At 42.6% G+C, this 235,202-nt stretch overlaps 3 protein-coding genes and 2 pseudogenes across 12 annotated transcripts; 2 read left to right on the top strand and 3 right to left on the bottom strand.

Moving 5' to 3' along the window:
• Positions 1-12,704: 12,704 nt before the first annotated feature.
• PDLIM4 (PDZ and LIM domain 4) lies at positions 12,705-28,742 on the bottom strand. Of its 2 annotated transcripts, XM_068535842.1 has the most exons (7): positions 28,572-28,742; positions 23,940-24,091; positions 20,081-20,162; positions 15,491-15,672; positions 15,111-15,274; positions 14,669-14,786; positions 12,705-14,537 (listed from the first exon to the last, which is right to left on the bottom strand). In XM_068535842.1, the coding sequence occupies exons 1-7, from the start codon at positions 28,662-28,664 to the stop codon at positions 14,333-14,335; spliced, it is 996 nt and encodes a 331-aa protein (XP_068391943.1). In that variant the 5' UTR covers positions 28,665-28,742; the 3' UTR covers positions 12,705-14,332. The 2 variants fall into 2 exon arrangements, with proteins under 2 accessions (XP_068391943.1, XP_068391944.1); XM_068535843.1 differs by lacking the exon at positions 14,669-14,786 and having other exon boundaries at positions 14,380-14,537.
• Positions 28,743-50,416: 21,674 nt separating this feature from the next.
• On the top strand, positions 50,417-88,639 carry P4HA2 (prolyl 4-hydroxylase subunit alpha 2). 9 transcript variants are annotated; one of them, XM_068535837.1, is made up of 17 exons: positions 50,417-50,504; positions 51,012-51,178; positions 58,107-58,190; positions 59,360-59,459; positions 60,070-60,166; positions 60,454-60,605; positions 63,372-63,509; positions 66,992-67,231; positions 68,519-68,712; positions 69,494-69,670; positions 73,488-73,558; positions 73,795-73,894; positions 78,107-78,160; positions 78,709-78,774; positions 80,544-80,612; positions 81,005-81,101; positions 88,173-88,639. In XM_068535837.1, the coding sequence occupies exons 4-17, from the start codon at positions 59,378-59,380 to the stop codon at positions 88,241-88,243; spliced, it is 1,608 nt and encodes a 535-aa protein (XP_068391938.1). In that variant the 5' UTR covers positions 50,417-50,504; positions 51,012-51,178; positions 58,107-58,190; positions 59,360-59,377; the 3' UTR covers positions 88,244-88,639. The 9 variants fall into 9 exon arrangements, with proteins under 9 accessions (XP_068391938.1, XP_068391937.1, XP_068391934.1 ...); XM_068535836.1 differs by having other exon boundaries at positions 58,107-58,195; XM_068535833.1 differs by lacking the exon at positions 58,107-58,190.
• Positions 74,140-75,015, bottom strand: LOC137755261 (CLIP-associating protein 2-like; annotated as a pseudogene).
• On the bottom strand, positions 75,963-77,891 carry LOC137755254 (CLIP-associating protein 2-like; annotated as a pseudogene).
• A 21,023-nt stretch (positions 88,640-109,662) lies between the features above and the next one.
• Positions 109,663-212,253, top strand: LOC137758917 (prolyl 4-hydroxylase subunit alpha-2-like). Its single transcript, XM_068534870.1, is given in 7 exon segments — positions 109,663-109,879; positions 152,771-152,911; positions 153,608-153,853; positions 158,792-158,921; positions 158,923-158,989; positions 160,227-160,403; positions 211,957-212,253. Coding segments are annotated over 7 exon segments (1,275 nt in total).
• Positions 212,254-235,202: the final 22,949 nt, after the last annotated feature.

Genomic DNA, 235,202 nt, shown 5'->3' with positions numbered 1-235,202 from the left:
TGTTTCCCTTTCCTTTCGAAAGAATCCTTCTTTGAACAATATTTCCTGTGGTCATTGTCTTACTTAGATTTCAGCCTCCCCTGTCCCCCAATAAAAAATCAAAGCCCGAGATAAGAATATATGTGGAGATCATTTATTTATAGTAGTGATCCCAAGGAAAGAAGTGAAGGACTGGGGAGAGTGAACAGGGAAGGAGGTAAGGCCGACACAAGACTGTGTAATTGAGCTGGTCATTGGTACTGACCAGGATCAGTGACAGTGATGTGCTGTGACATTAGAGCTTGAGACCAAAGGAAAAAATTAGTAATAACTGATTGTATCTTAAAATTTTGATGTTTTGTTCATCATGGATTTTTATATTGGTTTTGATTTTTAAAAATACTATGTTAAAATATTATTTATCTTGATTATTGAATTTCTTGGCACCCCCTTAAATTTTGCACCTGAAGCAAGTGCCTCACTCTTCACTTGCCTTAGCTTTTTCCCAACCCTAATTGCTGTGGGTAATTGGGATTTGATCCAGCTGGGACCTTCTAAAGAGCCTTAGAGAATGAAGAGGCATTTGTTTACTAGTTCTGGCTCCACTGGTCAACTCCCCTGCACTTTCAGGGTGTACATGTGTGAGAGCCAGCAGGTACCACTTCACAAAACTGTTTGCCATAGCCCATGAGTACATGTAAGTCCATACCTTGAACCACTTCGCCTGCCATACAAAATGAATGCCCAAGTACACTGCTTATAGCTGGACCATTGGGAGGATTTCCCTTCACCATTGTCCTTTAGGGCCACTCCTAAGTGGGGCTATGTTGCGGTAAACAATCCATTTTTTGGCTGATAGCACCTGTGAGACAGGGCTGAGTATTTTTTTCCCTCTATCCGTTGATTATAGAGAAACACCCCTGTAAGACCATAGGTTTGAGTTGAGGGAGAAGTGTTGGTATAGCTGAGGTGTAGGTGTCATGGAGTCTGAGCCTTCTGTTCATTAACTTACCTGAACTGTATGGACCTGCTCAATCCTGATCCTGACTCTACCATTTCTCTTATATGATGGATTGCTTATGTGCTTGCTTAATCTTATGACGTGATAGAATTTGACAATACCTAGCTCTTACTGGATATTTCTAGTTGCATAGACCCTTGATGTCCCATTGTCAGGTATAGCCAAATAGCTGCTTTTCAAAAGGCAAATAGCTCCCTGCTACAGAAGGCATGACCTTGCTCTGGCACCCTAGAGATCTTACTTAAACTCTTTTATTATGGCTTATCAGAGACTCTACCCAGCATCCTTATCACCATGAACATCTCTAGCAGCATTGATTCTGCTGGGTCATGTGGACCTAATGGCAGGGAACCTTGTACTATTGTTAGACACATTGTAGAGCTCTCTCTTGCTCTGGGCTTCACTCAAAGGTGGGAGCCTTCCAAGGCACCCATTAAATGGGTTAGAGTAGTATTCTCACCAAGCACTATGTCTTTTTATTAGTGGTAGAGGGTACAGGGTACAACAACTTGCCTTTACCTTACAGAGGATGGCCTGGCATGCTTCAGACTACTGGATCCCTAATAACTTCACCAATTGGCTTCAAAATAATATGGAATGAAAGAAGTGGGGTGAGGATATAGATGAAATAAGATTAACCATAATATTGGTCCTAGGGGTTCATTTTACTACTTTGTCAAATTTTATATACATTTAACTCACTCTGGAACAAAAAGGTAAAAAAACCTTCACCAGCATGGAAGGCCCTCAATCATACTTTTTATCTCCCATCTTCTGGTATGAATGTGTCTTACTAGGACATCTGCTCACTAGGTTATGATATATTAGCATTATGTCATCAGTACAGTGGACCATCATGATGTTCTATGGAATATCAAGACAAAGTCACTAAATACTATATTGTGACAGAGAGCCGGAGAATTAACATAACCTAAGGACAAGACAGTGATATGTACTGCTATTCATCCCACATAAAAACAAACAGCTTTTGATCCTCCATACTGAAGGATATAAAGAAGAAAACCTTTGATGTTGGTGCTAATCTCTGTAATTCCTCCAAGGAGGTGGTTTTACTTCTGATATAATAAATTGGTCAAAAATGTGGGTGTGTTAGAGGCTTCTGTTTGGTCCTTCCTACCATAATTGCTCTTATTTAATAGGACAGGGAGTAAATGTTAGAGTCTTGCCAGCTGCTAAGTGTATCTCTCCTAGTTATGCACTTAGGGACCAGGGAACTACTAAAGATCCAGTGTGGATCTTTAAATCCGTTAGACTTGCTTGCAGGAGAACTCCATTTACCACCTGGCTTTCATGAGCCCCCAGTATAACTGGGGGACCTTAATGGTGCTTCCTGTCCGTTGGTATCAGGGCCAGCTTGTACTCTGTATCCAACAGCTCTTGACAGCTCTGGGTCTTTCCCTTTCCTCAGGCCAGAGTTACTTGGGTTAAAGGCCACTGCTATGGACTGAATTGCGGCCTCCCCCCCCAAATTCATATGTTAAAGCCCTAACCTCCAGTGTGGAAGTATGGTTGGAGATGGGGCCTTTGGGAAATAATTAGGTTTAGATAAGATCATGAGGGTGGGGTTTTCATGATGGGATAGTGCCCTTATGGGAAGGGACACCAGAGAGATATCTACAAGCCAGGAAAAAGACTCTCACCAGGAACTGAATTGGCCAGCACTTGATCTTGGACTTTCCAGCCTACAGAATTGTGAGAAATAAATTTCTATTGTTTAAGCCACCCAGTCTGTGGTATTTTGTTATAGCAGCCTGAGTAGTCTGAGATAGCCACATATCCCTTACAGGGAAAGATTGGGGAAGTAATTATCATAAATACTTTTAGCAGTATAGGAGGGTTCTTCCTTAAAGAGACTTGGCCTCCTTTTCAATTAATAGGCTCTGAGCTTGTGAACTGGCCTGAATCTGGGAAATTTATGAGGAAATACTATTTTCCATTGTAGCAGTTGTCATCAGCCTTCTGATCACTAGCTCTTACTTTTGGGGGTGAGGTTGTTATACAAGTCAAGTAATAGTCATCTGCCCATTTATTTAACTCCTAGGAAAAGCATGGTGTATTAGCCATCACCACAGATCCCATGGGTTGAAGCCCTCTGGTTGCCCTTTGGTCTGTAATTACATCCACCCTGCCTCTGTTGTTTAAGTGTCACCATCCAGCCTCTGCTATTCTAGAATCCTACCATCCCCACTAACGCTAGAGATCCGCACCTGTGCATTTTGTATTGCCTTAGTGAAGAGAGTGTCTGATGAACTTGGCTTGGGAATATAATCTGGTGATAGGTTCTCTGGTCTTGCGTGTTAAAAACAATGTAACATTCTCACTCCCCTGGGCCTTCTGACTCCTTTGATACTGTCAAGAAAGTTCTGGCATTTCCACCTCATTTCCATAGGCCATAATTGTATCCAAGTACTGAAGAGCCATCTCAGAAGCATATGAAGATGGTTTTATGTATCCTTGCTTGGATGTTAAACCCAGTGTAATGAGAGAATGCTTCCAGGTTAATAAATTCCCACATGTTACCCCTGTTCCTACCAGAACATAGGTCCTGTCATTTTTTCAATATATATGCTATTTCCTTGTGGATCAGGGACTGTATTTCCCCGCTTAGGCTATGCTGAAACCTAACTCTAGTATAGAGACCATGAGGGGAGGTAAGGAGGATCCAGAGGAGGGTAGGTGTCACCTCTGGAGCCGCTTGCCTTAGGAGGAGTCTTGGCAGGGATTCCAGGCAAGGAGAGGCTACTCTCCTGTAGTATGGGGAAGAGAGCTGCTGCCGCTGGCCTTGAAGGTTTAGGGGAATCCAGGAATTAAAAATTCTCAATTAGCTGACCCAAATGTCCCTGTTCCATGTTCCAGGGTTCTGTGTAGTTTGTATCAGGGCCGTGACTTTGTCATAGACCTAACAAAGCTATGCATGCAGCCTTTTGTTGTGGCTCTCCTACCCTTATAGTTAAATCAATTAAATAAGCCCTGGGTTTGATTTCCAACACAGTCTGTCCTGTGGCTGCAGGAGATAAAGGTCTCTTTAAAAGCTTCTATGGAGGCCTCCTGGCTTTCACAGTGTACCTTGAGTTTAGAGTTGGCTGACCTGGGACTATCATTTTCTTTTTTCAAGGCTTCTAAAGCACTTAGCAAAAGCCAGTCAAGGCCATCATCCTTATAATCACCATTGTCCTCATGTGTTCTATGTGCCATAACCAGGGTTTCTCAATCTTGGCAGTATTGAAATTCTGAGCTAGATTATTCTTTCTTGTGAGGGGCTGTCCTGTGTATTTTAGGATGTTTAGCAGCATCTCTGGCCTCTACCTATTAGATGCCATAGTACACTCTCCTAGTGGTACCAGACATTTAGCAGTGTCTCCAGACATTGCTAAATGTCCCCTGGGAGATAAAATAGCCCCTGATTAAAAAGCACTGACACAAGCCAATGCTTCACTTTCCCCTTGCGTCTCTTTCTAATCTCTAATCATAGGAGTTCTGGTAAATGATGCTACTGCATGTTGCTATTATTACCATCCTACTTACTAACAGTAATGGGGTCCTTATCTCTGTTTGAAAGGGGACTGTTCCAGTTCTAGAATCCCTTCCTTGCAAGTCTGCCTTCTAGACTGCCTTCTATTTGGGAATGACTCTAAGGGAACAGGACTAAGGGATGATGGAGAGTAAAACAGAGAAGAAGAAAAGCAAGTACAAAGGTACAGCGTAGGGTTGTTTACAGCTGTGGGGACCTGGGGGAATGTGTCTCAGAAATGTCTAAGATTCAGAAGTAGGCAACATTTATCCATAGGTTCCCGCCCTTCTTTGGTTCAGGTGTGGGTGTTAACCCCCCAGTACTTCCAGATTGCATACCCATGCATGTTGAGCAGGTTTCTATATGTGTTCCATGCCTCAGCTTCCGAGGAGTCCAGGAGAGAAAGTGAGAAGTAAGCAGCACAGCTGAGATTGGGATACCCCAGAGAAGCTGGTTGCTATATCAGTGGCTGGTTGCTATAAACAGTGTGCCTGGAATATCTGAAGTTGTGAGCTTGAGGTGTCCTATGTGGTCATCCTACTTATATATGACTACGGAGGATGCAGCCTGTGCTGCCCTTCACTGGGTGCTGCCTAGGAACATGAGGAAGGCTAGACCCTGGCAGCCTCATTTATAGGTTCAAACCCTGCCTCTGCTCCTTCTGACCAAAAGGGCCTGGAGTCAACTATGTGGGGCGGGTGGATCCATGGGCCACCCCCTGGCACCCAGGCAATCTGCTCCAACCCAGACACCTGCCATGTGAACACTAAACCAGTGGTTGGGAAAGGCAGATGGATGAGATTGGAAAGGTTGGCAGAGGATAGACCATACTTGACCTAAAAAATTCTTAATTAAAAAAATTTAATTAATTTTTATTGAAGTGTAGTTGATTTACAATATTGTGTTAGTTTCAGGTGTACAGCACGGTGATCCAGATATATATATATCTATATCTCCATATATATATATATATATACTATATATTTTTAGATTTATATTTTAAAATATATATGTATTTCAGTTATATATATATATATATTTTCAGATTCTTTTCCCTTGTAGGTTATTACAAAATATTGAGTATAGTTCCATGTGCTGTACAAACCTAAGTGGAGTCACAGTAGGACAGTCAGTTTAAGATTGAGCCTGTAGGGGAAGAACCATCCCTTGGCTGGGCCTCTGAGCTCTATCCTCCCAGACCAATTCCAGTGGGACTGGGTGAGACTACAAAAAGAGGGCGGGGGCAGTTTGGAAGGGATCTACTATTAGGTATTGCAAACAACCCAAGGCACTCTTGAGAATGAGCATTTGGAGAAGAAAGGAGAAGCTGGGCCAGAAGCTTGAGGAGGCTGGTGCCTCAGGGATAGGCAGGGGAGTGGACAGGAACACAGACTGAGAAGGCACTGCATGAAGTAGGAGGGGGAGGTGGTGAGGAGTCAGAACAGCCCATTTAGCTCAGGGATCCGAACCTGACCCAGGCCCAAGTCAGGCAGGTGTGGGGGTGGGTTCGTGCAAGCCAGAGTTTATGAACAGGTGCTGTGGGCACCAGCCTTGTCTACACCCAGACCCAAAGCTTCAGGGGTCACCTGGACTCAGCTCATCTTCCACCGTTCCATGCTCCATGGAGGAGCCTGGCCCTGTGTGAAGAGCTGGTGCATCTGAGCTGCACTCTGGGCTGTCTAGGGACCTTGACAAGCAGAGATAGGTCAGCACCCTTCAGAAGTGCCCTGGCAAGAGTCACCGGGCCATTGGTAGGACAGGCAATGTTCTCCAGGGAAGATGCATACTTGCGATTGCCCTGGGTGTTCTTGCCATGGAGATAGCTGACCAGCGTGTGACCTGGGCAAGTTTCTCAACCTTTCTAAGCTCATCCATGAAGTGAGGATAATAACTGTACTTCCTTTCAGGTTTATGTGAAGATGAAGGAAGAGTAATATCAGTTCACTAAGGACTTGAAGATGAAGACCTGGGACATATTAGCTCCTATGATATTTCTTACCCAATTTGCATCCTCTGAGACTTCCTCTGAGTCTGTAACTGTGCTCTGGCTTCCCATGAAATGTGCCTTTAGGCCAAGAATACCCTGGAGAGAAGCCGAGTGTCCTTCCACTGCTGCCTATATTGGTAAAGGAGCTGGTGTGTGGTGTGGTGCTTCAGCCTCTGAGCTTCGCTAACCCAGTCAGACTGGGGAGACAGACCTGCTCACAGGGCTGGTCAGTCAGGTCTCTGAGCCCACATGGCTGAGGCCAACCCCAGACCCTGTAGGAACAGGTAAGGCCTCTGGCAGCCTTTCCTGGGATTTCTAGCCTCTGCCTTCAGCCACAGATGGTCCACATCAGACAGGAGCAAAGATAAAATTTGGTTTCCAAGTACAGTTTCCTACTTGTGGTAGAGGGGGCACAGAAGGACAGTCCTTGCTTATTAGAGACCCCTTTACTACCCTCATTTCTTTTTAGACTTCCACCTCTTTTCAGAGGTGCTAAGGACTATTTTGTGGGAAAATTTTGAACGTTATGTGAGAAAATGATAAACCAGGAAATTACCCAGAGTTGTAGGAAGCAAATCAGGGGTTAGCGTGGGGACTAAAGTCAAGAAGCTGTTACCCTGGGTAAGAATGAGCCCCAGGATGGAGCTGCAGTGCAGATAAGCTGGGCAGGGAGACCCACAGGTGGAGGAGGAGGCAGGGAACTCCCTGAGTGGTCAGCGGGACTCTCTGGGCCCATAGCCCAGGCTTCTGGGCCTCACAGTGCAGGTCACAACACCCCTAACTCAGCTGTTCATGGGCTGTTACCCCAGGACCAGGCTGCTGTGCCACCAAGAGGGGCTGAGTCCTTGGCCGGGAAGGGAGGGCTGGCTTGAAGCAGCATCTGGGTTTCTCCTGCCCTCACCCCTTTCCTTGGTTCTCAAGGTGGAAGGTGGGAGAATAAAGCTTATCACACAGAGAACCAGAAAGAAGGACTCAGTTTTCATTTCTAGCTCCTTGGAGGGTCAAGGAAACCTGTAAGAGTCTGAAAAAAGATCTTGAGGAAGCTGAATTTACAGATCAGCACAACTGCAATTATGGGGGCCTGAGGCAGGGCTGTCAGCAAATTTCAGCAGGGACTACACCTCATGGGGCCTTGTGGGCTGGGTTCAGGAGTTTAGACTTTGTCCTAAGAGCAATGGGGAGCCATGGAAGCTTTAATAGACAAGAGTGGCATAGTCAGATTTGCATTTTAAAAATCTTTCTTTGCCGTTGGGTGGAGAAAGGATTGAGGGGCCAGATGGGAGACAGGAAGGCCAGTCAGGAGGCTGTTACAGGGGCCAGGCAGGAGAATGTAGGGGCCTGAACTGGGGCTGGAGCTATGGAGGCAGAGGGAAGTGGGCTAGTTAGGGATTAGTCAGGGATAAATGCAGTCATGCCTACGAACTGGTCTCCTTGCTTCCACCTTTGCCCCTTACAGTCTATTCTCCATACAGCAGACACAGTCATCCTGGTTAAAACATAAAAGCCCAGGTCATGCCACTCCTCTGGCTTCTCCTCTCCGAGTAAAAGCCAAAGTCCTTCCTGAGGGTTACAAGGTCAACGTGGCCAGTCTTCCCACCCCCACGTCTCTCTGAGCTCATATACTTCTACTGGCACTTCACTTACACCACTCCAGACATTTCTTCACTGCTCTTAGAACAGGCAAGCACATGTCTCCTCCTCCCTGCCCCGTCCAGGGCCTCTATGTTCCCTGCTCCCTTGGCCTGAAATGCAGTTTGCCCAGATATCCACACAGATGCTCCCTCACTCCTTATTTTCTACTGTAGTATCCTATTTATTTCCATTAGGCACTGCTTATCATCTGTGCTTTTTAAATATGTTTGTTCAAAATGTCTCCTAGTATGTAGCACAATGCCTGGAACAAAGTAGATTCTTAGTAAATAATTAGTTGAATGAATGAGTTGAGGTTGAGTTTGAGGATGCAGGAGTGAGGCAGTTGCCCTCTAGGCCTTACCTCCTCTTGAGGGTTTAGGCAGTATGCCAGCAGAAACTAGGAGAGCAAGGTGAGGAGGAAAGTGGTAAGAGGCAGGGACGCCCAAGGTATGTGTGTGTGTGAGAGAGGGTAGGTGCTGGCCCCAGGGCCCCTGCACCTCTCTGTGCCTGACCTGAGATCTGGGCAGGATGGTGGTAGGTCTGGGCCAGGCTCTGACCAAGGAGATAACAGGCTGTGTCAGAAGCACCAGGAAGGAATGGAAGGGGTAGGATGGAGGGCATGTGGATGGGAACTACTACTGATTTTGCCTGGGGATGGGCCGGCCAAGGCTTTGCTCTAGAGGAGGGGACAGTGGAGCTGGGCCTTAAAAAGTGAGTAGGAGTTTGCTGAATGAAGAAGAAAGAATAAAGGCATTTCGAGCTTGAGAAAAGGTCTGAGGGTATGAAAAGCCAGGATTGCTCAAAGAATGGTGAACAGTCTTGTGTAGCAGAGGAAGTAAGAACGCACAGTTGGTCAGCAACCCGCAGTCCAAGAGGTCTTAAATGGTAGGCCTACAATTGATCGGTCAGGGGCTCTATCCTGAGGGCCTTGGGGCCATGTTGGCCAGGGGAGGGGGTCCATGAAGCAAGGGAATAAGAGAATTCTCCAGCTGTCCTGAAATGGACCCCAGAAATGCTTAGGAGGCAGAACCCCAGACACAGTGATGGGTAGGATGGGATGGCTGGGGAGAAGGTGTAGAGGATGATGTCCAAGTCTCTGGTTTGAAGGCCCCTGAGGTGAAGACGTGAGAGAGGGGCAGGTTTCGGGACAATAACGAGGGGTCGGTCTGGGGCAGGTGGGCTGGGATCTCTGAATTAGGGACCCTAGATCTGTGTCTCCTCCTGGAGATTCGGCTGCCCCGTCTCAGGACTGGGACCCTGGGTCACAAAGACCTTGTTCCACAGCTTGTCCCAAGCTTTTCATGGTCCAGCACATTTGGGGTCAGTCAGGGCCCCTGGGCAAAGAAGGTAGTTGGGGGACTGGGCAGAGCCTGGGCCTTGAAGCAGGGAAGACTGGCAGCTCTGGCGCCACTCCTCTTGGCTACTGCCCACCCCCGGCCCTCCCCGCAGGATGCCTACCTTGGCAAGTGTTGATCTGGTTGTGAAACCGTGTACAAGCCCCTGTGTCCTTGTCTTTTGAAGTAAAAGGCTGACTCAAGAGTTAGTGATTGGGAAATGTGAAGATGTAGAAACAAAGAATAGCTGTTGGGCTGGGGAAATGGTAAAAATTAGACTATAAATCTGTCACATGGCAGAATCACCGAACTCCCAGTTCCCTGAAAGATATAAAGGCCTGACACACATTACTAAGCTGTTTTTATAGGAAGCAGCCCCCCTCCCACCAGATGAAAACTGCTGACCCCAAGAACATAGACCCTAGACTGGTTAAAGCCAGAAGGTTGATGATGCTTGAAACTTCACCTTATGCCAACCAGTCTGAGAACTGTCCACAAGCTGATAATGCCCTGCTCCTTGAACACTATAAAACTCCTCACTACCCCCTCCAAGGTGGGTCACACAGTCTCGAGGGCATTAGCTCACTGTGGCCCCCTTTGCCTGGCAAGGCAATAAAAGCTATTCTTCTCTACTTCACCCCAAAACTCTGTTTCCGAGTTTCTATTCAGCACTGGTGAACAGAGGCTGAGTCTCCGCAACAGTTGCTGCAGGTTTGCTTGATCTTGATCTTGATGGTACCTAGGTAACTGGAGGAACCCTCAATTGGGGTGGGTAGGCCCTGTGTGGGGAGGTGGTGACTGTGGGATTAAGGCGAGTAAGGGCGCCTGCTGGGAGTGGGGAGCCAGGTTTCGGCAGGTTTGAGTCTGGGAGAGGAGTGGGGGCCTGCGCCTGAGGCTACAGGATTTTTTCACTGGAGATCCTGAGCCTAATAGCTTCCCCCACTGCGGGCCAGTCCTCTGCTCACCGTATGAGCGGGTGGTGCCTGACCTTGTCTGCAGACTGCATAGGCCTGTAGGACCAGGGCGCAAGACTCCAGCCACTCACTTCTCAGAGGACACTTGCACACTGCCCTGTGCTCCTTGAGGGAGGGGAGGGGTGGGGTCCGTGGGAGGAGACTTGGAAGAAATTCCTAGGAACAAATTAAAGCAGGAACACAAGATCTATAAGAAGAAAATGGAAATAAAAATATACCAGAGTACTACACTCTGTCAATGAAAAAAGTTAATCAATAGTCAACCTAAGAGAGAAATGAAATATTTTATTTGAGCCAAACTGAGGATTATAGCCCAGGAGACAGTCTGAGAGCACTCTGAGAACTGTTCGTAGAGGTAGGTGGGGAGGTCAGTATATATGTGATTTTGGTTAAGTGGATACTAGCAATCCAGCTCACATCTCAGTAGAAGGTTGCTGCTAGCCATGAGCAACAGACATCTTAGTTAATGGTTTATAGTGCTTTTCTCAGTATGGGAAGATGCAAGAATCAAGATTCTTAAAAATTTCTCCTGAAAATATCTAACTCTCTGAAGGCCTGTTCTGCCACTTTTCCCAGAACACAGAGTGCCTCATCCTGATCTTTGCCTTGAATTCTTTTCAGGGTCTACTGTAGGTCAGTGACTGCAGTGGCTAATGACTTGATTCTTGTAGAACTGGATGGTGGGCAACATTCTTTATTTTACAATCCCTTCCCTTTCGGTCTTAATTTCAACCAAGGTTTGAGGGCCATTTCATGACCAATTTGTCCCATGGCACTAGGAATGTTCATTCCCAGGTCAGTCAAGGATTTCATTGATAGGCCACTCAATGTGCTATTACTGGACTAGGCCCTGTTAACAGTAACCAAAGGCCTCTGGACTGCCTATCTCACTAGTCTGTTATGGTCCAGGAAATGGTTCTCTCTTGTTGCTTCTTCACATATCTAGAGTTACACTATCACACTCATTGATCTTATAGAACTATATATTTGGTCAGTCATTTCAAGTTGCCTAATCATCATTAATTTTATCTGAGGCTCAGTCACACATTTGGTAATGCAAGAAACAATAATCTGGCAAAATAGGCAGAATATAAGAAATATATCGAGTAACATTAATAAGGTCATAAGTAAGTATTTAAGCTAAGAACTTCCACTAGGTGGGGCCCAGTATTTACCCAGGTCATCTGACCAGTCTATTCTGCACCAATCGCTATCTTTAAGGAAAATTATACACTGGCATTGTACATAAAGTTCACCAAAGATGTAGGCACATACAAGGCAAGTGGTGGTGTGTCATCATGACCCCTTACAGGATTGAGAAAGGAATGTTACCTTCTAAGAGTTACATGGCTGGCACCAGGAGAAAAATTGATGTTTATGGTTGAGGAGGTATTTCTGCCATTGGGGAGGTCTAGTTAACGCACATGGCAGCTGCGCAGTGCACACTAAGGGGAGGGAGGAGGCTAAAGGGCAGAGAAAAAGTTTTATGTTTAAATTTTTTTCGGTCTTGCCTTAAAATCTGAATTTTTATTTCATCAACATGAATAAATGCAGAATAAGCACAGATCACAGTATTCTCTGGGAGGAAAGGACTCTAGCCAGTTCTCCCCAAGTGAGTCTCTAGAATCAGGGCAACCCCAGTCATGGTTCAAAGGGGTTTGTTGTCTGTTTTTCCAGAGCCTGATACTGAGTCTAAATCTCTGGACAATTGGAAATGTATGAGAATAACCTTGGCAAGTTTGTAAATGAAGAACAAGGAGGAGAGATTAGCACGTTAAACTCTTTAAGAGGTAATAAGTAAATCAATATGATAGTTTCAATAATAAAATATTTCAGTGGAATAGGGTCCAGTAACAAAGATTCTTGCAAAAATATGAAAAGTTCCTATCTATCATTGAGAAGTTAATCCTCAGAAAAATGAGTGAAGGGTTTAGAGGAATTCTTGGAGGGAGAAGACCATTTTGTTCCATGTTCATTCAGCACCCACCTGCAAACACAACAAATGTTTGTTGAATGAATGCTCATCCCTGGTAATCAGAGAAATGCAAATTAAAGTAACTACATATCGCATTTTACTTATCAGATTGGCAAAAATGAAAAATAAAAACCTGGTAATACCCTGTGTTGCAAGAGCGTGAGGAAATGAGCACTGTCATGTGCTGATGGTGAGAGTGTGAATTGGTAATGTTGCCGAAATGTCGGCTTCCCTGTGCACCAATGCCGAACAGAAATACAGAGACAGAGATTTTGGAGGAAGAGAGAGATGGCTTTATTTTTCTTCCATGCAGAAGGGAAGACAGAGCTGGCAGTGCCTCAAGAACTGTGCCCCTCTGTCCTAGGGAATTACAGGGGGTCTTATAGGTGGAACCCGCAGTCCAGGGTAAGTGAAAAGGATCAAAGTGGTGAATTTCTTGCATTCTTCTTCTTGCAATATTTTAAAACAGTTACTGCTGGCGTCAGGCAGCCTGGTAATTGGGTCTGTTCATCTCTGGGTTATCGGCCTGCGACCTTCTTTCTGAAATGTAAACAGCTAAGAGGGGTGATTTGCTACAAGAGAATGCAGCAAGAGTAAGTGCCAGGTGCAGGGTACAATTCATATGGAATCAGAGAGTAATTAGTTTTGCTTAGCTTTGTGAAGGACAAGTCTAGCTACAAGTGTTTGTTAGTAGTAACAGCTAAAGTATAACCAAGATTGATTAATTCTTTCAGGCCTGTTTATGCTGTTTCCCCAGCCTGCTCATTGTTTCTTATTTTCCTTGTTTATCAGAAGAGTCTCATTTCTATTTTTGCTGCAACAGTAACAGTCTTTTGTGGTTTGTGATAGTACAAAACTGAATATAGCACAACCGTCCATTACTCGGGGCTCACTAAATAAACGAGGCTGCTTCCTCTTCCAAGCAACCTAAGGAGAGGGTAGATCCACGTGACCCGGAGTCCAGGATGCGTCATCGAGTGCGAACAGCCACAATTCACCAACTCTGCTACCACTTATATTTTTTAAAAGTGCGAGTCTCTACAGGAGTGTGCAACCGAGCTGTGAAAGGCCAGGCTTCCGAGAAGGAGTGGCGTGTACTCTAGAGGCGAGTGTTCTTTCTACTAAAATCTTACACACACACACGCGCGCGCGCACACACACACACACACACATGCCCTGCGCGCTCCCTGGTGGGGAGAGTGGGAAAGGAGAAAGAAGGAAAGAATACATTGCGGGGGGGGGGGGGGGGTGAGGGCGGGGGGATCGGAGAGGACGGGAAGAAACCCGGAAGAAAGAAATGCTGAGATTGCCGGGAGGCAGATACCGCCCCCAGCCAAACCGGTGATCTCCCCAGTCCTATCCCCCGCGGGGCAGTCCCTCCTGCGGCTGCTAGGGGCCGCCCGCGCTCGTGCTGGTGCCCACTCGGGGCCTTTGCTGCCTATGCTCGCCTTTGACATATCTTTGCACACAGTTCCTCACCCTGTAGAGCTCTTCCCTCCCTCATCCCTTAGTTCTCAGCTGACACCTTCCCTGACTCCATCCAGCTCAAACCCTTTGGCATGACATCCCCTTCTAGCACCTCAGACCTCGCTTCCCTATTAACAGGACTGCCCTTGTGATTCATGTCTGCCATCCACCCAGGCTGTGGCTTCCTTGAGGGCAGCACAGTACCTGTCTTGCTCCCCCTTGCACCCAGTGCCTAAGAAAATGCTTGGCACCTGAACAGGTGTAGCACTCGAGAGCCATGGCCTGTGCTGGAGGGAGGCAGGCCAGGGCACCGACACGGTTGAGGCCAAGCAGAGGGAGTTTATTAGAGAGGCAGGGCGCAAACATATTTACACGGGTGCGCGGGGACGTTAAAAAAAGCAGAGTCGGGGACGAGAGGTTCCGGGAGCGGCTCAGACGAGTTCCACCTTGGCATTGGGGTACACCGCCACCACGTCGTAGCCCTCAGGCGGCTTGACGCGCGCCTTGGCGTGGCTTTCGCAGTAGAGCCGGTCGTCCAGAAAGAAGTAACCGCGCTGCTTGAGGTTCAGGCCGCAGTCGCTGCACATGAAGCACTCGGGGTGGTAGAGCTTGTCCCGCGCCTTGACGATGGTACCCCTGATGGGTGATCGGAGAGGACAGCGTCAGGGGCTAACCGATCCGAGAGCACGCCCCCACTAAGGGCTTCGGGCGGGGTCAGGGGACCACGGGGTTGGGGGGCGGGTGGGGAAGACAGGGGAGGTACTCACACGATGCCGTGGCCGCAGCGCGTGCACTCCGGCAGCCCCTGCAAGCCGCTCAGCGGAGCGCCTAGCTTGCCCGCCGTGGGCTTGAGGTTCCGGGGGCCGCCAGGCCCGGGCCGTTCCCCTGAAAGCCAGAGCACGATTGGCAAGAGCCCGGTGCGGAGGTCAGAAAAGGGAAAAACTTCATTTCTGCGGAGTGTGGGGCTGGGCCCTGCTTCCGTAGCCATCGGCACAGAGACTGGGACGGGGGTTGGAAGGGCGACAGGGGTTGGGCGCGAATGAGAAAGCCCGGGCGCAGCGAGGTGTGTGGGAGCGCGCTGAGGACACGGGGGAGGGGCTAATGGCCGGGAGGCCGGACGTGGGGTCGCAAAGGCGTGGCTTGGGCTGGTTGGGGGCGCGAAGTTCGGTACCTCAGGGAGCGGGGAAGGCGGGTGAGGTAAAATCTTACCGCCCTCGCCGGCCTCTAGCATGCCCTGCAAGTAGCGGAAGGAGCCTGACTGCTTGGGCTCCGCAGCCGTGGGCTCGGCCGACTCCCGAAGCATCCTGTACACCTCTGAGCCCAGGTCTACTCCGCAGTCGCGGCTCCGCGAAAGGCCTCTGGCCAGGTCAGTGCTGGGCGAAAGAAGATGCACTAAGGGACAGGGTTGCAGTACCAGCCTTCACTCTGCCAGCTCAAGGGTCTGGTGAGGTTTCATGAGTCAGAAGGCAATCAGCTGAGACCCAAGGATCAAGTGTTAAGGGTCAGGATGGGACCTGGTGTGAGATTTAAGGCATCGGGGATTAGGATGGGATCTGGGTATGGCATCAAAGATTATGCCTCTGTACTACCTGTGGGGTGGAGACACGTGCAGGGTGCCCATCTGGGCCAGTAAAGTAGCCTCACTGCTGCTGCCATTGTGAGGGACTGGGAGGCGAGGTGACTGCCCGTAAGGAGATCCCAGGCCTGGCCTGCCATCTTCTGGCCCAAGCCCCATGGCTGAGGGCCACCTGCTTGTCGCTGGACTGCCATCCTAGGAGAGAGAGGAGCCTGAGGCACTGGGAGACCCTCTGGGGTAGGACCTCTGGCCATTCCTTGTACACCCACCCCTGCCCTGCTATGACAAGCCTTCTTGGGTGTTGGCTGGCTACTCTTGCTCGGGCATCTCTTGGCTATGGTGCCCGGTCAGGGAAGGGGTTTGTGGGGAAAGGCTGAGCCTTGGGCCTGGTTCAATCCCTGCAGAAATGAGAAATGCTCATGGAAAGTCAGACACAAAAACCTGAGTCCCTGAGACTCAACGTTGGCTCATGAGCCCTGTGGTGGTTCTGACTACCAGTGCCCATGGGGGACAGTGTTGGGGCAGGACCATCCCAAGAAGCTTTTTAAGGCCAGCATGTCTGGTTCTGAGTGTGTGGCTTCCTTGCAGAGGTGGTCCTGATAACAAAGTCTTCTTCCCTGTCAGAACTGTGCTGGGTACTGGATGGGCCCATGGCTAGGAATGCAAAAAAGGAATTCCTGTTCTGCAGCCAGGAAGGGTCATCAATCATTGTGTCCCAAGACCCTTTAGTGGGAGCAGGCTGAGGTTTAAAGGTACCATTGTGAGGTCAGCCCCCTCCAGGCCTGTATTTTTCCCCCCATTTCCTGCTTCCCAGGCCAAAATAGGTGGCCTTCTGTAGACATAGCAGATAGGGGCAAAGGCTTGGCCAGGGCTCAAAGCTCCCCACACCACCACCCCACAGCCAGCCTGATGCCCACGGCTGAAACATTTGAGGAGGAATGCCCTGAAAATGCCTCCTCAGTCCATGAGAAGAGGTCAGTCTCTCTGCAGGCGTGGTTTCTGAATGGGGACTTCAGATCTTTGTCCCTGCAGAGTCCAGGGCCATGTTGCCCCTCGCTTGCAGGCACACAAGCCTGCCCTCAGCAGTGTGATAACAGGCATGCACACTCTCACAAATACATTTACAGACATACCCATGCATGAAGGCAACACATAGGCACCAGCCAGTCCTCCACCTACATACACCTAATCACACAGACACAGTTACATATACTCGGAGCCAGTGCTGGTCATGCTGGGGATGACCATGGTGACCTCCATGACACAGTTGGTGGCCAGAGCAGCCTGACTTTAGGGTGGGCCCCAAGGCTGAAGGTGTTCTCAGCCTCAGTCTGGGAGGTGACATGTAAATTGTTCCTCCCCTCTACAGTGTGAACAGGGATGCTAGGTGGGGAGGAAAGGACGCCTACCCTAGAGGGAAAGAGCAAGCCTTGGACTCGGTCAGCCTCCAGCTGCGGCACAGTTGAGCCTGCAGGTCTTTGCCCAAGCTGCTGCTTTCTACAGGCTCTGAGCTGGGCAGGGGCGTGAGGAATGGGCAGACTAGCAGCTGAGTGACTGAATGGGGGTGGTGTCCCAACTTCTCCCAACCCAACAGACAAAGGAGAGGGGGTCTCTCACTGCCCAGGTGGGCCCCCATCAACGAGGCAACAGCAGCAGAAAAACCCTTAGCCTTAGCCTCTGAGAAACCTGAGCACTCTCACACATGTCTGCAGGGCAGGCAGGCCGGGGCTGGCCTGGCCTCTAATGGGGACCAGATGGGCCATGGGCCGTGGGGGCAGGGCTGGGCCCCGTACAGAAGAGGCTTCAACAGGAAGGGGGGGCTGGAGGGACCTGGAGGGAGGAAGCCCTCACTGACCCCCACCCAGCAGGGTGTGGGAGTTTATTGCAGGGTCATCAGAGCCACTGCCCCTCCCACGGCCACCCATGCAGCAGCCTCTCTAGGTCTGAACTCAGTGGTTAGGACACACGTGGTGACCTCAGTGTTGGTTTGAGTCTCAGCTCTATCACTCGTTCACTGAGCAAGTTACGTCACCTCTCTGAACCTCAGTTTCTTCATCTGTGAAATGGGGATGATGGTTTCTATATCATAAGTTCCTCGTGGAGATAAAATGAGTCAGTTGCATACAAAGCACTTAGCATAGTGCCTGGCACACATCCATTGTTGGATGAATGGCTGTCATGGGCATTCCTGAGCCCCCATTCCTGGATTTCCCTTCTCCATGGTGTGCCTGGTACCATGTGTTCCCCATGTCTGAGTACCCGCCAGCTGCCGACTTGGTTGTTGAAGCCTCAGTGGGCTAGTCAGCAGCATGGGGGTAACTGCTAGCTTGCTCATCAGCTCCAGCATGACTGTGGTCAGAATCTGGGACACTCAACTTAGACGGAGGTGGGCACTAAATCCAGGTGAGCAGGTGGCACCTCCCAGAGGCCAAGCTCCAGCTCCCTGCTGGTCTGGAGAGGACAGGCTGAGTCCTGCACTGCCTGCTGCACCTGGCTTGCCTTAACCCATCACCTGGTTCTCAGTTCAAATGTCACCCTCTCCGGGAAACCTTTCCTGATCACCATCCTTCCTCCACTCTGGGCTGTGTTTCCACGTGAGGCCTGAGAGAAGGAGTCTCCAGTGACCCTACATGGAAGGTGGGCCTGAAGCCCCAGTTGGTGAGAGCCAGGGTACCTTGTGCTGGTCTTAGGGCCAGCTGTGGTCTTCCCCTCCTGTGATGGCTCCAGCTGGGCCCACTGCCCTCCCCCCTGCAGGTAGAGGGTGGGAGCAGTATGGAGACAATGGGCCCTGTATCTGTGTTCCTGAGGACACGGCCCTACAGGGGCTGGGTGGGGGTGTTTCTGTCCCCCCCCATGGAGCTCATGACCTTTTAAGTACAAAAGGGGGGCAGCACCTGAGGGGCTGCCCTGTTGCTTGTGGAAAATCCCCCTGCTTCCAGCCTGAGCCCCCAGCAGCCTGGCCCTTGAGGAGGTCAGTGAGGGAAAGTGTGGGACAGAGGGAGCTGTTCTCCAGCCCCCAGCCCCACTGGCCCAGAGCCTCTCCTGGAGGACTCAACAGAACTGAGCTTCATATTCCAAAGCTCAGGCCCCCTTGTCCTATCCATCTTGGCGCTTACACACGAGAGCTGGGCTCACACATGAGCTGGGGGCCTGTACTACGCTATTCCCGTTTTGCCCATGTCATGTCTGGGTGATTTGTCTATGCCCCCCAGCCCCTGTCCCCATGGGTCCATGGCACTACCAGAGCAAGCTTCTGAGACCCAGGTGTGGCCACAAATCTCTTGAAGAACAGCTGAGGTCCTGGGTAGAAGAAACCGAGAGCCTCTCTGTGCCCTCAGCCCTCACCTCTGCCCCCTGCCACCCCTGGGACTTTTTTCTCTGAACCTACAGTGCACAATCTCACCTCTGGGCCTTTGTATGTGCTTCACTTTGTATGTGGCACACTTCTCTCCATGCCCCTTTGCCTCCCTTATTCTTCCAGACCCTCAGGTCTTGGCTTGGATACCCCCTCTTCCAGGGAGCCCTCTCTGACCCCTTGAGTCATATACCTACTCTGGACTCCTTTGACCCCTGGATTCTGCCATCCCAGAACTGCTAGGTGCCTCTCCCCTTCCAGAATGGGCATATGGTAAGCACCTGGCCTCAGGGATGCCAGCAAAAGCAAGGTAGGGAACAAATGTCAGAGAAAGATGGGGACTGGGATAGGGGGTGAAGGAGAGGCCATGGCAAATCATTCCCTCTGGTACAGCAAATCCTCCGTGGAGAGAAAGAGGATATGAGCAGGCCCAGGGGGCCATGGTCCCACATGCTGGGTCCCAAGTTCTGGCTCCATCATAGACCAGTCGAGTCTCCGCCTTGCCCAAACTCAGTGGCCCAGAAATAACGAGTTCACTCTGGATACCTCAGCTTTGCCCACTTGGCCACCCCTCAAGCCCATGGCAAAATGAGGCCCTAAAGCAGCCTGGCTCCACCTCACTCTCCTTGAGGACAGCACCATAGCTGTGACTCTTGTCATACACAGAAAGGTGACTGAGCAGACAGGCCTGCAGCCTGAGGTCTGCTAGCTGCAATCACAGAATGGCCAGGAGAAAACTTCAGTCTTGGATAGGGCAAGGCAGTGCCTTATATTCTAAGGTTGGCTCTGGCCAGGTAGGTGCCCAAGTCTGGGATGAGACAGAAGAGTGCCCCATAGCCTGAGGTCACTCCACAGCCTATGGCTGTCCCCCACCCCTCCCCCAAGCCTGGCAACTTCCTCCTGATCTGGCAACACTGGGCGACGGAGTGAAACCCAGCTGGGTAGGTGGTAGCCCTGAGCCAAGGCCTGGCCCAGTCCCTGCCCACCACAGGCACTATTGTCCCAGAATCCAGGACTGCTTAGAGTACTGGCAGAGCCCACAGCAGGTACCCGTCACCTTGGGAGCACCTGATGGGGCATGGACAGAGCCCAGAGAAGTCTTCTGCTTCAGTCTCTGACCTGGGCATCTGAGAACCACAGTGAGGACATCCAATGCAGTTAAACCCGTGGACAAGGCCTGGCCTCTCTGCCCTGGGCTTGCTCTGAGCTAGGCCAGGCCAGGCCAGGCCAGGTGGTATACGTACATACCTGGGCCTCGGGATCGATGTGGATCCTGTGTGCCTGAGCCTTGCTGTCCTCTGGGGTATTGGGCCAGCTCCTGCCTTCAGGCCTGTGGCAGGAATTAGGATGGTCAGAAATCTCTGCTTACTAGCCCACCATGCCTGGGAACTAGGACCAAGAAGCGCTGGGGTCTGGGCCCAGGGCCACCCAGGACCAGGCTTGGTACCCTGCATGGATAAGGATACTACCCCAACTCTTTCCCCTGCACCAGAATGCTGGCCTTCGTGGCAAGGAGACACAACTCTAGATCTGCCACTCACCTGGGGTAGGCTGTGTGCCCCTTCTCCACCAGCTGCTCCTTCCCCCTCTGGTCTGGTTCCTAGAAAGGAAGCCCTGCAGCTTCCCCACCTTTCCACCCTCTCTGTGGCCTACGGAAGCTCAGCATAAAGAGGGCCAAGCTCGTGGCGGAGCAAGCCAGGCCTTACACGTTGATCAGCTAGGAGCCCATCCACTCATCCCGCTTCCATTCACAGCCTCTGACAGGGCCTAGGAGTCAGGCATCCGTGGGCCTAGGAAAAGTGGAATGGAGGCTCTGAGGGGTGCACCTCCCCTCCTGCTGCCGCTGGCAGAGTCATCACCAATGTCTGCCCAGCCCAGATGGGAAACAGGCCATTAGGAAATTCCTGCTTCGCCATAGAAACCAAAAGCCAAACACCACTCAGGAGGGAGAAAAACATCATAAACCTGCCATAAGCGGGGGCAGGCGGGGCCGAGAGGCTACAGGCCTGGGGCCCAGTCCTGCCACTGAGTAGTCCTGTGAGAAGGTAGGCCAGGAGGGTGTGTGGACCCCGGATTGGCAGGTGGGTGTGAGTGAGGCTGGTTACACCGAAGGGGAATAATGTCCCCACTCTGCCCCACAGGGCTTCCTGGGTCTTCTCAGGGGTCTTACCACTGGGCTAGCAGCTCAACCCTGCCCCTCTCCCCCGACTCAGCAGAGGATTTTAACAATCTGATTACACGTGTAGTCCACACTCACTCTGCTCTTCCTCACATTGCCCATTCCTTGGTCCCCTGCAGGCTACCTCTCTTCTCCACAGCCTTTCACAGGCCTGTGGCACCAAGGCTCTGCTGTTCCACCCCCCACTGGCATCTGGCTCCAGCCCCCTCAGCCAGGCTCCCAACTGACTGCCCTAACTCACAGCTCTAACTATGCACTCTCTATGCACTCAGAACTCTGCTGAAATAAACCTAGGACAGCTTGTGTGGCTATTTGGCCTTACACTTCCTTGAAGTCCGGCCCAGAAGAGAAGTACAAGCCTGAGGTCTGAAGATCAGAGGGTACAAAGTACCCAGAGCCATCAGAGTGGCCCAAAGGCATAAGATTGGAATGAGAGGCTTATTCATGTGTCACCCTCCACCCACAGGTCTCCACACTTAAGGCTGAGCAGGTAGCTCCATCTGCCATCTTTAAGCTCACCAAAGGGTGGGCTGTACAAATCCATCTTGTATCCCATGTAATAGGCGACAGGGACCTCACCAGAGGCCCCAGGGTTGCAGCTGATGCCAGGAAGGTCCTGGACCTACAGAACATGCCCAGAAATTGTGGGTTAGCTTGGATTGCTGGATACCTGGCTCTGAGTTCCGGACAGAGTAAGCATAGCGGGGAAGCTGGGCCTTTACTTCACTTTTGATCCTGTGGAGAAGTCTGTGGAGGATTACAGCCCTCTGTACGCAAAAGGGCAGGTAGGGAAGCTGGCCTAGGTAGAGCTCTGGGAGTGCTGGCACAGAGTAGCTCCCTCCAAGCAGCTCACCAGGCCAATCTTCCACAGACCCCTTGTTGGGGGTGGTCTTTGGGGGCTCAGGCATAAGTCCTGGCACAACAGGCAGGATAGAGAGCAGGATCAGAGGCCTTGCAGGTGAGAAAGCACCCAGGAGAAGAGATGCTGGCCCAGAAGATCAAGGTGGCCCCTGTGTCTTGATCCCCCAGAATCTGCATGTGTGAGAATTAGGGATAGGGGGCTGGGGGACAGGACACCAGGTTTTCACCCTGACTGAGCAGACCCTGTATGTCATCCTCACTCAATCCCAGATCCCCCATTTTGAAGTTGAGGAAGCTAAGGGCTCTGATATTAAATCACTAGGACAACACAGTTCTCCAGTGCAGAGCTGGGACTGGAACCCAGATCTGTGATAGGAGAGAGTGTGCTCTCACCTGCTCCATGGCCAGGCAGCATCTGGGGGCTAAAACACCCAGCGTGGAACAGGTCAGTGGACCCCTGGCTCCATCCATGCCTGGCTTGGAACAAATGGCCAGGGAAGGAAGGAAGGAAGGAAGGGGGACCTCCACCCTGCCCCCACCCTGCTACCCTTCCCTGACATCATTCCCTCTGTGGACCTCCTGAATCAGGCCCCCTGTGAGCCTTCCCTGCCCCTTGTCCCACTACTACCAGGGCTTCCCTTATTCAGCCATGCAGAGTCAAGGCCAGAGGTGAATCAGGGCCCAGGAACCCAGCCAAGTTGGGTGGCATCAGAGGCCTCTCGTGGGCAGAGCAGTGCTGATGCTTCCCCCAGCCAGCCTGTACCTCGGTCTCAGAGAGGGTGATGAATGTGATCCTGCTTTATGGAGAAGGAAACCCAGGCTCACAGAGGTCATCTGGTGAGCCTAAGAGCCCAAAGAGTCTGGAAGAGGGCCAGCTCTGCTGAACTCCCAGGACAGGGCATCCTCACTGCGGGCCAGGTGGAGTGTACAAGGCCCTGGACTTGCAGCTGGACCCACTCAGCGCTGAGAGCAGAGTCAGGGGTCCTGACTTCAACACGGACCCGGGCCAGACATAAATGGGGCTACTTCAGAAGGCTTCCCACCACGTTTAATGGCTCTGAGCCGATGGATTACCCCATGCCCTGCTGGCTCTAAGGCCTGGTTAGCCGTGTTGTGGTTTGGGGAGGATTCGCCTACACACATCCACATGGGGTCGTGGAAAGTCGCTGTTAGCAGTAAACGTGGCAGAGCTGAGCAGTTATGTCTGACTTCCCTGGATCTAGGCAAGACATGGGGAGGGAGATCCCGCCCAGCCCGGACCCAGCTGACTGCCATCAGCCTGAGCAAGGCTGGAGACGCCCCAGGTAGACCTTCCATCCTGGAGCACGTCCAGGGCACAGATGGGGCTTGGTGACCCCCCCAATCCTCCCCTTCCTGATGGGCAGTATAGCACTACACAGTCCACGGCATCCAGATTTAAGCAGGGCAGAGGTTTGGGCCATAGTGGGGACAGCTGAGGCGGGGCAGCTGTGGGGCTGGCAGAAGTGGTCAGCAGTCAAGCAGAAGGAATGGAGTCTTTGGGAGTGAGAGAGACCTGAGGTCAAATCTTGCTTCCCCATTGCTCTGCTGTGTGACTTGAAGCACCCTCCAAACTTTCTGAGTCTCAGCTGTCTCACGTGTAAAGTGGAGACTATATTAGGTTTTACCTTATCGAGTTGGTTTGACAGTTAAACAAGGTGTTGAACGATAAAATTCTTTGAACTGGTCATCAAGCTGGTCACTCATGGGTGGGAAAAGGACTGAAATCACACACACCTCACCCCCGGTTTGAGGCTACTCAAGGTCTTAGTTCAGTCCTGATTTTGGGCTGCCTACCCCCTGCCATAAGTCCCCCAACATAGTTCCAGCCATAGGTTAAATGGGGGCTTCTTCCTCTTTTAAGCCACCTGCATCTCCAAACAGTGCCTGTCAAACCCCTGTGAAAGTGCTGCTCCATAAGGATGGGGTGCCAGGGAGCTGAAGCAGAGAGGCTGTGCGAGGCCCAGCTCACCCAGGATGCTGGCCACCCAGAACTGGGCCTCCCCTGACTCACCCGCATCATCCTGGCCCAGCCTGCCCTGTGCGTACCTGCTCACGGAGAGTGTGAGGTGGTCATGGCAGCCCTTGATGCGGTTCTGCGCCTCCAGGTGTGTCATGAGCTCTGTGCTCTCACCATTGATGGCCTGGATCAGGTCTCCAGGACACAGGGCAGCCAGGGCAGCCTTGCTGCCAGCATGGACCTGTGGATGGACAAGCCAGATGGCTGGACACTGGTCATTATGTGGCCTTGCTGCAGGCTCTGTTCTAGACCCCTTCCAACCTCAGAACCGGGCCAGCGTAGCCCTGCTACCAATGTGACCTGTGGGTGGGCAAGTTGAGTTCCCACATGGCTTTGCTGGAGCCTCTGCTCTAAACAAGCCCAACTCTAGCACCTGGAGGTCTGGCGAGGTATGAGGGCACATGAGAGGGGCTTCCTCTGGGCTGGGACAAATGGGATGTCACTCTTGCAGCCTGCATACATGCAAGGGACACAGAAGGATATGTGTTCTCCAGAAGATACAAAGCATGGACATGTCACATGTACCCTGTATTGCCCAACCCAGACAGACCACATAGTAGCCCCTTGACCTGACGTTCAAACCCTTAGTGACCTTTTTTCCTCTCATTCCACCCCTCCGCATTTACCTCCACACACCCACACTCTATCCAGACCATCTGAACGTCAAGGGGGTACTCACGGGTGCCAGATAGCTCTCACCTCCGCACTTCTACAGATGCTGTTCTCTCTACCTGGAACACACTTTCCTTTGACCCCAAACCCTAATTACCAGCTAACGCCTCCTCATCCTTCAGGTCTCAGGCTCTCAGCAGAGGCCATTTCTCCTGGAAGCCTCTCCTCTGGGGTCCCACAGTACCCTGTGGACCCCCTTTACCACTCTGCTCCCCTAACATTGTTAGTGCCTCATTCTGTGCTGTCACCTACCCAGGCAAGTCGAGGGCCATCTACTTTTAGCTGCCAGCCTGCACTCCCGGGTCACAATTTCACCTCCCCTTCCTCTGGAGGACAGGCACTCAGGCCACCCCAGTGCCACTGTTGACCCCAGAGGGTCAAGCAGTGTCCACATCTGGAGCCTCCTATAATGCTGGTCCCTTGACATGTGCCACATGAGGTTGGGAATAGGCTCACAGGAGGCCTAAGTAAGCAGCCTTGGGGGGGAATTCAGGCAAAAGGACATCCTTTACCCTGTCCCTGGTCCCAGCACAGCCTTTGGAAAGAGACTTTAGGGACCCTCATTCCTCCCAGCCTCTCAAGCTGTGGCTCAAGAGCTGTCAGTGGCACTGTCCCTGTTGGGGTGGGAGCTCCTGGAGGCCTGGCCAGGCTCAGCTTAGCCAGTTCTCTGTAGTGAGTGGACAAAGCTGAGGTGCCGGCAGCTCCTTGGCTGGAGTCCTGGTGTGGGTACTGCCAAGCAACCTGCCCTGAAATAGGCTGCCCCAAGGAATGTTCTTCTGGAGCAGGCTACCCTCAGCCAACCAGCCCACCATTAATGTTCCCTTGTAGGGCATGGGCACCTACACAGGCCTGTCTTCCCAGGGAAGGCACCCACTTGGCACCATCCCACCCTCCCCCCAAGGCCCTGCTCTAGGCCCCCTCTCCTACACGATACCTGCTCTGTGACATGGCCTGGGCTCAGTGCTTTAGCCATAACTAGCTCATGGCAACCTCTCAACCACCTGATGAGACAGAGGCTGTTCTCATCCCTATTTTCAGATGAAGAAAGAGAGGTTTTGGGGATGGGGCGCTTTGCCCCAGTCCCCATGCTGGAGAGGAGTCTTCTTCCTCAGGGGGGTGGCTAGCTGCAGGATGACTCAGCCAGCACAAGGGGTGCATTCAGGCCCCTGTGGGTGGAGGAAGTTCTCGAAAGCAGGGGTGGCTGGGACTCTGCCAGCTCCGCTAGCTTGGGAGTTCTGGTCAGAGAGGGCGTGAGGCCAGGAAACCGTGACTCTTCCAACTGCCTTTACATGCATTGTTTCATTAGTCCTCAAGGCAAGCCTATTTCCTAGATGAGGAAACCAAGGTCCAGAGAAGTACAGGACACTCAACTGATAAATGGCAGAGTTAGGATTTCAGTCCAGACCAACCGATTCCAAATCCTATGCTCTTAACCAGTGTGCTTTTCTGCAAAAGGGAGTGAGGGGAGAGAGAGTGTCCCAAGTAGAAGGATCAGCATGTGTAATGGCTCATCTGGGAGTGAAAGTAAAAGCAGGTTCCTGTGGCAACAATATCACCAAAATATCAGTGAGGAGAGAGTGGAAGAGATGAAATCAGAGGAAAAAGCAGGGACCAGACCTACAGGCCTTGTAGGCCCAGGCGAGAAAATTCTAAACAGGGAAATCGCAGGACAGAGTTGAATTCAGGCTGATCCTTCTGGCTGCTGAGTGCGGGATAAACAGACAGAAGGAAGAGAGAGGGGAGTGGTGAAGTCAGCTGGGAGGCTGGGGCGTGAACCAGCCCCTTCACCTATAGCAGCTACATTTAAAGCCCCTGTGTCACTCCACCTGGCCTAGATGCAAAAAGCCCCTACAGGGAGCTGGGCATACAGTTGGTGGTGTTCATTCCAGGCACTAGTTTCTAGGGACCTGGTAGCAACAACCCATTAGGATTACAAGGCCAGCGGTCACTATAGTTTGTGAGGAAGGAGCCCTGGGCAATGTTTGGGGGGGCTCCCAGAAGCTTTGTGGGCTGAGGTTGCATAGTCCCAGCTCTGCCAGGCAGCCAGCCTCCTCTCTGTGTGAGTGTGGCTGTCTCCACTGGGTGGGGGAAGTCCCGTAAGCATGGGAGGGGTCGGGTCTTGAACCCCCTCGGTGAGGACACTCCCACATATCATCAGTGTCTGTAGACCTGCCCTTGAGGTACCTGCTGGGCAAGCTGTGGCCTGTGCCTCCTCAGCCCCGTAAATCTCCCCAGATCCCACCCAAACCCAGGCTCAGCCATCCTGGCTCCTCAGGCCTTAGCTGCTGCTCTGTGACTTTGGGGGGACAAGGCAGGGGTGTTCTTCCTGGTAAACCCTTTCCAGCCTGTCTGCCTGCCAGCGGCCTGCATCCCGATTAGCTCCAAACAAGGCCGCCGCTGTTGCTGCCGCTGTGACGTGTGGAGGCCTTTCCTCGGCGGGCAGGCAGCCGCGTGGGCAACAGATGTCTCTGCTCCCTGCTGCCTGCGGCCGTCAGCCGCTGCCACTGAGCCTGTCAGCGGCCTCACGCCCAGGGTGCCTGGCCCGCCGGCTGGCCTAGCACCCCCAACAGCCTGCCTTGGTGGACACACAGCATGACACTCACTGGCAGACACAGATGTGCGCGCTCTCTCTCTCTCTCTCTCTCTCTCTCACACACACACACACACAGGCCCCCAGCAGGGCTCTCTCAGGGAAGTGGGAGATAAAAGGCTCCCGGATGTGTTGAAGGCCCACCTCACTCAGCCCCAGGGACCTGGTGGCCATGGGGTGAGGGCAGATGTGGGAATCCTCCCAGGACAGCTGGGCCTGCCTGTCACCCTGGCCCCCAGAAATGGGATTCCATGATTCCATGCTCCACCAGGTGCCCACCCCTTCCCCTAAACTGGAAAGAAGACTCTGAAAGCCCAGCCAGCTTGGTCCAGCCCCCATGGCGAGAGGTGGCCGAAGGGTGGGGGGAAGGTGCTCTCAGTTCCCCCGATACAGGGCCTCGAAGACCAGAGCAGCCTGTATGGGGTCAAGGGATGGCCCCAGGTCCCCTTCTCTCTTCCCTTCAGACTGGGAGCCCCCAAGGGCAGGACCTGGGTTCTCGCCTCTTCTGTCCCCTAGGCTGGGACCCCCAGGGGCAGCGTCTGAGTCCCCTCTTCTGGCCCTTCAAATATGGGACCCCAAGGCTGGGCCAGGATCCTGTCTTTCCCAGTTTGGGCACCCCCTCTGACAGGGCCCGAGTCATGTCCTCTGTTCCTCTGTCCTCCACAAATTAGCCACCACCCGGGGCAGTGCCCCCTTCTCCTCCTCCTCTGCCTAAACCTGGGGCAGTGCATGGCCATAGAAACTTGAGGAACTGGGCGGAGGTTATCCTGGCCCCTGGCCTTGTGTGTCTTGTGGCGAGGGGGTCTCCCAACTGCATAGTCAAGTCTCCCTTTCCCCTGGAAGCCAAAAATTCCTCCTGGTCACTTCCCCTTAGGACAAGTGAGGTCATGGATGAGAGACTGACCAAAACCAGAGTGGGGAACTGGATGGATCTTTCTTTCTTCAGTTTCAGAGAGGACCCCAGACCTCCTTGGGATCACCCAGCTCTACTGGCAGGGACCCTTGATAAGCGAAGGAGTCTCTCAAGTCATTTCGCTCGAAATTTTCAGGCGGGGTTCAGTCGAAGCAGCATCTCTGGGCCTCTGGAGATCAGTCCAGATCTCTGGCCCATGACTTTGGCCTGCAGTGAGTCCCCCAAAATGAGGCCAGCAGGGAGGCTGGTTTGTGAACTCTTGGGGGGAATCCTTCAAGGGATAAGGGCAGGTAGGCCCAGCGGGAGGGGGAGGAGGCTGTGGCGACGCTGCCCAGCCTGGAAGCCTCCTCTACAGCCTGTGGGTCACCGAGGCCAACCCTTGGCCTTCGAGCCTCCAGGACGTCGGGGATCCGGGTCCCGGGTGGACTGTAAGGACCGGGTCTCAGATTCAGGACCTCCCCGCCGCCCTGTGGCCGCTGGACTCACCCGCGAGATGGTGAGGGGTACGCTGAAGTCCCGGCCGCCCACCAGGCGGAAGCCCCAGGGCGAAGGGCCGCGCAGGGTCACCGAGTGGGGCATTGCGAGCCAGAGCTGCAGCCGGAGCTTGAGCCGGACACTGAGGAGCCGCCGCCGTCGCCGCCGCCGCCGCCTGGACGCCGCGCCCCGCCCCTGGCCCGCCCGCCCCCGTACCCCCCTTCGCCCGGCCCCCGCCCCTGCTCCCCGCGCGCCGGGATTGGCCCCGCGGCCGACCCGACCCTCCCACTTCGGGGGGCTCAGAGGACCCGCCCCTCAGCCCCGGCCGCCTGCAGCCCGGCACCCCCGCCAGGTTCTCAGAGACCCGGGACTGGAACGGCCCCGATGTCCGAGATCCTGCCCGGGCCTCCGCTCTGCGGGCCGCGGACCGGAGCCCGGCTGTGGAAGCTCAAGCCTGGCCCTTTGAAGTCGCTTCTGCGGGGCGGCGCCCCAGCCCGGGGAAGGATGGGGGGCAGGGGCAGCCCAGATGGGGGATGGGGCCGTTCCTTGCTCCGAAACCTCCTCAAGGTCCTGGCAGGCAAACTGCGATCCCACCCCTCAGTGCGAGGAGTCCTCTGAACAGCGAGCGAGCACTGATGGGGAGCCCTGGGCCTGAGCAGGCCTGGGCCAGTGTCACAGACCCAGGATGATAGCGGGCAGTGCCGAGTATGGGAGCAGGAACAAAAAAGTACCCAGCCTCATTCGGAGAGGTCAGGAAGGCTCTCTGAAAGAGGTGACCGCTGACTTGAGTTTAGAAGCAAGGTGCCCTGTCTTGTCCTTCCAGGTGTCATTGCTTCCCCAGGACACTCAGGCCTTCTCCAGCTGCCCTGTCCTTCCAGGCCTTATTCCTGCGTGCATGACCCCCTTCCCTCCTCCCTTGCAAGGAGCTTTGTTTCCCCAGGCTACCTAGAAAAGGAGCAGCTAGGGTAGCTGGGGTCTTGGCTGTGCCACGTTGGAGGGGTGTGAAGTACTGAGGGGAGTGGAATTTGGGGCAGCCCTTCTCTTGGGACCCTCCCTAGTCTTCTCTCCACTCTCAACCATTGTCCTCCAGGGACAGCCTTTGCAGGTGCCATGGCCTAGCCGGGGCCCCACTTACCACTCTCAGACCCTCCTGGACACTTTGGTCTGGCTACATCAGGGCGGCACTATCCGTCGTTACAGACCCTGAGGGGCCCCTAATTTAGCCATTCTTGATAACCCTGTGTGCCCTCTTGTCCAAGTTCTGTTAAGGATGCTGCCCTTGGGATGCTAACAGGTTATGGGGTAAGGTGTCTGTGGGATCTGTAACACCTCAAGAAGGAGGACACTTGAGAGGCACAAACTTAGGGTAGTCCAAGGAAGTGCGGGTGCCCTTCAGGGTGGAATATGGATGCCTCTCTGGGAGACGGGGTGCTGCTGTCTGTTCAGCTGGCAGAGAAACATGAGTGGTGTGTGTGGCAGTGGTGTGTGTGTGGGAGGATGTATATGAGGGTGTGTGTGTGTGTATGTATACATATCCAGGGAGTGCCAGCCATTGGGCTCTCAGTACTGTGAGGGAGAAGGTTTCTGCTCAGCTCTGTACAGACTTAGGCTCAACAGGGACCGAGTGGAAGGGCCAGTAAGAGAGTTGGCTGCTGGATGGTCTCTTGGGGACCCTTAGGCCAGAGGCGCCCCAGGACTTGGACCCCACTGAATGATGTGAAGATTGGGGGCAACTACCACTATCACTGACTGTCCGAGGATTAAGTGCACAGCATGGCTGGGTGGTCAGAAACCTCATCGGGACTCCAAGGACCATGGTGAATGAAAATGGTGCAGAGCTTTGCTGTGGGGAGGGGGACCTCAGGAGTCTGTGGAAGTTCCTGCCCAAGGCATCCCATAGTGGATTCCTGAAACTCTTCCTTAGACGTTGCTTCCTTTTCCCAACTTACACACCCCCAGACACTGCCAACCCCGCCACCCACCATCATGAAATCCCTTCATTATCTTCCTGTTTACTTCCATTTGGGAGGGAGCGTATCACGCCCTTGCAGAAGTGGTCCTCCCGAGTATGACTTTCCTAGCCCTTCAGCACCTGGGCTGCATAATCCATCTCTGAAGGCTTCTCGCACAGGGTTGAAGACAGGGGTGTGGTGGGGAGTGGCTCTTCTAGAATCAGGTGTATAAACTTTCCCCATTTCATTGAGCAGTTTCTGGAGTAGTTCCAGGGTCCATGCCAGTCATCCCCCACAGTGGGTCCTTGATGGCATCCCTGTCTTGAGAGGACATCAGAGGCCCACTTCTGACAGCACCCTCCCACAGGACACAGGCCTGGACAAGGCTGTGCTCCTGGAGACTGGAAGCAGCCCTTCTTAGGGGCCACACTGTAGGCTCACTCCTGAGATACCCTGCATCCTGGACAGCAGGTTAGACAAGCTGCTACCAATGCATCCCCAATACTCCCTCCAGGAAACTCTCAGAATTTCCTTTTCACGCTTAATGTCCTTGTTCCTGGGGGACTGCTGTATTGCTGAATCTCTATCATGCTGGAGCACCAGGTCATGGGACAATTTACAGGGTCTGGGAGCCTTCTCCAAGGTGGGGATGGTGGTGGCTGAGTCATGCCTCACCTCTGCCCTAGTGGCCTTCACTTGTTCACTGCACACCCCACCAGGCATCTGTGCTGCTGAGTATAACCAGACTGCTCATTTCATGCATTCTTTATTCATTCAACAAAAACGTATTGAGTGCTTTCCATATGCCATGGCCTATGCCGGCTCAGGGCTGTGGTAGAGGCATCCATGGGGACAAGGACTGTGTCTATCTTATTTATTTATGTTTCCCCAGCACCCACAGAGAGGTGGCACACAGAGGGTGTTCAAAAACATTTGTTAGTAACAATATTATTACCGTTATGGAAATTATTATCACAGCTCATCCCCCAGCCACAGCCCAGAGAGAAGCAGGGAGGGCATGAGGGGGCCCAGGAGGAGGAAGACTTCTGCTCTTGCTGCCTTGGAGGCACACTTAGTGGCCCTGTCGTTCAAGGGAGCCCCAAGTAGCTCAGGGCACTATGCCGAGGTCTGCTGTGTGTGGCCAGGTCTGTCCGAGGTCAGGAGAAACTACAATGCTTTTTCCCCAATGGACTGGCAGGCTCCAGCAGGAACAGATGCCCTTGGGACTGAGCCCAGGGTGAGCGGGAGGGAAGGGCCAGAACAAGAACAACCTCAGGCTGAGGTTGAGGCCAACCCAGGGGAATATCCAGAGTTGGAAGCAGCCCTGGGTGGAGTGTGTAGTGAAGCTGACGGAGCAGCCCTTTATACCTTCCTGTGAGGTGCCAGGGGCTGGCCAGAGAGCTCAGACCCTAACCTGCCCTGTCCTGGCCCCATGGCCACAGGTCTCTGGGTAGAATCTGCTCCATTCAGGCCAATACATCCTTCCTTCAAGGCCGAGTTCTCTCCCTTCCGTCAATAGCCTGGATTCCAAGGGATCTGAATCTTGATGGGGCATTTCCTCTTCATGGGATGCCCACTCCTCAGTACTGGCCACTCCAGGGCCCAATGAGTAGCCAAAGAAGAACCTGAGAAGCCCCCATTTCAGTGTGGTCTAATGTGGCCTAATGTGGCCCGACACCAGGTCCCATGGCCTCTGGCCTCCTTGGGGTCTGCTCTCCAAGAGGCCTGCTGGTCAAGGCTAGGAACCTGTGAGTCTGTAGGGTGGAGAGGACAGCAGTCTGTGGCAGGGCTGGATGGGGAGGGGCTATGTGGGCCTTCTGCAGGGCCAGGGCTTGGCGCCACAGTGGTAGGGAGCAAGGCAGGCCTAGGCAAGGTTTGAGGGGCTCTGAAAGGGGTGAAGGCAGCCAGGGGCATGGGCACCAGGCGACATCCAAAAGGAAGGTCTGGAGTGGTGTAGCTTTTGGGCCGGCTGAGGATCTGATGCCCGACATATCCTGGGATGACAAGGCTAGTCAAGGAGGCAATAAAGCTGGCCTTTGAGCTGTGTTTGGTGCAGCAGAACACAGGGGAGGGCATGCCTGTGACAAAGGGAGTTTCCCAGCTCTAGTTTTGTGCCATTCGATCCCTCAACAAACTCTTATTGAGTGCCTGCTGTGTGTCTAGCCTAGACCTGATTCGCTAGACTTGGAGGTGTGGTGGGGACTCCCCACTCTGCCACACCTCCTCTGGGGGCTGAGAGGCTAGAGGCTCTAGAGAGAACCAGTCTCTGAAGGTCCAAACAGGGACAAAGCCAATTCTGACAATTGGAGCCTAGTTACTGGCCCAGAGCCAGATTCCAGGGCGGACACGAAAGCAGAACCAATTCTCATCAGGAAACCGAGCCTTGGAAAGGGTGAGTGTCCAACCCAAGCTCACATAGCTTCTAAGCAGTTGATCAGGGGTTTAGACCCTGCATTGGTGACATTGCCATGCCCCTTGCACCAGGGACTAGACGTGTCTCAGTCATACCTGCAATCCCCAATAGCACCCCTGTCAGACCTGCTTTGTCTCTGTTTTTACAGAGAAAACCCATCTGCTCTGGGACCCAACAAAGGGACTGTCACGCAGCAGGGCGGGGCAGGTTTACCCAGCTGGGCCCAGGGAGGCCCTGGCCCTGAGGCCTGGGAGTGGAGGGTGTTGGGAAGAGTAGAGGGAAGCAACAGACAGGTGGGAGAGCCAGGGGCAGCTCAGCCCAGCCCAGGCAGGGAAGTGACAGAACAGGCTGTTGGAGGTGGCGGTGAGGCCCATGTAATTGAGGGCTGTGCTACTGGGGCCTCAGGAAAGCAGCTTACAAAGCCACCATGGTCTCAGCCCCTGCCTCAAGGACACCCCCATCTTACCCTCCCTCCTACTTCTCATTCAGGCCAGAGGGTGCAGGCAGCCTGCCCTAGATCACCCAGCCTCTCCTAGCACCAAATGCTTCAGTTCTACCTGTAGCCCCAAAATAGAAGTCCAATGCAGGGGTTCTCAAGTTTCCAGCTTCCCCTGAGAGTTGAAGGCTTCTATCAGCCAGCCACACTTGTCCCTGTGCAGAGAAAATACCTCCTTTTACAAATCAGCTTCTCCAGGCGGAACAGCAGAGGGATCAGGGAGCCACTGGACTGTTCATTTTGTTCCCTGGATGCTCTTGGCCCTGGCCCGATCATCACCATGCTCTAGCATAAGCAGGACTATTCCCTCTGCAGCTCAGGGGGAGAGACATGGCTGTCAGGTGCAGGTAAGGCTCTACCAAAGGTGCAGGCATGACAGAGAGGAAACAAGCATGGGAAGCAGCCCAGGAATCTAATCACTGGGGCTCCTGAGACACACACCTCTACTCGTCTGTCAACTTGGGACTTGCTCCCTGGGCCTGGACTCCTGGCACGGCTCAGCTCTACCCCAATCCACACATCCACAGACACTCACATTTGGCAGTGATCTGGCCAGGATACTCTGTTCTCCTGGCTGAGGACCTTCCTCCTCTTCCTGACCGTTAGAGCTGACACCCAGGCCACTCAGGGAGGACAGGAGAGGTCCTGGCCACTTCCATATTTCTAAGCTCTCAGTGAAATAAAAATGGAAAAAATGTGAAAATAGCGTTTTAAGAATCATGGCATATGTTATTTATGCTTTGGTCATTTATTCAACAAATATTTTTGAGAGCCTCCTATAGGTCAGGCATTGTTTTAAGCCTGAGTATCAAACAGTTGAATGTCTGTAACACACATAAAAATGTATAGCCTCATTTGGAGATAACTTCAAAGATTTAAATTCCAGTCTTCCTAGTCCTTCTCCTCGAGATGAACCTTAACAGCCCCTACCCCTCGTAATTTTCTTACCAGTATAGATTTGGCCTCTGTCCCCGTCTACCCAAGAGTCTTGGGGACCACAGTGAGATTGGTGGAGGCCGCGAAGCCTTCCTCAGGAGTCCAGCAAGCATGGCCCTGCTTCCAGCCTGTCTTCCCAGCTGCATCCTTTCTATGTCTAAGGGCCACCCACCTCACTACAGCAACAGCAACTTTAGGCACTGGCTGGTCTTGGTGAAATGCCCTGCCCCGTGGAGCGCAGCACTGCCAAGTCGTGCCTGTGGTGCCTCTAGTGGCTGAGTCACAGGCTGGCAGGGACTGTTCAGGCTGACTTCACCTCCGGGCCTGGCTATGGGACACCCCAGCTGTGGCCACCTGGTGTGAGCCTGACCGCCCCGGTTGCTGGGAGAGTGGGGCAGAGCTGTGCCCGCAGAGTGCAGCAGTCACCAGCTGGCCCCAGGGTGTGGGAAACCAGGTGCAGGGGGCCACGGGGATTAGAGCAGAAAGAGCCAGATACAGGCCTGGAAGGGTGAAGCTGGGTTGAGGCTTCTCCAGGTCCATGGGGTGAATGGACTGGAGCAGGACCCATGAGTGAGCCTCAGGTCCTGGGTGGCTATATTTTGGCTCCCAAGAATCTTCAAATAAATCCTTTCCCACTTACTTTCCCTCCCCAGGCTAGGTCCATAGCTGTGCAGACCCAGGCTCAGCAGTGGGAAGTGGGCAGAGCCCTCAGTGTTGGGGGCTGAGCTCCTCACACCCCACATCTCTTATACCCGCCCACAGTGGAAAGAGTGTATATGTGATGTGAACCCCCGCTGAGAGGACACAGGATCAGATTGTTTGCTGCCTGTGAGATCATTGTATTTCCAGGAAGGTAGGCTTGCCAAAGAACGGGGGAGGTGGGGCTGGGGGGTGTAGAGGGCTGCCTCTCCCACACAAGAAGCCAGGATTGCTCACAGAGAATGTATAATGAGCATTCTGTGTGCTGAGAGTTAAGCAAGAACCGCCTCATCTCAGGGAAGACGAAGGGAAAATGGCAGGTCCGGACTAGACATGCACTGAGTGTTGGAATGGGCCCTGCCCAGAACTCTGGAACCAGCAGGCCCTGAGAGGTAGCTGTGTCTAGCATTAAAACAAGTGACCACAAAGAGCTGTGACGTTGGGCATTCAAGCATGAAGCATTGTTGGCCCAGATAAGGAACACAAACATTCTCCCTCTGAGAACGGTGGTGCTCCAGGGCCAGCGCAAGATGGAGAGCTTCCACAATTATTGTTAAGCTCTATTATCCTAACACCAAGGCAGCCCCCTGCAGAGAAAATGACAGATCCATCTAATTTGTGAATATAACAAAGTGGCTTCCGTAGTATGATAAAATAGTTATCAACTTGGGGATTTTTTTCTAGGATTGCAAGCTTGATTTAACATTATAAAATCCACTGATTAATAGATTAAAGAGAGAAAAAGGAACACTGTGATCAACTCAAAAGGCATTTGATAAAATTCACCAGCCATTCACAGTAAACAGTTAGAAAATCATGAAGAGAAGGAAACGTTAACACTTTAAATAACATACACTAGAAACCAAAAGACAATATTGGACCTAAGACTCTAAAATTCCCATTAATGTCAGGATCCAAACAATGTCCCTTTTGCTACTACTGTGCAGTGTTGTTTTGGAGGTCCTTACTAGGACGATAAGGTGGAAAAAAAGAAATAATGGATAAGTAAAAAAAATAAGTAATGGAAAAAGTCAAAAGGGTCATTATTGGCAGATGTTATTGTGGTTGTGTCTTCATAAAATCCAGGAGAATCAATTGAAAAACTACTATGACTAGTAGAGGGATCTAGTCAGAGCGAGCAGAATAAGGTATATTCGTGTACGTATACAGGTTTTAATAGCTTTTAAAAGTATTAAGTCACAACTAATTTAAAAATATGATGTAAACAATTCACCATTCACAATAACAGTGACACATGAGAAATACCTAGAAACTGACTTAGGACACATGGAAGGCATATAAGTTTTGCTCTAGGATAAATAGAAAAGAAGACAAAATAGAGGCATATGTCATGTTCCTGGAAGACTCAATATTTTATATTTAGTTAATTGATAAATTCGAAGTAATTCTAATCAAGATTTATTTGGATGGGGGGAATTGGCAAGATGATTCTAAGATCAACTGGAAGGGTAAATATGGACAAAAACCAGAGATTTGCCCTATAGGCATTAAAATATGCGATAAAGCTGAAGTAATTGAGTATGGTGCAGCATAGGAAAAGACAAATATATCAATGGAACAAGACAGCTCATAGCATGTGGTAAAGCATACATATTAATTCAGAGTATAAATAGTAGTTTATTCAGTAAATCATGTTGGAGTCATTTATTATCTATACAAAAAAGTATGGTTATAATCCTATATACTATATACTTCTCCATACTATAAAATGACTTCCAAACTGATTCACAAATTATGTTTCAGTTTTTCTGATCTGAGTGTTCTTATAAACTATTCATATACTTAAACACAAAAAAGGGCTGGTAGAAATTATAGATAAATATTTTATAATATCTTTTTCATCAAGATAAATACTTTAAACCAGGTTATGTATTTCTACAGTGTTTTAATTTTATCTAAATAAATTTGTATTGTATTTATAACTAGAAAGATGAAGATAATGAAAAATAAAGAAGAAAAGGATAAATTTTGCTTCTTAGACAATGTAAAAACCTTACAATAATATACTCCCATTTACCCCTCCCTTCCTTTTTACTGTGTTGTTGTACATTTACTTCTACAAATGTCATAAACTCCATAATGAAGAGTTGTTATTTTTGCTTTAAACAGTCAGTTGTCTCTTAAATAATTTAAGAAACAAGAAAACGTATTTTATATTTACTTATTACAAGTGTGTTCCCTTGTTTAGAGCCAAATTTCCATCAGGTATCATTTCCCTTCAGCCTTAAGAACTTCCTTTAACATTTCTTTTTTTAAAAAAAAATATTTATTCATTTATTTGGTTGTGCCGGGTCTTAGTTGTGGCAGGTGGGCTCCTTAGTTGTGGCATGCATGTGGTCTCTAGTTCCCTGACCAGGGATCGAACCCGGGCCCCCTACATTGGGAGCGTGGAGCCTTATCCACTGCACCACCAGGGAAGTCCCCTCCTTTAACATTTCTGATAGTGCAGGTCCACTGGTGATGAATTCTCTCAGCTTTTTTTTTTTAATCTGAAAATATTTTTATTTCTCATTTCTTTTTTAAAGATAATTTCTCTGGACATAGAATTCTAGGTTGCTTTTAATAGCATATTTAATATGCAATATATCGTCTTATGTTTCCATGTTTTCTGGCTTACATTACTTCTGATGACTCGTAAATGTTCATTCTTATCATTGCTCCTCTTAATGTAACGTGTTTGTGCTCTTTCACTGTTTTTAAGATGTTCTCTTTGGTTTTAAGATATTTGATTATGATGTACCTGGATGTGGTTTCTTTTGTGTTTATCCCGCCTGGGGTTTTATTATCCTAAGCTTTGGGGGATGATGTGTTAATAATTTTAAAAATCAAATTTAGAATTTCAGTTACTATTCTTTTGAAGTTTTGCTGCAATCTCTTTCTCTCCTTTCCTTCTGGGGCTTCAGTTCTATGTATACTAGTCTGCTTGATATTGTTTCCAGGTCACTTCACCGAGGCTCTATTCACATTTTTTCAGTCCTTTTTCTTTCTATGTTTCCATTTAGATGGTTTCTATTGACTTAACTTCAGGTTTGCTGAACTTTTCTTCTGCAGTGTCCAGTCTGCTCTTAAGACCACCTGGTAAATTTTTCATTTTATATATTATATTTTTCAGTTCTAGAATTTCCGTTTAGTTCTTTTTTACAGTTTCCATTTCTCTGCTGAGATGGCTCATCTGTTCATTTATTATATCCCTCTTACTACTCAAAAAAAATTTTTTTAACATCTTTATTGGAGTATAATTGCTTTACAATGGTGTGTTAGTTTCTGCTTTATAACAAAGTGAATCAGTTATACATATACATATGTTCCCATATCTCTTCCCTCTTGCATCTCCCTCCCGCCCAACCTCCCTATCCCACCCCTCTAGGTGGTCACAAAGCACCGAGCTGATCTCCCCGTGCTATGCGGTTGCTTCCCACTAGCTATCTATTTTACGTTTGGTAGTGTATATATGTCCATGCCACTCTCTCACTTTGTCATAGCTTACCCTTCCCCCTCCCCCAAAATTCTTGAACATATTTATAACAGGTGTTTTAGAGTCGTTATCTGCTAATTGCAATATCTGTGTTATCTCTGAATCTGTTTCTATTCATTATTGTTTCTCTTGGTTATAGATCATATTTTCCTGCTTCTTCATATGTCTGGTATGGTAATATTTGATTGTATGTTGGGAATTGTGGACAATACATTGTTGAGAGTCTGGATTTTGCTCTTCTTTTTAGAGTGTTGAGTTTGTTCCATTAGGCAGTAAATCTACTAGAGGCTTAATGTGATCCTGTTGAGGCTTTGTTAGAACAGGTGTAAAACTAACGCATTTTGTATGGCTAGAGTAGCCCTATTCCTAAGGTATGGACTTTCTAAGATTTTAATTAAATGCTCAGGGTGTTCAGCAAGGTCTTTCCACTCTGGCCAGAACAGGTCAGCACTGTGTTAACTCTGGAATCCCCATTTAGTTCACAGACTCAGAGTTTTTATCCATCAGGCCTCAAAGATTCTTTCCTTGCACATGTACAACTTAGACAAAGCCTCAAGAGTGCATCTATGCAGATTTCTAGAGCTCCTTCTCCGTGCAGCTCCCTCCTCTTTAATACCCTGCCCCAGAAGTTCAGCCACCTCAGTATCCTCTGTCTCTCATCTCTGTTTCCTTTACTCAGGGAGACCATTGCTCTGTTTGGGCTCCACTTCCCTCTGCCATAGTTTGGAAAATGCCCTAGGCAAAGAATTTTAGTGAATGTGGAATTCACTTCATGTGTTTCCTTTCTCTCAAGGATGAAGTCTATTTGATGTCCAGTGCCTGTAATCAGTTGCTATAAATGTTTTATCTAGCTTTATAGTTGTTTAGGTAGAGAAGTAAGTCTATTACCAATTACTCACCCATGGTTGGAATCCAATACAATTTTAAAAGAAGAAAGGAAGAGAAAGGAAAACAGGGAGCCGTAATTCAGAATGTGGATCTGATATCACAGGTGTCTAAGAATATAAGCTGGAGCTGAAAGCAGCTGGGCCAGTGGGGCCTATCCCTTTCCAGTATTTTCTAATCTGGCACCAAAATTGGACTAAATAAAACTTCCAGTTCTGGCCATGGTGGTAGGTTGTATCAGACTAATACTCTTGCCAAAAACATTTATGAAAATTGGACAAAACATAAAGAACAACTATTTGAGGGCATTGGAGAACAACCAATACAGGTTAAGAATTGAAGGATTATGATCCTTGAGAAAGGGAATAATGTGTAGTGAGTTCCACACTTACCCTGGCTTTTTCTGGGGGCATGTCCCACATTGTTGCATGGAACAACGGGAACTCTCATACATTGCTGCTGGGAGAGTAATTTTGTGCAACCATCTAGAAAAATGGTTGGAAGTAACTACTATAGCTAAATATATGCATATCCTATGACCTAGTAATTCCACTCCTGGGTTTATATTCTACATAAATGAATGTTTATTTCCACTAAGAATTAACAATGTATGCTAAGAATATACATGTGCAAACATATACAAAGCAGCTTTATTTAAAATAAGTAAAAACTGGAAACAATCCAAATGTTCACCTACAATAGAATGTATAAATTGTGATATATTCAAACTCTGGAATACCACACAGCAATGAAATAGAATGATGTACTACCAAAAACAGCAAGGTGGATTGCTATCACAACCATAATGTTGAGTTTAAGAAGCAGACATAAAAGTATATAGTGTATATGTTCACTTTTATAAAATTCAAAATCTGTCCAAAATAATCAAAGGAGAAAGAAGAAAGAATAGTAGTCAACTTTGGGAGATTTTATTGACTATCACGGAGTACAAGGGAACCTTTTGATATTGCAGAAATAGTCTATATCTTGATCTAGGTGATGCTTATATGAATTTATATATATTCAAAACACATTGAGCTATATATTAAGATATGTATAGTTTTCTGTATGTTAATTATATCTTAATAAGAAGTTTTTAAACAAAAGTTTAAAATGGCACTGGCTGCCCATGCCATCCCACCCCTGCTAGTAGGGGTCTGTGAAGTTCAAGCAGGAGATACTAGCTTTCCAGTGGGTGGAATGAGGCTCTGCCTGGCCACCACAGGCTTCCATGTGAATTAGTCATCCTCCGCCCCAGCCTTTTAATTTTTTTATTTTTGGCCACACCACGTGGCTTGTGGGATCTTAGTTCCCTGACCAGGGATTGAACCGGGCCTTCGGCAGTGAGAGTACAGAGTCCTAACCACTGGACCGCCAGGGAATTCCCCCACCCCCCCACCCCAGCCTTTGTTCCTTCTGTCTCCCAGACCTCCAATACTCCCCCTGGCTGACTACTCAGGGAGACCCAAACCCCACTCCCTTACCTGACCACTCAGCAGGTGAGATGCCCCTTCTGCAGGTTCCCTCAACCCCTAGGATTCATTGTCAGTTTCCTGTCTGTGTCCTTGGCCCCCCTCAAAAAAAAAAAAAAAAAAACGCTTTAGCTCTGTCAGACGCCTTTGTCAGACTCATCTCTGTATCTATGTCCCTGGGCACCTAGGCCTGGGCACAGAGAAGGTGTCAGCAAATATTTATTGACATGGGTAAGTGAGGGTGTAGAAGGCTTCTGAGTCCTCCGGCTGAGTGATCCAGTGTGAATGCCCTTCTAGAGCAGATGGGCCTGGCTGCCCTTCAGTATAGCCAGGGCAGCTCAAAGACAGTCCTGAGGCTAAGTAGGTCACTGAGCCAGGCCCTCAAGTGTAGGCTGCAGGCAACTTCCCCAAAGTCCATTTCCTCCCTCTGGCTGACCATTTCTTGGTACTCCCCATTGGTTGAATCCAATCAAAAGTCAAACGGCAGGAGCACCTGTTGATGTCATCCATATAGGTAGGCAGCCAGGAGCACAGAGCAAGGGAAGGGAGAGAGACAGGGATCTGAAGGAGCAAGCAGAAGCCATCCAACACAGATGATGTCTGCGAAGTGTTAGGTTACACCTGGTACAGGGAAAACGCTCCCTCCATTAGCTGCCCTATTACAGAAGCACTTGGAGCATCAGGGGAACCCAGATGAGGACTGCCCATTCCTTCTCCTCTGGCCCCTCTCTTTAAAGGAATTATCTCAACACGAGCCATGATATTCTAGGTACGTTCAGAGTCCTGTCAGTGGCCTCCCCCATCTCCTTACCTAACTTCACTGCACTACTGCACCTTGGTTTTTCTTTAGGCCTATTGGCTCCTATGGCCTGAGTCTCCCCCAAGGCTGCAAGTCAACTTAACTGGCTGTGAAGGGCCTTGTTCACCCATGGCTGAATAAGGGGTTTGGGACCCTCCCAACATCCTCCCTGCCTTTCTCACCGTTGGAGGTCCCAGCATTGGAGGCATTCCTTATGGCCTGGTAAACGTCTCTATCTGCCCCAGTTGCTCATGATTATTCAGTTCTAGGCAAGGGTCCCAGTTAAACCTTGGCAGCTTGGAGGGGTAGAGCATGGGATCAAGAACTGAGGAACTTTTTGAGCAAGGTTGGGACTGCTCCTTTAACTGGGTGGCCCATGGCGGGCTCCATGCACCCTCTGCTGGCCATCCTCATTTTTGCAGATGCAGCTCTCTGGGCAGGACCAGAGCAGCAGAATTCTCCCAAAGGGTTTTGAGGCCCCATGCGTCTTAGCCCAGGGACACAGATAACTGCTATTGTCCTAGGATGGAGTAAAGATAAAATCCCAGGTTTTGATGAAGGCAAGGGGTCAGCCTGGCCTAGAGATGTTGGGTGACTGTTGGGATGAGAGAGTAACGCTTGCTTCCAAGACTGTTGATGCATGATAGTGTCTGATGGCTAGACACTGTGGAAAAGCCATGTCTCCACCTTCACCACCTGGATCATTCACTCTTCAGCCAGGGAGATACCCTGTCCAAGTCATCCCTGATCCCCTTGGGTGTGTGATTCCTGCAGATGATGGAAGTGGACATCTTTCTGTTTCCAAGCCTCAGCTGAGTGGTTCAAGGTCAGGGATAAGGTCAGATTCTGTTTCAAAGTTAATATTAAGTTGTGAGACAGAGTCAAGGTTAAGGGCAGAGCCAGAGCACAGATCACAGAACCTCCTCCTCATGTGAGAGGCCAAGTTCCACAGGCTTGTGCATGCCTGCACATCCCTGTGTGCATGTGTGCATGTGTGTGTGCACCTGCGTGTCCAGTGGGTAAAGATTCTCCTACCAAAGGCTGTGGCCAAGTCATTCTGTCTTTCAGCACTAGAGGCACAGGGATCATCAAGCTTCTCACAGGTTCATGCAAATGATGGAGAGAGGAAAAAATGTAGAAAACTACAAAAAAGAAAATGTAAATACTAAGTGCCAGCAAATATAACATTATGTCATGGAAACTAGTTAATTGTGACTCAGCCATGTTCTTACTGGGGAAGTATAAAATGTACTTATATGAGATGTGGGTGTACTGGAGTGTGTTTGATGTGGTGTGGGGTAGTCAAGGCCTCCAGAGGAATGAGTGCCTTGGCCTCCCTGTGGTGGGTCAGAGTCCTGGGCAGTGTCCCTCGGGCAGAGGACAGGGCCCACCAGTAAGTTCAGATGACTGTGTCTACTCAAGGGGCTTGGGGAGAGTCAGAGCCACAACCAGAGCTGATACAGGCAGGACAGTTGAGGACAGGAGAGAGCCTACGGGAGTTGAGGTCCTTAAGGCCTTATCCAAAAGGGTGACTCAGGATCCTACGATTATGTGGTGGTAGATGTACCAAATCATATGGCGATTTTTTTACAAATCAGCAAATAATACCCCATTTGCAATTCACTTTATTTCCATCTACTGGTAAGTTGTAATGAATAATCAAATCTACAATGTGTGTGATGTGAATGGAGCCCCAGGCTTGTGCAGCACAGAATCTGCACAACTTGACTAGGCTAGGGTCACTCATGGATGGATATCCATCTCATTCCAGAAAGGATATAAGGCGCCTTAGAAACATGCAGCACTAGAGCAGAAGTACATTCATTTAAAAATAAGAGCGGGGGGACTTCCTTGGGGGCGCAGTGGTTGGGAATCCACCTGCCAATGCAGGGGACACGGGTTCGAACCCTGGTCCGGGAAGATCCCACATGCCATGGAGCAACTAAGCCTGTGCACCACAACTACTGAGCCTGCACTCTAGAGCCCGCAAGCCACAACTACGGAGCCTGTGTGCCACAACTACTGAAGCCGGCACGCCTAGAGCCTGTGCTCCACAACAAGAGAAGCCACTGCAATGAGAAGCCCACTCACTGCAGCGAAGAGTGGCCCCTGCTCGCTGCAACTAGAGAAAGCCTGTGCGCAGCAACGAAGACCCAATGCAGCCAAAAATAAATAAATAAATTTATTTTAAAAAAATAATTAATTAATTAATTAAAAATAGGAGGGGGAAATGAAGCACAGGGAGAGGAAGGGTGACGTTAATAAGTTAGTGCCAAGACCATCATTAACTGGGTGGTTACCTTGTTGTAGAAGGAGCCTCACGACTGAGGAAACCAGATGCCTGATTAGGATTCCATGTCAGTCTAAAACTCCAAAGGGTGCTGGTGTGTTCTCTGGGGGTAACCAACTTGCTCCCCATTCTTGTGTTTTCTGAGGGCTGCCACTGATTTCCTTTAGCAGGGCCTGCTTTGCAACGGCAGGGCTGAGGGAGCCAAGGGTGAAAAGATCTCATTCTGGATGTGAAGTAGGGCCTCATCCCGAAGAGGGAGCGCAGAATGGGGAGTAGAGCATTCAGTAAATATTTGTTGAATAAATGAATGAACATAGCCTTCCTGTTTTACCTCCTTATGAATTCTTAAATCTTCCCCCTTCTTTCTCTATGCATTGCCATTCCCTACTTCAGATCACCACCAGCTGTCATGTAGACTTTGCACCAGCCCCGTCCCCAGTCGCTTCCAGGCTCTGCTCCTCCTTCTCCCCCTTCCCCGTCAGCAGGCAGACAGAGTGCTCTTCCTAGATTCCAAATGGGATCCTGCTCCTCCCTAGCTTTCACTCGGGGGTGGCTGCTCCCTGCCTTCAGCAACACATCCAAATCCATTTTTTGGGGCCCACGAAGGGTGATCTGCCCCAGGACCTCTGCAGCCTCACCTCTCGTTTCTCCTCTACCCTCTGCTATACTGGCTTCCTGACATTTTGACAAGGCCTGAAAAAAATAGTAAAACCACTGAACTTTCGGCCTTTTAAACAGTAGCTAAGTCAGATGTCCAATAACTATCCCCACTCTCACCTCATCCTCACCCATCCCTAATCCTTACCCAGCCCAAGGCTGGGGGAGGAGGGACGGGGATGGGAGTGGGGGTGGGATGAGTTTCTGTGTTGTAATAATAATAATTTTAAAAAACATATTTACACTGTATGCATTAAAATATCAAGATTTGTAAGCACCATACCTAGCTAACTCCTGGCCCTCTGGGTATTTGCACCAGCCCAGAAGCTCCTTGCTCAAGATGGAAGTGGGGAGAGTGTGGTGAGGAGGGAAGCGGAAGTCTAAGCCCACTGGCTCAACCCTGAGGGCCTGTCCTGGACCTGCTGCATAATTATGGCTCCCAGATGCCCTGGATGCCTCTCTCCACCCTGTAATGACAGCCCAGCTTGTGCTGGCTCTGCTTGGGCTGCAGGGGTCCGTGGGGGAGGCAGCTAGGAGGGGACTTGTTGGCATTCTATCAGGCCTGCCTCATCTTTTGCATGCACCAGGTGGGCACTCTGTGGGGACCCACTTGGCCCTGTCCAGGGCTGGCATTGTAGGCTCTTGGGGTTTCTGCCAGATTCTTTGTCTCTACCCTAGGGTCCTACACCAGGCTGTAAGACCAGACTACCTGGCAAGGCCCTATTTCTGAACCAGTGAGGCCACCACTAGGTGGCCCCACTCAAGCTGCACCCTCTCTCACTGGCCTTGAGTCAAAAGTGCTGGTCAATTGGGACACATCCAGTCTTTCCTTGGTCCCTAAAGGAGGAACCTGGAGGGGAGGGTTGGTCCCAAAGTCCAGTGGACAGCTCTATGCTGACGGCGCTGAAAGGTACAGATGTGTATGTATAATACCCTCTGCGGCCTTCGTTAATCCCGGGAGCCCTGCTCTGGGGAATCCCATGGAGGGACCAGGTGCTCATAAACCCTGACCAGGCTTCCAGCTACTGTGGTAGTTGCCAGGCCCTGAAAGTGCCATCAGCAGTCAGAGAGGACTCAGTGTCAGGCAGTGGAAGTTGTCCCTTCCCCTTCTCCAGGGCAGGGATCACAGGTGAGTGGGGGAAGGCAGGAGCAGGGCAAGCTGAGGATGCCTCTGTTTAGAGGGAAAGCCTGCACCACACCTGCCTTCCCATTCATCCAGTTACCTGTCCATCCAGCACAGATATTTTTGCCATCCTTTTCTGGAGAGATACCAGGTTCTTCTCCTGGGATGAGGGTGGTGGGCAGACAAGTCTAGCCTGCTTTGAGGAGCCATTGGCCAGGGCTGTCACTTAGGGACAGCGTGGGGCTAGGGCTTCATTTGGCAATGCCCCTGGCCAGGCTGGGGTCAATGGTGGCAGTGCATACCTGATCTTGAGCCTGAGAAGGGTCTCTAAGACTGGGACTAGGCAGGTAGCACCTTCTGTCACCAGTTGGAAATGGCTGGGTGTTTCCCTCCCAGGGTAAGTTTGCTTTGTGGGCCTCTGTTCACCTGCCAGTTTTCCCCACTAGACAGAGCCCCTTTGGTCTTCATGGTCCCTGAATCCCCAGCCAGGGCCTCAACTGGTGCCCAGCAAATGTTTGTGGAATGAATGCATGAACGAATAGGATAGAGCCATTACCAGAAGGGAGGTGTGACTTTATTTACACAGTAGATGTGGGGGAAAGGAGTGTGACATGGCTGCTCAAGATGGCTGTTGATTTATTAAGTCACCCAAAATGGGTGTGCTTAGTGAGGCCTGCTGGAGGCCACATTAGTGGGGGATGTTCATTCATTCATTCATTCATTCATTTATTCATGTATTTTTCTTCCCCACTCCCTCTCTAGGTCCTGGCTTCCAGGCCCTATGCTAGAGCTGGAGACATAGTGGTAAACAGGACAGAAGCAGCCCCCATTCCTAGGAAGGCAAAGTGGTGAAGGAAGTAGAAATGAGAGTCAGATAGCTTGCATGAAATTCATCCACGAAGAGTTATGGGGTCTATGCAGGGACCTGGCTCAGGCTTGGTCCAAAGGGAAAACCTTTTGGAGTGTTCCAGACAGGAAGAATGACACAGTCAAAGGTCAGGGAACTGAAAAATGCCTCAGGTGCTGGAGCATCAAGTTTGAGGCTACACATGATAAGAGAGGCCATCAGGGCTGTATAAAGGGGATTGGCAGCCTTGGTGAGATCTGTGTCTATCCTTGTGGCAGGGACACCTTTGAGAGGTTCTATGTATGGAAATGACATGATCAGAATCACACTGTTAAAATATCACTCTGCCTGTGGCATGGAATAAGGATGGAAGGAGCTGAGTGGAAGCTGTGGGCCAGGATGGACCATCCAGGTAAGAGATGGTGGTATCCTGAATTTGAGCTGTGGCTACGGGAATGGAGAGCAGTAAATGGATTGAGTGATCTACCAGGTAAGATCTACAGTGGGGGAATGTGGTGGGGAAGAAAATGGAAATGACCAGGAGATGTTGATTCTGCTTCCTGAGATATGGGAAATGCTGGGGTGGAAGGAAGTGTGGGCAGTGTGAGGTAGAGTGTGGGGAGATAATGAGTTCACCTAACAAGTGGCCTCAAAGAAAAGGCTATGTGGGTCTGGAGTGGGCCTGGGCTGGAGATTCAGAACTAAGAGCCAAGGATTTATAAGGGGTCCAGGAGCCCCTGGAGGGCATGAGGGAATGTCAAGTGTAGTAGGTTGAATTGTGGCCCTGAAAAGATATGTCCATGACCTAATACCTGGACACTGTGGATATGACCTTATTTAGAAAGAGGAATTTTGCAGATGTAATTTAAGTTAAGGATCATGAGGTGAGATCGTCCTGATTACCCAGGTGAGTCTTAAGTCCAATAAGTATCCTTATAAGAGACAGAAGAGGAATAGAAGCAGACACTGAGGAATGAGTGGGGTCCAGGACTCTGAGGCCCTGTGGAGGCTTTAGTCGGAACTTTGGCTATGGTTATGTGGGGCAAGGCATTAAGGAGACACCCATCCCTTCATATAATCATGAAATATTTATTGAGCTCAGTTCTGTGGTAGTTGCTGAGGATGTCATGATGGACAAAACACACATTGTTTACATACTCCCAGGCCAGTGGTGTGTGTGTGGGGGGGAGGGGGGGCAGACATGAATCAAACAATCATTCAACTGTATCAACTGTAGCAAGTGTTAGGAAGCATGTAGGACATGAGAGGCTGTGATAGGAGATTTTGACCTGGCCAGGGAAGCGAGGAAATTCCCTCTGGGAGGATCTGAAGGATTTAATTGGGGAGGAGGGACATTTTCCTAGACAGAAAGAACAGCATGTGAAAAGGCCTGGGAGTGGAATGGGGAGGGAGAATGGCCAGTTAGAGGGACTGGAGGGGAAGGTCAGTGTGGCTAGAGGAGTGAGCAGGCACCAAACCATGCCGGGCCTTATAGGCCACTTTCAGGATTTTTCCTAAGAACAATGCAATTTACTAAGCTGAGAGTGATGGGTTCAGATCTGCATTCTGAGGAGGTCACTGTGGTTGCCGTGTGGAAGAGAGATGGGAGGAAGTAAGAATGGAGGGGGACAGCCAGCCGGGAAACTGTTGCAATCATTCAAGTGAAAGAGGATGGAGAGAAATGAATGAATTAGAGAGGGATTTAGGTGGTAGAATTGAATGGACGTGGGATATGGAAGGACAGGGTTTGGGGGCGGGGCAGAGGGAAGTGCTGAGGGTGATTCCCAGGCTTCTGGTTAGGTAACTGGTGGTGGTGCAGGGGGCCGGGTGGCTCCCTCAGTGAAGCAGGGAATATGAGAGGTATGGGGGTGGGGGAAGGGGAGAGAGCATGAACTCAGTGTTGGGCACGTTGTGATTGAGGTGCCTGTGGACACTCAGCGGAGATGTAGACTCAGCAGCCAGTCATATGCGTCTGGAGCTCAGGAGTCAGGGCAAGCGTAGAGAGAGAAATTTGTGTCATCTGTGTATAGGAAGAAATTATAGAAAGAGGAGAGGAAAGTAGAGCGCCTAGGCCTGAACTCTGAGGAACCACCAACCTTTACCGACTAATGGGCAGAGAGGGAAAGGAGGGTGAGCTGGGGGCGAAGATGCCTGGGCAGAGGTGGCGAGAGAGGACAGTGGCAACAGAGGGAAATGAGTGTTCAAGGGAGACAGTGGCCAAACACTGCTGGGTGTGAGGTGCTGCTGGGGGCTTTGGCAGATGAGGACTGAAGAGTGGCTGTTGAATTTAGACTTGGAGGTTATAGAGAGTTTGTTGAGATCTGGTTTGGTCTTGTCGGGGGGCCAGAAGGCCCACTGCAGGGTTCTGAGGGGTGGGAGCAAAGTGAGGACAGACTGCTCTTTCGGGGAATTTTGCTGTGGTTGGAAGGAGAGAGACACTGCAATAGTTGGTGGGGTCTAATGAGGGTTTTGTTTCCATACTAGAGACCTGAAAATATTTACAGGTCAAGGGATGGATCCATTTGGGGAGAGGTTTAACATTCAAGTGAGAGAAGGGGTGATCCACAGGGCAAGCTCCTGAGAAGGGGGAGAGGATGGGAGGACCTGGGCAGACAGAGGGAGACTCCTGCGGCACAACAGGATGTAGCAGAGGCAGGAAGATTTCTGTTTGGTTTTAGTTGAGCTCTGGGGAGGTCAGTTGGTGGCTGAGGAAGGGCGGAACAGTGGCTCATTCCGTGTTTTATGTGTCTTGTGTGTATTTTTCTGTGTGTCCATGCCTTCCCCAGGTCTGGGCTGCCAGCCTGGATGGTGTGCCATAGGGAATATCCCCACACTGGACTGGGCGGAGGCTGAGCACCTCCCACTCTGGCCTAGCTCTCTGATGAGATTCTCAGACACTGTTTCCCCTCATTCATGACCAGGAAGGTTCACAGAACAGGCGTGGGAACCTGCTTGGCGGCCAGGGCCTCCTCTAGCCCAGACTGAGATTTGCAGCATCCCTGCCTTCACTCCCTCCCAGCCTGGATTGGCTGAAGGAAGTGCCCACTGTTTTTGGCCCATGTTGTATGTAAGGGCTTGGGGAAAACGAAGGTTGGCTCCAGCGTGCCCCCCTTCCCCCCGTCTTTGATACGCTCCCTTCTCATCAACCCTTTCACCCACACATACATCCCCAGGAGGAGTGTCGGATCCAGGAGCTGGGGACAGTCTGCATCCCTTTGGGAGCTTGGCCCTGGGGGTGGATGCCAGGTCTCCAGTCTTCTTCAGGTCCTTCTCCACTGTCCCCATCCCTGATAATCCAGCTCCTGGGCCGGGTGACCCCACCCCCTGTAACCTGATGGTGGTGATGATGGGGAGGCAGCAGTAGGAGCCGTGTATACAGCAGGACCACCGAGGAAATGGGCATGAGCTGGGGCCAGGGTAGCTGGCCAGCATCCAGGGATGCTCCCCCCGACAGCACCGGCTTCAGGATAGGATCGTGGGCCCCTCTCCAGCCGCCCAGGGGCCGGGGAGGAGGGCGGGCCGAGTCCCACAGGTGCGGGCGCCAAGGAGACACCGCGTACGTGCGGAGAGCGGCGGGCGGCATGAAGGGCGCCGGCGGCCGGCCCCAGGCCCGCTCCCGGCTCCCGCGCGGCCGGGCGGCCTCGGCCTTCCCGGGGGTCACTGGCTGTGGTAGTGACCCCTGGCCGACGCTGTCTGGGCGCGGAGCCAGGGGCCGCGGGCGGGGGAGCGGGGGGCGGGGCGGGAGGTGGGGACGTGGCTGCAGCTCAAGCGGGCGGAGCCCGGCGACGGCGGGAGGTGGAGCCCCCGAGGGAGGAGGGGCCGAGCGGGTTGGGTGTCGCCGCGGGAGGTTCTGGAAACGCCGGGAGCGGCGCGTGTCCGGGTGAGCGTCCTGCGCGCCCGGCCCCCGGGTCCGCCGCGGGGCTCGGGCGCGGGCCGGGGTCGCCGGTTCGAGCCTTCTGCCTGCGCGGGTCTGGGAGCTGCGGAGCGGGGGTCGCGCCGTGCGGGCCGCAGCCCCGCGCCCTCTGCTCTGTTTCTACACCCTTGTGGGTTCCTGTCCCGCCGCCGCGTCCCCTCCCCGAGCTCAGGGTGGTGAGGTCAGCCGCGCCCTTTCTGCCGGTCCCCTCGGGGCGGCCGGGCCTGGCGGTCAGCGTGGCCGCCCCGCCTGTCAGGCTCCCGGGAAGGGGCGGCCTGGCCCGAGGGCTGCCAGAGGTTGGAGGCGGTGGCAGGGGCGGCGGGCAGGCCCTGAGGGGCCGCTTAGTGTTAGGGAGGTCCACCATCCTGCCTCCAAAGGGCTGGGAGTCTGCGGCCTTGGCCCCGCTTGCTGCGCATTAAGACAGGCTGTTGGATGAGAAAGTTTTGTTTTTCTTTTTCTTTTTTCCCCCTCCAGACATCCTTTTCGAACCCATGGTTTTGCCTCAGCAGGCGCGGAGACTTGTAACTAGTTAATTAATTCAACAAACGGACCCTTCTGCGTATCAGAAACCGCAAGGAGTTGCTAGCCCAGTGGGGCAGGCGGACTGGAAGACCAGGAAAGGCCAGGCCCCGGGCAGTGTGGTGAGTGCTGTGCTGGGAGGGAGCACCGGACTGTGGGTACTTGGTAGAGGACAGGATGCTTCAAGCCAGAGGGCTTCCTGGAGGAGGTGACCCATGAGCTGGAGTGGTCAGATGAAGGCAGTAGAAAGGGTAAGCCGGACAGAGGAACAGCGTGTGTGAGGGGAAGCAGACCTGGGCACTCTAGTGGAAGCAAGGTGATGGGGGAAGGGACACTTTAGGGAATAGCTGCCCATGGACCCTGTCCAAAGAGCTTCAAGTGAGAGGACAGTGCCTGGTATTGTGCCCTGTATGTGGAGGATGCTCAGTGAACCCTTGCAGCATAAACATGGATCAGCATAAACCCTCCTTCTTCAGGGCAGAGGCCCCTGGCCTCTGTTTTCTAATCTGACACCTTTAAGGTGGTGTAGAAGAACATCAGAGTCCCTCCCAAGGCTGAGACTGGTGTATTCTGCTGTAGAGTGACACCTAAGGCTTGTGCTGCTTGATGTAATCCATCTGAAGCTCAGCAACCTCAGTGCTTTTGCAAGAGATCCTGGCCCTGAGAGCAGGAGTTGGGGAACATTGCTTTGTAGCTTAGGGCATTCTCAAATGTCCCTGATTTTGCAGAGATCCACTGTCCACCTAAGAATTTATAGAATGGTTTTGCAAGCTGCTGCCCGTATCACATCTGGGATAGCAGGTTCCATGATTTAGTTCTCTGTTAAATGAACCATGGTTTCCTTTGGCTTGTGCTTAAACGGCCCCTGAAGCTTCCAGGGTGCAGTCTCTCATTTTATTCTGGGCCTCAAGGGCCAGCCTGTCTGTTTAGTTCTCCCTACTCATAAGATGTTTGGGCTTTGAATCCTTTTATCCTTGGGTCTCATTTGTAGACGGCCAAGCCCACGCGCTGTGTGACCCAGCCAAGGAAGCCACGTAGCAGAGTTGGAGTGTGTTGGCTGGGGGCCTCATCCCAGAGATGCTGTCATACTGGGCCACCCTAGTTCTCTGAGAGGTCAGCAGGCAGACATGGTGGCGACTGAGCATTGTCTGTGGCTTGTGATAGGCCCTTCTACCCTGTCCAATGCTCTGAAATGGGTGTGCCCAGGAGAGTGCCTGCTTTGTCACTGGTTTAGCCTGGCCACAGCCAATCTCTGTTCATTCCTGGAGTACCTCCTGTGTGCTGGGCTTCTGCTTAAAGTGTACCTGGGGCTGGAATGAGGGAGGAGGGAAAGGAGGCAGTGGCGGTGGCACTGTCCTTGCCCATGGGTGGCTCACAGTCTCTCTGAGATTGCTGCTTCACTCTGGCAGGTGGTCATGTGCCAGGGAGGAGCTCAGAGTGTCAGTGCTCATGAGAAGGAGAGACCGCATGGGTGCAGCCCTGAGGAATGAGTGGGGTGAGCGAATCTGGGGTCTGCTCATTTCCTGAGAGAACCTCCCCTTTTGACTCTGCCCTCCCACATCCTTGGGAGGGTCTGAGACTGGATGTAAGACCTTGGCCAGTGTGTGGCCACGCTGGCTGTAGTGTGCATTGGTCTGGCCGGTGTGTCCCTGGCTCCTGGGATCTCTCAAGAGTTTAATTCTATGCAGATGGAAGTTGGCAGGAGATGCTGTGATGCAGGCACGTGCAAGCCCAGACAGGGTGCTGGAGTGAGGGTTAAGCTTTGAAAACATTGCTCGAGTCTAGCAATTTGAACTTTTGAAGTGCACCAGGATGGGACATCAGTCTGTTCTTGAGCAGAGAGGGCTGGTGGCTCCTGTGGTCTCTGGGGTTTGAGCTGGAGATGTGGAATGAGGGATATAGTTTTTATTCTCAGAAGGAGAAGAGGAGCATGAAAAGTCTGGATTAGAGACCGAGGAGACCTAGGTCTAGGAGACCTCGGAGAGAGTGTTTGTTCAAGTGGTGTCATTGCAGGGCAGAGGATTAAATGTTTGGGTAATGAGTTGCCCAGCTCTAATAGGATCACAGACCAGCATCTGCTCTAGACCTGATCACAGACCACCATCTGCTCTAGACCTTTCACGAAGTGCTTGCTGAAACATAGCCTGCTCTGTACCCGGCACTCCTGAGGGCCCAGGGTGTGGCCGCGATCCTGAGGCCTGGTACTTGTAGGAACTCAGAGTGAGCAGGTCAGAGACATAGAAATACGTGAGATTCTAGAGTATTGGTCCAGTCACCTGTTTTTGCCAGAGAACTTTCCTTCCTTGGTGAGAGTTAGAGCCAGTGATTGACCAGTTTCCAGAGTTATTCCCTGATGGTCAGTATGTTGCATTACGCCTGACTCCACCCTCTGCTGAATCTCTTAACACTCCTGGGACATGGAGTGTTAAGAGATTCAATTTCTGTCTTGTTTTCATCTTCACTGTCCCCTAGACTGGACCGTCTTTCTCTCCAGGGATCAGCTGGGAAGCTGGCTGCTTCAGGTCTGTTGCCGTTCCTCTAGTACCCTTGGTGCTCATGACTGGTATAAGTTGTGCCTGGTGCTAGGCTGCCCACTGACATCTGTCATCTTATTCAGTCTTCAAAACAGCCCTATGATATGCAGATTCTAATATTTTCACTGTTAAATATATGGGAAAACTGAGGCTCAAAGAGACCCTGTAACTTGTCTAAGGTCCCAAAGCCTGGAAGTGATTGTGGAGCTAAGCTTTAATTCTGGGGCTCTCTGACCCCAGGGTGGGTGTGCCTGCCTACTAGACTGTACTGTCTTGCCCTGAGCTGGGCCATTTGGTCATTTGTGAGTGCTGTGATGTCTGGGCAGGAGTGACTGCTCACTTGAACTTGAGGCACCATGTTTTTGTCTTCTGGGTCCATGTTGTTGTCTGCCTTCTGGTGGGATCCAGCCACGGACGTCATGAGGCTGCTTTGTGAACCACAATAAAGTCCTTGACCTGGGCAGGCCTGTTCTGCTAGGCCAAAGTGTGGCTCCTCCTTCTGGGAAGTCCTTGTGCTATAAGACAACAGATGTTACTGAGTAGGATTGAAGGCAGCAATATATAGTAGAAAGTATGTTTTGGATTTGAGTCTGGGCTCTGCCAATAATTTCCTGTAGCATGTGAGGTGCGCAGGAAACTCTCAGCCTCAGTTATGTATCTTATATATCTATATCTCAAATGGAGATGGTTATCTAGTTTACAAGGTGTTGGTGAGGATTAGATGGTAGAAATGAAAGATTTTTGGAAAAATGAATAGTGGTTATCTTAGCCTAGAAAACAGACCCCAAAGCAGAGCTTAAGTACTTAACGCTTTGTTAGAAGGTAAGTTGCAGAGTAGCAAGGGTAAGGGAAAATAAAAGTGAGGTCGAGAAGGAGGCGAAGCAAATACAAGGTGGTGCTTTAGCAAGCTGACCAGTCTGCACAGAGATACACTAGTTGCTCAGCCATGCAGGACATCTCTGGGTGAGCTCTACAGAAGCTCCGTGCTGCAGAACAGTTTCTCAGTGAAGGCCTGGAGAGGGAATTTATCTGCTGACGTCCTCTTGTTTCTGTCCTTCATTGGTCACAGTTGCCCTAGGAGGAGTTAATTCCCCCATGCTCACTCCTCAGTTGCACTCCCAGGGCCCTCCAGCAGCCCCTGGGGAGGTCAGCGTGGCGCTTCGCTGGAGTCTGGAAGTAGCAGGAGGAGTCAGAGATTTGGGGCCTGCACAGTCTCCTTCACTGGGTCTGAGGCAGAGCAAGTGGCCCACGGCCCAGGAGGCAGGTGAGACCAAGAGAGTACAAGGTGGTATGTCAGATTCATCCAGTATAGTGGTGTGTGGATTTTATTCTTTCCGGTAGTTCCTTATAAGGTAGTCTTACCTGGACTGCCAAGTCTTTGCCAAGACTGATTGAAAACCCAACTGGCTTTTGAATGTTGATTTGTACAGCCTTTTCTGCTACTTAATTGTCTAGTTACTGAAGCAGGAGACTTTGTGGTTTTGATGGTACCCACGGGGGAAGTACAAGTCAACATGTCCAGGTACTGGATAGAGAAACTACAGTCAGCCCTCCATATCTGCAGATGTAAAACCTGTGGATACGGAAGGCTGACTGTACTACACCTATTATATAAGGGACTTGAGCATCTGTGGATGTTGGTATCTGTGGGGCCTCCTGGAACCAATCCCTTGTGGATACTGAGGGACAACTGGATAAGGATAGGTATGCATGAACATCTAGGCTTTGTTAGGTTCTCAGTGAAGGAGAATGTTTTTCATGTGATGTGGTAGTTAAAGGTATGAAACCTGGAGTCATGAGATGGGGCTGGAGAGGGCAGTAGGGCCAGGTCACACAGAGTCAAAAAGGCCCTTAGGACTAAGTAATTTGGACTTTGTCCTGAGAGTAGTGGAGAGCCTTCGGAGGGTTCTTAGGGAGAAAGAGACCAAACGAGGGGCTGTAGTAAGCTGTGATGGCTATTTTGTAGAGCAGAGGTGGGAGGGAGGCCACGTAAGATGAGAGACCAATGCAGGTAGGGGCCAGTATAGCTGCAAGAGGGACTTAGGGGTGGCTCAGATCAGGGTGATGATTGAGGCATGACATCAGGTAGGGAGAGTAGAGTGCCTCCCATCCTTCCCTGGGGTGCCAGTGAGAGCAGCTTATGGGCCCAAATGGACATCCATGTACATAGGTGGTAGGGCCTCCTGGAGCCTCTGTTGAACTCTTCCTGGGTTGAGCACGCAGGTCCTCTTGGCTCTGCCATTTCAGAGTTGGCCACGCTACTGGGAGGCAAGGCCGCTGCGGGGAGCCCTGTTCAGGCTCATTTTGCCCCTTCACAGAAGGCAGGCAGCCTCTTGTTCAGAGCTAAGCCAGACAAATACATTGTTAAAACTCAAGCTGTTGCATTTGGGTTGCAGCTGGGAGCTTGGCAGAGGTTCCTGCCTGATGAGGTAAGGGGAGAAGCTAAGGACGCTGCTGGTTTGCAGTTGGAAACATCTTTTCATGGTCATTTGGCCAGGTTGTAAACGTCCTTTCCAAAGAGCGGGCTTGCTAAGGCATGTGATTGTATGTCTTGGAATTGTCCTGTGCTTAGAAATAGTGCCGGTCGCCTGGTGGGTGATTTATTGTCACTGGGGTGTTGGCAGGCTTTGGAGGACCTCCCCGTGGGGGTCCAAACTCAGGCTGCTGGGCCACTTTAGAGTCCATTTGAGAGGGCCTGCTTTGTTTTCTTTTCATTTTAAATATGAAATATATTTTAAATTTCTCATAGAACTCCTTGTAGAAAGATTAGGAAATACAAGTAAACATAAAGAGAAAAATAAAATTATTTCACCAAGATACAACTAGATTTATGACTCTCCGCTTGCATATATATGCAGGTATGTAAATTTCCATATATAAAAATTTTTCCTTATAAAAATGAAATCATAGAGTATATATTGTTTGGGAGCTTTTCTCACTTAACAGGATGCTTTGATCTTCTCTCAATGTTAATGTGCACACAGTGTCCATTCTTACACAATCCATAACAATCCACTGTTTGGAAGAAATGTAACATCTTCTGTTGTTACAGTTTCCTGGAATGAACAAGTCTGCGGTGAGGGTTTTTTTTTTTGCTGTTTTTGTTGGGCCAGACTTTGCTCTAAACTTGGGATGCAGCTCAGATAAAACTCAGTATTGGTTTTCTGTTCAGACTTGGTGATACTTTATTTTCATAAAAGGGGCCTCAATGTTGCCCATTTCTAGGCCTATTCAGCATGGATTTCTGAGGCTTCCTGGAGGGCTTTTGACAGCACTGGACACTGGTGGGGGCACTGGGCAGGCATACATGCTCCCACTTATTCTGTCATAAGCAAACTCTGGGTATAGGTATGAGATGGGATGGGGGGCATGTAGGTGGTTGGCTTTTCCCATACTGTGGCACACAGTCTTTCTTGGAGACTGCCTCCTCCCAGCCTGACCCTGATTAGATGGCCTTTTGTACACCTAATACAAATTAGTGTTCGGGGGCTCAGGATCAGGGGAAATGGGCTGGGACTCTAGTGTACCTTTGCCTGGGGTGGCAGTGTTGATTGTGGCGGTCTGGGGGCTGCGTGGGAGCGCCTAGCTCTCTGGACCAGCAGGGTTGTCATCCCCCTCCTCCATCAGAGCAGGACTTCGTAGGCTCTTGGTCAGCCCAGAATCGCATCTGTGATTCTTTGGGCTCTGCCTCCAGGCTGGGATTCGTCGATAGGCTCAGTCTAAGCCAGATAGCACATTCCAGAGAAATGACAGCTGGTATTCATGTAATGAAGGAACTTGGCTGCTTTTTCCTGAGTGCTGTAAGGCATGAACCATGGGCAGTATCACCAGGGTGACTTGAAAGGAACAGAGAGGCTTCTCCCTCCCTTAAATTTGTTACCTAATCTCTGAATGGGCATGCCACTGCAACTGCTGATGGAACAGGGGACAAACGCTGGTGCCCCCCAACTTCCAACTGTGTTTGGTCTGGTCTCCTGCCTGGGCACTGCTCTCCCATCACCCCAGCCTGATGGGTAGTTGGCTGATTCATTGTCCACAGATACAGCCTCCTGGCTCTGGGTTTTTACTGTTCCCTCCCTACACACATACAGAAGGTGTTCTCCTGAGCGGATGAAGCCTCTTGAAGTACAAGGAGCAGACCCTAACCCTGTGAATGGGTCTTACGTAAGCAAGAATAGAGGCCTTCTGGAATCCCGGGGTGGAGATATGGTATGCTGAGGCCTGGGAGCAGATTTGTGGCTGGCAAAAAGGGGATCTGGGCTTTACCTTGGGGCTAGGCTGGGCCGTCTCACCTCTTCTCGGTGACTTGCTTTCATCTGCTGCCCTAACTTTATAATGGATCCCTTAGCCCATACTCCCTACCCTGCAGTAGGTTGTGGGCTGAAGGATCTTGTTCTGTGTATCTCTGGGCCCCTGACACCTAGGGTATTGATGGGCATGATGTCAGCTCTGCAGACATTTGGCAGGGGATGAACAAATGGGGACACTCACTTATTCTCTCCTCTTCCTCATATAGGAACCCGTTTGAGGGTGGGGGTCGTGGTTGGGCTTCTCTGAGCCTAATCTGGAACCACAGTGGATTGGAATTTCTTCTGAAAGGGTGAGGTGAGGAATGGTGGGTGTGACTGTGCATCTAATCATCGCAGGCAAAAAACTGCTGATCTGGCGTTAGTCAGCTCAGACTTAGAATTCTGTCAGATAAGGCTTACATTTTGGAGAGAAAGCATTTGTATTTCCTTTATATTCCTTGTTTTCGCTCAGTAAATTTCCAGTGGGGCTTGGCTGAAGTAGAGCAGGAAGAGGAGGGACTGACAGAACTGGGGCTTACGTGGGTGCTGTTCCTTCAGCGTGCTCCAGGCTGCATGGCTGAGCTGGGAGATGATGTCCAAAGCTTCCATTATGTACTTGGGTCCACTGCCAGTGGGGCTTGCCCCATGGTGTGCCTGCTGCCTTCAGAGCTGGGTCTGGCTATTTCTAGGCTGATGAGAAGACAGCAGCTGGCCTCTTACTCATGTCAGCAACCCAGCCTGGCCTAAGGTTTTGCCCCTGTGTGGCTGATTCATTTTTGTATCCCGAGTGCCTAGGTCAGTGCCTGGCATATGTGGGTCTTTAGTAAATATTTGAGAATGGTGATTCTCCATGAGGACAGTGTCTTCCACGGAGCTCACTACAGGAAGAGCAGCGTCTGCCCAGTCTGCTCTAACTGTGGCCAGGTGCAGACCAGCAGGGAGCAGTTTGATTTCTCTTCTGGCTCACCATCTGCTGTACACCTTATTTTGGGTGTGGGTCCCCTGGGGCATATTGAGTCAAGTTCTCTTTCTGTCATTGTCTCTCCTATACTTTCAATTTTCTTGTGGGCAGGGACTGTGTGTTACATCTGGGTCCTCAGCACCTGGCACTGTCCTCGCACCTGTGTTGGAAGGAAAGACAGAAACAGAGAAGAGGTCTGGGCCAGAATCTTGAACTGACAGACTATTAGACCCAGAGGTGACTGTTGTCCACGGCCCCTGCCTCCATTCAGCCTTCCCGTGTTGTCAGTGGTTACCAGAAGTCGAGAGGCAGAGTCTCTCCCAAGGGCACTTGGCCTCCCGGAGCAGGGGACAGAATTAAGCATACATCTCTGGTTCTATACCCTGGCATCTTTCCACTGGTGGTCCTGAATATCTTCCCTGGCTTCTGTGTGTTAGGTCAGGATTTTGGCATGTTTGAATGTGTGTATATATGTTACCATTGTTGATCTAATGACTACTATCACTGAATGCCTTGCAGACACTGCCCTCTGTGACCATGAAACTCTGGGTATCCATGTTGCTGGTGGCCTGGTTTGGTGTCCTGGGCTGTGTGCAGGCTGAATTCTTTACTTCTATTGGTATGTGCCAACAGGACTATTGTCTACCTGAGCAATCCTTGACTCATGTGCCAGGGGATGTCACTGCCTGAGGCCTGTTCTCATTCAGGGTGGGATGGCCTCATCCACTGGTTTTGACCAGATCTGGGGAGAGCTGCTGTTTCCCCCTCTGAGCCCTGATGACCTGGATGTCCTTCCTGGGAGCCAGCTGTCTCAGCTGAGCCTCCACCCTGGGTAGTGGAGGCTGCTCCTGGGCTGCCTGGCATTTCTGACCAACTTTCTCCTGGACTAGAGAGTAGTTCTGAGCAGAGAAGCCCCCAGGATGTCTATGTCCCAGTAACATGACCCAACTGGGTGGCAGTGGGAGAATGAGATTTGGGGTTTCTTCCTTAAGGTGTCCTCAGTGCACTTAACATTCCGTTGGACCCTCTGCCTCTCTCTTCCTGAAGCTAGGGGCCAGGACCATACGAATGTCTAGGTCTCGTTTAACTCTAGGGCCCCATGATCCCAAGAGAGTTGATATGCCCTTAGCCCAGGGGGCTTGCCTCTGAGCTGATGTTTTGTGCCCCAAGTTCGGGAGCTGGATGTCCCTCATCCATTTCTTACTGGCCCTTTTTTCTCTCCCTTGCAGGGCATATGACAGACCTGATTTATGCAGAGAAGGACCTAGTGCTGTCCCTGAAGGAGTACATCTTGGTGGAGGAAGCCAAGCTCTCCAAGATTAAGAGGTGTCTAATGTCCTAAATCCCTACACCCACCCTGAGCCAGCCCTCCTCCCCCACCCCACCCCCCCACACCGGAACCCATCCTGGGTGCCCATAAGAGGAAGCTCGTGAGGGGGCAATGTGGGGCTGGCCTGGAGGTTTCTTCATGCCAGTCCCCCAGAGTAGCTAAGTATGTGGGCTAAGGACTCACTGCTTTTTCCTTTTTAAATAGAGACCCCCTGAATCTCACCAGGAAAATTACCGTAGGTCAAGATCCGTGTGTTAACCTTCCTTTTTCTCTGGTTCCGCAGCTGGGCCAACAAAATGGAAGCCCTGACCAGCAAGTCAGCTGCTGACCCTGAAGGCTACCTGTCCCACCCTGTGAATGCCTATAAACTGGTGAAGCGGCTAAACACAGACTGGCCTGCGCTGGAGGACCTTGTCTTGCAGAACTCAGCTGCAGGTGAGGGACAGTGAGCAGGTGGTTGGGTGAGCCAGTATGTCTGTGTGCTGGCACCTGGGGAGTGTGGGTCTGAGCCTGTCCTGGATCGGGGTGTTGGTGTGCACGTGCAGTGTGTGAACATGCAGCCTGCCAGTCCGGTGGCTCTCATCTCTGTGGGGACCTGGCAGTTGTCTGTCCTTGCTTTTAATATGTTATAATAATCAGTTCTTGGGGATTCCCTAGTGGTCCAGTGGTTAGGACTGCGAGCTTCCACTGCAGGGGGCACGGGTTTGATCCCTGGTTGGGAACTAAGATCCTGCATGCTGTGCTACGTGGTCAAAAAAAAAAAAAAAAAAAAAATCAGTTCTTGCCTTTTCCTAGTGTTCTTGGGTCCCTTTTTTTTTTCGGTAGTGACTTTTTTCTAATTACGCTTTAGTAATACATATTTATAGAAACATTGGAAAACACAAAAACAATCATATAAGAAAATTACAGTTCTTAATCCAATTGCCTAGTGATAATCACTGTTAAAATTCTAGTCTTTTTACACATGTATATACATTTTAAAAAATGGAATCATACGTATATATCGTGGAATGCAAACTTATTTGCTTTGAGGGACCAAATGAATTAACAAAAGTAAGATAAGTGGGCTAAGTGGTGGGACCAGTGCAAGCTGGGGAGCACAGGCCTCATCTAAATTTATTCCCATTCATATCTTTTAGAAAGAAAACATTATCTGTTGGCAGATTTGTGACATAAGCATATACTGTTTTCCTGAATTTTTCAGCTTCTCTATATGTCCTTTAAATGTTCTTCTGCAACATGGTTTTAATGGCTGGACAGTAATATGTCATACTGGTGTAGTGTAAAACTGGTCAAGTCAGTGGATGTGGAATTGTTTCCAGATTATCAGCAATCTTACACATATCTTTATGCCCATCTCTGATTATTTTCTTATGATAAATTCCTATAAGTGGGATTTGCAGGTTAGAGTATGAACTTATTTAAAGCTTTAACTGTGCTTAGTCTTTTACTATGGTAGTACTTTCTATGCTCCAATATTTTCCTCTTAGCAGGAGATGGTGGGGCAGGCCTGGAGGTGGGCCCTTCTGATTCCAGCCTTGAGCCCAGCCCCGCTGGACTCACTGTCTCTTCTCCCTGAGTTGGAAGTGCTGATTAACTTCAGACCGGTTGTCGTCTCTCGGGCTGAGGCATTTTAGCCCTTAATGGCCAGACTGGGCTGGGCTTGGCTGGGGGCAGGGTGGCCTCTGGGCAGGGATTGGTGAGCTCAGCTGGGCGGAGCTGTGCCCAGTGAGCTCACTGCCTCCAGAAGCCACGGCTGCCTTTCCCAGACCCTGCCTCCCAGCCTGAGCCTGTAGCTCAGAACTGGCTGTCCTGCCTGCAGTGCGGGAGAATAAGCCTGCCCATATGATCTTCTGTTCTCAAGTCTTGTTCTTCATACCATCCCCCACCGTCAACATCTGGTTCCTCTGGAAAACCTTATAATTACCTGGAGGGAGACAGGACAGCCCCAGTCAGCAATACGTTGTTTTCACCTCTTTCTTTCAGAGTTCTTTCCCCTGAAATGGGGAGAGGGGGAGGCAGGGAGACATGCTAACAATGTGTTTTTTTCTGGAAGCATTTTTTCCCCCTGGATTGTAAACTCATAGAGTCCCTGACCATGCAGCCGTGAGGAAGACAGGGTTGCAGCATCTTGGTCCCTGGGTCCCCAGGCGGGGCTAGAAGTGGGTGTTTGAGCCTGAGGTCGTGAGAGTAGGTGGCTATGGGTCCTGCTGCTCTGGGGAAGAGGCCAGAGAAGAAATGGCCTTGGACTTCCCCTTCTAATTCTCAGCTTATGAGCACAACTGAAGCCCCTGAATCAGCATGGGAGGGCCTGGCCTCCACCTGGAGTCCTGAGATTGCAAGAGGTGTATATCTTGCTTTACAACTAGGGCTTGGAGTCCCCAAACAGCTTCCTTGGGTGCTTCTGTGCTCAGCGGCTCTCCCAGGCTCCAGGCTGTGGTCTTGAGCACCACAATTGGGGAACTCATGCCCTGAGCTCATTGTGGGTCTGAGTGGTAGGAGTGCCCTAGTAAGCAGAGCAAGGCCCAGTGTGGTCTCTCAGGGGAACCATGCCGGGCTTGTGCAGCCCCACCTCAATACTGGCCTTGGTCAGATGATTCTCCAGTCCCTAATCTTGGCGTGGGGACAGCACCAAACACCTCCAGGACTGTCATCATCACCTTTCTGGATGATAAGGGCCAGTGGTCAGTAATGAGTGGCGAGCTGGGCTCTCTGAGTTGACCACTTCTGTCCCTTGGGCTCTTCAACCTGAGATGTAGGCTAGGAGTCTGTGATTACCTGGCCAGGCTAATAATCCTAGATCAAGGTTTTCCATGTGATTTGTTTTTCACTGAGTGGTCAGCACGTCCTCCCTGAGTCCTTTCCTGTGTCCCTGTCAGTTACCCTCGCTGTCCTCTTTTCCTTCTATCTCCACGCCAAGACTCTCAGATTCCCACGTGTTAATTAGTGTGAGGGGGCCTTTCTCTTCATTTCCAAATGAGCAGCACAGGCAGTTGGTACAGTGAGGAGTAAGAAAGGGGAGGTCTCCCTGGACTGGAACCATCAAGGAGGGCTTCCTGGAGGAAGGGGAAACAGCCTTTGAGGGAAGGGGCAGGGAGATTGCACTAGCCAGAGACCCTCTGGTGGGTGCCTGTCTGGTTCCAGGTGAAATTCTGTCCCTGGATCAGGGTAACCTTTTGTTCTCACTCTCTCCTTTGGAAGGCTTTATTGCCAACCTATCAGTGCAGCGACAGTTCTTTCCCACTGATGAAGATGAAACGGGAGCCGCCAAGGCCTTGATGAGACTTCAGGACACATACAAACTGGACCCAGACACAATTTCCAAAGGGGAGCTTCCAGGTAACTCACCACTCCAGACAAAGCCTGTCCAGCATGTGTGTCTGCTGTGGTGTATGGACAAGGATGGAGCCACTGCTGACTCATGGTCTCTATGCTCAGGCTCACCACGACCTCTGGCTGTAGTTCTTTCTGGGGTTTCCAGTTGGTGTCAGTCCTCTATTCCCATGACAGCTGTCTCCCCTCAGCCCCTGCCCCACCACCTCCCTCCAGTATTAGCCCAGGCCTGTCCTCTCTCAGCTCAGAGAATGCCGAGGTTGCTGCTCAGGACCTCCTTGGTCTCTGTCCCCAGGGCACCACTCAGGTCTGCATCCACACCCACTTCTATTCCCCACCCTCCGATTTCTTCTTGCCTAAGACTGATCTCTGGACTCATTGCCCCATGTCCTGTGTGCCCTCAGTTACAGTCTCTGTCCCTGTCCATTCTGTGTCCACCTCTCTGGACTCTTCCCCCTGAGCTCACACACATGCTCTGTTCTTGCTCATCTTACAAACCCCTCCCTCAGGATCCAAGGCCCTTTTGAGTCTCTGCTGCTGACTGATCTCTTCTCCCTCCTGGCTAGGCAGCTGGAGAGTCATCCACACTCTTTCTCTACTTCCTTGGTTCCTGTGTCCTCCTGAACACACAAAGTCTGGCGTCTTTCCCCCCCATTGGCCAATCCTGCCCCTGCAAGGTCACCAGTGGCCACTTGGCTGGTAAAGCCAGTAGACAGGTTTCAGGCAGAATGTTCTTTAGCTTTTCAGCAGCATTTGGCACATTGATTGCCCCATTCTTCCTGATAGTCTCCCCTCCTTTGAATTCTGGGACACTGGTCTTGGCTGTTTCTCTTTTGGCTCCTCTCTCTCTCTCATTTTTTTATAGGCCCCTTTTCAATTCAGCTGTCTGCCTCAGTATGTTTATAAGAAGACGTGTTGGGGTTTGGTGGCTATTAAAAGGCCAATAAACCCAGGGATTCAGTTAGACTCCATTAGAACTTGGATGCCACCTCACCCGTGGGGACCCTGTAGGAGGCACAGCAGAGGGAATCACAGTGAGGGGGAGGGATGCACTGTGTTGTTGGCTGGTCAGGGCCTGGAGCCTTGGTACTGAAGAGTCCAGTGAGCCAACAGGAAGGAGTGTAGACTTCTCCTTAATCCTCACTCAGTCAGGTTTTGGACCAAGCCAGGCCTTGAGGCCAGAGAGAGAAGGTGGCTTGGGGCACCTGCAGGATCTCTTCACCCTGTAGCTGTGAGAATGGTTGGTGGGAGGAGAGAGCCAGGCATTGACCTTTTACATTCAGTTAACAGACCCATGCATATCCTGGAGGGGAAATGAGGGGTGGACGGGAGTTGTTCCCCCAGGATGCCATCCCTACCTGGTGTCTCCCTAAGCACCTTCTCCAAGTGAGCCCAGCCATTTCCGTCACTTGAGGTATCACCTGTACATGGATGACATCCAGATCTGTGTTCCCTGTCAAGGCTCGTCTCCTGAGCTTTCAACCAGTGCAGGCAAATGGCTGTGGGACATCTCTACTTGGATGTTCCATGGGCTCCTTAAAATTCACATGTCCCAAACTGAAATCCTCATCCCTTTTTGAACCGTCTACTGTCCTTCCTCCTTACGTCAGCAAAAAGCTCTCCATCCACTGGCTGCTCTGGATTCTATCTCCCTACAATGTCTTTTGTACTTGGAGGCCCTGACTCCAGCCTCATGGTCACTTCTTTCTCAACTGGATTATTGAAATATTATTCTAACTTATTGTATACCTCCAGCTCACTCCTTAAAATCACCTTCCACGTGGTCTTAAGCACATATCTTTTTACATGAGTTCCTGATCACAATGTTTAACTTTTAGGGCTAAACCAAATTACTCTTAATGTGTGGTCTTTGTGGTCCTGTGTGGCACCATCTCCTTGGCTTCCTTGTCTGTTGTACTAAGCTTTGCCACTGCTCAGCTTCTTTGTTCATCCCACAACCGCTGCAGGAATACCTTTACCCCCTTCAGCTGGGTTTCATCACGTGTGATTGCCCTTCAGCCCTCAGCTCTGCTGGCATTCTCCAGGGAGCACTCTCTAGGGAGCAGACTTTCAAGTTGGCTTCTGGGAAGGATGCTGAGTGTCTGGGAGCCATTCTTGACCTTCTTGGTATCTGTGAGACATGTTGATAATAGCTACTGATTATTACCACTCTGGGGAATTATAGGAGACATTTTCATATGTCGTCTTGTTGAATTCTTGGCGCAAGTCCTCTAAAACTGATGGTATTATCTCTATTTAGAGATAAGGGACTAAGAATCAGAGAGGCTACGTAACTTGTCCATAGTCACACAGTTGTGGGGTGCCATAGTTAGGCCCACACAGACCCTGTTTTGTCCAGCTCACTCAGCTGTGTTATACTGCCTCCATCAGTGTTCAGTTTCTCGGCCTACAGAGCCAGAGATCCGTGGAGGTACGTGGAGAGTGAACAGGGACTCAAGGACCTCCCCACCCCAATCCGTGGTCTGCCTACTAACTCTGTCTTGTGTTTACTCTCCCCATTTTCCTTTCCCACATTGTCTGTTCCTGAGCCATCATGGTGAGCAACCCTTGGTCTCTGAAGCAGCCAACACACTGCAGCAGGGGTTTCATCCTGGACACCTTGGACATCAGGCAGCAAGAGCCTGCTCTGAGGCAACTCTTCCATGTCAGCCATGCCTAGGCTGCTCTTAACGGGGTTGTAGGGAAACTCCCTTGCTTTCCAGGGAGGGTCACAGCCTAAACCCTGCATCTCCCCATAGCTTACACACCACATCTCCTTTTTGACTTGAAACTCTCTTCATGGTCACTTTCCAGCGCCTAGCCAACAGCAGATGACCTGTGGTCACAGGACCTGCTGAATTGATCTTCATCAAGGGCCCCACCACCTAGTGGTCAAAGCTGGCACTGCAGTCTTATCTCTTGGTCTCCCTTGGCATCTGGCACATCACTCCTGCTCCTTCTGTTTCTTTCTCAGTGTTATTCACTCTGTCCTTTCTGTATAGGTGGTCTCTGGGGCCCTGGCCTCAGCCACCTTCTCTACTCTTTCCTGACACTATTTCTGGAAACGATTATCTTCATCCATGGCTTTACCTGCCACCTAAGTTCTGTTTTTTTATATTTAACTTATTTTTCTGACTTTCAGTCTCAAATGGCCAGCTGCCTCATAGACATCTGCCGTGTGGCTCACAGGACCTTTATACTCTCCTGAACACTATTTCTTGGGCTTCCTCGGCTCTTCCATAACAAAGGACCCTTTGCACTTGGGGAGTCTGAGGTTAGGAGATAGGCTGTGCACCCCAGCCCGAGGCAGGGCCAGCCTGGCTGTGCTTTCCGTACTAATGTCCCTTGGAGGTGTGTGGTCTGAAATCCTGGTGGGGCTCTGCTGGGATGATGCCCCCCACCCAGGGACCCAGGCTCCCTCAATGGGGGAATCTTTCTCCCTAACCCAGAGGCTGTTTGAACCCGACTATTTGCCTCTCCTGCTGCAGGAACCAAGTACCAAGCAGTGCTGAGTGTGGACGACTGCTTTGGGATGGGCCGCTCGGCCTACAATGAAGCAGACTATTACCACACAGTGCTGTGGATGGAACAGGTGCTGAAGCAGCTCGATGCAGGGGAGGAGGCCACCACATCCAAGGCCCAGGTGCTGGACTATCTGAGCTATGCCGTCTTCCAGTTGGGTGACCTGCACCGTGCCCTGGAGCTCACCCGCCGACTGCTCTCCCTTGGTAAGGAGGTTCTAGGGGAAGGTCAGATGCAGAGGGGGAGGTAGCAGGGGAACTGGTCACCCTGCTGGCCACTACCTGGCTGCTCTCCAGGGACTGAGCCAGTCTGACCTGCCGCCTAGCCACTGACTAATGCTTTGCTGCTTTCAGGCCCAGTCCAGCTGCCAGCTAGCTCTTTACCCACTGAAGTTCTGGCCTTAGCCCTTGCCCAATCACTGATGGATACACTCAGGCCTATGGCACCCGTGGCCCTACACATGGATTCCTATTCCATTTCCAAATAGGAATCCAGTGCTGCAGTGCATCTGCTGCTATGTAGGGTGGAGCCTATACTGCGTCAGGAGTAGCTCGAGAGGCAAGCTGTATTTCAGGATTGCTGCAGTGACAGTGACCTGACCTGTTAGAGGCCTGAGGTCTAACTGGTGGACTTGCCATGGCTTTGGCGATTTCAGTTGTCCTGTGGTGTTAGACTGAAGGGGATCAAAAGCACTGTGTCTTAAGAACCCATTTGTTCCACCTGTTACTAATATATGGGATATCATAGTCTGAGATTTCACAGACCAGCAAAGACTTCCTTTTGCTGCTCCTTTTCATGGGCCTTGGGTCTGAGGCCAGCTAGTGTGAATGTCTGTAAGACGGATGTGGGAAGAGAGCTTTTTGGACTCTGTTGTGTTAGTAAGAGCCTTGTACAGGGAGTCAGGACACCTGGATTCCTCTTCTGAATAACCTAACCTTAATCTCTAACATCTTTGGGCCACAGTTTCCTCATCTGAGGGGTAGCACAGTAATCCTGCCAAGCTTGCTCCTTCTTGTTGTGAGGCCCACAGGACAAAGCTGTGGGAGTGTCATGTGGCCCTTCTTGCCACCGGTGTTTCAGCCTGCCTTCTAGCTGTGGCCAGCAAGTGGTGTGGTCACCAGTAGTGGATGTACTCCAGGGGACGGCTGTCACTAGCACACAGCCACGTGGGGAGGAGGAGGCAGAACTCTGGCCTGCTTCTCTGGACCTGTGTCCTTGGGACTTCCAGGGAGTTCCGGAGGAGAGCCGCATCGGTGGCTAAGCGTTCCCCGCGCCCCGCTCTTGTTGCTCCTTGCTCATCTCTGACCAGAGTAGGGAGAACCTCTGTTGGCCTTTCCTCTACGACCAGCGAACCCTGCTTAGGTGCTGTGGAAGGCAGAATGCTGCGTGCGAGTGAGCTGCTGGGAGAGAAAACCACTTACAGAATAATTTCTCTAAATGACCTAACAGATGTTTGTGGTTTCCTTTTCCTTCTTGTTCTTTGCTTTTTCTAGACCCGAGCCATGAACGAGCTGGAGGGAATCTGCGCTACTTTGAACGGTTGTTGGAGGAAGAAAGAGAAAAGATGTTATTGAATCACACAGAAGCTGAGCTAGCACCCCAGGAAGGCATATATGAGAGGCCTGTGGACTACCTGCCCGAGAGGGACATCTACGAGAGCCTCTGTCGTGGGGAGGGTGTCAAACTGGTGAGATATGTGGATGGGTCAGGGCCCAGGCTGTGGACCTAGACTTTGGCTCTGGACAGGCAGATCTGAGGAAGATGTTCCTCTGTCTGTAGGTCGTTTTCTCAATTCTTGGTAGCATCTGCTGAGGCTGACGTGGGTGTGCTCTGAGGTATAGGACAGGAGACTTGTCTTCCCTGAGGTCCCAGGCAGAGTTTCAATCCTCTAAGTTATTACTGAGCTCCCCTCCCCACCCCAACAGGCCAACTTCTACTTGACTCACTATTCTGAAGAAAGCCATGAGTGTGGATGTGCCTTGGGCCCCCACGGTAGTCATGATCTCTAGCAAAGACAAGGCAGTTGCTAGAGCTTGGTATGGGGTATCACTGGCCTTTGAGAGCCCTGGGACCCCAGTGCTTCCTCAAGGAGGCTCAGGTGTGAGACAGTCTCTCGGTCTTCTCCATGCCCATGTCTGCTTGGCTCCCACTGGCTCCTCTGTCTAGAAAGACTTCTTCCCAGCCCTAGCCCTCCTGACCTACTCACATCTCTGTGAGAGGGGCCAGGGATTACACCCTGCCACAGGACTTGTCAACATGAGGTATTCTTGGGAGAGAAGAAACATTGCATGATTTGTGGGGTATCGTTTCATGCCAGTCAAACTGAGGGGCTTTTGTTTTCTTCTCTGGTGAGGCGGGAGGGAGCGGCTGCTGGACATGGGGTGTGAGGCCAGTGTCTGCAGCCAGCTAGCCTGGGGCTGAGGGTTAGGACTCACTCAGTTCAGGGCTTGTTGCTCTGTGCTCCCCAGACACCCCGAAGGCAGAAGAGGCTTTTCTGTAGGTACCACCATGGCAACGGGACACCACAGCTGCTCATCGCCCCTTTCAAAGAGGAGGATGAGTGGGACAGTCCACACATCGTCAGGTACTACGATGTCATGTCTGACGAGGAAATCGAGAGGATCAAGGAAATTGCAAAACCCAAAGTAGGTGACTCTGCAGTTCCTTCTTGGGCCACTCACTCCTGGTACCATGGGGCAGTTTAGTTGCTTACCCGGCTGGCCTTTGCTTATGTCTTGCATGAGTCCACTGTCGGGTACTAAGGTACTACAGACTCAATTTGACCTTGAGGGTTCATAGTCCAGTGGGGGAAGAAAATTGAGGGAACCAATGTGGACAGACAAGGGCTGTGATAGAAGGGCACACTGGAAGCAGGGCAAGCCCACAGTGAGAAGTGTCACCTCACCGTTTTGGGGGCTGGTCTTTGGGCTAGTTTTTAGGAAGTTATGCCTTGGGGCGCTGCCAAGCTGGGTCCTGTGGGTTTCCTGATTAGGATTGCAAAGAAGTGATTGACTTGGAGGAGCACGAACATCTCTACAGTATTGAGTCTTCTCATCTAAGAGCACTCTGGGTCTCTCTATTTATTCATATCTTTAAAATTTTTCTTCACCTAAGCCCTGCACTTTTCTTGTTAAATTTATTCCTAGGCAGTGTTTTTTTTTTTTGTTATTGTAACTTCACAAAAAACTGTTTCTTTCATCATTATGTTTTTACTGGTTACATTATTAAATTAGTTTACTATTATGTACTAAACTATTGATTGTAAAAATATATTTCATAGTAGTAGCTAATGTTTACTGAGTTGTGAAGTGTGGCAGGCCCTGGTTTTGTTTTTTTGATGAATTTATTTATTTTATTTTATTTTTGGCTGCATTGGGTCTTCGTTGCTGTGTGCGGGCTTTCTCTAGTTGTGGTGAGCGGGGGCTACTCTGTTGCGGTGCACGGTCTTCTCATTGCGGTGGCTTCTCTTGCTGCGGAGCATGGGCTCTAGGCGTGTGGGCTTCAGTAGTTGTGGCATGTGGTCTCAGTATTTATGTCTCACGGGCTCTAGAGCGCAGGCTCAGTAGTTGTGGCATACGGGCTTAGTTGCTCTGCAGCATGTGGGATCTTCCCGGACCAGGGCTCAAACCCGTGTCCCCTGCATTGGCAGGTGGATTCTTAACCACTGTACCACCAGGGAAGTCCTGGAAGGCCCTGTTCTAAGTCCTTAACATATGTTAACTGCTGTGTCTATTTAGCAGGCTCTGTCATCATCTTCATTTTACCTGCAAGGAAACAGTTGTGGTGCAGATCACAGCTACTTGTTGAACTCACTTATTCTTCATTTGGTTTTTAGCTAATTATCTTGGGTTGTCCAGATAGTATTAGCATCTGCAAATAAGAAAAATTTTGTTTTCTCCATCCTAATAGTTATAGTTCTTTTGTTTTTGGTGTCTTGTTGAACTGCCCAGAGCTTCTAGAGCATTTTTACAATAGGAATCTTTGTCTTGTTCCTGAATTTCATGGAAATTCTTTTGGTATTTCATTGCTAAGTATGCAGTTGGTTGTTGGTTTTGTATATATTCATCATGTTATAAAATTATTCTTCTATTTCTAGTTCATAAAAGATTTTCTCCTTTTTGACATCTTTCAAAGGGAACTACTTTCTGCCATATCCCCATCCTTCTCCTATCACTGGTGATTAGAAGGGAGGATTTAGCTGGAGATCCTCTATTGCTCTGCTCCTAATAGAATTTTAGAGGCCAGGAGGCCCAGCACTCCTGGAGAGATCTAAAATAGGTTCCTATCCTAGGCCCTGGACTGTATCTTGGAACAACCTTGGCTTGAGATACTAGGACATCTATGGCTCAGAGTCAGTTCTTAGTGTCATTGATGTCGCTGAGGGAGGGTCTAGCCAGTGTGTGTGGAGAATGGGGACCAGAGACCCCCCCTGCCCCCCCGCTTCCATTCCCTGGACCAGCTCCAGATTCCTCCAGGAAAGAAAACTGCTTTCTTGGCTGTCAGGTGAGAGAGGCACTGTTGTGCCATAACCTCCTGAGAGAGTTCTCCCTTGTCTCTCCGACCAAAGCACTAAAACATCTCTGTGTGTGTGTGTGTTCATGTTGGGTGCATGTGTGCACATGGGTGTGGCTGGGCAGTGTGGGCAGGGAGGAGCATGTTGGGAAAATTCGTCTTTGAACAGAAGCCGTGTGAAGAGCCAGACATGTTGGCTATTACAAGCTGACCTCTCCTTTCCGGAGCCTGTGAGGGACAGATGCTATGCTGGCTTTGAAGTAGGGCGCATGAGCTTAACGTGGCCTGTGGGGAACGCCTGGCAGCTGCCTGTGGGTCTCTGGTCTGCTTTCAAAATAGCCCTGTCTATCCCTGGGAGCAGAGCCCCAGCTGCCCAGAGCCTCCCTGTGGGTGTCAGGCCAGTGCTGCGGCTCACATGTTTGGATGGGGTCTAGCTGCAGCTGCAGTTGTCATCAGGAAAGGACCGTAGATATGATCTCAGGGAAGCTCTCTGCTCTGGGTGCAGTGCCATCTTACCAGAATGTGCTGCAGCAGCTCGTGTCCAGGTTGGTTGATCTCACCTCCTGGCCAGTGTTCTAGTCCATCCACCCCCTCCATCCCTTCTGCCCCCTCTTGCCCTGACCTCTCCCTTACATCCTCACTGGCCTCCTTCTTCCTGCTTTGACGCCTCCTTAGCCAACCCTCCATGATGTCTCCACAGTGATCCTTCTTACATTCAGATTGTGGTGTCACTCCCCTGCATAAAGCCTTCCCTGCTTCTCAGTGGTCATAGGTTGCATCCAGCCCAACCCCCACTTAGCTCCTCAGCCTATTCTCATCTCTTTGCTCTCAGTTCTAACCCCCAGTCATAGTGCCACATCCATTTTCACCTCTGGGCCTCTGCATCACTGTTCTTTCCCTGTTCCTGTAATGTTCTCCCACCTGGCTAACTCCTACTTACCCTTCAAACCTCAGCTAGGTGGTCCCCCCTGTAGGAAACCATTCTTGACCCTGTAGACTGAGCTCCCACAGACATTGCGCTTCCCCTCTCCCAGCACCTACCATGTTGTGCTGTGATTACCCAGCTAGTTTTCTGCCTCCCCCACTTGACTGAGTTGTATGAGGGCAGGGGCCATGTCTTGGTCACCTAGCAGTGCCAGGCACATAGTAAGCACTCATTAGGACAGTCCACAGCTGAAGCACTGGGGGCTGGCTCCAGGCAGCAGGTCCTTCCTGGGAGTACCACTGCACCAGTCTGTGGAGACTGGGGGGATACGAGGTAGGTGAGGTGGTGTGTGTGTGTGTATGTGTGTATGAGCGAGTATGTGGAGGTGGCTTCCAGGCAGCAGTTTACTTATTGCACCTTGTAGATTCCTTTCCTATTCTATCATCTGACCTTGCAGGCCTCCCAAGGGAGTGAAAACTGTGCCTTCTCTTTTTGTTCCTTGCAGCAGTGGGCGGCCAGCGTGGGCTGGTGCAGTAGGACAGTGTTTGGGTAGGTTTCTGGGCAGAGAAGGCTGCTGAGGTTCAGAAGGACAGTGTAGTTGACCACGTTGAGAGGCACATGCAAGATTGAGGCTCAGGGATGGCAGCACAGTCTGAATGTGGTAGGAGCAGCCAAGTGCAGGAAGGTGTGGTGGGTGGGCCTGGTGAGAAAGGGGCTGTCCAGGCAGATGGGCAGATGGACAAAGCAGACTCCATAGGCATAATTCTGCAGACAGCATGGACCTGGGAGGGAGCAGGGGCAGGCAGCAGCCAAGCAGGGTAGTGGCCAGGGTCTGATAGAGCAGGAATTTGGAGGCCCCAGACCACTGCCCTGGCCTGGCTTGCAGGATCATGGGGCCTTGTCTAGAGCCACTGACTGCAGAGCTCCTTCCCGCACTGGCCTGATTGGCAGATCAGGTCCCAGTCTCTTCAAGAAAATACTCAAGGCAAAGAATGATAAGTCTGCCCTTTCTTCCTGCCTTCCAGCTTGCACGAGCCACTGTTCGTGATCCCAAGACAGGTGTTCTCACTGTTGCCAGCTACAGAGTTTCCAAAAGGTTAGCAAAGGTGATGGTGGTGGCGGGGTGGCTGCTCACGCCCCAACTCCTGGGCCTCCCAGTTCCTATTGAAGGGAGGGTGGCTTGGCTTGTCCTCCCTGCTGGCACCTCCCCTACATGGAGCACTCACCCTGTGCTGCCTGTTAGTGCTGGCCCTGATGCTGGGGAGAGAGTGCAGAACCTCATCTAAACCTGCCTTCCCCACCTTCCTTTCTCTCCCTCTTGTTTTGGCTTAGCTCCTGGCTGGAGGAGGATGACGACCCTGTTGTGGCTCGGGTGAATCTTCGGATGCAGCACATCACAGGCCTAACAGTAAAGACTGCAGAATTGTTGCAGGTATGGCTTGTTCCTGGGACCCTGGAGTTGGGAAGGGAGTATTTCTAGCTAGATGGTCTTCCAGGGTGCTCAGGGCCAGGCATAGGGAGGCTTGCCCAATAAAGTGTAGGACCGCAGGATGCTGTGAGTATGGAGTGACCTCGTGTTGGGAAGCCAGAATTAAGTATGCCCACTGACATTCAACAATTAGCATTCAACAAATGTCAACTGAACATCTTCTGGGTGCCCAGGTATCATACTAGGAGCTAGGGATCATTGGTGGGCATGGCAGGCCCATTTATGTCTTCTTTACTACAGAAGCTGAAATCCTGAGTTGTTTCAGGGACACCTCTAAGAGCTATAAATATCTTCATAGGTCATGGTTCTGAGTCATAGTCAAATGCACTTGGAGGTAAAGTGTTCTGTAATACATTGGTAGCATTGAGAGGCCTGGACTGGCTGGCCGGTGAAGGTGGAATGCTCCTTTCTAAGTACCCACGTGGGACCCTGGCTTCCTGCTTTTGATTTCAGAGGTGATTGTGAAGAAACATGGTAGCACCATGCTGAAAATTTTGGGTAAAGCTCCTACTAATGTGTTGTCTGTTCTGTTGAGTTCAAATCAGTACTGACCACGCTCCCTTCTGAACATCCCAACTTCTGGGTTCTGCTGTAAAATGACGACCTGAGACACTGCCAGAGAAGTTTCACTGGCATTTTTCTTGAGTCCCCTGGATCTGTCTGTTTGGCCAGAGTTTCCGTGTATTTAAGGATATCACACTTTACCTGATCAACCATGGCTCTTCAGTAGAATATTGAACTGAGATCACTTGGAAAAGATCCTCTGAACTTTTGCCTGGACACATCCAAGCAAATCAGCACTCATTTTTCCCCCCTTAGCTGTGTCAGCAATCAAAACCAATATTGAAGGTCATCCTTATGAATTTATGTGAAGTCCACCAGAGTTTTTAAAAACCTGCTGATTATCTTACAGTCCTGTGAAATTTTAATATAATTTTTTCATTTCAACTCAATTTAGTGTTGAGTTTGTAAGCCTAATTTTTAGGTAAGTTCTGCAGACAAGCACATCAAGAGAGGACTTCTGCCACATCTCCCACTTTCCTCTTATGTGTGAGAACACCACCATTTCAAGAGCGATAGGGGCTCTCCATGCCCTGGGTGCATCCCTGTTGGCTTAGTTGTGATTCATATCTTCCTGGAGCAGCTTTGTTGTTGTTGTTAAGACATCTACCACTGCATATCAGAGCCAGTGTTAGGACTGTTGTGGCCCTTACTGAGGATGATGTTCTTCTTGGTTGCTGATTCCGTACCCTGGACCTAGAGGCTGAAAAGAGTATACAGGACCTGTGCCCCTGTTGCTCTCCTGGCTGGCTTCCTGACTGCACCCTCTGAACCCTATCTCACATGCAACCCCAGAAGACAGCAGCTTCGTGCTTGGACTGGCTTCCCTGCCACAACCCTGGCTTCATCTTAACTGACATCTTGTCATGTTGTAACTCAATTGATGAATGGGATCTGAATGCCGCAACTCCAGTGGAGGGGCTTTTATGGTCAGGGCTCTTCTGGAAGACCTGGACCACAGCTGCCAGGAGGTTGAGACACCGTTTTTGTTTGCTTTCATTCTCTAGGAACTGTCTTGGCATTTTCTTTGCCAGCCAGCATTGTTGAAAGCTTTGATCCTACCTGGTCTGAGGATAGGAACCTGGGTTTCAGTACCTGTCTCTCTGTGCTCATTCCACATTCCACGCAGTGTGATACATGCCTAGGCACCAGCAACAGCTTTCTCACCAGAGTCCCTACAGGCTTCTGGAAAGGAACTGGTTTTTATGCTATCTGTTGACACTCTTTCATCTGTAGTTGATGTGTTTGCTATAGAATATTTGGAAGAAAGGGCAAAAGAGGCTTTCTTTTGAATTGGATGAGGGCCTAAGAGTGGAAGAGATGCTACATTGCCAGAATTCTTGAAGATTGAAGACACTTCTGACTAGATGTCTCAGCCTCACCAAATAAGTGATTTCTAATCATTTTTTCCCCTTCATTCTGACCGCAGTATCATAAATACCCACATTTTTCAAAGGACTGATTCTTCTACTTTTGTAACAAATGAATACCTCCTCCCAGGAATCAGTTTTGATGTACAGTTGCTTGTTATTAAAGGTATGGGTCTGTGGCCTGGAGTTTTCCCAGATGGTGATTCTGAAGGCTGCACATCCGGAAGTTCCCGTGACACTTGTACTATTTGGGGACAGTATTAAAATAGTATAGGTACAATAGCTTTAGCACCATGATCAAATGTGATTCCCAAAACTGTTAAAAGATGAGCCAGCTGTTGACAATACAGCTTCTTTCATTATCCCCAGGTAGTGAAAGTTTAAGCACTCCATCCAACAAGTGGGAGTGTTGGAAAATGCAGTCATACCCTGCTGCTCCAGCAACAAGCAGCAACTGAATTTTCCTGAGTGCACTGGCAAATTGATCACAGTCATGTTTAAAATTTTCTTCAAGTTCTCGACTATAGTGGATCCAAAGAAAAAGCATTTGTAATGTCACTTCATCAACTGCTCTAGAACTTCCCTCCTTAGATGAACCTCCAGGCTTAGGGTCACCTGCTGACCTCCTTGCACTAGACCTCCTTGCACTGTTGATAGGATTTCTAGCTATTTTTGGTGTGGGAATTTTTTTTTTTTTTTAATTTTTAAAAAAATAAATTTATTTATTTATTTTTGGCATCATTGGGTCTTCGTTGCTGGGCACGGGCTTTTTCTCTAGTTGCTGCGAGCAGGGGCTACTCTTCGTTGCGGTGCGCGGGCTTCTCATTGCGGTGGCTTCCCTTGTTGTGGAGCACGGGCTCTAGGCGCGCGGGCTCAGTAGTTGAGGCGCACGGCCTTAGTTGCTCTGCGGCATGTGGGATCTTCCCTGACCAGGGCTCAAACCCGTGGCCCCTGCATCGGCAGGCGGATTCTTAACCACTGCACCACCAGGGAAGCCCCTGGTGTGGGAATCTTGAAGGCTAAAGCAGTATATGACAGCATATTTTCTCACTTGATTCTGATTCTTCATATCAACATTTTTATTTTTTTGGACACCGAAAAATTATGCTGCCGAAAATCCACATTTCATCACATTCGATAAATACTGTTTTCTACTCCAAGAGGAGGATTTTCTCTCTTGTAAAGCTCATGCTTCCTCTCTCTCCCTCATGCCCATGGGTCGCCATTATTGCCAGTTTTGCAGCATCTTTCACCTGTTAGAATCGCCAAAACGGATATACAAAATCAATTTTCTGAGGACTAATAGTTGAACTCCAAAGGTGTTTATGGTTTCATTAAGACACAGTAGCCAAGTGTTCCCAGATGGACATTGGTGGTACCATTTGGTACATCAGCTTTCATGTCAGATTCTGTATTTTGTCTTGAACTTCATCTCTCATCTAGCTACTGAAGCTAAAATAACCATTGTGATTTAGGACTTATATTGTGCTGATAAATTGTTCATAAAGGCATTTATGATTTCTAATCTAATTAGTGACACCTGAGGTGTCTCAGGCCCTATTCCAGGTCCAGGCTCCCACTGGGGGCACTGAGGTAGAGCAGCAGTTTTGGTCCCCCTGCAGCCAGCCGCCCATTCCCTGCTGCTTCACTTGGATGCAGAATTACTCTGTGCAGTGTACCACTGTGAGATGGAGTGGGATTTGTTTGTCCTATTCAGCCTGACCAAGAAGAGCTTCTGGGGCATGGTGACAGAGGTGGCAGGAGCACTGCCAGGCACTGAGTAGCTTCCAAACTAGCATTAAAAAAAACCCCACCTAAAAAAAAAACAAAAAAAAAAAAACCCCAATCCTGAGTTTGTTGTTGGCATTCTTCTGGATTACCATCTCATTATCTTCCAAATAATCAGGGCCCAGGCCGGGGCCTGCCTCAAGGAGGCCTCGCTCTGCTGCTGTCCAAGTGTCCCTGAAGGGCTGGAGCTCCTCCACAGTGGCCATCTGCAGCTTGCCCATCTTTTCCTTTTTGGGAAACCACATTTGTGCTGCACCCTTCCTCTTGGACACAGCTGTAGACCTGTTTGCAGCATTTGTTCTGCCCATACTGGGAGGGGATAGTTACCCTCCTTAGAGAGGCTGCTCTTGGGGGTTCTGGTTGTTACCTAGGGAAATGGGCTGCTTCAGGGTGGTTCATGCTGCTAACAAAGTCCAATGCTGTTATTTCCCACCAGGTTGCTAATTATGGAATGGGAGGACAGTATGAGCCACACTTTGACTTCTCTAGGGTAAGGCCCAAATCACAGGTGCTTTCAAGGGCTCTGCTGTAGCTGGTTTGAGAAGGCTGGAGCTTTCAGGAGCACTGTGGCCTTCACATCAGGCCCCCCTGCCTCACCAGGGCCCCCTCTTTGTTGCTGGAGAAGCCCAAGTCCAGAGCCAAGTGCAGCCCGACTGTTTCCCCTGTGAGGTCAGGAGTGGTCCCCCTGGCCCAAGCCTGCCGTTCTTTGCCCTGACTCTAAAGCAGAGGACCTCACTAGGTTTCTGTGAAAGCTGTTCCTACCCCCCTCCCCCATGCCTGGCCAGGGTTTCCTTTGCAGCCTTGGCTCCTGGTCCAGGCCAATATATGGAATACACACTTAGTACCTTCCCTTGACCTTTTTGGCCCCAGTCCTGTGGGTGGCGGGTGAAGTCAGTTGCAAACTCGGGTGAAAGTTGTTGTCTATTGCAGCGACCTTTTGACAGCGGCCTCAAAACGGAGGGAAATAGGTTAGCGACGTTTCTTAACTATGTAAGTATTGGGTACAGGCCCACTGTTTACTCTCACTTAATTTTATAGAAGGATGAGCAAGATGCTTTCAAGCGTTTAGGGACGGGGAATCGTGTGGCCACGTTCTTAAACTACGTGAGTATGACGCGTGCAGCGTATGGGCCTTAAGGGGAGCCTGGGTCCAGAGTGCTCTCTTATATTCACTCCTGTCAGAGCTGATAACACCAGCTGTTGCTTGATGGCGGGGCCCTTCTGGCCCTCAGCGCCCTTCTTGGCTGGAATAGAGAGTTGCCCTTTGTTCCCATTTGTGTGCTTCCCCCAACCCCTGTGACTTTTATATCCCTGGCTCCTATTTGATGGCCCAGAGCTAGTCTGGACTTTTGGGATGGGTGTCCTGGAGGGTTCCCTGCTTGGCAGCAGAGTGAGGAGGTAGCCTGGAAGTGCTCTTAGATGAAGCTGCCTTCGTTTCCCCAGAGCTCAGTGGCCTGCCTGCCTGCCTGCCACCTGCTGCCTGTACTCCAGCCACAGGCTCTTGGGTTTACCTCTCATACAAGGAAGAGTTTCCTCTCCCCTCTGCTGAGAGAGCCAGGTCTAGAGAGGCATAGAAGCTGTCAAGTAACTTAGAGACAGAAGCCTGTGTGCACTTTTCCCTTTGGTGTCTCATTTAAGTTTTTATCGTGTGGTTCTTATGTGCTGGGGACTGCCGTGAACATGCTGGTGAGCAGGACAGCATGTGTGGTCTCTCTTGGGCTTATGGTCCTAATATGAAAGACTTACTTTTAAACATAGGAGAGGTAATTGTTTAGTTACCATAGTGATAAGTGCTTTGAAGAAGTAGTGCAGCGTTGGGGTTCAGAGAAGGCCTACCTTGGGAAGTAACATGTCCGCTAAGACTTGAAGATTGAGTGGAAATTAGTTGGTGGAACATGATTTCTGGTAGAGAAGAGAATGTGTGGAGACCTGGAAGAGGGAAGGAGATTGGGGTGTTGGAAAAAGAGAAAAAGGGTTGTGTGTCTCAGAGATAGTGCATTAATCTGGGGTGGCTAGAGGGAGAGGCTGGTGAGACTGCCAGGACCTTCAGGTTCTAGAAAAGGGCCTGGATTTGATCCCCACTCTGGTGGGAAGCGATCAGGGGTTTTCATCTTATTCATTTACCATACGTCTGTTGGGTGCCTTTCAGTCTGTCTGGTATGTGTCCTGTGGAAATATTTTAGCTCCACGTTTGATTACATTACAGGCAAAAAACTTGAAGTAAGAGACAGACGAGAAAGTAGTGGTGCTTTGGGCATGAGCTGAGGCACGCTCTGTGGGCATGAGTGCAGCCTTGCTACTGTGGATATTGTGTTCCATTTAGTTTGAGGTTTTACTGTGGGAGAAAGCAGGCCCTCTGGAGACACAGTGCCCTAGCTGGCCCTGGGGAAGGTAGCTGTTCTGGGAAGGTGAGGGTCTGACTAGAGCTGCACGTTACTCAAGCCAGAGAAACAGAATCCATAGTTGGGACCATAGATGGTGTTAGAAGCTGCAGGGAGCTCCTGGTCAGGGCAGCTCACAGGGCACAGTGGCTTAGGCAACGGCCAGCCTGGATGAGGATAAAGGGGGTGGGGGTCAGTCAGGCATTTTCCCAGTACAGACTCAGATTTTTCCCACTTGAGGGCAGCCAGGATATGGGTATCCTGCAGGCCTACATCCCTCCATGGCATGGAGACTGTCCTGATGAACCACACAGATTAAGCAGGGTTTAGGGAGGGGCATGGTGTGGGAAGAGCCTTTCTTGGCCAAAAGGCTGGTGGTGGAGTTGCTCATGCTTAGAGGAGGGCGATCTGCATACTTTGTTATGTCCTTGGTGGCTCAGTTGCTCTGAGAGCATTGAGTAGAAGGGCCAAGCTCTATCCTTGTATTCCCAGATGAGTGATGTGGAAGCTGGTGGTGCCACTGTCTTTCCTGATCTGGGGGCTGCACTTTGGCCTAAGAAGGTAAGTTCTGGTTCTTGTGGGTCAAAAGTTGAAGTGCAGGACTCAGACCTCATCCATGTCTCCTAGTCCCATTCTGTGGCCTGCTTGACTATCACTTTGAGGGGCCTTAGCCCCTTCCTGCCTGAACCCTGACCTGTGGTCTCAGCTTCCATCTGGGGAGATGGGATGGAGAGGGAAGTCCCTTCAGGGCCAGGTGGGATTCCAAACATCCACGCTACCGTGAAGGGTAGATGCTTTTTGGGGAGCTTCTCTACACTGGAGTCCCAAAGCCCTGTGCCCCTGGACATGGGAAGGTGAGGGTGTTTCTGCTTAGGGAGGGCTCTTTGGTACTCGGGGTCAGATCCTTGAGCCCAGTATCTAAGGGTGTTGTATGACAGGCCTTCTCTTTCCAGGGCACGGCTGTATTCTGGTACAACCTCCTGCGGAGTGGGGAAGGTGACTACCGAACGAGACATGCTGCCTGCCCCGTGCTTGTGGGCTGCAAGTGGGGTGAGTGGCTTAAGGTGTGGTGTTGGCCTCTGGGCTCTAGTGGTCAGCCTGAGACTCTGAGCTGGGAGACAATTGCTGCTAGATTTTCACAAAGCCAAGACTGTCTCCCTTTTTGAGATTTTGTTTTTCGTTTTAGTTTCTTCTTGCTAACTGGTAGTCCCACCCAGCCATGTTAACCACTGTCCACTCAGCTGGTTATGTGCCAAGACAGCTGGTTGGGAACACTCTCAGAGATGCCTAGAGAGCTAAGGAAGCCCCAAGGAAGAATAGCTACATAAGCATTGTAGGTCCAGGATGGCTCCCCAGAAAAGTGGACTCTGGCAAGGGTTCTGAGGTTGCAGTGGGGGAGAACTGGAAACAGAGAGGAGAGGGTGTCCCAGGCAAGCAAAACCCACGTGGAACAAGGCACAGGCTAAAACCAGCATCATAGGTGTGGGGGCTGCCTGCCTTTGTCTTCTGCACAAGGGGAGGCCTGTGGCACAGGGGCCAAGAGATGAGACTCAAGGCTGGGACCAAACTGTGGAGGCTAAAAGTTGAGCTTTGTTCTGGAAGCAGCTGTGGTGAGTCATGGAGAGGCTTGAAGCAGGATGTGACAGGAAATGATCACAAAGAGATGATTTTATAGCCCTCTTGGAGAGTTATGGGGATAGAGAGTGATAGGTTCAGAGAAAATTAAGCAAATGAAAAAGTAAATGAGAAAAGAAAAAAGTTGTACAAGAAAGCAAATATAAGTACAGTTGACCCTTGAACAAAGCAGAGGAGGAACTTCAAGATGGTGGAAGAGTAAGATGTGGAGATTACCTTCCTCCCCACAAATACATCAGAAATACATCTACATGTGGAACAACCCCTACAGAACACCTACTGAACGCTGGCAGAAGAACTCAGACTTCCCAAAACGCAAGAAACTCCCCACGTACCTGGGTAGGGCAAAAGAAAAAAGAAAAAACAGAGACAAAAGAAGAGGGACGGGACCTGCACCAGTGGGAGGGAGCTGGGAAGGAGGAAAGGTTTCCACACAGTAGGAAGGCCCTTCGTGGGTGGTGGAGGGGGGAAGCTTCGGAGCCATGGAGGAGAGCGCAGCAACAGGGGTGCGGAGGGCAAAGCAGAGAGATTCCCGCACAGAGGATCGATGCCGGCCAGCACTCACCAGCCCAAGAGACATGTCTGCTTACCTGCCGGGGGGTGGGGGTTGGGAGCTGAGGCTCGGGCTTCGGGGGTCAGACCCCAGGGAGAGGACTGGGGTTGGCTGCGTGAACACAGCCTGAAGGGGGTTAGTGCGCCACAGCTAGCCGGGAGGGAATCCGGGAAAAGGTCTGGAGCTGCCAAAGAGGCAAGAGACTTTTTCTTGCCTCTTTCTTTAGCGGTGGGCGAGGAGAGGGGATTAAGAGCGCTGCTTAAAGGAGCTCCAGAGATGGGCACGAGCTGTGGCTATCAGTGTGGACCCCAGAGACGGGCATGGGACGCTAAGGCTGCTACTGCAGCCACCAAGAAGCCTGTGTGCAAGCACAGGTCACTATCCACACTCCCCTCCCGGGAGCCTGTGCAGCCCGCCACTGCCTGGGTCCCGTGCTCCAGGGACATCTTCCCCGGGAGAACACACAGCATGCCTCATGCTTGTGCAACGTCATGCTGGCTTCTGCCGCCACAGGCTCGCCCTGCATTCCATACCCTTCCCTCCCCCTGGCCTGGGTGAGCCAGAGCCCCCTAATCAGCTGCTATGTTAACCCCATCCTGTCTGAATGGGGAACAGATGCCCTCAGGCGACCTACACGCAAAGGCAGCGCCCAATCCAAAGCTGAACCCCAGGAGCTGTGCGAACAATGAAGAGAAAGGGAAATCTCTCCCAGCAGCCTCAGGAGCAGTGGATTAAATCTGCACAATCAACTTGATGTACCCTGCATCTGTGGAATACCTGAATAGACAATGAATCATCCCAAATTGAGGCAGTGGACTTTGGGAGCAACGATATATATATATTTTTCCTTTTTCTCTTTTTGTGAGTGTGTATGTGTATGCTTCTGTGTGTGATTTTGTCTGTATAGCTTTGCTTTTACCGTTTGTCCTAGGATTCTGTCTGTTGGTTTTTGTTTTTTTTTTTAGTATAGTTTTTAGTGCTTGTTATCATTGGTGGATTTGTTTTTTGGTTTGGTTGCTCTCTTCTTTCTTTCTTTTTTATTACTTTTTAAATTTTTAAAAAATTTTAATAATTTTTTATTTTAATAACTTTATTCTGTTTTATTATTATTATTATTTTCTTTCTTTCTTTTTTTTTCCCCTTTATTCTGAGCCGTGTGGATGACAGTGTCTTCGTGCTCTGGCCGGGCATCAGGCCTGTGCCTCTGAGGTGGGAGAACTGAGTTCAGGACATTGGTCCACCAGTGACCTCCCAGCTCCACGTAATATCAAACGGTGAAAATCTCCCAGAAATCTCCATCTCAACACCAAGACCCAGCTCCACTAAACGACCAGCAGGCTCCAGTGCTGGACACCCTATGCCAAACAACCAGCAAGACAGGAACACAACCCCACCCATTAGCAGAGATGCTGCCTAAAATCATAATAAAGTCACAGACACCGCAAAACACACCACCAGATGCGGACCTGCCCACCAGAAAGACAAGATCCAGCCTCATCCACCAGAACATAGGCACTAGTCCTGTCCACCAGGAAGCCTACACAACCCACTGAACCAACCTTACCCACTGGGGGCAGACACCAAAAACAACAGGAACTACGAACCTGCAGCCTGCGAAAAGGAGACCCCAAACACAGTAAGTTAAGCAAAATGAGAAGACAGAGAAACACACAGCAGATGAAGGAGCAAGGTAAAAACCCACCAGACCAAACAAATGAAGAGGAAATAGGCAGTCTACCTGAAAAAGAATTCAGACTAATGATAGTAAAGATGACCCAAAATCTTGGAAATAGAATGTAGAAAGTACAAGAAACGTTTAACAAGGACCTAGAAGAACTAAAGAGCAAACAAACGATGAACAACACAAGAAATGAAATTAAAAACTCTCTAGGACGAATCAATAGTAGAATAACTGAGGCAGAAGAACGGATAAGTGACCTGGAAGATAAAATAGGGGAAATAACTACTGCAGAGCAGAATAAAAAATAAGAATGAAAAGAATTGAGGACAGTCTCAGAAACCTCTGAGACCTCTGAGACAACATTAAATGCACCGACATTTGAATTATAGGGGTCCCAGAAGAAGAAGAGAAAAAGAAAGGGACTGAGAAAATATTTGAAGAGATTATAGTTGAAAACTTCCCTAATATGGGAAAGGAAATAGTTAATCAAGTCCAGGAAGCACAGAGAGTCCCATATAGGATAAATCCAAGAAGAAACACGCCAAGACACATATTAATCAAACTATCAAAAATTAAATACAAAGAAAAAATATTAAAAGCAGCAAGGGAGAAACAACAAATAACATACAAGGGAATCCCCATAAGGTTAACAGCTGATATTTCAGCAGAAACTCTGAAGGCCAGAAGGGAGTGGCAGGACATATTTAAAGTGATGAAAGGGAAAAACCTACGACCAAGATTACCCAGCAAAGATCTCATCAGATTTGACAGAGAAATTAAAACCTTTACAGACAAGAAAAGCTAAGAGAATTCAGCACCACCAAACCAGCTTTACAACAAATGCTAAAGGAACTTCTCTAGGTGGGAAACACAAGAGAAGGAAAAGACCTACAATAACAAACCCAAAACAATTAAGAAAATAGTAATAGGAACATACATATCGATAATGACCTTAAATGTAAATGGATTAAATGCCCCAACCAAAAGACATAGACTGGCTGAATGGATACAAAAACAAGACCCATATATATGCTGTCTACAGGAGACCCACTTCAGACCTAGGGACACATACAGACTGTATGCACAAAACTGTAAGACACTGATGAAAGAATTAAAGGTGATACAAATAGATGGAGATATATACCATGTGCTTGGAATGGAAGAATCAACATTGTGAAAATGACTATACTACCAAAAGCAATCTAAGTATTCAATGCAATCCCTATCAAACTACCACTGGCATTTTTCACAGAACTAGAACAAAAAATTTCACAACTTGTATGGAAACACAAAAGACCCCGAATAGCCAAAGCAATCTTGAGAAAGAAAAACGGAGCTGGAGGAATCAGGCTCCCTGACTTCAGACTATACTACAAAGCTACAGTAATCAAGACAGTATGGTACTGGCACAAAAACAGAAATATAGATCAATGGAGCAGGATAGAAAGCCCAGAAATAAACCTACGCACATATGGTCACCTTATTTTTGATAAAGGAGGCAAGAATATACAACGGAGAAAAGACAGCCTCTTCAATAAGTGGTGCTGGGAAAACTGGACAGCTACATGTAAAAGAATGAAATTAGAACACTTCCTAACACCATACACAAAAATAAACTCAAAATGGATTAAAGACCTAAATGTAAGGCCAGATACCATCAAACCCTTAGAGGAAAACATAGGAAGAACACTCCTTTACATAAATCACAGCAAGATCCTTTTCGACCCAGCTCCTAGAGAAATGGAAATAAAAACAAAAATAAATGAGACCTAGTGAAACTTAAAAGCTTTTGCACAGCAAAGGAAACCATAAACAAGATGAAAACACAACCCTCAGCATGGGAGAAAATATTTGCAAATGAAGCAACTGACAAAGGATTAATCTCCAAAATTTACAAGCAGCTCAATATCAAAAAAAACGAACAACCCAATCCATAAATGGGCAGAAGACCTAAATAGACATTTCTCCAAAGAAGATATACAGATTGCCAACAAACACATGAAAGAATGCTCAACATCATTAATCATTAGAGAAATGGAAATCAAAACTACAATGAGATATCATGTCATACCAGTCAGAATGGCCATCATCAAAAAATCTACAAACAATAAATGCTGGAGAGGGTGTGGAGAAAAGGGAACCCTCTTGCACTGTTGGTGGGAATGTAAATTGATACAGCCACTATGGAGAACAGTGTGGAGGTTCCTTAAAAAAGTAAAAATAGAACTACCATACGACCCAGCAATCCCACTACTGGGCATATACCCTGAGAAAACCATAATTCAAAAAGAGTCATGTATCACAATGTTCATTGCAGCTCTACTTACAATAGCCAGGACTTGGAAGCAACCTAAGTGTCCATCGACAGATGAATGGATAAAGAGGATGTGGCACATATATACAATGGAATATTAGCCATAAAAAGAAACGAAATTGAGTTATTTGTAGTGAGGTGGATGGACCCAGAGTCTGTCATACAGAGTGAAATAAATCAGAAAGAGAAAAACAAATAACGTATGCTAACATATATATGGAATCTTAAAAAAAAAAAAAGAAAGTGGTCATGAGGAACCTAGGGGCAGGATGGCAATAAAGATGCAGACCTACTGGCAAATGGACTTGAGACCACGGGGAGGGGGAATGGTAAGCTGGGACAAAGTGAGAGAGTGGCATGGACATATATACACTACCAAATGTAAAACCAATAGCTGGTGGGAAGCAGCCACATAGCACAGGGAGATCAGCTTGGTGCTTTGTGACCACCTAGGGGGTGGGATAGGGAGGGTGGGAGGGAGGGAGATGCAAAAGGGAAGAGATATGGGGATATGCGTATATGTATAGCTGATTCACTTTGTTATAAAGCAGAAACTAACACACCATTGTAAAGCAGTTATACTCCAATAAAGATGTTTAAAAAAAAAACCAAAAAAAAAACAAAGCAGGGGTTAGGAGTGGTGACCCTCTGCACAGCTGAAAATCCGTGTCTAATTTATAGTTGGCCCTCCATATGCACGGTTTCTCCTTGTTCAAGGTTCTGCATTTGCAAGTTCAGCCAAGTGCGGATCATGTAGTACCGTAGTATTTACTACTGGAAAAAATCCGCATATAAGTGGACTCACTCAGTTCAAACGTGTTGTTCAAGGGTGAGCTGTATCATCTATTCGGTAGCTCAAGTGTGAGTAATATTTACATGACATAATAATGTAAGTACTGAAAATTAAGTTAACTAGAACTTGTGATTTAACTATATTGGGGGATGGGAGGGGGATCTATGTATTTTAAGAGTGGTGTAAAAAATTCCATATCTCCATCTTCCATGGTAGACTATCAACATATAAGATCTAAAGTTGGAAGTCAAGAAATAACATTATGTTTTAGAAAAATGAGGATAAATATCAGAAGAAACAAAAGAGTTGAATGTTAGAGGAAGTGGGGATTGGTGTTGGGAAGGGGTAGGTAGGAGATTGCTATTTATCATTATAAGCCTTGTAGAACAATTTGATTTTTTCAACTAAGTACGTGTATTACTTACAAAAATTAGTTATTATAAATTGTATTTTAAAAGTACTATGACTTGATTAGTACATTAAAAGCAATTTGTTTTTTCATTCATTATGAAGGAGTCTATATTGAGAAGTGAAATTGTGGTTTGTGAGCATTTAAGACACAACTTTAGGTGATAGTGCTAGCATCAGCTCTGCTTCTCTGCTACCCACAGAACACAAGATTGATCTGCTGGCCCAGAGCTCCTGAGGTTGACATCCAGGCTCTCCACAATCCTGACAGGCTTCCTCGTCTCTTACCTCTGAGTTCCCACCCACCACATCCCAGTAATATCAAGCTTGTTGGGGTCCTTGACACATACCAGCGTGGATCATGCCTTGATGTCTTTCTCATCCTGTTCCCACTTCCTAGACCCCCTTGGTATAGGAACCACCTGTTCTGTCCATCTTCTTCACTGGATAACTCCTATTCAGCTCTATGTCCCAGCCCTGGAGTTTCCTCTTCCCCCACATGGTTAGATGCCCTTTGGCTCTGTTTCCATGGCAACCTACACACATATATCTTGTGTCACTGACAGAGTTTTGTACAATTATCTCTCTTCCTCACCAGCTCATAAGCAACTTGATACCCGAAACCAAATCTTACTCATGTCTGATTCCCCAGCCCAGTGTAGGAGTCATCAAGAAGGAATCATTAATTTTGGCTGCTGAACCAACAGGATTGTAACATACTTTCTATCTGTTCACAGTCTCCAATAAGTGGTTCCATGAACGAGGACAGGAGTTCTTGAGGCCATGTGGATCAACAGAAGTTGACTGACATCCTTTTCTGCCCTTCACCTCCCTGGCCCCACAGCCCATGTTGTCTTCAAGTTCAACGTGACAGACCCCCTCTACTTTCCAGCCCTTGTCAGGCGGGTCTTTGGAGGCGTGAATGTTTGTCTGGAGCAGAGAAGGTCCTGGGGAAGGTCCTGGGTGACTTGGGTGACCTGGGTCCCAGCCTCACCAGTCAGCTATCTCTGGCCGCAAGGGTAGGGTTGGAGCAGAGTCAGGTGGTCTAGCACCTAGCAAGGTGCTTTTGTACCTCAGATGCTTTAGGTGTGAGATGTTTCAGTGAACCAAAGTTCTGATACCTTGTTTACATGCTTGTTTTTATGGAATTTCTATTAATGTGGCTTTAACCAAAAAATAAAATGTCCCTGCCAGAAGCCTTAAAGAGCCTTATTTGGAGTATTTTTTTAAGACGGGGAGCTTTTACCAAGTTCATCATTTCCTATGCATCTTCTCTGTACAGGCAGAATCTAGGTAATGAATACTTGAGTGGCAAACCCTGATGTTAGGTTCTAGACCAGGTTTCAACACTTATTTTTTCTCTAAGCTTCAGTGTCCTTTCTGCAAAGTAAGGGAGACAGTCCCTCCTTGCATCTCAGAGAACATAGAGATCATATATGTCAATGATTGTGATGCTGTTATAATTTGAAATTTCTAACTTTAAAATTTTGAGATATACACACAGAATTGTTTGTGATACATAGATGTACAGTTTAAAGAATATGAAGGTGAGCACGAGCACCCATGTCACCATCACCTGGGTTAGAGAAGAGATTATTTTGAAATTTACACCTCAGGACCTCCTGTGAGTCCCTCCATGATCACATTTCTGACCTTCCCCCAGTACCTCGGTGGTAACCATTGTCTAGTGATTTGTGGTAGTCATGCCTTTGCTTTTCTTTGTAGTTTTACTATATGTGTCTATATCCCTAAATAAATAGTAATAAAAAATAATAAATAAAAATTTTATTTTAGATAAAATTTATTTAAAAATAAAAGTTTTATTACTAAATAAATAGTAATAAAAAATAAACAAAAATTTTGTTTTCCCTTATTTTGAACTTTTTGTAATGGAATCAGAGTATATTTTGGGGGGTGTTTGGCTTCATTTATTTGACAGTTGTTTCTAGGATTCATTCATGTTACTGTGCAGCTGTAGTTTATGTTAACTCGTGTAGTTCAGTTCTGTTAGTGTATTTGGTAGGACAGCACCATATTATAGCTGATATACTGTTGATAGACATTTGAGTTGGTTTCAGTCTTTTATATTATGAATAAGGCTGCCGTTGCATTTTTATACGTGATTTCTGGTGCAAATAAACACATTTCTGGAGAATATATTTCTAGAAGTGGAAATGCTGAGTCTGAATAAGTGTGTCTTCAACTTTACCATATAATGTATTCCAGAGTGGTTATGCACATTGTCACCAGGAGTAAATAAGGGTTCTTGTTATCCCAGCCTTCTCCAATATCTGGTATTATCATACTTTTGCATTTTAGCTAGCTTGTTATGTGTATAGTGTTATCTATTTTAACATGATTATTAGTGACATTGAACACCTTTTTGTATGTTCATTAGTCTTTAGGTTTCATCTTTGTTAAAGTCTTTCTTACTAATTCACAGGAATTTTTAATATATTAGGGACACAAGCTCTTTGTTGGTTACATGTTTTGCAAATATCTTTTTTCTAGTTTGTCTTTTCACTCCTAGTTCTGTCTTTTGATGAACAAAAGTTCTTAATTTCTATGTCAAATTTATCAAGCTTTTCCTTTTTGATTTATGGTTTTTATGTCTTAAGAAATTCTTCTGTATCCCAAGATTATGAAGATATTTCTTATATTCTTTTCTAAAATCATTATAGTCATGTCTTTTACATTTGTATCTTTAATACACCTAGGTTTTATTTTTTATGTGAGGTGCAAGGGTCTACTTAAAAAGATTCTTTTCACATATTTTATTAGGATAGGCTAGGCTAATGCTAGAGTAATAAAATAATCCCTAAATATTAGTGGCTTAATGTATAAAACTGTCTCTCATGCAAAAAATCACTAGCTCTAGGGCAACTGTTACCCATCTACTGCCATGCAATCTCCCTCTAGAGCCTTCCACCATCAGAACCTAACAGGAAGCCAGCTAGTAAGGGAATCTGAGAAATATAGAATTGCAACTCCAGTATAACAGCAGAGTATAGAAAGATGAGTTTAGAGCTGAGAAACAACAAAAATTACTGGTAAGCTAGGTGGGTTTGTTTGTTTGTTTTTGGTCCTGTTTGAGATTCTTTGGGCTTCTTGAATCTATGCAGTAGTATCTTTGATCAGTTTGGGATAATTATTCAATCCTTTTCTCTTTCAATATTTTCTGCATTCCTTCTGGAACTCTGGTTAAATGTAAATTAGAGTATATTGGACTATTCTTATCTCTTAAACTGTCTTTCATATTTTTAACATCTATGTATGTTTTTGGGTAATTTTTACAACTGTCTTCTTACATACTAATTCATTTCTATTAAATGTATCCAGGAGGTTTTTTTTTTCTTTTTTAACCACTTTAAAGATGTAATTCCATTCTTTTCTGTCCTTATACTATTTCTGTTGAAAATTCAGGGATCTTGTCATTTTGTTGCTCTTTTGAAAGTAATTTCCCCCACACCCCCTCCCTACTATCTGATTTTTAAGATTTCTTTGTTTTGGTTTTCACTAGTTTTACTATGATGTACCTAGTGTGAGTTTCTCTTTTTATTTTCTGGCCTGGCATTTACAGAGCTTCTGGAATTTGTGGGTTGATGTCTTTGATCAGTTTTGAAAGTTTCTCAAACATTATTCAAATATTGTTTCTGTCTCATTTTCTGTCTCTCCTCTCTTGCTGGGGTCCCAGTAATCTGGATTTTCATTGTGTTTCATTATGTCTCCTTTTCTATATCTTCCATTCTTTTTCCCCCTGTGCTTCAGACTATTTTCTATTAATTTGTCTTCTAATTCATTCATCTATTTTTCAGTTCTAGAATGTCTTTTCAATTTTTTTAATAGATTCTAATTCTCTGGGGAATTTACCTTTTGTTTTCTCCATGTTTTTCTTTAACTAATGAATCAGTTATTTTAAAATTCTTGTCTGATAACTCCATGATTTAGATTTTGTATGTATCTCTTTCTATTGTCTTTTTTTTCCTGTGGTTTCTGGTCATTTGGTCCATTCTGTTGGTATGCCTGATAATTTTTGATTGAATGCTGGACACTGTGTATGACAAATTATAGAGGCTCTGGATGGTGATAACCTCCTACACCACTCTCCTACTAGTCAGAGTGAGGATTGATCACCTTAATCCAGTCAGGGCCTGGGCTGACTTAATTAAGGCTGGGTTGCAGTTTTCTTCAGACACTACCTCTGGTTTACCCTTGTTATCCCCTGTCAGGGAGGGGAAAATTTCCCCCTCTGCTCCTCTTGAGTTCTTGTGGCTGGTATAATAATAAAATTGATACAAGACAGATTAACAGGAGAAAAAAACATTTTAAATCATGCATACAGAGGTCTCATAGAAATGGGATCTAAGAAGTGGCCAAAGCAGGCAGCTTTTATACCTTTTAGACAAAGAAACAATAAAGTTGTGAAGCACTGGCAGGACAAAGAAACTTAAGTTTTGGGTGCTCAATTAATAAAAAATCTAAACAGAATTTGGACTTAGGGTGGTAAATTAAATAAGTAACAAGATTTATGCAGGCTCCTCAGTCTGAATTCCCTAACTCTGGTGATAAGGGTGTCCTTCTACCTTCAGATGCAAGGAGGGCACCTTTTACATGAGAGATTTCCTGCTTTCAGGGAGACAGAAAGGAGGGTCAGAGTGTCCCCCTTGTGATGTCTATTTCTTAAGTAACTTTGATTCAAAATAATCAATATGCCATTGAGGTGCGTTTTGGGGTGGCCTACCCTGGGCCCCAATACCCCCTTACAGGATGTAGTCCACCAGGGATTTTTTAGTTGACAGCCTAGAGTGTTCCCTGGATCTGTCTCACTGGCAGTTCTACACTTGTAATCCTTGTATCCTCAGTATCCAGACACTGTGCCCCAAATACATTTTTTCCCCAGATGTTTTCTGCTTAGCTTCTTAATCTTCCATTGTGCATGGCTTCAGATTTCAGAAAATGTCCTAATGGGTAAACAGTCTGAATGGTTTACTAAGTTCCACACCCCTCCCTCCTATTCAATATGCTAAAACAATTAGTCTTATTTTTGTCTTTCAGTGCCCTTTGAGACCACCAAGACCTCTGCTGGTTTCTCTGTCTCTTAGCAGTTGCCCGTTGCTTGGGTCCTTTATCTGGATCCTCAGTCTCTTATGCTATGCCTAGAATCAGTAAATGATCAAAGGATAAAAGAGGCCAGACTTTTGTCTCACCCACCTGAGATTCATCCTTCCCCAGGATCTTGATGCTCAAGCCCTTTTTGCTTCAGCAGTCTGTTGATGTCTTCAGATTTTTAAGAGATTTATCCAGCTTTCATGGTTGTTTTTGACATGAAAGTTGATCTACCATAAGCTATTCCATCTTAGCTAGGAGTAGAATTCTCTTTTTGCGTTTTTGAAATTAATTTTCATGTGAAATGAAATACAGATATCATTTGCCTTTGATATCTTCCTTTGTTATCTGGTATAATAAGATGTTCCACATTCATCTTAAACATTTCCTGCATTAAGCATGGAATCAGCCATTAAGGAATCTGTTATGTGTTGTTGCCTTCCTGTCAATCCCTGTGTGGTCCTGGAAACAAACAGAAGATAACCTTAGAGATATGGCATTGTTTTCAGTAATCTTTATTAACCTTCTTAGCTAAGTATTAACATGTTCACTATGGCACCAAAGAGTTGGAACATTTCAGCGTGCGTGCGTTTGGTAGTGCGCTAGGAATGTTGCAGTCTGCTATTTCAAACTCACGACTCTTTAGAACAGATACAGAAGAAGCTGAAGGTCAGAAAGGTTAGATTATGTATTTGAGGTCACATGAGGTCTCATTGCTGGTTAGTGAAAGGCTTGGAAATCAGACCCTCATCTGGCAGCTTCCCAAAGCCTTTGACCTAAAAAAAGTAATTTATATTTTTATTCATTCAACAGTTATTAAAGATTTGACGTGGTAGCAAAGATAAATACTCCCTTTATCTTTAAATAATTTTGGGTAATGGAAGAGATTCATAAATAGATGTGTAAAGTTTGAGAGGTTTGATAACAGAGAACCTAGTGCTTGAGTAGCACAGGAGAGTGAGGTCTCATTTAACGAGGGAGTTGGCACCACAATAGATCTGGGCCTTGAAGCACAAATAGAAATTTTTTTCCTCTGTTATGCCAGTTTAAAATACATGCACATGGCTTAAAAAATAAGGAACAGAAGAGCTTACCATGAATAATGCTTTCCCACCCTACTCTGTCCTCCTCTAGTCCCCCTTGTTAGAGGAACTTTTTCAATTGTCTTTGATTGTTCTGACTATAAAGCATATATTTACAAAGTGCTGTCTCTTGATTTTTCCACTTCAGAAATTTGAGAGATGATCATCTAGCTTTATTCACTATCTTACATTACATCTTCCTCCTCCCTTTGTCACTTTTTGATAGTTATAGTCCTTTCTTCTTTGCCTGGTAACACAAACATCTTTTTTGTTCTGTAAGCCTAAGGTAACATCTCTGACATTTTAGTATGTGAGCTGAAGATCTAGTGTTTGACCAAACAACTGGTCACCATAGTCTAGCCAAGTTAACATATAAAATTAGCTTTCACATGCCTTTTTACCTTCCAACTTCTGTCAGTTAGTTATACTTTGGACACTTTTAATATCCAGGATAAGTTGAGTTTAGAAGTTGGAAAACCAAAAACTATGTATGTATCTTAATTTAATTGAACTTATAGTTAGTATAATGTTGATGTAGCTATCATAAAAAGGAATCTGTGCCTTATTTGTCTAATAAAGTTCAAAACAAATTTACAATGTGTATTAGTTTGCTAGGGCTGTCAAAACAAAATATCACAGACTGGGTGGTTTAAAACAAATTTATTTTCTCACAGTTTTGGAGGCTAGAAGTCCAAGATGAAGGTGTCAGGAAGTTTGGTTTCTTCTGAGGCCTTTCTCCTTGGCTTGCAGATAGTCACTTTCTCACTGTGTCTTCACATGGTCACCCCTCAATGTGTTGTGTCCAAATCTCCTATTATAAGGACACCAGTTATATTGGATTAGGGCCCATCCATATGACCTCATTTTACCTTAATTACCTCTTTAAGGCCCTAATTCCATATACAGTTGCATTTCAAGGTACCAGGTGTCAGGACTTCAACATATGAATTTCAGGGAGGTACATAATGCTGCTAGGAAATTATATTAGATCTGAAACATTATTGGGAATAAAAGAGGCCAAATACTTTCCCTTACTTTTTGTATATCAGATGTAGCCCATCATGAACAAGTGTGTCAGATTTTTAAGTATGTTTGCATTAAGAATATCATACCAGGGACTTCCCTGGTGGTCCAGTGGTTAGGAATCTGACTTCCAATGCAGGGGATGCAGGTTTGATCCCTGGTCGGGGAACTAAGATCTCACATGCCCCAGGGCAACCAAGCCCACACACTCTAGAGCCCACGCACCACAACTAGAGAGCCTGTGCGCTGCAACTACTGAGCCCACACGTCTTCTGGAGCCCATGTGCCACAACTAGCGAGAAGCCTGTGTACCGCAACGAAAGATGCCGCATGCCGCAACGATGATCCTGCGTGCCACAATTGACCCGATGCAGCCAAATAAATAAATAAATATTAAAAAGAAAGACTATAATAGAAGAAATTTTGATTTTATTGAAGAGATTAAGGGATATGAGCTATCTTATGAAATGAAACTTTTAATAAAATACCTTTGAGGCCAGAGTTATGTTAATGGAACAAATATTGCAGGTGTGTATATAGGGTATATAAGCCATTATTTCCTCAAAAAATGATTATGCCAGATTTGTGCCTTGCTCCACAGCTCATAATTTAATGTGCAAAAAGACTGTTTTCAGTGACTTCAAATATAACCTTTTTAGTACTGTAAAGATATAGATATATTGATAGATATAGATAGATATATATAAAATTCATTGAGCAGTTAGAATATTATGTCTGTTCTAAAAACTACATTAAAACACAAATACTAATCCTGAGGGGCATCAAGATCAAATGCAAGCAAGGCACTTCATACAAATTAAAGATGTTTGTCAAATGTTAAAAGATAATGACATCAAATGACAAAATACAACATGCTGAAACATAAAGCATCATTGTGCAAATAGATTACAAATTTTTATGCAACTTATATGTTTGGGATGATATTTTGAACTAAGAAAAAGTTTTTAAAAAATCACGACTATATACAAAGCTGCATGCTTAATAGAAGTCCTATCCCTTTACTTATAACAAATGAGAGCAAGTAACTGAAAGTATGTTTGATTAATGTTAAACTTTAGCAAGAGGTATGAATATACTTCCTGAATTTGAAAACGAAAAGAAACTGGGAATGTCCAAATTATTGGATGAGTCTATCAATTATTACAAAAAAAGTGTTTATCAAATAGAAATTAAAGAGATTATAGATATCCTAGATGTGGACTTACCAAGTGAAGTGTCTTCAGATATTCTGAATTTTTACCTGGAGAAAAGTTATTTTCTATGAATACATCTGATTTACAAAAAGCAGCCTGTTAAATAGTCTGATAATTTAAATACTATGGACATTTCACCTGAAGTAGTTTTAAGCAGCATACAATAGCAATGATTTGTAATATCAAATCAGCATTGTTTGGATCCTCTAAAACTGATTCACAAATTTTTCTTAGCGCAATCTTATACGAACTTGGAAGTGGTCTAGGTAATTTTATTCTAAATACCAGTCACAGTGGCATCCTATAAAAGAAGTTTCAGTAAACTGAAGCTAATTTAAGATGACTTAAGATTGCACTTGGTCAAGAGAGGTAAATTTTGAAATTTTTACTGACGAGTTTGCCTCCACTAAAACCAGGAAAATAGAACATAGTAATTTTTATTTTTGGTATAAATAAAATACTTAAAAATAATGTGAATTTTAATATACCAATCTTTTCAATTTTGCAATATTTTCAACTAATTTACTACGTTGGGAACACTAACAATTAAACTACACAAAAACACGTATATGAGGGGCACGCGATTTCTTCTGTCGCAGGCTCTAATATGGCTTGGCATAGCACCGTGCTTAAGTTTCCAAACTTAGCATCTGAACTCCAACATTAGGGTTGCCAGATTTAACAAACAAAAATACAGGGCACCCCCTTAAACTTTAATTTCAGATAAACAACGAATAATTTTGCATGAGAGGTATTAAAAAATTATTCGTTGCGTATCCGAACGTCAAATTTAACTGGACATCCTGTATATTATCTTCCCACCCTAAATCATTCCCACCCTAATCATCATTATTTTACATGGGCGAGAAAGCTGCCTGCCTGTTTCTGGGTCCACCAAGGCCGCCTCGTCACCCTGACCACTGGTTATGCAGAGGTGACTGGGGCTCGTAGGGGCAGTTGCCTGGCTTCGAGTCACGCTGAGCGGCCTGTAGGCACGTCCAATCCTTCCAGGTAGGGGGACCCCCGCGCCCTCACCCTCACGGAGGGCGAGCGGCTGGCAAAGGCGTAGAGCACCTTCCGGTTCCCACCACCCTCCCTCCCCTATGCCTGCGCTCCAGCACACTGGCCTCCTCAGGCCTTTGTGCTTGCTGGTCCCTCTGCCTGGAATGTTCTTCCCGCAGGTAGTCAGAGAGTTTCTGTCCTCATTCCCTTCCGACTGACCAAGTCCCACCTTCTCAGGCACCTCATCAGACAGGCCTTTCAAGACTTCTGTGAAGATCTGCGTCATTTCCCTGCCGCCCCCCCACCCCGCTCTGCTTTCTTCATAGCACACACCGCCACCGTTAAATGACAAACTTATTTGTGTATTAGGTTTTAACCCAACTCGAATAGAAGCCCCCTAAGGGAATGAGTTTTGTCTTCCCGCTTCTCTGTCCCCAGCGCCCTAAACAGTGCTTGACTACCTGCAGCCCTCCCTCAAGTGGCGATAAAGCGCGGCCTTCCGGAGGGAGCTAAGTACCCGGATGGGGCGGGCCTGTGAACAGCCTTGGTAAGGAGGGGGTGGGGCTTGTGGTGGCAGTCTGCAGGAAGGGCGGGGCCAGGGGTTTCTCGAAAGGCTTTGGGCGTGTGGCGCGTGATCCCAGAGGTGAGGCGGTGAGAGCTGGTCTTGCGGGCCTCGAGAGTAAGGCAGTCTCTGTAGCCACTCTGGTTTAGGGCTTCTGGCCCGCCCGTCTGTTCAGGCCAGTCCTGTCGGAGCAGGCCCTCAGGGCCAGGTTGGTCCTGCGTGGGCCTGTGGGGCTGTGTCCCTGTGAGGGGGCGCTCACAGCGCAGGTGGCGTGGAGTACGCGCCCTGAGGGAGGGCTGGGGAGTGCCCAGCGCTGTCTGGGACATCATTTACGAGGGTGAGGCCACTTTGAAGAGGTTTTTTAAACTTCTGTGAAGATTTTTTTATTCCTCTAAAGTCGGGGAAATTTTTTTGTGTGTTAAGTGTTTGGGGGTTAAGAGAATAAGTGGAAGGAAAAGGCCACGGGTATTTGGCAAACCCGAAGCTTCGTGTTTTAAAGTAACTTTTCGGTGTGTTTCTGAAAGTGCTTTTATAATGTGGGGGATAAGCAAACCCCCAGGTGGTCTCTTGTCCCTGACAGTACTCTCTTCTCTGGAAAGTCAGCCTCTTTCTTTCCCTTGCTTCATGAATTTGCAGCCACTGGGTCTCGCTGAAGTCATAACCAAAACCTCTGATGGGATCACAGCTGTCCTCTTGTCTGTCTTCTTGATTCATTGGCAAGCTACTTAAAACTATATACTATATTGTCTTTTCACCTCCCATTCTTTATTTTTTGGCATAGTAAATCTACCACAACTAATTCCGTGAAATTGTCTGTTGAAGTGTTCAGGGTCCTCCTAGTGGCCAAACTCAGTAGACACTTTTGACTTTTTTTCAGTGAAGGAAAAATAGCTTCATGATTCTTGATTTTTCTTTCTTTCCCAGCCTCCCTTGCCCGCTTCTCTTCATTGGGCCACATTTCTCCTGTGTATGTTCCCCAGTCCATGTTTCCTTTTCGCAATACTATACTGTAGGAGGAGGGATCTTATTTACTCAGTGCTGTAACAGTCGTTTATGTGCTTATGATTTATTAAACGGCGCTCAAATCTTTCTCTTGAATTCTGTTCTAGACCCTTATGTCCAGCTTCCTAGTGGACATATCTACCTGGACCTTGCACATAAGTCTGGAATGGATGTCACAAATTATGCAGTGAATGATCATAAATAGGGCCTAAGGTGGAAAAAAAATACAGTTATAGTGACTATTAATTTTTGGGGTGACAGACCCTCTTGCGAATATTATGGAATTGAGGACTTTCTCCCTAAAAAGGTGCACAGTAATTTTTGCCTGTGGTTTCAGAACTTCCCAGACCTGCTGCAGTTCAAGAACTCAGATTTTGAGTTAGGGTTTCCTCAAGTGATAAAATGAGAAAGTGTGTTTTCATAGATATACATCAGATTTAGAGCTTTTCCATGAGAATACATTGTATTCCATTCTCCATTGACCAATAATTCAAATTAATCCATCAGACTTATTTATAGAAACTTGGTCTTTAGAAGTAGAATGAAGAATGAAAAGCCTGGAGCCCAAAGAAGAGCATTTCTGATTAATTATGTAGATTTTGTGTATCACAGGCCAAATGGGATCTACCTTAGCCTGGTCAGAGATCAGGGTCTGCTGCAGACCTTTCAGAAAGTGCTTGCTAGTGAGAGTGTAGCCTGCTCCTCTCCTCTGAGTACAGGTCTGAGGCCTGGTGCTTGGCAAAAGCCCTGAGTAAGGAGGCAAGAATGATAGAGGTGCATGAGAGTTCAGGTTTGTTGTTGTTGTTTTAGCAGAACCTTCCTTTGATGATTCATAGGGCCAGTGATAAGTGGTTTCTCAGTTCCAGAGTTATTCCCTTGATGGTCAGTGAGTGCTACTTTGAGACTGACCCCACTCTCTCCTGAATTAAATCTATTTCATCTCTTTTGTTCTTGTGCCAATAGTCTACTTAATATGTTTTTTTTTAATAGAGATGAGATCTAAGGAAACATTAGCCACTTTAAAACAAAAACAAAAACCTTCTCTTGACTTCCATGGGAAGCCAAACCAATTGTCTTCTGCTTTTTCTTCTATCTCTTTGACTACAGCTACTCAACTCTCCCCTGGCCCTTCCTTGTCAGTCCTTAGTTATGGCCCAGAGTTTCTTTATGGCCCTTTTGCTTTCCCCTGAAGGCTCATGATTTCCAAATACTGCCTATGTATTGACAACTCTTGAATCTTTAATTCTAGCTTTTATCACTTTCCAGCTAGCAGCTATAGCTCTGCTTAAAGGGCCCACAAGTTCTTCCATGTTAATATATCCCAAACCAGATTCATTATACTTCCCTTAAGTGGTTCCTATTTCTGTTTTGCCTGTCTCTGTGAATGGCAAAAATAACTGATCACTTCTCTAGCTACAAACTCCTGTGAGATCCCAGATTCCATCTTCTTTCTCCACTGCTCTTCATAACTAATCATGTGAACTTTCTAACTTTCATTGTTCTTTTTTTTTTACTGCACCAGGAAATTGATGATTTGTTTCCATTTTGTTTTTAGTATTTACAGTAACCTTGGAGTTTAGGTATGTACTTCCCATTTTTACCCATGTGAAAATAGCCTTAGTTTTTAGATTATTAATTACATAAAGAACATGTATGTACATATTACTGCTAAACAATTTAGGCAAAACAGAAATAGAGCAAAATGTTAACAATGTTTCCTCCCTCCATTTTCCTCCTATCTCTAATGCAGTGGGTTTTTTTTTTTTTTTTTTTTAGTATTTATTCGTTTATTCTATTGATCACTCTGAAGTCTCTCCCAGGGTTCTTACAGTGTGGTCCACAGTAACTTGTTTTTCTTTTTCTTTCTTTTTTTTTTTTACATTTATTTTATTTTTTTATTTTATTGGAGTATAATTGCCTTACAATGTTGTGTTAGTTTCTGCTGTACAATGAAGTGAATGAGCTATATGTATACCTATATCCCCTCCCTCTTGGACCTCCCTCCCACCTCCACCCCCATCCCACCCATCTTCGTCGGCACAGAGCACCGAGCTGAGCTTCCTGTGCTATAAAGCAGGTTCTCACTAGCTTTCTATTTTACACATGGTAGTGTATTTATGTCAAATCTAATCTCCCAATTCATCCTACCCTCCCCTTCCCCCGTGTCCACATATCCATTCTCTACATCTACGTCTCTATTCCTGTCCTGCAAATAGGTTCATCTGTACCATTTTTCTAGATTCCATGTATATGCATTAATATACGATATTTGTTTTTCTCTTTCTGGCTTACTTCACTCTGTATGGTAGACTCTAGGTGCATCCACATCTCTACAAATGACCCAATTTCATTCCTTTTTATGGCTGAGTAATATTCCATTGTATATATATACCACATCTTTTTTATCCATTCATCTGTTGGACATTTAGGTTGTTTCCATGTCCTGGCTATTGTAAATAGTGCTGCAATGAACATTGGGGCACATGTGTCCTTTTGCATTATGGTTTTCTCAGGGTATTTGCCCAGTAGTGGGATTGCTGGGTCATGGTAGTTCTGTTTTTAGTTTTTTAAGGAACCTCCATACTGTTCTCCATAGTGGCTGTATCAATTTACATTCCCACCAACAGTGCAAAAGGGTTCTCTTTCAACTGGACACTATTTGCCCCACAGGGAACATTTGGCAAGGTCTGAAGATAATTTTGATTATCATTACTGAGAGGATACTATCGGCATCTAGAGGATAAAAGCTAGGGATGCTTCTAAATATCTGCAGTGTGTAACCCCAACAATAAAGAATTATCGGGTCCCAAATGTCAGTGGTGCCGAGGTTGAGAAACACTCTTCTAGAGGTAATCATTATATATTTATCTATAACTACACTGTCCAAACTGTAGACACTAGCCACATGAGGCTGTTTAAATTGAAAGTAATTCAAATTAAATTAAAAATTCAGTTCCTCAGTTGTATTAACTACATTTTAAGTGTTCAACAGCCACATGTGGCTACTGAATTGAACAGTAGATTATAGAACATTTCCATTATTGCAGTAAGTTTTATTGAACAATGCCTCAGGTATATATCATGCAAATAAATTATCTGTTTTACATAAATAGAATCATATTAAACATTGTTCTACAGTTTACTTTTGTTAGTAATACGTCTTGAAGATTTTTCTTTTATTTATTTATTTATTTATTTATTTATGACTGCGTTGGGTCTTCGTTGCTGCGCATGGGCTTCCTCTAGTTGCGGCGAGCGGGGGCTCCTTTTCATTGTGGTGTGTGGGCTTCTCATTGCGGTGGCTTCTCTTGTTGCGGAGCATGGGCTCTAGGCATGTGGGCTTCAGTAGTTGTGGCACGTGGGCTCAGTAGTTGTGGCTCGTGGGCTCTAGAGCACAGGCTCAGTAGTTGTGGCACACAAGCTTAGTTGCTCTGCGGCATGTGGGATCTTCCCGGACTAGGGCTCCAACCCGTGTCTCCTGCATTGGCAGGCGGATTCTTAACCACTGCGCCACCAGGGAAGTCCAAGGTTTTTCTGTTCTTTGTATATACAACTAAATATTTAAATGTAGTGGTCTTGTGAGATAGTTCATTTTATAGTTTAGCAATATAATTTTACCTTTTTAAAAGTTTATGTTCATGAACTCAATACACTATGTATTCTATTAGGTCTAGTTTATTTTATTCAGTGTTACGTTTTTAAGATATATCCATGTTATTTTTGTGTATCTTGTGTAGTTTGTGTAGTTCATTCCTTTTAAGTACTCTGTGGTATTCAATTGGATAGAAAATGTGGTATACCATAGTTTCTTTATCTGTGCTACTATTGATGGACATTTGAGTTTCTTCCACTTTAGGGATATGATGAACTCTGGTATGAATATTCTTTTTTTTTTTTTTTAAAGGAAGTTCTTTTTTATTTTTAATTTAATTTTTACTTTATATTGGAGTATAGTTGATTTACAGTGTTGTGTTAGTTTCAGGTGTACAGCAAGTGATTCTGTTATACATATACATATACCCATTCTTTTTCAGATTCATTTCCCATATAGGTTATTACAGAATATTGAGTAGAGTTTCCTTTGCTAAACAGTATGTCCTTGTTGATTATCTCTTTTATGTATAGTAGTGCATATATGTTAATCCCAAACTCCTAATTTATCCCTCCCCCACACCTTTCCCCTTTGGTAACCATAAGTTTGTTTTCGATGTCTGTGAGTCCGTTTCTGTTTTGTAAAGAAGTTCATTTGTATCATTTTTCAGATTCCACATATAAGTGATATCATGTGTTATTTGTCGTTGTCTGACTTCACTTAGTATGGTAGTCTCTAGGTCTGTCCATGTTGTTGCAAATAGCATTATTTTATTGTTTTTTTTTATGGGTGAGCAATATTCCATTCTCTCTCTGTCTCTCTCTACATATATATATGCCACATCTTCTTTATACATTTCTCTGTCAGTGGACATTTAGGTTGCTTCCATGTCTTGGCTGTTGTACATAGTGCTGCAATGAACATTGGGGTGCATGTATGTTTTTTTTGTTTTGTTTTAAATTTATTTATTTATTTATTTGGTTGCGCCAGGTCTTAGTTGCGGCAGGTGGGCTCCTTAGTTGTGGCACGTGGGCTCCTTAGTTGTGGCATGCAAACTGTTAGTTGTGGCATGTATGTGGGATCTAGTTCCCTGACCAGGGATTGAACCTGGGGCCCCTGCACTGGGAGCGTGGAGTCTTATCCACTGGGACACCTGGGAAGTCTCGCATGTATCTTTTTGAATTATGGGTTTTTTCCTGGGTATATGCCCAGGAGTGGGATTGCTGGATCACATGGTAACACTTTATTTATTTATTTATTTATTTATTTATTTATTATTTATGGCTGCACTGCACAGCATGCAGAATCCTAGCTCCCTGACCAGGGATTGGACCAGCGCCCCCTGCGGTGGAAGCATGGAGTCTTAACCACTGGACCTCAGGGAAGTCCCTCTATTTTTAGTTTTTTAAGGAACTTCCATGCTGTTCTCCGTAGTGGCTGTACCGATTTATATTCCCACCAGCAGTGTAGGAGAGTTCTCTTTTCTCCACACCCTGTCCAACATTTATTGATTGTAGATTTTTTTTTCACATCTTTATTGGAGTATAAATGCTTTACAATGTTGTGTTAGTTTCTGCTGTATAACAAAGTGAAATCAGTTATATGTATACATATATCCCCATATCCCCTCCCTCTTGAGCCTCCCTCCCACTCTCCCTATTCCATCCCTCTAGGTCATCACAAAGCATCAAGTTGATCTCCTTGTGCTATGCAGCAGCTCCCCACTAGCCATCCATTTTACATTTGGTAGTTGTTTATAGACTTTTTGATGATGGCCATTCTAATCAGTGTGAGGTGATACCTCATTGTAGTTTTGATTTGCATTTCTCTAATAATTAGCGATATTGAGCATCTTCTCATGTGCTTTTTGGCCACCTGTATGTCTTCTTCGGAGAAATGTCTCTTTAGGTCTTCTGCCCATTTTTTGATTGGGTTGTTTGTTTTTTTGATATTGAGATGCATGAGCTGTTTGTATATTTTGGAGATTAATCCCTTGTCAGTCACTTCATTTGCAAATATTTTCTCCCATTCTCTGGGTTGTCTTTTCCTTTTGTTTATGGTTTCCTTTGCTGTGTAAAAGCTTTTAAGTTTAATTAGGTTCCATTTTTTTTGTTTGTTTTTGTTTTCATTACTCTAGGAGGTGAATCAAAAAAGATATTGCTGCGATTTAGGTCAGAGAGTGTTCTGCCTATGTTTTCCTCTAAGAGTTTTATAGTATCCGGCCTTACATTTAGGTCCTTGATCCATTTTGAGTTTATTTTTGTTTATGGTGTTAGAGAATGTTCTAATTTCATTCTTTTACATGTAGCTGTCCAGTTTTCCCAGCACCACTTATTGAAGAGACTGTCTTTTCTCCATTGTATAGTCTTGCCTCCTTTATCATAAATTAGGTGACCATATGTGTGTGGGTTTATTTCTGGGCTTTCTATCCTGTTCCATTGATCTATATTTCTGTCTCTGTGCCAGTGCCATACTGTTTTGATGACTGTAGCTTTGTAGTATAGTCTGAAGTCAGGGAGCCTGATTCCTCCAGCTGCATTTTTCTTTCTCAGGATTGCTTTGGCTCTGGTAAATATTCTTGTACTTGTTTCTTGTACACATATTTCTATTCAGTTCATGGGAATGAAATTACTATTTATTTCATGGAAATGGAATTACTGGGTCGTCAAAATTTATTAGATTATGCCACTTTCTCAAAACAGTTGTATTTTCACTTCACCAGCCATGTGATTGCACTGCAATCCTTACCAATATTTTGTATTTGTATGACTCTTAAATTTCAGACCTTCTGGTGGTGTGTAGTTGTATCGTGGTTTTATTTTGCATTTCCCTGATTATGAATGGTACTGAACACCTTTCATATATTTATTGGCCATATGGGTATCTCCTTTTATGAGTTCTTTTTGAATCTCTAGCCCACTTAACATTGAGTTGTTTTTCTTATTTGTAGGAATACTTCATATATTCTGGATACAAGGTTTTTATTGGTAGTCTATGTTGCAAAAATATTCTTTGGCTTTAGTGGCTTGCCTTTTCTCTCTCTCTCGATGGTGACCTTTTTGTTTTTTTGGAAGAGAAATACCAAGGTTTCTTCCTAAAATCATTCAGCAACAGTAAAATAACAATGAGAAACTGCTTTCAGTTTAAGTGAGTTTAGTTCCTCAGTTCTACAGTTTATACTCACTTTAATATAATCTAAAAAGAAAAAAGAAAAATATTTCTATAAATCATGGTCAGTGTAAAAATTAGTTAAACCTTCTCTATTCTCTTACATTGTGTTCCAAGTTTGGAGATAGCCACCAGTAAATCGTCAACAAATGTCAATACATGGACATACCACTTAAATGTTTAGAGCATTGGGTTCTTCCAAACAGTAGGAAAGACCTTGTCTTATCTACTTTATAGAGTTTGTTGGATGCTACATCAGTACTAGTTAATACTTAGAACATGATTATTCACTTTTTAAGCTCTTCATATCCTGGTTAGACAGTAAGATACCTGACTCCACCCCTTAACTCCGTGACCTAAGACAAGTTAACTTAATGATGCTGTGCATTAATTTCCTTAGCTATGAAAGTTGGTTAACATATCAATTCCATAACTTTGTTGTTACAGTGAGTAGTCTATTGTTTAGATAGAACAATTGAGAGAATTTGTGAACAAAAGGACTAAACAGATGATTTAGTTTTCCTAATTGGTCAGCTTAAGGGGGAGAGTTATAAGGACTGTAGAGTTCTAGATGATATTATAGCATACCTCAAAGAGACAGCCACTTACCCCCTGGTTAGATGTTCTTCCTGAAGTATTTCTTGGGGCTGGGGGCAGGTGAGGATGCAGTCATGAGCCTGACCTCAAGTTACTAATAGGGAAATGAGTGGTCTTCTCATTTATTTCAGGGGGCTAAGCATAAATGTCCTTTAGGGGGGACTTCCCTTGTCCTTCAGGTAATATAAGACTTTCAACTGCATTCTTTTTCAAGATTTCTCAAAATTTTTCAAATTTTTGGTTACTCTGGTGTGAAATGTGAAATAAACTGGAGTCACTTATGTCAAGGAGTTTTTTAATGGAGAAAGGAGGTCATTAAGGAGGTAAACTTTACCTACGTCCTCACCAAGTGGAACCAAACTTTTGAACTGGGCCAAACCACAAATATTCCAAGGACTCTGCAAGAACACCTGCAGCTTGTCACAGTAATGAACTTTTACTTGCTTCTAGTGATAGTCTTAGCACTCAATCATACTTAGCCAAGACTAACTTCTGCCTCCAACTCCAATTACATTTGTTTGTAATGCAAACCTTCTTTCTCTGCCTTTAAAAACCCCTGACTTTTACTCCCTAGTGGGGCACTGGGTTGCTACCCAAATCTGTATGCCCCATATTGCAATTCTTTGATCCCAAATAGATGCTTCTTGCTTGATTATTGCCTCCTAGGTTTGTTTGGGTTGACACTGGGAGCCTTGCATTTCCATATGAATTTTAGAATCAGCTTGGCAATTTCTGCAAAAATGCCAGCTGAGATTTCAGTAGGGATTGTATTGAATCTTTGAATCAGTTTGGGGAGTATTGCCAACTTAATGTTAAGTCTTCCAGTCCACAAACATGGAATTTTTTTCGTATATTTAAAGTTTTAAAAATTTCTCTCAGCAGTGTTTTGTAGTTTGCAATGTATAAGTCTTATACTTTTGTTAAATTTGATTCTATGTAGTATATTCTTCTTGATGCTATTGTTAATGGAATTTTCTTAGTTCTATTTTTTTTATGTTCATTGTTAAGATATATAAATATAATTGATTTTGATATGTTGATTTTATACCCTGTCACCTTGCTGAACTTTTCCATTAGTTCTAGTAGTTTTCTTGTGAATTCCTTGGATTTTCTGCCTGTAGTCTGTAAATGATGGTTTCATGTCTTCTTTTCTAATTTTAAAAAATTATCTTATTGCTCTGGCTAGAACTTCTAGTACAGTGTCGAACAGAAGTGACAAGAGTAGACATCCTTACTTTGTCCCTGTTCTTAGCGGGAAAGCATTTGCTCTTTCACCATTAAATATGATGTTAGCTACGAGAGTTTCACACATGTCTTTATCAGGTTAAGGAAGTTCTTTTCTATTTATGTTTTGATGAGGGTTTTTTTTTAAGTCATGAATGAGTGTTGAATTATGTCAAATGCTTTTTCTGCATCTGTTGAGGTGATCGTGTTTTTTGTCTTTTATTCTAGATAGTGTCGTACATTAATTGAATGTTAAACAACATTATATTCTTATATAGTATATTCTTATATTAAGTAAGATAAATCTCACTTAATCGTGGTGTTTAAATCCTTTCTACATATTGCTGGATTTGGTTTGCTAATAGTTTAGGATTTCCATGAGGCTTCTCTAGTTTTCTTTTCATATGATGTCTTTGTCTGGCTTTGGTATCTGGGTAATATTGACATTATATATTTAGCTGGGAAGTGTTCTCTGTTTTCTGAGAGGGCTTGTGAAGGATTAGTATTATTTTTTATTTAAGTGTTTGATAGAATTCACCAGCATTCACCATCTGGGCCTGGATATTTCTCTGTGGTAATATTTTAAATTACTAATTCAATATCTTTAGTTGTTATAGATCTATTTAGATTTTCTGTACCTTCTTGAGTTTGTTTTGGTAATTGTACCTTTCTGGGAATTTTTTTCTTTCATCTAAGTTGTTTGCTTTGTTGGCATAAAGATGTTTATAATATTCCCTTATAATTTTTTAAGTTTCTGTAGGGTTGGTACTGCTGTTGTCTGTTTCATTACTTTATTCCTTTATTTATTTGTCTGTTTATTTTTAAGTTTTCTCTTTTTTCCTTGTCATTCGAACTAAAAGTTTGTTAATTTTGTTCATCTTTTCAAATAAACAGTATTTGGCTTCCTTTATTTTCTCTATTGTTTTTATGTTTTTTATTTCATTCATTTCTGTTCTTATCCTTATTATTTCATTCCTCTACTTGCTTTGATTAGTTTAATCAAAGCAAGTTTCTTAAGGTGGAAACTTAGGTTATTGATTTGAGACCTTTGTTTTCTGATATAGGCATTTAAAGCTATACGTTTCCTTCTAAATATTGCTTTAAGCTGCAGCCCATAGATTTTTACATACTGTAGTTTTGTTTTTACTCAGTTCAAAATGTTTTCTAATTTCCGCTGCAAATTCTTCTTTGACCTATGGGTTATTGAGAAGTCTCTTGTTCAATTTCCAAATATTTGAGGATGTCTAGGATTTCTTGCAGTTTTTTATTTTTAATTTTATTCCATGTGATTGCAGAATGTATGATTTAAATCTTTAAAAATTCATTGAAACTTATTTTATGACCTAGCATATGATCTATCTTGGAGAATGTTTTATGTGAACTTAAAAGGTATGTGTATTCTGATGTTATTTGGTGGAGTATTCTATAGATGTCAGGTCAAGTTGGTTGATATTGTAGGGGAAGCAAAACTTTATATCTACTCTCTTAGGGCCTAGGTTTGGGCCTGAGAACTAAATTGATATGACAGATTAACAGGAGAAAAACACGTAGAATTTAAAATGTACATGGGAGTCCCCATAGGAAAATGAAAATCCCCAAAAGGATAGGCCCAAGTGCTTATATACTAGGTTGAACAAAGAGTAGCAAATGTGGAAAACTGACTAAAATACATGGGGATACTAAAGGAAGTTGAGTTATTTTAACAAGGTCTGTTTGTACAGATTTCTCTTGGCCTCTGCTCCCAATCTCTGGGGATTAGAATGTTGCTTTCATCCCGGTATTCAGAGGACATCTTTCACATAAGTTTTATCTCCTGCTTTCCAGGAGAAAAGAGGAGGTCAGAGTGCCCTACTTGCACTTGCTGTTTTTCTAGTGTCTTTAGCTCAAAATAATTCTTATGCCAAAGTAACATAAGGGTGCCGTATTAGGGTGCCATATTCTGCCACTCCAGTAATATTGTTCAAGTCTTCTGTATTCTTACTGATTTTTTGTGTAGTTGTTCTATCAATATGGTTGCTGTTTGCATGGTATATATTTTACCTCCCTTTACTTTCAAATTTTCTTAGATTATTTTAATTTAAAGTGTGTTTTTGTATGTAGTATGTATTTAGATCTTGTTTTATTTACTCAAACTGGAAAACTCTGTGTTTTGCTAAGAGAAATCAAAAGTGATGGAGAATCTTCAGGCAGGAGGATTTCAGATAGGATGTTCAGGGAAGACCTCTTTGTGAAGGTGATATATAAACTGAGACCTAAAGATTGGAAGGAATCAGAGTGTAAAGAAAGGAGGGGAAATAGCATTGTAGGTAAAGGGAACAGATTCTGAGTTGTAAGAGAGCTTGACGTTTTGAATAACTGAAAAAGAAGGCTGGTACATAGGGAGCCAGGAGACTGTGGGGGCAGATGAGGTTAGAGTGCTAAAAAAGAGCAAGCTCATATAGTCTTGAAGACTATGATCAGGAATTTGTATTTTATCCAAAATATTTAAATATTTGAACAAGAGAAGAAACTTGATCCAAATTATGTGTAGTAAGTCTGAATCTAAAGCCTGGTAAGCAAGAAGTAACATATGCTGAAAATTTTCATTAATTCAAATTAAATATGATTTACAGCCTCTTTCCTGCTGTGCTGGTGAGAAATTTACTGTCAGTCACTATGGGAGTTCTGTTCTTTGCAAAGTTCCCATCAAAGTGTAGCAGCCTAACAAGGTCCACAGAAAATAGAAGGAAGCCTTCCAACTTTGACTTTGTCCTGGTCATTGCTGATAGTATATGGATGTTTGCTGACATCCACAGTGTTTCCTTCAAAGATGACAGTTTTCTGCTTGTGTGCCACTTTGGGGTTCAGGAATCTGTGGAGGCTGAGAATCCTGGTACTCCTTTTGGTGTACCATAGAACCATCATTTCTGAGGCCTAATTCTTTCTTAGAGATGCTGCATGTGAGTGTAGTATTCAGTTCTCTTAACTAGACTTTTGTCTTTTTTCTCCCTCTACTGACCTTTTTTCTGTTTTGAGAAGTTGCTCAGTTTCTCTTGTTCTCGTTAAAAGCTCTGAGCATGGTCTCACTTAGATTTTTACAAGACAGGAGCAACAGTTATTTCTGATTATCTTCTTTTATGAAGAAAAATAAAACAGCCTAAGGGGATAGAGAGGAATGGAGTCTGGTATTTATGGAGATAAGGGGGAGTCCTCTCTTTGTAGAGTCCTGAATGCAATAAAGAAGAAGAGCATTTAAGTCAGAAGGAATAATAAATATAAATTACCTGGAGATGGAGAATAGTTGGTGCTTTTGAGGAACAATAAAGGTCAGGCCACTGTGGCTGGAGTCACAAGCAAGGGTGGGGAGGTTTAGCAGATGAAGTAGGCAGACACCAGAGCATGGAGGACCTTGCAGGCTGGGGCAAGGACTTCATGATTTTACTGTGAGTGAGACCATAGAGGATCAATCACTTCTGGTTGCTCTGTGAAGAATAGGCTGTAGAGGTGGCAAGATAGAAGAAAGCCCTGCTAAGAGACTACTGCATTCATTCAGGAAAGAGGTTATATAGTAGCTTGGATGAGAGTGGTTGTGATGAAAGTAATGAGAAATGATTGCATTTGATATACATTTTGAGGGTAGAGATGACAGGGTATGGTAATGGATCTCGTGTTTGTTATGAAAGCAAAAAGGAATCAAAGATGACTCCATGGCTTTTTGGTTGAATGGATTGAATGGTGTGCTAATTACTGAGATGGGGAGTGAATGAAATAATATTTATAAAGCATATATTCTGATACCAGGTACAAAGTACTCAGTAAATAGACTTTAAAAACATTAGACCTGTGCCCTATATTCTGAATGCTTTGTTACCTTGGTAAGGTAATTATCTTTTCCTAGACTCAATTTCAAACAGTGGTAACAATTCAATAAATGTTAGCTATCCATAAGAGAATGGGAACAAGGCTAAGCAGTTATAGAAGAAGTCTTCTGCCATAGGAAGGATGTACAGCATTGGTATTTGAGCTGTGCCATCAGTGTGTTGTAGGATTCTCCTTTGAGTGCTGCTTAGCTGGATCCTTGCTCTATCACTATCAACTGATTTATTTATTTATTTGTTTACTATCTACTGATTTTTTTTTAACATCTTTATTGGAGTATAATTGCTTTACAATGGTGTGTTAGTTTCTACTGTTTAACAAAGTGAATCAGCTATATGCATACGTATATCCCCATATCTCTTCCCTCTTGCGTCTGCCTCCCTCCCACCCTCCCTATCCCAGCATACGGTATTTGTTTTTCTCTTTCTGACTTACTTCACTCTGTATGAGAGACTCTAGGTCCATCCACCTCACTACAAATAACTCAGTTTCTCAACTGATTTTATAAAAACAGTATTTTGTAAATTGTCTTTACAAATTTGACCATAGGGACCCAACCCATAGGGACAGAAATTCCATTGGCTGGTTCTGACACTCTCCTGGCTTCAGCCTTGTTTTAAAATTTTGGTCCAAAGCACTAGATACTAGATTTGGAAATTGTCTGCTTAGGTGTTATTTGAGGTAGCTATGGCATGGTGGTTAAGAACATGAACTTTAGGGACTTCCATGGCAGTCCAGTGGTTGACTTCGCCTTCCAATGCAGGGGGTGTGGGTTTGATCCCAGTCAGGGAGCTAAGATCCCACATGCCTCGCAGCCAAAAAACCAAAACATAAAACAGAAGCAGTATTGCAACAAATTCAATAAAGACTTTAAAAATGGTCCACATCAAAAAAAAGTTAAAAAAAAAGGAACATGAACTTTAAAGCTTGAATGCTTGATTTTGACACTTTATTAGCTATGTGACCTTGGGCAGGTTACTTAATCTCACTATGCTCAATTTCCACAAATATTAAATGGTGAAAAGAGTTCCTACCCTCATAGATAGAATTGTTGTGAGGGTTAAATGAGTTTACACATGATGATATGTAGAAGAGTGGTAACCACTCAATAAATGTTAGCTACTATTATTATTAAAAGGATAGAGAAGGAGAAGTAGACCAAGGGCAGAGTTTGGGCAAACATAGCAACATAAAAAGAGCAGACACTTTTTATGTTTTATGTTTATGAAACAATGATGGCTGTAGTTATCTTTAATGGAATGATGGCTGTGTGCCAGTCACATTAAATCTATTATTTAATCCTCATTACACTAACCACATACAGAGTAAAATCAGAACTTTAAACATAAATAAACTTGCCCAAGACATCACAGCTAGTAAATGGGTAAACTATCATACACCAGAGTTACCACAATATATACCTATATTGTATTTCTTCTTTGAGGCAGGATTTGATAAATATCATAGACCTTCTTTGAAGCTAGAGGTGGCCTTAAAGATCATGATATCCAGATATACCACTTTACTGATGAAGAAATTTGTCCTTTGAAAAGTGAATAATTGATCTGTGTTTCCTGAGTCTAAATGTTCAGCTTTTTTGTTATGTGCTCACTTATGTTCTTGTTTATTCTCCCAATAGGATCTGAAACTTTCCAGGACATGCTCCTCTCCATTTGACCTTAAGGACCAAATTTAAATAAAGACAGCTGAGTAATCTGTGAATCTAGAATTATACCTTGTCTGTTCGAGCTTATTTTTCTTATTGAGCTCTGCCATTTTTGAAGGCTATAGACTTTTAACCCGCTAATAGTTTGGACTTGGCTTTTTAATGAATTGTGTGCGCAGCTTTTTTTTTTTTTAATAAATTTATTTATTTATTTATATTTATTTTTGGCTGTGTTGGGTCTTCGTTTCTGTGCGAGGGCTTTCTCCAGTTGCGGCGAGCGGGGTCCACTCTTCATTGCGGTGCGCGGGCCTCTCACCGTCGCGGCCTCTCCCGTTGCGGAACACAGGCTCCAGACGCGCAGGCTCAGTAGTTGTGGCTCACGGGATTAGTCACTCCGCAGCATGTGGGATCTTCCCAGACCAGGGCTCGAACCCGTGTCCCCTGCATTAGCAGGCAGATTTTTAACCACTGCGCCACCAGGGAAGCCCTGTGTGCTCAGCTCTGATCATTTTATTTCTAGACTGAACTGTTTAGTTTCAAGTATCATAGCATGCTTAACTTATGGTTCCCAGCAGCCAGCTTATATTGATCATCCTGGCATTAAAAAACTCCTTGACCTACGTTTAGTTACTTCCCAACTGGTTGCTTCCCTCTAGTGCTTGGTTTCCTGAAGAGCATATAATCAGATAGTTTCCTTTTAGCTTTCACAGTGTAAGTCAATTAATGCGGTTTGTGTTGTGTGTGTTTGCACATGTGCATGCATTTGTATTAGTCTCACGTTAGTCACTCTTTTTTCTAACTGTAGTGGTCTAATGAATGTTACTAAATGCCTTGCAGATGCTGACCTCTGGAATCATGAAACTCCAAACCTCCATGCTAGTGATGGCCTTGTTTGGTTTTCTGGGCTGCACAAGGGCTGACATCTTCACATCTTGGTATGGGCCGGGCAAGGTCGTATTCTCCACAAATGATTCTTAGTTCCCAGCATCAGGTGTGGCCCACTTGTTCTCTATCAGGGTGGAAAAGTCTCACCCACATGTTTTTAGTTATAACTAGGGGACAGTGGGAAAGGAGTTTCCAGAAATTAATACTTTTCACTTTGGAGGTCATTAAGGGACTGGACCTCACATAGCCCAAAGGTTTTTTTCTGGGAAACATGTGTTTATGGTGTGTATCCTTTTTGTGAGGTCTAGATATTCTCAGGACCTTTAGGAATGTTCAGCTACTTTTCGTGGAATGTCAGTGATTGTGGGTAGTGTATATTGTATGGCCTGAGAATCCAGTCTGCTCTTCTCTTCCTCACCTGAAATTTCAGAGTTCATTCCTATGTATTGAAGTGGTTTTATCCTCCAGGGTTTCCATGCCCCACATGGTAAGATTACCTGTAGGGTGAAAGGATGAGATAAAGGTCCTTTCCTGATGACATAGTTCACTGTATGGGCAAAGTGTTGAACATCCCACTGGGAGTGCCTTTCTCTCTTTCTTGAAGCCAAAGGCTAGAACATTGTGACCATCAGATCTCCTTTAGCTCTTCAACTCAGTGATGCAGAAAGAGCTGACTCTCTCCTGGCTCAGGGGACCTGCCTTTCATTGGAGCTTTTGTCCCAGTGAAGCAAGCTGGGAAGCCACTTGTCCAGTTCCAATGGGCCCTTTCTTCTATCCCCTTGTAGGGGGCATGGCTAACTTGATTTCTGTGGAAGAAAACTGGTCCAGGCTCTGAAATAATGTATTGTGTTGGATGAAGCCAAACTGTTTGATGAAAAGGTAAAGATAATTCATTATTCCCACAGTCAGTCTAGGACCTTGCCCTTTTCTCACTCTCCAGACATAGAAATTGACATGAATATGATCCTCTAGTGTGCCTAGTGTGCCATTCCTAGTAAACGGAAATCTTCTCTGAAGGGACACACCACTTTAAATCCAGGCCACACAGGCCCTGCTGAACACGAGTTCACAATTCTAAATTCCTAAACCCATTCACTATAAGTGTCAGCAGAAACAATAGAAAACAAAATTAAAATTAGACCCCCAAGAACTTTTGAGATAATAGAGACTTGTAAGATAACTATATTTAAAATAATTAAACATACAAAAAATGAAATAGAAAATGTTAGAAAGCAACAAAATTCATCAGGTCATGCAGATTTGAAAAGAACCAAATATATATATATATATTTTTTTTTTTTAAATAAATTTATTTATTTATTTATTTATTTTTGGGTGCGTTGGGTCTTCGTTTCTGTGCAAGGGCTTTCTCTAGTTGTGGCGAGCGGGGGCCACTCTTCATCGCGGTGCGCAGGCCTTCTCACTGTCGCGGCCTCTCTTGTTGCGGAGCACAGGCTCCAGACGCGCAGGCTCAGTAGTTGTGGCTCACGGGCCTAGTTGCTCCGCGGCATGTGGGATCTTCCCAGACCAGGGCTCGAACCCGTGTCCCCTTCACTGGCAGGCAGATTCTCAACCACTGTGCCACCAGGGAAGCCCTCTTTTTTTTTAAAAATAAATTTATTTGTTTATTTTTGGCTGTGTTGGGTCTTCGTTGCTGTGCGTGGGCTTCTCATTGCGGTGGCTTCCCTTGTTGTGGAGCACGGGGTCTAGGTGCGTGGACTTCAGTAGTTGTGGCACACAGGCTCAGTAGTGGCTCACAGGCTCTAGAGTGCAGGCTCAGTAGTTGTGGTGCATGGGCTTAGTTGCTCCGCGGCACGTGGAATCTTCGCGGACCAGGGCTTGAATCTGTGTCCTCTGCATTGGCAGGAGGATTCTTAACCACTGTGCCACCAAGAATGTCCCCAAATATATATTCTAAAAGTAAAAAAGCAGTTCCTGAAATTGAAAGTTCACCAGATGGGTTAAATAACATGTACTGGTTATTAAGCTATCCAAGAGACATCTTGGATCCCAACTTACCCTTCTATATTCTGCTTTGGTCCTGGAGCTAGGACTTGGCAAACTACATTTCTCCTTTATTAATTGGCTTCCTGTCAGTTTCTACCAACTGGAAGGCACTAAAGGTAGAATGAAATGTAGTAGGAAGAAGAAATGACCTGTACTCTTCCTGTTTTGCTTGCTGTTCCTGTGAATGTCAATCCATGAATAGTTGTAAACTTCAGCATTGGTAGGTGTTCCCAGTTTTTTCCCAGTCTCCTAGAAGCAGTCTTATTTTGTGTTCATAGATAGCAGTTTCATGAAGTCAGTGCTCTTTCTTCAAAGGCTTGAGTCTCAGACCTTTGGTGCCCCCCTCTGCAGCTCTAGAAATAGTCAGACAGCATCATCCTCTTCAGAAATCTGTGTTATAACTCTGCAGGGTCCCTAGGTTTAAACTACGGTCCTCCTTATACCTCTTCCCTTGTTCCCCTAGCTGTAGGGATGGGAGCTGCTTCTGCAGTTACTATCACTGTGTTATTTCAGTGTTCCTTTTCTGTCTTTTCATTCCCTGTAGTGAGTTCTCTTTGATTTAATTGTGTGGTTTCACAGCAGATACACAGCAGATTAGGCCGGCTAAAGAAAGAATAGGTATCCTGGAAGATGGCCTGGAGAAGTCAACCAGACATAAAAAGCCACATATTGTATGATTCCATTTATATGAAATGTTTAGAGTAGGCAAATACATAGATACGGGTATTAGATTAGGGGTTGTCTAGGGCTGGGCGGCAGGAAAGACATTGGGGAGTGACTTCTAATGAGTATAGCATTTCTTTATGGGGAGATGAAAATGTTCTGCAATTAGTGATAATGTACAATTCTATGAATATTCTAAAAATTACTCAATCGTACATGTTAAACAGATTAATTTTCTGGTATGTAAATTATATATCAATAAAGCTATTATTTTAAAAAGTGAGTTCACTCAGTTTTACATATAAGACAAAAGATCCCCAATTATGGTGAATGAGAGAGCCCATTTACTTCATCAAGGCAAATACGTTGACCAAAGAACATTTCAATGAAGGATTCCATCAATTCTTGAATTTTCTGGTCAAGATAGAACTGGTTGGCTAGCAAGAAAAAGCTGTAATTTTTCAGAAATTTACCTTTTGTTCCTTAGATGCTCTACTATTTTTAATAAGCATTAAAAATAACATTGTAGAAATAAATCTGAATATAATAGTAATCACAAGAAATGTAAATGCATTAAACTTAGCAATTAAAAGAGAAATAGTCACTTACTATTCAGCAAATACTCATGAAGTGTATACTTTATGCCAGGCCCTATTGTAAACACTTGGGACATCAGTGAGTAAAACAGACAAGGATTCCCATTCTCAGAAACTAACGTTCTAGCTAAGGGAAAGAGACAATACAATATACTGGATAAGTATGTTATGTAGTATGTTAAAATATAACAAGTGCTATGAAAAAAGAAGAAAAATAGAATAAGGTAAGCAAGACTGAAGGTGCTAGGAAGCTACGAGTTAACTTGATACATTCTCAGATTCAGTAAAAAAATTTTAGCTATATTATGTTTACAAAAGAGACAGAAAACCCAAGAATACAGAAAGGTTGAACAGTAAAAGAATTGTAACATATACTCCAGGCAATTATTAAAGCCAGTATGGCAAATTAATATCAGACAAAATGACCTTTAAGGCAAATAATGATATTAGGGATACTGAATTTGTTTGGGTGTATTATAATATAGTACACAAATACTAAAACAAATATTTATAAAATTGCTGGGAAGAATTGATAAAGCCGTAACTATTGTGAGATATTTTAACATACATACACAGTCCTTGATAGATCAAGCAAATAAAAACACATTAAAGTAGTAGATGATTTTAATAATACAGTCAATAAGCTTGGTATAATGAGTGCATATAGAATCTTGCATGCTCATTTCAAGTGCATATAGAACATAAACAAAAAAAATTCCTTACACACTAGGTTATAAGATAAACTTCAGCTTTAAGAATAGGTATCAGACAGACCATGTTCTCCAATCACCATTCCGTGAAGTTAGAAAGTAACAAAAATAACTTTTAAAAGTTCATGTTTAAAAAATATATATATTTTTATTATATATATATAATAAAATAAAGTAAAATATATAATGAATCTATATAATGAATCTGTAATGATATCATCATAGAAATTAGAAAATATTTAATGGAATAACTATAATGAAAATATTATATATCAAATCTTGAGGGATGCGTCTAGATTGTCTTGGAGGGATATTTATAGCCTTAGATGCCTAAATTCCAAAGGGAGAAAGGCTGGAATTAATGAGGTAAGCTTTGTTAAGGTAAGTGAAAATTCTGCATTGTATTTTAAGCCTCAAAAACTGCCATCACTTTATTTTTTAATTGTAAAATTGGTTTTATAAGGATGAGTGCCTCATCTATGTTCTGAATGTTAAGAGAATCTTTACAATTATTTTAAACAATTTTGTTGATTAGCACATGAAGACATAATGCCTTGATCGTCAGGAATAATGTCTGACTATGTCTGACAAATATAGTTTATGTCTTTAATGACGTAAACTATACCCTTTCCAAACATATGCCCTTTCTACAGCAATTATTTTAAAAATCTTTCTTTCCTATAGCAAACCCTTATAGTCTCAAAGTTATAAATTAAACATATTTTGGAATTATTAAAACAAACCTTTCAACATGACTCAGAAACTTGATTACATATAATGACAAGATAAAAAATAAGTATACATGTAAGTTAAACTGTGTAAGAATAGACATTAAAGATTTGGTAACCTTTTCCTTATCGATCAAACTAGTTGTAATTGTAACATGGCTTGTCTTTTCAGAATACCTTTAAGAGTCTCCTATGCTTTCAAAGTTCGTTCAAGTTGTTAACTGAGACTTGCCAACCCCTGACTTCATTTAAACTTTTCTACACAAATTGAGTTAGCAACTATGGGGCTTACAGTTTTCTGTTTCCACAGTGTGCCAGTCAAAGAGTTAGAAAAATAACAGGGGAAACCCCCAAGAAAGTAGAAGAAAGGAAACAATTCAGATAAAGCAGAAATTAGTGAAGTTAGAAAAAAAAAAGGTGCAATTTAGAGAATCATCAAAACCAGAAGCTGGTAATGTTTGTAAGTATTAACAAGATAATCAATCCTCTGGCTGGGATGGTCAAGAAAAAAAGAAAGAAAAAATACAAATAAACAATATTAGAAGTAAAAATTGGGACATAACTATATATACCGTGAGGTTAAAAATGAATGTACAACGTGATTCACGTGATTCAGAAATGGGCAGAGGAATTGAATAGACATTTCTCCAAAAAAGAGACTCAAACGGCCAACACGCATCTGAAAGTACACTCAGCATCACAAGTCATTAGGGAAATGCTAATCAAAACCACAATGAGATACCACATCACACCTGTTAGGATGGCTAGTATCAAAAAAAAAAACAAAGCCAGAAAACAATCAGAAAATAACAAATATTGGCAAGGATGTGAAGAAATTGGAACCCTTATGCACTGTTGGTGGGAATGTAAAATGATGCTGATCCTGTGGAAAACAATATGGCGATGCCTCAGAAAATTTAAAATAGAATTACCATATGATCTAGCAATTCTACTTCCGGTGTATATCCAAAAGAATTGGAGGCAGAGTCTCCAGGACTTATTTGTACACCTGTGTTTATAACAGTATTAGTCACAACAGTCAAAAAGTGGAAGCAAACCAAGTGTCCATCTACAGATGAATGGGTAAACACAATGTGGTATAGACATACAATGGAATTTCATTCAGCCTTGAAGAGGAAGGAAATTCTGGTACATGCTACAATGTGGATGAACCTTAAGGATATTATGCTAAGTGAAGTAAGCCAATCATAAAAAGACTAATACTATATGGTTCCATTTATATTAGGTATTTAGAGTAGTCAAATTCATAGAAACAGAAAGTGGAATGGTGGTTGACGGGGGCTGCCGGGAGAGGGGAAAAGGGGGAGTTGTTGGTTAGTAGGTAAAGAGTTTAAGTTTTGCAAGATGTAAAAGTTCTGGAGATTGGTTGCGCAGCAGTGAATATATTTAACACTGCTGACCCGTACACTTAAAAATATTTAAGATGGTAAATTTTATAAGTATTTTAGCACAGTTAAAAATTTTTAATTAATAAATATTAATAATTTAAAAATTATGAACAACTGTATGTTAATAATTTTGAAAAGTTAAATGAAATGGACAATACCTTAGAAAAATGTAAATTACCAAAACTGAAAACATGAATAGATCTATAATTATTAAAGACATTAATTCAAAATTTGATACTAGGCTTCCCTGGTGGCACAGTGGTTAAGAATCCACCTGCCAATGCAGGGGACATGGGTTTGAGCCCTGGTCCGGGAAGATCCCACATGCCACAGAGCAACTAAGCCCGTGCACCACAACTACTGAGCCTGCGCTTGAGAGCCTGTGAGCCACAACTGCTGAGCCCGCGTGCCTAGAGCCCGTGCTCCACAAGAGAAGCTGCTGCAATGAGAAGACTGTGCACTGCAAAGAAGAGTAGCCCCTGCTCGCCACAACTTAGAGAAAGCCCGCACGCAGCAACGAAGACCCAACACAGCCAAAAATAAATGATTAAAAAAAAAAATCTTATCTATGAAGTTTAATACTGCCCCAAAAAGATAAAACCACTGTTGCTTTGGTTCCCACATTCTTCTCTGACTGACCTCAGCCCTTCTCATCTCTGCTAGTGAGAGCAGTGAGGGAAGAGTTCATGGATCAGCGTGTTGGATCCTGTGTCCCTTCTCTATGTGGTCCCAGCCACTTGGAGCTTTAAATCCCATTGCTTCCCTCTACCCACCCTCTGCTTCAGTCAGTCTAATCTCTTCAGTCTTTCCTCATAGTCTCTGTTTTGAAACTGTCTTTGTATAGCTTCTGCTTGGAAGCCTGCCTTTTCATTTATTTTTCCAGTTGTCCATTATTAGGGTCCATTTAAAATCTCAGCTGATCAAGGGCTTGATAAGTCTGTAGGAGGCTGTCCTACTAGCCTAACCCTTGATGGTTCATGCTCAAAAAGTGTGGATTTGACATTTCACATGCTTACTTTGAAATTGCTCATTTTGCCCTGTCCTGTTTTGGGTTTTACCCATTGTCACCTGTTCGATGTATTCCCCCTGGTGTCATGGGTGATACGTGGATAGTTAGGGCGTGAGTCCAGGGTTCTTGAGGGTGGGGGAGAAGGGGACAGTTACTCTGCTAAGAATGCTCACCTCTTCAGCTAAGCTGCTGATGACCAGACTCCCTTCCGGGCTCTCTGTCTGCTTGTTGCTTCCCTGGGGTTCTGATTACACCCTGGAAGCCTAGTTCACAGCACGTTTCCTGCACTATGTACTCAGCTATCTGACCTATTAAGATATATGGATAGTTTCCTGGCTATCTTAAGTTTCTTGTTTCTCAGATAAGGTTGATTGAGAGGTATTTTTGGAACAATGTCAATGGTTTCATCACCCCTCCTCCGTTTAATCATGTATTCAACATGCAGCAAATATTTAGTGAGTAATTATCATGTGCCAGACACTGTTTTTGGAGCTAGACTACAGCAGTAAAAAACAAATAATTCTAGCCCCAGTAGCAAGGGGTGACAAAGCAAACAAATAAACATAGAAGTAAATTATTTGCTATTGTAGAAGGTGTAAAGAATCATGGAAAAAAAAAGTGTAACAGGGTAAAGGGTATCTGGAGTGCTGGAAGTAGGGACTATTTATACTACTACATAGGATGGGCAATGTAGTCCTCATCAAGGAAGTGATATTTAAGCCAAACAGTGATGTGAGGAAGATAGCCAGATGGCTGTACAAGGAAGGAATATTCTAGGTATGAAGAACATCTACAGCGAAGGTCCTAAAGGAGGAGTTTGTCTGGTGGGTTTAAGGAGTAGTGGAAAGCCAGAATGAGGAAGGCATAGAGTAAGCAAGGGGGAGAGTAGTAGAAGATGAGGTCAACAAGGGAGTGAAGGGCCAGATTATGTAAGACCTTGTAAACCATGGAGACTAATTTTTACTGAGTGAACGTGGTAGTTATTGGAAGAGTTTGATCAGAGGAGTAACATGGTCTACTCTTATTTTGAAAGGATCTCTCTGGCTCCTATATTGAGAATAGATTGACCTGTTAGGAAAGTTATTGGAAAGATCTAACTAAGAGAACATGGTGGCTTGGACCAGAGTGGTCATGGAGGAGTTGGTGAGAAGTTGTCATATCCTAGGGTAATTTTGAAGGTAGAACCATTGTTATTTCATGATGGAGTAGAGAGGGAAAGAGAGAGAAAATGAGAGTGAATCTAGTTTTTAGCCTTAAGAGCTGGAAGAATAGAGTTGTTAACTGAGACGGGGAAGGCAGTGAGTGGGTGGAGCATGTTTGGGGGCAAAGTTCAGCCGTTGAATTTGAGTTATCTATTATACTTCTAAGTAGAGATGTCAAAATCATACATTAATGTTGTAAACAAAATTAAGACTATACAAAAATTTTTAATTAGAGATGCTTTTGGCAGACAATAATAGCTTAAACAATGAGGAAAATGTAATATCATATAAAAAGAAATCCCAAGATCAGGCAGTTTTAGGGCTGGTTGATTGAGAGGCTCAATCATGTTATGAACTCAGGTTCTTTTCATCTCTTCTGTTGTTAATGTATCTGCTTCTCCTCAGTTTAGCTCTCTTTAATTAACATGTCTTTAATAATTTTAGGTATTATATTTAGAGACAGCACAATAACCAGCTAAAGAGCTATTTTTTACTTTTATTTATAACACTGAAGAAACCTTTTCTGATGTCTCCCAGTAAACTTATATCTCATTGGCCTAAATTGCATTAGTTGCCCATGCTGAAACAAATCACTAGCGAGGGGAATAGGACCATCATGATTAATTTAGATTACTCAGTACACGATCAGTGGACGGCCCCAGCTTTCCTTGAAGCATTTTGTATGTTGAGGGGGTTGGATACCTGAACAGAGTTATTTTCATGGGAAACTAGAAGATGATTATCAACATGAGAGCAGAGTTGGCAACCAACATGACACTTGTAGCAATAAAGAAGTAAAAACCACCTGTAATCTACCTGATAAAAATAAACATGATGTCTATATGTTTACAGGCTTTCTTTTTCTTACATACACTGGCATAAAAATATATACAGGTACACCTCAGAGATATTGTGGGTTTTGTTCCAGACCACTGCAGTAAAGCAAATATTGCAATAAAGTGAGTCACATGAATTTTTTTGTATCCCAGCGCATATAAGTTATGTTTACACTATACTGTAGTCTATTAAGTGTGCAATGGCATTATATCTAAAAAACAATGTACATACCTTAATTAAAAAATACTTTATTGCTGAAAAGTGCTAACCATGACAACACAGAGTTGCCACAAACTTTCAATTTGCAAAAACTGTGTGAATGCAGGGAAGCAAAACACAATAAAATAAGGTATGCCTGTATTTCTTTTAACCAAATTTAGTTAAATTAAGTTTTAACCAAAATTGTATCGTAACATTTACTATTTTATAACATGGTTTGCTAGCTAATGCCTTTCTGTTAGTAAATATGGATTTCATCGTGATTTTAATGGTACCCTATTCTATTATGTAGCTGCATCATAATAAAGTTCCTCCTGTTGAACATTTTGAATATTTGGAAAAACGCTTCAGTGAACAGTGTTTGTTAGTCTTACATGTTTGCACACTTCCTCGTTGTAATGTCATACAAATGAAATTGCTGAATCATAAACTTGTAGGGTTGTCCTTCAGAAAGATTATATCTAGCTGACTGTGGATGTACTTATCATCTTTCCTAACCTGTTCAACCAGATATTGCTGATATGTTTGTTGATCTGTGAGGCAGTTATAGCTTAGTGATTAAAAGCATTGGTTTGGGAGTTACACCTACCTGGGCTTATATCCTGACTATTACTTATCAATTGTATGACTTTGGGAAGACATATGACTTAACTTTTCTGAGCTGGTTTTATCTGTATAGTTGGATAGGGGAGGTGTTAATACTTGATTTATGGGATAGTTGGGAAGATTAATGGAGATAATTTTTAAATTCCTTATTCTAGGGCCTGGTATATAGTAAAGTCATAGTATTTGAGAGATGCATTTTAAATTTAAGATAAAATCTCTTAATTTTGATTAATTATTCTTATCTTCTCATTTTTCCCCCCGACAAATCCCATAGCTGGGCTGAGAAGAGAGATTCACTGAACCTTGTAATCCCTGAAGGTAAGGAAGACTTGGGAAAATTAGTGAATGTGTACAGGGTGCTGAAGCATCTAAATAAGGTTTGGTCATTAGTGGAGAGCTTTGTCCTTCAGGACCCATCCATTGGTGAGCTGGCTTTGTGTGTGTGTGCATGTGCACATGTGGGTGTATACACGTGTGTATGTGAGCTTTCTCTCATATTTCTGAATCTCTTTCTGAGCTTGTGAGGGTACTTGAGAATAATGTGTTCCTTGAAAGTTTATTAGATCTTACAAATAAAACTTTTATTTTAGGGATTTTTTTTAGAGACAGGTATTTGATGTATTTTTATTTCATAAATGTTTATTGGTCTATTTAAGCTTTGTGTTTCTTCTTGTACCCACTTTTGTCACTTTGTCTTTTCTAGGTTTTAGAATTTATTGGCCTATATTTGTTCATATTTATTCCTTTATGATATTAGATATCCTTTGCATTGTTGATAATTTTTATTCTTATCTCACAATTTATATCTTTTATTCTTGACCATTTTGACTATTTAAAAAATGTTTTTAAAGAATCAGCTTTTGGTTTTATTTTTTTCTGTTCTTTATTGTGGTAAAATATGCATAACATAATATTTATCATTTTAACCACTTGTGAGTGTACAATTCAGTGGCATTAATTAATTCACAAGATAGTGTTGTACCCATCAGCGCTATCTGTCTCAAAACTTTTTCTTTTGTTATCTCCAACATAAACTATGTAACCATTAAACAATAACTCTCCCTTCTCCTCTTCCACTAGCCCCTGGTAACTGCTATTCTGCTTTCTGTTTCTGTGAGTTTGCCTATTCTAGGTAGCTCATGTAAAAGCAATATTTGATCTCTGTGTTTGGCTTAAGTCAATAAGCGTGTTTTTGAGGTCCATCCATGTTGTAGCATATATCAACATTTTACTATCTTTTATGGCTGAATAGTATTCTATTGTGTGTATGTGCCACATTTTGTTTATCCCTTCATCTGTTGATGGATACTTGAGCTGTTTCCACCTTTTGGCTGTTGTGAATAATGCTGCTATGAATATTGGCCTACTGATACCTGTTCGAGTCCCTTCTTTCGGTTCCTTTGGATGTATACCTAGGAGTTGTATTGCTGGTTCATGTGGTAGTTGTATGTTTAACTTCTTGAGAAATTGAGAACTGTTTTCCACAGTGGCTGCATCATTTTACTTTCCCACCAGCAATGCATGCGGGTTCCTATTTCTCCACATCCTTGCCAACACTACTTATTTTCCATTTTTAAAAATTATACCCAACCTATTAGGTGTGAAGTGGTATCTCATTGTGGTTTTGATTTGCGTTTCCTTAATGACTAATGATACTGAGTATCTTTTCATGTGCTTATTGAGCATTTGTATCTTTTGTATCTTATTGGGCATCTTCTTTGGAGAAATGTCTACTCAAGTCTCTTGCCCATTTTTAAAAAAATTTAATTAAATTAATTAATTTATTTATTTTGGGCTGCGTTGGGTCTTCGATGCTGCATGTGGGCTTTCTCTAGTTGTGGTGAACGGGGGCTACTCTTTGTTGCAGTGCGCGGGCTTCTTATTGCAGTGGCTTCTCTTGTTGCGGAGCACGGGCTCTAGGCGCGCGGGCTTCAATAGTTGTTTGCACGCGGGCTCAGTAGTTGTGGCTCGTGGGCTATAGAGCACAGGCTCAGTAGTTGTGGCACACGGGCTTCATTGCTCTGTGGCATGTGGGATCTTCCCCGACCCGGGCTCGAACCCATGTCCCCTGCATTGGCAGGTGGATTCTTAACCACTGCACCACCAGGGAAGCCCATTGCCCGTTTTTTAATTGGGTTGTTTTGTTGTTGAATTTTAGGAGTTCTTTATCTTTTCTGAATATTAATTCCTTATCAGGTATGATTTTTAAATATTTTCTCACAATCAGTAGGTTGTTTTTTCACCTTCTAGTATTCTTTGATGCTCAAAAGTTCTTCATTTTAATGAAGTTGGGTTTTTTTTGTTGCCTGTCATTTGGTCATATTGTTGCCAAATCCGGTGTTATGAAGATTTTTCCCCAGTGTTTTTTCCTAAAAGTTTATAGTTTTTGCTCTTAAGTGTAGATCTTTGACTAAACTTAATGGATTAAACTAAATGGATTTCAAGTTAATTTTTGTATATGACATAAGGTAAAGGTCCAATTTCATTCTTTTTCATGTGGATATCCAGTTTTCCCAACACCGTTCATTTTTAAGAGAGTTCTTTCCTCATTAAATGATCACATCATTTTTGTTGGAAATCAGTTGACAGTACATGTGAGGGTTTATTTCTGGGCTTTCTATACTATTCTCTTGGTTTATATGTGTGTCCTTTGGCCAGTTACATACTTAAAAATTTTTTTTAATAGTGGTAAAATACATATAACATAAAATTTACCATCTTAACCATTTTTAAGCATACAGTTCAGTAGTGTTACATACACTTCACGTTTGTGCCACCAATCTCCAGAAACATTTTTACTTTGTAAAAGTGAAACTCTATACTCCATTTCCCCTTTCCCTTTTCCCCCGGCAACCACTCTTCTACTTTAGGTCTCTATGATTTGACTACTCTAGGTACTTTATATACATGGAATCATACAGTATTAGTCTTTTTTTGTAACTGGCTTATTTCACTTAGCAGTTGTCCTCAAAGTTCACCCACATTGTAGCATATGTCAGAATTTCCATCTTTTTTAAGACTGAATAATATTACATTGTATGTATATACCACATTGTGTCTATCCATTCATCTGTCTTTGGATACTTGGATTGCTTCCAACTTTTGACTTTTGTGATTAATGCTGCTATGAATATAAGTGTACAAATAAATCTTTGAGACCCTGCCTCCAATTCTTTTGGGTATATATATCCAGAATTGGACTTGCTGGATCGTATGGTAGTTCTATTTTTAATTTTTGAGAACTGCTATCCTCTTTTCTGTATTGATTGTACCATTTTACATTCCCCCCAACAGTACACAAGAGTTTCAATATCTCCAAATCCTCATCATCACTAGGTTTTTGGTTTTGGTTTTGTTTTTTTGATATCAGCCATCCTGGGTATATATATATAATGGGTATAAGGTGGTATCTCATTGTGGTTTTGGTTTACATTTCCTTAATGATTAGAGATATAGAACATCTTTTCATGTGCTTATTAGCTATTTGCATATCTTCTTTGGGCAAATGTCTATTTAAGTCCTTTGCACATTTTTTTAAAAATTTATTTATTTTTATTTATTTATTTATGGCTGTGTTGGGTCTTCGTTTCTGTGCGAGGGCTTTCTCTAGTTGCGGCAAGCGGGGGCCACTCTTCATCGCGGTGCGCGGGCCTCTCACTGTCGCGGCCTCTCTTGTTGCGGAGCACAAGCTCCAGACGCGCAGGCTCAGTAATTGTGGCTCACGGGCCTAGTTGCTCCGCGGCATGTGGGATCCTCCCAGACCAGGGCTCGAACCCGTGTCCCCTGCATTGGCAGGCAGACTCTCAACCACTGCGCCACCAGGGAAGCCCATGCACATTTTTAAAACTCAGTTTTTTTTGGTTCTTGTTGTTCTTTCATACTCTTTAATTGCTGTAGTGGCTTTGTAGTAAGTTTTGAAGTCAGGAAGTGTGAGCCCTCCAACTTTATTCATGTTTTCAAGACTGGCTATTTGGGATCCCTTACAATTCTAGGTGAATCTGAGGATCAGCTTTTCCATTTCTGCAAAAAAGGCTATAAGAATTTTGGTAGGGATTGCATTGAACCTGTAGATTGTTTTGGGTATAGTATTGACAGATGAACAGTGGCTTAAGTCTTCCTATCCCTTCCATTTATTTAGGTCTTTTAAAGTTTCTTTTAGCAATTTTTTGTAGTTTTCATTATACAAGTCTTTCACCTCCTTGGTTAGATTTATTCCTAAGTATTTAATTCTTTTGTATGCTATTATAAAAGGAATTGCTTTCTTAATATTCTTTGCAGATTGTTCATTGCTGGTGTACAGAAACACAACTTTCTGTGTATTTATCTTGTACCCAGCAACTTTGCGGTTAGTTTATTAGTATGAGTAGCTTTCTTATGGATTTTTTTGAGATTTTGTATATATAAAATCATGCTATCTGTGAATAGAGATTGTTTTACTTCTTCCTTTCCAGTATGGATGCCTTTTATTTCTTTTGTTGTCTAATGGCTCTGGCTAGAACTTCCAGTACAGTGTTGAATAGTAGTGGTGAAAATGGGCATCCTTGTCTTGTTCTGGATCTTCGGGGGAAAGCTTTCAGTCTTTTGCCAATGAGTATGATGCCAACTGTGCGTTTTTCATGAATGCTGTTCATCGTGTTGAGGAATTTTTCCTTCTATTCCTAGTTTTATATGAGATTTTTTTTTGTCATAAAAGGGTGTTGGGTTATGTCTAATGAGAATCCTGCATCAATTGAGATGATCAAGTGGTTTTTTCCCCTTTTTTCTATTAATGTGATATATTGCATTGATACAGTTTCTTTTTTTTTTTTTTTAATCACTTTTGTTATTTATTTATTTATTTATGGCTGTGTTAGGTCTTCGTTTCTGTGCAAGGGCTTTCTCTAGTTGTGGCAGGCAGGGGCCACTCTTCATCGCGGTGCACGGGCCTCTCACTATCGCGGCCTCTCTTGTTGCGGAGCACAAGCTCCAGACGCGCAGGCTCAGTAGTTGTGGCTCACGGGCCTAGTTGCTCCGCGGCATGTGGGATCCTCCCAGACCAGGGCTCGAACCCGTGTCCCCTGCATCGGCAGGCAGACTCTCAACCACTGCACCACCAGGGAAGCCCTCTTATTTTTTTTTTTAAATAAATAAATTTATTTATTTATTTATTTTTGGCTGCGTTGGGTCTTCGTTGCTGTGCGCGGGCTTTCTCTAGTTGCAGAGAGCAGGGGCTACTCTTCGTCGTGGTGTGTGGGTTTCTCATTGCGGTATCTTCTCTTGTTGCGGAGCACGGACTCTAGGTGCGCGGGCTTGAGTAGTTGTGGTACGCGGGCTGAGGAGTTGTGGCTCGCAGGCTCTAGAGCACAAGCTCAGTAGCTGTGGCACATGGGCTTAGTTGCTCCGCAGCATGTGGGATCTTCCCGGACCAGGGCTCGAACCCATGTCCCCTGCATTGGCAGATGGATTCTTAACCACTGCACCACCAAGGAAACCTGATCCACTTTCTTATGTTGAACTACCCTCGCATTCAGGGGATAAATCCCACTTGGCCATGGTGCATGATCCTTTTAATATGCTCCTGGATTTTATTTGCTAATGTTTTGTTGAGTTTTTTACATCTGTATTTATAAGGGATATTGGTTTTTAATTTTCTTTTTGTAATGTCTTTATCTGCCTTTGGTATCAGGGCAATACTGGCTTCATAGAATGAGATAGGAAGTGTTCCCTTCTGTTCAATTTTTTGGAAGAACTTGAAAAGGATTGGTATTAATTCTTCTTTAAATATTTGGTAAAATTCAACAGTGAAGTTATCTGGTCCAGGACTTTAGTTCTTGGGGAGGTTTTTGATTACTGCTTCAATCTTTTTGCTTGTTATAGGTCTATTGAGATTTACTATTTCTTCTTGAGTCAGTTTAGTTAATTTATGTGTTTCAAGGAATTTGTCCCTTTCTTCTAACTTATCTAATTTGTTGGTATACAGTTGTTCATGTAATTGTCTTATATTCTTTTTATTGCTGAAGGTTGGTAGTTATGTCCCCACATTCATTTCTGATTTTGGCTATTTGTATCCTGTCTCTTGTTTTCATTGTCAGCCTATCTGAAGATTTGTCAGTTCTGTTCATCTTTTCAAAGAGCCAACTTTGGTTTTATTGATTTTTCCTGTTGTTTTACTGTTCTGTGTTTTGTGTATCTCTGGTCTATCTTTATTAGTTCCTTCTTTCTGCTATCTTTGGGTTTGGTTTGTTCTTCTTTTTCTGGTTCCTTAAGTTGTAAAGTTAGGTTGTTGGTTTGAGTTCTTTCCTCTTTTCTCACATAAGCATTTACAGCTCTAAATTTCCCTCTTACCACTGCTCTCACTGCATCCCATAAGTGTTGGTATGTTGTGTTTTTATTTTCATTTGTCACTAAATATTTTTAAATTTCGCTTTTGATTTGTTCCTTCACCAATTGGTTAACACTTTGTTGTTAATTTCTCCATATTTGTGAATTATCCAGTTTTCCTTCTGTTATTTATTTCTAACTCAATCTTCTTCTAGTCAGGGAAGATGCTTTGTATGATATCTAGCTTTTAAAATGTGTTGTGACTTATTTTGTGCCCTAACATATGAGATAGCTTGGAGAATGTCCAATATACACTTGAGAAGAATGTGCACTTAAAAAGAATATTCTGCTGTTGTTGGATGGATTGTTCTTTATATGTCTCTTAGGTCTAGTTGACTTATTGTGTTGGTCAAGTCCTCTGTTTGCTTATTCATCTTCTGTCTGGTTGAGCTATCCATTATTGAAAGTAGAGTATTGAAGTCTCCAACTATTTCTGTAGAACTATTTATTTTGCCCTTCTGTTTTGTGAATTTTTACTTCATGTATTTTGAGGATCTGTTACATGGTGTGTAAATGTTTTAATTGTTACATCTTCTTGCTGTATTGACCATTTCATTTATATATAATGTCCTTGTTAGTCTGTTCTAAACTTTTCAGATTTAAAGTCTATTTTTTTCTGCTTGCTTATATCTGCTTTTAACCCTTCTAGTATATTTTTTCATTTCAGTTGTTGTACTTTTCAACTCCATAATTTCTTTTTGGCTCCTTTTTTTTTTCTTTAACACCTTTATTAGAGTATGATTGCTTTACAATGTTCTCTTAGTTTCTGCTGTATAACAAAGTGAATCAGCTGTATGTATACATATATCCCCATATCCCTTCCCTCTTGTGTCTCCCTCCCACCCTCCCTATCCCACCCCTCTAGGTGGTCGCAAAGCACCGAGCTGATCTCGCCAGGCGATGCAGCTGCTTCCCACTAGCTATCTATTTTACATTTGGTAGTGTATATATGTTACTGCTACTCTCACTTTGTCGCACCTTACCATTCCCTCTCCCCATGTCCGCAAGTCCATTCTCTGTGTCTGTGTCCTTATCCTGTCCTGACCCTAGGTTCATCAGAACCATTTTTTTTCTTTTTAGATTCCATATGTATGTGTTAGCACACGGTATTTGTTTTCCTCTTTCTGACTTACTTCAGTGTGTATGACAGACTCTAGGTCCATCCACCTCACTACAAATAACTCAATTGCGTTTCTTTTTATGGCTGAGTAATATTCCATTGTATATATGTGCCACATCTTCTTTATCCATTCATCTGTCGATGGACACTTAGGTTACTTCCATGTCCTGGCTGTTGTAAATAGTGCTGCAGTGATCATTGTGGTACATGACTCTTTTTGAATTATGGTTTTCTCAGGGTATATGCCCAATAGTGGGATTGCTGGGTCATAGTTCTATTTTTAGTTTCCTAAGGAACCTCCATACTGTTCTCCATAGTGGCTGTATCAATTTACATTCCCACCAACAGTGCAACAGGGTTCCCTTTTCTCCACACCCTCTCCAGCATTTATTGTTTGCAGATCTTTTGATGGTAGCCATTCTGACCAGTGTCAGGTAATACCTCATTGTAGTTTTGATTTTTCATTTCTCTAATGATTAGTGATGTTGTGCATCCTTTCATGTGTTTGTTTGCAATCTGTATATCTTCTTTGGAGGAATGTCTGTTTAGGTCTTGCCCATTTTTGGATTGGGTTGTTTGTTTTTTTGATATTGAGCTGCATCAGCTGTTTGTATATTTTGGAGATTAATCCTTTGTCAGTTGCTTCGTTTGCAAATATTTTCTCCCATTTTGAGGGTTGTCTTTTCATCTTGTTTATGGTTTCCTTTTCTGTGCAAAACCTTTTAAGTTTCATTAGGTCCCATTTGTTTATTTTTGTTATTTCCATTTCTCTAGGAGGTGGGTCAAAAATGATCTTGCTGTGATTTATGTAAAATAGTGTTCTTCCTATGTTTTCCTTTAAGAGTTTTATAGTGTCCGGCCTTACATTTAGGTCTTTAATTCATTTTGAGTTTATTTTTGTATATGGTGTTAGGAAGTGTTCTAATTTCATTCTTTTACATATAGCTGTCCAGTTTTCCCAGCACCACTTATTGAAGAGGCTATCTTTTCTCCATTGTATATTCTTGCCTCCTTTATCTAAGATAAGGTGACCATATGTGCGTGGGTTTATCTGTGGGCTTTCTATCCTGTACCATTGATCTATATGTCTATATTTGTGCCAGTACCATACTGTCTTGATCACTGTAGCTTTGTAGTATAGTCTGAAGTCAGGCAGTCTGATTCCTCCAGCTCCGTTTTCTTCCCTCAAGATGAACAGACATATTATTTGTATGTCTCCATACAAATTCTAAGATTTTTTTGTTCTAGTTCTGTAAAAAATGCCATTGGTAACTTGATAGGGATTGCATTGAATCTGTAGATTGCTTTGGGTAGTATAGTCATTTTCACAATATTGATTCTCCCAATCCAAGAACATGGTATATCTTTCCATCTGTTGGTATCATCTTTAATTTCTTTCATCAGTGTCTTATAGTTTTCTGCATACAGGTCTTTTGTCTCCCTAGGTAGGTTTATTCCTAGGTATTTTATTATTTTGTTGCAGTGGTAAATGGGAGTGTTTCCTTAATTTCTCTTTCAGATTTTTCATCATTAGTGTATAAGAGTGCAAGAGATTTCTGTGCATTAATTTTGTATCCTGCTACTTTACCAGATTCGTTGATTAGCTCTAGTAGTTTTCTGGTAGCATCTTTAGGTTTCCCTGTGTATAGTATCATTGTCATCTGCAAACAGAGACAGCTTTACTTCTTTTCCGATTTGGATTCCTTTTATTTCTTCTTCTTCTCTGATTGCTGTGGCTAAAACTTACAAAACTATGTTGAATAATAGTGGTGAGAGTGGGCATCCTTGTCTTGTTCCTGATTTTAGAAGAAATGCTTTCAGTTTTTCACCATGGAATATGATCTTTGCTGGGGGTTTGTCATATATGGCCTTTATTATGTTGAGGTAAGTTCCCTCTATGCCTACTTTCTGGAGGGTTTTTATCATAAATGGGTGTTTAATTTTGTCGAAACTTTTTTGAGTCTATTGAGATTATCATATGGTTTTTATCCTTCAGTTTGTTAATATGGTGTATTACATTGATTGATTTGCATATATTGAAGAATCCCTGCATTCCTGGGATAAACCCCACTTGATCATGGTGTATGATCCTTTTAATGTGCTGTTGGATTCTGTTTGCTAGTATTTTGTTGAAGATTTTTGCATCTATGTTCATCAGTGATATTGGTCTGTAGTTTTTTTTTTGTGACATCTTTGTCTGGTTTTGATATCAGGGTGATGGTGGCCTTGTAGAATGAGTTTGGGAGTGTTCCTCCCTCTGCTATATTTTGGAACAGTTTGAGAAGGATAGGAGTTAGCTCTTCTCTAAATGTTTGATAGAATTCGCCTGTGAAGCCATCTGGTCCTGGGCTTTTGTTTGTTGGAAGATTTTTAATCACAGTTTCAATTTCAGTGCTTGTGATCAGTCTGTTTATATTTTCTGTTTCTTCCTGGTTCAGTCTCGGACAGTTGTCCTTTTCTGAGAATTTGTCCATTTCTTCCAGGTTGTCCATTTTATTGGCATAGAGTTGCTTGTAGTAATCTCTCATGATCCTTTGTATTTCTGCAGTGTCAGTTGTTACTTCTCCTTTTTCATTTCTAATTCTGTCGATTTGAGTCCTCTCCCATTTTTTCTTGATGAGTCTGGCAAATAGTTTATCAATTTTGTTTATCTTCTTAAGGAACCAGCTTTTAGTTTTATTGATCTTTGCTATTGTTTTCTTTGTTTCTATTTCATTTATTTCTGATCTGATCTTTATGATTTCTTTCCTTCTGCTAACTTTGGGTTTTTTTGTTCTTTCTCTCATTGCTTTAGGTGTAAGTTTAGGTTTATTTGAGATTTTTCTTGTTTCTTGAGGTAGGATTGTAGTGCTATAAACTTCCCTCTTAGAACTGCTTTTGCTGCGTCTCATAGGTTTTTGGGTTATTGTGTTTTCATTGTCATTTGTTTCTAGGTATTTTTTGATTTCCTCTTTGATTTCTTCGGTGATCTCTTGGTTAGTTAGTAGCATATTGTTTAGCCTCCATGTGTGTGTATTTTTTTACAGTTTTTTTCCTGTAATTGATATCTAGTGTCATAGCATTGTGATTGGAAAAGATACTTGATATGATTTCAGTTTTCTTAAGTTTACCAAGGCTTGATTTGTGACCCAAGATATGATCTATCCTGGAGAATGTTCCATGAGCCCTTGAGAAGAAAGTGTATTCTGTTGTTTTTGGATGGAATGTCCTATAAATATCAATTGAGTCCATCTTTTTTACTGTGTCATTTAAAGCTTGTATTTCCTTATTTATTTTCATTTTGGATGATCTGTTCATTGGTGAAAGTGGGGTGTTAAAGTCCCCTGTGATTTTTGTGTTACTGTTGATTTCCCCTTTTATGGCTGTTAGCATTTGCCTTATGTATTGAGGTGCGCCTATATTGGGTGCATAAATATTTACAATTGTTTTATCTTCTTCTTGGATTGATCCCTTGATCATTACGTAGTGTCCTTCTTTGTCTCCTGTAATAGTCTTTATTTCGAAGTCTATTTTGTCTGATATGAGAATTGCTACTCCAGCTTTCTTTTGATTTCCATTTGCATGGAATATCTTTTTCCATCCCCTCACTTTCAGTCTGTATGGGTCCCTTGGTCTGAAGTGGGTCTCTTGTAGACAGCATATATACAGTTCTTGTTTTTGTATCCATTCAGCCAGTCTATGTCTTTTGGTTGGAGCATTTAATCCATTTACATTTAAGGTAATTATTGATATGTATGCTCCTATTACCATTTTCTTAATCGTTTTGGGTTTGTTATTGTGGGTCTTTTCCTTCTCTTATGTTTCCTGCCTAGAGAGGCTTCTTTAACATTTGTTGTAAAGGTGGTTTGGTGGTGCTGCATTCTCTTAACTTTTGCTTGTCTGTAAAGGTTTTAATTTCTCCGTCGAATCTGAATGAGATCCTTGCTGGGTAGAGTAATCTTGGTTGTAGGTTTTAACCTGTCATCACTTGAAATATGTCCTGCCACTCCCTTCTGGCTTGCAGAGTTTCTGCTAGAAGATCAGCTGTTAACCTTATGGGGATTCCCTTGTATGTTATTTGTTGCTTTTCCCTTGCTGATTTGAATATTTTTTCTTTGTAGTTAATTTTTAGCAGTTGATTAATATGTGTCTTGGCGTGTTTCTCCTTGAATTTATACTGTATGGGACTCTCTGTGCTTCCTGGACTTGATTGACTATTTCCTTTCCTGTGTTAGGGAAGTTTTTAACTATAATCTCTTCAAATATTTTCTCAGACCGTTTCTTTTTCTCTTCCTCTTCTGGAACCCCTATAATTCGAATGTTGGTGCATTTAATGTTGTCCCAGAAGTCTCTGAGACTGTCCTCAATTCTTTTCATTCTTTTTTCTTTATTCTGCTCTGTGGTAGTTATATCCACTCTTTTGTCTTCTAGGTCACTTATCGGTTGTTCTGCCTCAGTTATTCTGCTGTTGATTCCTTCTAGAGAATTTTTAATTTCATTTATTGTGTTGTTCATCATTGTTTGTTTGCTCTTTAGTTCTTCTAGGTCCTTGTTAAATGTTTCTTGTATTTTCTCCATTCTATTTCCAAGATTTTGGATCATCTTTACTGTCATTACTCTGAATTCTTTTTCAGGTAGACTGCCTGTTTCCTCTTCATTTGTTTGGTCTGGTGAGTTTTTACCTTGCTCCTTCATCTGCTGTGTGTTTCTCTGTCTTCTCATTTTGCTTAACATACTGTTTGGGGTCTCCTTTTTGCAGGCTGCAGGTTCATAGTTCCCGTTGTTTTTGGTGTCTGCCACCAGTAAGTAAGGTTGGATAAGTGGGTTGTGTAGGCTTCCTGGTGGAGGGGACTGGTGCCTGTGTTCTGGTGGGTGGGGCTGAATCTTTTCTTTCTGATGGGCAGGGCTGTGTCCGGTGGTAGTTTTGGGGTTTCTGTGAACTTAGTTTGATTTTAGCCAGCCTCTCTGCTCATGGGTGGGGTTGTGTTCCTGTCTTGCTTGTTGTTTGGCATGGGACGTCCAGCACTGGAGCCTGCTGGCTGTTGGGTGGTGCTGGGTCTTATCGTTGAGATGGAGATCTCTACAAGAGCTCTCGCAGATTGATATTATGTGTGGCCGGGAAGTCTCTGGTGGTCCAGTTCCTGAACTTGGCTCTCCCACCTCAGAGGCTCAGGCCTGACACCAGGCCAGAGCAGCAAGACCCTGTCAGCCACACAGCTGAGAAGAAAAAGGAGAAAAAAAGAAAGAAAAACAATAAGTAAAGAATAAAACAATTAAAATTAAAAAATAATTATTAAAATAAAAAAATAAAAAAAGTAATAATAAAGAAAAAAAGAAGAGAGCAACCAAACCAATAAACAAATCCACCAATGATAACAAGTGCTAAAAACTGTACTATGATAAACATAAAAATCAGAAACAAGTCAGTCACAGACAGCAAATGTCAAGTCTGCAGTTGCTCCCAAAGTCCACCACCTCAATTTTGGGTTGATTCATTGTCTATTCAGGTATTCCATAGATGCAGGGTACCTCAAGTTGATTGTGGGGATTTAATCTGCTGCTCCTGAGGCTGCATGGAGAAATTTCCCTTTCTCTTCTTTGTTCTCATAGCTCCTGGGCTTAGCTTTGGTTTTGGCCCTACCTCTGCGTGTAGGTTGCCCTCAGGCTTCTGTTCTGGCCCAGACAGGACAGGTTAAAGCAGCGGCTGACTGGGGGGCTCTGGCTCACTCATGCCTGGGGGAGGGATGGGTATGGTAGTTATAATTGGAATGCGGGGTTAGCCTGCGGCGGCAGAGGCCAGTGTGATGTTGCAACAGCCTGAGGTGCGACGTGTGTTGTCCCTGGATCAAGGGACCCTGGCAGTGGTGGGCTGCACAGGTTCCGGGGGGCGGTGGGTGGGGGCATGTGGATAGTGACCTGTGCTTACACATAGGATTCTTGGTGGCTGCAGCAGCAGCATTAGCGTTTCATGCCTGTCTCTGGGGTCTGAGCTGATAGCTGTGGCTCGTGCCCATCTCTGGAGCTCATTTAGGCAGTGCTCTGCTTTCTGTGGGCAGACAGGGAAGGAATCCCCTCTCCTCGTGCACCCCAAAACAATGGTCTCTTGCCTTTTAGACAGGTCCAGAGTTTTTCCCGGACTCCCTCCCAGCTAGCTGTGGCGCACTAGCCCCCTTCAGGCTGTATTCATGCATCCAACCCCAGTCCTCTCCCTGGGATCTGATCTCTGAAGCCCGAGCCTCAGCTCCCAGCCCCCACCCGCCGCGGTGGGTGAGCAGACAAGCCTCTCAGGCTGGTGAGTGCTGGCCGGCATCGATCCTCTGTGCGATAATCTCTCCGCTTTGCCCTCTGCACCCCTGTTGCTGTCTCCTCCGTGGCTCCAAAGCTTCCCCCCTGGCCCACCCTCTGGCTCCGCCAGTGAAGGGGCTTCCTAGTGTGTGGAAACTTTTCCTCCTTCATAGCTCCCTCCCAGAGGTGCAGGTCCTGCTCCTTTTCTTTTGTATCTGTTTTTTTCTTTTTTCTTTTGCCCTACACAGGTACATGGGGAGTTTCTTGCCTTTTGGGAAGTCTGAGGTCTTCTGCCAGCGTTCAGTAGGTGTTCTGTAGGAGTTGTTCCACATGTAGATGTATTTTTGTTGTATTTGTGGGGAGGAAGGTGATCTCCACGTCTTACTCCTCTGCCATCTTGAAGGTCCCCTCTTTTTGGCTCCTTTTTATAATATTTGTCTCTTTACTGATACTCTCCTTGTGCTCATAACACTATTTCTCACCTTTGTTCATGCCTTCCTGTAGCTCTTTAAGCATCTTAAAGAGAGTTTTAGTCTAATGGGTCTGATATGTGGATTTCCTCAGGTACAGTTTCTGTTGATTTTGTTCTTTTGAGTGGGCTATACTTCCCTGTTTCTTTGTATGCCTTCTGGTTTTTTCCCCTTGTTCAAAACTGGATATTTGAATGTTATAATTTGGTAATTCTGGAAATAGGATTCAACCCCTTCCCCAGGGTTAGCAGATTTTGTTGTTATTATTACAGGGTATCTCTTTGCTGGGGAGTAGCCTAAGATGACAGCTTAAGTTCTCATGGTCTTTTCTGAGCCTACATCATTCCCTGGGCATGCACAGTGGCTTTCTGAATTCCCCCACATATGTGGTTGGTTTTGAATGTCCATAAAAATAGGTGTGGTTCTTTTAAATCTCCTGGAAGTTGCTTTAGCTGGTGGAGATTGGAACAATGGCAGCCAGCCTCTGTACCTGGAGGACAAGGTTTTTATTATCCCCTCTGGCTTCAGCTGTGCTAGAAATGTGGGTTGCTATCCCTCTACCACCTGACATAGGGATGGGTAGCTGCAACTCTACTGAGGTCTGAAATCAATGATATCAACTGCGGTTTACCAGCCAAGCTTTCCCCCAGAAGCTGCAAATTTTCATTTATACTTCAGAGTTCCATAACAGTCACTTCAGACAATTTCTGTCAGTGCAATTATCGTCTAGGTGGAGAGAGAGAGATTCCTGGCTCTTCTTACTCTGCTGTCTTCCCTGATATCAATCCAGGCTCTGTTTGTTTTTCTTCATTCTTTATTTTCCTCTCTGTTCCTCACACTGAGTAATCTCATTTGACCTGTCTTCGAATTCAGTGATTCTTTTTTCTGCCAATTCACATCTGCTGGTGAGCCCCTCTAGTAAATTTTGTGTTACAGTTCTTGTATTTTTCAACCCCAGAATTTCCATTTGGTTCTCTTTTGTACTTTTACTCTCTTTATTAGTATTCTCTCTTTGGTGAGACATCATGGTTATTCTTTTATTTAATTTATTAGACATGATTGCCCTTAATTCTTGGAAAATATTTATAATAGTTGATTTAAAGTCTTATTTATGGGTTTCCAGACTGCTTTTCTTCTGTGTAAAAATTGTACTTTCGTGTTTCTTTGCATGTCTTGTATTTTTGAGGTATGAGAACTTGACATTTTAAGTAATGTAATATGGAAAATCTAGAAGTCAGATTCCCCCTCGTCTCACTCCCAGGGTTTGTTGTTGATCCTGTTTGCTTAATGACTTTCACACTATAATTCTGTAATGTATGTGTTCTTTGTCTTGTGTGGCTACTTAAGTCTCTGCTTGGTTAGTTGGTCAGCTAATTTTTGGACAGAGATTTTCCTTATCATCTTGAGCCAAAAGTCTCTCAGCCTTTGCTGAGGGACTCTGTGTGGGTGTCAGGGCATACTTTAAATATTCTGGCACAGAGTTTACAACTCTGCCTGAACTTTCATATCCTGCTGGTACCGAGACTCAAGGACAGAGAGAAGTGAGAGATTAGGGCCTTCTTAGGTCTTTCCTAGGAGTGTACACAGCACTGTACATGTATGTGGCATTCTAGAGTCCTAAGACTGTGTCAAAGCTTTTCAAAGTTCTCTGGGGACATCTTATTCCCCAGTTTTTCCTTTATGATAAGGGCTCTGATGGGAAAAGTGGACAACATGCAAGAACAGATGGGTAACGTAAGCAGAGAGATGGAAACTCTAAGAAAGATTTAAAAGGAATGCTGGGGGGGGATAAATTGGGAGATTGGGATTGACATATACAACACTACTATGTATAAAATAAATAACTAATAAGAACGTACTGTATAGCAGAGGGAACTCTACTCAATACTCTGTAATGATATATATGGGAATAGAATCTAAAAAAGAGTGGATATATGTGTATGTATAATGGATTCACTTTGCTGTACAGCAGAAACTAACACAACAGTGTAAATCAACTATACTCCAATAAAAATTAATTTAAATAAAGGAAATGCTAGAAATAAAAAAATGCTCTAACAGAAATGAAGAGTTGTGTCACACAGGCTTAGTTGCTCCGTGGCATGTGGGATCATCCTGGACCAGGGATCAAACCCATGTCCTCTGCATTGGCAGGCAGATTCTTAACGACTGCGCCACCAGGGAAGTACCTTACCTCACTTTTGAAGGTTAATTTCACTGGATACAGCATTCTAGGTGGATGGTTTTTTCTTTTCAACACTTTTTTCTTTGTCTTTGATTTTGTGCAATTTGAATGTGAAATGCCTAGGTGCAGAGTTTTTGTTATTTTTCTTGCTTGGTGTTCTTGGAGCTTGTTGGATCTGTGGTTTGGTGTTTGTCATTAATTTTGGAAAATTCTAAGCCATTCTTACTTCAAATATTTCTTCTGTTCCTTTCTCTCTTTCTTCTCCTTCTGGTATTTCCATTATACATGATACATCTTTTGTAACTTTCTCATAATTCTTGGATATTCTGTTCTGTTTTTAACATTATTTTTCTCTTTTCTTTTCAGCTTGGGAAGTTTCTATTAACATATCTTCAAGCTCACCATTTCTTTCCTCATTCCTGTCTAGCATGCTGATAAGCCCATCAAAGGCAGCAACAAAGACCCAACACAGCCAAAAGTAAATAAATAAATCTGTATAAAAAAAAAGTGAGGGGGCTTCCCTGGTGGTGCAGTGGTTGAGAATCTGCCTGCCAATGCAGGGGACACGGGTTCGAGCCCTGGTCTGGGAAGATCCCACATGCCACGGAGCAACTGGGCCCGTGAGCCACAATTACTGAGCCTGCGCGTCTGGAGCCTGTGCTCCGCAACAAGAGGGGCCGCGATGGTGAGAGGCCTGCGCACCGCGATGAAGAGTGGTCCCCACTTGCCGCAACTAGAGAAAGCCCTCGCACAGAAACAAAGACTCAACACAGTCATAAATAAAATAAATAAATAAATAAAAGAACGTGAATTTCTAAAAAAAAAAAAAAAAAACACTTCAGTGAAGCATTTTAAAAAAAAAGTGAGGTAAAATAAAGACTTTCTCAGACAAAAATTGAGGGAGTTTGTTGCTGGTAGACCTACCTTGAAAGGAATGTTAAGAGAGGTTGTTCAGAGAGAAGTAAAATGGTATGTGTCAGAAACTTGGGTCTCTATAACAAAAGGAAGTGTTGGATAAATAATAAAGAAGATAATAGTTTGTTCAAAATAATAATAGCAAAAATGTATTTGATAATTATAGTTAATGCACAAATCAAATGAATGACAGCAATGTTATAAGGGATAGGAGGAAAAATCAAGAATACTCTGTTATAAGGTACATGCACTACCCAAGAAGCAGTACAGTGTTATGTGCAAGTGGACTTAGATTCATTGTAAATGTATATTGCAAACTCTAGGGCAACCCCTAAAAGTTTCTAAGAAGTTGATATTCAATTGGGAATAGAAAATTATATAAATATATAAAACGCTCAATTAAAACCAGAGAAGGGAGAAAGAGTAGAAGACAAAGAAACAAAGAACAAGAGCGATGAATAGAATAATGAATATGGTATATCTTAATCCAGCTATATTAATAATCACTTTAAATGTGAATGGTCAAAATTCACCAATTAAAGGACAGACTATCAAAGTGGATTAAAAGAACAACAAGACCTAACCATATGTTATCTACAAGAAACCCATTCTAAATACAAAGGCAAATATATATATATATTTTTAACGTTTTTATTTATTTATTTATTTATTTACTTTATTTATTTTTGGCTGCGTTGGGTCTTCGTTTCTGCGCACGGGCTTTCTCTAGTTGCGGTGAGCAGGGGCTACTCTTCTTTGCGCGGTGTGCTGGCTTCTCATTGCGGTAGCTTCTCTTGTTGTGGAGCATGGGCTCTAGGCGCCCGGCCTTCAGTAGTTGTGGCACACAGACTCAGTAGTTGTGGTTTGCGGGCTCTAGAGCGAAGGCTCAGTTGTTGTGGCACACGGGCTTAGTTGCTCCGCGGCATTTGGGATCTTCCTGGACCAGGGCTCGAACCCGTGTCCCCTGCACTGGCAGGTGGAGTCTTAACCACTGTGCCACCAGGGGAGCCCAAAGGCAAATATATTTTAATGTAACAAGATGGAGGAATTATACTAAGCTAACACTAATCAAAAGAAAGCTGAATAGCTATATTAATTTCAGACAAAATGGATTTTGGAGCAAAGAAAATTATCAGAGATAAAGAGAGATCATTATATATATTAAAGGAGTTTATTCTCCAAGAAGACATAACAAACCTGAATGTATATGCTCCTAACTGCATAAAATCAAAATACATGAAGCAAAAACTGTTAGAACTGAAAGTAAAAATAGGAAAATCTACTATAATTGTCAATTCCCCTATCAGTAATTCACAGACGCAGCAGGTAGAAAATCAGTAATGATATAGCTGAACTGAACACCATCAGTCAACTGGATCTAATTGGCATTTATAGAATACTTCATCCAACAAGGGCAGCATACATACTCTTCTCAAACTCACATGGTACATTCACCAAGATAGTCCACATCTTGAGACATAAAACACATCTTAACAAATTTGAAAAAATAATAAGACATACAAAAGTATGTTCTCAGACCACAACAGAGTTAAACTAGAAATCAACAACAGAAAGACAACTGGAAAATTCCAAAGTATTTGGAGATTAAACAACATACTTCTAAATAAAATATAAATCAAAGAAAAAGTCTCAAGAGGAATTTAGAAATTTTGATCTAATGAAAATGAAAATATTACAATGTATCAAAATTTGATGCAGCAGAAGTAGTGCTTAGAGGAAAGTTTATAGCATTCAATACATATGTATTGGAAAAGAAGAAAGGTCTGAACGCAGTAATCCAAGCTTCTACCCTAGGGAACTAGAAAAAGAAGAGCAAATTAAGTCAAAAGTAAGCAGAAGAAAAGAAATAATAAAAATTAGAGCATAGGGAATTCCCTGGCATTCCAGTGGTTAGGACTCTGCGTTTTCACTGCCAAGGGCCTGGCTTCAGTCCCTGGTCAGGGAACTAAGATCCTGCAAGCTGAGTGGCACAGCCAAAAAAAAAAAAAAAAAAAGAGCAGAAATCAATGAAATTGAAAACAAGAAAACAATAGAGAAAATCAACAAAGTCAAAAGCTGGTTATTTGGAAAGGTGAATGACGTTGATAAGCTTCTTGAAGAAAAAAGAGAGAAGACACAAATTACTAATATCAAAAATGAAAGAGGGGCCATCAGTAGTGATCCCATGGACATTAAATGGATAATAAGGGGAATGTTATGAACAATTCATGCCTACAAATTTGATAACTTAGATGAAATGCATCAGTTTTTTGAAAGACTCAATCTACCAAAAATCACACAAGGAGAAAATAGATAATTTGAATAGGCCTGTAGGTATTAAGGAAATTGAATCAGTAATTAATAACCTTCGAAAACAGAAAGCACCAGGCCTAGATGGGTTTACTGGTGAATTCTACCAAACATTTGAAGAAGAAATAATACAAATTCTGTATAGTATCTTCTAGAAGATAGAAGCAGAAGAAATACTTCCTGACTTATTTTATGAGGCCAGCATTATTCCAATTTCCAAATCATAAGAAGGCATTACAAGAAAAGAAAACTACAAACCAATATCTATCATGAACAATGCAAAAATGTTAAACATTGGCAGATCAAATTCAACAATGTAGAAAAAGAATTATACACCACGACCAAGTGAGATTTATTTCAAGAATGCAGGACTGGTTCAGCACTCAAAAATCAATTAATGTAATCCACTACATCAATAGGTTAAGAAGAAAAATGATATTGTATCGACAGATGCAGAAAAAACGTTTGACGATATTCAACACTCATTTATGATTAAAAAATCTCTTATGAAAACTAGGGATACAGAGAAACTTTCTCAATTTGATAAAGAACATCTACAAAAAACCTACAGGGAACATCATACTGGTGAGAAGTTAGATTCTTTCCCTGCCTAAGACCAGGAACAAGACAAGGATGTCCTCTCTCACCACCCCTATTCAACATGTACTAGAAGTCCTAGCTAATGCAGTAAGACAAGAAAAGAAATAAAAATTATACAGATTGGGAAGGAAGAAATAAAATGTCTTTATTTGCAGTGGAAAATTCCAAAGAGTCCACAAAAACTTCTAGAACTAATGATTATAGTAAGGTTGCAGTATTTAAGGCTAATATACAAAAGTCAATTGTTTTCCTATATACCAGCAATGAACAATTGGAATTAGAAATTAAAAAACACAACACCATTTATATTAGCATACACAAGAAGAAATGCTTAGATGTAAATCTAACAAAATATGTGCAAAATTTATGTGAAGAAAACTATAAGACTCTGAGGAAAGAAATTGAAGAATATATAAATCAGTGAGGAGAATGCTATGTTCATGGATAGGAAGACTCAGTTTTGTAGATGTCTGTTATTTCCAAATTGATCTATAATAGGTCCAACACAATCCAAATCCTTGTTGATGTTGACAAATTGATTCTAAAGTTTATTTGGAGCAGCAAATTGAAGGTGAAAACAAAGTTGGAGGACTGACGCTACTTGTCTTTAAGACTTAATATAAAGCTACAATAAACAGGACAGTGTGGTACTGGTGAAAGAATAGACAATGGAACAGAATAGAGAGCTCAGAAATAGAATAAATATAATTAACTGATCTTTGAAAATGAACAAAGGCAATTTAACAGAGAAAGAATAGTTTTTTCAACAAATGATAGTGGAACAACTAGATGTCTACATGCCAAAAAAAATGAGTTGAGAATTCTCTCTTCTGTTACCCAGAAGAGTTTTTATAGGATTGAATTATTTCTTTTTTAAAAATTATTTATTTATTTATTTGACTGCACCAGGTCTTAGTTGTGGCATGTGGAATCTAGTTCTCTGACCAGGGATAGAACCTGGGCCCCCTGCATTGGAAGCGCAGAGTCCAAACCACTGGACCACCAAGGAGGTCCTGAATTATTTCTTCTTAAATATTTGGTAAGTTCTTTTGTGTGTGTGTGAAAGTTTTAAATTACAAATTAAATTTCTTCAATAAATATTGGTCTTCTCAGAATTTTCTTTAGTTTACTCAGTTTTTGTAATTTGTGTTCTTCAAGGGATTTGTACATTTTATCTAAACTGTCATATTTCTTGATATAAAGTTGCTTGTAATATTTTCACCGTTTTTTTTTTTTTTAGAGGATATCATGGCCAGCTGATTTTTTTTTTTTTTTTTTTTTTTAATGGCTGTGTTGAGTCTTTGTTTCTGTGCGAGGGCTTTCTCTAGTTGCGGCAAGTGGGGGCCACTCTTCATCACGGTGTGCGGGCCTCTCATTATTGCGGCCTCTCTTGTTGCGGAGCACAGGCTCCAGACGCGCAGGCTCAGCAATTGTGGCTCACGGGCCCAGCTGCTCCGCAGAATGTGGGATCTTCCCAGACCAGGGCTCAAACCCGTGTCCCCTGCATTGGCAGGCAGATTCTCAACCACTGCGCCACCAGTGAAGCCCCCTTCACTGTATTTTTAATGTAGTGGGATCTGTAGTTACATTTACCCTTACGTTCCTGATACTGGCAATTTGTATCTTCTCTATTATTTTGTGATCAGCCGAGCTAGAAGTTTATTACTTGTATTGATTCTTTTCAAAGTTTTACTTGTATTCTTTTCAAAGCTTATTACTTGTATTGATTCTTTTCATTCTTTTGATAAAGATTTGTCTATTTTCTGTATTATCAGTTTCTGCTCCCATCTTACCATTCCCTTCTTTCTATTTTTTCTGGGCTTAACTTTCTCTTTCTAGATTCCTAAAGGGGAAGATTACATCATTGATTTTTCACATTTCTGACTTTTTAATATAAACATTAAAAACCATAAAATGCCCTCTGAGCATTGCTTCAGCTGCATTCCACGAATTCACATAGGTTGTATTATCATTTAGTTCAAAGTATTTTATGATATTCCTTGTTATTTCTTCTTTGACTCTTGTTTAGTTTAGGAATGTTATATTTTCTAAATTTGGGGGGATTTTTCAGATACCTTTTGTTACCGTTTTCTAATTTAATTCCACTGTGATCAAAGAACATTCTCTGTATGATTTCAGTCTCTTGATATTTATTGAGACTTGTTTTATGTTTAAAAATATGGTTTATTTTGATTAATGTTTCATTTCCTTATGAAAATAATTCTAATTCTCTTCTTGTTAGATGGAGTAATTTATGTCAGTGGGTGAAGCTGTTTGATAGCATTGCTTGATTTTTTTTATATTTTTACAGCTATCCTGTCTACTTTTCTGTCAGTTACTAAGAGAACATTTTGAAATATCCAACTATAATTGTGGATTATCTATTTCCCCTTTTAGTTCTGTCAGTTTGTTCCTCAGGGTTTTTGTTTGTTTGTTTGAAACTGTGTACACGCACAGTTAGGATTGATATAACTCTTTGATGAATTGCTCCCTTTATACAGGCATACCTCGTTTTATTGTGCTTTCCTTTATCACTCTTTGAGGATATTGTTTGTTTGGTTTTTTTTTACAAATTGAAGGTTTGTGGCAACCTTGCGTTGTCAGATGATGATTAGCATTTTTTAGCAATAAAGTATTTTTAAATTAAGGTATGTACATTGTTTTGTTATACATAATGCTGTTGTACACTTAATAGACTACAGTATAGTGTTAACCTTTATATGAAATGTGAAACCAAAAAATTCATGTGACTCGCTTTATTATGATATTCATTTTATTGCAGTGGTCTGGAACCCAACCCACAATATCTCTGAGGTATGCCTATATTTATGAAATCGCCTTTGTCCATGGTGATATTACTTGTTCTGAATTCTACTTTGTTTGATATTAATATAGTCACTCCAGCTTTCTTATGATTAGTTTTTGCATGATGTATATTTTTTCATCTTTTTACTTTTAATCTATTGTTGTTGTTATGTTTAAAGTGCTTTTCTTATGGACAGGTGGGCAGAAAAATGTTACCATGGCAGGTCTGATACTACTGTCTTAGAAAGCCCTGCTTGCAAAGTTGACCTTTGAGTGGCATCTGGAACTTGGATTTTAGGAATGTTCGTCCCACCATTCTCTAACTGATAGTTGTGGCTCACTGTGCCTAAACTCTATAAACAGTTTATACTGAATGCCTGCTATCCTTATGGGATTCTGGAATTTTGCTATGTGCTAGGCAGAGTGTGTAAACAACCAGCCTCTAATAACAACCTGTGGCATTGAGTCTCTAAGGAGCTTCTTTGGTATGCAACATTTTCATACGTTTTGTCACAGTTTATTTCTGAAGAATTAAGTGCGTCCTGTGTGACTCCACTGGGAGGGAACTCTTGGAAATTTGCACCTGGTGTACACCTCCAAACTTCGCTCCATGTTCCTTTTTTCTTTGCTGATTCTGCTTTGTATTCTTTCACTATAAGTCATATCCACGAATACAACTATATGTCAAGACATGGATCTTCCTAGTGAGTCACTGAACCTGTAGATCGTTTGGGGATCCTCAATGCAACAGCATGGAGTTGGGCTCCTCTTTTTTATCCAGTCTCATTATCTCTGCCTTTTAATTGAGATGTTTAGACCATTTACATTAATTTAAGTATCTAAATAGTTTGGTTTAAATCAACCATCTTGCTCTTCTATCTTTTCAATATCTCAATGATTCCTTTTCTCCTTTTGGATTTGCAGAGTATTTTGCCTCATTTTGGATTTACAGAGTATTTTTATTATTCCATTTTATCTGCACCATTGGTTTATTAGCTCTAATTTTTTTTTTAATTTGTGTAATGTTTGCTTTGGGGTTTACAGTATGCATATTTAACTTACTGTATAAAGGCCTTTACATATTATTATGCCTCTTTACTAAATGTAAAAACTTTATAACACTATGCCTCCATTTTCTCCTTCTCTTCCTTTTTGCTATTGTAGTAATACATTTTTCTTGGACATATATTATGAACCAAACAGTACCTTGCTATTATTTTCCTTTAAACAGTCAATTGTTTTTTTTTAAGAAATTAAATAATGAGGAAGCATCTTTTTATGTATATAAAATAATAATATAAATATTTTATATTTTATAATTACCATTTCCAGCACTCTATTCCTTTGTGTATATGCAGATTTCCATCTGGTATAATTTTCTTTCTGTCCAAGGAACTTTCTTTAATTTTCTTGTTATGGAGATCTGGTGATAAGTATTTAACTTTTATTTGTCTTAAAACTCTTCGTTTCAGTTTTATTTTTTAAAGATATTTTCATGAAGTATAAAATACTCCATTGGCTTATTTTCTTTCAGCAATTTAAAGATGTCATTTCATTTTCTTCTGGCTGCATACTTTCATATTTTCAGTAAGATATCTGATGTCATCTTGTTAGCGCAAGTTCGTGTGCCCAACGCAGTGAGGCCAAACAAACCAAAACGTCGGAGTTTGGAGCAGAGAAAGGTTTATTGCAGGGCCATGCAAGGAGACAGGTGGCTCATGCCTTAAAAACCCTGAGCTCCGTAAGGCAAAGCATTTTTAAAAGCCAGGTGAGGGAGTGGGGTCGCAGGATAAGTGATCAGCTCGTGCATAATTCTCCGATTGGCTGATGGTGAGGGAACAGGGTGGTGTCACAGGGGGTTAACTTTATCAGTCCTTAGGCTCCAGGAGGCCTGGGGCTATGTGCTCATGGTCATCAAGTAGTTAACATCTTGCATTTGGTGGGGGAGTTTTCACATCTTTAAAGCAACTCAGGAAATGTGCATCAAATACTGTTATCTAGGTACTTCAGAGGAGCTAAAGCAGAGGATATGGGGGAAGGCGTGTCCTGGGAAGGCCCCATAGGGTCCTGCTCGGTTACAATTTTGTCTTTGTTCCTCTGGACATAATGATTTGGTTATGATGTGCCTTAGTGTTTTTTTTTTTTGGTTCTTGTGCATGTGTTTATCATAGTTGGGTTCCTTGAGCCTCTGAAATCTATGCATTTATAGTTGTTTTTTTTAAATTAATTAACTTATTTATTTTTGGCTGTGTTGGGTCTTCGTTGTTGTGTGCGGGCTTTCTCTAGTTGTGGAGAGCGGGGGCTACTCTTCATTGCAGTGCGCAGGCTTCTCATTGTGGTGGCTTCTCTTGTTGCGGAGCACAGGCTCTAGGTGCATGGGCTTCAGTAGTTGTGGCACACGGGCTTAGTTGCTCTGTGGCACGTGGGATCTTCCTGGACCAGGGACCAAATCCGTGTCCCCTGCATCGGCGGGCAGATTCTTAACCACTGCGCCACCAGGGAGGCCCTATAGTTTTTATCATTTAAAAAAATTTTAGCTGTCAGCTCTTTAAACACTTTTTTTTTCAGTTCTCCTACTCTTTCTCTTCTCTTTCTGGGCATTTGACTGCATATATATTAGCCTGCTTTATATTGCCCCACAGATCACTGAGGTTTTGTTCCTATATTTTCAGTGCTTTTTGTTTGTTTGTTTTTAAATCTCTCTTTTTATATTTGGATTGTTCTGTCACTGTTTTCTCATTCACTGATCTTTTCTTTTGCTAATCCCTCATAGTGATAATTTTACTTCAGATATCATATTTTTGATCTTTAGAAGTTCCGCTTAGTTCTTTTTAAATAATATTTACTTCTTATATTCAAGTTTTTCTTTATATCTTTGTACTTATATTTATAGTAACTATTTTAAAGTCCTTGTTTAGTAGTTTATAATCTATCGTTGTTGGGTCTATTTCTACTGATTGATTTTTCCCTGATTATGTGCTTTCTTCACATTGTTGCAGGAAAGAATTCAAGAGCGAGCCATAGTAAAGTGAAAGGTTTATTCAGGGACATACATACTCCACAGACAGAGTGTGGGCCATCTTGGAAGGTGAGAGAGGCCCCAGGGTATGGGGGTGTCAGTTTTTATAGGGGTGGGTAATTTCATAGGCTAATGAGTGGGAGGAGTATTCCAGGTATTTTGGGGAAGGGGTAGGGATTTCCAGGAATTGGGCCACCGCCCACTTTTTGACCTTTATGGTCAGCCTTGGAACTGTCATGGCACCTGTGGGTGTGTCACTTAGCTTGCTGATGTGTTACAATGAGTGTATACTGAGGCTCAAGGCCTAGTGGAAGTTGACTTGTACCTATTTGGTTCTAATCAGTTTATGTTGTGTCCTTGGGCTATGTAATTCTTTTAAAGGTTGTGCCCTGCCCACTTCCTGTCTCAATATGTCTGGTAATTTTTGTTGGGTGCCAGAATTGTGAATTTTACCTTGAATTTTGTGATATTCTTCATAGAATGTTTTATTTTATTCTAGCAAGTATTTAAATTACAGCTCAGTTTTATCCCTTTGAAGCTTGCTTTTAACTTCTGTTATGGTGAATCTAGAGTTGCCTGTATTCTGTGGCTTAACTCCTCTTGCGAGACCTGTTTTTAGTGGGATCTCTAGTGAGTGCCCTGTATATTCAGCATAGTTTCCCCATTTTGATGGTGGGAAGTCAAAATGGATTCCCTGCCTTGTGTAAATGATGAGAATTATTTGGATTTAAGTTTCTTGATAATTATTCTTTCCTCTACAGTATTTCTTTGTCTAGCTTTTGGATTTTCACCTAATGCAAGTGCAGAATAGTATTCAGCCAAAGAATAAAGGAGACCCATTTTTAGATTTCAGGATCTTTTGTGTGTGTGTATGGTTCCCTCTTCTTTGGTACTCTGTTCTGCAGTTTCTTATTGCCTTGGCATCCCCAATCCCTGATCTATGTCTCTTCAATTAAAGTATATCACTGAACTCTGTTTGGGTTACCCCTCCTACAGTGATGTTAAGAATTTGTCTCCAGGCAGAAAGATGGGGCTGTCATAGGGTTCTCCTTATCTCTTTCACTTTTAGGGATCAGTCCTTCTCTGCTCTGCTTTTTGTCCAGTTTGATTTATTTTGTCCAGTTTTCTAGTTGTTCGTGGTGAGAGGGAAAAGTCTTGTAGCACTTAATATTTGTGGGCTGAAGCAGAAGACAGAATATTATTTATTTTGATTTTCTAAGTCTAGTATAATGAATTATTATGAGTTTCTTTTAAAAAAATCTTTCTGGAGACATTCATTTTCCTGTTCCAAATAGACCTTATTCATTCTTTAGCCCTACTTCAAGCATGCCAAAATTCAAGGAATTTTGCCTCAGAACTTTTGTTGTTCTGGTGTCCAGTGTGGGTGATGGACAGGCTGATACCAGTCTGATTCTCCCTTCTTTGTAGAATACCTATTTTTTTTCCCTCTCTTGCAAGGTCTTATCTTTATCCTTGGGCTGAGATTTCAGAATGGTATTTTGAATATTGAGAGATTTTTGTTTGTTAGTTTCATTTTCTCAGATTGACACTTAGTGAGTGCATTCAATATAAGAGATTGTGTTTTTCTTTAGCACTGGAAAATTGTATTGTCTTTCTGATAATTTCTTCCCTTGTATTTTCTCTCATCTCCCTTTCTGGAAGTTACATTACTTGGATGGGGGAATCTCCTGCATTGATCCTATTTTTCTCATATTTTTTCATTTCTTTGCCTATTTTTTATACTTCCTAGAACTGGCAATTTTACTTTGAATTTTATTTTTCTGCAGTCATTTTGAACTTCTAAAATCTTTTTTATTTTTATGATCATTGTTCTTTTTACATAGCGTTTTACATTTGTGTTTTCGTTGTACTATCTATCAACTTAAATATCTCTAAGTGTTATCTAATAGTTTTAAGGAAATTTATATCTATTCCCATTATTATGTGTTTTATCCAGGAAACTTTTTTCTGCATTTTTGTATTATGGATTCTGATGTTGGAGACTTTCATTATATGCCTGGTGAATTTTTTTATCATCTGTTCATATCAGAGGCCATTGGTATCAGAGCGGTTAAGTTGAGGGAGAAAACTTAAAACCTCTGGAAAATACTGAAAATGTGAGCAGAATGTTTATTCTGGTAGAATTTGGCTTAGCTGTTGGGCAGGGAGCTGATCATACTCTAGGAAGCATCAAAATGCCAGTATATCTGGTCTTTTCCATGGAGCTATTCAGTTCCTTATAGAAAAACACTCTGATTTTTTTAAACAGCTTTATTGAGGAACTATTTGCATACCATAAAATTCATCCATTTTAGGTGTACAATTTTTTGGAAAATTTAAGTTGAATATGGAGCTTACGTCTAGTATCTTCCTTCTCTTAAGGAATATAGCCTCCAAGTCAGTTTACATTAATTTCTATCCAATGCCTTCAAGTAATTGTTTTATTGGTTCTGTTCATATTTTATAGTTGCTTTTGGTGGGAAAGTTACTTCACTGTAAGCTGCTTTATCATGGCCAAAACCAGAAGTCCCAATCTGTTGAGTTTTTAGTTCAGTTATTATATATTTCATTTTGGGTAGTGTTTGGCACCTTCTTGGAATTTTAGCATATTTCAAGTCCCTATTCCATTTCTTCAGATATAGTAAATATATTTTTTCATATTCCACATCATATGGTTCTAACATCTGAATTTTTATGAGATTGATTCTGCTTTTTTTTTTTCCCTACTGAGAGCTATTTGCTTTCCTTGGAATTTTATCTATGGAAATTCTTTGAGATCTGCTTGAAAGTGAGTTCCTCTAGAAACAATTTACATTTGCATTAGTAAGCTACCTTTCACACTGCCAATGACTTATTTTAAGGATATTCTAGAAGTCTGTGACAGAATCTTATCAATTTTTTTCAATTCCAGGAGTTGTTTTAGAGCATCACTGTACAATAAAACCTTCTGTGATGATGGAAATATTCTGTATCTGCACTATCCAACATGGTAGTCACTAGCCATATCTGGCTACTGAACATTTGAAATGTAATTTAATTAGTATGACTGAGGGACTGAATTTTTAATTTTATTTAATTTTAATAAATTTACATTTTAATAGCCACATGTGGTCAGTAGTTACTGTATTGGAGCATAGTTGTAGAAAGTCACTGCCCCAGCACCCCTATTCCCACTATTTCCAGATGATTTCAGTTTTGTGTAAAGTAGATTACATTGAGGTCTGATAGTATGCTCTGGTCTGTTCTTTACTTGATTTCCTTTTAACTTCATGTGTATCTTTTTTTCTCTCTCCTTTGCTTTTTGCCTCTCTGGTGTGTAGAAGGGTTTACCTCCAGGCTCACATCATTGCGCAGGTTTTTCCCTACAGAGGAGGATATGACTGGGGCTGCTAAGACCCTGCTGCTTCTTCAACGCACATACAAACTGGATCTGAAGGATCTTTCCAAAGGAGCCCTGCCAGGTAAGCAATATCCATGGGTTCCCTTTGTGAACATTTGCTTTAGGGCTGCTTTTCTTGCCTTTAGAATTTGTTATTTTTTCCTGTAGGACTTGAGAAATATGGAGGAAGAAGCTACTTTTTGCCTTTTAGAATATCACTCATGTGGCTATGAGGTGTTCTGGGAACTCTGGGCCTTTCATGGGAATCTAGGAGATGAAAACCAGGAAGACTTCATGTTCTAGGAAGCTGAGATCTGATTTTAGGAAATGCAAGAGAAATTGAACAGTTATGCCTGTGTGGATTTGGTATAATAGGCAGATAACTTTCAAAACCCTGCTTCATCAAATATAGCCTTTATTGGTGCCTCATTCTTGTATTATCTTAGATCAGAACCTGCCCAGATCTCCTGATTCATACTTATTCCCCCCATCCCACCCTACCCTTTTAAAAAAATTGTATTCCCACAAATAAGGTGGTCTGTGGGAGTTCATTTCAGTGTCTTCTATGGGACTAAACCCCTTACCTTCCCAAACATAGTTCCAAAAATAATTTGATCATTTTCTGAAGCATGTACTCAGAGATAAAATATGAAAGGAAACAACTTAAGGCTGTGTATTTGGATAGTGGGAATGGAGTGGGTGAATGATCTCTTTATTGACCTCAATGACCACCCTTTGTGTCCTTTATCAGGAATATCATTGTTCTTCTTGCTTCTAGGAACCAAGTATCATTCTACCCTGAGTGTTGGTGATTGCTTCAGGCTGGGCCAGACAGCCCACAGCATCAGCGACTTTCACCGCTCAAGCTCAATGCTTTGGATGCAATAGGCACTGAAGCAACTGAATGCAGGAGAGCACAGCACTATCTCCCAGATCCAAGTCCTGGACTATCTTAGTAATGTCAGCTTCCAGCTTGGGGACCTGTCCAGGGCAGTGGACTTCACCCATCAGCTGCTTTCTCTTGGTAAGACTCTTGGGAGCTAGGAAAGCAAGTAATTTGCTCTGTGTCGGCTTGCTCCTTCACCCCACTTACCAACTGACCCCCTTCCCCTGGCTTTGGGTGGAATATTCCACAGAGTTCTTGTGACTCAGTTGTTGTAGGCAGGGAAGGCTAGAGTATGTATGGTAACAAATAAACTCCCTAATCTTCAAGACACAAAGGGATGAAATTTTAGTTTTCGTCCATGAAAAGTCCTCTGCAGGTTAGATGGCTCCTCTAAATGTTGACTCAAGAATTCAGATTTTTTTCTAGGGAATTTCCTTGCAGTCCAGCGGTTAGGACTCTGCACTTCCACTGCAGGGGGCCCGGGTTCGATCCCTGGTGGGGGAACTAAGATCCTACAAGCTGTGTGGCGTGGCCAAAAAAAAAAAACAATTCAGATTTTTTTCTACTCCCAAATGACTCTGCTATTTTGGAGTCCCTTCATGCTAGCCATGTGAGGGATTTCATGATACATGTTATAGGCCAGGACTGTAAGTGGCATCCATCACTTCTATCCACATTCTGTTGCCAGAGCTATCATGGCCCCAGTCTCATTTCAAGGAAGGTTGGAAAATGTAAAGTTTCTCTTTCCAGGAACATGAAGTAGATTGGTGAACAGCTAGTGAACAACTTAATCTTGATACAGTAGTGGAAATTCACTAAGGAGGTCTGTGTTACAGTGGAAACTTCTTTGTGTTTTGGTATGGTCATAATCAGTTAAATGCATTGTCTTCTTGAAGACATGGTTGCTAGGGCCTTCTCATTTTCTCAGGCCCTCTATGCTAGTTTAGGTCTCATGATAAAGTAATCATTTTCTGATGCATGAATTTAGCAATAAAATATGAAAGGAAACAACTGAAGAAAGTGGCTACCTTTGGACATGGGAATGGAAAGGGGGTGTGGGAATAGGTGGTTCCATTTTTTTAAATTAAGTTTTCAATAAGTATTTGAATTTAAAATATAGGCATGTATAAATTTGATAGAGGTAAATTATAGGAGGTAAAAGAAAAAACTCCATTGGGACATGTCGACTGAAAAATAAACGCACAACCTAAAAGTTGAGAGTTATATGTTTTATTCAGTGGACATTCTTAGGACTTCAAGCCTGGGAGACAGCCTCTCAGATAAACGCTGAGAAAACTGTTTCAAAGAGGAAGGGGGAGAAGCCAGGGTATATAGGAGTTTTTGCAGTGACACCACGTAGTTGGAACAAGAAGCTACTGGTTTTTTGTTTTTTGTTTTTTTGTTTTTTTGTTTTGGCTGTGCCGCATGGCTTGTGGGATCTTAGTTCCCCCACCAGGTATTGAACCTGGGCCCATGGCAGTGAAAGCACCAAGTTCTAACCACCGGACTGCCAGGGAATTCCCAAGAAGCTACTGTTAATAAAAGAAAACTAGATATTTCAGGTTAAGGAGTTTAGTGCTTTTTACGTATGGAAAGATGAAAGAGTCTGGGCTCACTGAAGTCATTCCTTTGATATGCACCTCAGCTATCTGGGGCCAGTATCCTGTGTTTTCTCATCCTGAGTTTCCTCAGGCTGCACCATCGAGGGTGGCTGCAGTCTAATGGCTGCTAGATGGTCAGCATTCCTTGTTTCACCTTCCGAGGTGACCGCAACCACTGATGACTGTGACATCCTTTGGCAGGCAATATTTTATTCCTCAGACATAATCTGTCTTTAAGTAAGAGGGCTCACAACTGAGGCATTCTCTGTTCTGATAAATCTGTTCTGACATTCTCTTCCCCTCTACAAGTTCCATTTGTTCCATAGTAGCCTGTGATTCCCTTCACCATTGAAGTTTATTATGTTTTATTTTAATGGTTCATTTACATCTGTATTGCCGTTATTAAATTGTTTCCCCCAATAAGCTGTCGACTGAAAAAAAATGCACATCCTAAAAGTTAAGAGTTAGTTTTATTCGGCAGACATTCTTAGGACTTCGAGCCCGGGAGACAGCATCTCAGATAGTGCTGAGAAAACTGTTCTGAGGAGAAGAGGGAGCCAGGATATATAGGAGTTTTTGCAACAAAGGGCAGGTAGTCGCAATGTCAAAAGATTATTGTTAATCAAAGAAAACCAGGTATCTCAAGTTAAGGAATTTAGCGCTTTTCTGTGTATGGGAAGATGCAAGAGTCTGGGCTCCCTGAAATCATTTTTTTGATATGCACCTCAGCTATCTAGGGCCAGTATCCTGTGTTTTCTCATCCTGAGTTTTCTCATGCTGCACCCTCAGGGGTAGCTGCAGTCTGATGACTAGTAGATGGCAGGCATTCTTTGTTTCCTTCCTGAGTTCCCTCAGGGCTCATCTTTGGGGTGGCTGTAATGTGATGGCTTGACGGCTGCAACATCCTTTGTTTACTGATGGCAGGCAATATTTTATTTCTCAAAGCAAGGACTGATTTTTTACCATTTTTGCATTTTCAAGCTCCATTGTAGTGCTAAACACTTAGTTTGATCTGTATTGAATGAATGTGATATTGTGACTTACAGTAAGAACTGTGTATTTGGGTTGTCCCAGTTCCTGGCACAAAGCTCATAAAACCCTTGGAATTTCCTAAGCGATGAGAGATATAAAGGTCTCTTTGTTGTGTTAATGAGGTGACTTTTAGAAAACTTCTAGGTAACCTAAGGATGAGAGCTAGTTGCCAGGGGACCCAGCCTTGTGATTCGAAAGTTGAAACTTCCCTGACCTTCAGGGAAGAGGAGAGGGGCTGGAGGTTAAATTGACCACCAGTGGCCAATGATTTAATCAAACATGCCTATGTGATGAAGCCTTCATAACAACCCAAAGGACAGGGCTCAGAGAGCTTCCAGGTTGGTGAACACATGGACATGCTGGGAGAGTGGCAAGACCAGAGAGTGTGGAAGCTCCATGCCTCTTGCCACATACTTTGCCTTATGCATATCTTTTATCTGGCTGTTCCTAAATTATAAACCGGCAATCTAGTTAGTAAAATGTTTCTCTGAGTTCTGTGAGCTGCTCTAGCAAATTAATCGAACCCACAGAGAGGGTCATTGGAGCCTCCAATCTACAGACAGTAGGTTAGAAGCACCAATTGGCCACTGAAGTGGGGGGAGGGGTAGGAGACAGTCTTGTAGGACTGAGCCCTCAAGCTGTGGAATCTGACACTGTCTCCAGGTGGATAGTGCCAGAATTGAGTTAAATTGTAGGACACCTAGCTGCTGTCAGAGAATTGCTTGGTCATGTCGGAAAACTCGTAAATTGGAATCAGTGTCAGCATCTTAACAAATAATTGGAATTACTGGAGGAAGAAAGGATTAACTAAAGAATTAGAGGAATTGATTATGTTTGTTCTCTGTGGCCCTTAGAGTTAGCCCTAGAACACATGAGAAGAATATGCAGACAGATATACTTGGGTTCTGTTTGAGGAGAAACTTAATTGCCAAAAAGTGGAAGGAGCTCCTTGACAGGTGGTGTATTCCCTTTCTTTTCAGGGAGATGTTCTGGCATAAAGACACCAACAGATGGGGATATTACAGAGCCATTTTATTGCTACTAAATTCAGCAAACTTATCGAGATCTGTTACATGCTAGATACTGTACTAGGCAAAAAAGTTAAATATGCGTGGCCTATTCCCAGAATACCTTAAGAATAATTGGGGATGGTAGTGGTAGATTAGACATGTAAACAGATGAAGTCAATGGATTGTAGAAAGTAACATGATAGAGGTTCACAGCACTGTGAGAGCTTAGTGAAAGGTACTTCAATTCTGGATTCATAATCACTCTAGGATGACCAAAAGGCTACATGTAATTTGACTGTAATATGTTTTCTTTTGAAAAGGGCATTTACATTATCCTAACACACCTGTTTTATATTCATAACCTTGGTAAGATTTCACACTCTTAGGCTTTGCTGCCCTGACTCAGGTTAGGAAAATCTTTCTTGTGTTGACATTATTGCCAGAGCTCTTTCATTGACTGGCTAGCGTGGGAGTGTCCTTCATGACTGATATGTGAGATAAGCTTTGTAAATTTTTTTGAGTATTTTGGTAAGAGCCTTAGAGTTAGACATCTGGGCTCTAGTTCTTATTTGCCCTTTTCTTTCTATATGGTCTTGACCTAGGTTCCTTGTTTTTGCGGTTTTTTTTTTTAATTTATTTTTATTTTTGGCGGCATTGGGTCTTCGTTGCTGCGCACAGGCTTTCTCTAGTTGCGGCGAGCAGGGGCTACTCTTTGTTGCAGTGCGCGGGCTTCTCATTGCAGTGGCTTCTCTTGTTGCGGAGCACGGGCTCTGGGTGCACAGGCTTCAGTAGTTGTGGCATGCGGGCTCAGTAGTTGTAGCTTGCAGGCTCTAGAATGCAGGCTCAGTAGTCGTGGCACACGGGCTTAGTTGCTCCGCGGCATGTGGGATCTTCCTGGACCAGGGCTCGAACCCGTGTCCCCTGTGTTTGCAGGTGGATTCTTAACCGCTGCACCACCAGGGAAGTCCAGGTTCCTTGTCTATTCTGTGTCTTGATATTCATATCTGAGGAATGGGGACCAAAATGCTTCTCTCTTGGATATTGTGAGGGCCCATAAGATGATGAGACTTGTGGAAGTTATCTGGGACGATATAAGTTATCTGGGACTCTAGTGTACATTCTAACTATAGTCAGTACATGGTATATAACATTGTAATAAAAACACATTAGGAAGCAAATGTGCTTAGCACAAAAGTGAGTTGTGAGTGTGAGGCAGGATCCCTGGTTGCCTGTCTGCTAGCACCCTTGGGACTGGTGAGTGAGGCACGGTGGGGTGGATTTTCTCCATCCCAGTTTTTGTTTCTCTCTCAATGCTAATTCTGGACAGTGTTCTAATTCCATACAGGTTTATCAGCGTATTTTAAAGAAGAAGAATTGCAGAGCTTCCCTGAATGATCTCCCTGATTATTAACTGTTTGCTTTCCTCTGTCCAGATTCCTCTCACGAACAAGCCTGGCTGAATCTGCTGTACTTTGTGAAGTTGTTAGAGGAAGAAAGGGCAGGACAGCTTGGGAATGGGGCATCAGAGAGCAAGCAGGAGACATTGAACAATGCCCCCTCAGGATACCCTGGATCATATGCAAACCCACGAGGTCTATGAGAGCCTCTGCCGTGGAGAGGGTATCAAACTCGCGAGATGGGAAAGGGAGTCATTGGGGTTGTAAGGGTTGCTTAGGGTCCTTGGGAGACCTTCAGATCACCTGGCAATATGAGTACTGGGGACTCTGGGCTTTGGGAGGCCAGATTTGGTTGAGAAGATATTCTAGTCCTTGAACCTGCCCCTTGAATGCACCACTGGGTCTTTTTCAGTCTTATAATTATATTGAACACATTTTAATTGATGGCTAATTAGGTGTTAGGCATTAAGACCATTATGAATATTATTTATTCAATCATTTTTTACTATGTGCCAACAGAAGAAATTAAGCAAAAATGAATAATATATGGCCCTGTTATGGAAATGTGTAGTTTATTAAAGGAAAATTTAAAATATAAACAAGTAACTTTAATACAGTAGTGGTATGTGCAAGATTTGGTAGCAACACACAACAAAAGGTTATTAACTCTAGGACAAAGAGCGATAGGGTTCACGGGTAAAAGACTCCTCAACTAGATTACCATGTGGACAATGTAAGAGAAGTTTTACTCTGAGATCACACCATGAACAAGTGTACAGTGAGAAAAATTATTCTGTATTTTGGAAACAGCAAACATTTTTTGTATTAGTGGAACATGAAATTTGAGAAAAGAAGCTATAATGTTCAGAATTTTAATATAGGCAGACTCATATCATGGAGGGCCAGGTGGATCATGAGTAGATCTTGGACTTTACTTTGTTAGACAGTGTCTTTCAAAATTTAACGTGCATGGGAATCACCTGGGATGTTGTTAAAATGCGGACTCTGATTCAGTAATAGTGGTGTAGAACCTGAGATTTCTGTATTTCTAACCATGTCCCAACTGATGCTGGTGCTGCTGGTCCATGGGCCACAGCATGAGAAGCAAGGCTACAGAGAACGGACCATTAAAGGGTTCAATCAGGGGAGTGAGCTGATCACCCCTGGACATTATGGGAAGTTGGATGGAAGAAAAAGACTGTTTTTTCCAAACCCACGTAAGGTGAATTGTCACTGTTTTTTAAGTCCCGTATAAGAGTGACTTACCTCTAAGGGCTTGTAGATGTGAGAAGGGATGTTCCTGAAAGAGAAGGCATTGAATGATTTGTGTTCCATTTATGCTGACCAAGAAAAGGGCTTTTGTTTCCTTTCTGAGGGGAGAGGGAGGAGGTGGGCCTAAGGAGTGAGGCTAGCACCTGCAGGCAAAGGAGCCTGGGACTTAGGTCAGGGCTTGTTGCTCTGTGCTTCCCAGACACCACAGAAGCGGAAGAGGCTTTTCTGTAGGTACCACTATGGCAATAGGACACCGCAGCTGGTCATCACCCCCTTCAAAGATGAGGATGAGTGGGACAGCCTACATATCGTCAGGTACCACGATGTCATGTCTGACAAGGAAATCAGAAAGATCAAGGAGATTGCAAAACCCAGAGTAGGTTCTCATTTGGTACTGAACACATTTCCCTCTGTTACCTCCTGGGACTTACCTTGCTGTCATTATTTGGGGACACTTAAGGGAAAGGCTGATAGCAGATTGCCTTTTTTTTAAAAAAAATTTTTATTTTTTTTAGAGCAGTTTTAGGTTTATAATAAAATTGAGAGGAAGGTGCAGTGATTTCCCATATACCCCCTGCGCCGACACATACATAGATTGCCTCCCTCTATCAACAACACTCATCAGAATGGTACATTTTCACTAAGGATAAACCTATATTGATTGACACATCATAATCTCCCAAATTCCGTAGTTTACCTTAGGGTTCACTCTTGATGTTGTACTTTCTATGGGTTTGGACAAATGTGTAATGACATATATCAATCATTATAATCTCATACAGAGCAGTTTCACTGTCCTAAAAGTCCTCTGTGTTCTGACTATGCATCTCTGCCCTGACTCTCCCCAGCAACCACTGATGTTTTTATTGTTTCCATAGCTTTGCTTTTTCTTGAATATCATCTAGTTGGAATCATATGGTATGTAGCCATCTCAGATTGGCTTCTTTTACTTACTAATATCCATTTAAGGTTCCTCCATGTCTTTTCATGGCTTCATAGCTTATTTCGTTTTAATGCTGAATAATATTTTGTTGTCTGAATGTGTTACAGTTTATCTATTCACGTACTAAAGGACATCTTGGTTGCTTCCAAGTTTTGGCAGTTATGAATAAAGATGCTGTAAACATCCATGTACAGGTTTTTGTGTGGACAGATGTCTTCAGCTCCTTTGGGTAAATACCAAGGAGTGTGATTGCTGGATTTTATATTGAGTAAGTTTAGTTTTGTAAGAAATAACCACACTGTCTTCCAAAGTATCTGTACCATTTTGCATTCGCACCAGCAGTGGATGAGAGTTCCTGTTCCTCCACATCCTTGTCAGCATTTGGTGTTGTCAGTGTCTTGGATTTTGGCCATTCTTATAAGTATGTGATGGTATTTCATTGTTTTAATTCGCAGTTCTCTGATAACATATGACGTGGAATATCTTTTCATATGCTTGCCATCTGTATATCTCTTTGGTGAGGTGTCTGTTAAGATCTTTGGTCCGTTTTTTAATCGGGTTACTTGTTTTCTTACTGTTGCATTTTATGAGTTCATTGTATATTTTGGATAACAGTCCTCTATTAAGTGTGTCTTTTGCAAATGTTTTCTCCCAGTCTGTGACTTGTTTTCTCATTCTCTTTGTATTGTCTTTCTCAGAGCAGAGTTTTTAATTTTAATGAAATCCACCTTATCAGTCATTTCTTTCATGGATCATGTCTTTGTTGTTCTATTTAAAAAGACATTACCATACCCAAGGTCACCAAGATTTTCTCCCATGTTGTCTTCTAGTTTTATAGTTTTGTGTTTTACATTTAAGTCTGTGATCCATTTTGAGTTACATTGAGTGAAGGGTGTAAGGTCTAGATTTATTTTTTTTGCATGTGCATGTCTAGTTGTTCCATCACCATATTTTCAGAGACTTTTTGCTCCATTGTATTGCCTTTGCTCCTTTGTCAAATATCAGTTGATTATATTTATGGGGGCCTATTTCTAGGCTCTCCGTTCTGTTCCATTTATCTGTTTGTCTGTTCTTTCACTAATACCACACTGTCTTGATTACTGTAGTTTTATAGTAAGTTTTGGAATCAGGTGTAATCAGTCCTCCACCTTTGTTTTTCTCCTTTAATATTGTGTTGTCTGTTCTGGATCTTTTGCCTCTCCATATAAACTTTAGGATCATTTTGTTGATATCCACAAAATAACTTGCTAGGATTTTGATTAGGATTGCATTGAATCTATAGATTAATTTAGGATGAACTGACATCTTGACAATACTAAGTCTTCTTATCTATGAACATGGGATCTCTATTTATTTAGTTCTGCTTTGATATCTCTCTTCAGAGTTTTATAGTTTTCTTCTTGTATATATAGTTTTAGTTAGTTTTTATGCCTAAGTATTTCAGCAAAAGTCTTTATGATCTGGTCCTCCAAGACCTCTCAGAAGAAAGGTATATCAGTATATATTATCTGTTAATTTAGTGTCTCAGGAGATTTTTCTTTAAAAAACCTGTTTAAATTTTGTTTACTCATTTGTAAAGTTTTATTTTAGTTTTTAGTTTTAATTATATGTGGCTTTTAAAAGTGGTTACATGAATGAATTATGTAGCAGATTGCAAATGTTTACCTCATGAAAAGCATACCTATTTGTGACCAAATGGAGGAAACCTTTTCTGCTCTTTCCATGGAAATCCTGTGTCAGCTTCAGAGATCCCCAAGGATAAAACTTATCATCTATTCATCCTTAGTGAAATCTGTGGTATTTTTTGTTTGTTTGTTTGTTTATTGACATCTGGAGAAGAATTATTTCTTCACGTTCTAGATGATAGATGACAAGCTCAATGGAGGCAATTTTTCTTCCTGAAACAGTTTCATTAGTTTCTTTATCACAATTATTGGTTATCCTTTAATAATTAGAAAGGATCTTCTTGCTCTTTCTTTTTGTATTCTTATAGGGATATAATCTTTATATCCAGCAGGAGATCTTACTTGTCAATATTTTATTTGGATATTTTCTCTTTTCTACATATTAGATAATGTCTGTTGGTATACCTCCAACCTCAGTGATTCTGCCTCTGTCATCTCCATTTCCATGTTAAGTGCATCTAGTGAAGTTTTAAATTCAGATATTGTATTTTTCAGTTCTAAAATTTTTTCTTTTTGTTTTTTTTTTTTGCCCATGCTGCATGGCATGCAGGATCTTAGTTCCCTGACCAGGGATCAAACCCAGGCCCTTGGCAGTGAGAGCACAGAGTCCTAACCAGTGGACCACCAGGGAATTCCCAGTTCTAAAATTTTCAAAAGATTCTTTACTCTTATTATTATTGACTGAGATTTCTTTTCTTCTCTTAAATTGCAAGTATTATTTTTCTTTACATCCTTGAATATGGTTTTAATAACTGCTTGAAAATCTTTATCTGCTAATTCCAACATCTGTTTCATCTTTGGGTTGGTTTTGTTTCTGTCTTTTCTCTAGGGAATAGGTCACATGTTCCTGGTTCTTCATATGTCAAGTAATTTTTTTATTATTATATCCTGGCTTCTGCGAATATAATGATGTTGGGACTCTAGATTCTATTATAGTCCTTTGAAGAATGTTGTTGCTGTTTTATTGAGGTATAATTGACGTAACGTGTTAGTTTTAGGTGTATAACATAATGATTTAATATATGTATATATTACAAAATGATTACCACAATAACTTTAGTTAACATCCATCACCTTAAATAGTTACAGTTTTTTTTTTTGCGATGAGAACTGTTAAGATTTATTCTTGGGACTTCCCTGGTGGTCCAGTGGTTAACTATCTGCCTTCCAGTGCAGGGGACCTGGGTTTGATCCCTGGTTGGGAAACTAAGATCCCACATGCCGTGGGGCAACTAAGCCCATGTGGCACAACTACTGAGCCCCCATGCTCTACAGCCCACACGCTCTACAGCCTGCGCCACAACTAGAGAGAATCCTGCGTGCCACAACGAGGAACCCACATGCCATAATGAAGGATCCCGTGTGCCACAACTAAGACCCGACACAGCCAAATAAATAACTATTAAAAAAAAAGATTTATTCTCTTAACAACTTTCAAATATACAATACAGTATTGTTAACTATAGTCACCATGCTGTACATTACATTCCCAGGATTTATTTATCTTATAACTGGAAGTTTGTGCCTTTTGACCACCTTCACCCACCCCCTCTCTCCACCTCTGGCAACCATCAACCTGATCTTTGTATTTATAATATCAGTTGTTGTTGCTGTTCTTTTTTTTTTTTAGATTTCACATGTAAGTGAGATCATACAGTATTTGTCTTTCTATGTCTAACTTATTTCATTTAGCATAATGCCCTTAAGATCCATCCATATTTTTGCAGAAGGCAATATTTCCTTCTTTTTTATGGCTGGATAATATTCCATTGTATATATGAATACCACATTTTCTTTATCCGTTCATCTGTCAGTGGGCATTTAAGTTGTTTCCATGTCTTGACTATTGTAAATAATGCTGGAATGAACATGGGGATGCAGATATATTTTCAAGATTGTGATTTCTTTTCCATTGGATAAATACACACATATAATTACAGGATCAAGTACACAGGCATATAATTACAGGATCATATGGTAGTTCTAGTTTTAAAATTTTGAGGAATCGCCATACTGTTTTCCATAGTGGCTGCACCAATTTACATTCTTACCAACAGAGCACAGGTTTCCACATCCTCACCAATACTCATTATTTCTTGTCTTTTAGATAAAAGCCATTGTAGCAAATGTGAGGTTGTATCTCATTGTGGTTTTGATTTGCATTTCCATGATGATTAATGATGATGAGCACCTTTTCATATATCTGTTGGCCACTTTTATTATCATCTTTGGAAAAATGTCTATTCAGATCCTCTGCTCATTCTTTAATTGGATTGTTTGTTTTTTTCTTTCTGTAGAATTATATGAGTCCTTTATATAATTTGGATATTGTCCCCTTATCAGATAAATGATTTCCAAATATTTTCTCCCATTCCATAGGTTGCCTTTTCATTTTGTTGATGGTTCTTTTGCTATACAGGAACTTCTTAGTTTGATACAGTCCCACTTGTTAATTTTTTATTTTGTTGCTTTCACTTTTGATGTCAAATCCAAAATATTGCCAAGGTCAGTGTCGAGGAGCTTACCTTCTATGTTTTCTTGTAGGAATTTTATGGTTTCAGGTCTTATGTTCAAGTCTAATCCATTTTGAGTTGATTTTTTTGTATGGTTTGAGATAGTGGTCTAATTTCATTCTTTTGTATGTGGCTGTCCAGTTTTTACAATACCATTTATTGAGGAGACTGTCCTTTTCCCATTGTATATTCTTGGCTCCTTTGTTGTGAATTAATTGACCACCTATGCATAGGTTTATTTCTGGGCTTTCTCTTCTGTTCCATTGATCTGTGTGTCTGTTTTTATGCCAATACCATACTGTTTTGTGACTTTAGGTTTATAATATAGTTTGAGATCAGGAAGCATGATGCCTTCAGCTTTGTTCTTTTTTTCTCAAGATTGTTTTGCCTATTCAGGGTCTTTTGTGGTTCCATGCAAATTTTAGGATTTTTTTGTTCCATTTATGTGAAAAATGCCGTTGCAACTTTGATAGGGATTGCATTGAATCTGTAGATTGCTTTTGGTAGTATGGACATTTTAGCAATATTATTTCTTCCAATCCATGAGCCCAGAATATCTTTCCATTTATTTGTGTCTTCTTCAGTTTCGTTCATCATATAGTTTACACCATACAGTTCTTTCACTTCCTTGGTTAAATTTTTTCCTACATATTTTGTTTTTTGATGAAATTGTAAATGGGATTGTTTTCCTAATTTCTCTTTCTGATAGTTTGTTATTAGTACATAGAAATGCAATTGATCTTTGTATATTGATTTTTATATCCTGCAACTACTGCGTTTGTTTATTAGTTCACAGTTTTTGGTGGGGTTTTTAGAGTTTTCTGTGTAAGATCATGGCATTTGCTGCCAAAGCAGTCTTCAGGAAAAAGAACACAGCTGGAGGCCTAACCCTCCCAGACTTCAGACAATACTACAAAGCTATAGTAATCAAAACAGAGTGGTATTGGCCCAGAAACAGACATATCAATCAATGGAACAAAATAGAGAGCCCAGAAGTAAAGCCATACACCTACGGTCAATTGAGCTTTGACAAAGGAGGCAAGAATATACAGTGGAGAAAAGACAGTCTCTTCAGCAAGTGGGGTTGGGAAAGCTGGACAGCTGCATGTAAATCAATGAAATTAGAACACTCCCTCATACCATACACAAAAATAAACTCAGAATGCCTCAAAGGCTTAAATATAAGATGTGACACCATAAAACTCTTAGAAGAGAACACAAGCAAAACATTCCCTGTTATAAATCGTAGCAATGTTTTCTTAGGTCAGTCTCCCAAGGCAATAGAAATAAAGGCAAAAATAAACAAATGGGACTTAATCAAACTTATAAGCTTTTGCATAGCAAAGGAAACCATCAACAAAATGAAAAGACAACCTATGGATTGGGAGAAAATATTTACAAATGATGTGACTGACAAGGGATTAATTTCCAAGATATACAAACAGCTCATACAACTCAATAACAGAAAAACCAGACAACCCAATCAAAAAAATGGGCAGAAGACCTAAATAGACATTTCTCCAAGGAAAATGTACAAACGGCCAACAGGCACATGAAAAGATGTTCAACATCACTAATTATTAGAGAAATGCAAATCAAAACTACAATGAGGTATCACCTCACACTGGTCAGAGTGGCCATCATCAGAAAGTCTATAAATAATAAATGCTGGAATGGCTGTGAAGAAAAGGGAACGCTCCTACACTGTCGGTGGGAATGTGAATTGGTGCAGCCACTATGGAGAACAATATGGAGTTCCTTAAAAAACTAAAATAGAGTTACCACATGATCTAGTCATCCCACTTCTGCGGATATATCCAGAAAAGATGAAAACTCAAATTCAAAAAGGTACATGCACCCCAGTGTTCATATCAACACTATTTACAATAGCCAAGACATGGAAGCAGCCTAAATGTTCATTGACAGATAATGGATAAAGAAGGTGTGATATGTGTGTACACACACACACACACGCACACACACACAATGGAATAATACTCAGCCATAAAAAAAGAATAAAATAATGGCATTTTCAGCAACATGTATGGACCCAGAGATTATCATACTAAGTGAAGTAAGACAAAGAAAGGCAAATATATGATATCACTTATGTGTAGAATCTAAAATATGATACAAATGAACTTATTTACAAAACAGAAACAGACATAGGAAACAAGTTTATGTTTACTGAAGGGAAACAGGGAGAGAGATAAATTAGGAGTTTGGGATTAGCAGATAGAAATTATGTATAAAACAACAAGATTCTACTGTATAGCACAGGAAACTATATTCAATATCTTGTAATAAACTATAATGGAAAAGAATATGAAAAAGAAAAAAATATGTATACATATATAACTGAATATATGTATAATTGAATCAGTTCGCTGTACACCAGAAACTAACACAGCATTGTAAATTAATTATACTTCAGTGAAAAAAAAGATAATGGCATCTGCAAATAGAGATAGTTTTACTTCTTCCTTTCCAATTTGGCTGCCTTTCATTTCTTTTTGTTGCCTAATTGCTCTGGCTAGGACTTCTAGTGCTATATTGAATAAAAGTGATGAGAATGGGCATACTTGTCTTGTTCCTGATCACAGAAGAAAATCATTGAGTTTTTCGTCATTGAGTATGATGTTAGTTGTGGGCTTGGCATATATGGCCTTTTTTATGTTGAAGCATGTTTCATCTATACTCACTTGTTGAGAGTTTTTTTTAAAATTTTATTTATTTATTTATTTATTTATTTATTTATTTATTTATTTATTAATTATTTATGGCTGCATTGGGTCTTCGTTGCTGCACACGGGCTTTCTCTAGTTGGGGTGAGCGGGGGCTACTCTTCGTTGCAGTTCACGGGCTTCTCATTGTGGTGGCTTCTCTTGTTGCGGAGCATGGGCTCTAGGCATGCGGGCTTCAATAGTTGTGGCACGCAGGCTCAGTAGTGGTGGCGCATGGGCTTAGTTGCTTCATGGCCTGTGGGATCCTCCAGGACCAGGTCTTGAACCCATGTCCCCTGCATTGCAGGTGGATTCTTAACCACTGTGCCACTGGGGAAGTCCGTTGAGAATTTTTTTTTTTTTTTCGTTGAGAATTTTTGATCATGAATGGATGTTGAATTTTCTCAGATGGTTTTTCTGCATGTGTTGAAATGATCATATGATTTTTTTCCCTTTATTTTTTTAATGTGGTGCATCACATTGAATAATTTGCAAGTGTTTGACCATCCTTGCATTCCAGGGATAAATCCCACTTGATCATGGTTTGTGATCTTTTTAATGTATTGTAGAATTTGGTTTGCTAATAGTTTGTTGAGGATTTTCACATTTGTGTTCATCAAGGATATTGGTCTGTGCTTTTCTTGTAGTTTTTTTGGTCTGGTTTTGGTATCAGTGTAATGCTGGGATAGTAAAATGAGTTTGGAAGTGTTCCCTCCTCTTAAAATTTTTGGAAGAGTTTGAGAAGGATTGTTACTAATTTTTCTTTAATGTGTGGTTGAATTTACCAGTGAAGCCCTGTGGTCCTGGACTTTTTGTTGGGAGGTTTTGAATGACTGATTCAGTCTCCTTCCTAGTAATTGCTCTATTCAGATTTTCTGTGTCTTCTTGATTCACTCTTGGTAGGTTGTATGTTTCTAGGGACTTATCCATTTCTTCCAGGTTGTCCCAATTAGTTAGTGTAGAGCTGTTCAAAGTAGTTTCTCAAGGTCCTTTGTATTTCTGTTGTATCAGTTGTAACACCTCCTCTTTCATTTATGATTTTGAGTCTTCTCTTTTTCTTGGTGAGTCTACTTAAAGGTTTATTTATTTTGTTTATCTTTTCAAAAAACCAGCTCTTAGTTTTATTGACCTTTTCTATTGTCTTTTTAGTCTCTATTTCATTTGTTTCCCCTTGATCTTTGTTATTTTTTTCCTTCTACTGACTTTGGGCTTCATTTGTTCCTTTTTCTAGTTCCTTGAGGTATATATAATGAGGTTGTTTGAGTTCTCTCTTGTTAATTAATTTACACTTTTATTGCTATGAGCTTTCCTCTTAGAACTGCTTTTGCTTCATCCTTTAAGTTTTGGTATGTTGTATTTTCATTTTATTTCCCTCAAGATCTTTTTGGTTGATTTCTTCTTTGATCCATTGGTTATTCAGCAGTGTGTTGCTTAGTCTGTGCATATATGTGAATTTTCCAGTTTGCTTCTTGTTATTGATTTCTAGTTTCATATTGTTGTGGTTGGAAAAAAGGATGTTTTTTTGAAGAGTTTTACAGTGTCTGGTCTTACATTTAAGTCTTTAATCCATTTGGAGTTTATTTTTGCGTATGGTGTTAGGTAGTGTTCTAATTTCATTCTTTTACGTGTAGCTGTCCAGTTTTCCCAGCACCACTGAGTGAAGAGGCTGTCTTTTCTCCATTGTATGTTCTTGCCTCCTTTGTCGTAAATTAGGTGCCCATATGTGCGTGCATTTAACTCTGGGCATTCTATCCTGTACCATTGATCTATATTTCTGTTTTTCTGCCAGTACCATACTGTCTTGATCACTGCAGCTGGTATGGTTTGAAGTCGGAGAGCCTGATTCCTCCAACTTCATTTTTCTTTCTCAAGATTGCGTTGGCTGTTTGGGGTCTTTTGTGTTTCCATACAAATTGTAAAAATTTTTGTTCTTATTCTGTGAAGAATGCCACTGGTAGTTTTTGATAGGGATTGCATTGAATCTGTAGATTGCTTTGGGTAGTATAGTCATTTTCACAATATTGATTCTTCCAATCCAAGAACATAGTATATTTCTCCATCTGTTTATGTCATCCTTGATTTCTTTCATCAGTGTTTTATAGTTTTCTTAGTACACATCTTTTGCCTCCTTAGGTAGGTTTATTCCTAGGTATTTTATTCTTTTTGTTGCAGTGGTAAATGGGAGTGTTTCCTTAATTTCTCTTTCTGATTTCTTGTTGTTGGTGTATAGGAATGCCAGAGATTTTTGTGCATTAATTTTGTATCCTGCAACCTTACCAAATTCATTGATTAGTTCTAGTAGTTTTGTGGTGGCATCGTTAGGATTTTCTATGTATAGTATCATGTCATCGGAAAAACAGTGACAGTTTTACTTCTTCTTTCCCAATTTGTATTCCTTTTATTTCTTTTTCTTGTCTGATTGCTGTGGCTAGGACTTCCAAAACTGTGTTGAATAAAGAGTGGCGAGAGTGGATATCCTTGTCTTGTTCCTGATCTTAGTGGAAATGCTTTCAGTTTTTCACCCTAGAGTATGATGCTTGCTGTGGGTTTGTCATATATGGCCTTTATTATGTTGAGGTAGGTTCCCTCTATGCCCATTTTCTGGAGAGTTTTTATCATAAATGGGTGTTGAATTTTGTCAAAAGCTTTTTCTGCATCTATTGAGCTGATCATATGGTTTTTATTTTTCAACTTGTTAATATGGTGTATCACATTGATTGATTTGCATATATTGAAGAATCCTTGCATCCCTGGGATAAATCCCACTTGATCATGGTGTATGATCCTTTTAATGTGCTGTTGGATTGTTTGCTAGTATTTTGTTCAGGATTTTTGCATTTCTGTTCATCAGTGATATTGGCCTATAATTTTCTTTTTTTGTGATATCTTTTTCTGGTTTTGGTATCAGGGTGATGGTGGCTTTGTAGAATGAATTTGGGAGTGTTTCTCCCTCTGCAATTTTTTGGAAGAGTTTGAGAAGGATTGATGTTAGCTCTTCTCTAAATGTTTGATAGAATTTGCCTGTGAAGCCATCTGGTCCTGGACTTTTGTTTGTTGGAAGATTTTAAATTATGGTTTCAATTTCATTACTTGTGATAGGTCTGTTTATATTTTCTAATTTTTCCTGGTTCAATCTTGGAAAATTGTACCTTTCCAAGAATTTGTCAATTTCTTCGTGGTTGTCCATTTTATTGGCATATAGTTGTTTGTGGTAGGCTCTTATAATCCTTTGTATTTCTGCAGTGTCAGTTGTGATTTCTCCTTTTTCATTTCTAATTATATTGATTTGCATCCTCTCCCTTTTTTTCTTGATGAGTCTGGCTTAGGGTTTATCAATTTTGTTTGTCTTCTCAAAGAACCAGCTTTTAGTTTTATTGATCTTTGCTATTGTTGTTTTTGTTTCTATTTCGTTTATTTCTGCTCTGATCTTTATGATTTCTTTCCTTCTACTGACTTTGGGTTTTCTTTGTTCTTCTTTCTCTAGTTGTTTTAAGTGAAGGGTTAGATTGTTTATTTGAGATTTTTCTTGTTTCTTGAGGTGATGTTGAATTGCTATAAACTTTCCTCTTAGAACTGCTTTTGCTGCGGCGTCCCATAGGTTTTGGGTCACCGTGTTTTCATTGTCATTTGTTTCTATGTATTTTTTAATTTCTTCTTTGATTTCTTCAGTGATCTCTTGGTTATTTAGTAGTGCACTGTTTTGCCTCCATGTATTTGTGTTTTTTACAGTTTTTTTCCTGTAATTGATTTCCAGTCTCATAGCGTTGTGGTCAGAAAAGATGCTTGATATGATTTCAATTTTCTTAAATTTTCTGAGGCTTGATCTGTGGCCTAAGATGTGATCTCTCCTGTAGAATGTTCCTTGTGCACTTGAGAAGAAATTGTATTCTTCCACTTTTGGGTGGAATGTTCTATAAATACCAATTAAATCTGTCTGGTCTAGTGTGTCATTTAAAGCTTGTGTTTCCTTATTTATTTTCATTTTGGATGATCTGTCCATTGGTGTAAATGGGGTGTTAAAGTCCCTACTATCATTGTGTTACTGTTAATTTCTCCTTTCATGGTTGTTAGCATTTGCCTTATGTATTGAGATGCTCCTGTGTTGGGTGCATAAACATTTATAATTGTTATATCTTCTTCTTGGATTGATCCCTTGATCATTATGTAGTGTCCTTCCTTATCTCTTGTAACAATCTTTATTTTAAAGTCTGTTTTATCTGATGTGAGTATTGCTAATCCAGCTTTCTTTTGATTTCCATTTGCATGGAATATCTTTTTGCATCCCTTCACTTTCAGTCTGTATGTGTCCCTAGGTCTGAAGTGGGTCTCTTGTAGACAGCATATATATGGGTCTTGTTTTTGTATCCATTCAGCCAGTCTGTGTCTTTTGGTTGGGGCATTTAATCCATTTACATTCAAGGTTATTATCGATATGTATGTTCCTATTACCATTTTCTTAATTGTTTTGGATTTGTTTTTGTGGGTCCTTTTCTTCTCTTGTGTTTCCCACCTAGAGAAGTTTCTTTGGCATTTGTTGTAAAGCTGGTTTGGTGGTGCTGAATTCTCTTAGCTTTTGCTTGTCTGAAAAGCTTTTAACTTCTCCATCAAATCTGAATGAGATCCTTGCTGGGTAGAGTAATCTTGGTTCTAGGTTTTTCTCTTTCATCACTTTAAGTATATCCTGCCACTCCCTTCTGGCCTGCAGAGTTTCCGCTGAAAAATCAGCTGATAACCTTTTGGGGATTCCTTTGTATGTTATTTTTTGTTTTTCCCTTGCTGCTTTTAGTGTTTTTTCTTCGAATTTAATTTTTGTTAGTTTGATTAATATGTGTCTTTCTGAGGGTTTATCCTGTATGGGATTCTCTCCGCTTCCTGGACTTGGGTGACTATTTCCTTTCCCATGTTAAGGAAGTTTTTGACTATAACCTCTTCAAGTATTTTCTCAGACCCTTTCTTTTTCTGTTTTTCTTCTGGGACCCCTATAATTTGAATACTGGTGCATCTAGTGTTGTCCCAGATGTGTCTGAGATTGTCTTCAATTCTTTTCATTCTTTTTTCTTTATTCTGCTCCTTGGCAGTTATTTCCACCATTTTGTCTTCTGGCTCACTTACTCGTTCTTCTGCCTCAGTTATTCTGTTATTGATTCCTTCTAGTGTATTTTTCATTTCAGTTATTGTGTTGTTCATCTCTGTTTGTTTGTTCTTTAGTTCTTCTAGATCTTTGTTAAACATTTCTTGTATTTTCTCAATCCGTGCCTCCATTCTATTTCCGAGATTCTGGATCATCTTTACTATCATTACTCTGAATTCTTTTTCAGGTAGGTTGCCTATTTCCTCTTCATTTATTTGGCCTTCTAGGTTTTTACCTTGCTCCTTCATCTGTGACATATTTTTTTGCCATCTAATTTTTTTTTTTTTTTTTTTTTATGAGTGGGATTGTGTTCCTGTCTTACTGGCTGTTTGGCCTGAGGCTTGCAACACTGGAGTTTGTAGGCTATTGTGTAGAGCTGGGTCTTGGTGCTGAAATGAGGAACTCTGTGAGACCTCACTCTGATGAATATTCTCTGGGGTCTGAGGTTCTCTGTTAGTCCAGTGGTTCAGACTTGGAGCTCCCACGACAGGAGCTTTGGCCCGACCCCCGGCTCGTGAACCAAGATCCCGCAAGATGTGTGGGGCGGAAAAAAAAAAAAGGAACAATAACAAAGTAAAAAATAAAATTAGACTAGGAAACTAACAGATATGTTAGAAAGAATATAAAAATAAAAATATGATGAATCAGCAACCGGAATGTACATCAGTACCACAATAGTGAAAAAGAGGGTGAGGGAAAAGAAAAACATAATAAAAACGTGGAAAAGGCCTTGGCTGTGGAGGGTGGGGCCTAAGCAAGTGTGAGGTTTGGGGGTGGTGGGGCCTATGCTTAGGACCCACAGGGCTAGAAAAGGCCCTAGGGGCTTGGGGGGGGTGGGGCTTAGGCTCAAGGAACAGAAGGGGCCCAGGCGTGCCCCCCCATCCCTGGTCTCATAGGGCAGAGGACCTCACCTGGGAGCGCAGCAGGCTTTCTGGGCTTGAGTGGGCAGAGCAATCGCCCTCCTCTCTTCTCCTGCTCCTCCGGTCTGGGAGGGGCCCTCCCGCCTGCCTCTCCTGATCTCCCTGGCCTCCCTCCTGTGCCCCCAAGGACCCATGTGCCCTGAAGGGGGCTTTGGAGGGCAGGGAACTGGCCTGGGAGCTCAGCAGGCTCCCCAGGCCTGAGTGGGTGGGGCAGTCTCCCTCCACTCCTCTCCCACTCTTCCCGGAGAGTCTCTCCTGCCTACCTCTCCTGATCTGCCTGGCGTCAGGGGTGCCAATCTTGTGTTGCCTCCACTTCTCCTTCTTCCTCAGTCCCTCTACATCCTACCAGTTCACTTTGGGATTCCTCCCAGCTCTTTGGGCCTCAGAGTCCCCCACGAGTGGCCGGCAGGTGCCCTTGTTGTGGGGAGACGCTAACTTCACGTCTTCCCACACTGCCATCTTGACTCCGCCTCCCTTTATTACCATTATTTTTAACTCTTTATCAGGTAAACCACTTATCTCCATTTCATTAAGGTCTTTTTCTGAGGTTTTGTCTTGTTTTTTCAGTTGGAACATATTCCTCTCTTTCTTCATTTTCCTTGACTCTCTGTGTTGGTTTGTATGCAATAGATAAAGAAACCCCTCTTCCAGTCTTAAAGGAGTGGTCTTGTGTAAGAGATGAACCTTGTCATTAAACCCTGCCCTTGCTCTTAGTTTTCTCTCAAATGTTTGTAATTGTTCAAGCAGCCTGATTTGTTCTTAGTGGCTTCCAGTAGTTGAGGGTATGCCAAGATCTGTTAGTGTCCAAAGGGAAGGATATCAGTCAGCACCTAGATGCAGGCTGAGAGTAAGCTGGACCCTCTGGCAGCAGCTTTTAAAGTATGCAAATATACCTGTTTCAGGTGAATACTGGGCAATGGGTGTTTTGGTCTGCTCCCTTTGTACTGTGGCTTGGCGTGATAGCCAGTTAAGAACTGTTTCTTTGTTTGCTCCCCTCCTCTTGAAGAAATCATGAACACAAGCTCCACTGGCCACCAAACCAGGTGTTCAAGAGTCATGCCCTGGGCTGCACCCACAAGATCTGGGGTGCCAGAGATATACACAGACTCTTTCTAGGAAATACCAGTGACCTGGAGCAAGGCAGAGGGAGAGTGTGAAGATAGTACCTGCTGATGACCTCCCTGGTCTCTGGAGAGTATTGGCATCAGCCCCTTGATGTGTGTTAAGTTAGAAGCCTGCCCCTAAGGCTGCAGCTGTCAAAATAAGCAAATCGTCCTCTTTCACCAAGAAGACTGGTTTCAGTCTGCTGCCTCTGCTGGGCCCTGGGGGGTTAGGTATGGTGAGTCCATGCGAGCCCTTTAAAAACTGTCTCTTTATTTGCCATATAGTCTTATAGATCTCACAGATGCAAGCACTGTTGGCTTTCAAAGCTAGATGTTTTGGGGTCCCTTCTCTCAGGTGGATGTCTTAAAAGTTTGGGTGCTGGATGTGGGGTCCAAACCCATTGCCCCTCAGGGAGAAGCTGAGAGTTGTGAGTTCCCTCCTGGTTGTGTGCCACCTTGCCAGGGTTGGGGTTGATGGTGAGATTTGTGTCTCAGCCTCTCTTACCATTATTTATTTATTTATTTATTTTTATTTTTATTTATTTATTTTTAAAATGCAACTGTTTTTTTATTTTCATTTTTTAATCTTTTTAACTTCTTTATTGGAGTCTTACCATTTTTTAAATTGAGGTTTAGTTGATTTACAATATTAGTTTCAGTTGTACAACATAGTGATCCAAAATTTTTATAGATTATACTCCATTTATAGTTATTACAAAATATTGGCTATATTCCCTGTGCTGTACAATATATCCTTGTAGCTTATTTATTTTTTACATAGTAGTTTGTAGCTCTTAATCCCCTACTCCTATTTTGCCTCTCCCCCTTCCCTCTCCCACTTATAACCACTAGTTTGTTCTCTATAATGAGTTTGCTCTCTCTTACCATTTTTCAAAATTTCATTTATTTATTTATTTATTTTTTTGTCATGCCGTGTGGCTTGCAGGATCTTAATTCCCTGACCAGGGAGCGAACTTGTGCCCCTGCAGTGGAAGCACAGAGTCGTAACCACTGGACTGCAAGGGAATTCCCCTTCTCTTACCATTTTTGTTTTATTGGGGTATAGTTGTTTTACGATGTGTTAGTTTCTAACTCTTACCATTTATGATGTGGATTTTTTCTTGTTCACCTGATGTGTAGGAGTCACTCATCCTCTGGATTTGTTTCAGAGGAAATTTTTCTATATGTAGCTATAGATTTGGTGTGTCCATAGGAGGAGGTGAGTTCAGGAGCCTCCTATGCCACCATCTTGAAAGAGGTAGCCTGTTTTTGTTTTTAATAATAGGCAGTTAACTTGGTTGGACACAAACAGCAAACTTTTTTGTGCTGTTCAGTTCTTATACTTGGCTGAGCTGCTTACAGTCTCACCTACGTATGCTTTGTTTAGAGGTCTGCAAGAGATTCAGGCAGAGCTTATATGTAGCGTTTGAAAGTCCCTCTCTTTCTCTCACGTTGTTGCGATTCAGTCTTCACTTTTTAGCACCTATGGTTGTCTCTGTAATGTGGTGCTTCAGGTTATAAAAACTTTGGATTTTTTGTCAGACTGTGCTATGTCACGTGTGGTCATCCAAGGCTAACAGCCATTGAAAAAATGGGAAACCACCTGTACCATTCCTGTCTTTTAAGGATCGACTGCCATTCATAATCTACCTGTTTTGTTTACTCTGCAGTGCCTTCCAGTAATTATTTTTCATATTTTGTCCAGAGTTTATAGTTATCTGGCTGAGGGTCAGTCTGTTAGGAGTTATATTCAGCTATATTAAAAAGTCTCTTATTTTTAATAAAAATAATTATATTTATCTATGTAAATAAGTACTTTATTCATATGATTGATGTATTTGGTCTCAGTTTTGACATACTATTTTAGATTAATTTACTGTATTCATCATTTTCTGTTTGCTTGTTTTACTAGGATATATCTTAGAATTGGCCATTTTAGGTCAAATCCATTCTTTCATTTTTCTTTTTTTAAGGATCCAGTGAAACCTACATTACTCTTCTTTGTCAGTCTTTTATATTTATCACTGTCTCTCATCCTGTTTACCTTTATCTTCATCTTCCTTCATTTTCTTTATTTTACTTTTCTCATTCTGTCCTCTCTCTTAGTACACCTTGGTCGTATTTCTATCTTCCATGGGGACCTTATAATAGTCTTCATTTCTGAGATAATTTTATTGGTTTTTTAAAATAGCTTTTCTGAATATGATCAGTTTCTATTTCACATCTTCTTTTGTTGTCTGTATCCATTCTGAGCTTTTCAGTTTCTGAATTGTGATGTTCTTTCATAGCCACACTTGCTTACTTAATTATATTTAATTAATGTTACAGTATTTTGTTAATTTTCTTCTGTTTCTTGGCTGGGGCTTGGTTGTTTTGTGTTTTCAACTCCTGAAAAGTTTTTTTTTTTTTAATAAATTTATTTATTTATTTATTTATTTTTGGCTGTGTTGGGTCTTCGTTTCTGTGCGAGGGCTTTCTCCAGTTGCGGCGAGCGGGGGCCACTCTTCATCGCGGTGCGCGGGCCTCTCACTATTGCGGCCTCTCTTGTTGCGGAGCACAGGCTCCAGACGCGCAGGCTCAGTAGTTGTGGCTCACGGGCTTAGTTGCTCTGCGGCATGTGGGATCTTCCCAGATCAGGGCTTGAACCCGTGTCCCCTGCACTGACAGGCAGATTCTTAACCACTGCACCACCAGGGAAGCCTCCTGAAAAGTTTTGATTTTCATTTTCTTTTTCTGTTGTAACTTGTATGGATGCTGAGTTCTTTTTTATTTTTCTTGTTGGTGTTTATTTTTGGTGTGTTTTCCTAGAACATTGATCTCATGTTAAATGTTTCCTCTTCTATTCCTACAGTGAAATGCAGTTTCTTTAATTAATAGTACTTTTTTTTTGGTCTATCTCCTCTGAATTATTTCTTAATTTATAATTTTATTGGACCCCTTGCTTTTAGCCACTTCTTCTCTTTGCCACCAAACCTATGAGAGCCATCTCACTCTCTAAGAGTCCTCCTTCACCCAAGAAATAGTGCCTTCCCTATGCTGTAACCTGTGATTCAGTACGGTTTCCAAGCTCTTGTGTTTAAAATATCCAGAAGGCAGTGCTGTGATCCACTAAGTTTCAGATTTTTCTCTCAGTATTTCCCTACTCAGAGTAGGTCCTTTCCCTCTGGAAGGAAGACCCTGGATGACATTATATGGTGTTTATCATTAATATTGTTTCACCACCATTAAGACCATACTACACTTTTCACTCTTTCTGCAGCCTCAGATTCTTTGCTTAGATATCTCTGGAACACTCTGCTGACATCTGGTGTTTATTTTCCCACTAACAAGAAAATTGAAATTTGTTGTATCTCTGTTTCCAAGTTACATTGTAGGCATAGGTAATGGGTGATTTTTGTTTTCTTTGCTTATTGGTGGTTTTCAGGAAGCTCTGTGGAGGGAATTGCATTTAGAAGGATATCTTTATTCTGTGATACCCTCTTACTATTAAAATAATCAACGTTACCAACCTGGACTTCAGAATTGTTTTAGCTGTTTGAATTTCCTTTTCTTTTTAGTGAGTGACATATAATAGGGATGAATGTTAAGAATAGTTGAAAAGAATTGCTGCCACTTTTCATATAAATATGCTTTCTCAGTATTCACTTGACCCTTACTAGATCATCCCACAAGGGCAGTGCCTTCTTTGAAAATAATCAAGGAATAGAAGAGGCCAAATAATGAAACAAAAATTTATATCAGTTATAGTGTCCTGCTTTACAAACATTTTTATTCAGAGCATCCTAACAAGGGCCAAAAATACCCCATTTCTAAATGCTATACTTCACACTTATCAGAAATATGATACAGGAAACCCTACTGTGAGTTAATGAGTGTCTTGGTTAACCTAGAGGAGGCTTCACTGAGACAGTATTTCATGTTGTTTCTTTTTTTGATGACCTAAAAGTTTTTACATCTGGGGAGAGTACACCATAGTAAAATTTTATGTGTATGAACAGTAGGCCTTTCTTTTGAATAGTGGGGGGAAGGACTATTTGAAAAGAGAAATTGAGCAAAGCTATGAAAGAGTATATATAGAATTTGAGTATCTGGAAGTCGATTCCTGTGTATTTCTGCTAAAATTGTGCATACCTTAGCGGTACGCAGACCCTAATTTGCAGACCACTACCCTAGTGAAACACTTGAACATGTGGACAAGGAGATGTAATAGAAAGGCTTTTACAAATCTGAATGTTCATCAAAGGAAAATGGATAAATGATTTATGACATATGCATACAATCCATTACTTAGCCTTAGTGAAAATTAGTGAACTAAAAAAAAACTACGTTTCTCATGCATCTCTCAAAAAACTTAACACTAAGTCAAAAAGCAAGTTATAGAAGGTTATGTTGAGTATGATACAATTTATATAAAGTTTCAATACATGGAAAACAATACTATTTATATTCACTTTTTAATACATTAATAGTAAATATATAAAAACATGTTCCAAGATAAAGAAACACTAATAATTTTAGGATAGTGATTTTTTGGGGGGAGCTGTAGAGGAGAATTAGATTAGGAAGGGCTATATTGGGGGTTTCAGTTTTATCTGTAATGTTTTGTTTATTTTTAAAGAAGTTCCGTAGTAAATAAATATATAAGTTGGGAATTACATTAGGCTCCATATAATAGAGTCATAGTGACTTAGGCTTTATTCTTTCATATAAACAGACTTAAAGATAGTCTAACATCATTTTGGTAACTCCACAATATCATCAGGGACCTGGATCCTTCTTTCTGTTTCATCTTTTATAGTGCATGGCTTTCTTCCTAATGTCACAAGATGGCTCCTGGAGCTATACCTGGGTTTGAGACCAGAAGCAGTTAGAAAGGGGAAGGGCCCTAAAAGAGTCTGTTCCAACTGTCTGCCCCACCCCCTTTATTTATTTTTTTAAATTTATTTATTTATTTATTTTATGGCTGTGTTGGGTCTTCGTTTCTGTGCGAGGGCTTTCTCTAGTTGCGGCAGGTGGGGGCCACTCTTCATCGCGGTGCGCGGGCCTCTCACTATCGCGGCCTCTCTTGTTGCGGAGCACAGGCTCCAGACGTGCAGGCACAGTAATTGTGGCTCACGGGCCTGGTTGCTGTGCGGCATGTGGGATCTTCCCAGACCAGGGCTCGAACCCGCGTCCCCTGCATTGGCAGGCAGATTCTCAACCACTGCACCACCAGGGAAGCCCCACCCCCTTTATTGAGCTTACAAATAACAACAACTTTTGCTTACAAATAATTTTACAGACTGTAATCAGGTTCACACGAGGATAGAAGTGAAATGAGAAGGTATAATCTTTTTTCTGGGCACACTGGTATCTTAAATAAAATCAGGATTATCTTATTAGTGAAAAAAGAGAGAAAGCCTTTCATATAGGTATTGTGTAGGTAGGTAGTCTCTGCCTCACCTGACCAATGCCAAGATTTGGCAGGCCTGAGTTAGGGGTACCTATGAATTTGCTGTGTTATTCTTCACAGTTCTGTGTATGCTTTAAATAGTTCAGAATAAGTTTTTAAAATAATAAATGAATTAGTTAATGATAGTTCTATCTCTAGGGTCTCTGGACATAAGCAGATAGTTAGGGATGAAGTGAGACTATATTTATTCTCAGATTTTATTTCCTAGATGAAACGATCCAGAGTCTTCAGTATCACTTCACCTTCTGTCCAGTCATCCAAAGCGAGAGTCAGCCAAAGGTAATCTGGGCATGGGGTGGTTTGGCATCTCTTCCAGTCACCCTACTCGTATATGTGAGATTTCTCTGACCTGTGTGTTCACTTCGTGTCTCTCCATTTGTTTACTGTTTGTCTCTCACACTGTCCTTAGCTGTGACTCTGTGTGCATACTTCCATGTGGGCTTATAGTGTGTATGTGCGTATATGTGTGGTTTGTGTTTGTTTATGGACCCTAAGAGTGATTTTGTTCTAGCTTAAATTATACACTCATTTTTATCATGGTTTGACCAGTTTTGAGTTTTACTTAAAATTTTAGGAGATCTTGTTATATCACAAAAAAAGCACAGGACGAAAATCTTGAAGACTTGAGTTATAGTCCTAGCTCTGCCACTTACTGACTCTATAAACTCAGATAATATACCTCCTCAGTATTGTCCCAGTATTGTTGTCACCACATCAGAGGGTTGGAAGGGATGAGTTCCAAGGGCCCTGTGAATGCTGACATTGTGGGGATTCTGAACGTCCTCATATAGCATTTCTGAGCCAGAAATGACAGTTGTGACACAGTGTCCAGAGACAAGAGGAATGATCTCCAAACCCTCCAACTTCCCCACCTCCTTTTCTACCCCATCTTTTTCTCCTGACTCACATTGGTCCACTTTTCTCCTTTCCCCATGCCCTTGTCGTCTACCTGATTTTCTCCAGTGTATTTCTGACAGAAGAGGAAGACCCTGTGATTGGCCAAGTGAATCGCAGGATTCAGCTCATCACTGGGCTGTCAGATGAAACAGCTGAATTTTTCCAGGTATGAGGTATCTGAGTGAGGAATCTGTGTCCTGTCCCCCTTTCTTGCCCTTTCTAATCTGGCAGTTGAGCCATAGTTACCTCTACCCTGAAGCTTTCCATTCTCTAGCCTGAGGACACTGGCCTTGAAATGTTGTGAGCCCCACTTCCATGCCCCTTCCCACAGAAACCTACCCAGTCTGATTTTTGTTTGCCTCTTTCTCTGGGCACAAATGGCCTAGGGTTTAAGAGCATAGAGCTCAGGAATCAAAAAACCTGGGTAAGAATTCAAGCTTTGGGACTTCCCTGGTGGCACAGTGGTTGGGAATCCGCCTGCCAATGCAGGGGACATGGGTTCGATCCCTGGTCTGGGAAGGTCCCTCATGCCATGAAGCAACTAAGCCCGTGAGCCACAACTATTGAGCCTGAGCTCTAGAGCCCACGAGCCACAGCTACTGAAGCCCACTCATCGAGAGCCCATGCTCCTCAATAAGAGAAGCCACCACAATGAGAAGCCTGTGCACCACGACGAAGAGTAGCTCCCGCTCGCTGCAACTAGAGAAAGCCCGCGTGCAGCAACGAAGACCCAAAGCAGCCAAAAATAAATAAATAAATTTATTAAAAAAAAAAAAAAAAGAATTCAAGCTTTGCTACTTTCTATCTGTGTCACCTTGGGTAAGTTCCATATTCTGTCTGTTCCTTAGTTTCCTGGTCTAGGTGCAGGTGGTAGATAAGCTGCTTATTGTCTTCATTTAGGAGCAGGCTTGGGAATGCAGAGGTCCTAGGCTGGCTTAGAGGCTGTCCACCTAGCTAACCTTGTATTTTTTTTTTTTTTTTACTGCTAGGTTGCTGATCATGGCATTGGAGGATACTATGACCCTCATATGGATTATTTTTTGGTAAGGGCAAAATATCATTCCTTTGGGCTGTGTTTCAAGTGGCAGGAAAAGGTCACAGCTCACGAAAGTTTGGCTTCTACCTCAGGGACCTCTAAATTCTCAAGGATAAATCTTTGGGGATTGTTTTAAAATTAGGAGAGAAAACAGATTTTATTGTCTTCTGGTGTGGTGCCGCCTCCACCAGGCACCTGGAATTGAGATGAATTCTTGGGGTAGAAAGTGATGGAGAGAGACCTACACAGAGTCCTTTGCTCCCACCTGTGTCCCCACTTGTGCTAGGAGGTTCCTCTGTCTCTCTCTTCAGGCAGACCTCACTCCTCAGTTGATAGGAGGAGCACTTGAGTCTACTGCTCTGAGCTCCAGTACTTTAGCCTAGCACAAGCCCCTAGTGTGGCTGAGCCAGACACAGAAGATAGATAATTGTGCTTTGGGAATGACAAGCTGAATCAGCAAACAAAACAACAAATGTTTCTTTAGCACCTTTGATGTGCTGGTTACTCTCCTAGGAACTAGGGTTAGGAAGGCAAAGAAAACAATTCCCATTCTCATACAGAGGCCATGGTTTTTTGAGAGTCATACATATGAACAGCTGCTTTCAAAGTTACAGTAAGTGCTATAAAGGAGGTATGTATACAGTGGTCCTGGGATCCAGTGAACAGGCATGCAGCCTGAATGTTCAGAGGAGGCTTCCTGCAAGAGCTTAGGTGTAAGCTAAGATTGTTCTTTAAACCTGTCCCTTCACGGGAAGGTGTCCCTAGAATCAAAGCCCTCTCACTGCTGCCAGAATGTAGTCTGAAAGTAGCTGTCTCTACAGTCAAGATTGACCCACTGGTTACAGGAATCTGGGAAACCATGTTCTTGACGTTGCAGGAATACCTTTTGCTGAGAAACCACATAGACCTTGAAAGCAAAAGCCAACCTGTTCCTATGGGTAAGACCTCTTTGTGATTCCACTCTGAAATGTTCCTGACTTAGCCAGTTCTAGGATCAAATGTTTTCTAGAGTGGTATGCATTCCTTCTTAGTCATCTTTTCTGACCCACTTCCTTTGTTGAGTTTTCTGTCTCCATCATGGAAAAATAAGTGGATTGGATTGGTGGTCTGTTCTTTGAATACAACAATTGGTTCCTGTATCTGCCCTTTCTGCCTGGGTTCCAGTCTCACCTGCCTGTATGTCCATGTCCATCCTTGAGGGGCAGGGTGATCTCCATTTGGCTGTGATGCGTTTCGCATTCTCACATCATATCCTTAATTATAATAGTTGGGAAAGCAACTGTTGTTCACGCTTCTTAACTAGTTAAGGCTAAGACCTGCGTATTCACTTTCACCTAAATTTCATAGGGATTTGACAATGAGCCTTTGGAGCTTCATGAGACAGGGAATTGTGTGGCCACATTCACGAGCTATGTTAGCATGGTCAGTACTGGATTGCCCCCTAGACACATTAAGCGTGGGCTAGAAGGGTCACCACTGAACAAAACATTGAGGATTTGGATCCAGGAATTTGTATTTTTTAAAACACTGCAGTAGATTCTTGTGATCAACTGGTATAGGAACTACCTTCACTTAGTGTTAAAAGTAGAAGGGGAAAGAGGGAAAGGGAAGAGTTGCAGAATCACCTGGGGGATTTCTTTATATTACACAGCACCTCTTCATTCTGTTACTCCTTACGTTGTCAGTCTCTTCATTGGGGAGTAAAGATCTAGAACCATTTATTTTGCCAATCAGGTGTGATTTCCTCCTCTGGACTAGGGCTAATTTTTTAATTCTTAAAATAATTATTTGATTTTTAAGCTAATTTTTAAAATAAGCAATGAGGAAAAAAACCCTCAGGATTCCTAGATACATATAATAGGCATTTTTCTACTGTCTTTCCTTCTCTACCCAAAGTTGTATCAAATAATATGCAGATATTATCACACTGCTTTTAAGATATCTTAATTCCAAAGTTATAGCAGATTTAGACCCCACTTTCGTGGGGGACAGTCCCAGAGACTTGCTCATAACTAATGACTGATTCAAAGGGGAAAGATTTCTGACTCATTCTTATTCATTCCTTTTGGAAGGAAGTGATTGTCAGTATTGAAATTCTGCTATACCCAATTTGAGGCTGGTACAATATGAAGATCCTTCTCTGTTCTTTTAATCATCACTTATTAAGCAAAAAAAAAAAAAAAAAAAAAGAAAGCTTGATTTGGACAAAGAGTTTTCTTTCAGGAATTTTTTGAGTATGACTTGTTCTGTTTGTTGCAATGAGTAATTATAACTTAGAAAATGGACATGGGTGTTCTACTTTAGTATAATGGGCAGTAGTCACAATGTGTAAATACCCTGTTTTTGCCAAGATAAAATAAGAAAAATCATTAATTACAAAATGAGTGTAAGGCCTTTTAGGACTATTGTTCTAGGTACAGATTGTCAACAGCAATTATCTCCACATCTTTTCTCCAGCATGAACATTGGAGCAGTGCCTTTATGGTACGTCAAGAAGCATTGGTAGAGGATTTAGAAGAGAAGGTGGTAAAGAAATGTAGTTTGAGTTCTATTGTGAATTAACTATGTTCCTAGCCCTCCCAGTCTTTGCTGCTGCCATGATATTTGGGAGTTTTCTGTTTGCTTCTCTAATAATTGCACAGACAAGGGGTGGTAGGTATAGTATTTAAAGTTGATATTAAGTATAGTTCACTTTCTTTGCCTTCTGCATATGGCTTCAGTGTTCATTCTTAGAACAGTTGCAGTATTTGTTATTTACTTGTATATCGATGATTCAGTGGAAAGAGCAGGGACTTTAATACCCCCAAACCAAGATTCTGATGCTGAATCTGCTAGAAACTAGCTGCATATATTTGGCAGGTTATTCCCTTTAGGTTTTTTGTCCCCATTGGCTTATTGGTCAGTTAAAGGTATTGAAATAACCTGTCCCTAATTTCTAATCTAGTTTTGTTAGTCTCTGCAACAGTCAATTAGAAAATATTTATTGGCACCTACAATGTATCAGGCATTGTTCTTAGGTGCTGAGGATGTTGCAGTGAATAGAACCACCAAAGTGTCTGCCCTTGTGAAGATTAAATTCAAGTGGTGGAATTGAACAATAAATAAGAAAATTAAAAATCAATAAATAACATGAATACACATTTTAGAAGTCTTATGAAGGAATTATAATGGTGTAAAGAAAAATATCTGTGTTGGAAGATTTTGTTGATCAGGGAGAACCTCTTTTAAGGAGGTGATATTGCAATGATAATGAGCCAGCTGTGTGAAAGATCTGGAAGATGAGTATTCTAGACAAAAAGAATAGCAAGTGCAAAGGCTCTGAGACAGAGAAAAACTTGGCAAAAAAAAATATTTTGGAAGTAGCCCTTTCAATTTCAGCCACCATTTTGCTAGTTACAGGAATCTAATCTCAGACAATCCTGATCTCTCAACCCTTAGATATGGCAGTTGTTTCAGTGTTTCAAAGAGACTTGCATGGTAACAGAGCACTGGGGCATGCTCATTTGGACCTTGAGTCATTGTCATGTTACTACACAGGAAATATGAAGGTGTTCTTCATTCCTCTGTCAGGCTTGTACCTCTGCTGGAGTAGGTGGTGCTCCTGTTAGTCTGACCCAAACCCTCATCCTTGGGGAGTCAGAGCCCCTGTTTACCATTATCTTTTGAGGCCATGAATGATACACTTGTCCATTTACTATTAAAATTTGACGGTTCCAAGAAACCCTCCAGTGAATCACCTGAGCACCATATTCTTCCCTATCTTTATTACATAACAGCAACACTGTCTCCTCTTGATGATCAGGGTCAGTGACCCCTGTCAGTAAAGTGACTCCTTTTATTGCTTCCTAGTCTCTTGGCATAAAGTGCTTGAAGTGACAGTGCAGTAGCCATAGCTTAAATTTCAGTAGGATTCTCTTTATCCCCTAGTAGAAGCTTTCTATTCTGGTAACCAGGTCCTGTGGAGTTGTTCTGTCCAATAGAACATTCTGCAGTAATGGAAATGTTTAGTATTTGTGCTATTTATTATGGTAGCCACTTTCTTATGTGGCTGTTGAGCACTTGAAATGTGACTGGTACAACTAAAGAAATTAATTTTTAATTTAATTTAATTACATTTAAATGTAAACAGCCACACATAGCTAGTGGCTGCCTTATTGGGTAGTGTAGCTCTAGACCCACAGAGCCTATAAATGTAGAGATAGGAAACAGAAATTCTCCAAGGGGGTCACTCTGAGTGGCATTAAGTGGAGCCATTCCTGTTTCCACCCCAGGGTTCCCAGACCCATGTGTTCTACATAATATAGTTGTCGATTTGGGGTTGTAGAATACATCCTGGAAGATACCCTTGTCTTTACAGAGTATAATTATAATGTTCAAGCTAACACCTTACTGGAATGTTCAAGAGATCATTCCTCTACTGTATCAGGCTACCATTTTCTGGGTGATAGACTATGTGATAGGACCAGTTGACCCTTTGATCATAGCTAGATTGTAAAAATTCAGGGTCCTGCCACATTGGTGAAGTCTTTAAATATCCAGTAGTTGGTCCAGAGCAGCATATCCCATTATCTGCCCCTACCTGTTTACCAGCTAAAACAGAAGTTGGCCAACTTTAAATGGATCCTATAGCAGGAAAGTTAGAAATGGAGTATTTGTGGTAGAAATTGAGTGTTTAACCTTGGAATGTCAAGTGATTATGCAACAAAGCTGCCCATTGAGTTCATGTCTGTCAGACCCACCACGTCATAAGATGGGACAGGCCCAGCAGTAGGACCTTTATGATAGGCTTTTCCATTTATGTGAACAAGGAAGTTGAAATTTTGATAGGGATTGCACTGAACCTGTAGATTATTTGCATAGTAGTGCTGTGTTAGCAGTATAGTCCTCCAATTCACGAACAGGGGGTGTCTTTCCATTTATTTAGAAGTGGAAAATAGCTGAGATTGATTCATGAATGGGTTAGCTCAAAATATGGGTGCAAATTGAAAATATGTTGCTACTGGAAATGGTCCAGAAATGCAGTGTTTTGGAAATCCTCCTAATGATCAGAGCTGTGAGTGGTTCACATTGTGTGTGAAAAGAGATGTGGCCCAAGGTAAGCATAAACACAGACTCATGCCAATTTTACATGTCACAGGCACCCCATCCCTACCTCCCACCTTGAACCAGCATCCTTAGGATCCAGACCCAATAATTAGATCCTGATGGAATATGTTGACTAGGTCCTATAGCTTCTTCAGTGTATAGTCTGATTTTCCCTCATTAGGCCCACTACTTCTTTAGTCAGGTTATATTGTAACTTGACTTTAGTTATTGGTATAGTGACCAGAAGGAGAGATGAAAGTAGATCCTGAGGGGTGTGCACATGGTTTTACAAGGCTGAGACCTCTCCATCATCTTCAAAAATGGGGTAGATCTAACCTTTTTAAAAATTTATCTTTTTATTGAGATGTAATTTACATACCATAAATTTCACCTTTTTAAAGTATATAATTCAGTGGTTTTAGTGTATTGAACAACAAGGTGGTGCAACCATCATTAATCTAATTCCAGAATGTCTCCATCACCCCTAAAACAAACCCTGTGTCCTTTAGCAGTCATTCCCCATTCTCCCCCTCTCACCCACCGTCCCAGTCCCTGGAAAGCATTAATCTATTTACTGCCTGTGTAGATTTGTTTATTCTGGACATTTCATACAAATAGAATCGTATAAAATGTGGTCTTTTGTGTCTGGCTTCTTTCACTTAACATAATTTTTTCAAGGTTCATCCATGTTGTAGCATGTATTAGTATTTCATTACTTTTTAGAGCTAAATAATATGCCATTGTACAGATATGCCACATTTTGTTTATCCATTTGTCAGTTGATGAACATTTGAGTTGTTTCCACTTTCTGATTATTGTAAATAATGCTACTATGAACATTTGTGTACAAATTTTTGGGTGAACAGATATTTTCAATTCTCTTGGTTATCCTAGGAGTAGAATTACTGGATCATATGGTAACTCTGTGTTTAACTTTTGTAGAAACTGTTACACTGTTTCCTACAGTGGCTGCACCATTTTACTTTCCCACCATCAATGTATGACAGTTCCCATTTCTTCACACCCTTGTCAACACTTATTATTTTCTGCTTTTTTATTATTATAGTCATCCTATGGTGTGTGATGTGTTATCTTCTTGTGGCTTATATTTGCATTTGCATAATGACTAATGATGTTGAACATCTTTTCATGTTTTTATTGGCCATTTCTTTATCTTCTTTGGAGAAATACCTATTTAAATCCTTTGTCCATTTTAAAATTAGGTGGTCTTTTTATTGAGATATAAGATATGTATTCTTTTTTATATCCTGGATACTAGATCTTTATCAGATATATAACTTGAAAATATTTCTCCCATTCTGTGGTTTTCCTTGATGGTGTCCTTCGATGCACAGAAGTTTTTAATGTTAATGAAGTCCTGTTAATCTTTTCTTTTCCCTTTGGTTGCTTATAATTCATATGTCACATCTAAGAAACCATTGCCTGATCCAAAGTCACAAAAATTACACCTGTGTTTTCTCTTAAGAGTTTTATAATTTTAGCTCTTACATTGAAGTTTGATACATTTTGAGTCCTCTTTTTTTTTTTGGTCCATGCCATGCAGCTTGTGGGATCTCAGTTCCCCAACCAGGGACTGAACCCGGGCCACGGCAGTGAAAGCCTGGAATCTTAACCACTAGGCCACCAGGGAACTCCTTGAGTTAATTTTTATTTATGGTGTGAGCTATGGGTCCAACTTCATTCTTTTGCACTTAGATTTCCATATGTCCCAGCACCATTTGTTGAAAAGATTGTTCTTTCCTTACTGTATTGTCTTGGCATCCATGTCAAAAATCATTTGACATACGTATCTGGGTTTATTTCTGGCTTAAAAATTCTATACCATTGACCTATATGTCTGTCCTTATGCCAATATCATACAATTTTCATTAATGTAGTTTTATTTTAAGTTTTAAAATCGGTGAATGAGTACTTCAGCTTTATTTTTCTTTTCCAAGGTTTTTGGCTATTCTGGATCCCTTGCATTTCCACAGGAACTTTAGGATAGGCTTTTCCATTTATGTGAACCAGGGAGTTGGAATTTTGATGAGGATTGCACTGAACCTGTAAATTATTAGGATAGTATTGCCATATTAGCAATATAGTCTTCCAATTCATGAACATGGGTTGTCTTTCCATTTATTTAGGTCTCTACTTTCCCTCAGTAGTGCTTTGTAGTTTTCAGTATACAAGTCTTACACTTCTTTGTGTGTGTGCAGTTTCTAGTTCAGAATTTTAAAAAAATTTCAGTATACTTGATTTACAGTGTTGTGTTAGTTGTATGTGTATACCAAAGTAATTCAGTTATTTATATATATTTAATATATATTCTTTTTTATAAATTTATTTATTTATTTATATTTTTTTATACAGCAGGTTCTTATTAGTCATCAGTTTTATACACATCAGTGTATACATGTCAATCCCAATCGCCCAATTCATCACACCCCCACCCCCCCGCTGCTTTCCCTCCTTGGAGTCCATACGTTTGTTCTCTACATCTGTGTCTCAATTTCTGCCCTGCAAAACCGGTTCATCTGTACCATTTTTCTAGGTTCCACATATATGCGTTAATATAAGATATTTGTTTTTCTCTTTCTGACTTACTTCACTTTGTATGACAGTCTCTAGATGCATCCACGTCTCTACAAATGACCCAGTTTCGTTTCTTTTTATGGCTCAGTAATATTCCATTGTATATATGTACCACATCTTTATCCATTCATCTGTCGATGGGCATTTAGGTTGCTTCCATGACCTGGCTATTGTAAATGGTGCTGCAGTGAACATTGGGGTGCATGTGTCTTTTTGAATTATGGTTTTCTCTGGGTAAATGCCCAGTAGTGGGATGGCTGGATCATATGGTAATTCTATTTTTAGTTTTTTAAGGAACCTCCATACTGTTCTCCATAGTGGCTGCATGAATTTATATTCCTACCAGCAGTGTAGGAGGGTTCCCTTTTCTCCACATCCTCTCCAGCATTTATTATTTGTAGATTTTTTGTGATGGTCATTCTGACTGGTGTGAGGTGATACCTCATTGTAGTTTTGATTTGCATTTCTCTAATAATTAGCAATGTTGAGCATCTTTTCATGTGCCTCTTGGCCATCTGTATGTCTTCTTTGGAGAAATGTCTATTAGGTATCTGCCCTTTTTTTTTTTTTTAGCATTTGTATATTTTATTTTATTTATTTACTTTTTAACATCTTTATTGGAGTATAATTGCTTTACAATGGTGTGTTAGTTTCTGCTTTATAACAAAGTGAATCAGCTATACACGTACATATATCCCCATATCTCCTCCCTCTTGTGTCTCCCGCCCACCCTCCCTATCCCACCCCTCTAGGAGGACACAAAGCACCATTGGTTGTTTTTGTTTTATTTTGTTTTTTTTTATTGAACTCTATGAGCTATTGGTATACAGTATTTTGGAAATTAATCCCTTGTCTGTTGCATCATTTGCAAATATTTTCTCCCATTCTGTAGGTTGTCCCTTCATTTTGTTTATGATTTCCTTTGCTGTGCAAAAGCTTTTAAGTTTAATTAGGTCCTGTTTGCTTATTTTTGGTTTTATTTCCATTACTGTAGAAGATGGATCCAAAAAATATTGTGGTGATTTATGTCAAAGAGTGTTCTGCCTATGTTTTCCTCTAGGACTGGTCTTACATTTAGGTCTTTAATCCATTTTGAGTTTATTTTTGTGTATGGTATTAGAGGATGTTCAATTTCATTCTTTTACATGTAGCTGTCCAGTTTTCCCAACACCACTTATTGAAGAGGCTGTCTTTTCTCCATTGTATATTCTTGCCTCCTTTGTCGTAGATTAATTTACCATAAGTGCATGAGTTTATTTCTGGGCTCTGTATTCTGTTCCATTGATCTATGTGCCTTTTTTTGTGTGTGTGCCAGGACCATACTGTTTTGATTACTGTAGCTTTGTAGTATAGTCTGAAGTCAGGGAGCCTGATTCTTTCAGCTCCGTTTTTCTTTTTCAAGATTGTTTTGGCTATTCAGGATCTTTTGTGTTTCCATACAAATTTTTAAATTATTTGTTCTAGTTCTGTGAAAAATGCCATTGGTAACTTGATACACATTGCATTGAATCTATAGATTGTCTTGGGCAATATGGTAATTTTAATAATATTGATTCTTCCAATACATGAACACAGTATATCTTTCCATCTGTTTGTGTCACCTTCAGTTTCTTTCATCAGCATCTTATAGTTCTTGGAGTACAGGTCTTTTGCCTCCTGAGATAGTTTTATTCCTAGGTTGTTTTTTTTTTTTTTTTTTCATTTGATGAGGTGGTAAATGGGACTGTTTCCTTAATTTCTCTTTCTGAGATTTCATTGTTAGTGAATAGAAATGCAACAGATTTCTGTATATTAATTTTGTATCCTGCAACTTTACCAAATTCGTTGATGGGCTCTAGTAGTTTTCTGGTGGCAACTTTAGGATTTTCTTTGTGTAACATCATGTCATCTGCAAACAGTGACAGTTTTACTTCTTCCTTTCCAATTTGTATTCCTTTTATTTTTTTTTTCTTGTCTGAATTCTGTGGCTAGGACTTCCAAAGCTATGTTGAATAAAAATGGCAAGAGTGGGCATCCTTGTCTTGTTTCTGCTCTTAGAGGGAATGCGTTCAGCTTTTCACTGTTGAGTATGATGTTAGCTGTGGGTTTGTCACATATGGCCTTTATTATGTTGAGGTGTGTTCCCTCTGTGCCCACTTTCTGGAGAGTTTTACCATAAATGGATGTTGAATTTTATCAAAAGCTTTTTCTGCATCTATTGAGATGATCATATGGTGTTTATTTTTCAGTTTGTTAATGTGGTGTATCACATTGATTGATTTGTAGATATTGAAAAATCCTTGCATCCCTGGGATAAATCCTACTTGATTATGGTTCATGATCTTTTTAATGTATTGTTGGATTTGGTTTGCTAGTATTTTTTTTTTTTTTGGTTTGCTGGTGTTTTGTTGAGGATTTTTGCATCTATGTTCATCAGTGATATTGATGTGTAATTTACTTTTTTTATGATATCTTTGTCTGGTGTTGGTATCAGGGTGATGGTGGCCTCTTAGAATGAGTTTGGAAGTGTTTGTTTCTCTCTAGATTTTTGGAATAGTTTCAGAAGGGTAGGTGTTAACTCTTCTCTAAATGTTTGGTAAAATTCTCCTGTGAAGCCATCTGGTACTAGAGTTCTGTTTGTTGAGAGTTTTAAAATTACTGATTCAATTTCAGTACTGGTAATTGGTCTGTTCATATTTTCTATTTCTTCCTGCTCAGTCTTGGGAGATTTTAACTTTCTGAGAATTTGTTCTATAAAATAGGTAACTAATAAGAACCTGCTTTATAGCACTGGGCAGTATAGTACTCTGAACTCTTTCTCAGGTAGATTGCTTATCTCCACTTCATTTAGTTCTTCTTCTGGGGTTTTATCTTGTTCTTCGTCTGAAATATATTCTTCTGCTGCCTCATTTTGTATAAGTTGCTCTTTGTATTTCTAAGTATGTGGAGGTTAGTTACATTTCTCAACCTTGGAGAAGTGGCCTTCTGTAGGAGACTTCCTATGCACCCCAGCAGTGTACTCCCCTCTCATCACCTAAGCTGTATGCTCTATGGGTTCCTTCTCTTGTGGTGGGCTGACTGTGTGGGTGGTCTGGTAGGCTTGGTTGGCCCCTTGTCTGATTGGTTGCCAAGCCCTGCCTTTTATGGATACTACTGACTGCTCTTTAGTGGGGCCTGGTCAAAAGGCAACTGGTTGTAGAACTCTAGGGGGCCCTGGAGCTAGTAGTGGCTCACTGGTGGGTGGAGTCAGGGTCTCGAAGAATCTAGAGCTGTTGCTCACCCACTGGCAGGTGAAGCCGGATCCTGGGGTTAGTGCTGGACTACTCTCAGGCAGAGCTGGTTCCTGGAGTCTGGCTGCAGGGCCTAGTAATCCCAGAGCTCATTTCAGATTGTTGAGCGAGGAGGGTGCTGTTCCTGACACAGGTGGGTATGTGGTCTGAGGTGTCCTGAAGGTTGCATTGGCCTTCTGGTGGGCAGGGCCAGGGCCCAGTTGGTCCTAGAGTAGAGTCTGGCTTGCTGTTGGCGAGCTCAGTCTGCAGGGTGTGGAATTGTAATTTTCTGCTTCTTGTGTCTGCCCACTGATGAGTGAGGATGGTCTAGAGGCTAGTGCAGGCTTCCTTGTGGGATGGGCCAGTACCTGCCCATTGGTGGGCAGAGCTAGGTCTTGGCCCTGTGGTAGGCAAGGTCATGTCTAGTGGTGTGTCTGGAGTCAGCTGTGCACTCAGGAAAGTCTTTGGGCAGCCTGTCTGCTGATGGATGGGTCTGTGTCCCCGCCCACTTAGTTGTTTGGCCTGGGGTGTCCCAGCACTGGTGCTTGCCTCCTGTTGGGTGGGGCCAGGTCTTGGCGCTGATGAGTCAAGATGGCAGCCTCCAGCAGCACTGTTCATGCATTTGAATGTTCCCCAATATGTCTGCCATCAATGCCCAGGTCCCCAGGGTGAGCTGCAGCCAGCCCCCGCCTCTCCAGGAGACTCTCTAAGACCAGCAGTTAGGTCTGGCCCAGGGTCATATCAAATTATTGCTATTGCCCTGGGTCCTGGTGTCTGTGGGATTTTGTGTACACCCTTTAAGAGTGAAGTCTCTATTTAAGCCCTGCTAGACTTTAAAGCCAAATGCTCTGGGGGCTTGTCTTTCTGGAGCCAGACTCCCAGGCTGGGGAGCCTGACATGGGGCTCAGAATTCTCATTCCTGTGGAAAAACCTCTGCAGTATACTTATTCTCCAGTCTGTGGGTCTCCCACCTGTGGGGTATGGGATTTGATTATATCACGAGCCCACCCCTTCTGCCTGTCTCATTGTGCTTCCTTCTTTATGTCTTTAGTTGTAGAAGATCTTTTCTGGTCAGTTCCAGTCTTCTTCATCTGTGGTTGTTCTACAGATAGTTGTGATTTTGGTATGCTCATGAGAGGAGGTGAGCTCAGGGTCTTTCTACTCTGCCATCTTGGCTGCTCAATCTTGCACTTCTTTTGTTAAATTTATTGCTAATTATTTTATTCTTTCTGGTGCTATTGTAAATTGAATGGTTTTCTTAATTTCCTTTTCATATTGTTGATTGATAGTATATAGAAATACAGTTGGTTTTTGTATATTGATCATGTTTCATACGATCTTGCTAAACTCACTTATTAGCTCTAATAGGTTTTTTCTGTGGATTCCTTGGGTTATTCTATATCTTATATACCCGATCATGTCATCTGCAAATAGAGATAGTTTTACTTGTTGCTTTCCAATGTGCATATCTTTTATTTCTTTTCCTTGCCTAATTGTTCTGGCTAGAGCCTTCACTGCAATGTGGAATTGAAGCAGCAAGAGCAGACATTGTTATCTTGTTTCTAATCATAGAGGGAAAGCTTTCTGTCTTTCACTATGAAGTATGATATTCCTTAAAATGTTTTTGCAGATGCCCTTTATCATGAGGAAGACTCCTTTTATTGCTAATTTGTTGGGGGTTTTTAAAAATGTATTTTGTCAAATGCTTTTTCTGTATCTATTGAGATGATCATTTGGTTTTTGTCTTTCATTCTATTACTGTGGTATATTACGTTGACTGATATTTGTCTCTTGAATTAACCCTGTGTTCCTGGCATAATACCTCTTTGTCATGGTGCATAATCCTTTTCATATGCTGCTGAATTCAGTTTGCTAGCATTTTGTTGATTTTTGCATCTATATACATAAGGAATATTGGTCTGTAGATTTCTTTTTTTGTTATATCTTAGTCTGGTTTTGGTATCAGGGTAATACTGGCCTCAAAGAATTCTTAGGAAGTGTTCCCTCCTCTTCTATCTTTTGTCTCAAAAATAAAGTTATTCATTTCTCCTAAAATTTTGGTAGAGGGAATTCCTTGGTGGTCCAGTGGTTAGGATTCTGTGCTTCCACTGTAGGGGGCATAGGTTCAATCCCTGGTCGGGGAATTAAGATCCCACAAGCCGTGTGGCATGGCCAAAAAAAAAAAAAAATTGGTAGAATTTACCAGTGAAGTCATCCTGGTATGGGCTTGTTTGTGGGAAGCTTTTGATTACTTATTCAATCTCTTTATTATAGGTATACACTGATTTTATATTTCATCCTGAGTCAGTTTTAGTCAGTTATTTGTCTCTAGGAATTTTTTCATTTTGTATAGATTATCGAATTTGTTGGCATATAATTTTACATAGTATTCCCTTTTAAAGCTTGTTATTTATGTAAGTTCAGTAGTAATGTCCTCTTTTTCATTCCTGATTTTAGTAATTTGAGCCTTCATTCTTTTTGTTTTTGGTGGGTATAGCTGAAATTTTGTCATTTTTGTTGTTTTCAAAGACCAACTTCTGTCTTTTTTCTTTCTCTGTGTTGTTTTTTCTATACTCTATTCCATTTTTGTTTGCTCTAGCCTTTATCATCTCCTTCATTTTACCTGCTTTGGGTTTACTTTGCTCTTCTTTTTCTAGTTTCATAAGATGGAAGATTAGACTGTTGATTTATGATATTTTTTCTTTTTTATTATAGGCATTTACAGGTAAATTTCCCTCTAAATACTGCTTTAGCTGCTTTCCATAAATTTTGATATGCAATGTTTTCATTTTCATTAATCTCAAAATATTTTATTTCCCTTTTTGTTTCTTCTTTTGCCCATTGGTTATTTTGGAATGTGTTAATAAGTTCCACATATTTTTGAATATCCCAAATTTTCTTTGTTATTTATTTCTAATTTTCTTTCTTCATGATCATAGAGCATACTTTGTGTGATTTCAGTCTTTTATGAATTAAGTCCTTTCAAGCTTATTGAGATTTGTTTTATGGCCAAACATGTGGTCTGTTATGGGGAATGTCTCATGTGTATTTGAGAAGAATGTATAATCCAGTGTTGATGGAGTGTTAATCTGAACTAGATTGTTATAAGATGGAGTGGAGTGTTTTATAGATGTTTGCCAGGTCTGTTTGGCTTATACTGTTGTTCAAGGCTTCTATTTCATTACTTGCCTTTTATCCCTTATGGAAAGTCAGGTATTGAAGTATCCAACTCTTATTGTTGGATTTTTATATTCTCCCTTCAGTTATGCCAGTTTTTGCTTCATGTATTGGAGGCTTTATTTTTAGATGCATTTATGAATTTAATTGTTATGTCCTTCTGGTAGATGATTGACTCTTTTATCATTTTAACATACCCTTCTTTGTCTCAGTAACAAGTTTTGTCCTGAAGTCTGTTTTATCTGATTTTACTATAGCCATTCCAGCTCTCTTTTGGGTACAGTTTGCATGGTATATCTTTTTAAACCTGTTTACTTTTCACCTGTTTGTGACTTTGAATTTTAACTGTGTCTCTTATAGATAACATATAAATTAGAATATGTTATCTATCCTGCCAATCTCTGCCTTTTAAGTGGAGAGTTTAATCTATTTATGTTTAATGTAGTTACTGATAAGGTAGTATTTACATCTGTATTTTGCCATTTATTTTCTGTATGTTTCATGTCTTTTTTTTTTAACATCTTTATTGGAGTATAATTGCTTTACAATGGTATGTTAGTTTCTGCTTTATAACCAAAAAAGCTATCCATATACATATATCCCCATATCTCCTCCCTCTTGCGTCTCCCTGCCACCCTCCCTATCCCACACCTCTAGGTGGTCGCAAAGCACCGGGCTGATCTCCCTGTGCTATGCAGCTGCTTCCCACTAGCTTTCTGTTTTACATTTGGTAGTATATATAAGTCCATGCCACTCTCCCACTTTGTCCCAGCTTAACATTCCCCCTCCCCGTGTCCTCAAGTCCATTCTCTATGTCGGTGTCTTTACTCCTGTCCTTCCCCTAGGTTCTTCAGAACCTTTTTTTTTAGATTCCACATATATGTGTTAGCATACGGTATTTATTTTTCTCTTTCTGACTTACTTCACTCTGTATGACAGTCTCTAGGTCCATCCACCTCACTACAAATAACTCAATTTCATTTCTTTTTATGGCTGAGTAATATTCCATTGTATATATGTGCCACATCTTCTTTATCCATTCATCTGTCGATGGACACTTAGGTTGCTTCCATGTCCTGGCTATTGTAACTAGAACTGCAGTGAACATTGTGGTTCATGACTCTTTTGAATTATGGTTTTCTCAGGGTATATGCCCAGTAGTTGGATTACTGGGCCGTATGGTAGTTCTATTTTTAGTTTTTTAAGGAACCTCCATATACTGTTCTCCATAGTGGCTGTATTAATTTACATTCCCACCACAGTGCAAGAGGGTTCCCTTTTCTCCACACCCTCTCTAGCATTTATTGTTTGTAGATTTTTTGATGATGGCCATTCTGACCAGTGTGAGGTGATACCTCATTGTAGTTTTCATTTCCATTTCTCTAATGATTAGTGATGTTGAGCATTCTTTCATGTGTTTGTTGGCAATCTGTGTATCTTCTTTGGAGAAATGTCTACTTAGGTGTTCTGCCCATTTTTGGATTAGGTTGTTTGTTTTTTTGATATTGAGCTGCATGAGCTGCTTGTAAATTTTAGAGATTAATCCTTTGTCAGTTGCTTCATTTGCAAATATTTTCTCCCATTCTGAGGGTTGTCTTTTGGTCTTGTTTATGGTTTCCTTTGCTGTGCAAAAGCTTTGAAGTTTCATTAGGTCCCATTTGTTTATTTTTGTTTTTATTTCCATTTCTCTAGGAGGTGGGTCATAAAGGATCTTGTTGTGATTGATGTCATAGAGTGTTCTTCCTATGTTTTCCTCTAAGAGTTTTATAGTGTCTGGCCTTACATTTAGGTCTCTAATCCATTTTGGTTTATTTTTGTGTGTGGTGTTAGGGAGTGTTCTAATTTCATTCTTTTACATGTACCTATCCAGTTTTCCCAGCACCACTTATTGAAGAGGCTGTCTTTTCTCCGTTGTATAGTGTTTCCTCCTTTATCATAGATTAGGTGACCGTAGGTGCATGAGTTTGTCTCTGGACTTTCTATCCTGTTCCATTGATCAATATTCCTGTTTTTGTGCCAGTACCATACTGTCTTGATTACTGTAGCTTTGTAGTATAGTCTGAAGTCACAGAACCTGATTCCTCCAACTCCGTTTTTCTTTCTCAAGATTGCTTTGGCTATTTGGAGACTTTGTGTTTCCATTCAGATTGTAAAATTTTTTTGTTCTAATTCTGTGAAAATTGCTATTGGTAATTTGATAGGGATTGCCTTAAATCTATAGATTACTTTGGGTAGTATAGTCATTTTGACAATATTGATTCTTCCAATCCAAGAACATGGTATATCTCTCCATCTTTTTTTTGTCATCTTTGATTTCTTTCATTGCTATCCTAAAGTGTTCTGAGTACAGGTCTTTTGCCTCCTTAGGTAAGTTTATTCCTAGGTATTTTATTCTTTTTGATGTGATGGTAAATGGGATTGTTTCCTTAACTTCTCTTTCTGATCTTTCATTGTTAGTTTATAGAAATGTAAGAGATTTCTGTGTATTAATTTTGTATGCTGCAACTTTACCAAATGCATTGATGAGCTCTAGTAGTTTCCTGGTAGCATCTTTAGGAATTTCTATGTATAATATCATGTCATCTGCAAACAGTGACAGTTTTACTTCTTCTTTTCCAATTTGGATTCCTTTTATTTCTTCTTTTTCTCTGATTGCTGTCGCTAGGACTTCCAAAACTATTGAATAAAAGTGGAAAGAGTGGACATCCTTGTCTTGTTCCTGATCTTAGAGGAAGTGCTTTCAGGTTTTCACCATTGAGAATGATGTTTGCTGTGGGTTTGTCACTTATGGCCTTTATTATGTTGAGGTATGTTTATGCTCACTTTCTGGAGTGTTTTTTTTTTTATCATAAATGGGTGTTGAATTTTGTCAAAAGCTTTTTCTGCATGTATTGAGAGGATCATATGGTTTTTATTCTTCAGGTTGTAAATGTGGTGTATCACATTGATTGAATTACTTATGCTAAAGAATCCTTGCATCCCTGGGTTAAAGCCCACTTGATCATGGTGTATGGTCCTTTGAATGTGTTGTCAGATTCTGTTTGCTAGTATTTTGTTGAGGATTTTTGCGTCTATGTTCATCAGTGATATTGGCCTGTAATTTTCTTTTTCGTGTGTGATATCTTTGTCTGGTTTTGCTATCAGGGGTAATGTTGGCCTCATAGAATGAGCTTGGGAGTGTTCCTTCCTTTGCAATTTTTTGGAAGAGTTTCAGAAGAGTAGGTGTTAACTCTTCTCTAAATGTTTGATAGAATTCACCAGTGAAGCCATCTGTTCCTGGACTTTTGTTTGTTGGAAGTTTTTAAATCACAGTTTCAATTTCAGTACTTGTGATTGGTCTGTTCATATTTTCTATTGCTTCCTGGTTCAGTCTTGGAAGGTTGTACCTTTCTAAGAATTTGTCCATTTCCTCTAGGTTGTCCATTTTATTGTATAGTTGCTCATATTAGTCTTTTATGATCCTTTGTATTTCTGTGGTGTGCATTTTAATTTCTTTTTCATTTCTAATTTTATTGATTTGAATCCTCTCCCTTTTTTTCTTGATGAGTCTGGTAAAGGTTTATCAATTTTATTTATCTTCTCAAAGAGCCAGCTTTTAGTTTTATTAATCTTTGCTATTGTTTTCTTCATCTGTATGTCATTTTTTTCTGCTCTGATCTTGGTGGTTTCTTTCCTTCTACTAACTTTAAGTTTTGTTTGATCTTCTTTCTCTATGGCTTTCAGTATAAGGTTAGGTTGTTTATTTGAGATTTTTCTTGTTTACTGAGGTAAGATTGTATTGCTATACACTTCCCTCTTAGAACTGCTTTTGCTGCATCCTGTAGGTTTTCAGTTGTCGTGTTTTCATTGTCATTTGTCTGTAGGTATTTTTTTTTCATTAATTATTATTATTATTTTTTTAACATCTTTATTGAAGTATAATTGCTTTACAGTGGTGTGTTAGTTTCTGCTTTAAAACAAAGTGAATCCATTATACATATACATATGTTCCCATATCTCTTCCCTCTTGCATCTCCCTCCCTCCCACCCTCCCTATCCCACCCCTCTAGGTGGTCACAAAGCACCGAGCTGATCTCCCTGTGCTATGCGGCTGCTTCCCACTAGCTATCTATTTTACATTTGGTAGTGTATATATGTCCATGACACTCTCTCACCCTGTCACATCTCACCCCTCCCCCTCCCCATATCCTCAAGTCCATTCTTTAGTAGGTCTGTGTCTTTATTCCCATCTTGCCACCAGGTTCTTCATGACCTTTTTTTTTTTCCTTAGATTCCATATATATGTGTTAGCATACTGTATTTGTTTTTCTCTTTCTGACTTACTTCACTCTGTATGACAGACTCTAACTCCATCCACCTCATTACAAATACCTCCATTTCATTTCTTTTTACGGCTGAGTAATATTCCATTGTATATATGTGCCACATCTTCTTTATCCATTCATCCGACGATGGACACTTAGGTTGCTTCCATGTCCTGGCTATTGTAAATAGAGCTGCAATGAACATTTTGATACATGACTCTTTTTGAATTATGGTTTTCTCAGGGTATATGCCCAGTAGTGGGATTGCTTAGTCGTATGGTAGTTCTATTTTTAGTTTTCTAAGGAACCTCCATACTGTTCTCCATAGTGGCTGTATCAATTTACATTCCCACCAACAGTGCAAGAGTGTTCCCTTTTCTCCACACCCTCTCCAGCATTTATTGTTTCTAGATTTTTTGATGATGGCCATTCTGACCGGTGTGAGATGATACCTCGTTGTAGTTTTGATTTGCATTTCTCTAATGATTAAGGATGTTGAGCATTCTTTCATGTGTCTGTTGGCCATCTGTATATCTTTTTTGGAGAAATGTCTATTTAGGTCTTCTGCCCATTTTTGGATTGAGTTGTTTGTTTTTTTGTTATTGAGCTGCATGAGCTGCTTGTAAATCTTGGAGATTAATTCTTTGTCAGTTGCTTCATTTGCAAATATTTTCTCCCATTCTGAGGGTTGTCTTTTGGTCTTGTTTATGGTTTCCTTTGCTGTGCAAAAGCTTTGAAGTTTCATTAGGTCCCATTTGTTTATTTGTGTTTTTATTTCCATTTCTCTAGGGGCTGGGTCAAAAAGGATCTTGCTGTGATTTATGTCATAGAGTGTTCTGCCTATGTTTTCCTCTAAGAGTTTGCTAGTGTCTGGCCTTACACTTAGGTCTTTAATCCATTTTGAGTTTATTTTTGTGTATGGTGTCAGGGAGTGTTCTAATTTCATACTTTTACATGTACCTGTCCAATTTTCGCGGCACCACTTATTGAAGAGGCTGTCTTTTCTCCACTGTATATGCTTGCCTCCTTTATCGAAGATAAGGTGACCATATGTGCGTGGGTTTATCTCTGGGCTTTCTATCCTGTTCCATTGATCTATATTTCTGTTTTTGTGCCAGTACCAAACTGTCTTGATTACTGTAGCTTTGTAATATAGTCTGAAGTCAGGGAGCCTGATTCCTCCAGCTCCATTTTTCGTTCTCAAGATTGCTTTGGCTATTCGGGGTCTTTTGTGTCTCCATACAAATTGTGAAATTTTTTGTTCTAGTTCTGTGAAAAATGCCTGTGGTAGTTTGATAGGGATTGCACTGAATCTGTAGATTGCTTTGGGTAATAGAGTCATTTTCACAATGTTGATTCTTCCAATCCAAGAACATGGTGTATCTCTCCATCTATTTGTATCATCTTTAATTTCTTTCATCAGTGTCCTATAATTTTCTGCCTACAGGTCTTTTGTCTCCTTAGGTAGGTTTATTCCTAGATATTTTATTCTTTTTGTTGCCATGGTAAACGGGAGTGTTTTCTTAATTTCTCTTTCAGATTTTTCATCATTAGTATATAGGAATGCAAGAGATTTCTGTGCATTAATTTTGTATCCTGCTACTTTACCAAATTCATTGATTAGCTCTAGTAGTTTTCTGGTAGCATCTTAGGATTCTCTATGTATAGTATCATGTCATCTGCAAACAGTGACAGCTTTACTTCTTCTTTTCCAATTTGGATTCCTTTTATTTCTTTTTCTTCTCTGATTGCTATGGCTAAAACTTCCAAAACTATGTTGAATAATAATGGTGAGAGTGGGCAATCCTGTCTTGTTCCTGATCTTAGTGGAAATGGTTTCAGTTTTTCACCATTTAAGACGATGTTGGCTGTGGGTTTGTCATATATGGCCTTTATTATGTTGAGGAAGTTTCCCTCTATGCCTACTTTCTGCAGGGCTTTTATCATAAATGGGTGTTGAATTTTGTGGAAAGCTTTCTCTGCATCTATTGAGATGATCATATGGTTTTTCCCCTTCAATTTGTTAATATGATGTATCACGTTGATTGATTTGCATATATTGAAGAATTCTTGCATTCCTGGCATAAACCCCACTTGATCATGGTGTATAATCCTTTTAATGTGCTGTTGGATTCTGTTTGCTAGTATTTTGTTGAGGATTTTTGCATCTGTGTTCATCAGTGATATTGGCCTTTAGCTTTCTTTCTTTGTGACATCTTTGTCTGGTTTTGGTATCAGGGTGATGGTGGCCTCGTAGAATGAGTTGGGGAGTGTTCCTCCCTCTGCAATATTTTGGAAGAGTTTGAGAAGGATAGGTGTTAGCTCTTCTCTAAATGTTTGATAGAATTCGCCAGTGAAGCCATCTGGTCCTGGGCTTTTGTTTGTTGGAAGATTTTTAATCACAGTTTCAATTTCAGTGCTTGTGATTGGTCTGTTCATATTTTCTATTTCTTCCTGGTTCAGTCTCGGTAGGTTGTGCATTTCTAAGAATCTGTCCATTTCTTCCAAGTTGTCCATTTTATTGGAATAGAGTTTCTTGTAGTAATCTCTCATGATCGTTTGTATTTCTGCAGTGTCAGTGGTTACTTCTCCTTTTTCATTTCTAATTCTATTGATTTGAGTCTTCTCCCTTTTTCTCTTGATGAGTCTGGCTAATGGTTTATCAATTTTGTTTGTCTTCTCAAAGAACCAGCTTTTAGTTTCATTGATTTTTGCTATCGTTTCCTTCATTTCTTTTTCATTTATCTCTGATCTGATCTTTATGATTTCTTTCCTTCTGCTAGCTTTGGGGTTTTTTTGCTCTTCTTTCTCTAATTGCTTTAGGTGCAAGGTTAGGTTGTTTATTCGAGATGTTTCCTGTTTCTTGATGTAGGCTTGTATTGCTATAAACTTCCCTCTTAGCACTGCTTTTGCTGCATCCCATAGGTTTTGGGTCATCGTGTCTCCATTGTCATTTGTTTCTAGGTATTTTTTGATTTCCCCTTTGATTTCTTCAGTGATCACTTCGTTATTAAGTAGTGTATTGTGTAGCCTCCATGTGTTTGTATTTTTTACAGATCTTTTCCTGTAATTGATATCTAGTCTCATAGCATTGTGGTCAGAAAAGATACTTGATATGATTTCAATTTTCTTAAATTTACCAAGGCTTGATTTGTGACCCAAGATATGATCTATCCTGGAGAATGTTCCATGAGCACTTGAGAAAAATGTGTATTCTGTTGTTTTTGGGTGCAATGTCCTATAAATATCAATTAAGTCCGTCTTGTTTAATGTATCATTTAAAGCTTGTGTTTCCTTATTTATTTTCACTTTGGATGATCTGTCCATTGGTGAAAGTGGGGTGTTAAAGTCCCCTACTATGATTATGTTACTGTTGATTTCCCCTTTTATGGCTGTTAGTATTTGCCTTATGTATTGAGGTGCTCCTATGCTGGGTGCATAAATATTTACAATTGTTATACCTTCCTCTTGGATCGATCCCGTTATCATTATATAGTGTCCTTCTTTGTCTCTTGTAATAGTCTTTATTTTAAAGTCTATTTTGTCTGATATGAGAATTGCTACTCCAGCTTTCTTTTGATTTCCATTTGCATGGAATATCTTTTTCCATCCCCTCACTTTCAGTCTGTATGTGTCTCTAGGTCTGAAGTGGGTCTCTTGTAGACAGCATATATATGGGTCTTGTTTTTGTATCCATTCAGCCAGTCTGTGTCTTTTGGTGGGAGCATTTAATCCATTTACATTTAAGGTAATTATTGATATGTATGTTCCTATTCCCATTTTCTTAAATGTTTTGGGTTTGTTATTGTAGGTGTTTTCCTTCTCTTGTGTTTCTTGCCTAGAGAAGTTCCTTTAGCATTTGTTGTAAAGCTAGTTTGGTGGTGCTGAACTCTCTCAGCTTTTGCTTGTCTGTAAAGGTTTTAATTTCTCCATCAAATCTGAATGAGATCCTTGCTGGGTAGAGTAACCTTGTTTGTAGGTTTTTCTCCTTCATGACTTTAAGTATATCCTGCCACTCCCTTCTGGCTTGTAGAGTTTCTGCTGAAAGGTCAGCTGTTAACCTTATGGGGATTCCCTTGTGTGTTATTTGTTGTTTTTCCCTTGCTGCTTTTAATATGTTTTCTTTATATTTAATTTTTGATAGTTTGATTAATATGTGTCTTGGTGTGTTTCTCCTTGGGTTTATCCTGTATGGGACTCTCTGTGCTTCCAGGACTTGATTAACTATTTCCTTTCCCATATTAGGGAAGTTTTCAACTATAATCTCTTCAAATATTTTCTCAGTCCCTTTCTTTTTCTCTTCTTCTTCTGGGACCCCTATAATTCGAATGTTGGTGCGTTTAATGTTGTCCCAGAGGTCTCTGAGACTGTCCTCAGTTCTTTTCATTCTTTTTTCTTTATTCTGCTCTGCAGTAGTTATTTCCACTATTTTATCTTCCAGGTCACTTATCCGTTCTTCTGCCTCAGTTATTCTGCTATTGATCCCGTCTAGAGTATTTTTAATTTCATTTATTGTGTTTTTCATCGTTGCTTGGTTCCTCTTTAGTTCTTCTACGTCCTTGTTAAATGTTTCTTGCATTTTGTGTATTCTATTTCCAAGATTTTGGATCATCTTTACTGTCATTATTCTGAATTCTTTTTCAGGTAGACTGCCTATTTCCTCTTCATTTGTTAGGTCTGGTGTGTTTTGACCCTGCTCCTTCACCTGCTGTGTGTTTTTTTGTCTTCTCATTTTGCTTATCTTACTGTGTTTGGGGTCTCCTTTTCACAGGCTGCAGGTTCGTAGTTCCCGTTGTTTTTGGTATCTGTCCCCAGTGGCTAAGGTTGGTTCAGTGGGTTGTGTAGGCTTCCTGGTGGAGGGGACTAGTGCCTGTGTTCTGGTGGATGAGGTTGGATCTTGTCTTTCTGGTGGGCACGTCCACGTCTGGTGGTGTGTTTTGGGGTGTCTGTGGCCTTATTATGATTTTAGGCAGCCTCTCTGCTAATGGATGGGGCTGTGTTCCTGTCTTGCTAGTTGTTTGGCATAGCGTGTCCAGCACTGTAGCTTGCTGGTCGTTGAGTGAAGCTGGGTCTTGATGTTGAGATGGAGATCTCTGAGAGATTTTTGCCATTTGGTATTACGTGGAGCTGGGAGGTCTCTTGTGGACCAGTGTCCTGAAGTTGGCTCTCCCACCTCCAAGGCACAGCCCTGATGCCTGGCTGGAGCACCAAGAGCCTTTCATCCACACAGCTCAGAATATAAGGGAGAAAAAAATAGAAAGAAAGAAAGAAGATAAAATAAAATAAAATAAAGCTATTATAATAAAAAAGAAGAAAAAAAATTATTAGAATAAATGTATTCAGAAAAAATTTTTTTTTAATTTTTAAAAATAGATTTATTAATTTTTTATAATAAGTAAGAAAAAAATTTATTAAGAAAAAAAATTTTAATTTTTTAAAATAAAAATATGAGAAAACTTATTAAAAATTTTTTTTAATTTCTAAATATAGAAAATAAGGAAAAAATTATTAAGAAAACATTTATTAGGAAAAAAAAGTTTTTTTAAGTAAAAAAAAACAAAAACAAAAAAAAAACCGGACGGACCTAACCCTAGGACTAGTGGTGAAAGCAAAGCTATACAGACAAAATCTCACCCAGAAGCATACACATATACACTCACAAAAAAAGGAAAAGGGGAAAAATTAATATATCCTATTCCCAAAGTCCACCTCTTGAATTTGGGATGATTCGTTGTCTATTCAGGTATTCAACAGATGCAGGCACATCAAGTTGTTTGTGGAGCTTTAATCCGCTGCTTCTGAGGCTGCTGGGAGAGATTTCCCTTTCTTTTCTTTGTTCGTACAGCTCCCAGGGTTCAGCTTTGGATTTGGACCCACCTCTGCATGTAGGTCGCCTGAGGGCGTCCGTTCCCCGCCCAGACAGAACGGGATTAAAGGAGCAGCTGCTTCGGGGGCTCTGGCTCACTCAGGCCGGGGGGAGGGAGGGGTACGGATGTGGGACGAGTCTGCGGCGGCAGAGGCTGGCGTGACGTTGCAGCAGCCTGAGGCGCGCCGTGCGTTCTCCCGGGGAAGTTGTCCCTGGATCTCGGGAGCCTGGCAGTGGCGAGCTGCACCGGCTCCCGGGAGGGGCAGTGTGGATAGTGACCTGTGCTCGCACACAGGCTTCTTGGTGGCGGCAGCAGCAACCTTAGCATCTCCTGCCCGTCTCTGGGGTCCGCACTGATAACCATGGCTCGCGCCTGTCTCTGGGGTCCGCGCTGATAGCCGTGGCTCGCGCCCGTCTCTGGAGTTCGTTTAGGCGGCGCTCTGAATCCCCTCTCCTTGCGCGCCGCGAAACAAAGAGGCAAGAAAAAGTCTCTTGCCTCTTTGGCGGCTGCAGACTTTTTCTCGGGCTCCCTCCCGGCTAGCTGTGGTGCGCTAACCCCTTCAGGATGTGTTCACGCCGCCAGCCCCAGTCCTCTCCCTGCGATCCGACCAAAGCCCGAGCCTCGGCTCCCAGCCCCCGCCCGCCCCGGCTGGTGAGCAGACAAGCCTCTCGGGCTGGTGAGTGCTGCTCGGCGCCGAGCCTCTGTGCGGGAGTCTCTCCGTTTTTCCCTCTGCGCCCCTGTTGCTGTGGGATCCGTGCTGATAGCCGCGCCTCGCGCCCGTCTCTGGAGTTTGTTTAGGCGGTGCTCTGAATCCCCTCTCCTTGCGCGCCGCGAAACAAGGAGGCAAGAAAAAGTCTCTTGCCTCTTCGGCAGCTGCAGACTTTTTCCCGGACTCCCTCCCGGCTAGCACCGAAGCCTGAGCCTCAGCTCCCAGCCCCCGCCAGCCCCGGCGGCTGAGCAGACAAGCCTCTCGGGCTGGTGAGTACTACTCAGCACCGATCCTCCATGCGGGAATCTCTCCGCTTTGCCCTCCGCACCCCTGTGGCTGCGCTCTCCTCCGTGGCTCCGAAGCTTCCCCCCTCTGCCACCTGCAGTCTCTGCCCACGAAGGGGCTTCCTAGTGTGTGGAAACCTTTCCTCCTTCACAGCTCCCTCCCACTGGTGCAGGTCCCGTCCCTATTCTTTTGTCTCTGTTATTTCTTTTTTCTTTTGCCCTACCCAAGTACGTGGGGATTTTCTTGCCTTTTGGGAGGTCTGATGTCTTCTGCCAGCGTTCAGTGGGTGTTCTGTAGGAGCAGTTCCACGTGTAGATGTATTTCTACTGTATCTGTGGGAAGGAAGGTGATCTCCGCGTCTTACTCTTCCGCCATCTTGCCCCTACCCCCTCTAGGTATTTTTTGATTTCCTCTTTGATTTCTTCAGTGACCCATTGGTTGTTTAATAACATATTGCTTAGCCTCCACGTGTTTGTGTTTTTTACAGTTTTTTCTCTGTAATTGATTTCTAATCTCATAGTTTTGTGGTCAGAAAAGATGCTTGATATGATTTCAGTTTTCTTAAATTTACCGAGGCTTGATTTGTGGCCCAAGATGGGATCTATCCTGGAGAATGTTCCGTGTGCACTTGAGAAGAAAGTGTATTCTGCTGCTTTTGGATGGATTGTCCTGTAGATACCAATTAAGTCTATCTGGTCTAATATGTCATTTAAGGCCTGTGTTTTCTTACTAATTTTCTATCTGGATGATCTGTCCATTGGTGTAAGTGGGGTGTTAAAGTCCCCCACTATTGTGTTACTATCGATTTCCCCTTTTTATGGCTGTTAACATTTGCCTTATATATTGAGGTGCTTCTATGTTGAGTGCATATATATTTACAATTGTTATATCTTTTTGAATTGGTCCCTTGATTATTATGTAGTGTCCTTCTTTGTCTCTTGTAACAGTTTTTATTTTAAAGTCTAATTTATCTGATATGAGTATTGCTACTCCAGCTTTCTTTTGATTTCCATTTGCATGGAATGTCTTTTTCCATCCCCTCACTTTCAGTCTGTATGTGTCCCTAGGTCTGAAGTGGGTCTCTTGTAGACAGCATATATACGGGTCTTGTTTTTGTATCCATTCAGCCAGTTTATGTCTTTTGCTTGGAGCATTTAATCTATTTACATTTAAGGTAATTATGGATAAGTATATTCCTATTGCCATTTTCTTAATTGTTTGGGGTTTGTTTTTGTATGTCTTTTTTCTTCCCTTCCTCTTTTGTTCTCTTCTCTTGTGGTTTGATAACCATCTTTAGTGTTGTGTTTGGGTTGCTTTTTCTTTTTTGTGTGTGTATCTATTGTAGTCTTTGCTGTTCCCATGAGGTTTTTTTTTTTTTTTTTTAAATGAAGTGCCTGGATCTTTTTTTTTTTTTTAATTAATTTACTTATTTATTTATTTATTTTTGGCTGTTTTGGGTCTTCGTTTCTGTCGAGGGCTTTCTCTAGTTGCAGCGAGCAGGGGCCACTCTTCATCGCGGTGTGTGGGCCCCTCACTGTCGCGGCCTCTCGTGTTGCGGAGCACGGGCTCCAGATGCGCAGGCTCAGTAGTTGTGGCTCACGGGCCCAGTTGCTCCACGGCATGTGGGATCTTCCCAGATCAGGGCTCGAACCCATGTCCCCTGCATTGGCAGGCAGATTCTCAACCACTGCGCCACCAGGGAAGCCCCCCCATGAGGTTTTGATATAGCAGTCTATATATGTGTGAGGTTGTTTTAAGTTGCTGGTCTCTTTCCCGCTTAGAGAAGTTCCTTTAGCAATTGTTGTAAAGCTGGTTTGGTGGTACTGAATTCTCTTAGCTTTCGCTTGTCTGTAAAGCTTTTGATTTCTCCATTGAATCTGAATGAGAGCCTTCCTGGGTAGAGTATTCTTGGTTGTAGGTTTTTCCCTTTTATCACTTTAAATATATCATGCCACTCCCTTCTGACCTGCAGAGTTCCTGCTGAAAAATCAGCTATAACTTTAAGGGCAGTCCCTTGTATGTTATTTGTTGCTTTTCCCTTGTTGCTTTTAATATTTTTTCTTTGTCTTTAATTTTTTTCAGTTTGATTAATATGTGCCTCAGCACGTTCCTCCTTGGGTTCTTCCTGTATGGGATTCTCTATGCTTCCTGGACTTGACTGAGTGTTTTCTTTATCATGTTAGGGAAGCTATCATACCCTCAAATATTTTCTCAGGCCCTTTCTCTTTCTCTTCTCCTTTAGCACCCCTATAATGTGAATGTTGGTGCATTTATTACTGTCCCAGAGGTCTCTCAGACTGCCGTCATTTCTTTTCGTTCTTTTTTCTTTGTTCTGTGGCAGTGATTTCCACCACTCTGTCTTCCAGCTCACTTATTTGTTCTTCTGCCTCAGTTATTCTGCTATTAATTTGTTCTACTGTATTTTTCATTTCAGTTATTGTATTGTTCATCTCTGTTTTGTTTTGGTTTTTTGGCTGCACTGGGTCTTCATTGTTGCACATGGGTTTTCTCTAGTTGCAGTGAGTGGGGGCTACTCTTCGTTGAGGTGCATGGGCTTCTTATTGCGGTGGCTTCTCTTCTTGCAGAGCACAGGCTCTAGGCACATGGGCTTCAGTTGCAGCACACGGGCTCTGTAGTTGCGGCACGCGGGCCCTAGAGCGAGCAGGCTTCAGTAGTTGCGGTATGTGGGCTCAGTAGTTGTGGCGCACAGGCTGTAGAGTGTAGAGTGTGTGGACTTCAGTAGCTGTAGAGTGTGTGGACTTAAGTAGTTGTAGTGTGCAGGCTCAGTAGTTGTGGCTCGCAGGCTCTAGAGCGCAGGCTCAGTAGTTGTGGAGCATGGGCTTAGTTGCTCTGCAGCATGTGGGATCTTCCCAGACCAGGAATCGAACCCATGTCCCCTGCATTGACAGGTGGATTCTTAACCTCTGGACCACCAGGGAAGTCCCTTTTCTGTTTGCTTGTTCTTTAAATCTTCTAGCTCCTTGTTAAATATTTCTTGTATTCCCGATCTGTGCCTCCATCCTTTTCCTGAGATTTTGGATCATATTTACTATCATTACCCTGAATACTTTTTCAGGTAGATTGCCTACCTCCTTTTCATTGAGTTGTTTTTGTGGGTTTTTATCTTGTTCCTTCATTTGCAACATATTTCTCTGTCATTTTATTTTGTCTAACTTTCTGTGTTTGTGGTCTCCCTTCCACTGGCTGCAGGATTGTAGTTTCTCTTGCTTCTGGTGTCTGCCCCCTGGTGGATAAGGTTGGTCCAGGGGCCTGTAAAGGCTTCCTGGTGGGAGAGACTGGTGCCTATCCTCTGGTGGGTGGAGCTGGGTCTTGTCCCTCTGATAGGCAGTGCCATGTCAAGGGGTGTGTTTTGATGTGGCTCTTAGCTCAGTACAACTTTAGGCAGCCTGTCTTCTGATGGGTGGGTCTGTGTTCCTATCTTGGTAGTTGTTTCACCTGAGGCTTTCCAGCACTAGAGCCTGCAGGTTGTTGGGTACGGCAGGGTCTCACTGCCAAAATGCAAACCTCCAGGAGAGCACACTGTGATCAGTATTCCCTGAGGCTTCCACTACCGGCGTCCTTGCCCTCACAATGAGCTATGATCAACCTTTGCTTCCCCAGGAGACCCTCCAAGACCCCTAGATAGGTGTAGCCCAGGTTCCTTTGGAGGTACTGCTTTGTGCTGGGTCCCAGTGCATGTGAGACCTTGTATGTGCCTTCCAAGAGTGGAGTCTCTGTTTCCCCCAGCCCTGTGGAGCTCCTGCACTCAAGCCCTGCTGGCCTTCAAGGCTAAATGCCCTGCGGGTTCTTCCACCCAATGCCAGACCCTCAGACTGTTTTGGAGGGCTGTATTATGTGGGAACATCCCTGTGTAGACTGTGTGGGTTTAATATTTTTTGGTGTGACGGTTGTTTTTAGTACAGATGTCTGCCAGCTCTCTCCTTAGTGTATGCCTGCCATCATCCCCTTTATAGGAAGTATGACTGATGTTGTGCTGACCAGAGCCTGCACTGGAAATTGAGCAGGGCCTCCCCTTTGCTCTTTGGTTGTCACTGCCCTGTCAGAGGTGGGGTCTGCTCCCTAGTTATTGGAGTAGAGGCCCCAAGATCTGTTTCTTAGCTGTGTTTCTGATCTGCAGTGCTAGGTAGGTGGAATTAGAGCACTCCCACTGGGAGGGCAGCCACTGAGTATTCCTCCTCTGGAGCTGTTCACCTGTGTGTATGCTCTGTTGTGTCACCTTTCACCCATTGTGCAAGCTCTCAGACTACACTGTTGTTGGCACTGCTCTCGGCACCACCTTAACTGTGGGTATGTCGGCAATTGGCCTTGGCGTCTCTCAGGCATTGTTTTCACCAGGCCACCAGCGTAGATCCACTGACATCAGGTCCCAGGATTGCAGTAATCATGGATCTGGACCCGTTATGGGAGAAATGGGGGCAGCTCAGACTCTGGCCTGGCCCAACCCCCATGTGTATGTGCCCACAAAGTCTACAGCTGCTAAAGCCAGACCCGTCTTGGCTGCAGGAGCACTCATCCATTCAGATGTTCTGTAGGTGCTGAGTTTCCAAAGCTGGTTGTGGGGTTTTCAGTTCGCAGTTTGCGCAGCTGCAAGGAGAGATTTCAGCTCTTCTTTCTTAGTTGCATAGTCCCTGGGGCTCAGCTGTGGTTTCAGCTCCATCTCTGCATGTGGGCCACCCACAGGGGTCTGCTTCAGAGGCTGCCACGGAGCACACGAGCCCGCCCCAGCGAGGAGGGGGGTGCGGCAGTGACTGTGGTCATGGGAGCCCTGGTGGGGATGGGGCACATGGGGTAGTCAGCAGCTGCAGGCACAAAAGAGCTGGCCCCTGCAGGGGCCCTTCCTAGTGCCTGGCTGCAGGCACAAGAGATATGGCCCCGGTGGTGACGGGGCACATGGGGGAGTTGGCCAGTTCAAAAGAGCTGGCCCCGGCAGGGTCCCTTCCTAGTGCCTGGCTGCAGGCATGAGAAGAGAGCCAGCCCCAGCAGAGGCCCTTCCTAGTGCCCTGCCACAGGTGCGAGAGAGCCGGCCCCAGTGGCAATGGGGCGTGTGGGGAAACCAGCCAGTGCAAGAGAGCTGACCCTGGCAGGGGCCCTTCCTAGTGCTGAAGGAGGCAGGGGCCAGCGTGTGAGGAGAGAGGCTGCAATGGCAGCCCCGCCCCTTGTGCGTCACTCAACAGTGGCGATTTGCTTCTATGGCAGTCCGAGTTTCCTTCACAAGAATTCCTGGTTGAGGATTTCCTCACTCCCATCCCTTCAGGCTGTCTCCTTGCAGCCAACAGCAGTCCTCTCCCCGGGTTTGCTCTCCAAACCCCACGTTCCAGCACCCAACTCCTGTCCACACCAGCGGACACACGTCTTGGGCTGGGGCACACAGGGCTTTGGCATGGACCATCTGCATAGGTCTCAGTCTGTCCTGCCTGCCATAGACTGGTTGCTGTACTCTCCTCCGATAGCCCCTGAAGCTCCCCTTCTGTCCCAACTGATCTCCCTGCTGGTGAGAGGGCTTCCCCGAATGCAGGAACCTCTGCTGTCCTTCAGCAACCCCCCACCAGGGGCATATATCCCATCCCACTTCCTCTCCTCTTCCTTTTCCCTTCTTCTTAGTTTCATCCTACCTGGTTACATGGGGATCTTTCGTGTTTTTTTAGGTGTCCGAGGTCCTCTGCTAGTGTTCAGCAGTGCTCTGTGAGAATTGTTCCATTTGTAGATGTATACTTTTATTAAAAAAAATTATTTATTTATTTATTTTTGGTTGCATTGGGTCTTCATTGATGCACGTGGGTTTTCTGTAGTTGTGGTGAGTGGGGGCTACTCTTCATTGTGGTGCATGGGCTTCTCATTGCGGTGGCTTGTCTTTGTTGTGGAGCACGGGCTCTAGGCCTGCAGGCTTCAGTAGTTGTGGCACACGGGCTCAGTAGTTGTAGCTTGCAGGCTCTAGAGCACAGGCTCAGTAGTTGTGGCACATGGGCTTAGTTGCTCCGTGGCACGTGGGATCTTCCCAGACCAGGGCTCGAACCCATGTCCCCTGCCATTGACAGGCAGAGTCTTAACCACTGTGCCATCAGGGAAGTCCCTGTAAGTGTATTCTTGATGTATTTGTGGGGAGAGATGAACTCCACGTCCTCCTACTCCTCCGCCCTCTTGACTCCTCTATTAATTTCTAATTTAGTTCTTGTGACCAGAAAATATAGTGTATCTGTTTTCAGTCTTTTAATATTTCTTGAGATTTACTTAATGATCCTGCAATGGTTTGGAAATATTCAAAGGGAACTTAGAAAAAATGTATATTGTATAGCATTAGGAGTAATTTTCTGTATATGTCAATTAGGTTATGTTTGTAAATCATGTTCATATATTCTGTATCCTTACTGATCTTTTTGGTCTGCTTTTTCAGTAAGTTACTGACATGTTTGTGAAGCTCTCCCACTATGACTGTGGATTTCACTGTTTGTTATTGTATTTCAATTAATTTTTGCTTTATATATATTTGAGGTTATGGTACTAGGTACATACAAATTTAGAATCGTTAAATCTTCCACATGAACTAAACTTTTATCATTTTGATACATTTATTTTTATCTTCAGTAGTCAATTTTTATCTTAAAATTTACCTTATTTGATATTTGTATGGATCCTTCAGATTTCTAAGCTAGTGTTTGCATTGTGGATCATTTTACATTCTTTTACTTTAAACTCTTCTGTTATATCTCTTATTAACGGTATATAGTTGGATTTGTCTCTTATTAACAGTATATAGTCTTATATTTTGCATTTTGCATTTTGTCCACTTTCAATTAACTTAATTATTAATATATTTGGGTTTTAATCTACCATTTTCCTAAGTGCTTTCTTTTTTTCCCCATCTGTTCATGTTGCTTTTTTTTTTCTCCTTGCCATCTTTTAACTTTTGTTATTCCATCTTTTTATTCTACTAACTTGGAAGTTATAAACTTGTACTGGTCTTTAAGTGGTTATCCTAGAAAGTATGACATACATTTTTGATTTATCATCTTCTGATATTACTTGTTACTTTTACCTCTTCCTGGGTAATGCAAGGACCATAGGATGCTTTCAATTTATGTATTCCTCTCTCAATGTATATCCATTGTTATCTTACTTTTTAGCTTCTCTTTTGAGACTATTTTAGTTTTATAGAAGAGTTACAAAAATAGTACAGAGCATTCTGATTTATAGCTTTCTGTTATGATAACATCTTACATAACTATTAGATGGTTTTTAAAACAAAGACGTTGACCTCGATGCAATACTATTAACAAAAACAGAAGAACTTATTCAGATGTTTTTCACTTAATGTCCTTTTGCTGTTCCAGGATCCAGTACAGGGTACCACATGTCAGTTATTTGTCATATCTCTTTAGCTTCCTCCAGTCTGTGATATTTCCTCAGTCATTCCTTATCCTTCACAACCTTGACAATTTTGAATAATCCTAGTTAGTTATTTTGTCAAGTGCCCTTTATTTTGGGTCTGTCTCCTGTTTTCTCATGATGAGATTGAGGTTATGCATTATTGGGAAGAATCTTACAGAGAGAGGTGTTGTCTTCTTATTGCTCCATATTAGGGAGTACATGTTGTCAATATGTATTACTGGGGAGGTAAACCCTGATCATTTTGTTAAGATGGTGTCTGTTTCTCTTTGTAATTACTAAATATCTTTGTGGGAGATACTTTGAGACTATGCAGATATCTTATTCCTGTTTAAACTTTCACCTGCTAATTGAAGTGTCCCCTGGTAGATCTTCTCTACAAGAGTTATTACTGTGGTGTTCTAATGGTGGTTTTCTGTTTCCCTCATTTCTTCTTCATTTATTAATTGGAATTCTTATATAGGAACATTAGTTTCTTCTTTCTCATTTATTTTCTTATTCCATTATTTCTGTATATCACCGTGAACTCATAGCTATTTATTTCATTCTCTGTGCTCTACTCCAATATTTTTGTTATATATTTTGTTGCTCAAGTTCTTCAAACTTTGTCCATTTGAAACTTTTTCAGATTGTCTCCTATGCCCTTTCAACATACCCCCAATTTTTCAGTACTTTGTTTCTTTCTGGCACCAAAAGGTAATCCAGGCTCATCTTATCTTTTCCCTGCCTCACCTCTGGAATCAATCCATTCTCCTAGGAGCTATGGTTCTTTTAATTGGAGAATGGTATTTAGAAACCAAGATATGAGAACTAAGCATACTCTTTGCTACTGGGTTGTCACCACTCCTAAGCCTTTTCAGTTACTAGTGCTAGGAAATAAATGTATACTAACCCATGCATACACATGCATCTGTATTTATTTTTCTGTCTACATATCTTTATATAAAAAAAATGAGTCTGTATTAGTAACTCCAGTTGTAGTCTAGCACCACAGGGTTCACACTAGCTCTCTGCCTTGCCTAATTCTACCTTCTCTCTCCAACAGTAAGAAACCCGACTCTTACTACCTACAATATGTTTATTTGTTCAACTCTAGTATACAAATAAAATAGTTTCAGAGTTGTTAACCCAAACTACTTTGAGAAACAAATTTTAACAACCATACTACAGTATTTGTATACAGTTCTTTTTACCTTCAGCCTTACAGGATCCAGTCAAAACATTGTTTTCTAGAATTACTTGGGTCAGCTCCTTTCTTCCCAGTTTCTTTCAATACAGTTATATCATTCATTTGTAATACAGTTCGTAAGTAAACCATAAATGTAAGTGTCACTAATTTAGATTAATTTGTTTATAGTCTGAATTTCATTTTCCTTCCCATATCCTGGTTGTTGTTTTAAAATTTCGTACAGTAAAATTTATTTTTTGTAGTGTACAGTTCTTTGATATTTGATAAATGCGTAGGGTCATGTATCCACTACCTTTCCATAGAACAGTTCCATCACCCCAACAATGCCCTCATCACTCCCCTCCAGGGTCAACCATTCTTCCCGACCTCAGTCATTGTTGGCAACCACTGATTCTGTTTTCCATCCCTATACTTTTACCTTTTCCAGAGGTTTATGTAAATGGAGTCATACAGAATGTACTCTTTTGAGTCTGGCTTCTTTTGCTTAGCAAAATGCATTTGATATTCATCCATGTTGTATCAAGAGTTTTTTACTTTTAATTAATGAGTAGTATTCCATTGTATGGATGTACCACAATTTGTATATTACTAATAATTCACTGGTTGAAGGGAATATGGTTTGTTTCTGTCTTTTATGTGATTATGAATAAAGCCACTATAAATATTTGCACGCAGGTTTTGTGTGAACATATGTTTTCATCTCTTAGGTAAATACCAATGAGCAGGATTACTGGGTCATATTATCAGTGTTGTATATTTATTTTTTTAAAATCTGCCCAAATTCTTTTCCAAAATGATTTTGCATTCCCGCAAGCAGCATAAAAGAATTCTAGTCATTCCACATCCTTAGAATTCTAGTTGTTCCACTTAGTATTATCATTTTATTTAAGCCATTATAGGTATGTAGTGGTCTCAATTTCCATTTTCTTAGTATTTAATAATACTGGATATTTTTCATGTGCTTGTTTGCCTTCTGTATATTTTCTTTAATGAAATGTCTATTCAGCTATTTTGCCCATTTAAAAATTAGGTTGTTTATTTTATTATCAAGTTTATAGATTTCTTTATGTATTTTGGTTACAAGTTTTTATCATGTATGTGTTTTATGAGTGTTTTTACCCAATATGTACCTTGTCCAATATATCGTTTTATTATGGATCATGATTTTTGTGTTAGATTATCTAAGAAGTTTTTGCCTGATCAAAGGTCACAAAAAGTTTCCCGTATATTTCTCTCTAGAAATTTTATAATTTTAGATTTTACATTTATGTCTATAGTTTTGGCTCGCGGGCTTAGTTGCTCTGCGGCATGTGGGATCTTCCCAGACCAGGGCTCGAACTCATGTCCCCTGCATTAGCAGGTGGATTCTTAACCCCTGTGCCACCAGGGAAGCCCTCCATTAATCTTTGTGTTTATACTTACACTTATAACTCAATGTCATGATTACTGGAGCTTTTAGTAAGTCTTTGGAATCAGGAAATGTGAGTACTCCAATGTTGTTCTGTTTTGTCAAAATTGTCATAGCTAGCTTAACTGTTTTGTTTTGTTTTCCATATAAAACATAGAACCAGCTTATTGATTTCTAGAAACAAAATTGTGATGAGATTTTGTGTGTGTATGTGGTAAAATATACATGACATTTACCATTTTAACTATTTAAAAAGTGTACAATTCACTGACATTCAGTACATTCATAATGTTGTGCAACCACCACCATTATCAATTTCCAGAACATTTTTATCAATGCAAAAGGAAATCCTGTACACACGAAGTAGTCACTCCTCATTTCCCCTTCCTCCCAGCCCCTGGCAACTACTACTGTGCTTTCTGTCTCTATGGATTTGCCTATTCTGGTAAGTTTACATAAAGGGAATCATACAGTGTGTACCTTTTGTATCTCACTTCTTTCACTTAGCATAATGTTTTCAAAATTCATCCATGTTGCAGCATGTATCAGTACTTCATTCCTTTTTTTGGCTGAATAATAGATCATTGTATGATACAGTGGGTTGAATAGTGGCTCCAAAAACGTTATGCCATGTCTTAACTCCCAGAACCTGTGAATGTTACCTTATTTGGAAAAAAAGGATCTTTGCAGATACAATTAAACTGAGAGTCTCAAGACGAGAACATCCTGGATTATTCAGTGAGTCCTAAATCCAATGACAGCTGTCCTTATAAGAGACAGAAGAGGATAAGACACAGAAAAGCACAGGACCATGTAAAGACAGAGGCAGAGATTGGAGTGATGAAGCCAACGAAGCCAAGGGATCCCTAGAGCCAGCAAAAGCTGGAAGAGGCAAGGAAGAATTCTTCCCTATAGCCTTTGGAGGGAGTGTAGTCCCCTGACACCTTAATTTTAAACATCACGCTTCCAGGATTGTGAGGGAATAAATTTCTGTTGTTTTAAGCTACCCAGTTTATGATAATTTGTTATGCCAGTACTAGAAAATGAATACATATGGATATACATGTATTACATTTTATTTATTTATATATTTATTACATTTTATTACATCCATTTATCCATTCATGAGTTTTAAAAAAATTTTATTGGAGCATAGTTGATTTACAATGTTGTGTTCGTTTCAGGTGTACAGCAAAGTGATTCAGTTATACATGTACATGTATTCATTCTTTTTCAGATTCTTTTCCCAGATAGGTTATTACAGAATATTGAGTAGAGTTCCCGTGCTATACAGTAGGTCCTTGTTGATTATCTGTTTTGTATATAGTAGTGTGTGTATATTAATCCCAAGCTCCTGATTTATCCCTCCCCCCGATGTTTCCCCTTTGGTAACCATAAGTTTGTTTTTGATATCAGTAAGTCTGTTTCTGTTTTGTAAATAAGTTCATTTGTATCATTTTTAAAAATAAGATTACACATATGAGTGATATCATATGATATTTGCCTTTCTCTGTCCGACTTACTTCACTTAGTATGATAATCTCTAGGTGCATCCATGTTGCTGCAAATGGCAAAATTTTGTTCTTTTTTATGGCTGAGTAATATTCCATTGTATATATGTACCACATCTTCTTTATCCATTCCTCTGTTGATGGACATTTAGGTTGCTTCCTTGTCTTGGCTATTGTAAATAGTGCTGCAGTGTACATTGGGGTATATGTATATTTTCGAATTATGGTTTTCTCCAGATATATGCCCAGGAGTAGGATTGCTGGATCATATGATAGCTCTATTTTTAGTTTTTTAAGACACCTCCATACTGTTCTTCATAGTGGTTGTACCAATTTACATTCCCACCAACAGCATAGGATGGTTTCCTTTTCTCCACACCATCTCCAGCATTTATTGTTTGTAGACTTTTTGATGATGACCATTCTGACCAATGTGAGGTGATACCTCATTGTCGTTTTGATTTGCATTTCTCTAATAATTAGCAGTGTTGAGCATCTTTTCATGTGCCTCTTGGCCATCTGTAAGTCTTCTTTGGAGAAATGTCTGTTTAGGTCTTCTGCTCATTTCTTTGATTGCGTTGTCTGGTTTTTTTTTGATATTAAGCTGTATGAGCTGTTTGTATACTTTGGAGATTAATCCCTTGTCGGTCACTTTGTTTGCAAATATTTTCTCCCATTCTGTGGATTGTCTTTTCATTTTGTTGATGGTTTCCTTTGCTGTGCAAAAGCTTGTAAGTTTAATTAGGTCCCATTTGTTTATTTTTGTTTTTATTTTCATTCCTCTAGGAGGTGGATCAAAAAAGATATTGCTGTGATTTACATCAAAGAGTGTTCTGCCTATGTTTACCTATTAAGAGTTTTATAGCATCCAACCTTACATGTAGGTCTTGGATCCATTTTGGGTTTATTTTTGTGTATGGTGTTAGAGAATGTTCTAATTTCATTCTTTTACATGTAGCTGTCCAGTTTTCCCAGTACCACTTATTGAAGAGACTGTCTTTTCTCCATTGTATAGTCTTGCCTCCTTTGTCATACGTTAATTGACCATAGGTGCATGGGTTTATTTCTGGACTTTTTATCTTGTTCTGTTGATCAATATTTCTGTTTTTGTGCCAGTACCATACTGTTTCGATTACTGTAGCTTTGTAGTATAGTCTGAAGTCAGGGAGCCTGATCCCTCCAGCTCTGTTTTTCTTTCTCAGGATTGCTTTGACTATTCGGGGTTATCCCTTCATGAGTTGTTGGACACTTGGATTGTTCCTCACTTTTTTACTACTGTTAATAGTGCTGTTATGAACATTTGTGTGCAAAGTTTTGTTTAATCACCTGTTTTCAATTCTTTGTTTATATACCCAGGAGTGGAATTGCTGAGTCATATTGTAATTCTATGTTTAACTTTTTTAGGAACACCAAACTATTTTCTATAATAGCTGCCCCATTTTACATTCCAATTTCTCCACATTCTTGTGAACACTTGTTATTTTCCTATTTACTAAATATGTAGCCTTCCTAGTGGTTGTGAAGTGGTATCTCATTGTGGTTTTGATTTGTATTTCAGTAATGGATAATGGTGTTGAACCTCTTCTCATGTGTTTACTGGCCATTTGTATATCCTTTAGAGATATGTCTATTCAAATCCTTTGCCCATTTTTTAAAAAAATTTTTGGCTGCACTGGGTCTTTGTAGCTGCATGCAGGCTTTCTCTAGTTGCAGTGAGTGGGGGCTACTCTTCATTGTGGTGTGTAGGCTTCTCATGGCAGTGGCTTCTCTTGTTTTGGAGCACGGGCTCTAGGCATGCAGGCTTCAGTAGTTGCAGCACGTGGGCTCAGTAGTTGTGGTGCGCAGGCTCTAGAGCATGCAGGCTTCAGTAGTTGGGCATGTGGGCTCAGTAGTTGCAGCTCACAGGCTCTAGAGCATGGGCTCAGTAGTTGTGGCGCACGGGCTTAGTTGCTCTGTGGCTTGTGTGATCTTCCCAGACCAGGGATCGAACCCATGTCCCCTCCATTGGCAGTCAGATTCTTAACCACTGGACCACAAGGGGAGTCCCTTTGCCCATTTTTCAGTTGGGTTATTTGTCTTTTTATTGTTGAGTTGTAAGAGTTCTTTATATATTCTGCATACTAGACCCACGTCAGATAATATGATTTGCTTTCTCCCATTCTGTGGGTTGTCTTCTTTCTTGATTGTGTCCTTTGAAGCACAAATGCTTTTAAATTTTGATGAAGTCCATTTTATCAGCTTTTTACTTTGGTTGCTTGTGCTTTAGGTGTCATACCTACCCAAAGTCATGAAGACTTACATCAGTGTTTTCTTCTAAGAGTTTTATGGTTTTAGCGCTTACGTTTAGGCTTTTGATCCATCTTGAGTTAATTTTGTATGTAAGGTAAGGGTTTAACTTCATTCTTTTGCATGTGGATATCTAATTATCCCAGCACTATTTGTTGAAAAGACTGTTCTTTCTGCATTTAATTGCCTTCACACTGTTGTCAAAAATCAGTTGACCACAGATGTATGGATTCATTTCTGGACTCTCAGTTCTATTCCATTGATCTATATGTCTATGCTTATGCCAGTATCACACTGCTTTAATGGTAAGTAGCTTTTTATTAAGTTTTGAAATCAATAAATGTGAGTTCTTCAACTCATTTTGAATATTGTTTTGGCTATTTGTGTTACCTTGAAATTCTATATGAATTTTAGGATCAGCTGTTCAGTTTATGCAAAAAGGCCATTGGGATTTTGATTGGGATTGAACTGAATCTGTAGATTTCTTTGGGGAGTATTGCCTTCCTAATAATATTTTATTTCAATCCATGAACAAGGGATGTCTTTCAACTTATTGGTCTTTTTTTTTTTTTTTTTTTTTGGTTGCACCAGGTCTTAGTTGCGGCAGGCGGGCTCCTTAGTTGTGGCTCACCAGCTCCTTTACTTGCGGCACATGTGCTCCTTAGTTGCAGCCGGTGGTATCCTTAGTTGTAGCTCGAGGGCTCCTTAGTTGAGGCACATGTGCTCCTTAGTTGCGGCTTGTGGGCTCCTTAGTTGTGACATGCAAACTCTTAGTCGCAGCATGCATGTGGGACCTAATTTCCTGAACAGGGATTGAACCCATGTCCCCTGCGTTGGGAGGTGGATTCTTAACCACTGCACCACCAGGGACGTCCCAATCAATGTATTTAAGTCTTCTTTAATATCTTTCAGCAATGGTTTGTAGTTTTCAGTGTACAAATCTTGTACTTTTGTGATTAAATTTATTCCTCAGTATTTTATTCTTTTTCTATTTTAAATGGCATTATTTCCTTAATTTTCTTTCAGATATTCATTGCTAGTGTATAGAAATACAACTAAGGACTTCCCTGGTGGCACAGTGGGTAAGTCTCCACACTCCCAATGCAGGGGGTCTGGGTTCGATCCCTGGTAAGGGAACTAGATCCCACACGCATGCCGCAACTAAGAGTTCGCATGCCACAACTAAGGAGCCCACTTGCTGCAACTAAGGAGCCCGGGAGCCGCAATTAAGGAGCCCACCTGCTGCAACTAAGGCCTGGTGCAACCAAGTAAATGAATAAATAAATATTAAAAAAAAAAAGAAATCTAACCTAAAAAAAAGAGAAAGAAATACAACTAGTTTTTGTGTGTGCTTGGATTTTGATTGGGATTGCATTGAATCTGTAGGTCAATTGAGGGAGAATTAACATCTTAACAATATTGAGCCTTATAATCCATGAACACAGCCTCCATTATATAGGTCTTTGATTTTTTTTATCAGATTTTTTTGTTATTGTAGTTTTCAGCATACAGAACCTTTACATGTTTTGTTACATTTATGCCTAAATACTTCATGTTTTTGTGCTATTATAAATGGTACCCTTTTTTGAATTCTGTTTTCCAGTTGTTCCTTGATAATATATGGAAATACAATTAATTTTTTATTTTGACTTTTTATCCTGTGACCTTGCTTAACTATTAGTTCATTCTAGTAACTATGTTAAAATTGCTTCAGAATTTTTTATGTAGACAAGCATGTCTACAAATAGAGACAGTTTTATTTCTTTATTTCCAATCTGTAGGCCTTTTATTTCACTTTCTTACCTTATTGCACTGGCTATGACCTAGAGTATGATAGTGAATAGGAATGGTGAAGGCAAATCTTTGTCTCACTTTCAATCTTAGGGAGAAGCATTCAGTTTTTCATCATTAAATATGATATAAGCTAAAAATTTTATGCAGATGATTTTTGTCAGGTTATGAGTATTTCTTTCTCTTCCTAGTTTGCTGACAGTATCATAAATGGAGGTTGAATTTGTTAAATGCTTTTTCTTTAACTACTGACATAATCAGTCATACAGCATTTTTCTTTTTTAGTCTGTTGATGTCATGAATTATTTACATTAAATCAGTTTTAAATGTTGAACTCACTTTGCATTCCTTGGATGAACCCCACTTAGTCATGATGTTGTCCTTTTGATATATTGATGGGTTCTATTTGCTAATATTTTGTTGTAGATTTTTGTGTCCAAGTTCATGGGAATGTTGGTTTGTAGTTTTCTTTTCCTGTAGTGTTTTTCTCTGGTTTTGTTATCAGGGTAATTCTGACCTCATAAAATAAGTTGGAAAGTGTTCCCTTCTCTTCTTTTTTCCAGAAGAATTTGTGTAGAATTTCTAGTATTTCTTCCTTAAATGTTTGGTAGAATCCACCAATGAACCCATTTTTGCCCAGGATTTTCTTTGTTGGAATACAGTTTAATAAGTGTAGAATTATTCAGGTTGTTTATTTCCTCTTGCATGAGCTTTTGGTAGTTTGTGGAGTTTTTCCACTTCATCCAAGTTGAATTTATTGATATCAGAGTGGTCTATAGTGATAGCCCTTCTTTCATCCTTGATAATAGGTAATTTGTATCTTCTTGTTTTCAATATCAGTCTGACTAGAAGTTTGTGTTTTATTGATCTTTTTCAAGAAAATTAACTTTTGGTTTCATGGGTTGTCTCTATTGTTTCTGTTTCCAGTTTCATTGATTTCTGCCCTTACCAAATAATTCCCTTCCTTCTGCTTGCTTTGCATTTAATTTGCTCTTTTTCTGTACTCTAACAAAGGTTAGATTGTTGACTGGAAACTTTTCTTCTTTTCTAATATAAACATTAATGGCAAACAATTCCTTGTAAGCACTGCTTTGGCTGTATCATGCAAAAAATTTAATAAGACTTTTTATATTGGGATAATTTTAGATTCATAGAACAGTTGCAAAGATAGTACAAAGAGTTACCATGTATATAATTTCACCCATTTTCCCCTAATGCTAACAACCTATACCAAACCATGGTATATTTTTCAAAACTAAGAAATTAACATTGGTATATTACTATTAAGATCCAGACTTTATTCAGATTTCACCATCTTTTCTTCTAATGTCCTTTTTCTGTTCCAGGACCCAATCCAGGGTACCACAGTGCATTTAGTCACCATGTCTTCTTCATTTATTGCTTCCTTGTTTTCAATGGCATTAAAAACTTTAAAGCATACTGGTCAAGTATTTAATAGGATGGCCATCAACTTAGGTTTGTCTGTTTTCTTATGATTAGACTGAAGTTATGCGTTTTGGAGCAGAATGTGCTCTTCTTATTGTATCATTTTAGAGGGACATGACATCAACATTTCTTATTATTGGTGACAAATCTTGATCACTTGGTCATGGTTGTCACATAAATTTTAATATGTTACGTTTTCATTTAAATTCAATTCAGAATGTTTTCTAATTTCCTTTATGACTTCCACTTTGACTCATGAGTTATTTACAAGCATGTTGCTTAATTACCAAATGTTTGGGGATTTTCCACATATATTTCTATTTTTTACTTCTAACTCTATTCTGTCATAGTCTAGAGACATACTCTGTATGATTTTGGTTTTAAATTTGTTCAGGATTGTTTTATGGCAAAGAATTATGGTATACTTGGTGAATGTTTCATGTGCACTTGAAAAGAATGTGTATTTTGTTGTTGTTGGGCTGAGTGTACTATAAACATCAACTAGGTTAAGTTGGTTGATAGTGTTGTTTAGATTTTCTATATCCTTACTTATTTTGTTTGTTCTATTACTGAGGAGTGTTGAAGTCTAACTACAAATGTGGATCCTGTCTGTTTCCACTCAGTTCTGTCAGTTTTTGCTTCATGTGTTTTGAAACTCTTTGTTAGGTGTATACACAATTAAGATTATCTTCTTGGTTAATTTACCCCTTTTTCATCATATAATGTCCCTCTTGTACCAAGTATTATTTCTTCTTCTGAAGTCTATTTTGTCTGGTATTAATATAGCCACTCCAGCTGTCTTTTAATTGTGTCTTAATAGTATATCATTTTCCCATCATTCTACTTTTTAAAAATTAATAGTTTATTTTTTAGAGAAATTTTAGGTTTACAGAAAAACTGAGCAGAAAATATAGTCTTCCCGTTTACCTCCTTCCCCCCTCAAAGACACAGTTTCTGCTATTATTAACATCTTGCCTTAGTGTGATACACTTGTTACAGTTCATCAGCAAATATTGATACATTATTATTAACTAATGCCCATAGTTTACAATAGCGTTCACTCTTGGTCTTCTACAGTTCTGTGGGTTTTTACAAATATGTAATGACATGCACCTACCATTACTGTATCATACTGAATAGTTTAACAGCCCTAATCTAATAATGCCCTGTGCTCTACCTATTCATTCATTCCTCCTCCCTCCTTGAACTTTTGGCCACCATTGATCTTTTCACTATCTCCATGGTTTTGCCTTTTCTAGAATGTCATATAATTGGGGTCATACATTATGTAGCCTTTTCAGATTGGCTTCTTTCACTTAGCAATATGCATTTTAGATTCTTCCATGTCTTTTCATGGCTTGATGGCTCATTTCTTTATATTGATAAATAATATTTTGTTATATGGATATACCACAGTTTGTTTATTCACCTGTTGAAAGACATCTTGGATGCTTCCAGGTTTTGACAATTATGAATAAAGCTGCTGTAAACATTTATGTGCAGGTTTTGTGTGGACATAAGTGTTCAGCTCACTTGCGTAAATACCCAGGAGCACAATTTCTGGGTCCTATGGTAAAACTATGTTTAGCTTTGTAAGAAACTGCCAAACCATCTTCCCAAGTGACTGTTCCATTTTTCATTCCCACTAGCAATAAATAAGAGTTCCTTTTGTTCCATGTTCTCATTAGCATTTGGTGTTGGTGGTGGTTTGGTTCTTCAGCATCCTAATAGGTGTTAGTATTTAGTATCTCATTGTTTTAATTTGTAATTCCCTAATGACATATAATGTTGAGCATCTTTTCATGCTTACTTGCCTTCTATATATCTTCTTTGATGAGGTGTTCAGATACTTGGCCCATTTTTTAATTAGGTTGTTTGTTTTCTTATTGTTGAGTTTTAAGAGTTCTTTGTATATTTTGGATAACAGTTCTTTATCACATATTTATTTTGCACATATTTTTCCCCAGTCTGAGGCTTGTTTTCGTTCTCTTGCCATTGTTTTACTTTTAACCTATCTTTGATTCTATTTTATTTTTTTGTTAAATAAATTTATTTATTTATTTTTGGCTGCGTTGGGTCTTCCTTGCTGCGTGCAGGCTTTCTCTAGTTGTGTCAGGTGGGGGCTACTCTTCGTTGCAGTGCACAGGCTTCTCATTGCAGTGGCTTCTCTTGTTGCAGAGCACGGGCTCTGGGTGCACAGGCTTCAGTAGTTGTGGCACATGGGCTCAGTAGTTGTGGCTCGCAGGCTCTAGAGCACAGGCTCAGTGGTTGTGGCGCATGGGCTTAGTTGCTCCGTGGCATGTGGGATCTTCCCAGACCAGGGCTCGAACCCGTGTCCCCTGCATTGGCAGGCAGATTCTTAACCACTGTGCCACCAGGGAAGTCCCTCTATCTTTAATTTTAAAGTAGGTTTATTGTACACAGCATGTAATTGTCTTGCTTTTGACAATTTGACAATCCCTGTTGTTTGTGTGTTTAGACAATTTATATTTAATATAATTATGATAGAGTTGGATTAAAATCTACCATTTTTCTAGTTGATTCCTATTTGTTCCATCTGTTCTTTGTTCTTTTTTTTTCTCTTTTTCTGCCTACTTTTGGATTGACTGTTTTTTATTATTCTATTTGATCTCCATTATTGGCTTATTACTTGTACCACTTTTTAACAAATTTTAGTGATCCTAGAGTTCATAATATACTTCTTTTAATTAACTAAAATAATTCTTTGAGTAATACTGTACTACTCCATGTATAGTTTAAGAACCTTATAGTAATATTTCCATTTTCTTTCTCCCAATTTTGTGCCATAGTTGTCATACATTTTACTTTATTGTATGCTATAATTCCATAATACTTTGCTATTACTTTTGCTTTAGATAGTCAATTATCTTTTAGGACATTTAAAATACGAAAAAATATCTTTTATGTTTATCTTCATTTATTCTTTCCCAGACACCTTTATTTCTTTGTGTAGATCTAAGTTTTTTAGGGCAGAACTGTGGGTAGTAAATGATCAACTTTTATTTATTTGAAAAGATGTTTCATACTTCTCATTTCCAGTCCAGCATATAAGGAACTTAGAAGTTGCCATTTGATCCTAACAACAATAAAAGATGAACACACTAAAAAATCAACAACTCTGCTTAGATCCATCAGAGAAGTGAGGTCACAGGGCAAACCTCTGCACCATAAATTGGAATAACACAGGTAGATAGAATCACAACTTACTATAGCAGAAATCTACCTCCATGAGAATGAGTACTGGGATAGAAAAATCTTAACTGTGATTAACAAGTTCCTAGAGGCTCAGCGTGGACGAGATTGAGACATAAAAAAAACTCCAGGAGATCCTAGTCATCAGAAGGCTCTCACACTTTCCTGAGCTTTACCTGCAGGAACCCTGTCAGGTTCTCACAGTGAAGATCACAGAAAAATCCTCTCACACTTCAGGCAGGGGTAGAGAAAAAGGAACCATTTTGAATTATGCCAGAGCATTCTGTTCTTAACAAGGCCTGCTCTCAGGAGAATCTATTTTACCAGAGCTGGGGTTTTATCAGGGCCTAACTAACCTGGGGAAGGGAGATACCCAACTCCAGCTGTCTCTAGCCTTCCATGTGGGGGAAGGGAAATACCAACTGCAACACCTTCTAGCCATCCTCTCCCTCCTAAGGGGGGAAAAAACTGAGAAGCATTGGTGAAGCTGACAGTCCACAGGCACAGGATCACCAAAAGACTGACACCTAATCATGGGATTATAACATGCTTCCACTCTCTCCTTACCACTGCATTACTAAAGGCCTACTCACCGCGGTTCCTTTTACCCAATACATCATGTCCTTCTTTCAACAAAAGACTATCAGTATACTAGAAGGGGGGAAAAAAACCAGTTTGACGAGACAGAGCAAACGTCAGAACCAGACCCAGATATGGCAGGGATGTTGGACTTACCAGACCATAAATTTAAAACAACTGTGATTAATATCTAAAGGGCTCTAAAGGAAAAAATGGAAAACACACAAGACCAGATGAGTAATAAAAGCAGAGAGATGTAAGAAAGAATCGAAAATGCTAGAAGTAAAAAATACTGTAAAAGAAATCAAGAATACCTTTGATAGGCTCATCAGGGTACTGGACACAGACAAGGAAAGAAACAGTGAGCTTGCAGGTATGTCAATAGAAATTTCCCAAAATGAAAAGCAAAGGGAAAAAGGCCTTTAAAAATAATGGAATATCCAGGAACTGTGGGACAACTACAAAAGGTGTAAAAAACACATTATCAGAGTCCAAAAGAAGAAAGAGAGAAAGGAGCAGAAGAAATATATGAAGGATTAATGACTAAGAACTTCCTCAAATTAATTTCAGACACCAAACCATAGATCCAGGATACTCAGAGAATGACAAGCATGATAAATACTAAAAAAACCCTACACTTAGGCATATCATATTCAAACTGTAGAAAATCAAAGGTAAAGAAAAAAATCTTGAACGAAGTCAGAGGAAAAAATAACTTACCGGAAGTGGTATAGTATTATTTGAAAGTGGACTTGGATTAATTGTAAATGTATATTGCAAACTCTAGAGTAACCACTAAGAAAAGGTTTTTTTTAAAGCAGCATATCAATTATACCTCAATAAAGCTGTAAAAAATTTTAACTCATACGCTAAGAAAGGAGAGAAAATGGAATTATATAAAATCCTCAATTAAAACCGCAAAAGGCAGAAAAGAGTGGAAGACAAGAACAGGAACAAAGAACAAGGGCAACAAATGGAAAATAGTAACAAATATAGTAGGTATTAATCAAACTATGTCAGTAATGACTTTACAGGTACCTTGGGAGACAATTTGGCAGTTTCTTAAAAATATAAACATTGTCTTACTGTATCATCCAGCAATCACAACTAATCGGTATTTCCCTAAATGAGTTAAACCTTATATTCACACAAAAGCCTGCACACGAACGTTTATAGCAACTTTACACATAATTGCCAAAACTTGGAAGCAACAAAGATGTCCTTTAGTAGGTGAATTGATAAACTGTGGTGCATCCAGACAATGGACTACTACTCAGGGCCAGAAAGAAATGAGCTATCAAGTCATGAAAAGACATGGAGGCATCTTAAATGCATATTGCTAAGCAAAAGAAGCCAAACTGAAAAGGCTACATAATGTATGACTGCAACTACATGGAATTCAGGCAAAGTCAAAACTTACAGAGACAGTAAGAAGATCAGTAGTTGCTAGGGGTTGGGGGGAGGGATGAATAGGCAGAGCGCAGTGGGTTTTTAGGGCAGTGAACTATTCAGCATGATACTGTAATGGTGGATACATATCATTATATATTTGTCCAAACCCATAGAATGTACAGCACCAAGAGTGAACCCTAATGTAATCTATGGACTTTAGGTGATAATGATGTGTCAATTTAGGTTCTTCGATTTTTGCACGTGTGAAAAATTGCAATGTAAAAAAATTTTGCACCACTGTGGTACAAGATATCAGTAGTGGGAGAGGTGTGCATGTGTAAGGGCAGGGAATGTCTAGGAACTCTCTGTACTTTCTGGTCAATGTTGCTGTGAACCTAAAACTGCTCTTAAAAAATAGTCTATTTTCTGGAAAGTTATTTTATTTTTCCTTCAATTTAAAAGACTGTTTCATTGGGTGTTAAATCCTGGTTGACAGCTTTTTTTCTTTCAACACTTTGAAGATCTCACTCCATTGTTTTCTGGATTACATAGTTTATGAATATGTCTGCTATAATTTTTAATCTTTGTTTTTCTGTGTGTAATGTTTCTTTTTTGTCTTGCTGCCTTCAAGATTTTTCTCTTTGTCTTTGGTTTTCAGCAGTTTGAATATGGTATGTCTAAGTGTGATTTTTGGGGAGGTAGTATTTATCCTGCTTGTGATTTCTGAGCTTCTTGTATCTCTAGTTTATATTTTTCATTGTTTTCTGAAAATTCTTGCCTAACCTATCTTTAAATGTTTCTTTTTTTTTTCTTTAATTATATTTCTTCCTTCTAGGATTCTAATTACACATATATTAGACCACTTGATATTGTCTCACAGCTCCTGGATTCTCTTTTCTGGTTTTTTACACACCTTTTTCTCTTTGTGTTTACATTTGAGTAATTTCTATTGCCCTATCTTCAGGTTCTGTGATCCTTTCCTTGGCTGTGTTGAGTCTACAATGAGCCTGTCAAAGGCATTCTTCAGCTGTCTTATTGTATTTTTTATTTCTAGAATTTCCATAGTGTAATATCATGATGTAAATATGATTTTTTTTCTGGAAGTATGCACATTTCTTCTTTTCCTAAGCCATTAGTGTGGAGAGTTGAGTCAGTTTAGTTAGTATGTGACCTGGGTTTGAGATCACTTTTGGTTGTTACATTTGCCTTCAGTGTACTTTCAGCTTCAAAACATTTTGCTTAGGTAGGGGCTAAGTTTCCAGAAGTTTTGTTTTGTTTTTTAAATATTCCTGCTTCACCTGCAGCTTTGAGACTTCCCAGTGGACTTGCACCTCAGAAGGATTTTCTTGATGCACTCTTGCCCCTCCCCAGCAGTAATCTTCTTTCGCCTGGTATTCATGCTTGCTAGCCTAGTGGTGGAGACCAGTGGGGATCCTGTGTTGTCCTGGTCCAGCCTTAGTTATAGACAGTTTGCAAACTCTATTGCCCTATGGGATGTCAGGAAATTATCTGGCCCCATATCTTTAGAAGTGTTCTACCATTGTGGGAGAGACATTATACTATCTCCTGTCCAAGATCCACCAAAGATACAAGGAAGAGTTTTGAATGTCATGGAGAGGAGGGTCAAGATCACTGAGAAAGCTCCAGGGACAGGAATAGTCTTCTTGTGAGCACCCAGTGAAGGTCTTTGGAGAAGAGATGTGAGAGGTGTGAATTTCCCTTGTGTCTGTGACTCCCAGGAGTCCCATACTCTCACATAACCCATACTTTGCCTTTAGCAATTTATTTAAAAGTTTTATGTGAATTCTCCTTATCTTCTTCTGTGGTACCCAGTGTTTCATCCTTTTGTGTTCTGCCACAGGTGAACATGTGCTCTTTGATTGCTCTATGACTCAGATCTCTGATGGATTCAGGAAAAGTTACCGTTTTGTAGTTTATCCGGTTATTGTTGTTGTTGTTGTTGTTAGGGTGTGAGCAGTACTCTTCCCAGCTTTCTCCATCCTGGAATTCTTCTTTGTGTTTTGAGGAATTTTTTCCCTAATCCATTCCATATGTATTTAATATGTAGCATAATAATTGATGTTTCCTTTCATTTACTTGCAATTTTGATTCCCTCTTTGACTTACAGTTATTTAGATAGTGACTTTAAAAAATTTTTTTAAAAATATTTATTTATTTATTTATTTGGCTGCGCCAGGACTTAGTTGTGGCATGCGGGATCTTTGTTGCAGCATGTGGGATATTCATTTGCAGCATGCAGGATCTTCAGTTGCAGCATGAGGGATCTTTTAGTTGCAACATGCAGGATCTTTAGTCGAGGCATGGGAACTCTTAGTTGCAGCATGTGAACTCTTAGGTGCGGCATGCAGGATCTAGTTCCCTGACCAGGGATCGAACCTGGGCCCCCTGCATTGGGAGCTCAGAGTCTTAGCCACTGCACCACTAGGGAAGTCCCTAGATAGTGACTTTTAAAAGTCACTATCATTCTTATGACTTTTGGCCACAATGTATATTCAATATTTATAGGATATAGTGTTTAATATCTCTATTAAGCCAAGTTTATTAATTATTAATAATAGTCAAGTTCTCTATATCTTTATTTGCTTGATCTGTTAGAGTGAAAGATGTATGTTAAGGTATCCATTATGACAATAGCTTTACACATTTTTTTTTTAATTACCTTTCTTTCTTCCTGGCTGTTTTAGTTATTTTGTAAGCTGTTTTTCAGCCCAGAAATATTCATGAATGTCTTCGTTTTGGAATATCATAACAAAATAACCCTCTGATTTCATTTAGTTGTTTTTTTCTATTACAACTTCTGATTTCTTCTTGTTTCATGTATCTTTGGCCGTCTCTTTATTTTTAATCTGTTTTGTCCATATCCACTGAAAACTCAAGGGCATGTTTACTGTCCTCCCTTCCCTAGACTACTGATATAGGTTTCTCATTGGTCTCCTTGCTTCTCCTTTTACCTTACTATAATCCATTCTCCACTCAGCAGCCAGAGTAATAATTTTCCAGCTGAAAGCTCTCCTGTGGCTTCTCTCACACTTACACTTTTTACTATGGCTTATGTTATGTAATCTACACCAGCCTACCTCTCCAACCTCATCTCATCCGACTCTCCCCTTTGCTCCCTATGCTCTAGCCATGCTGGCTTTATTTCGTTTCCTAAACCATGCCGTGTTTTTACTTCAGGGCTTTTACACAAGGTAGTTTCTCTACCTAGAAGGCTTTTTACCATGACTAATGCCCCCTTTTCCTTCAGGACTAAGTGCATTTCTCACCTCAGAGAATTCTCCCTGACTACTCAATCTAAAGTAGGCATTCTGTCACCAAGTCACTCTATTATGTTGCTTTATTTTTTTTCTTTAAAGCATTTACTAATATCTGAAATATTTCTAATCATTTATCTGTGGGACTCAGTGAGAGTGGGTACCTTGTGTGAGCTGTTTTCTGTTATATCCCTGGCACCTGTAACCCTGTATATCTCAGGGAAGTTTTCTTCAGCTATTTCTTTAGGTCTTCATTTAATCAGTTTTCTCCTTCTAAAATTTCTTTTGTACTCATTTACCTTGTCTGGAGTTTTCTTCTAGATGTCATAATTTTCTTCTTTTTATGTGTTTCCTTGAATTTCTCAGAATTTCTTTTTAAGTTTGCTCACTAATACACTGATTCTGTTTTCTGTGGTACCTAGTTCTTATGTTTACTGCTTCCATTGAGATATAAAATCTGCAATTCTGTAATCACATTTTTTTCTCTCTGCACTTTTTTCTCTAATTATATTGTTCCTCTTGATGCCATGTCCTTTTGGAATTTGTTGGAAAAGTTATTCCTCAGGTTGGGTCACTTTTTTTGAACTGCTAAATTTTTTTTGTTTTGAATTTTATTTTTTTATACAGCAGGTTCTTATTACTTATCCATTTTATACATATTAGTCTATATATGTCAATCCCAATCTCCCAATTCATCACACCACCAACCCCCGCTGCTTTCCCCCTTGGTGTCCATACATTTGTTCACTACATCTGTGTCTCAGTTTCTGCCCTGCACACCGGTTCATCTGTACCATTTTTCTAGGTTCCACATATATGCGTTAATATACGATATTTGTTTTTCTCTTTCTGACTTACTTCACTCTGTATGACAGTCTCTAGATCCATCCACGTCTCAACAAATGACCCAATATCGTTCCTTTTTATGGCTGAGTAATATTCCATTGTATATATGTACCACATCTTCTTTATCCATTCGTCTGTCAGTGGGCATTTAGGTTGCTTCCATGACCTGGCTATTATAAACAGTGCTGCAATGAACGTTGGGGTGCATGTGTCTTTTTGAATTATGGTTTTCTCTGGGTATATGCCCAGTAGTGGGATTGCTGGATCATATGGTAATTCTATTTTTAGTTTTTTACGGAACCTCCATACTGTTCTCCATAGTGGCTATATCAATTCACATTCCCACCAACAGTGCAAGAGGGTTCCCTTTTCTCCACACCCTCTCCAGCATTTGTTGTTTGTAGATTTTCTGATGATGCCCATTCTAACTGGTGTGAGGTGGTACCTCATTGTAGTTTTGATTTGCATTTCTCTAATAATTAGTGATGTTGAGCAGCTTTTCATGTGCTTCTTGGCCATCTATGTCTTCTTTGGAGAAATGTCTATTTAGGTCTTCTGCCCATTTTTGGATTGGGTTGTTTGTTTTTTTAATATTGAGCTACATGAGGTGTTTATATATTTTGGAGATTAATCCTTTGTCTGTTGATTCGTTTGCAAATATTTTTCTCCCATTCTGAGGGTTGTCTTTTCGTCTTGTTTATGGTTTCCTTTGCTGTGCAAAAGCTTTGAAGTTTCATTAGGTCCCATTTGTTTATTTTTGTTTTTATTTCCATTACTCTAGGAGGTGGATCAAAAAAGATCTTGCTGTGATTTATGTCAAAGAGTGTTCTTCCTATGTTTTCCTCCAAGAGTTTTATAGTGTCCAGTCTTACATTTAGGTCTCTAACCCATTTTGAGTTTATTTTTGTGTATGATGTTAGAGAGGGTTCTAATTTCATTCTTTTACATGTAGCTGTCCAGTTTTCCCAGCACCACTTACTGAAGAGACTGTCTTTTCTCCATTGTATGTCCTTGCCTCCTTTGTCATAGATTAGTTGACCATAGGTACGTGGATTGATCTCTGGGCTTTCTATCTTGTTCCATTGATCTATATTTCTGTCTTTGTGCCAGTACCATATTGTCTTGATTACTGTAGCTTTGTAGTATGTGAAGTCAGGGAGTC

Source organism: Eschrichtius robustus, chromosome 2 (assembly GCF_028021215.1).
Source record: "Eschrichtius robustus isolate mEscRob2 chromosome 2, mEscRob2.pri, whole genome shotgun sequence".
Lineage (NCBI taxonomy): Eukaryota > Metazoa > Chordata > Mammalia > Artiodactyla > Eschrichtiidae > Eschrichtius > Eschrichtius robustus.
Note: the sequence above shows the minus strand (reverse complement) of the source record. Positions and strands in the feature narration are given on the sequence as shown.

Coding starts and splice junctions, on each gene's coding strand:
- P4HA2 (XM_068535841.1), top strand. CDS start 59,378: ATGAAACTCTGGGTATCCATGTTGCTGGTGGCCTGGTTTGGTGTCCTG. Junction 73,895..78,106: donor AGACTGCAGAATTGTTGCAG/GTATGGCTTGTT, acceptor ATTTCCCACCAG/GTTGCTAATTATGGAATGGG. Junction 78,161..78,600: donor CACACTTTGACTTCTCTAGG/GTAAGGCCCAAA, acceptor TGTCTATTGCAG/CGACCTTTTGACAGCGGCCT.
- PDLIM4 (XM_068535842.1), bottom strand. CDS start 28,664: ATGCCCCACTCGGTGACCCTGCGCGGCCCTTCGCCCTGGGGCTTCCGC. Junction 24,092..28,571: donor TACCCCTCACCATCTCGCGG/GTGAGTCCAGCG, acceptor GTCCATCCACAG/GTCCATGCTGGCAGCAAGGC. Junction 14,787..15,110: donor GCTAGAGGCCGGCGAGGGCG/GTAAGATTTTAC, acceptor TCTGGCTTTCAG/GGGAACGGCCCGGGCCTGGC.